Raw genomic sequence first — 237,099 nt, 5'->3', positions numbered from 1 at the left:
TAACAATGACCCAGTATATAAGAAAGTAAACCAGTCTTGTTACCTTAGACTCACACCCTCACCCCAGCAGGAAATGGCACTGCCAGGTGAGGTGAGGGCTCCCTCAAGAAGTCTGAGGGTGTGGGGTGGAGGCCTCTGGCCGGGGTCCCCAAGGAGAGTGGCCCTGGCCCAGGGCAGGGGAGGGATGAGGGAGCCCCACTCCGGTGCTTCCTGAGCTCCAGTCTGTCCAGGGTACCAGGATGAGGGCTGCAGGTCAGGGAGGCAAACTGCGGGGAGGCAGAAACCACTCACGCGCCAAAAGGAGGAGCGAGAAAGAGCAATCTGCTGGCGACCCTCCAGCTGGAGAGACCCAGCCAGTCTCACCCCACTGGCCATCACACCCCTGCCCCGCCGGCCTCTGCAGCCTGGAGCTCTGGGATCCATCTTGGCCGCACAAGGGCATAGATTCCAGGACTGAGCCCACGCAGCTGGCTGTTCAAACCCCAGACCCTACCGTGCCTCTGCAGCCAGAAAGCCTTCGGGAGGCTGCAACTGCACACACTTCCCCAACACACACAAGCCCCAGCGTCCAGCCTGCCCCCCCACCCCCCTGCTGACCCCTGCCCACTGTTCCCCCAGCTCCTGAGCTCCTGCTCCCCAGGTGGGGCCATGGTCCTCTGCCTCTGTCTCCCCTTTGCCATACCTCCTTGAATACATAGACCTTCAGGAAGGACTAGCGGGCAGAACGGTCCAACCCTTTGCTGCTTCTGACGGGTCACCCAGACGGACTCCAGGGGCATCAGCTGGGGCCACTGAGGTAGGGGAATGCTGGTGTTCCAGCTGTGGCTTCTTGCAGCCTGACGTTTTAGATCGCAAGCGCAATATTCCCTCTTATGTCCACCCTCTGCCTTTCTTCCCCCACCACTACAGTCCACAAATACAGCCCTACCTGCATCTCTAAGTTGCCAGGAAAAATGTTAGCCAGGGCTGGGTGGGGACAGAGCCCTACGGCTCTCCACTAGAGACCACTCTCCCAGAGACATGAAGCCCTAGTCACAAAAGCAGCTGTAAATCCCTCCCTCTCCCCAACTGACACATCCTGGGGTCTGACTCCCCTTTGTCAGCCCCAGGGACCTTAACACTAAGCCTCTCCCACTCCACCCCACCCTCAGCTGTCAGTTGATGTTTGCTTGAAGGTAGAGCCAGAAGGCCTGCCTGTTTGCTCTGGCAGCCTGGCCTATGTTCCCTTTCTCCAGCCCACTCCACCCCACCCCACCTCCAAACGACCCCAGGCAGGGCCAGCAGCTGCCAGCAACTATGGCCCCCACCTGGCGGGTTCACACACCTGTCAGCGTGCCCACCTGCTCGGCTGCCCCCATGACAACTTCTGGGCATCCCTCCAAGCTTCCACAGAATCACACAGTCATTTCACACTCCCACTACTTGCCCAGCTGCTGTGTGCCCACCCCCCCCCCCATTATGCCCTCTGTCTGCACCTAAACATACAGCTGGTGGCCAGGGGGACATGGTCACAGGTACGCTGTCCAAAGGGCTGGCCTATCCTCCCCACCTCCCAGCTGCCACGTACTGAGAGCTCCAGGCCTGGCACCCAGTCCCAGCTCTTTCTAAATCCCCCACAGGACAGATGATGGCAGAACTTACCACCTCTCTGGCAGGAGGCGTGCCTGCCAACCTCACCGGAGGGGGGGGCAGGGTGGAGCATGGGGGAAAGGTAGGTCTTCGCTGGAAGGATTTGGACTTATGAAGAAGAGGGTGCTGCAGGCAAAGAAAATAACCTAAGTTGGGGTGGGAAACCTCAGGCGTGTGCCTGAGACAGTGACACAGTCCCTCAGCATGGCTCCATGATAAGGAGGATCTGGAGGGTAGATCAGTGAGGCAGGGCTGGGACACTGAGAACCTTAGTTGATCATTTAATGGCCTGGCTTTTCATTTTTTTATTTTTATTTAAAAAAATTGTTTAAGGTTTTGTTTTGTTTTTGATGTGGACCATTTTAAAAGTCTTTACTCAATTTGTTATAATACTGCTTCTGTTTTATGTTTTGGTTTTTTTTGACCACAAGGCATGTAGGATCTTAGCTCCCTGACCAGGAATCAAACCCGCACCCCCTGCATTGGAAGGTGAAGTCTTAACCACTGGACCACCAGGGAAGTCCCTGGACTGACTTTTTAAGCAATGATGATGTGAGATCACACTTGCCTTCTAGGATAGAAGCTGGTATGGGGAAGGGATTAAAGGGGAAAGCAGAGACTGAAAGGACCCCACAATGGTTCTGAAAAAAATGAGGAGGTGTGGATCAAGGCAGAGCGACCTGGTTGTGGATTCAATTCAGGGATGAGAGAAAGTGAAGAGTGACAGCTAACTCCTGTGTTTCTGGTGGGTGAGGAGTTCAGCCCTTAGGTTGGGACAGAGTGGGCTGAGGTGGGGAGAGGAGTGGAGGAGTCCATTTGGGGCCAAGTGCAGTGGGAGGGGCCTGGGGGACGCCAGGTGGAGGCGAAGGGTTTCTCCTGCAGCTCTCCTCTCCCTGCCCTGCCTTACCGTCACTGCCCCCGCTCAGGCCCCACCTTCTCTCTCAAACTTTCCAACAGCCTCCTCCCTGGCCTTCCTCCGTCCAGACTCACCTCTGCATATCAAGATTGCCTGCCTGAGCTGGTGATTTCATTACTTCATCCCTCTGCTCAAGAACCTTCCTTAGCTCCCCATTACCGGCAGAATAAAGCCCAGACTCTTCAACCCAGCAGCAGTCACAGCCCTTTTCTTTACCAGTTGGCTCCTACTCATATCCAAACAAACTGGTTTCCTCAAAACTCTCCAAACTGGCCTTGCACATTCTAGCTTCAGCCCTTTGTCCAGGCTGCTCCCCCGGCCCTGAGTGCTCTTCCAGGTCCCTCCCGAAAAATGTCTCCGCGCTTTGGAAACTCACCTTCTTGGCTACCCCGGCCCTGGGTATTCATGTTCCTCCCTGCATGCTTTTGACCGACTCTTGATCCTTGATCAAGGCCCCATAGGTCAAGGCCTATCTCCCCATTGTACACAAGGGGAAACTGAGGCCCAGGCAGAGGATGGGACTCAAACAGGGACATGGAGCCCGGGAAGCCAAGGCAGAGCTTCAGCTGCTGGAACTCCCAGGCTGGGAGTTCTATTCCTCCTGCACCCATGGCTTTCCTCGGCATTCAGCTCCTGGGATACCTCTTCTGGGCCCGGCTGGTGGGGTCTCCTCCGAGGCCAGGGAGGGAGCCTCGGACATCCTGGCTAATGGGGGCTCCACCCTGAGCTGGGGAAGGGTCTTGAGCGTAGTTCAGGGGACAGCTGCTGGGCCAGAGTTTGAGAGGGTTGGAGGCAGGAGGACGGGGTTCCCAACCTGTTTTTGTCCCAGCTTCCCCCCTCCCTCCCTCTCTCCCTCCCTCCCTGCTTTCCTCCCTCCTTCCTTTCCTTCCTTCTTTCCTTTCTCTCTTCCTTCTTTCCAAAATATTTAGCAAAGACCCAGCATGCATCAGGCACGGTGCCAAGTCCTGGAGAGATGGTCCCTGTTCTCCCTGAGCTCACACCCAAGAAGGGAGCAAGTCATTAATCCCAAATAACCACACACAGAGACGGGCTGCGCTAGTGGTGCCTTGAGAATACGGCAGGGAGGGGGCTTTCTCCTGGTCAGGGAGATCAGAGGCGATCTCCTGGGGGAAGGGACACTTCTGCTGAAATGTAAAGAAACAGGGGAGGGAAAGGTGTTCCAGGCTGAGGGAACGGCCTGTGCAAAGCTGACTTGACCACGAGGCCTTGGAGATGCCTGCCCATCTCTGGGCCTCAGTCCCCCTGTCTCTCCCATCAGCACCAGCAGTGGGAGTGGCTGGGGTAGCCGAGGTCTTTAGAGAAGACAGAGGGGCTGGGGTTGCCCTGAAGCTACCCCACTTTGGTTTGTAAATGGGTTTGACTTGAAATGCAAACAGCCCTGGAGAGCTGGGAACCTCGCTTCCTCTTCCCCCAAGTCACCGGGGGCGCAGTGGGCAGGTATCCCAGGCTCCCTAAGATCCTGCTGTGAGTCTACTGTCTCAGCCCCACTCCATCCACTTGAACAGACCTCTTGAAGGGAGGCAGGGAAGACTGGCCCCCAGCTGTACAGAGTGGGAGACTACCTGTTGGCCACCTCCCCAACCCCAAGTTCTTTTATTTTGGTCTGTTGGGCTTGGGGACCCTGGGCAAGTTCCAGACGCACCCCCACCCCGCGCCCCGAGTCCTCCTGGGCCCAGGGCCCCACCTGACCCAGAGCCCCCCTCCCACCCTACGCCTCCAGCCTCTTCCTGTGCCCTGGGATGGGGCTCCCACCCTCTCACCTCCCCCAGCCCTGCCCCTCAGGGGTGTCCAGCTTCCTCGGCCCACACTCATCCTCATTGCCGCCCGTGTGGTCCCACTGGGGCCACGTCTAGCTCCCTGTACACAGTAAGAAGCTTCTTGTCTCTGCATCTTTGCTCACTCTGTCCCCTCTGCCATATTCCGGGGCTCATTCCTATTCGTCCTTAAGGCCCGGAAGCCACGGCTCATCCCTGAGTCCAATAAGACTCCCATCACCCACATGAACCCATCAAGCTGCCCGCACCCTGGCATTCACTGTCTGCCCTGTGCCCCCATCTGTAGTTACCCTTGGGGACAGACTCACCTCACTTCCCAGGAGGTGTCGGGGGGGTGTTTGAATGACTGAGTTAAGGCAGGAAAACTCCAGAGCCTCTTCCTGGGCAGGGGGCACACCTGGCCTTCAGGGACCTGGGGAAGTGGGGCTTTGTCAGCAGTGGGACAGAACAGGTACCCAGGGACGTGTGGGCCTGGACACCCGGACCATTGCATTGTGGCCTGAGGCGCCTGGCCTCCTGTCCCTGCAACCACCTCTGCGGGACCGCCCTGCACAGCGTGGGGGCCGGGGCCTAGGGTCAGGCTGCTCACTCCTCGGCTCCTTGAGGCAACTTCCTGTCCTTGCCCCCTTATCTCCCCGGCCAGGCTGAGAAGAGGAAGTTGTCCTCTCCCTCTCAGTGGTGGACAGAGACACCCCCTGGACCTCAGGAGTGGGGGAGCATATCACGCGAGGGTGCGCCTGCTTCTTCCAGGCCTGCCTCCTCGCGCTGCTGCTACCAGCTTCCTCTTCCTAAGCAGCCATGCTGCTACTCTCCTGCTCAAGTACCTTCCATGGCTCCCCGTGGTCTCCCCAATTAACACCAACTCCTCAGTACCTTAGACTTCAGGCACTTTGACTTGGCCTCTCCCTCCCTTCCTCTGCCCATGCTGTTACCTGTGGTAGGAAACTAATTCCTCTCGTCTTTCCCTGCCTAAACCCTCCTCACTCTCGAAAGCCAGGCTTAAATGCTGCCTTCTCCAAGAAGTCCTCTTTGACCCCTCAGGAGCCAATGACCTTGTGCCTCCTGAGCAGCCCAGCATTTGAGTGCTCCCCCCCTATTTGCTTGAATTTTCCTCTGCAGCATCCAGGCTGTGCGTCCCTCCAGGACAGGAGCTGCATCTGAATCCTCACAAGGTTTCTACAGGGCAGCCCAGTGCGTGAAAGTCACTATAAAGTTGCCCTCTAGGCTGGGAATCTCTTGAGGCTGCAACTGTGTCTGTAACACTCATCATTGCCTCTCAGTGCCTGGCACCTGGGCTGGCACTTACTAGACTCTCAAAGATACTGGTTCAATGAGCACGTTTTTAGCCAATGCAATAAGAGAAGAAAAGGAAATGGGGTACAAATACTGGAAAGTGAAAGATTGAGTAAGTATAATCACATCCAGGAGCTGTGACATTCTCTCCATGGATATGTCAGGGTCAGCACTCCCATTGTACGGACAGGGGGTTAAGGCCCAGAGAGAAGCTGGAATTTGCTGGGGGTCACACAATGGGTTGGGTTCCCTCTTGGCTCTGTTACTTTTTCTGCCACGATGTCTGGCACAAGCACATAGTGCCTTGGCTAGTCTTGGGCTGTGTCCATCAGCACCTTGGCCAGTGAGGTGAGAAGCCCTGCTTGGCAGGGAGGAGGCTTCATTCCAGGTTCCAGGCCACGCCTGACCAGTCTGCCTATAGGGCATCAGCTGATAGTGGGCTGTAAGAAGATAAAACACAAAACCCCAATTTGCCTTGTAAATGGTTACACCTGGCCAGGCCGGTAAGAAGAGGCACAGTTTGAAAAGGAATTTGAGACCTGGGACTTGCTCCCTGGTATGGAGAAAGGCCCTTGGTCTGGTGGTGCCTGAGGGCAAGGCTTGTCTTGGTCAGCCCCTGGGCCTGGAGAACCATCCCTGCCTCCTGTGGGCAGAGACCAGGGGCTGCTGGTTCAGCCTTGCCCAGAGGGCACCCACAGGCCGCAGGCTGGACTAGTGGGGCTGGTCAAGTCCTTAAGAGAGGCTCGGTCCTTTCAGGCACAACCCTGGCCATGGGAGTCTGAGAAAGCCCGGCCCCGCTGGACCCAGGGTCTCTGTGCATTGGGGGTGGGACAGAACAGAGTCTGGAATTCACAGGATCTGTGGTAGGAACTTGCTCTCACGGCCTACCCAGGAGCAAAATCATGACAAAGTGGCAGGAGACTCAGGTCTGCCCTTGGCTCCCAGGCTGGGGGGCAGAGGGAAAAACTCAGGTCTCTATTTGCGTATAGTCACAGGCTCCGTGTCACTGCTGGCCTATTCTTTCCCCTCTCAGGGCCCAGCTGTCCTGACTTTCCCTCTTCAGCGCTCTCTCGGGTCTCTCATCTGTGGTGCCAGGTCTCCGCCCCGGTGTTCCCTGCGTGGCAGCCAGCCCAGCTCCCCGGGGATATCCTGCCATTGTGGCCCAGAGCCTAGGCGCTGCCTCTTGCCAGGTCAGCCCCAGTCTTCTGGGTCCCTTCCAGGTCCCCAGGTGGGGCCCAGGAGCCCAGAGAGGTTAAGGAAGTTGGCAAAGACACCCAGATCCCCAGCATGGCAGACTGGGCATGGCGCCCAAGACACCTGACGCCTGGGCCGTGGCCAGCCTCTGGGCAGACACACAGGCAGGGCTCCCTGCCCCATTGCCCGCCCTGTGGGTGACCTTGGCACGTCCTCTGCTTCTCTGGGCTCCCTCCCTGAGGCCATGACTTACTGTCGACCCAGCCCAGGCCCTAGCCTCCAACAACAGTACACCATGAAAATGCCCAAATTTGCAAGTTGGGTTCCATTTGCCTTTAATTCCCTGGAGTGACACCCCCACTCATTTGCTTATTCAAATCAGCCCAGGCCCTCCTGGGTGGGTCATTCACAACCAGCTGCTGGGGTGAAGGGAAGGATGGGACCTGGGCATGGGATCTGCCTTAGACACCTCACAGCACTATCTGCTCTGAGGGTATAAAGTAACAATAGCCAGGCACTGAGCTGAATCTTTACCAGCAGGTTCTTATATCCCCTACACCCCTTATGCTTTAGAGCAGGTTCTTACACCCCTGCTTTATAGAGCTGCATGATGAGGTAAGGGCCACACAATTGATACATAGGAGAGCAGAGCTTTGAACCAGGCTGTCTGGCCTCAGAGTCCAGGCTTTTAACCACTGTGCTATTCTGCTTGTGCTGGGTCCCTAGGCAGTGCAGGGCTAGTTTCCTAACCTGGCTCTGACTCAGTCCCGGCTCATGACCACAGAGCTTTATACATCCTGGTGAGGAGGGGCCAGGGTCCCCAACATGCCATCAGCATCCTCTTCAAGTACCCTGAGATAGCAGTCACCCTTAATCCTTAATCTTAGCTCTGCTGTGTGACCTTGGACAAGTGACTTCATCTCTCTGAGCCCCAGTTTTCTCAGCTGTAAAAACGGGCAACATAGTAGCCCTAATCCCACAGGTCATTCTGAGTGCTAAGTGAGCTGGTGTATCTACAGTGGCCAGCATAGGCCTACTGCATCGTAGATGCTTAGGGCCCATCTTTTTCTTGTGTCTACTTCCAAGGACCCAGCCTGGTTCTGCCCTCTGTTCCCCAGGACACTCCCCTCTGATCAAACTGTCTGTGATCTGACCAGGAAGCTGGCCAAGGGCAATACCCACCCAGATCCTGGAGGCAAGATGCCAATAGGTGGGAACAAAGAATTTTCCATGGCTCCGCAGTTAATGAGGAACTGACACTCTTAGGGGCCTCAATTAGCCTTTCATCCTCCTCTCCTTCCCTCAGATTTCCATCATTGGTGATATTTATATTGGAATTCTTCCCAGGACTTCAAGAACCCAGCATGGGCAAGTAGAAAACAATACAAAAAAAAAAAAAAAGAGAGCGAGAGAGAGGTGTATTTTTTTAAAGGTAGTATTGGCAAATTTGTGCTCTTGGTTATAAAACATATTACAAAGCAGCAAGTATCAAAACCAAATGATTCTGTTTAAATCGATTCAAATGGGCTTCTGTCAGTTTTCAGACACTGCTGAAATACAAAGATGAGAAAGATGTGGTCCCTTTCCTTGAGAGGGTCATGGCCTGGCTGGTATATGCCCAAATAGCAGGTACCTAAGTGTATGTAGTAGTTAAGAGTATGCTCTCAGGAGACAGACCTGGGATTAAACCACTACTAGTTACCAGTCATGTGATCTTGGACAAGTTACTAAGTGAGCCTCAGTTTCATCATTTGTAAAATGGAAATGTTAACAAGACCCACCTCAGTGGACTGTTGTGAGTTTAACCAAAAAAACATATGGCATTGTTAGCTGGCTACCCTACAAAGTTGCCCGCTTTTTGCTAACAGAGCCCTGACTTCACTCCAGGTAGCAAAGACTTTGCCCCAGCCCAGCTCATGAATCATGAATGATTTAAGCCAATGGTAGGCTTAAATCCTCTTTGCCAGATACCAGCTTTCTCAGTTCCCTGGCTGCTGAGGATAAGCCACTTATAGCCAGTGAGGTGTAAGGGGAAGTCTGATGGGGGCTTCCTGAATAAAAGACAGAGGATGAAGTTTTTGCTTTCCCTGCCTCCTCCCTGTGAAGAGTTTTGATGCCTGGAGCTTCAGCAGCCATTTTGTGGCCATGAGGCATCCAGCTTAAGGATGAGAAAGCCACACTGAGGGTGGCCATGTGAAAAGAGCTTGGGGTGGTAAGGCATTGCTGAGCTGAAGAATAGCGAGATTGCCCACATCCAGACTTCTTATTCTGAGAGATGATTTTAAAAGCCTTTATTTACAGCAAGTGCGAGATGAGTTACACAGGTAGTAAGTGGTGTGGGTCACTCCACTTGCCTTTCCATTTAATGGGTGAGTGGGACGGAGCTGTGAATCTACTGGGCCCGAGCATCTCTCAGGACCTCAAGGTGCAAAGACGGCCTTGGGTGTGGGTTCCACTGGAGAAACCAAGACTGCCCCATGCTTGGCAGGAAAGCCAGCAGGCTGGAACCACTGACAGGTGATGGCATCTGGCTCCCCACCCCTTCCTGGAAGGTTTCAAGGGTAATTTCACTCATCCTCAGTTTTTGCCTTGTGCACCTGGGCCGTCTGTGCATTTGAATCAGAACTGCCAGAGGTGCCTGTTACCAGCTGGATGGAACAGCTGGGGGAAGCCAGCAGATGAGGGGCTGACCCCCCACCAGAGGTCTGCCAGGGAGAACAAAGGGAGGAAAAGGGAGAAACACAGTTCATTTAGAACCTGAGTGATTAATTGCAATATGAATTCATGAAGCAAGGCTGTGCCCTACAATAGGCTGCCTGTGACCTCACGCAGGTCTTAGCCCAGAGTTAACACAGGCTCTGGGGTGAACAACTTGACATCTCAAGAGCTGGCTGCATTTTACATTGTGTCAGTGAAGACAGGGAGGGTCTGGGACTTGTGATAAAGGGGGGCACCCAAACAAGATGAATCCCATCTGGGGGTCTCAGTCCCCAAAGCTTTCAAGTGGTAAGCTTCCTGGGTTGTAAATATTCTGAATTGGGTTTTTTTTGATTGCTTTATTTTTTTTTTTAAACAGGAGGCAGTGTGGTGTGGAGGTTAAGAGCGCAGACCCTGCTCTCCGTTTCGCTGTTTGAGAAATGGGAATACTGCTAGAACCCACCTCATCTGGTGTCGCTCCTCCACTGGGCAGAGGAAGGCATTCAGAGCACAGCCTAAGAAGGGGTTCATGGACCCAGTGCCCAATGAGGTGCTGTGGCTCTGTCCCTCACCCTCACAATGACAAAATAGTAGAAGCCAGGGCATCTGACCTGGAAAGGTCCCTGCGTCATCTTCTCCCAGCTTCTCTCCTTGCACAGGCGGGACTCGAAGCCCGGAGAGCCCAGAGACGGTCCCAAGGAGAAACGGCAAGGCCATGCAGAGGCGGAAGGGGTCTGAGTCCTGAAGAAACAGGGACTGTTGTCAGCAAGAAGATAAATGAGGGCAGATGGAAAAGATACACGTTTGTGTGATGACATTTTCCACCATAAATGTCAAAGAGAACAGCTACAGAATGGGAACCACAGAGCAGCCACAGGATGGGAACCAGCTGGGATGGCGACGCGGGTGGCGGCAGCCACACACTCTTGCTCAGGGATGGCAGTGCTGGGACCTGACGCCAGCTGGAGGGAAAACCTGTCCCCACAGGTGCACACGCAGCAGGCTGTTGCTGGGCAAAGCAGAGACTCTCGCTTGCAATGAAAGAAATGTAAATTATGCAGCCTGAGGGTACCCTACATGCCTATTAAACTAACACAAATTAGATGAGAATAATAAAGCTCAGTGCTGTCAGGGCCCAGAGGAAATGGGCACAGGTAGGCTCCTGGATGTGGTCATTAAAACACGGTCTTATCTTTCTGGAAAGAAAGCCAGCCCCGGGCAGCATGGTCTACACCCTTTGATCTGGTCTTTCTAAGCTGAGAATGTAAACTCTCCCTGCCCCACCACCCTACCGCCACTCCACCCCCTCCCACCCCCCAACCCCTGGCACTCCCAGGAGGATGTTGGAACAGTTTTCCCAGCTCAGTGCCAGGCTGTGTGTGTGTGTGTGTGTGTGTGTGTGTGTGTGTGTGTGTGTGAGAGAGAGAGAGTGTGTGTGTGTGTGTGTATGGCTTCCTGAGCTGAATCTGCTCTGGATCTATCCCTCTGACCCAGGGCTCAGCCCAGATCTCAGCAGATTTGCATTGTGATGCCCTGATGTCAGGGTTGAACAGTAAGGTGCCGACCCGACTCCAAGTCTAGACACCATGGACCCTGCTGACCAGCCCAGTCCATGGGCACAGCCTGGGGAACCACACTCCCAGTCAACCCCCAGCCAGGCAGGACACAGGGTCCCTCGGGATGGAGGGACCCCGGATGCCTGGGAAGCTACCAGGTGCTTCTGCTGCCTCTTCAGTAAACTAGGCCATCACAGAACATCCCTGCCTGGGAACTTCTTGTGCTGCCCCCTCCCCTTCAGAGAGAAGGGCTGGTCTGCCCTCTGGAAGGGAGCCCTCTGCAGGCTGCAGGGCTAGTGTGTGGCTTCTCCAGAACCCGGCCTGGCTTGGACGGGCAGGTGAGTGTTTGGGGAAGCTTCTGCCAGTTGCTGGAGAATGTACATGGCCTTCCCAGAGGCAAATTCTAGCTGTGGCCCTAAGCAGAGGCAGCGGTGCCCTTGCCCCAAGCTGGCAGTATGCAGCTTGCCAATGACCTTGAATCCACCATTAGGGCTTCCTCTGTAAGAGTGCACCCCTGGGAGGAGAGGTTAAACAAAGTCCACCCCTCCCACCAGGGACCAGATGAGAGGAGAAGATGTGGAGGAAGGAGGGGGCTGGAAGGCGAAGCGGAAGCCAGGGCTCCCTCTAGTACAGCTGCAGGGCCCCAGGCTCAGGTCCCAGCCAGCTTCCCATTTACTGGGTGACCTTTGGCAAGTCCTGCCCATCTTTAGCCTTCCCGATTTTTCTGAGGCATCCCATTCTCCAAGGGAACTAGGGGCACTTGCTACAGAATGTTCACACCTCCGCCCAACCCAGGGACAGATGCACAGACACATATGATAAGACAGCGGCCCTGGCCTGCCCTCCGGCCCCTCACCCTCACATCCCCAGTTGCCTGCCCTCCCCGCCCAGGCCTGGAGAGTGGATGCGCCTCGCCTGGGAGCCAGGAGACCCCTATTCCACTCTGCACCTGGGACCACACCTGCCTGCAAATTCTGACAGATGCCAGCCCCTCCCTGGATCTCAGTTTCCCCTGCTGCACAGCGGCTGCAGGATGGGGATATACAGGAGGGATCAGGTGGTCCCCAAGGCTCTCTCCCTCCAGTTCCAGGCCTGTGATGTTTTACACTGTTTTAGGCAGAAATGTTTGCTCAAAGGAAACCTTCCGCACAGAGTCAGCAGCAGGCATGGGGGTGGGGAAGGAGATGGGGATCGAGGGGGGAGCCTCACTTGCTCTCCTATAATCCCTGAGTGGAGAGAGCCCTGCCCAGCTGCTGGGTCCTGGGCAGTCCCTGCCCCTCTGGCCTCAGTCACCTTGCTGGCACAGTGGCGGCTGGACAGGATGGTCTCTCCAGCCCTTTGAGTCTCACTTACTCCACGGCCTTGAGAAACCTCTCCAGCTGCATCTTGGGCCTCCTCATGCCTTGGGACCAGGCCCCTGCCCTGCCCCGGCCCCTACATCTCCCTCAACCGTCGTCCACTGGAGTCTCTTCTGGTTTGCCTCCTCCCCCTCTGGCTGGGCCTCCTGGGTCCCCTCAGCCTCCTTAGTCTAAGTGAGGAGTGGGTGATGTAGGCCCGCAGGAAGCCAGTCACATGCCTGGGATCTTCCAGAGAAAAGGAAAGGGGCATCTGGAAGGTCCCCACAGGTCCAGCACGTCTGAACTGGATGTGGTGGACAAGTCTGGTCTCTTTCTATTGCAGGGGACACAAGCCCCATTCAAACAGGCCGAAGCACAAATAGAAAATTTTGGGCTCATTTCTCTGAAAAGTCCAGGGGATGGAGATGGCTTCAGAAATGGCTGAATCAAGGGTTCTCAAATTATGAATTGGAAAATTTGTCTCTCTCTGCCTCTGGCATGTTTCCTCTGTGGTGGCTCCATTTTCAAGAGGGTTCTCTCCTCATGGTGGTAAAATGGCTGCCAGGACCTCAACCTAACATCTCACTTTCATGGTCACCCCAGAAGAAGGAGATTCTCTCTGCCAACAATTTCATCAAAAGCTCCTGATCTGAGTCTCATATCCTGTGCTTGCATGGGACATGGGTCCTGTGCCCATTCCTGAACCAGTCCTTGTCATGTTCCCATTGGTGATATGGAGTCATGTGCTCTGAACCGGGGAGATGGGGGGGAGCCGGAAGCAGGGAGAGGTCAACACAAGGGCTGAGGGAGGTTTCCCCAAAGGACAGTCGAGGCACTGAAGCTCGAAGAAGGGATGCTGTACAGGCAGGAATACGGAAGGCCAGCACCGCTGTGGGAGCATGGTAGGTCAGGGACCTCCTCCGCGGACACTAAGCGGGGGCCAGCTCTGTGTGAGCTGCTGTGACAGTCCCGGAGAGGAAGGGAGGAGGCTCCTGGCCAGCCCCAGGCTCGAGGCGCCTCGGCAGCGGCACAGTCCTCAGGGAGGAGACATAAGGGCACAGACTGAGTGCTGAGCGCAGAGCAGCCCAGAAACGAAGCCTCACGGATGACAGAGGGCTGAGGAGGGCCTGTGGCCTCGGTGGACAAGGGTCTCTCCCGGGAGGCTGAGAGACTCTCGAGGGAGATGCTGTTCGAGCCTTATTCTTAGAAACCAGAAGTGATAGCTTCCTGAGAGCAAACCGACCGCATCCTCAGGCCCTGAGCCATCAGGGGTCTAGCCACTCACAACGGCATGTGGTTACAAGTCACACGAAGAAGCGTAACTAATAGATCCACATCTTGCCTCTCTTTCCACTTCTAGCCTCGAAGTGAATCATCACCCACTTATATAAAGGTACCCCTTGATCAGGCCCTTAGTAAGGCAGCGCAGGTGCCCCGTCATAAGTCTGATCCGTCCCACTGAATCTTTCTGATTCTAATACCTTCCAGTGTGACTGCCTCCCATGCGCTAACACCTCCGTGTGCTAATGATCTCCCATGAGCTCACACCTTCTGTGTGCCAGTGTCTTCCAGGTACTAGCATCATGCTAGGGGTTGTGAAGGGCTTTAACTAAGCAGCACGAGGCAGTACTCAGAACTACATGGTTTCATCTGGGTACTGATGACTCCTTGCTCTGAGCACCAGTCCAGGTCAGAGTCTGCACCATAAAGGATAAAGGCTGTCCCCAAAGTCTCCCTGAAATGATAGTTCAGAAAGAAATTCCCGCTGTTCCTCTGACAGCCTCTCTGGCTGGGAGAGCAGGGAGCAGAGCAGCTAGGGCCGAGAAGCCTGGGTGCTGCCCTTGGTCCCGGCCCTGACTCGCTGGGTGATCTTGGGGAACTCCTTGAGCTACAGACCTCCTTGAGCCACCCCTTAGGTCCTCTGGATCTGTGCTGGCAGATTCCTGGCTCCAAAGTGAGCCTGGGCCAAGCCACTGCCACCTCCGCCCGGCGGTTCCCATGGCGGCAGCCCCAGTCCTCTGTTTACTCTGCTCTCTGTGTGTGATTTTTCCACAACCGGCCATTGAGAACACAATGCCAGCTTCCCCCCAAGGAGGTGCTGCAGAGCCCACGCCCGCAGCCAAACAGCGGATGTGACTCTCCAGCTGGGGGTTGCGTCTCAGACTCCCACGGCCCCCGGACCCAGACCTCAGCCTTCTGAGAGGGGTGCAGAGAGCCAGGGTCAGACTGGGTGTCCATCCCCAGAAACACATATGAAACCAGCAGCAAGTCACTTGCTCTCTGAGATGACTCCTAGGCTTTAAATTGGTCATGCGCCAGCCTGGGGGCAGCTGTGAGCCTGCAAGAGCCCCTCCCCTCCGAAGGATCTGCCTCAGCTCCTCCCAGAGAGGCAGCCCCTGCCCGGCATCCCCAGGCACGAAGGGAATCCTGGCAGCAAGTGCTTCCTGCCACAGCCGGCTCCATGCCAAGCGCAGCCTGGCCACACTCAGGTCAAACCAATAGCATGGCCTTTGCCCTGGCCTCCTGTCCCCAGCCAGGAGCAGGCCCCGGGTTAAAATGCCAAGACACAAATCCTGAGCATCATAAATGTATATACCATCATTGTAAGAAACCTAAATATGGAAATAATTGGAAAATAAGTGTCCTTAAACGTCTTGGGTTCCCGGCATAAGACAGTAACTGACACTTGGCATGCAATCTGTGCTGGCTGTAATCTGAGCACTTTGCCTGACTTCACTCCCTTCATCCTCAATGAGGTTTTCCTTCTTGACCGTTTATCCGGGCTCAGAGAGGCTAAGGGACTTGCCCAACGGCACACACTTGTTTACAGTAGGTTCAGGAGCTGAACTCTGGTAGTCGGCCCCTGAATTCAAGAGCCTGACATCTGCGTGATGTTGCCTGGAGACACTGGCATCTATTGTTTTGAGGTGCGGGGTGGGACCAGTTATTTTTCCAGAAGCTGAGAGTAGTCTGCCAGGCACTCTAAGCCTGGCATCCTCTAAGGAGCCTTATCCTCAGGGCTGTCCAGGCTGGGTGGGCGAGGGGGCTCCTCCTGTCCTCTGTCTCAGCCTCACCCCAATCCAGACTCTGGGCCCTTTGGTCAGCGGTGGGCTCCCCCTTCCTCGCAGCCAGCCTGCCTCCGGTCTCCTCATTTCAGTGTCCTCCCACCTCCCCCAGCTTATTTCCCCACCTGCTTTGTCTTCTTGTCCTGTCGTTCCTCATCCTGTTTCTTTCTCCTAGTCTGTCTGTCTTCGTCTTTCCAGACCCGAGCCATCCTGGCCTGAGCGGGGTCGGGCATTTAGTAGACCTGTCCTCTCCGAAATGACGTGAGTGTGTCCTTTCTTCAAGGTTCTCAGGGGGCCTGGGGTTCACCCAGCCCAGGGGTCTGCACGGCTGGGACAACTGGATATTCACGTGCAATAGACTGAAGCTGGATGCTTACCTCACACCATCTACAAAAATTAACACAAAATGAATCAAACAGTTAAAACTATAAAATTCTTAGAAGAAAACATAGGGGTAAATTTTCATAACCTTGAAATTTATAATGGTTTCTTAGATATGACACTAAAAGCACAAGCAACAAGACAAATAGATAAATTGGACTCCATCAAAATTTAAAACTTTTACAAAGGAGGCAAGAATATACAATGGAGAAAAGACGGTCTCTTCAGTAAGTGGTGTTGGGAAAGCTGGACAGCCGCACGCGAAACAATGAAGTTAGAACACACCCTCACACCATGCACAAAAATAAACTCAAAATGGCTTAAAGACTTATATATAAGACTTGACATTATAAAACCTCTAGAAGAGAACATAGGCAAAATGTTCTCTGACATAAATCACTGCGATGTTTTCTTAGGTCAGGCTCCCAAGTCAAAAGAAATAAAAGCAAAAATAAACAAACGGGACCTAATCAGACCTATAAGCTTTTGCACAGCAAAGGAAGCCATGAACAAAACAAAAAAGACAACCTATGGACTGGGAGAAAATGAAGTGACTGACAAAGGCTTAATCTCCAAAATATACAAACAGCTCATACAGTTCAATATCAAAAAAACAAACAACCCAATCAAAAAAATGAGCAGAAGACCTAAATAGAGATTTCTCCAACTAAGACATACAGATGGCCATCGGGCACATGAAAAGATGCTCAACACCACTAATCATTACAGAAATGCAAATCAAAACTTCAGTGAGGTATCATCTCACACCAGTCAGAAATGCCATTGTCAAAAAGTTTACAAACGGGAATTCCCTGGTGGTCCAGTGCTTAGGACTCCAAGGTTTCACTGCCAAGGGCCCAGGTTCAGTCCCTGGTGAGGGAACTAAGATCCTGCAAGCCTTGCAGCGAGGCCAAAAAAAAAAAAAGTCTACAAATGGCAAATGCTAGAGAGGGTGCGGAGAAAGGGAACCCTCCTACATTCTTGGTGGGAATGTAAATTGGTGCCACCACCATGGAAAACATTATGGAGGTCCTTAAAAAAAATAAAAATAGAGTTACCATTTGATCCAGCAATCCCACTCCTGGGCATGTATTCAGAAAAGATGAAAACTCTAATTTGAAAAAATACATGCACCCCAATGTTCATAGAAGTACTTTTACAATAGCTAGGACATGGAAACAACCTAAGTGTCCATCAACAGGTGAATGTATACAGAAGATGTTATACACACAAACACACACACACACACACACACACACACACACACACACACACACACACACACATAGTGGAATATTACTCAGCCATAAAAAGGAATGAAATAATGCCATTTGCAGCAACATGGATGGACCTAGAGATTGTCATACTAAGAGAAGTAAATCAGACAGAGACAAATATCATATGATATAACTTATATGTGAAATCTAAAAAAAATGATACAAATGAAATTATTTACAAAACAGAAACAGACTCACAGACACAGAAAACACACTTACGGTTACCAAAGGGGAAAGGGGAGGAGATGGATACATTAGGAGTTTGGGATCAATAGATACACACTACTATATATAAAATAGATAAACAACAAGGATCTACTGTATAGCACAGGGGACTATATTCAATATCTTATAATAACCTATAATAGAAAAGAATCTGAAAAAGAATATATATGTGTATGTGTATATATATATGAATAGATACATATGAATCACTTTGCTATACACTTGAAACTCACACATTGTAAATTAACTATACTACAATTTAAAAAATTAAAAACTTTAATGCATCAAAGGAACTATTAAGAGAGTAAAAAGACAACACATGGGATGGGAGAAAATATTTACAAGTCATATATCTGATAAGAGTCTAGTTTCCAGAAGACACAGGATAAGCAGGGTGGATCTTACTTTACTCCAAAATTTTTTGGAGAACACATTCTTTAAATGTTAAGACATAATAGCAGAGAATACAGAATTTACACAAAATTTTATCTACCGTGGGAGACATTAAGAACTTTGGAATGTGAAGTCAAGCATTTGCGGGGAAATGTGGGTTCGACTTCTTGCTCTCCTGCCAACAAGGGACATGTGCAGGAGAGTTTACAAAACCTGCAGGGCCCTGTGGACGGCAGGACCCAGAGGGCAGGCTGGTGGGGAGACCACAGATAGGGTCGGCCACCAGGAGGAAGCGTGGACCTTACTGGGTCTGCCTGTCACCACCACGTCTCTCAGCCTGGCATGGCACCTGGCTCCCAGCTCACGGAATTAGGCCTCTTTTGGTTGAAAGTAACAGCAGCTGATCTCAGAGTGGTTGTGCAAAAATGGGAAACTCTTGGCTCACGTGACTGGCCAGTTCAGGATAGCTGGTGTCAGGATGGCCGTACCAGGGGACACCACATCTTCATTCTTGGGACCCTGACAGGACCGCAGAAGGACCACGCTGATGTTCCCTTGTCCCAGCAACCTCAGCAGAGAGAGAACTTCTCTTTCTCCACAGTTGTGGCCAAAGTCCTGGGACAGAGTTTCATTGGAATGACTTGGGTCATACGCCCTGCCCTGGACGAATCACTGTAGCAGGGGAACAGAAGGCTCTGATTGGCCAGGCCTGGGTCCAGGCCAGGAGTGGGCATCCTGCTGAGTGAGCCAGAGAGGAGTGAAAAATGGCAGGAACAGGTGTTTTACATAATATGACACGTGTGTATTTATTGACATGTAAAAACGTTCATGACGTATTACTAACTGAAAAAAGAAGTTATAAATTGTGCCAACAGTTTTTTTAACTATAGGGAAAGTCACAACATTTGCAGTAAAATATTCACATTGGTCATCATTAGTGGCCAGGTTACGGGAAATTTTATCTCTTTTTGCTTATCTGTATTTTGAAAAAAATTTTTTTTTACAATAAATGTGTAGTACTTATTAAGAAGAAAGGAAAATAAAGGTGGTTTGGTTTTTTTTTTTTTTTTAAAACAAAACATTCTATTGTGAGAGTTTGCTTTTTCAAGTTTTGTTTTTAAGTTTGCCACAGGGCTGCAGGCTGGAATACGCAGTGGGTTTCCTGCTTGGGGAATTGTGTTTTTCCAGGTTGCCTGAGAGGCACTGGGAGTTTGGAACAAACAGGAGCTGCCCGTTTCTTGTGGAGTCCTGACCCTGGGCAGCCCCTGGACCGGAGTCACCACACCACCCTGGACGCTCCGCCCTACACGCCAGGCCTCAAGCCTGCCTATTTAATTTTACCCTTATTTGTGTGAGCACTTACGCAATGTTTATGTCGTGAGACTTTTCCTTATGGGTAAAAAATGTTTTTTCTTATATAAATGGGATTGTTGACATTATTTATAACTTGTTTTTCCATTTAGTAATATGTCTATCTTTATGCCAGTATCACACTATCTTGAAATTCTGTTGCTTTGTAGTAAATTTTGAAATTGAGAGTGTGAGATCCCCATTTTTCGTTTTCAAGATTGTTTTGGCTATGTAGGGTCCCTTGTCATTTCATACGAATTTTAGAATCAGTTTGCTAGTTCTTCAAAGAAGTGAGATGGGAATCTGATAGGGATGCCACTGAAACCATAGATCAGTTTGGGGACTTGAATCTATAGATCAGTTTGGGGACTATTGCCATCTTAACAGCAATAAGCCTTCTGGTCTATGAATATGGAATCTTTTAAAATCTATTTAGAGCTTTAATTTCTTTCAACATTTCATGGTTTTCACCCAATAAATTCTACACTCCTTTTGTTAAATTTACTCCTAAGTATTTTATTATTCTTTTTAAAAAAAATAAATTTATTTGTTTATTTATTGGCTATGTTGGGTCTTCATTGCTGCACATGGGCTTTCTCTAGTTGTGGTGAGCTGAGGCTACTCTTTGTTGGGGTGCGCGGGATCCTCATTGCTGTGGTTTCTCTTGTTGCGGTGCACAGGCTCTAGGCACGTGGGCTTCAGTAGTTGTGGCACATGGGTTCAACAGTTGTGGTGCACAGGCTTAGTTGCTCCTCAGCATGTGGGATCTTCCTGGAGCAGGGATCGAATCCATGTCCCCTGCATTGGCAGGCGGATTCTAAACCACAGCACCACCTAGGAAGTCCATTTTATTATTCTTGATACTGTTTTTTTTTTAATTGTTTCTTAATTTCATTTTCAAATTGTTCATTGCAAATATGTAGAAATACAGCTGATTTTATATATATATATATATATATATATATATATATATATATATATATATTTATCTTGTATTCTGCAACCTTCCTGAATTAATTTGTTAGTTCTAGCAGCTTTTGAGTGAATTATTTAGGATTTTCCATACATAAGATCATGTCATCTGCAAATAGAGATAGCTTTATTTCTTCCTTTCCAATCTGGAATTCTTTTATTTCTTTTTCTTGTCTAATTGCCCTGGCTAGAACCTCCAGTACAATGTTGAGTAGAAGTGGTGAGAGTGGACAGCCTTATGTTGCTCCTGATATCAAGAGGAAACCATCCAGAAACGTGGGTTGGGGGGATAAATCAGGAGCTTGGGGTTAACATACACACACTACTATATATAAGATAGATAACCAACAAGGACCTACTGTATAGCACAGTGAACTCTAGTCAATATTTTGTGATAACCCATATGAGAAAAGAATCAAAAAGAATAAATATATATATGTATAACTGAATCACTTTGCTGTACACCAGAAACACATTGTAAATCAACTATAATCCAATAAAATTAAAAACAAAAACAAAGAAAAAGAGGAAACCATCCAGTCCTTCACCAGTAAGTATGGTGTTAGTGGGTTTTTCATAGATGCCCTTTATCAGATGGAAGAAGACCTCTTCTATTCCTAGTGGTTGAGTGTTTTATAATGGAAGGGTGTTGGATTTTGTCAAATGCTTTTTCTGTGTCTTTTGATGATCCTGAGGTTTTTGTTTTTACTCTACTGATATGATGTATAGCATTAACTGATTTTCAGATGTTAAACCAACCTTGAGTTCCTGTGATAAATTCCACTTGCTCATGGTGTATAATTTTTTTTATATGATGTGGATTTGGTCTGCTACTATTTTGTTTATGATTTTGGGGGGGGGGGTGGTTACATACCGCATAGCTTACAGAATCTTAGTTCCTTGACCAGCAACTGAACCTGGGCCCTGGGTAGTGAAAGCACAGAGTCCTAACCACTGACTGCCAGGGAATTCCGTCCAGGATTTCTCAACCCATATTCATAAGAGCTATTAGCCTATAGTTTTCTTTTCTGGTGCTATCTTCACTATTTTTGTCACAGGGTAATACTGACCTCATAGAATGAGTTGGGAGGTATTCCTTCCTCTTTCACTTTTGGAATAGTTTGTGAAAAATTCTTTGGTATTAATTCTTCTTTAAATTTTGGTAGAATTCCACAGTGAAACCATCTGATCCTGGGCTTTTCGTTGTGAGTAGTGTTTGATTACTAATTCAATATCTTGTTGAAGACTTTCTATTTCTTCCTGAAGGTAGTTTGTATCTTTATAGGAATTTAATCATTTCAGCCAAGTTACCTAATTTATTGGCATACAGTTGTTCATAGTCATCCTCTATAATCCATTTTATTTCTGTAAGGTTGGTAGTAATAGTCTTTCTTTCATTTCTGATTCTAGCAATTTGAGTATTCTTTCTTATTTTCTTGGTCTCAATTCAGCTAAAGTTCATCAATTTTGTTTATCTTTTTAAAGACCCAGGATTTGATTTCATTGATTTTTCTCTATGTTTTTCTATTCTCTATTTCATTTATTTCCATTCCAGTCTTTATTCTGCTTTCTTTAGGCTTACTTTGCTCTTATTTTACCATTGTCTTAAGGTAGAAGTTAGGTTACTAATTTGAGATCATTCTTTTTTTTTAAATTAATTAATTTTTGTATTGGCTGTGTTGGGTCTTCTTTGCTGCACATGGGCTTTCTTTAGTCGCGGTGAGTGCGGGCTCCTCACTGTGGTGGCTTCTCTTGTTGTGGAACACAGGCTCTAGGTGCATGGGGTTCAGTAGTTGCAGCACATGGACTCAATAGTTGTGGTGCATGGGCTTAGTTGCTCTGCAGCATTTGGTAAGTTCCTGGGGCAGGGATCAAACCCATGTCCCCTGCACTGGCAGGCAGATTCTTTTTTTTTTTTTTTACTTAAACAACAAATTTATTTCCTCACAGTCCTGGAGGCTGGCAGTCTGAGGTCAAGGTGTCAGCAGGGCTGGTTTCCTCTGAGGTTTCTCTCCTTGGCTTGTAGATGCCTATGTCTTCCCCCTGTGTCTTCACAAGATCACCCCTCTGTGTGTGGGCAGGCAGATTCTTAACCACTGCACCACCTAGGAAGTCCTGAGACCATTCATCTTTTAATGTAGGTACTCACAGCTTAAAATTTCCTCTAAACATGGCTTTAGCTGCTCTTTGGTGTTTTGCATCTTCATTTTTATTCATTTCATTTTTTAATTTTCCTTTTGGTTTCTTCTTTGATCCATTGGTTACTTTTTTTTTTAATTTTAATTTTATTTATTTTTTGGCTGCATTGGGTCTTTGTTGCTGCATGCAGGCTTTCTATAGTTGCAGTGAGCAGGGGCTACTCTTCATTGTGGTGTGCCAGTTTCTCATTGTGGTGGCTTCTCTTGTTGCGCAACACAGGCTCTAGGTTCGCAGGCTTCAGTAGTTGTGGCACACGGGCTTAATTGCTCTGCGGCATGTGGGATCTTCCCAGACCAGGGATCAAACCTGCGTCCCCTGCATTGGCAGGCAGATTCTTAACCACTGTGCCACCAGGGAAGTCCTCCTCTGGTTATTTAGGAGTACGTTGTTTAATTTTCATGTATTTGTGAGTTTCCCAAATTCCTTTCAACAGAATAACAAAGAGACACATTTGTGCACATGCTCTAAGTTTTCTGCAGGATACATCCCTGGGTGTGAAATTGCTGGGTTAAAGGTAAATGTATTCAGCATTTGCTTAGATCTTGCAGAAAGGTTTCATCAGTTTGCACACCCACCAGCAATGTGTGAGAGATCTGGGAAGGTAGAATTTTCTAGTTTTTGTGAACTCCATGGATAAAACAATTGTTTTGATTTACATTTCAATTATAAATGAGAGTGCACATTTTTTCATATGTTCTTTGGCCAGTTGTATTGCTTTCTCTGGAATTTATATTGATGTAGAGTGTGAGGTAGGAACTGAACTCTACTATTTTGTTTTTGAAACCTGACCCAACATGCTCACAAGCTTTCCTCCCCTTTGCAATAGTTCTGGCTTTTGCATAGTCAAAGCTGTCCATCTGTCCCTTATGGCTCCCACCCTTGAGGTCATGCTGTTTGACAGTGCCTCTGTTGGGCAGAGCTCTTTATGCCTGGCTAACCTGGGCCTCTCTTGGTCAGGGCCTGACTGAAGTTCTTATCAGAGGCTTTTCTTATTTAAGGGGCAGCCCAGGGCCAGCTCCTTCAGAATAGAGACAGAAATGGGATGGCTGTTTATAAAAGGATGATGGACCTGTCAGCTTTGTGACTGACATGTCTAGGACCCACATGTATCCACTTTTTTTCTTTTCAAAATTTTTATTATTTTGGGACCTCCCTGGCGGTCTAGTGGTTAAGACTCCACACTTCCACCACGGGGAGTGTGATTTCAACCCCTGGTCAGGAAACGAGGATCCCATATGCCACCTGGTGCAGCCAAAAATAAATAAATAAAATTTTATTGTTTTATTTATTTTTAAGAACTTTTATTGAGATACAATTGACATACAATAAACTGCATATATTTAAAGTGTACAATTTGATATTTTTTTCTTATTAGTAATGTGTATATGGTAATTCCTGTTTTATTTGTTTTTAATCTTCATTTATTCCTTTCTGTTATCTTGCCTACGTTTATTTTACTTTTTGATTTCTAACTTCTTGACATGAACACTTAATTTAATTTTGCTTCCTTTATGTTAATAAAAATTCACTTACAGTTATGATTTTCCTTGATTAAAACTTTGACCACCCTCCACATACACAATTTCTATATTTTTTCACTGTCATTAACTTCAAAATAGTAGCTGCCATTTGGATTCTCTTTTTTCACCAGAGGCTGACCTAGGGTAGTTCCCTTCCCTTCGGTTTCCTTTTTCTGGTGACTAGACTTCTAAACCTTTTGTTAACAACATCTGGTCTTATGGCATGTGATTTTGCTTTAAGTTTTTTATTGAGATACAATTCACAGAACATAAAATTAACCATTTAAAAGTCAAGCACAGGACTTCCCTGGTGGTGCAGTGGTTGAGAATCCACCTGCCAATGCAGGGGAAATGGGTTCGAGCCCTGGTCCGGGAAGATCCCACACGCCACGGAGCAACTAAGCCCGTGTGCCACAACTACCGAAGCCCATGTGCCTGAAGCTCTTGCTCTACAACAGGAGAAGCCACCACAATGAGAAGCCCTTGCCCCTCAACGAAGAGTAGCCCCTGCTTGCCTCAACTAGAGAAAGCCTGTGCACAGCAACGAAGACCCAACACAGCCAATAAGTTAATTAATTAAAAAATAATAAATGAATGCACTTAAAGAGTGTGATTGTGGCCAAACATGCTGGGAGCACCCCCCCCAAGACTATGGGGGCACCTTCCTGGGATCCCCAGCAATAGACATGGTCGCATTTAAAAAATAAATAAAAAAAGTCAAGCACAGTTCACTGTTATATTTACCATGTTATGCAACTATCTCCATTATCTAATTCCAGAGTATTTCCATCACCCAATTTCTGTTTTTAAACTATTTCTTGAGAAACCCACTCACATTAAGTAAGAAGGGGAATACTCTTACAGAAATGAAGTGGAGGAAAAACAGCTGGATTTCAGAGGAAAAAGAAAGTACCAGGAAGCTACTCTAGGGTTGGGACTCTCTGATTGACCTCCTTCTTTTCATCTACTCCAATATCTACTCTGTAAACTGTAGTTTCCTTCACTTGAACATGGCTCAACCAGCCCCAATTTTATATAACTCTTTAGATCAATTGGGTTGCCACAGTTTTCATGTCCTAAAATCTGTATTTCCTAAAGGATCTGATTGCTGTAACTTGGCTCAGGTGTTCACTCCTGGTCCAATCACCTGTTGGGCTATAAAGGTAGCAGAATGGTTATCTGCTTACCCCCACAGCTGGGCTAGGAATGGGGTCAGGTTCCCTTAAAAAGATTATATGGGAAGAGATGCAATGTCCAGCATATCTAATACAATGGCCTTAAATAGGATCCATTTTTAGGAGTCATCCACGAGTACTGGAAAAGGCCTTCTCTATGGGCACAACCTGCATAGACACACACAAGCACAGGTACACACCCACACTCACTTAAGAACAGATCAGTGCTATTAACTGCTGTTAAGACTCTCTTGAACAGAGAGATGGTGGGTGACTGTGTTGTGGTCTAGCCAGCCTGTTAGTGCCTTGAAGTGAAGTTGGGTGGAGCTGTCCCTGTAGGAACTGGACATTTCCACTGGCCACCAGCCTGGGAAGAACTGGACCTGAGAGACAGAGTGAGAACTTGACTTGGAGCAGGGACCAGTGTAAGGTGCTTTATTTATTTACATTAAAATTTATTTTATTGAAATATAGTTGATTTACAATGTTAATTTCTACTGTATGGCAAAGTGATTCAGTTACACACGTCCACACACGTGTGTGTGTGTGTGTGTATTCTTTTTCATATTCTCCATTATGATTTTTCACAGGACACTGAATATAGTTCCTGTGCTATACAGCAAGACCTTGTCGTTTATCCATTCTACATATAAGAGTTCACATCTGCTAACCCCAAACGCTCAGTCCATCCTGGTATAAGGTGCTTTAGACAGGGAAAGGCAGCTCCTGTTCCTTCCACGGGGAGGAAGCACATCATCCCTTTGACTGATGACAAGAGCTAGCCAGCCACCTGTGGTAGGTTTGGCTGCGCTGTGGCTCCTGCCTGTTCTGCCTTGACCATCTGACAGGCCTTGATGGGCTGCCCAGCCCAGCCCTGGCTGCGTCATGGGGAGTGAGGGGAAGGCCTATGTTCGTACCCAGCCTGCAGGGCAAGGCCCACAGGCCAGCATGACGTGGTCCACCCGGAAGGGGACCCTCGGGGACAGGAGGCAGGCCTGGGAGGGTCAACAGCCCTCCTTCTCAGGAGGTTCTCTCTCCATGGCCAGTTTCAGTGAAGGGGAACTGTGTCATGAAAGCTTCCTTACAACTCTGCTGTTCATTTTTTTCCAAATAACCTGCTGGTAAATGAGAAAGATGTCACCCACCTCCCGTTACAATTGTTTGTTTAATACTCCACACATTTCTAGCAATGTCTGCCTTATGTAATTTCTGGTGGGATTTGGTACAGAAAAAGTTTTAATTGCAAATTATACTCTTTATCCACAGAAAATATTGATACATAAAACATTTGGTCCAGTTTAATGTTTTTTGTCTTGAATTGCATTGCCTAATACTAAATGACCCTGATTTTTTTTCTTTTTTTCTTTTTGTTGTTGTTTGTTTTTTTGGCCGCTCCAGGCAGCTTGCAGGATCTTAGTTCCCTGACCAGGAACTGAAGCCACACTCTTGGCAGTGAAAGCACAGAGTCCTAACCACTGGACCGCCAGGGAATTCCCTGGTCCCGATTTTCTGTTCGCATCTACTTGATATACTTGTGCTCATTCTCTTCCACGTAAACTTTTTGTTTTTAGGTCGATTGCTTTTGGATACTTCTCTCCACTTCTGTACGGGAAACGTCTACGCCCGCTAATGCATGAGGGGCAGCCTGCCCAGCCGGGTAGCTGAGTGGTCGAGCAGGTGTGCTGGTGGGGATCTCCCGGCACACCTCCTGCCCAGCTGCCAGAGATGCTGTGCTGCTCAGCAGTTCTGGGCTGACAACCTGTGAACTCATGGGTCCCCCAAGTAGCTTTGTAAATATGAAGTTAAATCATGGCTAGAAAACATCAATTAACAACTTAGGGAAGCATCACATGAATAGCCACAGTGAGAGGCTCTCACCGCTGGGGAGTCAGTGGTGGGCAGCGGTTAGGTTGGAAAGGAGAGAAGAACCATCACCTGGTTCTTCACCTTCACCTTTGTGAAAGCCCAAGAGGGAAGCAGAGTAGGGGAGAGAGAGGGAAGGGAGGGGAGAGACAGACAGACTGACCTGGAATCTAGCTTTGCCTGAAGCCAGATGCAACTCGGACTTTTTCAGTTTTGTGAGGCAATAAATTCTCTTTTTAAATTAAGTTAGTTTGCAGTGGGTTTAACTTGCAACTGAAGAAATCCCAGTGAATCCAGCACAGCGCCTCCAACGTTAGTCTGGAAACTCACTGCGCCTGAGCACAGTTCCGCACCAAGAATCCCTAGAGAGGAGAAGAATAACGCCGCGAAGGCTGCAGCTTAATGCCCTCTGCAGTGCGACTGGACACTGCCGGAGGCCTCTTTGATTTTAGTTCAGGAATTTTTATGTAATCGTTTTTTTGAACTATTGGAGCATAAATTTGGGTCAGAATTGCTTTCAGCTCTAAGAGACAGCGCAACAACAAACATATTCTCTCTCTCTCACACACACATCGCCCCCCACACACACGTAGGCACGCATGTCTGGAGGTTGGTGGTTCTAAGACTCATTCAGTGCCCGGGGTAATTAAGGGGTCAGGCTCTTCCTTCTGCTCCTGTTTCTGCCCTGTGGGAGCAAGATCGCTGTGGGAGGGCCAAGCACGGTGCTCTCTCACTGCAGTCACAGGGAACAAGTGGAGGCTGGGGCAAAATCCCTTCTCCAAAGCCTCCCAGCAGGCTTCAGCTGAATTCTCTTTAGCTAGAACTGGGTCACACAGGCACCCTGACTGCGGGAGGGGCTGGGAAAGTGAACATTCAGTAAATAGAAATGAGATCACTTAGAGGGATTTAAACCAATCATGACTTTCCTCAGGAGCAAGTGGAAGGTCCTACCTTTCTTGAGATTAAAGTATTTCCAATCGCCACCTGCAAAAAAACTGGATTCTGTTAGCAGGGAAAGGGCTGTGAGTAAGGGTCAGGGTCCACCATAGAGGGCACACAGGGCCATGTGTACATTTGGCTTCAATCGGGATTGATTTTTTTTTAATAGAAATTACCATTTTAATTAAAATGCAGACTAGAGAACTTAGCATATGACAAGGAAACACTGGGGACTTAAAATCCTTGAAAACATCAGAATTTAAAGCAGGAGCCTGGGTTTTTAACCGGGTGGTTTACAGGAAGCCCCGACACCTAACATACTGCTGATTGGTGGAGTGATTTTGTTGAATAAATGAGAGCATGCTTGCCACGGTGACAGCTTTGGGGCTGGTCAGGAGAACTGAGCTGGTCTGACTCTGCCACCACTTCCTGTGTGATTTCAAGCTGACCTCTCACAGCCTCTAGTTGTTTCTCAAATGAGGAGGCTTGGTCAGTTGAACTGTGTTTCCCTTCCATTCTAAGAGACTTGAGTTCAAATTGCTTTTGACCTCTGTGACCTTCTGTTGTTTATTCGTGGGTTAATCTCAGCAGGTTCGCTTTCCAACCAAGCTAAGGCAGTCCGTCAAAGCAGCTCAGATGGACAGAGCACAACACAGCCAGCCTCTGCAGGCAGACTTCTCAGAGTAAAGGCCCAATAAATAAATGTTGGTCAGGCAACACTGTGAGACAGGAAAGGGCGACAGTGTCGCCAACAGGCCTTAGAGGGAGACTCGGTGGCTGCGCAGGCCTTAGGAACACCCAGTTCTGCTGAGCTGCACGCTGACCCCATTTTCTCTCCGGCCTCAGGGATGAGGGCCGAGGCTGGGTCCTGGGTCCTGGCGCCGGATTCCTCGGATGGCAGTCTGGGGGCTCTAGGAGGATGTGTCAGATGCTTTCAGGCTGGAACAGATGGGCCTCGAAGGCTGGTTAAGTCCAGCCCCCTCCAAAGTCTCTCTTCTCTAAATCACGAGATAGCCCTCAGCACCAGGAAAGTGGTGGAGAAGGGGGCAAACCAGCGACAGGAGGGAGGAAGCGCGAGACCCCAGGATGGGTGGATGTTGGCCTCGTGTTTAGTCAGAAGCAGGTCCAGAGGCAGGCAAGGAGGAAACCGGGCCCTGGCAGGGCAGCAGCCCCGTGATTGGACCCCCACCTTCCTCTCTCAGCTGGCTGCATGCACGCCCTGTGAGCTACAAGAGGTGAGGAGTGCCTGGGATGCAGCTGGGATGCGTGGCTGGAGAGGAGGTGACTGGGGGGACAGCATATGTGCAAAGCAGCCGTGTGGAGGGACAGGTCCAGGGAGCAGGGGCTAAGCATAAGCTCCCAGAGCATAGATCTGAGGGGAGGGATGTCTCCTGCAGGGCTGCAGACAAGGCAGGAGGTGCAGCTGGAAGGGGTATCGGAGCTAAGAATCTTTCAGACTTCTTTCTACCCCAACGCCTTAGGACTCCAGAAATGCCATCAGTATGGACTTGGTAGAAACGCCAGGTATCATCTTCATGAGAGAGGCAGAAGGAGGGGAAGGAGGGGAAAAAAAGAAAAGCCCACACACAAGTATACCTTTTTATATAGAATTTGTACAATATATTTCTCTTCATTTGCATATTTTACCCACACCTTAACATCCTTTTTACAGGCTGAACTTACTCAGCTGATATAATCAAAATTCTTCCTTTCAACCAAATAAGAAAAATTCAAAATCGTAAACCCGTAAGAAAACAAATTAAAAACGATGAAAATAAGTCACTCCTCGTTAGGAACAGCGTCTGTCTGTACAATATACATGGTTTGGAACAGATTTCTTTATAGATTAGGCACATGTTTCCACAACACCTTCATTCCTGCCAGTTTTATCTCATTCCAGGCAGTCCCGCCTCCTAAGAAGGATCAGAGGGATGTTGGTCTTGATGGAAATCGCTCTTTCGGATGCTGCTGGCCTGACCAGTGGAGCAGGGCCTGGCTCAGCAGCGACACCCAGTGGCTGGAAGCAGAGGCAGGTGGGACGCAGGGGTGCTGGGCTGGGCAGGGCCCTGCCAGGAGAGAGCAGCAGTTGTGTGTGGAGGGGAAACTGAGGCTTATTCTACGCAAACTGAACAGAGAGAGACCATAATAGCAAGGGCGGTGTATAGAGAGAAGCTATGAGGAGTCCAGTGTTTATTTACAGTTTACCTTCCTAGTGGAAGGATGGGGAGCAGAGCTGGTGGCTGCTGCCACGACGGGTGTGCCCTCTGCCCTGCTGTCAGTCTGAGGCACGGAGGAGCGTGGGGGGCACGGCGAGGGTACGCAGCGAGTGCGCCATCTCCGTGTCGACCTTCTGGGCAGCCTGTTCGCGAGCCTGAGCCCGCGGCACGGACCTCTCCTCCCAAGCCGGGGCTTCTCTGTGATTTCCCTCCTCACTGCGAGACCCACCCCGGTCCGGGTGGTATGGCGTGTGGACCCTTCTCTGGGGATGCAGGCAGAGCAAAAGACGAGAAAGGGGTTTCTACTAAGCCAGCAGAGCCCGGCTACTCATACCCCAACACTGTGGGACACCGAGCCAGGCCCGCGCCTTGCCGACGTCAGGACGATGGGCTTTAGGTCACAGAGCTTCAGGACCTGTCCTGTTTGTTTCTGTCTCCTTTGAATTCTTCCTTCCGTTATGGCTCCACACGCAGCTTGGGGCTGGGCTGAGAATCCAATTCTAGGGCTGCAGAAGGTCACTGCACCTCGGCCTCCTAACCCAGAAGGCCCAAGTGCTCCTGCAGTAAGGTGTTCCTGGGACCTGCAGTCTTGGGCCCTGTGGAGGGGGCTTCCGAGGCCACAGCAGTGCTGATCTGCTCAACTTGGCCTTGGCTATGATGAGCCTCCCTTGGGTTTGGCCCTGTGTGGGGGGACATGCTCGGGCCCAGACCCCCGCCCTCCAATGGCAGCTGTGGCTCTAACATTCTTCAAGCAACGAGTCCCACTGAGGCTTGTCTACGGCCCATGTGCCAACCTGGCCTCACGCTCCAAAGCATGGCTTTGGAAAGAGAATAATAATCAGCACGTCAGGGCAAGTCTACAACCATGAACAGAAAAGTGGAAAACAGCATCCATGAGAACTACTGCAGTTATTGCCAGACAAGTGACAGCCAAATAACCACGGAGAGTCCCAGGGGTGGACGTGATGGATTACCACGACTGTGGAGCAGAAACGCAAGCATGTGGGTTTTTCTGTCTGTTTGTTTTTACTTCTAAAACAAGATCTCCTCTGATAACACGTCAAGTCTTTAGGTACAGAAGCCAGAGAGTATTCTTCAAGTTCTGCTACTGTCACACAAACCAGTCTGTCCCGAGTGACCGATCCACTGGTCATGCCCCCAAGGCGCTCTCAAGGGAGTCAGTGTGGTTCTTTCTAAGAACATGAGGTGGAAACTGAAATGTGTCAGAACGACAACGAAAACCACATGGCTGTGCTGGGAGCAGTGCAGGGGTGGACTCGCCTGGCGGCCAGCTGGCTGTTCCCAAGGGCACTTGTCCTCACCAAGGATTTCTCTGGGATGGCCGAGGCTACGCAGGGGACCAGCGCAGCAGCGGGCCCCGTGCTGAATGGTGGGGACCAGGTGGTGGTCCGGGGGGCTCTCACTGGTTTTGGTTTGGATGACCCAGTCTCAGGAAGCAAAGGCAAAAGAGGAGCTCCCAGGCCGGGCTACTGCTGCAGGTCCTGCTGAGAAAGGCCGCCCTGGGCACACCCTGTCTTCCCCTGAAGGGCAAGTGCAGGCAGTTCTATCTCAATGGAGACAGAGCCCTTTCCAGAGCGGCTGCGGCCAGGTCTTCCTGGGGCTGCGGCTTCTGCAGGGACAGACCCTGGAGGAGGCTGGCCTCTGAACACCCTTCTCAAGGGCCTGCTGCCTACCCTTTCTGAATAATTTCACACTGCTCTGCTTATCCTCACATGCTATGGTACGTGCAGTGCCTCGCCTGTAACATGGGACGTTCTTGGAGACGTGGCTGCTTGGCATTCTAGTTGGGGTGGAAAGGGGAGTTCAAGGATAGCCAGGCACCGATGCCACAGGAATCCTCCCGAATGAGTTCAGGCACCTGCTCTGAGATCCTCGTGGACAGATTAGCTAGTTCCACGCACACCATACCAAGGGCTAACACTCAACATTCCAGAGGCGGGTGGCCTTGTTTGGGTAGTTGATGGCCAGGCTGATAGCAGCGATGTTCTGCAGAGCCTGTGGAGGGAGAAAGAGTCATCACCAATGCCAAGAACCAGTCACCTGCTGGGTCACTAAGTGCTGAAAGAACAAGACCCTCAGCTGAGAACTTGAGGGGGGCAGGGGAGAGGCAGATGCGAGCCAGACGTGGATCCCCTCCCCTGGGGGACCACAGTCTAGAGTGAAAGACAAAGCTCTCGAGACCACACGGAAACGCCAAATGTAGGTAGAATCATCACAGCCCTGAGAGAGGAGCAGGTGCGACGCTGGGGGCTCAGAGGACACATCTGTAGGGGGTGTGGGAAAGCTCTTCAGGGAGTGGGGACAGCAGCACACGGTGCAGAAGGGAAGAAGCCAACAGCCACTGGTGGGGCCCCCGGAAGCAACGCTAGGAAGGAAGACACCCTGGAGCCAGGCCGAGGCTGGTCTCCAAGACAAGGCAGCAGGAGCCGGGGTGGCTGGGGGAGGAAGAGGTGCAGGCAGGGAGAAAAGGCAGAGAGCACTGGTCCCGCAAAGTGGACAGGCTGTAGGGGGGGTCAGAAGGAGGGTTCGGAGACTGGACACAAGGGCAGGCCAGAGGGAGGAGCCCACAGGAATACTCAATGTCAAGCTTTTGGTTTCAAAATGGTCAAATGTCAAGATTTCTTTGTGTGTTGTGACCCCATGGGTGGTGGTGGCAATGCTGGCAGGCATCTGTTAGGAGGTGAGGGAGTTTTCACCCTACCTACGAGTCTCAGGACAATTCACAGCCCTGCGTGGTGGATGGGGGGACGCCCGCTTCTAAGCAGGCACTCTGACCCTTTCTTGTAGGAGGACCACAGGTTCACTGAGAAAATCTGCCAGGAACAGAGTGCAGGGCTCTGCTGGTGAGTCCCAGCTGGAGGCCCCCTCAAGTGAGACCTAGGGCAAATCTCTCCCTTCTCTGAGCCTCAGTGTCCCCATCCGTCCACTGTGGACACAGACCACATGCTCTACGATATTGACGGAGTCTGTAAGCCTGAGGTTCTCAAACTGTAGTCTGGGGCTGGGGGTTCCCCAGACCATTTCAGGGCCTCTACAGCGTGAAAACCATTTTCACAATAACACCAAGACATTATTTTGCTTTTTTCACTTTCACACTCTCACGAGTATGCAGTGGCGTTTTCTGGAGGCTACTGTGTGATGATACAACCACTGAAAGCAGAATCAGATCTGCGAACAATCCAGCTGTCTTCTATGAAGGCAGACATTAAAGAGATCTGCAAAAACGGAACACAACACTACCCTTCTCAAAAATTATTTTGTTTTGAAAAATACAGTTTTTTTTTCACAACTGTAATGTTAAATAGAATGAGATTATTATTTTAAAAAGTAAATGGATAAATAAGTGTTTAACATTTTAATTTCTAAGTTTAAAATCTAATTTAATTTCTAACAGTATATATCAACATATATAATGCACATGAACAAAAGCTTTTGCAGATCCTCAATAACTGAAAAGTGTAAAGCGGCCCTGAGACCCAACAGCTGTCAGAGAGGAATTCTCCAACCAGGGAAGAAAGTTACATCCAAAAATATCTGAAATCTAACTCTACGGAAACTTCAGGGATCGGCCAAACTATAAATTTAAGGCACTGGTTGTTTTGGTTTAAAAGACACAAATTCTTGCTAGTGTCTACTGACCACACAGTTTAATGTGAGCGACACTGATGAATGGGGCTCGGCTGCTCTCTGCAACACCAGCAGGAAGTGGCTGACTCGGAAGAGAGCTGCATGTAAACCCAGGGTGGAGTCTGCACTGGTGCCGCTGGGTGGGGGGACGACACACGGCCGCCACAGGGAGGAGGGGCGTACCTGTGCCGCACAGCGGAGAAGGTGGTCGTTGGTGGTTAAGGCCAGCAGGTAATCCTGCAGCAGGCCGAGCTCCTGCGGAGAGAGCAGGGTGCAGCTGTCAGAGGCCACCTGCTGGGGACGCCCACCCACGCCCCACAACCACAGAAGCTTCGGGTAGGACCCTGCTGCCCACTCCACCGGCACCTCACTGCCTGCTTTCCTTGGGAGACACGCAAGGAGCGGGACGAAGGGGCAGCCAGGTATCCTGACTCACCCGCGGTCTCCTCACTATAAAACGAGGGGTTAAGCTAAGAGCTCTGAAAGGCCCTTTCATTTCTCACGGTCAATGAGGTCAATGAGTCTACTGTGCTGAGGGGAGGGAAAAGAGGAAGAAGAAAGAACCCGTTGGTTTATTTTCCCAAACTCACTGCTGTCAAGGGTCAATCCAGGGCAGTTTCCCCCTCTGGCATCAGGCCTGAACAAACAGGCAATCTCAGGGCGGACCCAGCTTCCTGGAGTGGGAGAGGGGAGCCCCAGGCCCCAGGCCACACCTGTCTCCCTGTGCAGCTCTGCTGGGACCCCCAGGACACCCCCAGGCTCGCCGGGGGCTGTTATCTGAGGCCCAGCCCTGGCCCCGGGCAGCAGAGGCAGCAGAAGCACAGAACCTGGCGGGGAGGCAGGACAGGCCCTCACCTGGGCACGGTTCTCAGTGACAAAGAAGAGCTCAGTGAGGGCGCGATGCAGGGGCAGGAGGAGGCCAGGCTGTGTCACGTCCTCGGACAGGCTGTACTCCATCTGGGTGAAGAGCTGCCACAAGGGCTTCAACAGCGTGAGGTCACAGAGGTCGCTGTGGGAGGAGGGGTTTGCTTTGCTGGGATCACGCCCAGCAGACATCAGACAGACAGAGGGTAGCTGCTGAGAACTGCAGCTGTGATGCTCCCCCTACCCCCCAGCTAGTAAAGTCGGGACAAGACAGCTCCAGTCATTGCCCCTTCGCACCCACCACAAAACAGCCCCAAATATTCACCAATGGCAAGTAAAAAAAGAGGCAGAATCTCAACTTGAAATCAGGACTCTGGGGAAAAAGGAGACCCTCAAGCACATTCATGTGACTCAACTGTGCATCTTTAAAAACGGTTGTTAAGAAGAGCTTCCAACGACAGGGGAAAAATCTCAAGATAAATGCTAAGTGGAAAAGAGCAAGAAACGCAATATAAAATGTAAAAATTTTAAAATGGCATATATAGCATTGTGTGACCATATTAAGACCAACAGTAAATAAACATACCAAAAATGTTATCAGTGGCTGTCCCTGTCAGTTTTCTAGATTTTCTACAATGCTCATTGCTTTAGTTATCAGAAAGAAAAAAAAAACTGATTTGAAAGATAATGGCAACCACTGTTATGATCTTAGACTCATAAAACAAGAAATACGCTTATAAAAAGTTGCTCAGGTCAGAAATCTTTCTAAGTAAAGCAGAATCTTTTTCACTGGACAGACCCCTGTTAAGACTGCACTGATTTTTTTTTTTTTTTACTCAGAAGGAGGTTGTACTTTAACATCCTTCAGAGGAGAAATATTATGATTCTGGGACTTACTACATGATTTTATACATTTATAAAATTTTGCTTTTTCTCTTTAATAGATGATTTTAAAGAATTCTGTACATTTAAGTGTAATCTTGGAGCCAATCACTTTCTCTTAGAGGAATAAGTCTTCATAAAGTAAACCAATGGGAAAATGTGCTTTGATTTAAAGAGACAGCTTTACAGCTGAGTTTTCAGGAAAGTACTAGAGTGGGAAGCAAACTGCACCTGAGTGGCTCATGCCTGTGGCAGAACTGAGGCAGTTCTTCTGCTGGCCACCCGTTCCCTGGGGGCTGCCCTTCCCCTCTGCCCCCTCCAGTCTCGGCCCCTGGGACCGAGGGGCTGCGGGAGGGTCCCCACCGGAAGGAGGGTCGGCGATGGCCAGCACACTGCAGGAATGCATCCACAATGCAGCCAGGAAGGGCCCTCCAGTCTGAAGACAGTAGAGATGGGACATGTTTCATACACATCACTCAACCAGACAGTTCTGACCGGAAGCCGCGCTCACAAGAACAGAACTAAGCCCCGTGGGCCAAGTGGCCCCTGATATCTGCGTATGAAGACACAGTGGTGGCAGCAATCACGCCCGGCTTTCCCTCTCTCCCTCCCTCCTGCCAGCCTGTACATAGACTGACTACACGAGTCATCACTTTCTCTTCCCTGACTTGGAGAGTCCTTTATTTTTTGAATAACAGCTCTATATTACACAAGATGACACCCCGTTACTTTGAATACCATCACTCCACTCTGACCAGCATTCTGTGAGTCTGGGTGCCTTAAAGATGCTGGAAAAGGGTGGGGCTCTGAGCAAGGAGGGTGGGGGCTGAGTGCACGGATGATGTGCGTGGCACAGTCACCAACACCTTCCCTCTGAGACAATTATGTCTTCAATCCCCAGTTCCATTCAACACTCTACTGGAGGTCCCAGCTAGTGCAAAATGGAAAAAGCGAAAAGTTTCTATGGAGAGGAAGAAATAAAGCTTACTATTTGTAGATAACATGACTTTGCACTGAATAATCTGCACATATACTTAGAATTAACAAATAGAGCAAGGTCGCTGGACACAAGGGCAATACATAAAAAGTAATTACATATCAGCAGAAACAATGAAAAAGAAACAAATTTAATTACCAATTACAATTGCATCAAAAACATTAAATACCTAGGAGTAAATCTAACAAAATGCTGTGCAAGTCCTCTAGGTAGAAAACTACAAAACATTACTAAGACTTACACAATGGAGGACTATGTTTTAGAGAACTCAATGTTCTAAAGGCCTTGATTTTTTTCAGATTGCTCTAAAGAGTCAAAATCCCATCAGGTGAGAGGAGTGCACATGTGTGTATAGAGAAAAACAAACTAATCAGGAACAAGACAAGGATGTTCACTCTTGCCGCTTCTATTCAACATAGTACTGGAAGTCCTAGCCTGAGCAATTAGGCAAGAAAAAGAATTAAGAGGTACCTACATTGGAAATCAAGAAGTAAAATTGTCTGTTTACATATGCCATGATATCATACACAGAAAATCCTAAAGACTCCACCAAAAAACTGTTAGAACTAATAAACACATTCAGTAAAGTTACAGGATATGAAATCAATAAAGAAGAATCAATTGCATTTCTATACACTAACAATGAACTATCAGGAAGAGGAATTAAGAAAACAATCCCATTTACAATAGGATCCAAGAAATAAAATACTTAGGAATAAATTTAACAAAGGAAATGAAAGATCTACACTGAAAACTATAAAACACTGATGAAAGAAACTGAAGACAAAAATAAATGGACAGATATTCTGTGTTCATGGATTGGAAGAATTAATACTGTTAAAATGTTCATAGTATTCAAAGCAATCTACAGTAATCCCTACCAAATTTGGCATGTTCCACAGAAACAGAAAAAACAATCCTAAAATTTATATGGAACTACGAAAGTACCCAAATAGCCAAAGCAATCTTGAGAAAGAAGAACAAAGCTGGAGGCATCACATTCCCTGATTTTTAAACTATACCACAAAGATATAGTAATCAAAACAGTATGGTGTTGGTATTGGCATAAAAAAAGACATATAGATCAATGGAACAGAACAGAGAGCCAAGAAATAAAACCGTGAATATATGGTCAATTAATTTTTGACTAAAGCACCAAGAATATGTGATGAAGAAAGAATATTTTCACCATTCAATAAACTGTTTTGGGAAAACTGGATATCCACATGCAAAAGAATGAAACTGGACCCCTGTCTTGCACCATACACAAATCAACTCCAAATGGATTAAAGACTTGAATGGAAGACCTGAAAATGTAAAATTCCTAAAAGAAAACATAGGCTGTAAGCTCCTTGACATTGGTCTTGGCAATGATATTTAAAAAAATTTTTTTTGCCACGCTGCATGGTATGCAGGATCCTAGCTCCCCAACCAGGGAACCTGTACTCCCTGCAGTGGAAGTGCAGAGTCTTAACCACTGGACCACTAGGGAAGTCCCCTTAATATTTTTTTTTTCTGGCAATGATTTTTTACATTTGACATCAAAGCAAAAATAAACAAGTGGAACTACATCAAACTAAAAACCTTCTGCATGCAAGGAAAACAATCAACAAAGTGAAAAGGCATCCTTCGGACTAGGAGAAAGTATTTGCAAATCATATATCTGATAAGAAGTTAATATCCAAAATGCACAAGGAACTCATACAACTCAATAGCAAAAAAATAACCCAATTAAAAAAATAAGCAAAGGACTTGAAGAGACATCTTTCCAAAGAAGGCATACAAACAGCCAACAGGTACATGAAAAGGTGCTCAATATTACTAATCATCAGGGAAATGCAGATCAAAACCACAAGGAGATATCACCTCACCTGTGTTAGGATGGCTCCCATCAAAAAGATAAGAGATAACAAATGCTAGGAAGGATGTGGAGAAGAGAGAACCCTTGTACACTGTTGGTGGGAATGTAAACTGGTACAGCCATTATGCAAAACAGTATGGAAGTTCCTCAAGAAATTAAAGACAGAACTACTAAATGATCCAACAATCCCACCTCTGGGTATATCCAAAAGAAATAAAATGATTATCTCAAAGAGATTATCAGTACTCCTATGTTCACTGCAGCATTATTCCTAATAGACAGTGTCTGGAAACAATGCCTGTCAATGAACAAATGGATAAAGACAATATGGTGTATATATACACAATGAAATATTATTCAGCTATGAGAAAAAAGGAAATCCTGCCATTTCCAACAACATGGGTGAAACTGGAGGGCATTATGCTAAGTGAAATAACCCAGATAAAGACAAATACTGGGACTTCCCTGGTGGCACAGAGGTTAAGAATCTGCCTGCCATATACCCAGAGAAAACCATAATCCAAAAAGAAACACATACCCCAGTGTTCACTGCAGCACTATTTACAATGGCCAGGACATGGAAGCAACCTAAATGCCCATCAACAGATGAATGGATAAAGAAGATGTGGCACATATATACAATGGAATATTAGCCATAAAAAGGAATGAAACTGAGTTATTTGTAATGAGGTGGATAGACCTAGAGACTGTCATACAGAGCGAAGTAAGCCAGAATGAGAAAAACAAATACCATATGCTAACTCATATATATGGAATCTAAAAAAATGGTACTGATAAACCCAGTGACAGGGCAAGAATAAAGATGCAGATGTAGCGAACGGACTTGAGGATACGGGGTTGGGGGGTGCGAAGGGGAAGCTGGGACGAAGTAAGAGAATAGCACTGACATATATATGCTAACAAATGTAAAACAGATAGCTAGTGGGAAGCTGCTGCATAACATAGGGAGATAAACTCGATGATGGGCAATGACTTAGAGGGCCAGGATAAGGAGGGTGGGAGGGAGTCATGGGAGAGTGGGGACATGGGGATATATGTATAAATACAGCTGATTCACTTTGGTGTACCTCAAAAACTGGCACAAAAGTGTAAAGCAATTATTTAAAAAAAAAAAAAAAGAATCCACCTGCCAATGCACTGTACACGGGTTCAATCCCTGCTTCAGGAAGATCCCACACGCCGCAGAACAACTAAGCCTGTGCGCTACAACTACTGAGCCCACATGCTGCAACTGCTGAAGCTCACGCACCCTAGAGCCCATGCTCCACAACAAGAGAAGCCACTGCAATGAGAAGCCCATATACCACAAAGAAGAGTAACCCTCGCTCGCTGCAACTAAAGAAAGCCTGTGCGCAGCAACAAAGACCCAACACAGCAAATAAATAAATAAATAAAGTTAATTTTTTAAAAAGCTAGAGGCAAAAAAAGAAAAAAACTAATTCTAAAATTTACATGCACATGCAGGGTCAAAATAGCCTGGACTATCTTGAAGATAAAGAACCAGGTTGAAGGATTTATACTGCTAGATACGTAAATTTGCTATAAAGCTACAGTATTTAAGACAGTGTGGTACTGGCACAAAGACAACCAAAAAGACCAATGGAACAAAAGCTCTCAGGGATGGATCCATGTGTATACAGACACCTTCTCTGTGACAAAGATGGCACTGGAGTGTGGTGAGAGGAAAGGTGGGGCTTTCAAGTCAAGTGGAGATCTATGTGAGAAAAAGCGAAGCTTGACCCTAACCCTTAAAATCACACACTAAAATTCATTCCATATGGATTGCAGACCTAAATATGGAAGAAAAAATAATTAAGCTTTACCTCCATGACCCCAAGGTCAAGTAAGGCAAAAACTTCCTAAACAGGACAATGAAAGCTCTATCAAAAAGGAAATGAGCCGATGAACTGAAAGACATTAAAACTTCTTTCATCAAAGACACCGATAACGGAGTGAATGGCAAGCTCCGAAGTGGGGGAGATATTCGCAATACAAACACCCTGTAAAGGACTCATACCCAGAAGGCAACTCACGTGTGGCTGCAGCATCGCACGATCCTCAGGAGCAGGTGGATGGCCTTTAACCGCTGATGACCAGTCTGGCGACAGGCCACGCCCACCAGCCATTCCCAAATCTTGGCCAATGGAAGATGCGGCACAACTCTTTCTTCTGACAGCATCTGTTTCAAAATCTCGAATCCTGGAAACCCCCACAAAACACAGACATTCAAAAAATATAAACTGCTCAAGTTTTAATACATAGGATGAAACCACTGCGATTTCATTTAAATTTTGCCTGAAACTATGCCTTATGTAAAAAAACAACATAGGAACATTTTCAGTTCTTCCTTTTTTGCAAATGCCCTGGCAAATTCTAAGAGAACAAGCATCTTTCCTGGGTCCTGACAGATGGCACTTCTATCTGGCCACTCAGAAGTTACCACCTGCCAACTCTAGCACATTCATGAGTGACATGCGTGGGCCTTGTGAGACAAATTCATTGAAGTCTCAGAGAAAAGTACCTGCCATGATTTTAACAAAGACCAGTGACCAGTGACATAATGGCACCGACCCCACAAAGGGTCCTGGGCAGGAAGACCGTGCAAATGGAAAGACTAGGGCACACACCTGTCTGGAATCGCCCAAGGTGTCCGGCCGTCACAGTGAACTTGTAGCCCCACTCAGTGTTGCTCATGTCGGAGGTAAAGCGGTAGTACAGAGTGTCTCCTGGGGCACAACGAGAACCAGAGACTGGTCAGGGTGCTGCGGCAACAGGGAAAGGCAAGGGAGGGCTTTCCACTGAAACAGATTCAACCCAGCTTTAAATCCTTCAACAGCTTCCCTTCTCAGTACTCAACGTTAAGAGTCTATATAACTTAAGTATTTATTTACTACCTGGAAGCTCAAAATCTTTCCACTTCTGTTGAGACCCACTGAAGTTGTGTCGGTCCTGCTGAAAGTCACTGCTGCTGGACATGGCTAGCTCATCACAGCCTTCCTCTGTATTGCACTGAGGATCGAATTTGATTGAGAGGTAGATTGCACCAGGAATGTGAACTTTATCCTAGGAGGGGAAACAAGGACACTCCAGTCATCCCTGGTCACTGGACAGTGGCTGAGGGCTTCATGTGCCAAGTCCTGCATTTAAAACTGGGCACGGAAGAGGGAGTGAGTTACAGCCCCTGCCCTCCAGAAGCTCTCGGCCCAGCTGGGCAGGGGAGCAGCACGCAGGCTGCAAATACGGCAGGAAGCACACTGAACACTGGGGCACAGCTCGAAGGAGAGGAGGGGAGGCGAGGGCAGAAAAGAGTCCCAGTGAAGGGATGCTCGGGTTGCTGTGAAGATGGAGGAGGACAGGAGCAGCCTGTCCAGGAGGAAGGAATGGCAGGAGGCAGGTGAGAGGGAGACGAGCACATGTGGGTACATTTCAGGCAAAGGAAACAGCACTGGAAAGCCTGACGTGTTCAAGGAATAAGAACAAGGAGCTTGACGTGTCTGAGGTAAAGGGTGGGCTCTGTGTGCACATATGCTAGGGAGATGGGGACAGGGGTGACGTGACCCTGCAGGGAGAGATGGAGAAGGCCGCTTGTGCTAAAATGAGGCCTTGAGGCTTGTCTGGACAGCAGGGGGAGCCCTGGGAAGGTTGTAAGCAGGAGAAAGCCTCGATTAGGCCTGTGCTGTACCAGGATCACTGACAGCTGGTGTGCAGCGAGGCCAGGGCCAGGGCAGGCCAGCAGCGGGGGATCACAGAGCAGCAGCCAGAGGGGCCCAGGGAAGGGGAGAAGTCAGGGCAGTGGGGAAGGTAAGGTGATCCCTCCAAGGGAGAACCTGGTAGCTCACTAGATGTGTCCACGCGGGGCTGGGGTAGTGTGGTCACAGCCCAGGAACCAGGGGAGAAAAGAGGCTTAAAAGGTAGAGAGTGAGGAGGCTGATACTTCTGCAAAACAAAATCTCAGCAGGCAACAACCACGTTCTGGATTAGCTTCCCTGTCACCCACCACTGTTGCTACGCAGAGGCTTATGGCTTGCCAGCTCCAACATTTTGAAAAAAGCTGAAGAAACACAAGCAGCACTGGGTCAAGGAGAATAACTGAGGCCGCCCCCTCCTGCCTCATCCAAATTCCTACCTCTCTCTGTCTAAGTACAGAGTTGAGGATGGAAGAAATGAGGCCTTTCGGTTCTGGGTAATTAAACAAAGGGGTGGGAGTCTCCAAGGTGTGGCCAGGTCACCAGGAGATGGACAGAGTGAGGGCTGAACCTAGACCCACACCCTGAGTCTCTGCCAGAGGCACGGCGGCCTCACTCCAAGGAGCCTGCTGCGGGGAGAGTGATAGCTCCTCCAGGGCCGGGTGGCCTGTCGCTTTCTATTAAAACAAGGTCACGAGAAGACAGGACTTGTTTGTATAGATTCCCGGGAGTGGCGTCAGGGAGGCAGACTGCTGAGACTAAGGGAGCACTTTCTAGGCCAGGTCTGTCCAGGGGGAAAGAGCTGCAGTGGGAGCTGATGAGATTCATGCTACTTGGCAGCCCTTGCGGGTCCTGCCAGCCGCATGCCCTGAGGCTGGGCGAGCCTGGCCGATCCTGGACCGTACCTCAAAGTTGGTGTTGTTGTTATACGGGTGCTTGGACTCCCTCACTTGCACCTCCATTCCTGGCTCCTCCATGAACTGGCAGGCAGCCAGGGCCATGGTCCCCAGCATGTTCTCTCGGCAGCCCTGGAGCACCTTCTGCAGGATCTGGCGGGACACAGGCAGGAAACATGGGAGGAAGGCGACGAAACTGTGTAGCTCAGCTAGAGACCGTGCCCAGGGCTCCTGAGTTCTGCTGTGTGGGTCCCCTGGTTCTCACAGCAGGAGACGGGAGACGTGCTTCCAGCCCTGAGAAAGTTTGCTAAGCCAAAACTACTTTAAAAGACCAAGTTGAAGATTTGATTTAAAAACAAACAAAAGATTGTCACCATTTGTCAACTTGAAACTTAAAATTAGACCACTGGACTTAAGCGAATGCAGAGACTCTGGTAAGATCCCATGTCTGCAACCCAGAAGCTGGGAGTCTTGTCCAGGGCTTTTTCTTTACCAATAAAACTCTCTCTGGGTCACGATGTAACACAGGTGTAAGAGCTGACAGACTGTCTAGAAATGATGGTTTGAAACACAAGACATAAACCTTCCTGGAAGGCTTCCTGTATTATGGGAACAGTATCATAATTAACCCTGTCCCCTGGACAACACACTATGTGAGACCCCAGGGGACATGAGCAGAGACAGGCTAGCAAGGAGAGTCAGGCTCGTAAGTGCGGAAACAAAAAAGGAAAACCGCGAGGGCAGGCTTCGTGGGACTGTTATTCCAAACTCTCTCTGGGCACCAAGACTGCCTGCGCCGTGAGCTCGGCTCCAGGCCAGTACCTGGGAAAGCTCAACGGTGACCCGACCCTGCCTTCACTGCATTCACACCTGTCGGGGGGCCATACAGCCACACAGGTAGCCTCACTCCAGGACGGCACTCGCTAGAGGAAGCCTGTTCAGCCCCCCGGAGCGGGGTCGGGGGGACACAGGAGGAGGGAGTGGAGGGACTGCCCAGCCTGGCTGCCTCATTACCTTCTCCCACTGGTGCTTCTCTTCCAGCTGCATGAACATATCCAGAATGTAGGTCATGTGGGCAGGGCCGCTCAGCTCCAGGATGTCCTCGCTCACGGGCACGTGCCCTGGCCACTCGGCGAGCAGGGATGCGAGCACGTGGCGGGCGTACAGGACGGCTGTGGCCTCGTTCACGCGGAAGAGGTAGTCCCGGATGGCCCTCTTGCTCTTGCAGTTGAGCTCCTTGTGCAGGAGGGCGGCGCTCTTGCTGCGCCGCTGCTTGGCGTAGCTCTGCTGCAGTTCGCTCTCTGTGCTGGAGATCAGCTTCTGGGTCACGGGGTTTGACTCGGCGGTGGCCTGGTCGCAGCGTGCGGGCCGGGACTGCAAGCCCAAAGACCACCGTCACAGAGGCCTGGCCTTCTCACCACTGGGGTGAGGGCGGGGCAGACACCTTGCTTCCCAGGTGGGGCGACATACCAAGCACGGTAAGATAATCATGTCTGTATCCACGGCCTTGGCGCTCTGCTCGTCCAGTCTCAGACTCCTGCTGGGCTGCCACCTCTGAGCCAGGGTCCGTATCCTTTCATCCGTGGTGAGCTCATCCCCGTCAAACCTGAGGAGAAGGAAGGAGCACGAAGTTGGGCACCTGAGTTACAGAAAGGCAAGAGTTCAACTTGCAGTGAGACCTGCAGAAATGCTGATCAGAGTTATTTTCCTGTTATTCTGCAATACGTTATTACGTTCCACGTTTTACACACTAGCTTCACGGTGTTCAACTATTCGTGCACACAAATGTGCACGCACACCCATGTGCCTGCAGCAGAGATGCAAACTGTCCCTTAGGATCCTTTCCTCCTTTCATTTAGAAACAAAGTTCCCTGAAGTTTCAGCAAGATACACAATCACCCAGCAGGGGACACGGTTCCCAGTCCTCCTAGCAGCTAAATACAGCAATGCAACTAGGGTCACGCCAGTGGGAGGCCAGTGAGGTAACGTGTGCCATTTCCACAGCCTGCCCTCAAACGGCTGGGCTGAGGATGAGCTCCTTTCTCCACCTGCCCCCTTTCCTCTGGGCTGGAACAGAGCTGGTGTGGGGGAGCTGGCCCTGATGACACAGACGGGGACAGCACCTGTGGGGGCACAGGGTCCCTTGTGAAGCAGACTGCCCACCCCCCCTGGGCTGCAGCCTACCTCTGGACTGTGCCGTAAGGGGAAAAACAAACTCCATCTTCCTTGACCATGATATTTCTGTGCCCTAACTGATGCAATCCTGCTTCATCTCACAAAGGATTGGAGGCAGGAGATAAGAAATACACATGGGAAAATAGAAATGTGAAATAACAAAAGCAAACTAAATTGGAATTGGATATAAATTAGAATAGGGAGTCAAAATTAGGATGTGGGGGATGGAGGAGGAGATTAGTTGCAGAAACATAAAGCCCTCCAGAAATTTAACAGCTGAGCCCAAGAACTAGCTCTGAACTTCCGGGCTAAGAGGAAGAATATATTGTTAATTTTATAATGATCCCTGAGGAAAAAAACACGAAAATAATCTACAGAAGTGAAAAAACAAACAAAGGACACTTCTGACCGGAATGTACCAGAAAGTCCTGCTCTGTACTATTTGCTCCCTGGGCTGACATGGGAGAGAAACCTTGGTGTCTGTGTAAACCCATAATGAGTTTAAGAGGCCGACTACAAATATAAAGTTCTTCCTGAAGGAGGAGCAAACAACAGGACTCAAAGATGAGCCGTGCGCTGTGTCACAGCCAGCTTCCATGTCGCTGCCTGAAGAACTGAAAACCAGCTGCTCTTCGGTCCTTCAGGAGCTTTTATCCAGATCTCATTGGCAGGAGGTAAACAGAGTCCTGCCCTCACTCGTTCCCTTACTCACTATACTTCAGCTGCATCTAAATGTCCCTTACCTCTTCTGAACCTCCAGGAAGAAAGAGTCGGTCCTCTTCATCTGCAGTTCATATATGGCCCGGAGAATGTGCAGGGGGGCGTTGAGGGCATCGTGAGCCATCTGGAGGCCACGAGGAGGAAGCAGAAGAGAGACAACTTAAGCTGCTTTAAGACATTACTGATGATCTAAACTCAAAAGTGATAAAACAATTATCTTCTAAAGTTACCACAAGTTATAATTTAAGAACATCACATGGGCACTTCATGCATGTAAGATTATAAGCCCTAAAACATGGACTGTAAAATCTGCATTACTGTTATAAATTCAAAGGAAAATATAAAACACGGAAACATAAAAAAAAAAAAAAAAGTCATGCCAACAAAATATAATGCTAATAGTCAATAACTACCCACCAAATTGTATTCACTGCCAGCTTCTTTGTAGTAGCTGCCTTGCACTCAAGTTTGATAAGTGGTACATAAATCTAAGTACTGGATTTCCTTCTGATGTTTTTAAAAACTGTACTTGTTTTCCTTACATCCGTCCCACACTCTGTTTACTCTTCACGTGATTAGACCCTCTGAAATCCAAGCCCTTGCCCATTTTCACAATATTCTGAGGAAGAGTGGATTATCCAGGGAAAGTAGGACTGTGTCTAAGAAAGTATGAGGACAGACTGTCATTTGGGGACTTATGGGTGGGCCTGAAATTATATGCAAAATTTTACAAAAGCATTTGCACGTGTAGTTTGTAGGATAAATGATCTAATTAAGTTTTTGGGTCCATGACCCACAAACATTAAGAACCCCTGTTGTGGGACTTCCCTGGTGGCACAGTGGTTAGGAATCTGCCTGCCAGGGTTCGAGCTCTGGTCCAGGAAGATCCCACATGCCGCAGAGCAACTAAGCCCGTGTGCCACAACTACGAGCCTGTGCTCCAGAGCCTGCAAGCCACAACTACTGAGCCGGAACGCTGTAGGGCCTGTGTTCCACAACAAGAGAAGCTGCTGCAATGAGAAGGCCATGAACTGCAACAAAGAGTAACTCCTGCTCGCCACAACTAGAGAAAGCCCGCGAGCAGCAAAAAAGATCCAAAGCAGCCAAAAAAAGAACCTACTGTTGTAAGGGCTTTTCCATCCTTCTGGATCAACTCTGCACAATATAGACTGAGTCTTCAGAAAGTGCATTCTCATAACATCAGTCTGGAGCATTTTCATGTGGAGGCCAAAACACAGTCCAAGCCAAAGAGAATCCACTCCTTAGAGTCCCTTCCTCAATCCACACCATGACCCAAGAACGTACCAAGAAACATATTCTGGTGGGCTCGTCCAGGCTCTCGAGAGGGTCTAGCTTTTTCTGCTCTGGCTCAGCCGGGCTGCTGACTGACCGTTCCACCTCCTCCTCCTGCTCCCCTCGCTCATCCAGCTCCAGCTCTCCATGCTCAGCCAGGGTGTTGATTTCCTTTTTTGAGGAGTACAGCATGATGGACAAAATCTACATAGAAAGAAAATCAGGCAGGGCAGGAACATGAGTGTTTGTTTTAGTGGGTGAGATCTTTAACTCTCAAAGGGTAGAAGATATTTGACCTAACCTTTTTAAAAGACATCAGAATTCACAAAAAGAAGGCAAAATTAGTAAAGAAATATGAAAGCATCTTCAACTGTACTTATAATCAAAGAAATGCTAAAACTACAAGGGACCTTTGTGTTCATTAACTTTGCCACTGGCAGTGTAAGTTGATATCATCCTTTTAGAAGGCATTTCGGTGAAATGTAAAGAGCTGTACAAATGTTCATAACATCTGACCTGGTAACTCACCTTTTAGGAATAATGTAAAATGCGTAAAAAGTTACGCTCACAATACAGTCAACAAAGCATTTAATAATGAGGCAAAAAACTGAAATCCATCTTTATGGACCATCCAAAGCCATTAAAAATGGTCATGATGAAAACTAACAATTTAGGAAAATGGCCAGCACATGACCTCAATTTATTTCAACAGTGTGCTTCATTCTACAGTCTAAATCTATGTATGTAACACAAACACAGAAGGAAAGAAATTAGAAAAAGGAAACACACATAATACTAATGGTAGCTGTGTTGGGGGGGGATGAAATTTGGAGTTTTTCTTTCTTTTCTATTTTTCAAATTTTCCGAATGTAAAAAATACAAGTTTTTGAATATAAAAAAAATTTAATTTAAAATATTTCCTGAACAAGAGCTCAAATGCTCACTAAGTTATCCATTAATATGTTTTAGCGTATTTTCCTAAAACCTAACCAAATCCTCTTGTGGCAACTGAGAGCTGTGTGCTGGAGTGCAGGCCTCCGTGTGACTGAGAATGGCCAACTGAGCACCTCCCATACAGCAGCAGCCCTTCCTGACCTGAAGCTGGCACTTGGCGCAGAAACGCCCCAGGGAACCACAGTGATTCCACTAAGAAAAACCTGAGGCCTATGGGGAAGAGTAATAAAATGAAAATTATCAACTAAAATCCTACATTAAATAAACATAAATGAAGACAAATTTAGAGACTGATTTTAGCTCAAAGGAACTTTAAAGGGAAACAATTATTCAAGGGCAGATTTATTACCATGATATAATGATTAACCGTGTGTTTCCACAAAACACTTCTCTTCCAATATTCTTTGAACAAACATCAAATTCATTTTCCCTGACAAGGGAGGACAGGTGTCCTAATCTCTATTTCCAAAAGGGAAGACAAATATAAGACACTGTTTTAACAACTGCACTGGATGAGAGTGCACGGGGCAGAACCGGCTGTAACTGACTGGTGGTTCTAACTCCCAGGCCAATAAATCTGCAGCAGGAAGCCTGCCCCTTACTTCCAGGTCCCGCAGGAGCCATGTTTTACTGAAGCCGGTCCCTTTGCTGCACTTCTTCACCAGTAGCTTCAGCAGATCAGTCTGAAGGAAGGTAGCATGGGTCTCTTCAAAACCATGAGCCTGCCAAACAGAAAAAGAATGATTTGCAACTGCCTCGGAGTGAAGGAGGTAAGGGTCACTTGGGGAGAAGCAGGCCTCTGTCAGAGCCCAGTCGCAGCTACTGGCCCAAGTTCACCTTCTGGTGAAAATTCCAGAGTCAACGGGAAGGATGAAACTCTGAACCTGAGCCATAACCCAAGTCTGTTCACTCTCTAATTCGTTCACTCAACAAGTATTTCTGAAGCCTCGTGCATTCTATGTGCTGAGCCCTGTGCTAAGCACAGCGGTTTTATGTCCCTCTCCTGCTCTCTACCTTCCAAAAGCTTCCCACTGCCCTGCAGCCTGAAATCTGAGTCCCTTATTCACAGCTGCAGCCTCCCTGCCTGCCTCTGTAGTCTCCCTTCCTCCTTGGCACTGTCCTGAAGCCCTAGGGTGTCCCTTCTGCTCCCCGACAGGCAGGCCTGGAGTTGCTCTCTCCCAGGATGTCATGTTCTGCCCAGACTCCTTATCTATCACCCCAGAGTTCACTCCCTCAGAAAGGCTCTTTCTGACTCATGGCGGTTTTCCTTGCAGGCTCCTTGCTGTCTCCCTTGCAGTTTAGGCTGAAAGCTCCGTGACAGCAGGGACCTTCTTTCTCGTTCAATGCTACGTACTCGGTCGGTTCCATCTGGCCCCTGGTGCTCAACAAATATTTACGGAATGAAGGAGTCAAAGACAGAAATGGTCTCTGCCCTCAGGGGGTTTGTTTTCTCTTCCCTACTGTAATGCAAACAGCTAAACAAGAGTGGATTGTGATAAATGCCATGACATCAACGAACAGCAGATGTGCGATCTCGAACCTAAAAATATAAACTCTCAGGGCTGGGCCAGAGCTGAAATGCCATCTAGTCCAATCTCCCTGTGGTGCTTAAGTCCTTCCATCACCTCCTCGCCAGTGAAGCCAAAGTCAGGGAACTCATAAACTTTCCAGATGAAATTCTTCTCCCGCAGCTAGTTCTGTTGGGAAGATCCTCACTATCGGTGCCCCCTAAGGCAGGAGAGGAATCATGTTCCCCACAAGCCAAGGCTTCCCATCTCCAGGTCAATTATCGCCCAGCTCGTTAATCTGTCCGCCTTCTCTCACTCCACTGCCAAACCTATTGCTCAAAGATCCCACAAGATATTAGCCCCCTTATGCTTCCTAGGATGAACCAGAAGGAGCTGTGGTTGAGAGGGAAGTGAGAAACTGTTTCAGTCAACTTTTCTTCTCATTTTCCAAGGTTATGTGCCCATTAGGTAGTGGTACCTGGTTCCATGGGGCAGGACCAAAAGATTACAGAGAACCAACTACTGGGAAAATCCTGTTTCTTCCTTAAAGTTATCCTTGTGCAAGGCCCCAATCATTTCTAAAAAGACTCAAGATCCTATGATTAACCATCCATTGAAATCAGATGGTACTTCCTTCTAGTTAATACCCCGCAGGTGTTAAATCACAGCCAGATTCATTAGCAAATGGAAGAAGCTCACCATTTACCTTTAGTGTCTTGTATAATCCTTTGAGGGCCAGGGACAGGACCCAAGTTGCTTCCACTGCCTCGGGACAATGGCTGTCCATACTGGTCTGCAGAAGGTGACTGGCAATAAAGGCAAAGTGCTGAGAGTATAGGCTCAGCTGGGCCTGAGAGTCGCTGCATTCCTGTCCTCCTCCTTTCTGGACCAGCTGGTAGTCCTTCACTGAAGGGTGATGTCAGGTAGGAAAAGAAGGGCACAAAAAGCACAGTTAATACTTCTTGTAGATAAATTTCTTTCCCGGTAATGTGCCCTACTGAAGCAAGAACTACAGACCCCAAAACACAAATCTCTCTGGCTTCAAACTTAGCCATTATATTTAAGGCCAGCTTGCAGCTGAGCACAAAAATGGTACTGGGCCACATACCCACCAAGCAACTAAGAGATGCAATTCATATTCCTATCACTGACACACACAGGTTGTCTCCAAAGGTGTTAGAGGAAGTTCTTAAATACAGTATACATAAGAGACTTCCACTTCAGAACAAGCCCCAGTAAGAGGGATCAGATTTACTCTCCTACCTTAAACAACCAGAACACTGGAAAAATACATGAAATGATGGTTTGCAGACACTAGGCAATAGGTAGTACAGGACTATGACCCCTGAGAGAAGGGACATAAACCATGTGAGCCTTCCAATAGCTCTGGCTATCTGGAGACAATTTCCAGGCTGCACAGTCTGGAGTGGAAATCCAAGTAGAGTGCAGTTCCAGTGAACTGAGGAGACAGAGATCAGAATTCAGGAAAGTCAAGGCAGCTAGAATTTATGGGGCAGAATATCACAGAGAAGGGAAATGCATGGGGGGTGGGGAGAGGGTGCAGGAGACCTCCTTAGATATCCACAGAGGATTCCTCATGAGTCTTTGGCTGAATACTTATCTGAACAAATGTGAGAGGAAACTAGATAGGAAACTACCTAGTTCTAGGAAAGAACTATCAAAAAGCTAGCAGTAGGCAGGACAATTCTTGGAGCGCATATAGAATTCTGAGAATATTTTGTCTTCCCACCAGTGAGAGTGGAAGTGTCCTAGTTAGGGGCAAAAAACTATCTGAAGACATAATGATCAAAAAAATTCCAAATTTGATGAAAGCTATAAATCTATAGGTCCAGGAACTCTTTAAACCATCAAGCAGAAGAAAAGTAAATCACGCCAAGGCACATCATAATCAAAATGCTAAAAAGCAGCGATGGAGAGAAAAATCTTAAAAGATAAAGGAGACACATTTCTAAGAGTAACAGAGTGATAGCTGACTTCATGGCAGAAACTATGCAAGCCAGAAGAAAACAGATCAGTATCTTTAAAGTATGAAAAGGAAAAGCTCTCAGCCTACAACTTTTTACCCAGCAAAATTCTCTCTCCAAGATGAAGTCAAAATAAATATTTCTTTGGTTTGGTAGGATGAACCAAAACAAAGATTTTGTAGTAGCAGACCTGCACTACAAGAAATATTAAGGGAAGTTTTTCAGGAAAAAAAATGACACCAGGTAGAAACTTGAACTTATACAAAGGAATGAAGAGCACCAGAAATGGTAGGTATGTGGCTAAATATAAATGATATTGTTTTCTCATTTTAAGATTCCTTTTAAAATATGTGACTTTAAAAGCAAAAATAAATAACGTATTGTGAGGTTTATACCATGTAAAAGTAAAATGTGTGACAACAACAGCACAAAAGATGATGAAATAAAAATATAAAACCTATGTTTCTTCACTGTAGGTGAAGCGGGATACTGTTTGAAGATAGACCGTGATGAGCTACAGGTGCATATTACAAACCCTAATGCAACCACTAAAAAATTATTTGCAGGTAAACCACCGTAAACCCTAGAGTGACCACTGAAAAAATAATATATACTTTAAAGCCAATAGTGGAGATAATATGGAATAATTTTAAAAAAAAGCAAAAACAACTCAATCCAAAAGAAGAGGAAAAAAAGAACAAAGAACAGATATGACAGACAAAAAACAAGCAAGAAGATAATAGATTTGAACTCAATCATCCTGATAACTGTACTGAATATAAATGCTCTAAACATCGCAATCAAAAGGCAGGTATTGGGGAGGGATAAATTAGGAGGTTGGGATTAACACACACACACACTACTACACATAAAAGAGATAACCAACAAGGACATACTGTATAGCACAGGGAACTATACTCAATATTTTGTAATAATCTATAAGGGAAAAGAATCTGAAAAAGAATACATATATCTGAACCACTGTACTATAAACCTGAAACGAACACAATGTAAATCAACTATACTTCCATTAAAAGAAAAAAAAGGCAGGTATTGTCAGATTGGATTAAAACAGAAGACTCCACTATGTGCTATCAACAAGAAATCCACTTGAAATGTAGAAACAGGGAGATTAAAGCAAAAGAATAGAAAAAGATGCATGATACAAATGTTAGTAATGAAAAAAAAAAAGCTAGAGAGGCTAGCTATTAAAGTAGATTTCAGAACAAGGAATATTATTAGGGCTAAAAAGGAACATTTCACAATGAAATGAGAAAGAGACCATACACACAATTACAGCCGGATACCTCAACATTCCTTTCTCAGTAACTGTTAGAACAAATAGACAAAAAACCAGTAAGGGTATAGAACACTTGAACAGCACTATCAAGTGACGATCTATAGGACACTCCACAAACAACACAGTATATGCATTTTCTTCAAGTGCACATGGAACCTTACTCGAAATAGACCAAATTCTGGACCATAAAACAAGTTACAGTGATCTTAATAGGACTGAAATCATTCATAGTTTGTTCTCTGACCACAACTTGCAACCAATAACAGAAAGATATCTGGAATATCCCCAAATATCTGGAAATTAAACAACAAAATTTTAAATAATCACGGAAGAAAGAAAAAAAAATCACAAGATGAAGAGAAAATATTCTGACCTGAATGAAAATGATAATAAAACATATAAAAAATTACGGCTGTGGCTAAAGCCACACCTAGCAGGAAATTCACAGCATTAAAACGTTCTTACCAACGAAAAAGAAAGGTCTCAAATCAGTGATTTAGACGTCCACTTTAAGAAACCAGAAAAAGAAAAATGAGCAAATTAAACTCAAAGCAAAAAAAAAAAAAAAAAGAAATTAATGAAAAGATAGAAATCAATGAAAGAGAAAACAGATATAACAAAGAAAAATCAATGAAACCAAAAGCCAGTCCTTGGAAAAGATCCAAAACATTGATAAATCTCTTGACTAGACAGCCTAGGAAACAAAAAACAAAAGATACGAATTACCAAAATCAGGAATGAGAGAAGGCAGCTGATAAGACCCCACGTGAGGTTCAGAGAAATTAAAGGTCTGCATTTTGTAAGACCCAAATTTATCCCATAAGTGAATGAAGAGATATACCATGCTTCCAAGTCAAAAGACTCAGTATTGTTAAGGTGTCAGTTCCCCTCAAATGGATCTACAGACTCAATGCAATGCCAATCAAAAGTCGCTCAGCAAGTTTTTTAATAGAAACTGACAAGCTGATTCTAAAATTACACAAAAAGACAAAGGAACTAGACCAGCCAACAATTCTGAAGAATAACAAAGTTGGAGAACCTGATTTCAATACTCAGGAGAAATCTACAACAAAGACAGTATGGTATACGAGTAAGGACAGATATATAGATTAACGGAACATAACAGAATTCATAAGTAGACACAAACATACATGGGTCAATTAAGTTGCCAAGATAATTCAATGAAGAAAGAAGAGTCTGTTCAACAAATGGTCCTAGAAGAATGGGATATTCACATGCAAAAAAATAAATAAACCTTGACTTTTACATCGCACAATACACAAAAACAGCACAGAGAGTGCCTAACGCTGAAGCTGAATGATAAAGCAGATTATTTCAAGAGCAGAACTGGGCACATAATGATATCCTTCACTGTTCTATTAATAAAATAAAATGGAAAGTGAGATGAATGCCAATACAATTATGTGAAGTTATTTTCCAGTCCTGTAGCCACCTGACTCCATCATATGTTTAAATTACCCATTAGAAAACAAATGACACTGGCAAATGAGAAAAGTAAATGTCCAGAACCTATATATTTGGCGAACCCAAAAACACAGAGCCATGTATACAAAATAACAGTGCGGAAAGGGCCTTCCAAGTGATCCCAACTCAACCACAACATTTCAGAGACAAGGAAAAAGAAGTTCAGGGAGCTGTAACTTGTTATTTAAAAATTCACATGCAGGGGCAAGAACCAAGAGACCTTCACTGACTTTAGGGTCTCCAGAGACTAGACACCCTGCTCTCACTCTGAGGAAAGATAACGATGCTTGGGACCTGTTCTCCTCTTGCGGGTTCTGACGTTGACGATCACAGCCCTGTTCTTCTCGGTGAAGTGCTTCAGGACGATCACGCCATGCGCTTCACTGGCATTATCCACATAAACGCAGCGGGTCCCTGCGCAGAGGACCTGAACGTGACACAGAGAGAAAAGGCAACTCAGCAGCACACAGAGCACAGTTCCTTCTGTTTGTGCCGCTGACGTCAACAAGTGCTCAAGGACAGGGCTCTTCCCATCTCTAAGTGCAGGGCCCGGCACAGGCTTGGCACAGAACTGGTTTAAGAGCTTCCTGGATAAAGCCATGTTTTCACAGTCCTCTTCGTCCCAACCAGTTGAAAGACACGAAAAGTAGAAATGAGATCAAGGTGAATGCCAAAGTGAACGACAACTATACTTTGAAGTTCTCTGTAATTTAATATATTGCAGTTACCTCTTGTTCAAAGCCAAGAAGATGAATCAAATGGCTAAACTATTAAAAATGCAAGTTGAACAAACCATTCCATCATCTTGAAAATACACCAATACTGTAAAGGCAAATTACATAACTAAAGAAAAAAAAAATCCAAACATATATGCTATAGAGACTTTGATGCGTGTGATGAGGATGGGAAGAGGAGGCCAGGCCATCAGAGAGGTGTACCTGGGGGAAGCCGACCAGCACCAGCAGCGTGAAGATGTTGGTGTGCTTCAGCTGGAAAGGCAGCTGCTTGATGCAGTGGTCCGTGAAGGTGGCAATGACGTCACGCCACAGAGGGGCGCTGTTGAGTGACCGCAGGATCTCCGCCATGGAGCAGGCCCAGTCCAGGCCCACGCGGCTGGAAGGCAAGAGCTCCATTAGATGGCAGTGCACAGGCTCCAAATTCAACTCATCAGCTCGCCACACTCTAAGGCAGACCCCAAAGCAGGCCAATGAGTCATTCTTTACATACTTTAAAAACTACCAGAATGATGCTTTTCATATAATGGTGGGGGTGGGGGGTGGAATCAAGATATGTCACTTGTATACTCAGTCTACAGCTGTGCTTTTAAAAATCTCTACAAAAGGTTACACACACACATGTACTTGTGCACATTCATAGTTATAGCCGGAAAAAAAGCTTGGAGGCAAATAAAATAGCACCAGGGAGTTCCCTGGTGGCCTCATGGTTAGGATTCTGGGCTTCCACTGCCGTGGCTCGGGTTCAACCCCTGGTCAGGGAGCTGAGATCCGGCAAGCAGTGTGGTGGCGGTGGCGGGGAGAATAAAACAGTACTGGACGCACTGACATAGTGTAAGGTAAGATGATTTTTTTCCCTCATTCTGGTTTTCGAAATTTGGTATTGTGATTATGTTACTTTTATATAATGAAAATAGATCTATCTTCTTCAGCCTTCTTCAAAGGCTACACTTATCACTCTCAGGAAAAAACAAACCAGGATGCATATCACCAGAGAGCTGAATCAGCAGACAGTGCCCAGATTGCACAGCTGTCTTAATGTGGGTTTTAAGCAGTTCTAATGTCGGTTGACAGTGTTGCTAATAAAACAAATTCTATTCTCACAAAAGTTCCCTAAAGCAAGAGCACTGAAGCACACTGAAATTAATCAACAGCCAGATCACTGACCTAAGAAACAAACACCAAGGTGGAGTAGAGTGGGGGTAGCTACCTGTCCAGACACACAGCTCCCAGGCTAAAGAGCAGGTGGGTGGTCTTCCAGCCATCTGGCACAACGGAACTGTCCCCTGCTGCAAACAGGTTGTGTTTGGCAGCGAGGACCTTGGTCACTGCAGCATCTACCTCTGCTGGTAAAAGGCGGATGATTAATTGGCCGAGGAGACCCAGGGTGAGGTGGTAGGTTTCGTTCAGGTGGCCTGCATTTGAGATGACGACCTGGAACATGAGTGGGAGCACGTGCTCCAGGTCTATCAGGGGGCCTGTGGGATCCTGTCAAGAGAGGAGAAAAATCTGTTCAACACAAAATCTGTGTAAGCACACCAACTAAACACTCCATCTCCTTCATATGTGATTTATAGCTGGCCTGGTGCCAAAGGAATTACGCTGTGCCTTTCACAAATGGCTTAGGGACAATCGACAGTGAAACAAAATAAACATTCTCAGGTGTCATCCTACAATCCTACTTCTCGTTTATCACCCTACCCCAGGGGCACACAGAGGACTGCAATTTACAGCCAATTTCAGCACACAGCTTTCCAAAAACATCTTCTATGCATAACACCACCCCCCACCCCTTTCTTTAAAATGTCAATTTGTCTCTTACCGAATTTAAGGGAGGTAACATGGCTGCTAGTAATCCCAAAATCCTCTTCTGGGAACACTCAGCAAACACCTGCTCAGGGCTTGGAGTTACTGCCTTTTCCTCAACGGGCTTCTGAGACGATACTTCTGAATTTTCAGCATCTGAGTTGTAAAACACCAAGCTCTAAGATTTTGCCAGGTTCTATATATGTGTGAAGAGGCAAGTAAACCACTGCGCTGTCCCTGTGCCACCACAGAATCAGGCTGGGACTTTCAAAACCTATTGCTGAACACGTCTTACGCGAGGTCTGTCCTGATCACCCTGTTTTAATGTTGGGCCTGCCCTCCTATCTCTCCCAACCCCCCTCTGTACTCTCCATTCCCCTGCTTTTTTAAAAAATTAATTAATTAATTAATTAATTGGCTGTGTTGAGTCTTTGTTGCTGCACACAGGCTTTCTCTAGTTGTGGCAAGCAGGGGCTACTCTTCGTTGCGGTGCGCAGGCTCCTCATTGCCGTGGCTTCTCTTGTTGCGAAGCACGGGCTCTAGGCGTGTGGGCTTCAGTAGTTGTGGCACATGGGCTCAGTAGTTGTGGCGCACGGGCTCTAGAGCGCAGGCTCAGTAGTTGTGGCGCACGGGCTCCGTTGCTCCGCGGCATGCGGGATCCTCCTGGAGCAGGGCTCGAACCACCTAGGAAGCCCCCTCTCCTGCTCTTCTGTGCTCATGGCATTTAATTACCTGTTAACATACCATATCATTTGATATTGATTGTTTACTATCTGGCTTCCCTTCTAGATTTTTGGATTTTTTCAATGATGTATCACAAACACCTAGAAATGCTTCTGGAGCACAGCAGCCACTCAATAAACACTTGATGGATGAATAAACTGTATGTGAACCAGGATGCTGATCCTCACATGGAATCAGACCAGAGTGCATTTTGATGACCCGGGTTGACATGGAGTATCAAACTGTTTTCTGGAACTTAGAATTATATGCCCAGCAGAGATGAGCAGCAGCCCCTGCTGAAAGCCGGCCCCGTGGACAGGGCAGAATGCCAGATGCTCGCCCCTGCCTCCGTCACAGAGAGGGCACATGGGAAGGACCCTGTCTCCCTGGGCCACCCTAAGGAGGAGGCTGACGATTGCTGCCAATCTCCTCGGCCCACAGCACCTCCATCTTCTGGCTCTTCAATCGTCCTAAAACAAACCTCTGACCTTGCTGCTGCCGTCCCCAGCAGGCGTCTGAGGGCCTCCACGGCAGAGTGCACAGCACCGCTCCACCTCCACCTTCTGGCACTCTACTCCCTCCCTACACACCTGCCCCCCAAGGGACTTCTTGGATTCTCTGGGGGTTCCCACTCTCGGGCCTTTGCTCATGTAGTTCTTTCTTCCCTGAGTGCCCTTCCCCATCACCGCTAACACCCACTCGGGCCTCTCTTTTGGACAGAATCACATCCCACCTCAAATACAGTTACGAACACCTTTGTCTTAAACCCTCCCAGACTATAAGCCCTGTGAGGGCAGGAGCTATGTGTTTATCTGTCTGATTTGGTCCCTGTTTCATCCACAGGTCTAGCGCAGTGCTTGGCACTTAGAAGGCACGCAGTAAATTAGGGAATAAACAAGGTAGGAAAGCAGGCAAGAAAGAAGAAAGAAAGATGACTTTCAAAGTTATCAGCACCATCTGATGCAGAACTAAGACACCACACACCCTTGAGTGCTAGCCAATTTTAAATTGTGTGCAAGAAATAACTCAGGGATGGGTATGCATGCACTTTAAGATGAAAGAGATCAAGGTAATTATCAAAGAGTCTTCACCTGGAAGTCCTGTAGGTGTGCAGGCATCTGCAGGTGAGGCTGGAATTCGAGTCTGGCAGGAAGGATCCTTCATTAATGATACACCTTCATCCACCTTACTTCTCTGCTTGCGCTCTAAAGGCCTGACGTCCTTACAAACATCTCTCTTCCCCTAAAAACAAATGGTGAGTGTAAAAGAATTAAGGTTTCTTTCTTATAAAAGTTTACTTGTTAATGTAATACAATTTTTTAAATCACTAGCCAGGGACTTCCCTGGTGGTCTAGTGGTTAAGAATCTGTCTTTCAAAGTGGGCACTCAGATCCCACATGCCATGGGCCAGCTAAGCCCCTACATGCCACAACTTGAGAGACCCCTTGCTGCAACAAAAGATCCTACATGCTGCAACTAAGACCCGATGCACCCAAACAATGTTAAAAAAAATAATAAAATAAAATAAAAATCACTAGCCAGTCAGTCTTCACAAACTAAAATACTTCTGAATTAGAAAAAACATCTCTCGTTCTGATGATAAATCTGTACTCTAATTAAGACAGTAATCACGGCATTACAACCCCCAAACATCTTCCAAAAGCCGCTCTGCCAGAGCCTGCAGTCACACAAGCAATGGCTCTGGTACAAACCTCTAACACATTCTATTTATCTTCCAGAAGCCAGGTATGGACACTTTCTCTCTTGGAGAAAAAAAAAAAACAAAGATGTGGATTTCCTTCTAGCACAGTAAGCTGACTTATACTTCTGAGAATTCCATTTTTGCACAGAGACTCATGAAGCAGGCCCTCATTGGAGCTGGGAGTATTTTCTGGGCTCCGGAGTCTGGCAGTGAGCTTCCCACACTGGCAGGATGACAGTCCTTGACCTGAATTTCCTCAGGAGTCACTCAGAGTCACCCCCAAAATCACCTGCATTCCCTGGGCCCTCAGGGTACTTTTCCTTATCATACAGGCTTAAATGTGGAAATCAGGCCATGTAGGAAGTCTCCTGTGCATGGTGGAGGTACCCCAGCTCCAAGGAGTCTGTGAAGGCAGGACACTTTGAAGCCAAAGATGTAGCGCTGTCCAACACTAAACACTCCTGAGAAGATCCTGACCTGTCCCAGCGGAGCTGACTTATCCTCCCCTCTCTATACTGTAACCTCATCAATCCTACCCTCAATTCCCCCCTAAGTAAAGAAAGTGGTTATAAGATTATCCAAAAGACTTCCCTGGTGGTGCAGTGGTTAAGAATTCACCTGCCAATGCAGGGGACACGGGTTTAATCCCTGGTCCAGGAAGATCCCACATGCCACAGAGCAACTAAGCCCCTGCACCACAACTACTGAGCCTGTGCTCTAGAGCCCACGAGCCACAACTACTGAGCCCAAGTGCTACAACTACTGAAGCATGCACTCCTAGAGCCTGTGCTCCACAACAAGAAAAGCCACCACAATGAGAAGCCAGCACACTGCAATGAAGAGTAGCCCCTGCCTGGACTTCTTAGGTGGTGCAATGGTTAAGAATCCGCCTGCCAATGCAGGGGACATGGATTCAATCCCTGCTCCAGGAAGATCCCACGTGCTGAGGAGCAACTAAGCCTGTGTGCCACAACTATTGAGCCCATGTGCCACAACTACTGAAGCCCCCGTGCCTAGAGCCCGTGCTCCACAACAAGAGAAGCCACCGCAACAAGGAGTCCATGCACCAAAATGAAGCGTAGCCCCCACTCTCCGCAACTAGAGAAAGCCCCTGTGCAGCAATAAAGATCCAACACAGCCAATAAATAAACAAAAAAAAGAGTAGCCCCACTTGCCACAGCTAGAGAAAGCCCGCATGCAGCAACGAAGACCTAACGCAGCCAAATGTAAAATAAACAAGTTAAATAAATTCTTTTTAAAAAAAGTTAAAAAAAAACAAGATTGTCCAAGAGATTTGTCCAATGCACATCATGGAAACAAGACACAGAATGGAACTTGAATCTAAGCTTGCAGCTGATGGCAGCACTGGTTCTGTTTGACCACAGGATGACTGGAGCTTTCTGAGGTTTGTGGCAACCCTGCATTGAGCAAGTCCATCAGCAACATTTTTACAACATTATTTTCTAATTAAGCCATTCTCTGTATTGCCCAAGATGCAGAAGAAGAAATGGAAATGGAAGAGAAAATGTGGGCATTTGAAGAGTGGACTGGAAACTGGAGTACCATTTACTTGGCTGCCAACAATGAAAACATGATAAGCGAAAATGGACCACTAAGGATGTACATCTCTTATATTAATGAGTCATCCAATGGTCACACTGGAGTCACCTTTTATCAAAGGGTTAATTGTATACGTCAAAGCTTCAGCCTCCTTGCAAAAACAAAACAAAACAAAAAAACCCCAAACTGAGGCAAGAACTATTTACACACTATGAATGATGGAAGTTATGTATCATTTTTCTAGTCAACATAAGTAAGAACAGCTTCGTGACTTCCCTGACAATGGCCCTTGCTGAAGGCCACAACCTGAGCCCTGAAGACTATGAGGTTTTCAAAGAAAAGACAAAGCAAATAGCTATTCCAGTCAAAAATATCATTGAAGTCAGTGACTCGGATACCTGCCCCATGACACCAACTAGTGACTCCTCCCCGTCACTGTCAGTTTTTCCTTACATCAAGTCAGCTAACTGCTTTCTGTGCTTGGAAGATAACATATCTAGACCACAAATCGACACATTATCAGCTTCATCCATACGAAGACAAATGTGCCTTTGCTTTCCGCCATGTCCCCGATCTTCCCTCTCCCCTATGAAGCTGAGATCCATAGATCCGACCTTTTTTTCCCAGCACTGTTCCTGACTTGTTTCTTGATCTTGGATTTCTCAATCTCTGTGTAAATTTAAATAAAGTTATTTCATAAAGAAAAAAAATTGTCAGAAAAGGGGACCGAGACTGGGAGAGTTACTTGCCTTGTTAAAAATGTACCCTCTGAAAAGATCTCCAACACCATACTCTCTGTACTATGTGGTCCTTTGTGAAAATAATACAAATAATAACATCAGTCTTGATCTTCTTTCCTGTTACCACAGGACTCCAAAGAGCCACTGCAGTTGCACCACACGGCACTCGGGAGGGCCTCATTACTGGCCAGAGGCCGTTGTAGACAGAATCCCCTGGGTGATGCCTCTGGCTGAGACTGCTTTCTCAGTTGTTTAAAACAAAAGGTATCTCTAGGCGTTAGAGGGAAGGAGGGACGACACCCTTAATACAGCCCAGGATTGGCTACAAACATGGAAGTTCAAAAACAAGTGATTTGTACTCAGGGCCCAAACAGGATATGGTTCTCAGGGCCATTGTAGTGGGGACATTTGGGTTCTGTTGTGGGCAGTGCCAGAAACTGCAATTTGCCAGACAGAAGGCTAAGAGACAGAGCCCGAGGCATGGTACCCTGGGTTCATCCAGCTGCTGATGGGAAGAGCACCCAAAAGGTAGGGACACCTCAGGAATAAGAATAATGCCCTGGGAGCTCCTTAGAAAAAGGTTATTCTGGTCCCTAGCCAAGGAAAGCCTAAGATAAGCCTGAAACAACTTTTTGAATCAAAAACTGGGGAAGTGCTTAAAGAATAATGGAGACATATCAAAAAGACACAAAAGCCAGCTTGAAGGAGTTTCCACTGGCCAAACATCGGACAATTTAAGCATCAAAATAAGCAATAAAAAGTCAAAGATTTTAATCCATTGAATAAAAAAATTCACTGAGTCCATTTCGATATAAAGAAATGAATAAGTAGATACATGGGGAGCGCTGTGCTGGTGGGTGGCATATTATAAGATACTGGGAGCTCACAAGAAGATACAATTATTCCCAGGCTCAAAGATGAAGACGAGACTGCTGATTTATGCTGTCTCTGCTCATAACGTTCTCTCTGCCCCACCACAATCTGTGGGTTGTACAATGCTGCCTGAAGAAGGGGGCCTGTGGTCAAAACAGGCCTGAAGGTTATGATGTCGCCTGTCTTGTGCTGGCTTTCTGGCTGAATGAAGCTAACAGAATTTTCAAGTTTTTGCCAGCCATCTTTGCTTTTGCTTCCTCTAGATGACAACAGGATCCCTCCCAGTGAGCTGTAACTGCCAGTGGGGAGCCTCCGCGACAGAGACAGAGGACAGAAACAGGAGCAGCTCCTAAGGAAAACCCAGGGGCATTTACAGCACCAACTCAAGCTTTGGGGGCAGCATCGTGGAAGCTCTGCTTGCTCTTCCACAGAACAATCTTTAATGTCACTGTCACAGGTTTCACCTGGATCCAGGAAGGCTTTTCTTCTACTTACACAAGCATATATAAACTACCATAAAGTACATATGTAAACTCCTTGGTAAGTAGTAAGCAGTTAATATCACCTATTGGTTGGCTGAATATAAAAACAGCCTCACATATATAATGTTCACCACAGGCCAGGAACCCATCTCTTTAGGTGCACAATCTTGTTTGATTCTTACAAAAACCACAGGAGGCAGGAAACAGGAGTAGTTAACACTGACAGGGAACGTACTATGAATGCTGTTTAAAAAAGAAAAAAAATTTATTTATATATTTATTTGGCTTCGACAGGTCTTAGTTGCTGCATGTGGGGATCTTTGTTGCAGTATGTGGGCTCTTTTAGTTGCAGCACGCAGGATCTTAGTTGCGGCACGTGGGATCTAGTTCCCCGACCAGGGAGCGAACCTGGGCCCTCTGCACTGGGAGTGTGGAGTCTTAACCACTGGACCACTAGGGAAGTCCCTGAACACTGTTTTAAGCACTTTAAAGACGTTAATTCAATGCACGTAACGCGCGTAAACCCTCACAACAACCCTAAGGAATAGCTATTATTATCATCCATCCATTTTGCCGATGAGAAAGCCAAAGCAAAAAGATTGTGGTGATGTGCCCAAGGTCGGACTGAGGATCTGCACCCAGGCAACCTGGGTCATGGGGCTATACCCTTAACCCCTCTGCTCTGCTCCCTCGTGTGAGAACTCTGAGCTCACCTGTGACTCCACCCAGGAAAGGATTGTTACTTACACTGCGGTGCACAAAACGGCCTGCACCAGCCGGCTCTGCTGCAGCCTGGATGGTTTTCTTCTCTGGTTGCTCCTCTGATGTGTGGGTGGGCACAGTGACTGGTGGGGCCTGATTTTCTGGAGTAGAGTCACCATCTGGCAATATACCAAGAAGAGCTAGAGCTTTAAGACCTACATGAGAAGCAAATAAGAGAATGGTTAAAAGTTTTATAATAAGGGTTATTCCCCACAAATGCCATAAGACACTTTGCTACTATATGGAAATAGATGGCTGACTTCTCCATAAACTGAACCAAAGAGTACTCAGTCCAACCCCCACCCCACCCCCTGGCTGTCCAAATCCACCTAGCTCCTGATTTCAGACACCAGAAGTTTCCATAGTGAGGGATACTTGTACTTTATTAACAACAGAGGACAAAAGATACAATAGGATTGTCTGTTTAGAAAATCATAAACATTAAAATTTTGTAGGGGGACTTCCTAGGTGGTACAATGGTTAAGAATCCATCTGCCAATGCAGGGGACACGGGTTCAATCCCTGCTCCAGGAAGATCCCACATGCCTCGGAACAACTAAGCCCGTGCGCCACAACTATTGAGCCTGCGCTTTAGAGCCTGTGAGCCACAACTATTGAGCCCGAGCGCCTAGAGCCCGTGCTTGGCATACGAGAGAAGCCCCCAAAATGAGGAGCCCATGCACCACAATGAAGAGTAGCCCCCGCTCACCACAACTAGAGTAACCCCATGTGCAGCAATGAAGAGCCAATGCAGCCAATAAATAAATAAATGTCTCAGAAGTTGAACATTCACATTATTTTTCTCCTTAGCACCCCTTAGTAAAGTCAAAGTCATCTAGATATTTTATTAGTCAAATTAAAAAAAAAATTATTTATTTATTTGGCTGCACTGGGTCTTAGTTGCAGCATGCAGGATCATCGTTGTGGCATGTGGGATCTCTAGTTGCAGCATGTGGGCTCTTAGTTGCGGCATGTGGTATCTAGTTCCCTGACCAGAGATTGAACCCAGGCCCCCTGCATTGGGAGTGCAGAGTCTTAACTGCTGGACCACCAGGGAAGTCTGTAGTCAAACTATTTTAGTTATAAATAGCTCTCATCTAGAACACAGTTGTGTGGAAGTAGATTTGCACTCCAGGTTTAAAAAAGGCTGAATTCCTTTGGCAAAATTAAGTTTGGTGGATTCAAATACTAAATACTTCATCCCCAGATATCAAGAGTTTTAATTATTAATTTTTTTACATCTTCATGAAGTATTTTAGAGAAACTAAATGCTACTTTAATGCCAACATTTCTCTCAAATGCATCTGGGGATTTTTTTTAAATTTAATATTTATTTATTTATTTATTATTTATTTTGGCTGCATCAGGTCTTAGTTGCGGCATGCGAACTTTTAGTCGCCGCATGCATGCAGGATCTAGTTCCCCAAACAGGGATCGAACCCGGGCCCCCTGCATTGGGAGCGCAGAGTCTTATTCACTGGACCACTGGGGAAATCCCACATAAGGGGATTTAAAATTAAGTTCCACTCCAGGGTGAGCACCTCTTGTGGAAAACTGGGTTTTGTCACCTCTAAACCGCATTTCATCTCTGCTGGGGCTGTTCCTCCACAAGCAGCTGAGGAGTGGTTTGGTTTCCATGCGTGAGGAACAATTACCTTTTCCTTGGTGAGCCTTCATCAGACAGTCCCCAACGAGCTGCATGCACTGGCCCCGCAGGGTGGCAGCACTGCTGCGGGCCTGGGGATCCAGCTTTTCACCATCCACGTCCTCAGCACCGGCCAGGTGGGCGCTATAGAGAGCCAGGGCGGCGAAGAGCAGCCAGGAGTAGTTGTGGATGTAGGGCTGGATGAGCCTCTGCCGGTCACTGATCCGGATGGTCACCATTGGATGGGCAGTGATACTGTGGGTAGGCAAGTGGCTGCAAAGGCAAGACATTTTTGAGGCCTACAGGCCTTTGTGAGCCTCAAAAAGAGGAGAATGGGGCCTCAGGGGACCACATGCATGGTTACGACTGGGCATCAGTTACCTCTAAGGCTGTGGTTATTGAAAATTTAAAGACAGGTATGGGCCCTCTCTTCAGAAAAATAAGCAATCACAAACACTGCACATACCATTTCAGGATTTCACAACCCACAGAAGATTGTCTACGGAAACCAGGTGAAGTAAGAATTCCTCACTGTGATGTTTTATAGGGTATGGTTATAGCATTTTGGTAATGTGAGAAAATGACTGTAATTTTTAGAGATGGATATGAAATATGTAGGAAGGAAATGATTTAAGGTCTGGAATTTGCTTCAAAATACTTTAACAAAGGGAAAAAAAAAAAAAAGAATAAGCTAAGCACACAGAGCAAAGTTTTCCTAACTGTCGAGGCTGGGAAATGGGTACATGAAGAGTCACTGTACTATTCTCTTTACTTGTGGGTATGTTTGAAATTTTTTATAAGCCAAGGTTTTTTAATTATGCACCAAAAAAAATAAAAAAATAAAGGAATACATGAGGAAAAGTATACCGGGCTAGAGGTCACCTGAGACATACCCATAGGAATATTTCTTGGCCGCATAGCATCCATAGCAAAGGTCAAAGTCATCGCACACATTGCAATTCATCCTCCGGCCTATGATCAAACCCTGGCAGTGGTCGCACGTAAACTCCATGTTGACCATTTCGTGGTCATCTCCATGGCCCTCAGGCTTCACTCCACCTGGGGGAAAAGCAGCAGCATAAGGTGAATTGGGCAAAGGGCTCTTAGAAGGGCTAGTTTCCAAACCCAAAGCAACCCCAGAAGCATGGTTTCTCCCAACAGCTTAATCGGGGCCTCAGGGGCTACAGGCATCTTCCAAAGACCAAGGCATTCCACCCAGTGGCTCTTAGCATATGAACGCTGTTCTTGGCACGGAACTCCGCAGCAGTGGTACTGCGGATGGACCCTCCTTTTCCAGTGCAGCAGTTTGATCAGATAGATCACCAATTCCCATCATGACCTCCGTTTGGCAACGCAAGTCCACGTGCCAATTTGTGCGCCGACTCCCGTGACCCCACCTCTAACAAATATTGGGGTATTCTTGTTAACAAGCACTGAGAAGTTATCAGGCGTTTGCTCTTACTTTTTCATTCCGAATCATAGATGAAAACAGACTCCATAACCCCAGACCCAATGAGTGAGAAAGAATGTTAGTCACGAAAGAGACCAACAGCTATGGTCCCATTCTTACCCTGAGTCCAAAGGGTCTCCAAGCCCCATCATACACCCTGCTTAATGCTCCTTACCTGTGACGTACTTCAGTTCCCACTGCCAGAAACCCAGTCCAAGCACTAATCCCCTTGTCACTATTGTGACTGATTTCCTAAAGGAAACTCTTAAATGGACAGAACCCTCTTTCTCTGGCATTGCTCTGGTCATCTTAATACCCTGCTTGTAAAACCTTCCTGACTGTCTACAGACTCATTCAAATTCCTCAGCCTGATGTCTCTGGGTTCTACAACCTGGGCCCAACCTGTCTCAATCTGTCACTCAGCTGCAGACGCTGGAGGGTCTGTCTAAACACACTACAGACGCTCACTCCTCTGTCCCTGGACTTGCTCAGCTTTGGATGATGATGCACTCTCCACTGCTTCCTTCACATCATCTAGTTCTAACTTTCTTCAAAGACCAATTCACATCCCATCTCCTCCACAAGCCTGCCTGCAACAGTAGCCCTCCCTACTTCTGAACTTTTCCAGAATAACCTGCACTGCTCATAACTCTGCATATACACTCCTGCCCTGGAATATACGTTTTGTGAGCATGTCTAGTCTCCCGCTAAGACTAGAAATACTTCCAGAGCAGGGGTTGCGTCTTATATGACCGGGTGATGCACACAGAAGAGATTCAACTGCTTCCTACTGTCAATCTGCTTTACCTCCACACCTATAAGTCAAGAGGATTCAAGACTTTCTGAAGTTTGTTTGTGTGTATTTTACTTCTTATAAACACTGCAGGATTCAGAAGGCAAAATCATTTCCTAAAAACTCAACTGGACGGAGATTTATTGGTGCTGAGTGTTTATCAAATGCTTATACCCAGCAGAATAGAAGACGAAAAGCACGTCAGCTAACAGAGCTCTGGAGTTTATCACTCAGTTGGGGAGATAAGGATCATATTTGCCAACAAATCAGAGAACACCGCTGGGGCAGAACTGTTACTGTACAGGGGAAGTTTAAAAAAATGACAAGATCACAGAAAACAGAAATGCTTATTCCCTTTAGGTGTGGCACACTCAGGCCATGAAATTCACCTAGGAAGCAAGTCTTGCAGAGATCCATGTCGCTGCACTGCAGACATCGGTAGCGATGCCAGGGGGCAATCTCGTCACACCCATCACAAGAGATGTCCACGTTTAACAGGTCACAGTAGCGAGCGATAAACATATGCATCTATAAGATGAAATAAAACACAATTAACCAACAGACTTTTAATGTGGCCACTACACACTAATCAATCCATCTTTCAATAGGTACTTAAAACATTCCAGGCACTGTTCTGGGTGCTAGGACTAGGAGATGAAGGAGCTTAGTGTCTAGCTGGAAATTCCCTCAAGCAAACACATGACAGCATACAGTATGACAGGGGCTTGGATAGACAAGTTCATGAGGCTTTGAGGGCACATGGAGGTTTTTTCAAAAGAGCTAATTCCTCAGGTGAGAACTGAGGGGCAAATAGGCATTAGCTGGGTGGGGGTAAGGGTGCTGGCACCTGGACAAAAGCAACAGCAAGTTCTATAAGAGGCACAAAAGGATCAAGACAAGGGCTCATGAACTTGGCAATAATTCTGTATGCAGAATACAGTATGGAGAAGGGAGAACCAGATAAAGTTAGAAAGGTTAAACCACAAGAGCGTGGGATGTTAGTCTAAGGAGTCGGACGTTTCTGAGTAGAAGGGTAACTGAGCATTCTGCAAGCTCCTCTGATTACTGAGTGAGAATGGATCAGAGGGGCCAAAACTGGAGCCAGGGAGACTGGCCCTGACAGCAGCTGTTAAAGCAACCGCCCAACAGGTGATAAGGGCTGCACTGGGCAATAAGTGAGCTGGGGAAAGGTGGGCAGATCTGAGAGGTATGAGGAGGCAGAGGTGAGGAACCTTGAGGGCTGATTGGTTATGGGATCCAGCAAAAGGGAAGGGTCAAGAACAACATCCAGATTTCTGGCTTGGGTACTTGGCTGGACAGGGGTGGTGTTCACAGGTACCAGAAACACTGCAAAGGAAGCACTGTTTGCAGGCACTTAAGAAGAAAAGCTTCCTGGGGAAAGAGTAAGGGCACTGTTTCATGAGCAAACACATCGTTTTACTGCAAAGTCCCTGGAGGCTAAGGTATGCTTTATCTTTACGGGAATGAGGGAAATAAATCACTAAGTCACCGTACAGTAGTATATCACGGCAAACATGCCAAGCCTCCTTGGAATGGCTCCCAATCAGGTATTAACATACAAGAAAGAAAAATCGCAAAGGCCACGTCGGTGTGCTCCATCCAAGCACCACGGAGATGCTATAGGAGCAAAGTAACTGGCGCACAGTAGACACACGAGCTAAGACAATGAATGCATCTGAGGCGGCAGATGCCTGGCATCACGTGGTGGTGACAGAGAAACCCCTAATGCGGAGATGGACACGGCCGGCTCGCTAAGCCTGAGGTCTCTGCACATGTGAATCATGTAACTCTGATTTCGGGCACACATGGCTGCTTCCACGCTCACCAGGCAGCCTTCGGATTGAAATGTGGCTTCCCATGTTGCTCGCCTACGGGAAAAGAATGTACCAAGGACACCAGAGTCCTGGGCCTTTAGCAATTCTATTTCTCACTGTAAATTAGTAAACTGGCACCTAATATTTTACTTAGGCCTCATGAGCCAATTTCCTGTGAATCTAGTTCTACAGGAGGGCGCCACCGCCTGAGTGTGGTCAAGTCAGGATTCAGGGCCCTTCACAGGTTAAAGACCAGGCTGGGTGACAGCCACCTGGAGCCCTCTCAGCAGACAGCCTGCTGGCACTCCCCCACACAGACTCTCCAGACTCCTAGCAAACCACTGCAGGTTACTCTAGTTGAGAGGTCTTACTTTCCTCTGCTTCTCTGGATCTTCCTGGGCTATTTTTTCATACCAGGCCTCAAACATGCCATCCTGACACTCATCCATCCATTCTGAATTCTGCTTGGCATCAGCAAGCTCATCTTCTTCACTCCATTGGCTGAAAGAAGGACATAAAGAGAGAACAGCATGCCTCTCCCAATAACCAAGGAAAGTGCTTGTTAGCAGACTCTGTGTCCTACGGTTCTAACATACGAGGCACTTTTAAACTTCTGAGGGGAAGCGGCCAGATCGGTTTTCAAAGCCCCAGGATTTGCCAGATGTTTGATAGATATATACCAATAAAAAGGGGGTGAGGAATTAGAGCTTGACAGGCTGTACCTACATGGCATAATCCCACTCAACAACCATTTGTGGTGAACCTACTATGTGCCAGGCACTGGAGCCAAATAAAGTAATTAAAAAAAAAAAGGGTCCGATTTGGACGTGCTCAGCACACCCTAGTGGTAGCAGCGTGAGAAGGGAGTCAGGAGACCCTGGGCCTCAGCTCTCCTGCTGGTGGCTGTAAGACCTGGACACAGCACTCAGCCCTGGTCCTCAGTTTCCTCATTTCTAATAGATAATCTCAAGGACTCTTTTTAGATGCAAAATCATAGATTTCCATAATTTCAGTTTATAGTTTGTTTTCAGCAACCACAATTTTAAATACAAAAGTATGTGCTCAACAGCAAATGCAAAACGTCTACCAACCAACAAACACACATTCGTTCATTCACGTGTTCCAACAAACTGACTTCAGGTCTACTCAACCTGAGCTCTGGGCTGGGTGCTGTGGGGAGTGGTGGGGAAGGTGTGGTCCCTGCTCTCAAGGACTGGCTCACGTAGGAGCAGGCGAAGCGTGACACAGGAGCAGACTGGCAGCTGCAGAGCCAGCAAGCTCACAGACACCCTGCCCGTTTCTCCCCCTTGCGGTGTGTCCCGAACCCCACCCCCACCCCCTCCCCGCCAAGAGCTCCCTCCGACAGCAGGGCAACGGCTAAGGTTTGGTAAACAAGGAGATGGCTTAAATGCTATCTCTTTTCCCCAGAATATCTCCTCTGAGAGAGTGAAAATTGGTGTTGACTCATTCGTTGATTTCCTCCTAATTCTCTCCTCTTGCTCTTCTTACCCCCTTTCTCTTCTTTCTTTTCTACAGACATGAGTGATTAGTAAGTGCACCTGAGCAGAGTGGAAAGATTCACGAGAAGTGAAAAGAAAAAAAAACTTTACATACTATTTTTTCCCCTCATACCTTAAGTCCTTATAATGTGCAAGAGATTATAGTGGCTAAAACACATACACACACACACACACGTAACAAAAAAAATATAGAAAAGGATTCTCCAATTCAACAAGCTATATGAGGATCTCCAAAAACAAGGAGGATCCTCACGCTGAGTTTACAATAGCACCACCAACACCACCAGCTTATATATAACACCACACACCAGACTGCTGCTAAGAAACACTGAGAAAGAGAACTCATTCACTCTTTGCAGCAATCCTATGAGGTAGGTACTGTTATCACCTCCAGTCTAAGGAGGCACAAAGGAGTTTAAAAAGTTGCCCGAGGTCATCCAGCTAGGACGTGGCAAAGCCAGGATATTCCACAGAGAGTCTAGCTCCAAGCTCGAGCTCTGACTGTGCTACGATCCCTGTACTTGATGAGCTACTGTAGGAACTGCAGAGTGCAGGACTGTGTCCTTACCTGATCACACTGTCATGGACACTTATATTTTCTTGTGACATTTTCATGAGGAGCTCTGGTAACTGAATGTCAACAAAGAAGGTGAGATCACTGGGTTCCCAGCCCATATCCAAAAGATGAAGCAGGGCTGTCTGGACACAGGACAAGGCAGGCAACAAGGACCTGAAAAGGCCGCAAAGGTGAAAGTTACCGAAGCTGCCCATCACCCATGGAGACAACAGAAACAATGCAAGTCAGAGACCTGCTGTGTTTGTCAGCGGAAAACAGAAGGGAACCCCAGATGGCTGGTTCGGGTTCCTTATAATCTCTTCTCAGATTTCTCAGACTCCATACAAACCTTCTTCAAAGGATAGCTTAAGCAAAAGAGCTCTGGAAGCATAAAGAGGCAAGGTTTCCACTGTGCCGGGACTACCACCAGGAACATTTTACAGCAAAGGGCTGAGTAGTAAAGCTCACCTCTGAGAAACAGCAAGATCGGGCCCAGGCCACGCGGCCCAGATGCAGGGCAGAACCATTTGATTCAAGATTACTATGGAGGAGACTGGGGAGTGGTTTTCTGTTCAAGTTTTGTTTGTTTTTTATTGGGCTATAATTGATTTACAGTGTTGTGTTAGGTACAGGTGTACAACAAAGTGTCTATCAAGTTTCTAAAACTGAAAATAACAGGTTACAAATTCTTAGATGAACCAAGACCCGTCCACTTTAAAAAACTGTACACACCATATAGAAAAAAGGTTGGGAGAAAATATATTGATAAGTTAACATTAGCAATTAGCTCTAGAGGTAAGATTAGGGTTTTTTTTATTTTACTCTGTGCTTTCCTATATTTTTAACATTGAACATGTATTTCTTTAAAATTCAGAAGAAACAGAAATAATTTTTTCTCTAGAAATCATAAAGCCATCCCGTACCTGTCATTTATGCTATGAAATCCTTTAACTGCTTTGACCAAAAACAGAACAAACTGATAGTAAGTGTCTCGAATTTCTTTGTGTAGATCTGCACCACAGCCCTCTAGGTGTCCAAAATAACTAGAAACAGAAGAAATTACCAATTACTTAATTGCCAGAACATTAATCACTTAATTGCTAATGAAGTGGCACAGAAACTTGAATAAATAAAAATATAATAACTTCAGAAAGTAATAGACAAAACAGCAAGTGACTAATCTGCTTGGATCAAGAAGGCTGCCCACCAGGAGTACGGAGACGACAATTACTAATCTTTCTTTGTTAGTATAGAAACCACCCTTCCCACCACTACCTGAGTGCCTGGTGCTGCGTTAAGTATTCTTCACAAATTACCGAACTGAATCGTCTCCACACAGTCATGCCCACCCCTCTGCCTCCCTTCAGTGATGACTTTAGCGCCAAGCTCAGTGTCTTTTCTACCTTGATCCTTGTTACCTCGGGGACTTCAATATCCAGGGGAATGATGCCCCAGTTCCCCTGTCCCTGGATTTTCTGCCATCTTCACCCCAGTGATCTTCTCTTCCATCCCCTTTGCCATCCCAGTCTGATGGTCATTTCCTTGACCTTGTCACCACGGTAACGGCGTTACCTCTGAGATCCTGACTTCAGAGCATCCTACTCTGACTGTGACCTCTCATCCTGCTCACCTACTCTGCGCCTCCCACAGCAGCTTTTTCAATACCAATGAGCCCCAGCCCATGACGCTGCCTGACGTCCACTATCTGCCTCCCTCCTGCCACACTTATTCTTTGCCCTGTACTCAGCTGCCATTCTGTGGCCTGTCACCATAATCACATCTTAGCAATCACCAATTCCCTCGCTGCTGTCTCCCTCCACGTACGTGTCTGAGAAATCATATACCTACATCACAGTAGCTAAATGCTGCTGGAGGGAACACCACACAACCAAGCTGATTAGTATCACTTTAAGTTCACAACCATAATTCTCCAATAAGCCCTCAAAACTGTCAGGCAATCAGACTGGCTGTCTCAATTTTCACTACTATTTCAAACCTTCCTGCTTCTCCTTAAATTGCCACTGCCTCCTCCTAAACCTTCACTTAGAGGTGGTAATTATCCTCAAATTTTATTTTTTAAAAACAGAAATGACCCCACAGGAATCCCCCCATCGTTGCACCAGACCCACCAACTGCCTTGCATCTCTACCCCAGTGCGTTTGCTCCTGCCGCCACAGATGGTGTCCCTGGCTCTCAAAGGCCAACCACTCTACTTACACCACTGCTACTGCAACGGAGCCCTCCTTCCTACACCGAGTTTTCCTCTTTACTGACTCACTCCTGCCAGTGGACAGTATACTCTGCTATCTCTTCAAAACCCTCAGTTGATCCCACATCCCCCGCAATTACTATCCTATTCCTCTGCTCCCCTTTAAGGCCAAATTTCTTGAAATAACTGTCTAGTCTCCCTCTCCATATCATCGCCCCCATTCTCTTCTCAACCCAGTCCAACTGGGCTTACAGCCTCATGGCTCCAGAAGACTGTGGTCAAGTCCAGTGTGTTTTTATCTCGCTCAGCCTCTCACATCAGCATCTGACGTGAAGGACCATTCCTATCTTTTGAGATACATTCTTCTCTTGGCTTCGATGGCACCACCATCCTGTGGTTTTTGTTCTTGGTGGCCACTCCCTGATCTCCTCAGCTGACTCCCCTTCCTCTGCTTGACTTCATCTAAATAGAGAAGTGCCCCTAAGGCTCAGCCCTGAGCCCTCTCTTGTCCATTTTGATGCACTCTTTCTAGAAGGTCTCATCTGGTCTCGTGGCTTTACATACCATCTATGCTGACAACATCCAAATTCTACCCCTAGTCCTGGTTTCTTTCGAGAACTTGAGACTCATCTCTATTTTCTTAATATATTTACTTGAGTATGAGAGAAGCGGTTCAAACGTAACATGGCCAAAATAAAACTTTTGATTCACCATCTGTCTCTTCCATACTCTTTCCCTCAGTAAAATGTATCACCATCCCTCCAGCTGCTCAAGCCAAAATCCTAGAGGTTTCTTTCCTCATGATTCCTTTCATTTACCCCCTATACCTAATCCATCAGTAAGTCCTGACAATTCTACCTACAGAGTATATCCTGAATCTCATCCTTTTCTCTCATTTCCAGTACTATTTCCTGGTCCAAACCACCACCATCTCTTGTCTGGGCTACTGCAACGGTCTCTTAACTGCTTTTCTTCCTTCCACTCTTTTTCATATAGTAGCCAGAAGTATTGTTTATAAATAAACATCACAGTGTTCCCCTTGGGCTTAAATTGCTCCAGAGATTTCCCATCTACAACTCTGGGTAAAATCCAAACACCTTAAGCCATATCCTACAAAGCTTTACATGATATGGGCCCTAGTTTTCTGACCTCACCTCCTCCTATTTCTCTCACTCAGGCACACTGGCTTTCTTTCTGCCTTGGGCTACTCCCCCACCCCAGGGTCTGTGTGGTGGTCCTTAAGCCTTTTGTGTTCTTCCCCCAGATCTCAGCTGGTCAGTCATCTCTTGGTTCCATGTCCACCTCAGCCTGCCTTCCCCAACTACACAAATTAGGTCACTCTGTATGAAATCACCACACAGCAACATTACCACTATATACATATATACACACACATATATATATAGTGGTAATGTTTGGTTTTTTGTTTGTTCATTTTTGCTTTTGTTTTGTTTTGTCCATCTCTCCTAAACAGAATACAAGCTCCACTAGAACAAGGATCTTGTCTGCCTTGTCCACCTAGAACAGCTGCCTGGCACAGTCAACACTCAGAAAACATTTATTGAGTGGCTGCCGAAACAACCTTGTGAGGTACTCAGATTTATGTCATTACTATAAATGAGCATTAAATTTGGCCCACAGCTTCCAGGAGCCAAATGATGAGTATAGGTACACGGGCAATACAACTCTCACTGTCCGGTAAAATAAAGCCGACAAGCTCAAGAGGAATAACATGTCCTGGCATGTACTTACTAAAAGGATAGAACCCATTTTTCCATAGAATGAGAGACTGAATTGTTCAAAAACATAAATTTGTATCCAACATGGAAATGACAGAGTTCTTAATTAGAGAAAACAATCAGGACGTGTTTAAAACGACCCCTGCTGGTCTTCCTTGCAGACTTGTACTTTGAACTTACCTGGTAAACTCTTTTTGGCAGGTCAGAAGTTCCAACAGGAAAAGTATGAAAGGTGGGTGGAAGCAGTGAGGCTGCCCAAGGGACTCTGTACAACAATGAACGATCCTCAGGACCTCGAGGATGCTCTGGGCTTGGGCCTTCCTCAAGGAAAGAACCTTTACAACACTGGAGACAGAACTCAAGTCAGGAACACCCAGAAAACTCTCGAGCTGGGGCAGAAAGAAAACAGACCCCCACCCGAGTTCTGATGCCATATTAATAAAAAGGAAATACTATTGTGAGGTATCATTCAGGAAGGGTTTCAAGACCTGTTTGCTACTTTTAGTCATTACTCAGCGGTACTACCAATCAGTTCACTGTCCAAGCCAACTCATGTTAAACAATTAACTAATTAAAAAGGAACTCTGACTCTATGGTAAACCAGGACAAACTTAAGACAGGAAATTAAAACATGCAATACTTCCAAAGATGTAGGCCCACTGACAAGTAATTTTGTCAGAAAATACCAAATCCTTAATTTCTCCCAGGGTTAAAATAAGACAAATTTATTTTGGCAGCTACCAAAAGAAATGTTTCCTTTTTTATCCAAACAGTACATTATTGAGATGTAATGTACATATAGTATAATGTACAAATGTCAAGTGAAAAAAATACTTCTTTAAAAGAAAAAAGAAAAAAATCAAATCTTTTTTCTTGAACATTCTAAGACAAATCTCCATCTGTCCTCCAAGTATTATTTGCTCATTTTTAAAGTGAACTTCAAGTCTTTGACGAGACTAGGTACCTGCTGCTTGAAAAGAGAAGGCGCTCACCTCTCGTGGGAGAGTGACTGATCTTTAATGAAGTCCATGACGTCCTTCAGCACAGGGTACTTCTCCTTCACTGTGGGCACCGGTCTGGCCTCCTCCATTGAGCGGAAGGAGAGCAGCCGGAGTCGCCCCCGGGTGAAGGGAGGCCGCCGGGTGGGAGTGGAAGGTGACGAAGGCTCTTCAGCTGTGGCAGAGGACACTTCCGCAGCAGGAGGGCCACCGCTGGGCGGCAGCGTGGGCTGGACATCCAAGCCAGGACTCCTGTCTCCCGCAGCAGGGGGCGCTGCTCCGGTGGGAGATGCCAAGGCTTGGAAATGCTCTTCCACCACAGAGCCTGTCCTCTGGCGCTTGTCCAGTGGCTGCAGATGATCTGTGTCATCTGCAGCCACCAACCCGCCACAGCGTTCTTTTGAACTTACACCCATGGGCAAAAATTTCAGTAATAAAAGACTCTTCTGAATACACTCTTTTGCTAAATGCAAAAAGCAAAAAGAAAATGAAAAAGACTCAGAATTAAACTTGTTGCCTACTTTTGCATTGAAAATAACCGACAAACTACAATTTAGGACAAGAAATACCTCCATCAATACAGTGATACACACATCTATTGACAGGACAGAATCAAATTTTCTCTCATTACATACATCAAAATCGCCCTAGCACTATCAGCACACTTAAAGTTTTACTGTGGATATTTTCAAACACATATATAGAGAGAAGAGTATAAAGACCCTTCCACGGACCCCTTGCCCAGATTTAACAGCCATCAATCCAAGACCAGTCCGTTCTCACCCCACCCACTCCCTGGATCACTTCCATGCAGATCCCAGGCACCACATTATTTCATCTGTATAATCTTCAGTAGTTTTAAATAACATAACTATGAAATTTGAAAAATTAACAGTAATTCCTTAATTTCATTAAATATTTAGCATGAGTACACTTTAAAAACATAACAAGATGTAGCTCAAAATGCACTTGGTGCCTCCTAAGTAATTAGAAGGATGCTCCATCTGGCTCATGTTCATAAACAATTAATAACTGGCACTTCTCTATTTGTGACACATCCTTGGAAAATACACTTAGAGCCTGTGTTACCTTCCTTAGGTCAACACAGCTTCAACTAAACGAATTTAGAAGACGGATCACTGGTTTTCTACGAAATGGAAACAGGAGGCCTAGTGATGACAGCCGGAGCCAGCACTCACCCAAGCTCTCAGGGTTCGCCTCAGCAGCTTCTGACCCGCGTTGTTCTTCTGCCTCGTTCCCCGGGCTCATCAGGGACTTCTGCTTCATCTCTAACTGGGGGAGGATTTGAGCCACATAATTACGCTGTCCAGACAGGGCAGCAAGGGCAGCCACAGCAAACTAATTCAAAAGCACACAGTGTTGAGATCCTGGAGAACTTTATAGTCCTGTGCCCAGGACTGAGCTGTTTTTGTTTGTCCTAGAAATAATCCAGGATTTCAAGCTGCCGAAAGGTCTATCTGCAAAACTACCTCCTTTTCAACTGTGTGTTATCTGAGAGGGAATTTGATGTTTATCATTTCCATGCATTTGTATACTTTTACCCCATATTTACGAACATAACAGAGAGACCTGGTCTATGTTTAAGCTTTACATGAGGAATATCATACCTGTGCATCTTCTACAACCTGCTATCTGTGCTCACCATCACATCTGTGAGCACCTCCCATGCTGATACGGGCAGCTCTATCTACTTCACTCACTTCCAGTGTAATACAGTGTTACACAGAGATACAATATACAACCTTTTTGTCTGTTCTCCTATGAATGGACATTTTGTTCTTCCAGTTTATTGCTGTCACAGACAATTCAGCAGAACCACTTTTCTAAAACCCCTCCTTTGAGAGAGGCCACTCCTCTGTCTAAAATTGTCACTGGTTGCGCAGAATCTAACACGATGCTTTTCCTCCTAATCTCAAAGGTTAGGTTCCACTGAGAAGCCTTTGGGTTACAGAAGGAGGTAAAGAGGGGCTCAACTGAACCCTGTTTACTCTGACAATCTCAACATTCACCAAATTATGATTTCAAGGGTTCTAAATTATTTTTTATCCATTCGCATCACTGAACTTTAGTTTTGAAAAACATTCCTAAAGTTCTCTTCTTAAGAAGAGAGCTACTTACCTTCAATCAATAATATCACAGTACAAAAATTCTAAATATATAAAAATCTCACACAAAGGAAAATCTTACCATCCATATTCGAATCCCATCTGCCAAGGAATACACCTGTGCAAACTCCTCACTCAGGGCTGTCTTGCCCCCACTGTTTACTGGGGAAAGGAGAGGTTACATTCAGTTAACACAATTCACTGCTGTGACATTAAGCCCAAAGTCACTTCCCAATCTCCACACAGGAAAACTCTTGCCCTGACACTCGCACACTGGGAGTAGTAAGAGAGGATTGAGGGAAAAAAACTATCCAGTTAAACCACAAACACCTGTAATGGGTTCTCTGTGTTACTTCAAACTAACTTTTTTCAAATAAATAGCATCTGAAATGGATATACTATTAAAGCAAAATATTAAAAGTAAAAATATAGAAGATATAAAAATTATTAAAAGCAAAATAAAATTATTAAAAAGTGAGTAAAAAATAATTATTAACATGGAAAAAGGGTCCTGGTATACATTAAGTGAAAAAGGCTGGTTATGAAACAGTATATACAAAATTATCTTATTTAAAATCAGTAGTAAAAACACGGTGCGTAAATATACATATATACACATATAAATATACTTAAATAAAAGGCCAGGTAGATACACAGAAAAATAAAAACAGAAAAATGTTCTTGAAGTGGTGAGATTATAGTTGATAATTACTTTAAGCTTTTTTGTACTTTGTAAATTTCTATATGAATGGGTACTGTTTTTATAGTTAGAAAAATAGCAAAAAAGTTGTTTTTTTAAAGAAAGACCTATGAGGCCTGCTGCTTCTCTTCATCTAAAAACCACAGGATAATATACTGGAACAGGGTGATACTCTGTTGAGCCAATGAAAATGCAATGAATTTTCTGAGTACCTGGAATGCGTTAGGCTCTACACAAGGCATAGGGTAACAGAATGCTGAGAAAACAAACATCTTCCCTGCCCTCAAGCAGCTTAGAGTCTAGCTGAAAAACTCCTCCCGTACATTTCTAACCCAAAAGGGGGGCAAACTTTTAGGCAAAGATGAGCAAGTTACCTAGACAAGGACCATTCCCAAAGTGGTTCAGTCTTGAAGAAGCCATGAATAGCCCCTTAGAGGCAGGGACAGAAAGAACTGGGACCAACTGTGCTTCCTTCACAGCAACAGTGGTAGATATTCTAGAAACTTGTATTCAGTGAAATATTTCTAGTTCCACATTTGACTGTGTGTTTCTCAACTGCAAATAAGTATGTGATATCTGAACACGATTTGAAAGAGATGGGGGAAACTCTCTCCCAGCCAGAAACCTGCTGTTTCTCAGCTTTTAACTCACAAGGCTTTTATTCTTCCACGTAAAGTTCCCACAGATAACAAAGATTGTCCAGTTCTCTTACTACAATTTGATTATGAAAACACACACTGAATTCTTTTTCAAAACCATACAGGTCAGCTCACCCCTCATCCCCTAGCAGAGATATACTCTTCTATGTGACAGTTGTTTTCCTTGAATCACTCATGCTTCAGTATAGTTTTAGTTATCTGAGCAGCTTCTCAAAGAAAATATTAAGATTTGAAGGAGTAATTGAGATGTTTTAGACATCAGGAAATAAACTCTGCAATGTGGGACGTGAAGGACTAAGCAATAAAGGTAGCCGTGCTCATAATATCAATAATAATAACAATAATTAAAGCAACAGGCAATTACCTACTCTAAGGAAAGAACATTTGTTCCTGCTTCTTTCATCTGCATCATGGAAAGAACACGTGTCCTGCCACAGTGCTTGGGACAGCCTGTACCTTGTCTTTACGTTGGGTTTGAAATATTTTTCCCTGAAAGATTATGAGGAAGGAGAGACTCTCCCTCTTTGTGGGTCCTGCTAGGCTGCAGTCTACACTCAAAGTAAATACACAGAGATGGTATCCCTGGGGGACATGAGGAAAAGAAGTGGCCAGGAGCAGGCTATCAACAAAGGAAGTCAAGCAGGGATGATGCTACAAAGAAGCTGCAAGTCTAAATATAAGAGTTAATACCTGCATTTCCTCCTTGGTTATAGCACATTCAATTACCTAAACATCCCACGTTTTAATTGGAACTGCTTAGCATGTTAGAGCTGATCAACTCTAAACCTTATAGATAAGCATACTCAGCAGTAAGGTTATCTGATTAACCTGAAGCTGCACAACTTCTAGTTTGTGAGCTGGGACTACAATCCAAGTTAAGGTTTCTTTCCATTAAACTTCTCGGCAGTTTTCCATGAGAATTCTGGATAAAGACAAATTACCTGCAAATTAGGAAACTCAAGGCTAATTGCTGTATATTGCAAACTACTAACTATAAACTGGTCACGAATCTTTTGACTGGCAAAGTAGGGCTGACAAGAGGAAGTCTATAGTTGTAGAAATATGTTTATATTGCAAAAAATTTTAAAACTTTCACTTAAGATAAGCTTTCTTAAAACTTAGCAATTGGCCTTCAGATCAAAAACATTCCCTGTAATATAAGTTACCATATTTTTGCAGCTTCTCATATAAGTCTGGAGTGCGATACACCAGAGCAGCAAAGGTGGCGTTCACAGCTTGATCAATAGTGGAACCAGCAACTATATCTGTCTTTGGGGCCTGTTTTCTACATGCCTGTATGAATCCTTTGCAAAGTTCTGAATATGGCCCACAGAAGCTCTGGGCAGGATCTGACTGTGCAAAGTCAAGAAGAAATTGGTGGCAGGGGTCATCAGGGATGTTCTTAACCTGGGAACAACAACAACAACAAGAAAAACCATCATGTTTAACACATTCATTCAAAAAAATAAAGTTTACTGAACTCCTACTAGGCCAAAGCAGAAGTATAAAATACGGTGCATACTCTCAGGAAGTTTCAGTCTATTCGGGGGAGATCAGATACATGGGGTAAAAAAAAAAAGGTAAACATAAATAAAACATTAAAAGCATTAAAACTACTACTACTGTAAAGCATAAGATTATCAAGTGCCAAATGCCTAGAAGGGACACCCAGTGCTGAGAATTCACAGGAGAGAGCTCCTGGCAGGTTAAAGTAATTAAGAAAAGCCTCCTGGAGGGGATGCGGTTTGGACTGGACCCTGAAGACTGGGCAGGTTTAGCCCCAAGGAACACAGCCATTAGCAGAAGTTAAGAGTCCGTGGGGAGACTGACCTGGCCTGAAGTCTCAGCTGGGGAGTGGTGGGAACTAGAGTCAGATAGGTAAGGTGAAGGGAGACTGCAGAGAGCCTGGACTGTCACACTGAGGAGTTTAGACTTCACCCTGTGGGCAACGGGGAGCCATTAATGATGCTTGGCAGTGGATGACAAGATAATGCAGTGATTAAAAAAAAACTCGGTAGGTACCAATGTAACAATGCAAGCGCAAGATGAGGGCCTGGATAAAGATGGAGACAGAGGAAACGGAAGGAGATGAACATCGCAAGGAAGGATCCACGGGGCTCGCAGCTGATTGGACAGGCTGGGTGAGAATGAGATGGGGATAGAGGTCGCGCTGGGGAGTGGAGGCTCAGTGCTGGGCAGACAGTAACGACGGTCACAGGAGCAGGAGCAAGTGGTCCGGGGAGACATCCTGGAGTCACCCTTCTGAGCTAAAGGAGCCAGAACACTGAACTGCAAATACCTAACAGGGAGATGGGGATACACGACTGCAGCCTGGGAGAAGAACCAGGGCTGGAAACTGGTATTCTTCACCCAGATGTGACGCCAGAAGAGAGGAGATAGGATAAAGTCTTGGTGGGCTGCAGGAAAGAGGAGAAAGCCTGAATGAAGCCTACTCTTTAGAGAAGGAGGAAGAAGAGAGGTCAATACAGGAGGCAGATGGAGTGGTGAGATGTAAGAGAAGACAGTGGACTGCCATGGAGTAAAAGAAGAGGGTCTGAAGAGGCAGAGAGGTAAAGGAGAAGAGACGCTGAGGAAGAATCCCTGGAGTCAGCAATTAACTACTGAAGAACTGGGGTGCGGGAGGCGGGAACAGGGAAGGAAAGTGGTAGAGCAGAGAGAGGGCGCGGAGAGATGGAGAAGAGACAGTGGGTGAACTTGTTTAGGTTTTAGTTATTATAAGCCTAAATAATGTGCTACTGTTCCATGGAGAACAAATAAGCACAGCATAAATCATTTACTCTTAAGTCTGACTCTGTGGGCACTGGAAACAAACTCGACTTGCTTTTTTAATAACTCCAACAACAGAGATTTACTGAGCACCTACTGTACATCACTGAAGAGTCAATCCGTCAATACTTGTGAACACCCGTTACACTGGCCCCTGTGGTGCACAGTGGGGACCCCAAACGAACAAGGGACAGTTTCTGCCCTCGAGGAGCTAACAGCTTAGTGGGGGTGATAAGATGTAAACATAAATGCTTATAATTTAAAGTAATCAAAATTAGTAAACATTTCCCATTCCAAATACAAAGACGAGAGAAGAGTAAATACCTCCTTATTATCCTGGGGTGGGTGAGTGGGCCAGCTTGCTTCTAATCCCAACTCTGGACACATTTGGTGCCTGAAGACAGGTTTCCACAAGGGGGAGTTTAGGACTAATGCCATTTTTGCCTGAGGTACTGCCATGTTACTTCCTAACTCTGGAAAGAGAAGAAGGCTTGTGAAAGTTCTATTTTTTCCTTAATGTACTGAGAATCTTTGAACGGATGAAGAAATGGCTTTAAAAAAACTTGGGCATTAAGACTTGGGGGGAATTCACCCACATTTAGCAGAATGTAATTGTGACACTTTATAAACACATACTCTGATGAACCCAAACCATCAGGTAGTCCTGAAATGCTGCCATTCTGTACGACAACTGTAGTTACAGGTCCCTCTGAAATGACTAACCCATGTAGTAAGTTGAAAACAGAATGTGGACCACCTCTAGGTGTTTCATTACGGGGACAGGTACACAATTTGTAAAACTTAAGTTTGCAAAAAGAAAAATAATAGTAATCATTATGTACCCACCATATATGTGTTTATGAATAAATAAAAAAAAGACTAGGTAGCAATAGATTAAAATGTTAGTGATATTGATCTCCAGGTATTAGGATTAAAAATGGCTTTTCCCCTTGCCTTTTTTCCATTATGCAATTCTTCTCTGATATTTTACTTTTAAAATGAGAAAAACTCAAGAAATGATCTAGAAATAAAATACACTAGAAAGTTTCATTCTCTTTCTTGTTTCTTTCATTCTTGGATGAATTAAGTAAATAAGTTGAAGAAATCACTTTAAGGCAAAATCCATGTTCACATATTTATACATACACAAATATTCACATAATTAGAGAATATACAATTAACTTAGTCTACATTTCTGCCTTCTTGTTGGAGTACACCAAAATTCACTCACAAAAAAATGATACAATGCTGCCAAAACCCAGCTCCCTCCCCACTTGTCTTCCATACATAGGGAATCCAGCGTCCTTGGCAATGTGCCCCAGTGTGAGTCAAGCAACGTGATGACAGTGGTGTCGAGCAGACATTTTATTCTAGTTTGGTTTAAAGGAAACTGAAAGGGAATTTTATCAATCCCTTGGCTCTGCCATTATGTGGAGACAATTTACAGGAGAGGGGTACCACCTTGCTCTTCAGTGTGGCTATAGCAAGGAGGGAAGGGAGAGTACACGGACTTACGATGCACGGACTTGAGTGCCATGCACTGGGAAGCGAGGCGTCCCATCAGCCGGGAAACAAGGAGCTGTAAATCCAAGCCCCAAGACACGGCGACATCAGGCAGGCCATAGGCAGTGACGGTGAATTTGTAGCCCCACTCGTTATTGCTGCTGTCGGAGTGAAAGAGAAACTGCAACCGGGGACCAGCCTTAAAGGTCACTTTCTAGAGACAAATGAAGAAGTCATGTGGTCAGACCGATTAGAGAAGGCAGCGTTTCAGCAATAAGCATGTTCTTCGCAACTCAAAAAAACCTAAATTTAAAATTGGTCTACAGGGAATTCCCTGGCGGTCCAGTGGTTAAGACTCCACGCTTCCACTGCAGGGTGCACAGGTTTGATCCCTAGTCAGGGAACTAAGATCCCTCATGCAGCTGGGTGAGGCCAAAAAAAAAAGGGTCTATATTCTCAACATTGTATCTTATCACCCCCACCAAAACTACTAAAGGAGAAATGTACAACAGAGTGACTGAAACAGAAAATTCACAATCACACTTTATGAAGAAGCAAAGCTGAAAACTGCTGGTCAGTTTTCTAAACCTCAGATGCCCATCTGCCCACCACCTACGCAGCCAGAGAGCATGGTGCCCGCTCCTTTGCTCCCACCAAGACCGCTGACAGCTGAGAGGTCAACAGTGAAGCAGCGCTTAACTTCCCAGCCCCAGAGACCACGCGGCCCTAACTGTGAGGGGGATCCTGGCTTTCACCAGCACGGTCGGGTTCCTCCTGGACCCACCGGCCCTTTCTTGCTAAGGATTACAACTCCTCATTTACTCTGGATGATGTGATATAAACCAGGGGTGGCAAACTGTTCCTATGAAGAATCAGATAGTGAGTTATTAGATTTTCTGTATGATGACTCAACCCCACCACTGCGGTGCCAACGTGGCTACAGACAAAACAAACAAATGGGCATGGCTGTAACCCCCCAAAAACTTTATTTACAAAACAGGTGCTGAACTCTGCTATATACATGTCTTTTTACAAAAGTGTAATATATGTGCTTCCCTTCAAAGACCATATCTCTTGTTACCCCCGAGGCTGACAAAAGGAGAAGAACTGATGCAGAAGCAGGCCCTGCACGGCTCTCTGGGAATACCACTCACCTTGGGCCATTTATCAGTGCCAACTTTCGTGTCATAGCGTGTCTTCCCACCTCGAGCGTCAGTAAATTCCAGATAATCATACCTGTGAAAGCATAATCTCTGTCACTTTCCTTCTCTCATTTTCGATCCATTATTGCTTGGGGAAAAAAGAACAGGTGAGTCGTACCTTTTTTCAGTTTCACATCTCTCATCAAATTCCACCTCGAAATAGGTTGCCCCCGGGCTAACAAAGACAGACACCTCGTGGCAGTTATTTTCATAATTGTGGGCAGACTCCTTGGTCCACGTATGTAACACCACAGGATGCTCCTGTTGCCAAGTCTCGACATCCAGCTACGCAAGCAAATGAGGCAAGAGAGAGGGTTTTCATCATTCTGCATCTAGCCATGCACAGGAAACTGTGTTCTGTAGCAGCACCCCCGACAGCAGCCCCTGACATCCCTATACAAATCATCACACAGGCTAAAGATACACCTGACGTTCCCATCTACACATACTGATCAACACACATTCATTCAGCAGCGTAGACACGGGGTTTCTATTGCACTATAGTAACTCTGATGAGCTTTTATTTTTCTAACTGTGACTACCTGTAAGAACTATTTCTTATAAACCAGTACTAGCATGAATTTCCAGTGGAGTTTAAAGAACTTACACTTCTATCTGGGACCTTGGCAAACCTAAGCCCATCCTGTCTTCTCCCTCCCTTTTTCAGCCTTTGCTTTTTTGTCTTTAAAATAGGCTTTTAAATATATGTACTTTCTACTCCCACAGAGCTGTGAGATTCAAACAAGACAGTGAAAAAACTTTGTGTCCTATAAGGTTGAGGGAGAAAATGCTTTAAAATACCAAATCCTATAATTTGCCTTTCAACCAGATTTTCTCTTCTGGATTTCAATCTGATTAATCACTTACATGGCTTTTACATAATTTCGTGTGCTATAGCACAATGAAATTAATCCATGTACAGTTTCCTCTGTGTCTCCTGTCTAATGCCGACCACACCAAGTCAACGCAGCCTGGCAATTATCCTTGTTGGCAAAACCCACACTGATAACACTGATAAACACTGATTCAGTACTGATAAAATAAAGGGGGCTCTTCTAGAGGTTAACTTATTCGTGTAGACCTGTACTGAGTGGTACGTCTCACTACGTATAGTTACAGTGCTCCTGAGAGGAGATGTAAAGTGGGTTCAAGTGCCAGCTCAAGGTACCTTGTTCAGTCCTCCGTCAGGGTCACTGCAGAGCTCCTTCAACAGCTCTGTCAGGGCACTGAACTCTCTCAAGAGTGTGCAGTGTGAAATGTCCAATGTGCCGAAGTCCAGCAGAAAGATCACCTACAGGAAGATGAACGAGGCCCTTAGCGTCCACCTCAGACTCTGCTGGGGATGCAGGTCACCGACCCCTTCTGACCCTTACAAATGGCTGCCACTCTGTCTTACCAGCTGACGAGCTGCCATTGAAAACACCGAAGTACATAATTTTTCTACTATGGTTTTCCCGCTATACTGTGACAAAAGGGATTCCAAAATCACTTTAGTGTGTGCCAGAAACTGTCCCACGTCTGCCAAAACATAAAGAAAATAGTTGATATTTTATACAGAAGAAACATCATTTGCTTGGACATCATCAAGGACAAAGCTGGAGAGGGTCACAGGAGCTGTGGCGGGAACTCCCTGTCAAAAAGACCACGAGCCCATTAAGTGTCATACAAACGTTTTCCTCTGAGAGGGAAAAGCAATGCAAATCTCAGTAAAAGTTTACTTTTAAAGTGAGTGATTTTTTTTTTTTTCTTTTTTTTGTCTTTGCTACTTTTCAGTGGGGTGGAGATATCACTTTTGTAAGTGAAGGTACCAACCCAGTTGCTGGTCTGCCTTTCCCTTTGTTTGCCAAGGGGCCGTCTCTAGGTGCGCCATATGACAGGCCAAACTTAAGGAGCCAGGACTCCACACTGTAAGCATTTTTTTTTTGTAAGCATTTTTGACACAGCTGCTGAGACCAAGTTTGATGGAACTGACTTTCCTACATATAAATTCTCAGAATCTGTTGGGTTTCATATAATTATCTGCAGGTTTATGGGACATGAATCTGAATATTTTCAGTATCAGCAAAGATCACAGAAGTGTTCACATGTACCTTAGATTTTTAAAGTCCAAGACTTTCTTTTTTGGATAACTTGATTGAAACAGGGAAGACAGACTCCACTGAAGAGTACAGTATCATCTAAGAGTGCTGTGTGACTGCAGAGGCAATGTTTAGGCTGTGAAATGACCTAGCTCTACAATTAAAACACTTAGACACACTACCACATTCAGACAGGAAAGTCGGAGCAAAAAGACATGCTACAGAATTCTATTTTAAGAAGAAGAAAAAAAAACCTGAAGACAAATCTGATCTGTAATAATAAAATGAAAACCACACACACTCTACTCTATGCATGAGGTACTAAGAAGAGAGCACACACACCGAGCCAAACCCAAACACTGATCTGTTCTCATGGATTTTGTACTGAAACTCACATTTCTCAATGAGGTCGATGGCAAGATCTTTGGCTCCCGAGTCCGTGCTCTTCAGCTGCAGGTAGCACCAGGACAGCAGGCTGCCTTGGACGGACCAGAACAGAGAGAAGAGCACAGAGCCCACCTCCCCTTGGGCCCCATCGACCATCAACAGCTCACACTACAGGGGAGGAGACAAATGCAAAGTGTTTACAGCAACAAAGCCATTCACAGAACACAGCCGGGGCGTTCTCTAAGACAGCAGCTGTCAGAGGCAAAAGGATTCTAGGAAAGTGGGGAATGGTTATGACAGAGCTTTCAACACGAAAGTGACCAAGAAAGATGGTATTATGAAAACTCCTCTCTTGCTCTCCAGCTTTTTAGAACCTTTACAGATGGTTTCGACTCCATGTGTCACCCGCTTCTGCCCCTTAGGAACCCTCCCCTGCCCTCCCCTCCCCCATTCCCCATTATCCTGCCTTTCTTTCTCTTTCCCTCTCATCTTCAAAAATTCCTTTTCTCTCCGGCTCCTTCCCCTGAGCCTTCAATCAAATCTCTCCCATTTAAAAAAACAATTCTTTATCCCTCTATGGCTCTCTAACCATCATCTTTATTCTGAAGTTTCTCTGAAGAGTCACCTGACCTCTAGGGATAAATTCTTGTACCTCCAAACCACAAGATATGTTACTTCCATGTAAATGTCCCAAACCGGAAACAACCCAACTATCCCCGCAAAGTAAAATGGATACATACATGACGGCAGATTCATAAGGGGAATACTGTGTGCCAGTGGGCGGGGGTGAGGGCAGGGAGGGGGGCCGGAGGAGACTGCAGCACATACATCAACAGGCATGAATCTCGAAAATGCTGTCAAGTGAAAAAAACTTGTCCCAGAAGACTGTGCACCACATGAGTCCATTAAAGGCCAAACCCAGGCAAAACAAGCCTGCTCTGTAGGGATAACTAGAAAGAAAAACGAGGAAATGATGAACATAAACTTCAGAATGGTGGTCTCCTCCGGCGAGGAAGGTGAGCATGAAAGGGCATGGCTGGGGGGGGGGAGGGCGGACTTCAAAAATATTGGCAATGTTCTAGTTCTTAAAATGGATAGTTGTTTCTTTCAATTGTCCATCAACATACATTCTTATGTATGTGTATTCCATTTGAAAAAGCTGTCTGTCTACACCTGCTGTTCTTGCCTTTCCCCTCCCTCCCACTCTACCCCTTCTGTTCCCACCACTCACTGATACCACTCCGCAAAGGCGTCAGGTACCACCTAGGGAGCAAAGCCTCTCCACTCAACCCAAGCCCTGGTGGTTGTGCTGACCACTGTCCTTCTTGACACTCTCTCCTCCCCCAGCTTCTGGCTCCCCTGAACTTCCTCCTGCCCCTCCTTCTTCCTCTCGGGGCTGCCCTTTCCACGTAGATGCCCACAGGTGACGAGAAGACACTGACGTGCACAGCTTCAACTCTCCCCTGTTGGTTAATGGCTGCAAATCTCCATTTCCAGCACTGACTCAGCTCCTGAGTTTCCAACCAGACATCATCACCTGAAGTCCTACCAGAACCATAAACCCAACATGTTCAAAGTCTAGCTGTTATCATTCTCCTCTTCAAATGCCTGCTCCTCACCATCTTGTCACTGGCCTTTTACATATGCTGTTCTATTAGGAACACCCCTTCCTCTTTGCCTGGTCAGACTCTACTCGTGGGCTCACAAGGAGCTCCAGCACCACCTCCTCCAAAAAGCCTTTCTCAAGGTATACTACCTTCTTCCACCAGATAGGGTCAGGTGTACTCTTCTGTACCCACGAGACCTACGCTTTTACTGCCCTCAGTGATTACATGTTTGCCCGCTCCTCAAGACTCTGCTCTTCTGGCCCTGCACCACCGTGCCTAGCACAGGGTGCCACACACAGCAGGCATTCAGTGGATCTTTACTGAACTAACAGTCTTTTGAGAAAATTTGCAGGTACATTTCTGACCACCTTGGAAAAAAGTCTTTTTAAATATAACTCTTCCTCTTTAGTGTAACCATAAATGTTTCTTACAGAAAGATAATTCAAGGAAATATCTCAGTGGCTGCAGTGTTCCCTGGCCTGGGAGGTTCGGTGAAGTCTCTAACTTCCTTCGTATCACAGGCAGGTGACAGGAGAGAAAAGACAAATGTGATCTCCAAATGGCAAAGATTATGAGGAATTCTCTTGGACAAACGCCATCTCATGTCTCTGTGTACAACTCACAGTATGCCTGACCTAGTGGAAAGGGGACAAGACTAAGAGTCGAATGGCCTGGGTTTTAGTACTGGCTCTAGCACATACCAGCTCACGTAGGAGGCAGAATTAACACTTATGAAAACTGGTGAGAACACTAGTGTCTTCTGCCCAATGGCACTGATGATGTGAATGTAGAACTTAAATAAGACTTCAGGGGTCTGGGAAACACAGAATTTAGACGAACCCCAGGAGAAAGGGAAAGTGCAGGGAATGGCAGAAATAATGACAGATGAGAACAAGACATGGCTAACCAGGGCAGAGCAAATACTGATGGGCAGTAGGCTGGAGTACGATTTTTAGGGGAGACTCAAGAGATGGGTCTGGAAAGGAGACAGAAAGGTGAATATAACCAAAGAGAACGTTAATGTGACAGCAGAAATTAGACCACTGATGAAACACAGTTAGGGCTTAAAAGTCAATACTTTACCCTAAAGAACAAAGGCATCACAGTGAAATAAAAATAACCCTGAATTTAAGCTAACACTAGGTCTAAACAGTGGCTAGCCCACATGACCTAGCACACTAAAACTGACAACGCAGCACACTGCAAGCTCTCTAAGGTCCCTGTGAGCAAATGGGGGTAGCTACTGAATGGCCTACCCCTGCAGGCAGCTGGGAATGAACGCAATCACGGCTCTAGCAGCAACCTGAAAACAGTGAAGCACTAACAGAAACATAAGAGATTTAAAGACACCAAGTTCAGCCACGTCATCAGACACCTCCACGGTGTGGCTTGCACTCTCCCCTTAACACCTCCTTTAACTCCCTGGTTCCCGTACTTTATCCAGAGAGGCAGTTTTGGGTCCCCTATTACAGGGGTCTTGTCACTTCAGAATCTCTGGGGTTGCCGATATAATGCAGTTTTAAGCCCTAGGCCCAGGGATTCTAAATCAATAGCTTGGGGTGAGACCTAGAAATCCAAATGTTTGCCACAACGTACCAGGCGATTCTGATCCAGCTGACAAATGGACTACATTTTGAGAAACAAAACGTTCATGTTAAAAAAAGAAAGAAAAAAAAAAGGAAAAAAAATTAAAGTATCATTAGTACAGAAAAAAGAGATCATCTTTTCAGATTTGATTAGCCTGCGGCTTTGCTAAGTAATCTTAAAATTAAAAAAAAAAAAAAGGCAATTTTCCACAGAATTCACACCACAAATACATGACTATGCACTGGACTCGCTGACTGACACCACCAGGGCACCAGGTAAAAACCCACTCCTCCTTTCCAAAGGGAGTCCTGGTGAGCACTGTCAGGTATTTATTGCTGGCTGACGACCCAGGGGCAAGGAAGCGTCCCCTCGCTCATCCGCAGGAGCTGCTGACCAGGAGCAAAGGCAGGCGGGGAAGCCTCTGTGCTCATGTGTCACAGTCACAGGCAAAGTTACAATCCTGCTGTAAATGAGGGCTACGGGGAAGGAGCCGCGACCGCACTACCCTAGCTCCCAAAGGCAAGAGGCAAAGGACACGGAGCGGCATCAGCTACCTCTCGAGCGGCGACCGAAAGCAGGGTGCTCGTAACCGCCAGCACTTCGCAGGTGTCCATGTCGGCCAGGTCGCCTCTCTCAGGTAACAGCAGAAGGCCGCCTGGATCCTTATCACTGAAAGGACACAAATTAGTCGTGACACCCTGTTTCAGGAAGGGGATTTTCACGCTTTCTATCTCAAAAGGTTCCAAAAGAGAACCTAGCAAGATTTCAGTGTCAGTTCTATGGGATGTGAGGAGTTTGGGTCAGGAAAAGGCCAGGGTCCCAGCTGGGTCTGTGCCATTGTCCGTCCATACCTACTTATGTAAGCACAGGCCCATAAATCTTCAAGTCCTTCGAAAAGATTCCAGAGAATAAATATGATGAATAAATCACCTTCGCCACCAACAGGAAATACACCTGATTTCATGACTGCTAATTTGACAATCCAGGCTAAACATTCCCTGTGTCTTCAAAGGTTCTTCACATGAGCCCCAGGCCTTTTCATCATCCTTGATACTCAATTCTGAACACATTTTATACAGCCCTCAAAGTCTGACCTGCAGACAGTAGCTCAGGCTTTTGGTCCTCTCCCTCCTTCAAGAGTCTATATTTCTAATAATGCAACCCACAGGCCCAAGACCTTCTCTGGTAGTCAAAGCAGGTAACGGTCTCCACATCATCCCTCCCTGCACACTTTTTGCTAAACTACCACTCTGTGCCTCTGCAGTTGGGCTTTAATGTATTTGGGTTTTTAGTTTAGACTTGAGGACTGGAGCCCAAACTCCTCTGGCTTCTATTTTTGTCTTCAAAAATCACATAGAAACTGAAGTGTTCGAGGAGATTCCCAATGGGTTCCACTCTAAATTGTCTTTCAGTGACTGGGACTTGCAGCAAGCTCTTGACAAGACTGTTATTCTACCACTATTGTAGTCACTTCTGAGACTAGTGATACCTCACTCTAGAAACTTGGCTAGTGAGGTAAGTACTTGGTTACTCCAAAAGTACATGAAAGGAAGGGAGAGCTCAGGAAAACAATGTTGCAAAGATTTGAAATATTAGACAACTGAAAAGAATTATAAACTTACCTAAAATATGTGCACAGTGAGCGGAAAGTGAGCTGCAGGGACTGCTTGTGTTCCTGCTCGGTGACATTCTTCTAGAAAACAGGAAACTGCACATTCAGGAAATCTATTCCACGACATTTCAGAGCCCTAGAGCAGCACAAAATGCCATGGCCCACTGTTCCCAAACATGAGGAAAGCCAGGGTCAGCAGACCACCTCACGGGCCCAACTTAGACCTGGCCCAGCGCTAAGAGGAAGCAGAACCACCTGCCTAAACAAAAGAAGGCAGGTTTACTTGTGTTCACTGCTGAAGTGGACATTTTCAAGCCTACCTGCAGGAAAGCTTGATGCAAATGTTAGGAAGCTGAGTTCCAAAAGATGTATACTTTCATCCCTGGACATGCCGCCCCAAGAGGAGGGGACAGAGACAGAGCGCACTTCTTGTGAGCTTTCTGTTTGCTTTCTAAACAGGATCTAAGCTTTCCCTGTATAAGTCTGAACAGCTTATGGTGACAGTTATAGGAATCACATCTCCTGATGAGGCTATGGGCTACTTTCGGGGCACTTTTTTCCCCCTTAATTCAATAAATATATTGAACACCTATTGCTATGCAAGTTACTGAGGGGGATTTCCAGAGGATTTAAGATCCAGGGCCCTGCCTGGCACAAGAGGGTGGGAGACATGAGATATGCTCATGACAGCAGTTTAATTCATCTGCGCAAGAAGGGAAAAGAAATATAGCCCTTACCACTGCTGTTAGATGGATGGGCAAAGGAAAAGTTCATGCGCTGCTCTACTAATAGATAGCAATGTCATTCAAGAGGTCGCATGTCCTCTTTCTATTTTTCTGTTTGGGACACATGCTAGCAAAAAAATCACTTGCTCAGCTGCCTGGTAAATGCTTCCAGCAAATAAGTAGGACAGAGACTCGCCCACAGTCCAGTGACTCAAGTGAGCTGATGCTGTCAAAGGTTATAACTCACTGATCAGTGAAAACTGATCCAAAGGGAACCCTCATGCACTGCTGGTGGGAATGTAAACTGGTGCAGCCATTATGGAAAACAGTACGGAGGTTCCTCAAAAAATTAAAAACAGAACTACCAAATGATCTAGTAATTCCACTCCTGAGTATCCAGAGAAAACAAAAACACTAATTAGAAAAAATATATGCACCACTATAGTCACTGCAGCATTACTTACAATAGCCAAGATATGGAAGTAACCTAAGTGCCCGTTAATAGATGAATGGATAAAGAAGATGTGAGATCTATCCAGCTACCTATCTATCTATCTATCTATCTATCTATCTCTATCTATCTATCTATCTATCTATCTATCTATCGATGTGTATGTAATATATATGTGTGTGTGTATATATATGTATTCATCACATATACATGCCTGTATATGTGATGAATGAATATCAGCCATAAAAGCTCATCACTTGTGATAACATGGATGGACCTAGAGGGTATTATGCTAAGTGAAATAAATCAGACAGAGAAAGACAAACACGGTATGATTTCACTTATATGTGGAACCTAAAAAACAAAACAAATGAACAAACAACAAAACAGAAACAAAGTTATAGACACAGAGAACAAACAGAGGGTAGAGGGGTGGAAGGAGGAAAGAAGAGGGAGATTAAGAGGCACAAACCCTTAGTTGCAAAATAAATGAGCACGAAGCATCCAGCGTGGGGAATACAGTAAATGACTTTGTAACACCTTCACATGGTGACATATCACAAATAGCCTTATCATGGGATCATTTTGAAATGTACAGAAATATCTAATCACTGTGCTGTAGAACAGGAACTAACATAGCGTTGTCGGTCAATTTATACTTCAGAAACAAACAAATCAAACTCATAGAAAAAGAGATCAGACTTGTGGTTACCGGAAGCTGGGGAACAGGAGGGGTTGGGGGGTTGGATGGAACTGGATGAAGGCAGTCAAAAGGTAAAAACGTCCAGTTATAAGATAAATTAAGTACTAGGGATGTAATGTACAACATGATGAATGTGATGAATACTGCTGCATGTTATACATGAAAGTGGTCAAAAGAGTAAATCCTAAGAGTTCTCATTATAAGGAAAAAAATTTTTTTCTACTTCTTTAATTTCATATCTATATGAGATGTTGGATGTTCATCCAACTTACTGTGATGATTTCATGATGTGTGCAACTTAAATCGCTATGCTGTGCACCTTAAACCTATACATCTCAGTAAAAGCGGAAGGGAAAACCTGATCCCTCAAGCTGATATGCAAATTTATAAACAGCTGAAAACAACCAAAGATCCTCCCTGCTCCCTGAAACTTTTTTTTTGGGGGGCGGGGACCATGCTACGCAGCTCGTGGGATCTTAGTTCCCTGACCAGGAATTGAACCCAAGCCGCCAGATCGCCAGGGAATTCCCTGAAACCTTCTTCAGTCATTAACCTCAACACAATTCTCCTCTAAATGCCTATTGCATATGAGGTCAGTTTCTCCTTGTGGCAGTGTCCCCAACTGGACTGCAGTCATTGGGCATCAGGGACCACATTTTATGCTTCTTTTAGTCCCTCTTTTGTTTCTACAGGGCTTTATGCATGCCACAAGGCACTTTACTAATTGTTACATACAGAAACAATGCCTTTCTAAATGCTGAATCTAGTTATCTAGTTTTCCTCATCAAATTCTTCTCAGTAATTTTATTAGTTGCTTGTCTACACAGACAATGATTATGTTTTATTCTTTCTAATTGTTATTTTAAAACTTCTTTTCCTTGTCCTACAGCACAGATAGACCCTCTAATACAATATCAAAGAGAAGCAGTGACAGGAAGCATCCTTGTCTTATACCTCATTTTGAAAAGGATGCATCTAACAACCAGTACAGTGTTTACTTGGCCTCCATCAGATTAAGAAAGCTCCCTTCTATAACAAGTTTGCTAATGGCTTTGCTGTTTTGTCATCAGAATTTAATCTTATTAAAATTTTTTCTGCATTTATCAATATGATTTTTTCCTTCTATGATTTGACTGATTTTCTAATGTTAAACCATCCTTGCATTCCTAGGATAAATCCAATTCAGTCATAATTTTGTTTATGTTTTGTTGGAGTTGTATATGGATATTTGGTTAGAATTTTCCTGACTATGTTTCTGTAAGATTCACCTGTAATTTTGCTTTCTTGTACACCCTTAGTTTACTTATGCTTCCCTGTATTTTATCATCACTGGAACATTAGAGACACTGAAGCCCCTTTACCTAGATGCTTTTGGTATGGCTTAGTTAGAAACATTTTTGTTTTGTTTTATATTATCATTAATATCTTTTCTCATGTATCACACACTCATTTTCATATAGAAATATTTCCTTCAGAATTAAAACCTGGATCTTTCTATAAGGATATTCTATTTGGTAACATAATGCTTATAAATACTGAAAGCATTTTTCACCCTAAGTACTAATGTCTGAGTAACAAGAAGAAGGGGTCTGGGAGGGTGAGAGATCCAGCTGAGGAATAAAACTCAGATGTATTTTCTTTACAGATATAAACTGAAATATTTATAAACAAAATATGTGAGGGATTTACTCTGAAATAATAATGGGGGGAGTGGGTGAGGTATATTATAGATGAAACAAGATTAACCTGAGTTTCTAATTATTGAGTCTAGGTGATGAGTACATTTGGGGGTTCAAGGGATTCACCATACATGTCATTAAGTCTAGTTTTGTACTGAGATTTTCCTATAATAAAGTTAAAATGTTAAAAAGAACAATCGGCTAAGATCCAGAAGCATAAACTTAAAATAAAGAATTTTCATTAAAAAAAAAAAAGAACACTTGGTTGTAGGCATGTCATAAAGATGAAGGAGACTAAACTCTTCCTTTGTGACTCAACAGGTTCTGAAACAGAGGTTGGGATTATCTGTCATCTCCACCCTGAGTACAGTGCTATGTTCTTAGATATGTGTCCCACTCAAAACTTTGCATATAATAAGTATCAAATACACATTTGGGAAACTGAAACTGACAGGATAGTCAGAGCAAAGACTAACAAGTTTAACCCAACAGAGTTCAGGAATGGAATCTGTACTTTTAACGTAAATAATTACCATCATGGTGAAGAGATGGTTCCGCCGGGTCTGTCGATCAGGAAAGAAGATGGCAGCCCCATTAAGAAGGGTATTCCTGACTTCTTGCTTTAATATTTCCATGGGCACAGAGTCTCCATCCACCCTATCCACCACTGATAAAAATGAACAATCGATTTAATATATTCCATATATTCACTTACCATATATATATACACATATATATATACATACATATATACATATCTCCTTTAGCTTGTAAACTCACTACCAGAGCAAAGAAATAGTTCTGTACAGGCCAGGCGGTGTAAAGAAATTATTTTTTATTTGTTTGTTTACATTTAAGGAAAATAAAGGCTCTATATACCAGGTTTTTTTGTTGGTGATGTTTTTTTTTTTGTTGTTGTTTTGGCCACACCACTCGGCTTGCAGAATCTTAGTTCCCCTATCAGGGATCAAACCTGTGCTCCCTGCAATGGAAGTGCAGAGTTCTAACCACTGGACAACCACGGAATTCCCTATATACCAGTTTTTATTTCATTATTTCTGTCCTTCTGAGACACAACTTGGCAAAGCCTTAAAAATAACTTCAGTCATGTGTTTTATTCTCAATCATTACCATCTCTCTCCCTCAATCTATTAGCCTCATCCCCATGTTTCAGCTGAAGTAAAGACTGAATAGTGTGATAGTAATTCTCTCAATATAACACAACTGTATATCAGAAACCTGGAGGGAGTCAATAAGGAGGGACTAAATTCTGAACTCCAAATAATGATTCAAAAGAAGATCAAGGAAACTCATTTTCCAAAGACATAATCCCTTTCCTGGGCTTGCATGGTCACAGGACCACCTGTTCTCTACAGCAAGAGGCCCTGCAGGCTACCAGCACAGGGTCACAGTAAAGAAGAACCCCAATCCCTACCATCGCACAGGTGTGTGTAGAGCTCCCTGGCGGCCTCCACCCGCCTAGGGCTCAGGCTTGGAGCCTTGGCATCCTCAGAGGCAGCCAGCGCGTCTCCTTGCAGCACCGAGAAGCAGCTCTGCAGGAGCTGCAGAAGCAGGGTTTGGGCACAGATGCACTCTTCCCTGGGGCTACAGAAAGACAAAGAACATCAAAGAATAAAAACACCAGTTGCTTTTAGCCTCCAAGCCAAACAGCTGTCTACAAAGGACTCTCTGCTAGGCATCACGCTCAGTAAAAAGAATGCCAACCAAGAGGAAGAAAGGTAGAAAGAAAGAACAACGGACTAGGTAGAGTCTGAAAATACAGACTCTGTTTACTCGGCCCACTCTGGGGCAGAGAAATGCATTTCTGATCCTGTTTCTTCAGCAGTAAAATGAGGATACTAGAATACCTGTCCTGCTTATCATCATAAGGTTGCAATGATAAATGAGAAAATGTTTGCAAAAAGTGCCCAAAAAAGCATTTTACAGAAATGTGAAATGTTATTTTCCACAATAACCAAATCTTTCAAATCAGAACATAAACTAATAGAAAATAAAAAATCTTGGAAGAAAAAAACTGTCCATTTAGAACAGTAAAACTCAGTGTTTACAGTTGTGTTTATGTGATTATCATCTTGTAACAAATTCTGACTTACTTTTGCATTAATTTACTGTAAAAATTCCAGAAGATCTGCAAATCAAGACCCGCGAAGTCCAGAAAAGATTTATATTTTAAGCCACTTTCCTTCTGCTGTACCTAAAATTACAAAGACCAGAAAAAATAAAATTGAGAAATGCATTTAGAGGAATATTGTAATGGCTCGTTTACTTCTCGCTGTTAAGGGATACGGCGGTTCTCCACGTGTAAAATTCCAACATAACTGATACTTATTCTTAAATTAAAAAGTCCGTGAATAACTCTTTTCCGTGATAACTATGAAATAACTATGAAACTTTCTAAAATACGTGTGTGTGTATATACATATGGATGTGAACGTATATATACACATAACACATACACACGCATCAGTATGAAAGCTCCCTGACTTCATAGTACTACATCTGGAACATAAGTCAATCTTTACTTGATGATGATTACTTTCCAGGACTATACTGAAGCATGTTTTGACCCTTCCCCGCATGTAGGCTGAAAGATCAATTCTGCTGTAAACGTTCTTGCTGCTCCAAAGCATCTCCCTCTCATTTGCTATTTTCTGCTGTGATAGGAGAGCCTGAGTAACAAAGACCAAACAATCCATATACAAACTGAGTCACCAGCCTCTGAATGTGCCCTGAAGCAGAATGAAGGTCAAGGGTAGACAATGTTGCATACCACACATGAGAGGGCTCCACCTAATCCCTCAGTAATAAGCCATGTTCTCTATGGTGATGGCTGCAAGAATCTCCCCCTGAGTAGGCTGTCACCGTGTTCTTATTAGTGACTGTAGAAGTCAGTATTAAAAACACAATGTTCATAGTGGCACTATTACAATACCCAAGATATGGAAGCAACCTAAATGTCCATCAACAGTTGAATGGATCAAGAAAATATGGTATATACATATAACGGAATATTACTCAGCCATAAATAGAACGAAATTTTGCCATTTGTGACAACATGGATGGACCTTGAGGGTATTATGTTTAGTGAAATAAGTCAGAGAAAGACAAATACTGTAAGCTTTCACTTATATGTGGAATCTAAAAAACAAAACAAAGAAATACAATAAAACAGAAACAGACTCACAGATACAGAAAACAAACTAGTAGTTACCAGAGAAAGAGGAATGGGGGAGGGACAAAACAGGTGAAGAAGATTAAGAGGTACAAACTACCAGGTACAAAACCAATGTTACATTACATTACAAGGATGTAATGTACAGCACGGGGAATACAGTCAATATTTTATAATAACATTGCACGGAGTGTAACCTATAAAAATATCGAATTACTATGTTGTACACCTGAAACTCTAAGTCAACTATATTTCAATTACAGACACAGATGCAGAGAACAAACATATGGACACCAAGTGGGGAAAGCAGGGAGGGTTGGGGGGGAATGAATTGGGAAATCGGGATACCAAATTGTACGCTCTTAAATATATGCAGTTTATTGTATGTTAACTGTATCTCAATAAAAGTTCTAAAAAAAAAAAAAAGGACTTGGGGAAAAAAAAAATCCTGTTATTGTTTCAGTACTTTTAGTAAACAAACAGAATTCACCTACACTTCAGGAATAATTCTCGGACTTAAGACATAAATCCCATAAATGTGCTTTGCCTCCCCAGTCTACCCCTGGCAACCACAGCTGGGGATCTGAGATGTGTGCGTAGGTCTAGTCCAGGAAACCCCATGATGGCGGCCACATGCTACTTCATCTTCCCCTGACTGATGCCATCAACGCCCAACGCCTTGCTCCCCTTGGCCTCTCAAAGTCATCACAGCAGTGCGCACTCAGGCGTGCTGCATGGCTTCAGCAGGGCCAGCTTTCACTGGTTTGTGTTCCTTTCCCCAAACACTGTCTACTTTTCCCAAAGGAACGAAGTCTAACAACGGAGGAAACACTACCAGGTCGTGGGCGAGCTGCTGGATGAACTGAAGGGTCCTGAGGAGCAGTGTGGCCCCACAGACACTCTCCTCCACGCCCTTTCTGCAGTGAGCGCAGACGATGCTCTGCTCTGCTTCTGCTCTCGCCGGCCGGAGGTACCCGCTGATGCTCAAGCCTTGTACTCCCAAGCGCTCTGCCGACTCCTGGCGGGTGCAGAGGAACTTCACCATCAAATACTGGAAAGGACAAGACAGATGTCAGGAGAAGGACTCAGAAGCCCCGGGCATTGATGAAAGGGAGATAAACGCCTTTCTGGGCAAGATCCCCTCTGACTTTAATAATTAATGAGGTACCACTATGCCTAGCACTGGAGACACAAGTGTAAGTCCAGCACCTGCAATAAACAGGAAAGAGATAATACAAATGCTGAAGTCAGGTTTGGGGAAAGATCACAATAAGAGAAATGACATTACTCCTGCTTCAAGGCAAAAACAGGGTAAGACAGGATGAATAAGAGAAGGATGTGTGCTCTGTGGCACAGTCACTTTGAAACAGAAAATAGCTCTATTGTGAAAACAGTCAATGACTGCCCTAAGGGGTCATCTCCAAGCCCACAATTACATGTAACTCATGTGCTGGGAGCCCAGGACACGGCCTTGTCTGCTCGAAGCTAAAGCCATTTTCAAAGCCCAACTTCTAGGCACACTCTCTGCTTATGAGTAAAAGTTCTTTGGTTGAGGGCTTTTCAGAAGCCACTACTCATCTGCGTAAGTATTTACTGAGCACCTACTATGTATAAGCCCTGAAGATAATTCTTATTTCTCTTATTTAAGCTTCTTACTAAGATTTACAATGGCGGTTAAAAAAAATTAAGCAGCCAGATAATCACTGTTTCTTTCATAGTTATGGAAAGACATCTCTCTTGCATTTATGCCTCTGGACTTACTGTTCTCTCAGCCTGAGATGCCCTTTTCCACACTTCTCAGCCTGGCTAAAAATGATGGCTTAATCAACTTTCAACACTTGGCATCACTTTCCTGGGAAGCCTTCCCTAGTGAATTTCAGGCTGGGTAAATATTTTTCCTCTGGGCTGCAACAGCCCCCCCCCCCCCCGTGTGTCTCTTTGTATCAGCCCCTATCACAGTGTCTCACACATTCGTGTCTCCCTCTAGACTCGGAACTCCTTGAGGGTCACGATCATGTCTGACTCACCTCCAGGGCTCGCGTGCTGGCACACAATAACCACTCAATAAACACTTATAGGACAAAAGGAGGGGAGAGGGGTGGTACGTGAAGGCCACAAATCACTGATGCTTACTTTGGCAATTCTGCACTGTTGCAACTTGACATCTGCTTCATCCCACTCTTCTTCCAGCTCAAACCAGCCAACAGGATCATCCTCTCCAAGGTTATCAGACGAGCAACCAATCCTGTAAACACAAAAGTAATCACAAAACATTCTCCTATTCCTAAACTTCTCAAGAGTCTAAGGAATAAGGCACCACCTAAATGTCACTTAACTTGTTTATATGGCCTGTCAGTTAACAATCGAGGATGGGTTGTGGCACTTGGTGCCTCTCTGAGCATACGAGGGAGTTGGTGGTAACTTCCTCCCCACTTTTCAGCCTCTTCATCTGTGCAATGGCAACAATTATTAGTCCCAAATATAACCTGGGAACTAAGGAGAAAGTCTGCTTCCCTAGATAACTGGCTTATCTGAAGAATGAGGCCTGAAGTCAAGGTATCTAAAATGAAGCTACTCAGGAATAGGGTACAATGCAACAGCTGGTGTGTGCTTCTGGAAAGATCCAAAGGAGAGGCAGGTTCGCTTTTCTTTCCCTGGGTCTGGCTAACATATACGACTGGCCAGAGGTTCGTACTTGCAACAACTGATGGGTAAAAGCTGGGGAGGTTTCAGATCCTGGAGCTCCAAAAAAGGAAAACTTTAGCTTTCACAGGCCTCAGGATTATTTCCTATTCCTTAAGAAGTCCTTCCAGGAAAACATTTCAACCCGAAGGCTGAAGAAGCACAACTGTATGACATTTCTTTTTAAAAACTGGATACTTGATTGGTACTTCCTTTTTAGGAATTAAATAACTGAGAAGGAGAAAATGGCAGTCTTCTCAAGTAACATTCCTAAAACTTTAACCTATTTAGTCTGTGATACGGCTAACAAGCTAACCAACACATGAGTATTCTGTACGCATACGCTAAGCAAACACAGGGATTTACAACAGCAGAAAGAAAAAGACAAAGGACCCAGAATAGGTTCTGTAACAGAAAAAAACATTCTCTTCTTACCATAAGTCTTTCTTAGCATAAAAGAAAGACAGCATAAAAGATTTCAAGATATAGTTAACCTTAAAACCAATGGTATTCCATCTTAACCCCAAACCACGTCAATGACTTTCATCAACATTGTGTTTGAGGATTTGTGTAATTCACGCTTTGGGACTCATCAGGGAAATCTTTGCGATATAAAGAGCTGGCAGGGTATCAGAGAGCAGGGAGAAACAGGCTTGCTCACTACAGCACCTCGCAGGCAGCGTGGATTAGCCCTCCTCAGTACATACAGCAACCAAACTGCTGGTTCCAAGGCGTGCACTCACTGACGTCTGACAAGAGGGCAGGCAAATAAAAAGGGCCAAAAGACAGATGCATGTCTGTTAGCATTCTGATCTCCAAACTGGAGAAGCCAAGCAAATCAGGATCTCAGAGTACCTCAGGCTGGAACCACGAGCTAAAATCAGCAAGGGACTAGTGAATAAGCCTGCATTTAGGTTAAAAAAAAACAAATCATCCTGTATAAGATATGACAGATCCTGTTTGACAGTAGGTTTAGGGAAAAAGACCTATATATATATATATATATTTTTTTTTTACTGTTCTGGTGGAATCTTTTTTTAATTATTTTTTTTTAATTTATTTTTTATTTTTTTTGGGGGGGTACACCAAGTTCAATCATCTGTTTTTATACACATATCCTCATATTCCCTCCCTTCCTTGACCCCCCGCCCTCGAGTCCCCCCCACCCTCCCCGCCCCAGTCCTCTAAGGCATCTTCCATCCTCGAGTTGGACTCCCTTTGTTATACAACAACTTCCCACTGACTATCTATTTTACAGTTGGTAGTATATATATGTCTGTGCTACTCTCTTGCTTCGTCTCAGCTTCCCCTTCTCCCCCCGCCCCCTCCCAAACCTTGAGTTCTCCAGTCCATTCTCTGCATCTCCGTCCTTGTTCTTGTCACTGAGTTCATCAGTACCATTTTTAGATTCCGTATATGTGAGTTAGCATACAATATTTGTCTTTCTCTTTCTGACTTACTTCACTCTGTATGACAGACTGTAGTTCTATCCACCTCATTACATATAGCTCCATCTCATCCCTTTTGATAGCTGAGTAATATTCCATTGTATATATATGCCACATCTTCTTTATCCATTCATTTGTTGATGGGCATTTCGGTTGCTTCCATGTCCTGGCTATTGTAAATAGTGCTGCAATAAACATTATGGTACAAGTTTCTTTTGGGATGATGGTTTTCTTTGGGTATATGCCCAGGAGTGGGATGACTGGATCATATGGTAGTTCTATGTGTAGTTTTTTAAGGAACCTCCAAATTGTTTTCCATAGTGGCTGTACCAACTTACAGTCCCACCAACAGTGCAGGAGAGTTCCCTTTTCTCCACACCCTCTCCAACATTTGTGGTTTCCAGATTTTGTGATGATGGCCATTCTGATTGGTGTGAGGTGATACCTCATTGTGGCTTTGACTTGCATTTCTCTGATGATGAGTGATGTTGAGCATCTTTTCATGTGTTTGTTGGCCATCTGTATGTCTTCTTTGGAGAAATGTCTATTTAGGTCTTCCGCCCATTTGTGGATTGGGTTATTTGCTTTTTTGGTATGAAGCTTCATGAGCTGCTTGTATATTTTGGAGATTAATCCTTTGTCCGTTGCTTCTTTGGCAAGTATTTTTTCCCATTCTGAGGGTTGCCTTTTAGTCTTGTTTATGGTTTCTTTTGCTGTGCAAAAGCTTTTAAGTTTCATGAGGTCCCATTTGTTTATTCTTGATTTTATTTCCATGATTCTAGGAGGTGGGTCAAAAAGGATCTTGCTTTGATGGATGTCATAGAGTGTTCTGCCTATGTTTTCCTCTAGGAGTTTTATAGTGAAAAAGACCTATATTAATATGTCCCAGGAGTGAGAAAGAGCTACTTAAAAACAAGTGTAATCTCTAGTTATTATTTAAAAGAGAAAAGCATATTTTAAAAAAAGCATGTATGTGTGATCAGAGAGAGATTTGTTTCAATTCATTAGAGGGCTGGAATTAAGACCACTGAGTTGAAATTACAAGTGCAGATTTCAACTGAACACATCCTGATTACTGAAGTGCAGTGAATTCTCCATCATTACAGATATTCTAGTGAGGCTCAGTGACCCTTTGTCAGGGATGCCACCAAAGGAAGTCCAGCAGAGAGAGGAACTTATTCCAGATCCTTGCTACTCCAAGTGTGATCTGTGGTCGGGGAGCATCAGAGTTGCGGGGGAGCTTGTTAGAAATGGTCTCAAGCCCCCCAGAGAGCCACTGAATCACAATCCGCATTTTAAACACAATTATCGGTGGTTTGTGCTTACATGAAAGCCTAGTAGTACAGTACTCAGTGACAGTAAAAACTCCAGCACCCCATTACCTGTGAAATACAGGAGCAAAAAGAGCAAGTCTCAGGCTCAGCGCCATGAGTTTGAACTTGTTACTAGTAATAAGGGAGGCAACACTGTCCAAGAGGTTACCAGTGACCTCTGCGGCTAAGTGCAGCAGGTCTGCTTCTAGACTTACCTCACTGACTCTTGGGTAACACCCGACACCGTTGCCCACTCCCCACCTCTTTAAGCACGATTTTCCCTTGGCTTCACAAGGACACGTCCCTGGCTTTCCTGCTGCTTCTCTGGCTGTTTTTCTCAGCCTCCCTTTCTCTGCTGCCCCTTAAATGCTGGTGCCTCTCAGCATGTTGCCCTAAGGTCTCTGCTCCTCCCAGACCACACACTGCTCCAGAATGACCTCAGTATAAACTATCACTGAAATGTCTCTCATATCTGTGCCTTCAGGACAACATCTCTTCCAGGCTCCTGATCTGTTTATTCAACTGGCGGTGGGATACCTCAGAGGCTTCCTGGAACTTCAGACCCAACAGGACCAAAACTGAGTGCATCATCTTCCCCCAAACCTGTTTGCCCCGAGGTATTTTTCTATCTCAGAAAAAGGGACTACCCATGTCCCCCCTGGCCGAGCCAAAACCCAGGACTCACTGACGCCTGAGCTTTCTTCCTTCTCATGCGCTACACTCAGTCATTGACCAGGTCCTGCTGCTCCTACCTTCCAGCCGTCTCTTTAATTGTCCACATCTCTCCATGGCTGCTGCTGCTGCTCTAGTTGAGGTCACCCACACTCTGGCTCCCTAGGTGACCGCGAGAGCCTCCCCCGTGTCATCCTGCCTCCCTGCCGGCTCTCGTCCAGCCCGCTTCACACAGCAGGCTCCAAGAAAGACTTCCAAACCACATATGCCATCTCTTTGTTCTTCTTGAAGCTCCTCAACAACACACTCCAGCCCACTCCCTTCCCCTGCCCTCTCTGCTTTCAGGATCAATGTCTAAACCCTGAAACAGAGACAAAAAGGCTTTCAACGACCTGACCCTTTCCTAGTTCGCCACTCTCCCCACTCTCCACCTCATGGCACACCTCAGCAACGTGGGGCTCATCTGCCCCTTGAGTACGCCAGACCCCACCTGTGAATTCTCAACTCTGCTCTGCTCTTCGCTCAGGACACTCTCCTTCCACTTCTTCAAGTAGTTCAGTAACTTTAACTTGTCCATATTCAACACTTCCTCCAGGAAGCCTTCCCTGACCAGGTCAGGTGCTCTACCATGTGCTCCCAGAGCACCTATCCCTCCTACCTACCTAGCATTTATAGCACTGTAACACTGCAGGCTTTATCATCTGTCTCCTGAGCTAAACAGTAGGCTCTACGGAGCATGGATGGTGCCAATTTGCTCCTTACGGTATCTTCAGTGCCTAGCATCGGGCCTAGTACATCGTAGGTGCTTAATAAGTATTTTCAATAAAAACACAAAAATAGGAGGAGGGAAGCTGGGGCCTGGGTAAAATTTCCCAGTGGCTAGATAAGACTAAAGACCTCAGGCTGCCCATAATTCAGGCATACATCACCACCGAGCCATTTTGAAGATGTGTACACCTGGTCACAGAAGGGCCCGAGTAAGAGTCTATGAACAAATTAAAATATACGTCTTCCCATGTGCTGCCAGAAAGCAATGAACTGGCCACTGGAGATGGGTTAGTGGCAACTTTCCTATAAAGAAAATATATTTCACCAATAAGAATGTATACAATCTTATTAACTATAAAGATTTTCATTCTGTTTCTTACCTGCTTTTTACAAATTGCCTAAATTCCTGAAGCTTCCATTTATCATATTTTTCAAACCTTTTGAAGTGTTCTTCTGCATGAAATTTATCAGAAGATGAATTATAGGCAAACACCAACCCACACTGGGCACCAATGCCGCCACGTCGGACCTGGAAACAGAAATCTAAATAAAGTACATCAAAGGTGCCAAAGTTCTGTGGCCGTTTTATTCCCAAATAATGTCAAATAGTTTAATGCAAAAATTAAACCAACAAAATGAGATTTCACATACACTGAGTCCTGGAAAAGTAAGAAAGCTGCTTCCTTACATTCACACCATTCACAGACTTAGCAATCTACTTATCTTTGTGTCCCTGCCCTCTGCTACAGGCCTGACACAGAATAAATTATCACCAAATGTTCAATGAAAAACCAGTGACATGGACCTCTGAAATGCGATCCTATTTTTAAAATAACAGTAGTAACATTTCTTTAAGAAGGCAGCATAAGAATTACCATAATTCTGATCTGAGTAACTTGGAAGGCAGATTCAGTTCCTGTAGAAAATATAGTACTTGCTCTGGTTTTTCCAGTCTCTGTAAGAAAACCTACAAAAAAGGAAAAACTACAGTTAGGATGACTGATGCATCTGTGATAACTCTGAGAACTAAGACCAACAAAACCAAAGCATATCCTTTGAGGCAGAGGGCATCTAGTCTATCTGGTCCTCTCATAAAAATTAGAAAAAGAAAAAAAAATTAGAAAAGAATTCCCCTCTGGGCAGATGCAACTCCACTGATAGACCCCTAGGTAACAGATCAAGGGCCAGGTATAACCTTATCAGAGCACAATCTTTTCAACTGTCTAGGCAGCCCTGCTCTGAGGTAACAATAAAGAAATAAAAAGTTGATAAAGATTGTGACTTTAATTCAATGAGACAAAAGACTGGACAATCAGCCATCTTTCTGAACTGTTCCTAAAACCATGACTGATGCTTGGCTGGGCTGTGAGAGGGAAGCATACTTAAAGGCTGAGAGAGGAATTAGATAGTTTCTCGAATACTCTGTCAGGAAAGACTGTGAAAATCTTGGAAATGGGCAAGGAAAGAACGCTGGGTGTTTGTATGGCACACTCTTTGAGTTCTCTCCACCTTCCATTGTCTCTGAGCTATTTTATAACTCCGTAAATTGTAGAATAATGACAGGAATGCAAAAGACTCTTGTCCACAGAAATAAAAATTGTGTCTATAGGAACATAGCTATTTATTCCTTATGAAGACTGACCAGTTTTGTAACTACTTGTAGATTCGTGTCAGCATTCACAAGGGCCCACGTGTATTAATGAGTTCTCCTTTGACCTGCTTGTAACATTTTACTGGTTCCCTCACTAATGAGATAAAAAGATTGACACATGTTCCTTTTTTATTTGTATGAGAGGCATGGTTCACCTTTTTTGCTGTTGTTAATTATCCTTTAAAAATTTACCAAAAGTCTGTTAAATCCAAGGCTGCCTTTCTCTTTCCAACCTCTGTAAATTATAAAAGTTACACATTTGCTCAAATCAGCCTGAACATTCATTCTTCCTGAAACCATGAACTGCTTTCAACCATCCTACCTCATCAAGATGAAAAGACTTAAACCAATTTTATGCTTATTTCATTACACTGAGTTCAATAAAACAAATATTTGTGAAGTTAAATCTCCATAAGATGATATAATCATTTGTCACCAAAATCAAGAAAATTAAATCCAAAGGAACCTTTACTAATTCACAGGGAGAAGCTATTATTGATCTAGTGCTATCAAATAGCAATTCTATAGACAATTTTAAGAAGCCATACGGCCAGAAATTCACACAATTCCACTAACAGTAATACTAAAAACTTCCCAATTATCAAACTGTTACCTTTCCCAGGAGGTCTGGATGCCCCTAACTAATCAAATCTATTGTAAAGGCCGAAAAGCTGCCTAGAAGTTAACTCATTAGTCAGCAGTTTTCATTAGTCTCAAAGTAGCTGAAGCAATAACTGAAACCAAAAGAATCAGACTCTTTTAAAATAATATTGCCATCAATTTTTTAAGGCCAAAATAAATACATACATTAAATAAATAAAGCTTAAAACATAAATAAATAAAACCTTTGTGTTTCCTCTTCTTGGTTAAAAAAAAAACCCAGCTCCTGTGTCTAACTATAATATTTTAAAGCCACATTTGTTTGGACACCATGCCTCTCCTGCCCAATTTATTCTCTTAAAATGACCGGAAAAAAAAAAAAAGCAATCACAAAGGTAAAGAACTTAATAACCCTACTCCTTCCGTTTTACTGGCAGCGCCCTGCATTCCTTTAAAATGCCAGACCCGTGGCTGCGACTCACGGGAGGCCAGCCCTCGGAGCGTCCACATCTGGGTTCTCCGGGTACTCCGTGCAGCAAGTGGCAACGTCCAGTGTTTGGGGAACTTGAAAGGAAGCAGTGAAAAGAGCTTTGGTCCCCGTAAGGGGAAGAAACACATCACTCCTCAAAATCCCACAGTTCTGGCTGTAAGGACTTTCCTCTGTCCTGCCTGTGTTGTCAGGCTCATTGTTTGTAGTGGACCAAGTGATGACTGTGGAGGGAGAGACCAGGGGAAACCGAGCCTCCTCCCCACGCCCATTCACAGCCCACCTGGATGCTCATCAGAAACACAACAAAAATAACAAATGCACACACTACAACTAGTTTACATAGTTTATCCACCCAAGATTAGGTGGAAGGCAGGGAGGAGAGGTGGATGGATAAGACACAGGGAGAATAACAAACTATTCAAATGAGACCAGGTAGAAGAGCTGGCAGATGCTTCAACCGCTAAAGAAAAACCTGTGGTGCTTCCAGACTTAGAATAGTGTTAAAAATCCAGATACTGATTTTTAAGAGAATGAAAATTCCCTGTATGATATTATAATGATGGATATAGGGCATTTACGTTTGTTCAAACCAACAGAATGTAAGACATCAAGAGTGAAGCCTAAAGTGACCTATGGACTTTGGGGGATTACGACGTGACAACGTAGGTTCACCCTTGGTAAAAACACAGCATTCTGGTGAGTGGCGTGGATAATAGGGAGGCTATGCACGTGTGGGGCAGGAGTATATGGGATATCTCTGTGCCTTCTTTCAGTTTTGTTGTAAACCTAAAACTGCTCTTAAAAAAAAAAAGTCTTTAAAAAGAAAGACTAGATGGAGACATGATTTGAAATTGTTATAAAAGTTTAAAAAAATAAGACAAAAGAGAGGCCTTTCAGTAGATGATGAGAGTACGAAAAAAAAATCCATACACCAGTTTCAAAAAGATTCTGCCTTACATACTCCAGAGACAAAAATCCCAATTCTGCAGAGTGCAAAGGAAAAATACAGTCGGCCTTTGGTGGAGTGGTCTTGCCTCTCCTGAGTGCGGGGAGAGGGAAATGGGTGAAGAACTGCCACCGCCTCCTCCCAAGCCTACTCTGGATGGCAGGCGACCGGGCGGTCTGTGGTGGCCTTCAGTGTGGCAGGAGATGGACGCAGGGGAGCAAATGTGTTTGCAGAGGCTGAGCTGCTCAGCGAGGACTGCAGGAAGCCTGTTTTGTGCGGCAGTCTATGGCTTAAGAAGACCACCAGGAGAGGAGGTGCAGCTAGGGAAGCACGTGTTCCCGGAGGCCTTTACTCCCTACTGGTGCTAGAGGATGCCCATAGGAAACAGAACAGAAAGGAGGCGACCCTGAGAATGCACAAGGTCTGTTCTGCTGTGAAGAAAGCCAAGGGGAAAGCGAGCCCAAAGCGGTAAGGCCAGTTCCTTTCAATGCCTGATAAGTGCTAACATTCCATGCCCTTTACTGAACTGGCAATAGTCACAGTAGTATGGTGAGTAGAAAGGGGACGTGTGCAGGAGACTAAGGAGCCGGCCCACAGGACGGATGAGGAAGAGACTCACAAACACCCCCGGATGAGGAGAGCGGCAGCGCTCAAGAGCACAGCAGCAATCACCATACTGACGCCAGGGAGGGAGGAAGTCCTCCTTCCAGACACTTCAAGTGCCAGAGCAGCCATATGCAGAAAGACCCTTCTTGAGTTATGTTTTTAGCCCTAGAGTGCTACTGACCCACTGAGTTTCTCAGTACTTTGAGAAAACACAACAGAAAGACAATCTGAACTTAAAAATGGTAACTTTTTATATTCCAAGAGGAGAAGTCTTTGCTTTTCAAACCCAAAGGCTCTCAAGTACTTTTAAGATGTTACAGGCGATCGACACCTAGCAGACAGCAGTGCTGTAGTTAAGAAATCACGCAAATGGTTCAGGAACCACTGAAGCCAAATGAAGGACACCCACAGTGAAGACTGCGTATCCTGAAAGTTTCAAAGACCACAGTGCAGTTTCACACAGCCTCCAGTGAGCACCGTGGCCCTTTCCACTCACTAAAGCCCAACAGGTCCACCACTCACCGTCTCTCGTCCATGGCTCAACAAGGAGGTTTTCAGGTCCTGACTTCTCTTCTTTTCCCTTTACATCACAGGCCTGAAGAATCAACTGGAGAGGTTTACCTGATCAAAGAAAAGAGAGAGCAAGAGAGAGAGAGAGAGCCTTAAGCTAGCGCTATGAAAAAATAAAAACTAGGATGCTCGTCAGGGGAAATGGAGAGCCTGTGGCCACCCAGACTGCTCACTAAAAATTTACCCATTTAAAAGCTAAAATAGCAAGTAATATTAGACAAAAGTAGGCACCATCCTTTTCTGCTTTCCTGAAAGAGACAAAGTACAGCTTATGTCCCTAAGTAACTCCAAGAGGAGTCACTCTAGAATAACCACTATTCAGAAAAAAAGCACATTATAAACATTCAGAAAAAAAAAAAAAAAAGCACATTATAAGACATCGAATTAATAGCACAGACTCAACACATTTGTATGTTGGGAGGGGAGGGGCGGATTCCTAAGATACCGTTTTGGAGCCAATAGTTAATTTTATCGTATTTGCATTTAAATATATAAATAATGTCTTAGGGTTTTGGGTCTTGTTTCTTTAAAACATCTCCAAGCAAATTTTGAAAGTTTTTAAAATTATAAAAATCAACTTTGCTACAATGATCCAAAAACTTTTCCTTTTTCTTTTGTTTTAATAATATAATGAAAACCCTATAACCCTATTACCCTTTAACCCAACCCAGAACTAGAACATTATCAATAATGAACAGTCCCCCATGCATTCCTCCCTATCCCGTGCTACCTGCTCAAATAACTGCTAAATTGAACTGAAAACCTTTCTGGAGAATATTTTCCAGACACTATGTATCCCTCCCATCCAGCTGCTGTGCCTTCTACAGGCCCCTACGCCTCCAAAAAAAAATGACCTTTCTAAAATTGGGGGTGAGGGATACTGGATTTACTAGACATCAATTTTCTGACTTAAAAAATCAAACAAATTATTAAGTGATATTAAGGCAAAGGTACAAATATCATGAGGAAATATCATAGTATTATTGCCTCTATTTCTGAAGAGGATGGGATCCAATACTGGACTTGTGGACAGAAACTGCAGCACTAGAGGCTGGGACAGCACACGTCTACCGTGGTCCTCTGGGAGTAGCTGTATGCACTCCTGTGTGGAGAAGCACGAGGAGGCCCCATCCCAGGTCGGTAGAAAAGTGCTACGATGGATTGCTGCTGGGCCCAGGAGGGGAAAGTGGTGGCAGGCATGTATGTATGACCACATACGTCATTCCAACCAGCAATCAGCCACCACGAGGACGCAGAGGGATGGATTCCAAGACAAGGATCCTTTGCTCTGGTCTGGGGTAGTTCCCTCCCTCCTCCAGATGAGAGGTACTCCAACTTCCCAACCTCTTGACCTATACTATGAGACACTCCCATACTTTACCAAAGATGGCTGTGTTCAAATGGCCACCAAGCCTAAGTGATTAGGCCAGTAAATCCTGGGAGTACTGAGTAATGGACACTCAGGTCCTCTTCTGCTAATGTGTCCATGAACCAACCAACATATTCCTTTTCTCTACCAGCCCCAGCCAAAGAAGATATGTCCTTCCAGAAATTATGGTATAACTACAACACCCAGTCCACAAACTACCTGACAAGGTAAGAAGGTGCCAGAAAGTCCCATGTTGGAAATGGTTTTATGACTTGTGCATCATGCCGGGGTCACTTACCATATTTAAGGAGCAGGTTCTGCCTGACTGATGCCATGGATGAGATGAGGGACGAGGCACCATAGTGTGTGTCCAGGTGGTCCGTGACAGCGCACAGAGAGCTCAGCACTTTGGCAACACTGCCTCTTGCCAGTGCAAAAGCCAGAAGAGTCAGCTCCACCTCTGGAGTAGAAGAGCAGCTATAAACGAAGAACAAAAACACTTCACTTCATAAAAATATGAGAAAATCCAGGTAGCTCCAACTCTGTGTAACTGATCACCATAAGCAAAACCAACCTGGCGTGTGCTTTCTCTGTTTACTAGAAATACTTCTTCAAATCCTTAAGACAGCCTAAAGAAAAACTAAATCAACCCAGAGGACCAGGAACTAAACTCTCACTTCTGTACCTTCATCTGAAAGTATTAAATAATGCTATCAATTTTAACAAGTCAAACTTTATAAACCAAAAATAAACAGGCTGTTGCAATAAGCCCCTGCTGTGATGAAGCCTTGAGTAATAATTTGGCTTGGCCACAGAGTTAAGGGCTTATTCCTTTAAGCACCAATAACATATTTTAGATCTACTCCACATCACACTTACCTGCTTTTTTAAAATATTTATTTATTTATTTATTGGCTGTATGGCATGTGGGATATTAGTTTCCTGACCAGGGATCAAACCTGCGCCCCCTGCATTGAGTCTTAACCACTGGACCACCAGGGAAGTCCTTTATCTGCTTTTTTAAACACATTATACCGAAACTTCTAAAACTGTCTAGGTGGGGAATTCCCTGGCAGTCCAGAGGTTAGGGATCCACGCTTCCACTGCTGGGGGCATGGGTTTGATCCCTGGTTGGGGAACTAAGATCCCCGCATGCCACGTGGTGTGGCCAGTCTGTACTCTAACACAGTAACACCCTCAGGGCTCGCTGTGACAGAGCTGAGTGTCCCCATACTAAGCAACCCCTCTATCAGCTACCAGGGTGACCCTTCCCAGGTCTATGGACAATCAGGCTCCCTGTGCATGGAGGCAAACAGGTGCTGGGCTGGGCACGTGAGGGAACTGAGAGGCTCTACGTTCTGGACTTTGAGGCCTCTGATCTAGCTGAATCTGAGGACCACTCTGCCCCCACCCCCAATTCCTGAGCTCAGATAATATTGCTAGACAATGGCGTTTACAGCGATGGGTGCAACATTATTTCACTTTCTCTTCAGTCACTACAAATGATTCTTTAGAAAAAAATCTTTAGAAGATTAAAAAAAAAAACAAGGACTTACCAAGCACAAATGCCCTTTTTCCCCCACCAGTCCCACCTCCCCCTTATCAACCTTGACTTTACCTAGTTATCCTTATGAGGAAGCTGTCCACTTCTTCCAGAACGTTGGGAGACAGGAAAGTTGAGAAATCTGTAGATCCTGGTGAGAGGGAAAGTGGAGGCATGTGCTGCAGTGCCTTCCTAGGAGTGTAAAATGTGCAGTCAGAACAAACCCAGGTAAATAATAAATTAACAATACAATTTTAGACAAAAAAATAAATTGCTGGAAGCTTGTCTGGATTAATCCCTTATTAAGAAACAGTGTTCCTACAGAGAACCTGGTACATAATATAAAGCAGCCTTTTTCCTGCAGGGGTCCTGGTGCTAAACAGTTTAATGGGGTTTCTTTCTTTCCTTTTCTTTTTTCCTTAAGAGTTTCATTTCCCTCTGTAAAAGCTTATTCAAACCTCTGGAATCAAGTAGTATGAGCAAAAGACACACATACCCTACAGAAAAACCCTGAGTTCTTAGAAAACTTGGCCCTGGGGCAGAGCAGTTTATAACACACACACAAAATTCGCCTTCAGAGCCTTGGTATCTAAGGAAGCAGCATGAATTTCATTTTCTCCTAAACATATCAGCACCTGTCACGTTCTCTATTCCTGCCTGTGTTTCTTGGCCTTTCTCCCTCAGTGTCTGCTTTAATGTTTCTCTTTTCTCATCTCCTTTTACAAAAGCTTTACCTCCTCTGGCCCAGCAGTTATCTAACAAATTTATGCAACAAAAAGTTACTGAGTCCCACTCCGTGCCGGCAACTGTGCTAGGCAATGAGTGTACCATGAACAACCTGAAGGTACACAAAAAGTAACTCAAAATTCTACACTTGATAGTCATTTTATGATAATAGTAGTGGGAATCCCTTAAACTATTTTATTTCTACTTTTCAAAATAGACACAAAACAGCAAGGCTAACACTATGTCAGCTTCTACTCTGCTCTCATTTCTTGTCCCCTCTATATGAGCTGCATCAGTAGGGCAGCTACAGTAACATGCACTCGATCAATGAGGTCTAATGCACCTGAGTGGTATGCAAGTATTTACTGAATTTATTTCTACTTCTGTTTCCTAATACTTTTTCTTATTTTTCCTCATTGATTTTTTGAAATGATTTTTAAATTTTAGAATAGCTTTAGATTAACTGATATTTAAAAGCTAGGAGTGAAGACACTATTGCAGATTAACTATTATAACTGTTTAGGGATATAAACCTTAAATATATCTGCTCTTCAACAACTTGGCATAGCTTCACAAAAATAAGGTAGAAAACTCTTCCTCTTCCCCTTTTCCTGAAAATTCAGTCCAGAAAGTGAGGCTGTGCCAGGTACGCACTCACGTGTGCTTGGATGGGTGTGGAGGTGGGGCGCATGGGGGCCCAGAGTGAGGTCCTGGAGTGGGGTACTGAGCAGGGTGAGAAAGGTGATCTGCACAAAGGGACAGCCTGGCATGGAATGCAAGCACCAAGAGGGTGAGGAGGGTGTCCAGGCAAGGGCCAGGGAGGTGGGAGACTGGTTATATGGTGTGGGACTGTTTAAGCAAATCTATTGGGGATGATGGGAGCCAGGTTTCTCACAATCACAGGAGAGTTACAAACACAGAAAGGGAGAAAACTAGAATGAACATGGTAGTGCTGGATTAGAATCAGAAGCACCAGTGTAAACTCAGGTGTTTTCAGTGTTGCAGATATAGAAATAAATACAGGTATCAATGTGTGTATGTATACACGTCTCTACTACTTACACACACACATATATTTCCCAGCTGTGTCCACTGAGAGAAGCAACACTGCAACAGCAATGAGTCTTGTTTGTTTAGTTTCTAAACAAAACTCTCCACTAAGAGTGATCATGACTCTTGAGCAAAATGGCTGATTCTAGGACTATGGCAGGGAATATTCAAGATAAGCCAGGAATATCTTGTAAGAAGTGCTCCAGGAGGATGAGTACATGTCTAAAGGACACGTGAACAAGACCGAAGGAGTTACCATTGGCCAAATCTGGGCCAATGTGAGTGTCAGCACGGTGGTGGATTGTAACTCAGGGAGTAAAGCAGGAATCATGAGTCACACCCACATAAAGCTTGACGAAGAATGGGATATTCACGTAGCCTCAAAGCACCTCCGCACAACATATTTATTAATTACAAAGGGAAAAGAATTCTTGCACAGTGGAAAAGTCTGACAGACACCACTTTCAACAAAGGGTCGAAGTTAACATCACCAGCACTAGCAACAGGACAATCTGAAGCTGTGTGTCGCCTGATGGGATGCAATGAGAACCCATCATCACCTCTATGATCTTCCTGCCAAAGATACAAAACCTAAATTTAATCATGCTGAAACCAAAACTGAAGGACGCTCTTCAAAATAACTGTCCTATAATTTTCAGAAGTGTCAAAGTCTTAAAAGTCAAGGAAAGACAGAGGAATTGTTCCTTATTGAAGGAAACTATAGAGACATTACAAAGAAATATCAAGTACGATTCCGGACTGGATCCTTTTGCTATAAAAGACATTACTAAGACAACTAGCAAAACCTGAATGGGATCTGAGAACCAGACGGTAGCAATGTATATCAATGCTAATCCTGATTTTGATGGTTGTAGCAGAATGTTCTCATTTGCAGGAAATACCTACTAAATAAGGTACTCAGGAATCATGGGGCAACAGGTTAGCAAATTACTCTGAACTGGCTCAGGAAGAAGCAAATTCTTTTTTTTTTTTTTTGGTATCAAACTTGCAATATTTCTTTAACTTTGAATTTTTTTTTTAATTTTTTAAATTTTAAAACAGGCAAGAAGAAAGAAGTTTGGCCAAATATTACCCTTCAGATCTAGCATCGCCAGCAGTGTTATTTGCTGAAAAGTTTTATTTAATAGTAACAACAAATCTCAAAAGACGTCTAGAGAACAAAATATTAGCTATCTCTTTTACCTGATATTTTGATAGCATGCACTAATAGTGCATATTATCACTTATTAAACTTACACAGAATACTAATACCTCATTGCTACTGAAGCTGGTTGTTTGTCTTATATGTTACTACTGAGTTTTTTTGCCCTAACAGTTTTTAAAAGAAAATTTTCAAAGGTGCTCTACATTTAAAAATAAATTAGTTTGGTGTCCTTGAAAAGATTTGACTCTTTAGTGAAAAGAGACTTTAACCTAGGGCCTAGGTCCAAAGACCTAGATTCAAACTGATCCATCACTGCCTGGTCATGTACCTCAGGGGAGGTCACAATATCCTTGTCTATAAAATAGGGATAATTTTTATAGATACATCTTACAACATAAGTAGGTAAATAATATATAGCATTTGAAGGTGTTTTATCCCATATAAATTGCTACGTAAATGTGAGCAATTGTTCCCCAGTGGATGAGGAATAGGAATGGCATGTGTGACCCCCTCACAAGACCAAAGCTGAAGGTACAAACAGGAAACAACAGGGCACCTGGGGCCCAGCTGCTGCCTGAGTCTCGATGATCAAAGGCTGCTCAGTGACTCGCCCTGAGGGTTAGAGAACGAGTGCATCGTGGCAGGCCCGGAAAGCAGAGCAACTTACTGAGTGTTGCGCAGCACTGTCTGGACAAAGGCTGGATTTGTCTCCATGGAAGCCGTCACCAGAGACGTCAGCAGAGACCAATACCATATTGCAGAAGCATCTGAGACTGAGACCCCAGACTTCTTGACTCTCTGAAAGCCAACAGCCCTCAGACCATGAATTCTAGTGTCACATCCATCACTAAGACAACGCTTTATGTTAATCTGGACATCTGTCAAGCGCAAACAACAAATTCAGTATTGGATTAACTTCTTCAGTTCAGCAAATGCTAGGCTTCCAACTAAAAGCAAAATAGTAATTCACATTTTGAAAAGAAAATTCTAAAGATATACTCTGATGCCAGAAACAAATGGTGTGTGCAATGGAGCTAGCATATATAATAAATTTGTCAAAAAAACACCGACCAATCTAAGGAGTCAAAAGAATCATGTGCAAAATTAAGGGTGGCTTAAATCTTTATATCACAAAGCTTTATAGGAATTTATGAGTTTTGGAAATTAACACAAAGTACATTTTTAAAATTCTGATTAAATACACGGTAAGAAAATGTCTAAAATTTTTTCCTAGAGTTTCAAAATTTGGATCTAGTTATAAAACAGCAGCTGGCTAATGGCAGTTGTGAGAATTTCTTTCTAATAATCAAGTCCAAATAGATGACACAGGCATGACTCACTTTTAAGAGTTGTCATAATTTCTTATTGGGGTTGGAGAGGAGGAGGTGAGAAGTTAAAAAGGACACAACTGAAAGAAAAGACCACCGCAGTATAAGACAGGAAGCTTCTACTCCACAAGCTTAACTACTTCTTTGCCTAGGGGTGAGACACAAACACTCTACCTCCCTAGGCCTCAGTTCCTTTGAGCAAAGTAAGAATACTTCTTTTGGCCCAGGAAAGCATTAGAAGAAATGAGACAAAACATGAAGCATTCCGGCTCCCTGAATGAAATAAGCCTGGAAAGAAATCACAGAATTGTGATTATTTCCAAAATGCTATGTGTGAAGCAAGGTTATAATAGTATAAAAATGGAAACAACCTAAATGTCCAAGAATAAAAGGCTTGTTAAAATTAAGGCATATTCAATAAAGAGCTAAAAAAAAAAAAAAAGAGACATAACAACTAAAAAAAACATTAAGGCATACTCTTACAACAGTAAATAAACGTGTGCATGAATATATGATAAGACAACACATTAAAAAGTTACAAAACAGCATGCACAAAACATCACCATTTTTGTAAAAAGATATGTATAGATATATGTAAATATATATACACGCAAGCCTATTTTTTATTTTTAACAATGTGTATATATATGTGTGTGTGTGTCTGTGTATTTATATACACAGACACACACACACAAACATAAGAAAAGGTCTAGAAGAATCCATACCAACTGATTCATAGTGACAATCCGGCATATGGGATTTTGAATAATTTTTGCTTATCTAAATATATCTAACTTTCTAAGAAAACAAAAATATTTTTATTAAAATAGGCTTTACTGCTTTTCTATAACTTTTAAAACTCTGAACAGATGAAATAATGACCACTTTCATGTACATGATGAGAAGCAAATCACAGCTCAAAAAAACCCCAAACAGCTTTTCTACTTCAGAGGTCTTCCTGTCAAAAAACATGACTTCCTTCCTCCCCTCCCAGTCCCCTTAGTTAGAAGGGCAAGATGTATCTTGGTTGACTCACAGAGCTGACTGATGTTGGCATTTTCCAGCAGTGTCACATAGCCGGTGACATTGCTGGGAATATGCACGTCGCGGACTTCCTGAAGATCAGTGGCACTCCTCCCCACAGCTACGGTCACCTGCTGCGGCATGTAGCTCTGGTCAGTGGCAGCCACTGCAATGGACAGGTGCCTAAGCACAACATCTGGCTTCATTTTTAAACTGGAAAACATGAAGAGCAGAAACTACAAATGTTTATACAGGTGCAGAACTGGCAGAGCCCACAAGTCCCATCTCCAAGATCTTATATGTGATATACCCTAAGACTGGCTGATTCCCCTAAAGGCAACTAACTTGAAATGCTGGCTATTAGTTTCAAACTCCTCATGACCTTCCCAAGTTTCTAAAATTTCTCTGAGTTCAAGATCAGTCTTCTATTTCCTTTTAAGCTACCAATACAGGCAGGAAAGTACAATATGAACATTCTAACAAAATCCCTTTCCCTGGCAAGGAGCAAATTCTAAACTGCATCCAAAGAACTGAGTATATTCCCTCATCTATAAATTAGATGGGTAAAGAGCACATTTATCCTCTATGAGAAAACAAGATAATTATTTCTATTTCCACCAACTAAAATCAGCTCATTCTCTAAAGGGACAGGTGAAATTTCAGACAGCAGCTTTAGAACATACAGAAACATCACAGTTTACTGTCAGCATTATTCCGCTCTAGGATTCCTGACCACCCCATTCCCTCTTTCTCTACTAAACTGGCCAACTTAGTTCACACAATTTTTTTAAATGTGCAGAAACAATCTTAAAAAGTAAAATCACATCGGATATAAGAAAAGTACTTGTCCCCTGTGATACTAATCTTCCTGAAAAACTACTGAAAAAGACTGGAAATCAGTATCATAAAATATTAGTCAAATGCTAATCTTCCCCTTTAAATGCCAAGTAAAGGAAGTATCTAAATTTATGAATATATGAACCAGGTTACATAATTTTATGATGATTCCTTTAACTTGATTCTTAACACATCTTCACAGTCACAAGAAGAAAAAAGACAAAGTAAAAAATAGTCTAAAATTTTTAAAAAGTAATTTTTTAACCACATTGATGGGATAAGAGAAAGAAAGTGGGTAATGTTCTTGGACATTCACTCAAGAATTGGTGTTACAGCACCCACCGAATCCAGTGTGAGCGGGCACTGCCATCTGACTGCCAGTACGATGATGTTTCTCCATTTGTCATCTTGTCAATGTCTGCAGGGTTGGAGGATGTTTCTATGTAAGCATAGCACTTTGCTACTGACTTAAGTTTGTCCATCTCTGGGCTCCTAGTTAGATCTCCAGGGCTCTCTGCAAGAAAAACCAGATTTTATCATGACATCTCCTTCACAAAGAATTTTTAAAAAGGTCATTTAAAATATCTAACAGAAATATGCTTGGCACTTTGGCCCTAGGAAAAAAAATGCTCCTTAAAATCTCCTTTCAAATTGGAGAACACATACAAAGCAGAAGGACTGCTCCCTGAGCTGACTGTAGTACTACACGAATCACTGATATATTTGCAAAACCACCCAAGAGATGAAAATGGTGTCTTATAGTTTGAATTTACATTTCTTTAATTATGAGTGAGATTTTTTTAACCACTTGTTTGTAAGCCACTTGTGTTTCCGAGTATGGCCTGGTCCTACCCTCATCTATTTTTTACTGGGTCACAAGTCTTCTTATCAATTTATATATTTTATATACATTATGTGATGTATATCTACACATACATAATAAGTAATATTTACCAACTGTTTACTGTGAACCAGGCACCTGTCTACACATTTTCTGTGTATTAATTCATTTCAGAGATGAGGAAACTAAGGCAGTTAAGTAACTGCCCAAGGTTAGAGTTAGTAAAAAAAAAAAAACAAAAAACTGAGTCTGTCATAATGTTACAAAACATATTTTTGTTCCCTAAAATGTCATTTATCTTTTGACTCTGCTTATGATATTTTTTGCTGTACAGAACTTTAAATTTCCATATAGTCTAACTTATTAATCCTTCCTTTTGTAGTTTTTGAGTTTCATGTCTTGTTTAGAAAGGTTTTCCCATGTCAGGGTTTTTATGAAGTGGAACTACTAGTCCCTGTGCCACAACTACTGAAGCCTGTGTGCCTAGAGCCTGTGCTCTGCAACAAAGAGAAGCCACTATAATAAGAAGCTCATGCACCACAAGGAAGAGTAGCTCCCACTCGCCGCAACTAGGGAAAGCTCACACGCAGCAACAAAGACCCAATACAGCCAATACAAAATAATAAATAAATAAATTTATAAAAAAATAAAAAAGAAAGTGGAATTACTTCCTTCTAGCATTCTTACAGCTTTCTTTTTAGTTGAACTTTTTAAACCACCTGAAATTTATATTTGTGCTTACAGCAGCTTAAGAATCTAGTTTTATTTTTCCCTCCAAACAGCTAATCAGCTCCCCAACCCAACTTGTTGGCTAATTCGCCTTTCCATCCTGACTAACTATATCTGGGGCTATACTCCCACATGTACTTGGGTCTGTTTCTGGACTCTATTATGTTCCACAGACCTGCCAATTCACATTATCAACTTCCGCTGTGGTCGCTGAGTGAGTGTGTAATGGCTTCCCTCATTTACTCAACAACTGTTCACAGAGCACCTACTGTGTGGCAAGCGCAGTTCCGGTGCCCAGGATAATGACGAGAATGGAGAAAATGCAAGTGAATAATAATAATGATACAACTTTAGAGAACAAGTGCCACTTAGCCTGTTAAACCTGCAGAGGGGACAGTGACCAAAAGGTGGGGAAGAGTAATGAGGAAAGGCCTCCCTGAAGTCACATCTGAGCAGAGACCTGAGTGATGAGGAACCAGTTGTGTTAAGAAGAGGACCAGATGGAGAGGGAGGGGGAGGAGAGGGAGGGGGAGGAGAGGGGGAGGGGAAGCGAGAGCAGATCACATTCTTATGCTACAAACTGGTCACTATTATATTTTCAGAAATAAAAGCAGAGAGAATTGTTGGCTCATCCTACCAAGAAACACTATATCTGGAAGAAATAATGATCGCGTGTGTTCAAGGACACACCCACCCCCACACACATACCCTTCTCTTTTTGTACCAGTTGGTCCAGAGACTCCCTCAGGACAGAGGCCCGCATGATGCTCATGTTATTGCAGTGGTCCAGCATGGGGTAGGGGATGACGGTGCTGGAGAGCCGGTTGCGGTGCAGGAAGCGCAAAATCATTGACGAGTGAACATCCAGGCCCTCCTTGGACTCTGAAAATATGTCTATGAAACCTAAGCAGACAAAATTCATTTTTTGTGTTTTCGGGAACCCACCACAATAATTTCCACATCCCCTGCCTGGCAGTCTCTCTAAATCAGTTAAATGAAAAGCAGCCATTAAGAACCCTCAGTGAGAGTTTCAGCTTTAATCATTCAAAATCTAAAGCTTTTAAGAAGTGAACCAGGACTTCCTAGGTGGCGCAGTGGTAGAGAACCCGCCTGACAACGCAGAGGACACAGGTTCGAGCCCTGCCCTGGGAATATTCCACATGCCATGGAGCAACTAAGTCCGTGCGCCACAACTATTGAGCCTGCGCTCTAGAACCCATGAGCCACAACTACTGAGCCCATGTGCCGCAACTACTGAAGCCCACGCGCCTAGAGCCCGTGCTCCACAGCAAGAGAAGCCACTACAATGAGGAGCCTGTGCACCACAATGAAGAGTAGCCCCTGCTTGCAGCAACTAGAGAAAGCCCGTGTGCAGCAATGAAGACCCAATGCAGTCAATAAATTAAATTAATTAATTAATTTAAAAAAAGAAGTGAACCAGTGGCAATCTCAATTTAAAAATTAATTTCATTGTAGTTTAATAGAAATTTTAGAAGACTCAGAATAACGATTGTTTCAACCTGTTTCAAATTTTTATAAGTTTAATTTATAAACTTAAAATATTAGCTAGAAATTTTTAAAGAAGTTTTGCAATAGAATATGGGCTAGGAATAAAGTTTATTATGTCAGAGAGTTAAAGGCATAACTGCTTTTATACTAAGCTACAGAAGCCAGCGATAATGAAAACACAACCACTACCCTGACCACAGCTCGTGATGGCATTTTACAGTTTTTAAGGTCCTTCCACACACATCACCTCATTCAGTCCCCACAATAAGGTGGTGGGGGTGGAGGGAAGGGGGTGGGGGAAGAAGGCACCAAAGGCACTGGTATCCTCCCTTTACAACTGAGGAAAATGAGGCTCAGGTGATACAGCAAGACAAAAAAAACAGGGAGTAGGACTGGAAATAGCCCCTCGCACTGCCTCTGAGTGCTCCTTCCACCATTTCAGCTTCTTCTCTACGGTGTGGCTCCTCTGGAGTCTCCCCCATCTGTCTATCCTTTTGGCCACTTCCCAGCCTCTGGCCTCAACACCTCCCACTCATACACCCACCCACATACCCTAAGCGGCTCCCCTGGCTGCATTTTGTCTGACATTAACCTGAGCGATCTTACAAAAACACAAAACAGGCCATGTTTACCCTGTTTAAAATCCTTTCACAGTTCCTCGTAACCTACAATAACATGCTCTGAACTGAGGTGCACATAACCCAGACGGTTAACTGAAGAGAGAATAATCATAGCAGCCTTTCCTGGAGCTCAAATATGCTTGTAGATTTGGGGGAGGATTTGTTTTTGTTTTCCTTTCTAATTAAAACAAAAGTACATATATTATAATTGTATCATTTGATGAACTGTCACAAACTGAACGCATCCCCGTAAGCAGCACCTAGAGTAGGACTCCAGATGTCCGCAGGAGAAATTGCTTTTAAGTGTGAAACGAAAAGATTCTATCAGAGGAGAAGGAAAGTTTGTGTTAATTTTTAAGATAAACATGAGATTGAGGAGGAATGGCCCTTGAAGGAGCCCATTTGATTCTGCCCCCTACACGAAACCCGGAGACACTGGTTTGATGCCCCAAGCCTCAGAAGTGTATACCATCGCCCGCATCCCCTCTTGGAGCTCTTCTTGTCTCGGCAGACACCCACAGTAATACCCCAGCCTCACACGACGGCGCTGCTGACGCTGCGCCGACCTGCTCAGAATCCGTGAGAAAACACAGACTGATGCTTGTGGCAGGAAAACTTCTGTCACGTGCTAAAACAAGTGATGGATTCAGTACAGGGACTGTCTCTCTTTTAAACATTCAGCACCCATACCATGAGATACAAAAGGAATAAGTGTCAGTCTAGGTTAGACAGAGGAACCAGGAAACTGGGATCCCACCAGGGAGGTGAGCTCAGCTCACCAAGGTTCGGCCTAGGACTGCGATAAAACAACTCTTTTAAGGTGACTGTTGATAAAAAAAAAAAAAAAAAAAAATTCTGAGTAGCAAGTCTGAAGTCACAACCCTGCTAGTTAAGAGCCCTGGGATTCAGACCCCCAATTTTTCAACCTAATCTCCCCCTCTCCTCAGGGTCACCCAGAGCAACAGTGCACTGAGTATTGGTGGATCCTCTGGTCTGCACTCCTTTCCTCTCCTCCCAAAACACCTCTTTGAGGTGTTCGAATAAAGCTCCTGGTGCTACCCACATGCTGGTAATGCAGAGGCGGGAGTGATATGTAAATGCCAAGATGTAAGTCAGCTCTGCATAATTGAAAGCATAATTTTACCTACCATGAGAACCGGAGAAAAGTTAACATGTACAGGTTACCTACAATGCTCTACAAAAATCACATAATTAAAGACAATTTGAGGAAGAATAGAAATAGGCACTCTTCATTAAGATACAGAAACCATCCTTCCCTGGCTCAGTACATCCTCAGCAGGAAGTCAGAGAGGTCAAGGACACTCAGAGCTACATTACGCATCCACCAAGTCTGTGTGTCTCCTCGCTGCCCGAGCTCAGGCTCTGTGCGAAGCATTATTATGACTCCAAGTGCATAGAGTAGGGAAAGCTCTTGGATAAGATAAAATGAACTAAGAGGATAATATGCGAAGTTGTTTTTTTTTTTTTCCTTTCAAACGCAGTTGTTTTCTCACTAGGGAAAAAAAAAAAAAGGTGATTTTATTTTGATTCTTTTTCTGAGCCCCTCCAAAGAAACCATCAAAAACAGAGACAAAGTTTTTTCATAGGTACAATGTAGAAGTATTGCTTCATTTTAAGCTATTTTTACTCTTACTTAAATTTCAGAGTGATAGCTTTCTAAAAAAAAAACATTGGGTGCCTACCATGTGCCAAAAATTGTACTAAATGTGAGGACACAGCAGAAATAAAAGAGCAGGTTCCCTGCCCGCGTGGAGCTCACAGGATTAGAGTGAAGACAGACATTTACAAATAAGTGAGTAATAATTAACTAATTACAATGGTAATATGTTGCAAAAAACAAATGCGGGATGCTAAGAGAACACACAGGTGGGGCCAGAAAGGGCTTCCTGAGAGAGTGAAAGAGAGATCCGCTAAGGAGGGCAGTCTCATGACAAAGGCTCATAACAACGGCAGAACTGCTCAACCATCACTGTCCTGGGGAACAAGAGAAATGATTACACTGAACACTAATCCAGATCACGAGCTTAATGGAGACTATCAGAGAAGCACATTTATTTCATGGTGCCCACAAGCTTGCCTGATTACAAGCCACGTTATAGCAAAGTTCATTTGGACGCCAAGAGGGCATTCCTCAGCATTCAGCGCTCAGATGAGAGCCTCACCTGGAACAAGAGAACAGGCCTGCAGCTGCCTGATGATGTGGCTCAGCTCCCCCTGAAGATTAGCTCCGCTGGAATTCTTGAGGGCCTCCAACATGTTCTCAGCATCAACTGTACCATCACCCTCAGCATCAAACTGGGCAAAGGCCTACAAGACAAGAGACGCAAGAAAATCAGGTCTGTTCCAAACCCTGAATAATTTTTTTTGACACTTCTCAAGACCAGTGATCTGGTTGTTATCGCTGTTGTGGGACAAGTTCCTACGTATCATTAGAAGAACAAATAAATTCAGGACAGTAACTGACTGTGCTCTGCAGAATGTGTGTGTATAAGCATTGCTACGTGTGTGCACAATTTTATCACCTCATCTCTTTCAAGAGAGTAAGCCCCCTGCCCCCAAATAATTTCATAAGAAAGCAACCACTGCAAAAATGTTCAAATGGTTACAAAGTGCCAAAAACAAAGCACTGGTTTAGGGCAGAACCTCAGGTTTAGCCCGGCTTTTTTCTTTTAAACACTCTTTGGACACGAAGAGCTAACTTGGTTTATCTACTTCATAGCCCTGTTTTCACTAACCTTTACCCATAATCTAACATGCTCCCTGTTCATGCTGGGCCATCTGGGGAACCCGGTACAGCACGGGATTTGGCTTGAATCCTGCTCAGTCACTAACCGGCCGTGTGACTTTACACACATTTCTTTGCCCCCATAAGCCTCAGCTTCTTGATCTGAACAATGGAGCAAATATTACCAAACTCACAGCCTGCTGCCTGGATTGAGTAACACTGGCACAGAGCCCAATACAGTGAAAGCACAGGAGCAGTGCAAAGTGTTCCTATTCTCCTCTCTAATCTAATCTCTTGTGTCCCTTGACCCCTCTCACATCCTAAAGACTTTCTTTCCCTAACAGCGGCTCCCTCTGCCCAGATCTCAAGCCCTCCTTCATCAGGGGCTTCTTTCTTCCTGCTGATACACTCACTGACAAACATCCCTCACCATGAAGTACTTTAGGAGTCTTCTCCCCTCCTTCCTAAGTAATCCTCTCTCTTGCTTAAAGCTCCTGCCCTCTTTCCTTGTTTCCCTCCTTCAAGAAAAATGGAAATGATGATTTCCCACTGATGATTTCTGACTGACACAAATACCCCTATTTCCATCACAGAGCTCTGAACAATGCAGGGTTTAATAGGAACAGATCCAAATTCCTGTGTTTGGGTCCAAAAACCATGGACATAAATGCAGGAAGGGGGACAGAGTTTAGAGGTAGAACGTGGGAGAAAGATTCTTTTTGCCTCTACTTCTTTTGGGGAATTATCCAAAGAGTTAACAGGCTACACTAATCCAAAAAGTTATCAAAGGCTACATTCATGAAGGCATAATGCTCAGAAGGAAGGAGGATATCATGCTGTTCTTTTCTGATTAGACACAATCCGGAAGGCTGAGCTTAGTTTGGAAGTCACACACCCAGAGTAAATGAAACAAAAGAAATCAGAGAAAAGAGACCATGATGAAGAGAAGACTGGAAATTGTCCTGTGAGAAGAGCTGAAGGACCATGGAATCTTCACTGAGGAGAAAAAAATGACTGGGAGTAACAGACTCCTCTTCAAATACCTGATGGGCTGTGACGGGAAGGAGCAGTTAAAAGTCAGGTCATTAGGTAGAAGCTAGAGGGAAAAGCGCATCATAAAGATGGACGTGTCTGCTGTTAGTGAGGTAGAAAGATGGATTAGGAGGCTCTAGAAGGAATGCCCGCCTCATCCCTCAAGGCTTCAGAGCAACATCTGGAGAACCAGCCATCAGGAGTGTTCAAAAAGTCATACTAAACACATGCATTTACCTCTGCTCCCTCATAAAATCCCACTAAAACAACATCATAAAGGGATTTTTTTTTTAAGCATAAGGACAAAGAGAACAGGAGATGTTGCAATAGCAACAAAATTTTGGAAGCTGGAAAGCAGATGGATGAGTAGCGCCTCTCTAAGTAAAACTGTATGCACGCTGGATAGACCAGCCATAAAGGGAGATTTCTGGGACAACTGGATAAATTTGAACTTGGATTGGGTATTAATTAAACAGAAATTAATGGAACAGTGAAGACCACTAACTGAAAAAACTAGGCTACAGAAGAATATTAGAGAATGATCTCATGTCAGTTAGAATGAAAAGCAAATACGCACTTCCCACACTGGCGCCAAATATATACAGACAGATACACAGGTATCTCTAGATATATCTGAAAGAATATCGAGATGTTAATAGTGGTAATATGGCAATCTACATATGTTGCTTTTATAATAATAAAGGGGAAATTATAAATATTAAGAAATTTTAAGCACGCCCTAATATAAAAAGCAAAGCCCACGGTGTGGAGGGAGGTAGAGCAGGAGCACAGCCTCTGTCTGCCCTGAGGTCCCATGATGTGAATGTGCAGTACCAGTAACAGCTACTTCCCAACTCCTGCACATTATAGCACAGTGAGAAAATAATACTTGTATGACTCAATGTCTGAGGGGATTACTACAGCTGTAACCCATTCATTTGGGAATAACAGATGGTTTGGGAAGCTCTGAATTAATGCTTGAGCACTTGCTAAATTTTAAGCCAAGTACATATCATTTATTCCTCATAACAGCGAGAGAACTTACTATTAACCTCCCCATCCTACAATTGTACAGAGAGGTCAGAGAACCTGCCCAAGGTCACACAGCTATAGTATTTGACTCCAAGGCACCAGAGCTCATGTTCTTCACCACGACTCCATTCTTCTTCCTTTGACCAGATTACCCCTGGGGTTCCTTGCAGTCCAGAGACTAAGTGCTCAAAATGTCTCTCTTATCCATCTCTTTCCTCCATCTCTAAAACTTCCTCTCAGCACCCCGTGCCCATGCTAATTCAATATCAACCTTAAAACTGAGACTCCCTCTCTCTAAATCTCAAGTAGCACTCAAGTGCTACTCCCACCAGAACTTCCACACTTCAAGTGCCACCTGCATCTCAAGTGCTCTCTGTTCCCAACTTCCCACACAACTCCTGCCGTTTATGGCTGATAAAAATTCTATATAAGCAAGGCTATACAAACAGTGACATTTTGCTATTTTTAACAGACTCTGTTAATCTGTCAATAGTTAATGAATACGACAAAAAGAATTTTCAAACAAACAAAAAATATAGTTTGGGTGAGAAAAAAAATCAGAACAGCATTGCTAACAGCTTCACCACACAAATATGTAATTTCCTAAGACTCAGAAATTGTCCTTAAAGAAATGCACAGGTTTTAAAATCTAACGTTTAATATCTAGTTTGTTTCACAGAAGCCAATTCACTTATTCAGCACCATCTGACAGGCAGCTGTATATATCTGACCTGTGCTTGGCTCTGTGCACACTGGGATGTCAGGGCACAGTCCTTGCTCTCCAAGATCCTCACAGCCTAGGAGAAGACAGATCCGTAAACCAACAGCAGCAACGTGATAGGGGTGATGATTGTAATAATAGACGTAACAGCATAAACAACTCTAACAGCTGATTCTTACTAGTAAGTAAGCATTTACAAGGCACCAGGCAGAGTTCTAAGTACCTCCCCTGGATTGACTCCTATTTTCCACAACCCTAAGGTTGGTACTATTGCTTTACTAGAGAGGGAAAGAGAGGGTAAGTAGTTTGTTCAAGGTCACATGGTTAGTACTGGTAAATGATGGAGCTTGGATTCGAATCCTGGTATAATATGGGACCCCGCACTGCCAACCACTATGCCATGAGCTAACAGACACTCCAGGGGCCAGAAGCCCAGGAGGGGTAGGGGCGTTTGGGGGAAATGGCCCTCATAAAAATGATCCCTGAAATGAGCTTTAATGAATAAGTAGGAATCCGCACGCATACAAAGACGGGGAGGCTGCTGTAACAGGCTGGGGCCCTATGGGGCTCCCAGGCACTGAAACCTCCTTTTGTCCACCACTTCTTATAGGCAAGACTCCAGCCTCCATGACGTTCCCAGAGTTCCAAAGGGATTGAACAACTGCTAATCAAGGGAGGAGCAGCCAAGAAACCACTTGAGGCAAGAATACAGGGACCAGAGAAGCTCATCAAGATTAGGAGAGCCATCTGAGATTAAGGGAGTGCAAGCCCTGCTCACACTCTCATCTTGTCAGAGACCCCACTGTTATAAAACCCTTCATCAAATCCTCTGGGGTCAATTCAAGACACATAGTTTACATAGTTTTTTGAGGCAGAAGCCCCAGTGTGTCCCCCTTTGCTTGGCAAAGCAATAAAGCTAGCCTTTTTTTACTTCACCCAAAACTCTATCTCCGGGATTTGATTTGGCACCAGTGTACAGAGAGGCCGAGCTTTCAGTAACACCATCCTGGGTAGAGGGGACACAGTGTGAGCACAGACACAGAGTACACAGCAGGCTGTGAGAACTATAGCCTGCTTGGTGTGGAAAGGAGACAGGAGCAGGAGTTGAAGAGATGGACAGAATCAGAATAGACAGGCTGGCCAACCAGGCTCAGGAGCTCAGCTCTTAAAGCAAGGGTACCATGAGGCTGCTGGAGAATACTAAGGGTGGAGGGGCTGATTAGCCCAGATCTATAAAAGCTCCCATACTGGAACGGACCTACAAATCTCTTAAAATATGTTCCTTTATACTGCTGAGCTCCTTCTCCAGTGGCTCTGTGACATACATTGGTGATGGGAAGCTCATGTCTTCTGGACAGTTCTGACAGCAACAGTGCTCTTCTTTATATAATAAATGGAAATCTGCCTCCCTGATGGTGCCACCCTGTGTGGCCATTCAGAACATGTCCCTTCTACACCAACATAGCCTGCAGATCACTGGAAACAGTGATTAGGTACTCTGAGTTTCTTCAAACTCTCCAACCTTCAGCCAGTTCTCTATCTATCGTTTTTAGTCTTATTTCCATCCTGGTTGTCCCCTCTGGGATCCCTCCAATTTGACAATAAACCTCAGAGCACTGCCTCCCAACTTTCATTGGCTGATCCACTATAAGAAATACATTTTGGGGACTTCCCTGGTGGCACAGTGGTTAAGACTCCCGGCTCCCAATGCAGGGGGCCTGGGTTTGATCCCTGATGAGGGAACTAGATCCCACAGGCATGCTGCAAGTAAGAGTTTGCATGCCACAACTAAGGAGCACACCTGCCACAACTAAAGACCCAGTGCAACTAAATAAATAAAATAAATTTTAAAAATTAAAAACAAAAGAAATACATTTTGTATCATGACCCAGTATACATATAATTGATATAAAAGTTTGGTGAAACAATATACTTTTTCTTATCAGATACACTGTACCCTGATACCTTCTATTCCATTCTACTCTGATTTTTTTTAACATGCTCGTTAACACTCACTAAATAGGTTTCCAACCCACTGAAGGCACAGTGTGAAACTCCTTGCCCTGTAACGTGGAGCCCCAAACCCAACTGGATACACTAGGTCTGGCCTCACAGTGCCAAATACAGCAAGTCTACTCTCACCTCTCTACACACAGAACAAGGCCCCCGCTTTCCATGGAGTCTCCACGCGGACAGCAACCTGGACTGATCTGCTGTCCTCCTCCTCCTCCTCCCCCTCTCCCGCTTCAGGTCTCTTCCTGTCACACCTGCCGCGTGCTCTGCCACCCACACGACGACTGTGCAGGCAGCTCCCCAGTGCAGGCCTTACGCTAGGGAGCGTGCGGGAGATAAAGAGTACGGACATGGGAAGGCTAAGGGCAAATCTGGATTAGAGAACAGTGTCAGACTGACCTCTTACTTTCTGTGAGACCTGGGACAAGACTCTTGGCCTCTCTAAGTCTCCACTCCTCTTCCCGCCCAACCTTCCTTCATAGCTTGTTGTGAGGACCCAAAGGTTTCAAGAACAGGACTATGCCTAATAATGTGCACAGGGCTAGGAATACATTCTAATTAGACGGCCATAACTGATCCACCTCACAGACAAGAGACAGAAAAGTGGGTTGGCTGACTACAGACTCCCATCCATTTGCCTTGGCCCGAGGGCAGCATGGGGCAGGGCTCAGACTGTTCCTGTTCAATCTTCTTAACCACTACTGGGATCAAGACCATGGCACACATGAGAGAATCGGCCAAAATCATCTCAGATCAGAACTGTGGGCTCAGACCAGCAGGATGCAATGCACCAGGCTTATATATAAAGGCTGCACGCTGGTTCAACCTGGAGAAGCACACTCCATCCGAAGTCAAAAGATGTAGGTCTGGTCCTAGTTCTGCCACTTGTTGCCTGAAAGCGTCCCATAGCTATTCAAGGCCTTAGTTTACTTATCTGTAAGACTGTCTCACATTTCATATCAAGTGAAGTACTGAAGGGCTGTCACAGAACATGGAGTAAACAGTCCTACAGCAGAGACAGAACAACAGAGAAGAATAACACCACTAACAGCAAAGTTTCCTGAGCATTAAGCATGTGCCAGACATTGTTCTAAGTGCTTTATGTGAATTCATTTCATCCTCACACCAACTACATAGACACTATTATTATCCTCATTTTATAGGTGAGGCAACTAAGACCCAGAGTGGTTATGTAAGTCAATCAAGGTCATATGGCTTGAGGATGGTAGAACTAGGATTTGCCCACAAGCAGGCTGAGTCCAGGGCCCAATTCTCAAGCTCAGTCTAAAAAAGAACAGTGCAACAGGTAGAAATATATCAGCAAACTCCCTGATATCTTTAACAGGCTACTTGTCTGGGATGTTACAGAAGAGATCCTTTCGGGGGAAAGGTGGGGGACAGGTTGCCTGCAATGGCTACTAAGGTCCCAGCCAACTCAGACTCTAGACCAGGTGCCAAAGCAATATCATTCCCCAAGTTTTGCTCTTTCTCCTCAAAATATCTGTATATGCTGTGCCTTTCAAATGGAATATCCCTTTCTTTCTTTGCCTGGGAAATTCTTGTAGTTTCTCAAGCCTTGGTTTGGTAAAGCCTTTCCCAAACTCCATGTTACTGGTAAATGCTTCTACATGGTCCTTGAAAGTGGAGAGGGCTTAGGAGGGAGCAAAGGGCTGAAAGGGGGAGAAAGGAAGCAAGGGACAAAATTCCCTCATGTGTGGGAAACGTGGACCTGGCTGGCTACAGTGCATGGGGAGGTAAGAGTAGAAGGGTACAAAGACCTAAATGTCAGATTAACATTTGACTCTGAAGGCATGAGGGGCCACTGAAGTTTCTACAGCAAGACAGTCCAGAATGAAGTGGTATTCTGGAAATCAGGGAAAAGCAACACGGAGCTGTGACCTTTCCTCCACAGCTCTCGTGGATTGTGCAGTTCTCCAAAAGAAGCCAATGCCATCATTCCCCGCCAAAGCAAAGCACAGAGTGAGAATAAGCTCGAGTTCACCCAGGATCTTCCTCTTCTGCACTGCCTCATCACCATCAATGGCCAACGCTTACCGAAGGCTTCCTGTGTGCTGGAGCGGTGCAGGCAAGTTGGGTGGGTAAGTGGGGGCGCCTCAGAGCCTCATGGCAGAGCAAGACCACACGGTGTGCTCTAAGTGCCAAAACCTGCACAGAACAGGAAACAAGAGCCTCGAGGGTGGGACTAAAAGTACGATTATATAGAAGCCATCTGAATCATGCCACAGGAAAGGCTTGGTGACCAACCAGGTGACGGTGCCAAGGCAGGGAATCTTGAAGAACTCACAGAAGCAAGGTCCACACACAGGATGAGGCAGGTGTCCACGGGAGACGGGGTAGATGAGGTCAGACAAGGAGAGAGGCCAGCCTGTGAATGCCAACTCATTCAGAGGGATATGGACTTGATCCCTGAGGCAGTGGGAGCCTCCACAGGCTCTAAGCTGAGGGTAAGCAACGCTTGTAGCCTGCTTCTTCTTTATGGTACATTCACATGTCTCTCACACTCTGTGTCTTGAAAGGGTACAAAATTACATCTGCATAATTCTATCTGCATAGTTCTTGGGCTCAGAGCCATTCTAAATTAACTGATTAATACTATGACAGGATAATGCCAAGATGGTATCTTTCTCCAAATTTCCTCTAAACCCAAGAGTGACTAAGAACCTTTTTAAGTTTTCACTAAAACTGTATTTAACTGTTCCCTCCAATGTCAAGAAATACCTCTTGGGAATTCCCTGGTGGTCTAGTGCTCAGCACTCCGTGCTCTTACTTTCTAGGGCCCGAGTTCAACCCCTGGTCAGGGAACTAAAATCCCACAAGCCGTGCAGTGAGGCCAAAAGAAAAGAAAAATCTTCGTATTAAAAGGTTACAGATTGACTATAAAATGGAAGGTTGGAGAATGAGGACTGTACCATATTCAATCTGTCAAATTAAACTGAGGGCTCCGTGGGGAAAATAGCTACAGAGCACTGGCTATGAGCCGGGACTGTATTACAACAAATAAATGAATAAAAATGGTCCTTCTTTCAGACTTTACAGACCGATGAATTTCACAGAGTAGGTGCCAAAGCTAACACAGCAAATTAATAAAATAAGACCTTTTCGTGCTCAATTCAAGCCATCTGGTATCATCCTGTGTTCAGTGCCTTTTTTCTGCTCTAGAGCCTACATGATTTTCTGGAAGCACATCATATTAAAAGCACAATCTCTAATCTCTAATCTCTGATGTCAAATAAGAATTTAATTTTACTTCTATTCTTCTTCTACATAGGAGTCAGTTAAATATTGCTTCCTGTGAGCAAATCAAAGACTCCCTCTTCATGGACCACACCCACCAAGAGAAAAGATGTGTTGTATTATAAAATGATAGCATTTCAGACTCTGGCCCTTGGTACAACTCCAAGAACTTCTTTAGGACAACAGCTCAAGCAACTAAGGTCACAGGAATGTGAAAGCAAGACAGCTCGGTAGACAAGGATGGCAACAGGAGCCCAAAGAACCAACATGTACAACTTGGAAACGCTTACATTACACTAGTAAATGCTGTAAACAGACGACGACCTGCTCTGCAGTCTGGTCTCTGCCTGCTTCCTCGCCTTGTTCTCTTCCTGTTGCAGTCTATGATCTAGCCATGTGAGTCAAAGGTCATGAAATTGTAACCCAATATCTGTCTTCCTCTTCCTCAGTTATTAAATCCTGATCTTTAGCTGAATATATGGCCATGGAACAAGGATCTTTCCCAGCCTCCCCTGCAGTTAAGTGTGGCCATGTGACCAGGTTTGGCCAAATGGGTTTGCGGCCCTCTCCTTCCTTTTCCCTTTCTTGCTGGCTGTGGAAAGCAACAGCAAAGGAGTCATTTGGGTCATTAAGTGGAAGGTCACTGAGGAGGATGACAGCACAACAAGATGGACAGAGACGGGTTCCTGATAACTGTGCAACTGCCATATCAATCCTGGCCTGCCTACCTAGACTTTTACATAAAAAGCTTCTTTATCATTTAAAGCACTGATGCACTGGATTTTCTGTCCCTTGAAGCAGTTTTGTAACCCTAGCACATCATACCATTCTTCCAGATTCTCTATTCTCTGAACTTGGGACTTGCGTATTTGACCCCCTCTGCCTGAAACACTGCTAATACCGTCTGCTCCTTGTCTGCTTTCAGCCTTCAAATCTGAGCTGAAAGATTACTTTCTCAGGTAAGTCTTCCTTGACACCCTGGATGAGGTTAAATACTCCTGCTATTTTTTCATTATGCTTTCCCGTGGATAATACTCACCACACCTATAATTGCTGGGTTAATGTGCATCTCTTTCAGATACTCTTCAAGAGCAAGTATCTGCTTTGTCCACTGTCTTGGCACTCAGTTATGTGCCCAACAAATATTTGCTCAGTGAATGAATGGATAATGCCAATGCCCTTGGGTGAATTCTGGACCACACCTTGAGGACTTCTGGCCTTACATTACAGGACTCCTAAAGCCCTATTCCTGTCAGACACTCTCAAATGTAAAACTGTTTCTCTCCATTCTCTTCTGGACGATTTTGAAATGTGCTAACTCCTGGGACTTCCCTGGTGGTGCAGTGGTTAAGAATCTGCCTGCCAATGCAGGGGACACGGGTTCAAGCCCTGGTCCGGGAAGATCCCACATGCCACGGAGCAACTAAGCCCCTATGCCATGGAGCAACTAAGCCCCTGCACCACAACTACTGAGTCTGCACTCTAGAGCCCTTGAGCCACAACTACAGAGCTCATGTGCACAACTACTGAAGCCCGTGCGCCTAGAGCCTGTGCTGTGCAACAAAAGAAGCCATCCCAATGAGAAACCCACACCACAATGAGGAGTAGCCCCCACTCACCACAACCAGAGAAAGCCCGCGCACAGCAAGGAAGACCCAATGCAGCCAAAAATAAATAAATAAATAAACCATAAAAAGTTATGTTAAAAAATATGCTAACTTCTTCAAGAGATCTGCACAGCTCTTTCTGACACTGCTTAATTTTCTCTTTATACACCTAGGACTAGAGTGGAAAGTACTAGGAATTCCCTGGTGGTCCAGCAGTTAGGACCCTGCGCTTCCACTGCAGGTGGCCTGGGTTTGATCTCTGGTCAGGGAAATAAGATCCCACAAGCTGTGGGGTATGACAGGAAAAAAAAAAAGGATAGAGTGGAAGTATTATGTATACTTCTGAAATTTTAAAAAAAATGGAGCTCCTTCACTAATATGACCAACATTTTCGAAAGTCAGGACGTCTTACAAGTATTTTAAAAAAGAAAATATAAGAAACACACAAACCACATTATCTGAATTCTGGCCATGTAGACAAAAAACATTCTTAAAATATTTTAAAATACTCTGGTTTTAAAGTGTACATCACTTTTTAATGGCATTACAACTACCTCTCAGTTTACTACTTTATGTACTCACCCATCATTGACACTAAATATACTACATGGCTTAGCCATTTTCACAAATTATGCAACCTTTTTTTATAACATTGTGGAGTTAAAGAAAAAGGGCCCCCATGAAGGTAGTGTGACATAAGACAAAAAAAAAGACAAGGGATCTGACTGACAGTCTCAGTTTAGCCAATGATTCACAGGGTGATCCTGGAACAGTTCTCTTCTTAACTCTAAAATTAAGTGCTCGGTTGGGACAATTCCTAAGATTCCTTCCAAGGAAAATATTTTGTTGCCATACCAATTTGCTGTTAATCAGTTAACAGAGATGACGCTGGTTATTATGTCCCAAACTGCATAATTACAAGTAGTCACAGGAAACCTGGTATTTGCCTACCAGTTTTAGGTTCTCGGGAGGTTTAAATGAGTCTAAAATATGATTCTTCAAAGATCTAAAAACAAATATGTGTTTTGGTAAAGTCAGTTTTGGCGTGATGAGAATGGCTTTCAGAATGTGAATTTTTCCAATATATGTTACTCTCCTCCCACATTTGTTAGACGTCCCCCGGACTCAGAAGGTGCTCTGCAAAAACCAACTGGCCAATAATACAGAATGGTTTTCATGGACACTCCCTTGATCCCTACACCACATCTCCCTTCAACCATTCTGGAGCATGATGAGGAAGCTCCAGAGAGCAGCTGCTGCAGCGCCAGGCAACAGCACAAAGGTCTGTACTACAGCAACATGTAAAGGCATCTACACTTGTCCAGCACTTCCGACCAAGAACGGCCTAGTCTAGGCTTTCCACACCTCTGATAAAGGTTAAAGAGATTCAGTCGTCTCCTGGAGTGAACAGGCTGGAGGCGCCCACCGTGGGTCCCGGCACGCTCACGCTCCCATTCTCGGAAACTGCAGACCCTATGGGTTCCTGACCGGCTTCTCCAAAGCCACCGCCCACCTTTTCATGCCCTTGGAGGCGACCGCCCTGCCCCCGCCCCACAATCGCCAGTCAGCCCTGACCTCCTCGAACCGCTCTCCCGAGAAGCCGGCGCCACGAGCCTCCAGCAGCTCTCCGAACTGCTCCAGGGTGACGGACTCTTCGCCGCGGCCCAGCCGCTCTTCCAGCCAGCGTAACAGCGCGCCGTGGTGCCTAGACACCAGAGACTCGCAAGGCGGCGTGGGCCGCAGCGCAGCCGCCGCCTCTCGCAGCCGGGCCGGCTCCAGCAGCGCCGCGGCAGGCGGCAGCGCCGGGGCCGCGGGGCTTGGGCCGGGGGTCGTGCCCGAGTCCGCGGCCCAGTCCTGGTGAGGGCCCCAGCCTTCGCCCCCGGCGGCTGTCGCCTCGTCTTCACTGCTGTGGCTCGGAGCGTTCCCCATGAGGTCTCCGTCTCGGGCGCCCGGCTCTGCCGCCGCCGCCGCCGCCTCCCCGCCACGACCTGTCAACCTCCGACGGCACCCGGCGGGCGGGGACCGGGAAGGGACGACGGCGGCGGCTGCGGCTTCCGGCTTCCTCGCCGACAAGCGAGGACTGCTGTCGCAAAGGCGCCGTCAAGCGGACTCTACCAGCTGTCGTGAAACAGCTAGCCGGGGACAGCCCGATTTCCAGGAGGGCGCGTTTGTCACTACGTCTACGTCATCCCGCAGTCTCCTTTGCCACCATCTTTGTTGGGGGCGGGCTGCCTGCCGGCCAGTTTCTCGGTTCCCTCTACAGTCACTAGCTGTGCTGGAAAAGTACGAGAAAAGAGTTGGGGCGAGGGGGTGAACTTTTCGCCAAAGACGTTTCCCTTCCCGTCCTCCATTACCCCCCTTAGTGACAGGCGGGCACGGGAGAGCGCGCGTCGCGCCGGTGACGTCGCGGCCGGTTCTCCGCCATCTTGGTGGTGGACAGAGAGGCGGCCACCTCGGAGGCACGGAGGGGGCGCGGCTGCCTAGATGCCCGGGCTCGGCGGGCGTGGGCTCTGGCTGGGTCTGGCCGCGGCGGCGGCGGCGGCGGCGGCCATAGCCGCACGGCTGATGGGCTGGTGGAGTCCCCGCGCGGACTTTCGCCTTTTCACACCCGAGGAGCTGGCCCGCCATCGCGGCCGCCCTGGGGACCCGGGCCTCTACTTGGCCTTGCTCGGCCGCGTCTACGATGTGTCCTCTGGCCGGAGGCACTACGAGCCTGGGGCTCACTATAGCGGCTTCGCAGGTACTGGCCGGGCGGTTCACGCCTTTTCCTGCCACGACGCGGGCCGGTAGCCGCCCGCGCTTCATTCATTCACTTGTTCATTCGTTCGTTTATTCATTTCCTTTTTTTCCTCCCCACGTTCGTCAGCCCAGCGTGGGGGCCGGGCTCCGCCGCATCATCCTTCTGGTCTGTTTTGACTCGGGCAGGACCACGGGCGACTGTTAACCGGCCTCTGCTCCCCCTGTCTTTCCCCACCGCTCTTCCTGGCTTAGGTTGGAGAAACACATCCCTTGTCTCTTGTCAGGTACTCTTTTTTACCCTCCAGCAGTAGCCCCCCAGTACCTGCTTTGTGCCGCACTGCGTGGCTCTCAGGGCATAGAGATGAATGAGGCCTGGTCCCTGCCCTCAGTTTCCCTGGTGATTCCAGCCATTTCCTCAATGTGTCCCAGTCAGAAGTGACCTTCCTCCCCCCCCACCCTTCCGTACCCCGATTTCCCCTAAAAACAGTACATTGGGTTTGAGTCATTCTTGCTTCTAGTACAGATACATTTGTCTGCCTTCCTTAAAAAAGTTTATCAGGTTAGAGCTCGGGAGAGCAGTCTGGCCACCTTTACAGTCCTTCAGTACTTAGGGCAAAGCTGGGCATATGTTAGGCCTCCAAGGACACTTGTCAAATGAGGTTTATTCTGTCATCCCTATTTTACAGCTGGGGGCACTGGAGGATGTGATTTGCCTAAAGCCCTCACAACTAAGTCCTGACAGGACTTGAACTAGGACCACCAGCCTATTAGTTTTAGAGATGTTGCCTTACCAGCCCAGAGGAATAACCATCCCCCAGATTAAAAAAGAAAAAGCAAATGACCAGCAAGTCTAAGGCCAGTGACCAAGCTGATATTAAATAAGCGTTTTCCACTTGTCATTATCTTAGGGAAATTGGGACGCTGCCTCTGGCACTTGAATACAAGTCACTTCCTTGTCTCTAGGGAGAACTTCAGAAGTAAGAAGCATCGACAGAGAAGGAATTAAGTTCAGCTGGTGTAGCTGAGCTCCTCGAACAGTCCAGCAAGGGAAGGGACTTACCCAGGGCTACACAGTGAGTTAGAAGCAGAGCTGGGACTGGAATCAAGCGTTTTATGTACTTACCAGGTGAGGTGCCCTCTCTGCCACCTCCTGATGCATTTTTCATGGCTGTATGCACATGTGTGAGCAGAAACCCCTCCATTTCTGGGGTGATTTTTCTTTTGCAATGTGCTCTACAGTTGACTGAGTTCCCTCGTGCCCAGTATTTACTGATCAACCCTTTATTGACCACTACCACGTACCCGGCCCTGTGCCACGTGCTGAGGAATCCGAGGTTATAACATGCTCCCCAACACCTGTATACTAGTAGGGAAGCAGGTATGTTCACTTATTCATTCGCTCAGTCAATATTTTTATTTTTTTAAGATATTCAGATGGTATAAAATCCACCCATTTAAAGAGTACAATTTAGTGGTTTTTAACATAGTCAGAAAGTTGTGCAAATATCACCACTATCTAATTCCAGAGCATTTTTTATCACCCCCAAAAGAAACCCCATATCTGTTAGGAGTCATTCCCCATCCCCTCTGACTGCTTAGCCCCTGGCAACCAGTATCTATAATACTTTCTGCCTTGAAAGATTTGCCTCTTCTGGGCATTTCATATAAATGGAGTCATACACGTGGCCTTTTGTGTCTGGCTTCATTCACTTAGCATAGTGTTTTCAAGGTTTATTCACGGTGTATCGGCATGTATCAGTACTCCATTCCTTCTTACGACCAAATAATATTCCATTGTATAGATATACCACATTTTGTTGATTTATTCATATTTCTTGGACATTTGGGTTGTTTCCACTTCTTACTTATTATGTGTAATGCTGCTATGAACATTATATACAAGCTTTTGTGTGGACATGTGTTTTTGGTTCTCTTGCATATACACCTGGGGTGAAATTGCTGGTCATATTGTAACTCTGTGTTTAACTCTTTGAGAAACTGCCGGTTGTTTTCTAAAGTGGCTGCACCATTGTACATGCCCATCATCAGTGTATTAGAGTTCCAGTTTCTTCATATTCTCACCAAACTTGTTACTATCTTTTTCTTTTTGATTATAGCCATTTTAATGGCCTTGAAGTGGTGTTTCATTGTGGTTTTGGTTATTTGCATTTCGCTGCTAACTAATGGTTTTGAGCATATTTTCATGTGCTTGTTGACCGTTTGTATATCTTCCTTGGAGAAATGTCTATTCAGATCCTTTGTTCATTTTTAAACTGAGTTGTCTTTTTTATTGTTGAGTTGTATATATGAGTTCCTCATATATTCTGGACACTTAGACCCTTATCAGACATAATTTGCAAGTACTTCCTCCCATTCTATAGGTTGTCTTTTCTTTTTTTATGGGGGGGGGCAGGGGGCTGCATTGGGTCTTTCTTGCTGCGCGCAGGCTTTCTCTAGTTGCAGAGAGCGGGCACTACCCTTCATTGCAGTGCATGGGCTTCTCATTGCAGTGGCAAATGGTAAGACTTCATTATTTCTTATGGTTAATATTCCATTGCATATGTATATATCCATTTATCCATCTTTGGACACTTAGGTTGCTTCCATATCTTGGCTATTGTAAATAATGCTGCAATGAACAAAGGGGTACATATATCTTTTCAAATTTGTGTTTTTGTTTTCTTTGAATAAATACACAGAAGTGGATTCCTGGATCATATGGTAGTTATATTTATAATTTTTGGGGGAGCCTCCATACTGTTTTCCATAGTAGCTCCCCAATTTACATTCCCACCAACAGTGTGGGAGGTTCTCTTTTCTCCACATTCTCACCAATACTTATTTGTTGTCTTTTTGATAATAGCCATTCTGACAGGTGTGAGGTGATATCTCATTGTGGTTTTGATTTGCATTCCTCTAATAATTAGTGATGCTGAGCACCTTTTTGTGTGTCTGTTGGCCATTTGTATGTCCTCTTTGGAAAAAATGTCCTCCACCTGAATAGCCTTTTTTTTTTTTTTTTGGCTGCATTGAGTCTTTGTTGCTGCACGTGGGCTTTCTCTAGTTGCAGTGGCTTCTCTTCGCTGCGGACCGCAGGCGCTTGGGCCCCAGTAGTTGCAGCATATGGGCTCAACAGTTGTGGCTCACGGGCTCTAAAGTGCAGGCTCAACAGTTGTGGTGCACGGGCCCAGTTGCTCTGAGGCACGTGGGATCCTCCCGGAGCGGGGATCGAACCCGTCTCCCCTGCATTGGCAGGCGGACTCTCAACCACTGTGCCACCTAGGAAGCCCTGGCCGGATATTTTTTTAATCAGGTTACTTGCTGTTGCTTTTGTTTTTTGATGTTGAGTTGTAGGAGTTCTTTGTATATCTTAGACATTAACCCTTTATGAGATAGATCGTTTGCAAATGTCTTTTCCCATTCAGTAAGCTGCCTTTTCATTTTGTTGATAGTTTCCTTTGCTGTGCAAAAGCTTTTAAGTTTGATTTAGTTCCATTTGTTTACTTTTGTTTTTGTTTCCCTTGCCTGAGGAGACATATCCCCCAAAATACTGTTAAGACCAATGTCAAAGAGCATACTGCCTATGTTTTCTCCTGGGTGTTTTACAGTTTCAGGGCTTCACTTTCTTGATAGTGTCCTTTAATGCACAAAATTTAAAATTTTTTACCATGTCCAGTTTATTTTTTCTGCGGTTGCTTGTGCTTTTGGTGTCCCATCTAAGAAACCATTGCCTAATCCAAGGTCACAAAAATTACATCTATGTTTTCTTTTAAGAGTTTTATATTTTTAGCTAATATATTCAGGTTAGTGATTAATTTGGAGTCAATTTTATATATGGTAGGGGTCCAATTTCATTCTTTTTCATGTTGCTGTTCGGTTGTCCAAGCACCATTTTTTTCCAAAGATTATTATGACCTTTTAAATTTTATTTATTTATTTATTTATTTATTTTGGCTACACCGGGTCTTAGTTGTGGCATGCATGTGGGATCTAGTTCCCCGACCAGGGATCGAACCTCAGCCCCCTGCATTGGGAGCATGGAGTCTTACCCACTGGACCACAAGGGAATTCCCCTAGCACCATCTGTTGTAAATGCTATTCTTTCCCTCATTGAATTGGCATCCTTACTGAAAATCAACTGACTATCAATGTATGGGTTTCACTCAGTCATACATTTATTGAGAATTTACTAAAGATCAGACACTGTCCGACACTGGGGAACTGATTCTAAAGTTTGGTGTGTTCTTTTCCGTGATAAAACTTGCAGACTAGTAGAAAAGACAGAAATAGTTATCATATAAGCAATTAATCAATTATGTTTGTGACAAGTGTTAAAAGGAAAACATACTGGTTTGGTTAACCAGAGGCCCTAACCTAGTGGGGGAGGAGAGAGAGGGAGGGAACGCAGTGGGAAGGTGAGGTTGGCGGTGGCTGGTGCAGGGCTCTGAATGGCATGTTGAGGAATATGTAAATTGTCATAAGGGCAAGAGGAAGCCACTGAGGATTTTGAAGCAAGAGAATGAAATGATCAGTTTATTTAAAATATCACTCTAAGTGTGGTATGGAAAACAGATTACTGGAGGGGCAAAAATGAGTGCAGGGGGAACTCCTGGGGGTTACTCTAGTAGTTCAGATGAGAGATGACGGCAGCCTGGGCTTGCTTAGTGGTAGATGGGGCCAGGTAGGCTGACACAGGAACTATTTAGGAAGAAATGATAGGACTTGGGGACTGACTGGATGTGAGGGATGAAGGAGGAGTCAAGGACTGCATTTCTGGACTGAGCCACTGGTTATTAACTGAGATAGGGAGTACTAGAATAGAGGCAGGTTTCCGGGGCTGGGGATGCAGTGTGGACATTTTGAACTTGTGATGTCTGAAAGTCATCTAAGGGATGTTGAGCAGACAGTTGGATATACAGTTCTGGAGTTCAAGAGAAGTCTGAGTTGGGACCTCCCTGGTGGTGCAGTGGTTAGGAATCCGCCTGCCAACGCAGGGGATGTGGGTTTGAGGCGTGGTCCGGGAAGATCCCACATGCCTCGGAGCAACTGTTGAGCCCACGTACCACAACTACTGAAGCCCACGTGCCTAGAGCCCGTGCTCCGCAACAGGAGGCGCCACTGCAATGAGAAGCCCATGCACCACAACGAAGAATAGCCCCTACTTGCTTCAACTAGAGAGAGCCCGTGCACAGCAATGAAGATCCAGTGCAGCCAATAAATAAATAAATAAATTTATAAAAATTAAAAAATAAAAATTATTTAAAAAAAAACAGGGAAGTCTTTTTGGCATCTTTGGCATAGAGGTGGTACTTGAAACCATGGAGTGGATGAGATTGTCAAGTGGAGGGTGTGGATGGAGCAGAGGAGGTGAACACGAATTGATCCCCGAGGCTGGTAGAAAATGAGCAAGGGGTTCAGGAGGAAAACCAGGAGTGTAGTGTCATGGAAGCCAAGGGACGTGGTCTGCTGTGTGAAATGTTGCTGAAAGTCAGTGAAAGAATGAGATACGTGCCAGAACGTGTGTCCAAGATCCAGGCACGTCTGTCACCCAGGAGGAGGGATTAGCTTTGCTCGGGGCTGGGGAGTAAGGGTTTTGGGAGGTGTTTCTCAGGAAATAGATTCTCGAGTTGGTACAGTGTTGGTGATTTACAGGTTAACCTACTGGAAACATCTTCCCTGCAGGCCGAGATGCATCCAGAGCGTTTGTGACCGGGGATTACTCTGAAGCAGGCCTTGTGAATGATGTATCTGACCTGTCACTTTCTGAGATGCTGACACTCCAAAATTGGCTTTCATTCTATGAGAAGAATTATGAATTCATTGGTAGGTATACCACAGGTCATTTCCATAGATTTCATTTAGTTGTCCTGCAGTTTTTTTAAGGGGCTGGAATTCTTTGCGGCTTGGACTCAAGGTTAAAATCTGAAAATTACCCATGGATTTTTCACCTTAAACTCTGGCTGGCAGTGGGGCAGTATGTCCCAGAAGGAAATGGCTGGGGCACTTATTTCCCTCACTCTTTTTTTTTTTTCCCCTCACTCTTAATCTTGGGAGAGGATTGCCCAACCATTACGGTTTGGCCTCTGTTGCCCCCCAGCCTGCATGCACCACTCTTGAACAAGTCCCAGGAGGGCAGCTTCCCTGTCTCGGTGTGTTCTAAGCATCTGGCTTCAGACACAGTCAGGAAGGCTGGAAAGCCAGTTTGCAAGTGGTTTTGACAAATATCCTTTAATTTTGTCCCCTAAGGAGACAGACATTACCTGTGTCCATCCTGAATGAACTGTCTCCCAGGTGGCAGTTCCGCTTATCAAACAACTCATTCAAGTGAGTGGCCTCACTGGTGGGGAGAGATATATCATAAACTAGTAAACTGACTAGATAATTCCAGATAGGGCTGTGAATAAACTAAAACAAACATGATACATGTTTGGGTGTGTGTGGCACCATTAGAGCAGATGGTCAGGGGAGGCCTCTTGGAGGAGATGAAAATTAAGCTGAGACCTGGAAGGTGAGAAGGAACCAGTCATCCTGAGATCCGAGTATTTCAGGCTGAGGAAACAGAGTGCCCGAGGTGGGGAGCAGCAAACCACAATCAAGGAGTCTACAGGGAGGGAGGGAACAGCTTGAGAAGAGGCTAAAGAAGCAAACACAAGTTAGATGGTTGCCATCTTGGAGGCCTTGATAAGAAGTTTGTGTTTTATCCACATGCTTTAGGAAGCCACTGGAGCTTTTAAACCAGGCACAGAGGTGATACGATATGACTTATGTTTTTAAAAGTTCACCCCAGATGCTTTGTAGAGAAAGAACTGTGGGAAGGCTGAAGCAGAGACCAGTGGGAGGCCAATGTATAATCCCTCATCTGGATTAGGGTGGCAGCAGTGGAAATGGAAGGGAATGGGCAGAATCAAGGTGTTTTTTAATGGTTGGATCGACATGATTCACTAATGGCTTGAACATGAATGAAGGGAAGTGTACATTTGGATGTGAAGGAGCAGTCAGAGCTCCCAGGCCAGGGAACAAAAGCAAAAGTGATAAAAATAGGGGACTTCCCTGGCGGTCCAGTGGTTAGGACTCCATGCTTCCACTGCAGGGGACTTGGGTTCAATCCCTGGTCTGGGAACTAGATCCCGTGAGCCACATGAGCCACACAATGTGGCCAAAAAAGAAGAAAAGAAAAAAAATGATGAAAATAGAATTGGAAAATTCAGAATGGGGAGTTGGACTTGAGAAGATGAACTGAATCTTGGGTATACAAACATACCCTGGAATCTCAGTTTTGGGGGACCGAGGAGGCTGGACACACACAGCAGGGGCAGGTATGTACTGCTGCTACCTCCTCCTACTTGAGCAAACCTTTTAGATGTGCTTTCTGTTGCTTCTCTTGCCCTGTGACAGGGCCTGCTTGTGAAGGCCACCTGCACTTCAGGACTTGGAGATGAAGGTCCCCGCCTCTAAGAATTGATCCTTTCTTGGCTCTGGCCGCAGGCTCACTGCCCACTCGCTGGCCTGCTGCCATAGCACAGCCCTTCCGAGTTCTGTCAGGGATTGTAAACTACAACCGGTTTCCACTCAGTGTGGCCACTGGAGGACTGAGCCGGGAAAGTGGAAGGGAGAGCGTGGGCTTGGGGCCAGACCCCCTTACTAGCTTCAGAGACTTCCCAGCCATTTAATGTCCCAGTCTCTCTCCTAGGACCATGGAAGCACTGGTTTCTCTCTCACAGGGGTGTTACGAGGATTACACAATATTGGTGAAGGGCTAGCATAGCGCCTGATGCTGAGCGAACGCTCAGTGAGTGACTTATTTATGTTATATAAGACAAAATAATTCAATGTGGGGAAGAACTGAGCCACGAAAATGTTATACAATAAGCCATTCATTCGTCAAACATTTATTGAACACCTGCTGAGTACCTCAAGCACTGTGCAACACTGAAAGATGAGTGACACGTGGTTCCACTCTCAGGGAACTGATGTCCAGAAGGGGAAACATTTTATATTTTCTGTACTAGAGGACTCTATGTCTAGAACAGGGAGGCTTCTATCTGGAGTCCTGTAAGATGCTGAGAGACATCGGGATAGAAGGGGCCACAAGTCACTGCAACCAGCTCTTAATAAATCAGCTGCCTGTACTGGAGAGCCCTGAAGGCAGAAGCCCCGGGGACTCAGCTTTACTAGCACTGCCGCAGGAGCTCAGCTGCTGTTCCCCCCCCCCCCCCCCCATGGCTACACTGATGTCAGCTTTCCTGTCCCCACAGGAAGGGTGATAGGAAGGTTCTACAGAGAGGATGGGCTGCCTACCCCTGAACTGACCCAAGCAGAAGCCATGATCACCAAAGCCTTGGAGGCAAACAAACAGGACCTGAAAGAGAAGCAGAAGTTTCCACCATGCAATGCTGAGTGGAGCTCAACCAGGGGCAGCCGGTTCTGGTGCTCCCAAAAGAGGTAAGAGGGCTTCCCCTCTGTTCCTCCCGCCTCTCTCCCAAATCCAGCTTCCAGGTCATCGTGCCTTTGTTGTTCAGTGGCCATAAATTGATTGTTAACCCAGGGGAACTTTGTCAAAATACACATGCTCTGGGATAGTGATTCTCAAGGCAGACACTGCTTCTGAGATGCTCAAAGGCCAGTGGGGGAAAGCCTTTCATGGCTGTTGCCACCAGTGTAGGGAAGTGGTGCTACCTCCTAGGAAGGCACAGGGCAGGGGCCGGGGTAGCAGGGAAAGGACAATGGACTCTGCCCAAGGCGGGGGAAGCTGGAGGACGTTAGGGGAGAGCATGAAGGTTCGGGCAAACACTACAAATCACCACCTTGGGAAAACACCAAGACGGGAAGTGGAATGGCTTCTACTTCTCACAAGGCCTGGCTCACTGCTTCCTGCCCTCCCTTCCCGGAGAGACTCAGGAGTTCATGCTTTTACGAAGCCCTCTTTCCTTCTCTCCTTAGTGGAGGTGTGAGCAGAGATTGGATCGGTGTCCCCCGGAAGCTGTTTAAGCCGGGCGCCAAGGAGCCCCACTGTGTGTGTGTGAAAACAACTGGCCCCCCTAGTGACCAGACGCCGGACGACCCTACGCACAGAAATCGTGGGGACTTGGACCACCCCAACCTGGGGGAATACACAGGCTGCCCACCCCTAGCCACCACGTGCTCTGTCCCCCTCTAAGCTGTTATCCTGTATGTCCATAACCCGTACCTAATGGGCCCTTGACTCATGTGCTCTGGGATGGCTCCTACGTGAAACAGGAGGGCCTGGGAGGACTGGGCCATGGTCTGCAGACGGGACTCACGCCCCCTCCGTGCGGGCTCACCATTCTGGTGACTGAGGCCAGCGCTTGGCCACCTGCCTAGTACTGGGCCACCGTTTTTGCCACTGTTCTCCTAGATCTCCTCACCATCCTCCTTTGGAGTCCACAGACATTAACAGGCACAAATATGACCAACTCAGACACGCGAAGGGCTCTGAGCTCCAACGGCTTCCTTCCCACGGACTCCCCGGCTGCCCAGGTCAGCTGCCAGCCTCGGCCCTGCTTGTAACTCCCACCCCACTCAGGGCACCGGGGGCTACGTCACCCCCTTACCACTCAGAACAAGCAGACGCATCCAGAAAAGCCGTGTGAACTCACAGTGGCAACAGTGCCGACCCTGTCCCGGTTCCCCACCTGCAATGTGAGCCCTGACTTTGACAGCCTTTCCTGTATGTAAGACCTCTGCCCTAAGGCAAACCTGAATTTACAACCAGAAGCCACATTGGGTTAATCTGAGCTGGATCAGTATAGCGAGAGGTGACAATAAAACAGGAGACGCTGATTCTGGAAAGGGGAAAGCTGCTGCTTGCATGGATGCAGCAAACCCAGATGCCTCCCAACAAAGCAACAATTTAAAGCAAGGATATTGTTTCTCTTTTAGGGGTGGTGGGTTTTCAAAGGGAGAAGTCTGCATCTTGAGCAAAAGGTAGTTTCACAGCTCTAACACGACACTGGTTGGCACAATGTGGAAGTTTGGGCAAGGCTGTAAATGCCAGTACAAACAGCCTCAACAGTAGGTGGTGTGTCCAAGGTCATCTGTAACCTCCTACACTGGACCAAGTTCATATACCCATTGCCTCTGGGATTCTAGTTAAGGGCCTGGGGGCAAGGAGTTCCTCGTTTACAGATAAGGAAATAAATCTGGTGCAACTACAGGTTCATGGTCTCCCCATCTGTGCCTTCGTCTCAGCTGCTCCCAACCCCCTCAAACTGTTGATCTAAACGTTCTCTGTGCTTCTTTTCTCTTTTTTCCTCTCCTTTATCATTAATCTCACTTTTAACAGCTTTCCAGATTCATGGACTAGAAAACGGCGGCTGCCTCCCCTGAAGTGGCACAGCTTGCTGCCCTTTGGCCACAGTGGCTCCTTCCGCCTGGACTCTACTCTTGGCTCCTTTTACCACCCAGGATCTTCCTCACCTGCCCTTCCTGTACCTTTAACCTCTTCCTGCCTCCTGGCTCTTCCTCTAAGCCTGCATTCAACAGCTCACTTCCCTTCCCTCATGCCGCATTCTTCTGAGGCCCCATGTCTACTTCCCGTCCCAGTGGAGCTCTGGAACACGCCGCCTTTGCTCCTCAGCCCCCATTCGCTGTGCAGCACAGTCGCCCGGCTTCTGCCCTTGCCTGCTCCACAGCAGGGTAGATTCTGGACCAGCAAACCCATGGCCACGGTCAACCATCACCTGCCTGGACCTGTCACATTTGAGGCCCTCACAAAAGCCTCCCTTGGCTTTTTCCTCATTTCCCTTATCTCCCCCGGGTGTTCCTTCTCGGCCTCCTCGAAGGCCGCCTCTGCTGCACACGCCTTCCCACCAGCTCCTCTCACTCCTGCATCAGCCGCCAAGTCTCTCCTGACCTTTTCTGCAGGCGCCACAGACTCCAGTTCTGGCATTTAATCTTCACCTTCTCCCTCACGATTCTTCTAGTTCCCCAAGATGGTTCCACCATCACCATCTTAAAGCACCCCGGTCACACCACATAAGAACCCGGCGTCATCCCCAGCTCCTTCCCTCCTGAGCCGTCTCCAGGTCCTGGCAACCCACCCCCTTGCCTATTCCCAGTACTCCTCCTCTGGTTGAGGCTTCCTTTCTCACTCGATCACTGCAGGAGTCTAACTGCCCTCCCTCCAGCCCATCCTCCTTGCTGCTGAATTATCTCCGTGATGACCAGGGCATTCTCCATTTAACCTCTTCAGTGGCTCCTGTATCTGTAAGGATCAGGTGCTAACTCTTCAGCAGCACAAGGCCCTGCTAGGGCCCGTCTCCTCTTAGCCTCTGTGTCTCTGCCACCACCTCCCATGTGCACCGACCCCTCCAGCCTTCACCTTGCTGCATTATGCCTGCAGTACCTTCACTCAGGCTGTCCCTTCTGCCTAGAATGACACCTCTTCCTCTGCTCAATTTTCCTACCTCTTATCTCTTCATAACACAGCTCAGTCAATTGGAAGGCTTCATTAACCACTGGCCCACCAGTGGATTAGATGCCTCTACGAAACAATACTGTGTTCACTTCGAAAATAACAAATGTCACAGTGTCCTGTAACTGTGAATTTCCTATCAGCCTCTTGCATGGGACTGCAGATTCTCTTTGAGACAGGGACTGAGGGTTACTTGGCTTTGTACCCCCATATCCACCACAACCAGCACATGGGAAGTGTGCAGAGTTAGCTCTGTTTTGCAGCTGAGGCAACCAAGGCCCAAAGAACGTAATAAAGGCACAAAGCAACGAGCCTGAGCCTAGAATGCAAGGTTCCTGTCCTGACTCAGTGCTGCCTTCACGCCTGCATAGTCTAGTATGTTTCACCCTCCCTGGAGCAGGAGCAAACGGAAAGGAGGCGAACGTCACTTAGGACATCGTTCTGAGTTCCACACAACCCATGAGCTCAGTGCTGAGGCATCCCTGGTAACTCAACCCCAGGCTAACTGAGAACTAGTCACTGCCACTGCTCTCCTTAGTCTTTAGTGATTCGACAAATATCAACCAAGCACCTGTGTGCCATGGGGCGGGGGATGGGAGAAAATTGAGGCTCCTGCCCTCAAGGGGCTTTTAGTGTGTTGGAGTAAAGCCCTGGTTAGAGCAGCCAGAGGCCACTCCTAGGGTAGGAATGCAGAGATAGCGTGGGGGCCAGGTCCAGAGATGTTTAGATCTTTCCAAAAACAAACTGAAGGGAATTCCCTAGTGGTCCAGTGGTTAGGACTCCAGGCTTTCACTGCCGAGGGCCTGGGTTCAATCCCTGGTCAGGGAACTAATCCTGCAAGCCATGCAGCACGGCCAAAGGAAAAAACAAAAACAAAATGAAAAAGGAGCAAAATAAGGCACACTTAGAGTCACCCCAGCCAAGTATGGCCCTAAACTCTGGCTGATGCCAGATATTTCGGGACACACTCTTCCAGCCTCCGTGAGCTGCTCACTTCCTTGCTCAGTGAGAACTCATTTCCTCTTTGATGCCAACCATTTATAGTAAAAAGCCTCCTCACACCAGGGCAGTGGGTGAATCATCAAAGGATTCGCCACAAGTAGGTTGTCATGTTAATGGTCCAGAAGGCTCAGCCATGAGAAGCTAGTGGTTACAAGAGAAACGCCTCTCCTTCCTCTCTCCTGGGCAAGACTATGGAGGAGGAAGGCAGCCCCTCTCTGATGGAAGCCACAGAAAGTTCAGCTCAGGCAGTTAAGACTTGCTGGCAGAGGGAAACAGAGAAGAAAACTAATACATGTTAGGCAAATGCGCTGGACAGGGAGGGCGCTTTATCTGTTTTCACTGAACCTCTATGCCAGCCTTGAGAGGGTCTTTTTATGGTCCAGAAAAGGGGCATACATACTCCTACCCCCACATCCAATGGTTACAACAGTCATGACAGCGCTGAGCTTCTTGCCCCTGTCCGCTCTCTCTGCCACACCGAGAGCAGTGTTAAAGTGAAGCCTGGGCAGCGGCCTTCCAACATGCTAGAAGAAATTACACTATCTGCCTTTTAATCCTGAGACTCCAGTTCTTCTATAAACACAGGACTAAGAGTGAAGAGCCTGGGATTTTTTAGTCACAGCTCAGTCCCTACAAAGGGACCCATATCAGACCATCACCACCATCCCTAACTCAGCTCCAGGACAAGCTGTGATCTGAAACACAGACCTGACAAACAGGTTAGGGCTGTCTGTTCAGAAATCTGTGGAAATCTGAATTTCCACCCTCAAAAGCACTTCCTACTGCCTGCACCCCAAGCTTCTTGCAAATAGGCAGCAGACACGGCTCCCATCAGCCTGCACTGGAGGGGACCCTCGCTGTGTACACCAGAATGTGTGTACTCCCATGAGAGGAAGGACATATCACATGTTACTGATCTCCTTCCTCAGGGAAACCCTGCGAGCTAGAAAGAACCATGGTCACTTCTATTTTATAGACACAAGAATTAAGGCACAGAAATTATGAGACTTGCCTATTTGTCCTCACATATTATGACATAACACGACCAGTGTTCTCCTCAAGGACGGCTATTAGGATTACCTGGGCTTGTTACAAGGAAGCCCCTAACACTGCCTAGTAACTGAGAAAAGCCACCAGAGAATGAGATTTATCAGTCCCCACAGCTGGTCTGAACCAGTGGTGAGAAAAATGGAGGACAGGTAAAGGAATGGGAGACACTAGTTCAAGAAAGTGTGAGGGCCAGGTGAGCTACTAGATTTGTGCAGCTTGTATGGGGGGATTATGGATCCCTAGATTTGAACTTGCAAACCCCTAAACTCTCCTTAGTTTTCTCTGAAACCCACAGTGCCAGCCCTTCATTCAGACCACGGCCAGCAGAAACCTCACCACGGATGGATCTTCTCGAGTTGCTCCTAAATTATGGAGTAAGGGAGGGAACCCCCAGGGTCCACGGGAGAGCTGCAGTGGGGTCAGGTGGCTGAGCCTGGGCAGCTGTGCTCACGCACGTCACCGTGAGCTGAAGTCTGGGCCGAGAGCACATGACATCCAGGCAGCTGGTCATTACGCCTAAAACAGCTACCTTCTCACTGCTGTCAACAATGTGTTTCTGAAAAGTGTTGGAAATACACGGTTTCCTGCAGGATAGCTGTTAAAGAAATGTATCCATGTCAGGAGTTTAAAAGTTTTTGTTTGTTTTTAATGCTTACTGGTACTTCTTGCATTAAAAGGAACTACAAATGTGTTATTAAGGTTTCCACTTTAAATGCACAATTTTACCTCATTTTATTTATAAGGAATTGTTACAGAAAATGCAAATATCAATATTTGAAAAATACATTCCATTACATGGACTCCAAAGAAACAATGCTGCGAAGCGCCATGGTCCTATATGATGCCCTCGCCCCACACCGAGCACCACCCGGAACGGCTTAGAAGCCAAGGTGACCAACCCAAATGTGTGCTGCAGTTTCTGCCCAGCCCTGCTCCTTGGGACAGCACACAGGTACGTGACAGCAACAGCCAGCTCCACACGTCTGCCAGAAAAGGACGCTAAGTCACGAAGTTGAGCAGGCTGCCAACTCGGGACTCCCTAGCCACAGAATGTTGTCAGTTGTAACAGGTTAATATATTATCTATGCCAACAAAAAAGTAACTATACAGGCAGTGATCTTCCAAAGAAAGTCTTTAAGGCATCTATGATAACTTCTAGAAATTTAATAAGTGTTTAGTGACATAATCAGCTCTTCACTAAATGACTTCCACAAAATGAGAGCGTGGCTTCTAAACCCCTTTAGAAAGTTATTTGTCCTCGGCGTCCTCCTCTCCCTGGCATGGATGGGGAGCGTTGGTGCTCCAGGTATCAGGAGGGGCGGGCTGGCCAGCCCTGTGTGCTGCGCTCCTGGGCCTGGTGCTGAGGGAAGCAGTCCCGGGTCCCGGAAAGAAGCTTGTTTCAGGAGCTCCCTCACAGCCTCGACCTGCGAGCTCCAAACGGGCTGTCATGGAAGCGTTACATTTACTTGCTCCAGCTACTGTCACCTGGGGAGTTCGTTTGCCTTTCAGATCGAAGCATTACATAGTTCAATAGGGTTTTTTCTCCAGATTAAAAAAAAAAAACACCTAGATGGAGATCAAGGCTTTCCCCTGTCCCAACGCTTTTCCTCGACTTCCTGCCTACGGATGAGATTAGCACGACGCCGTTCCATACAACAGGTGGGAGATGTGGGCCGGGAGTGGAGCTGACACAGACACGCCGAGGTCCACGCAGGAACCCCATTCAGGGAGAGGACTGAGGAAGCTGGACAGGGTGGTCACAAATAACTCAGGGCTCTGAGGTAGAGGACGGGGTCACAGGGACCCCACTCCTGGAGAGAATATGGCAGGTGAACGGAGCCATCTAATCCGGCCTTGACTAAGTTGGTGACAGGGGTTGACAACGCACAGGCAACAAACTCCAAACGGAACACATACGCTAATACACCATTCAGTGAGACGCCACTAAAAGGGCAACTGAAAAGTAAGAAGTCCTAAGTGTAGGCACTTAAGTTTGTGGGAAATTCGTGTTCAAGGATCACAGCAAGTTAGTTTTAGCCATTCCATTTATACATAGCACATGGTTTGTACCTTCATCTTTAAAAAAAAGACTCTTAAGAATACACTGTATCATAAGTCTGGTGATGAACAGGCGGCAGTTAAAAAGCTAATTTCCCGTGAGACAGTTGACTGATTGAGCACATCACATTTCAATGAGTTTATTCTTCCTTTCTTCCTGCTCTACTCACTCACAATTGGCAACTTTCTGAATGAATAAAATTGAGTTTTTTCTATTAGTAGGTAAGCTATGGATTAAAATGTAACAAGAACAGCCAGGCAATTCTAGAGTCAAGTCTGACGGCTTGGCAAGCACCAAGGGGACTGAGAGCAGGTCAAGTCCCCCGGGGGCAACCACCACTCCAGGAACCTGAGAGGCAGCCACGGAAGCATCGCGCGTCAGGGAGAGCCTAAGACTGTGGAAAGGTGCTTTTCCTAGAGCCACAAGAAAGCGCCCTGAAGCCAATGCAGAACTCACAAAATGTTCCCCCAACTCGTGGCAGCTAAGTACCATTGCTATCCCTGGACTCTGAAGAAAAAGAAGCTTGACTCAACAATTTCAAACATGATTTTAAGATTTTTAAGTGCAATTAGAGGCAAGATTGTTACTGAAATTGGTATAGTAGGGCAGAGGCAGGACGATCAGCCTCATCCCCAACTGAATTCCCGTCCTGCTCTCTCTACCATGAACATTACAAGACCAGCTATAAAAGTACCGACCACCTCAATTCCTATCTGAAGCATAATTATCTTACTTTCCAATTAAAGAATCAAGCCATCGAACTAAGGCCTACTTCCTTGGGCCCTGTTCAGGCAACAGAAGATGGAAACTGACCACATGCTTCACATGATCAGGTGTCTGCTAAGACTAGCTGTCTTTCTATAAAAATTCTATATGAAATATGTCACAGACTTTAGGGGAGAGGGGAACTCTTCTAATTAATTTTTTCTTTGAAACACTGTACACAAGTTCATATTAACATAGAAAGCATATATATCTTATAAATCACAGAAATATTTAAAAAAAAGTAGCACTCTGGTTTATCACCTCATTTTACACAGATATTTAGGCAACAGGATGGATAAATCTACAGCAACATGGAGGACACACCACTATCCAAACAAATAAAAAAAACAGGCTGTTCCAAAAAAATATTTCGTCCCTTTTTACACATCTATCCATACGTCATTAATGCAAAAAAATGTAGTGGTTATTAAATGTCTGCAAAAAACAGTATGTATGATTGAGATTGTTAACCTCTGAGTATAGCTGTACAACACGTTGTTCATCTCAGAGTTTGTTTTTGTTTTTTTAAAGCAGTGGTAGAAATTTCTCTGTAAATGTGCATTTTTAAAAAACTGGCCAAACCTTCAAAAGAAAAGTTTAACAGGGTTATTATCTGTACTAGCAGCGACTGAGGCCTGAGAGGCTCTGGGGGCCTCATTCAGCACACGAGCGAGCCTTCCAAAACAGGGTCACACACGCTTGGCGGCTGGCTCTTAGGAGGCAGGGCAAGCTACACAGAGCTGGGGCCTGGGACAACAGCACTCACAGCGTAACTGGGAAACTTTCGGCAAGAAGCACTCACTTGGTCAAGGAGACGGACCCTGCCGGCCTCAGGCTGGAGAGTCCCCTTCTCCTCACTTGGCCCGTGTGACTCTCTTGCTTCAAATGACACTCTGCAGGAGTCTTCCCTTTAAGACTTAGTGTGAGCTGAGGTCCAGTCAAAGCTTATCCTTAGAATCACTGATGCACGGACATGTGATGGAATTTTTGAATATGGATTTGTAAACTGGAATCACCAATAATACGCCTATATAAAAAGTGCAGCACAATAAAAGTGCATTTTCTCTACCACTGCCTAGTGGCAGGTGACTGAGGACTCCACAGACAGGACACAGCAAGATGAGAGAACAAGACGGCTGCTAGGAGGTGTCGAGCTGCCAAACCGCAATCCTGACACCCAAGCAGCATGAACACTGGTAAAGCTTTCAGTTGTTAAGGCCACAATTTTTCAGCTCTCATCTTTGAACCCTGTTTAGAAAGATTTCACCTTTTTTAAAGGGGTAGCTCACTAAAAATACAGCTTAGCTTTTCCAAAAAAAAAAAAAAAAGAGAGAGAGAGAGAGAGAGACTTCAGGGCAAGAGGATCCTATTATCTCTATGAAAACACTGTGCAGAAAAGTCCACAGCCACTTACCCTAGAGTAAAGCCAGCTCTCACCGTGCAGCCAGATGCCAGCTTCCTACGGTTAGCCTCTGCCTAGGAGGTCCGCCCAGGCAGGAAGACTCATGGATGCTCTGAGATGGACATTAAGCTACTAGAAAGGAAAATGGTTTTCGAAGCGTCCTTGTATGTTGCTAGCAGAATAGGGTCTAATTCCTATCACATTTACCACTTAGGCTAAAAGGCCTGGTCCAATTAGTGAGACATCTAGTGACCTCAATCATAGTCTGACACACTGACAATCACACAGAATCATCTGAGATGGGGTCTATCACACATGGTCCTTCATTGTTCCAGTCTTTTGCCGCAGGAAGACGACTGCCAGCTCCTGCTCTGGGAGGATCAGGCTGGTGAGCAGAGCAGCTGCTGGGGAGGCGACTGAGGATGTGGCCTGGATCTTCCTGGGGGCTCACTAAGAGACCCCACCCAAAGTCAGTACATCAAAGCAAATGTTGCAAACTCGCACAGGCTTGTTCAGATCAAACTTTATAATAGGAATCTCCTTGGTCGAGCATTTATGGCAAAGAAGACGTCCGCAGTGACGACTGTGGGAGCAAAGAAAGGAAGTGTGAGAGGGGTCCTCGAGAGCTGACGGCTGCCCAGCATGTAAGCACAGCCACGGTGGCGCCCCAGCCAACAAGCAGGCCCACGCCTGGCACTCTGTGGTCAGTTCTGCCCCCTTGCCAGCCAAGCCATACCAATGCATGTATGATTTACAGGCCATGAAAACAAAATTCTAGCCAGTAATTAAGTTAAAGCTCAAGAGAGGCTCAGCAACAGCCAGAGTCTCACGGCAATGGGAACAGCTCCTCACTTCTCAGCAGAGCGGCCTGTGCTCTGGTTGGAAAGCACACTTTCTGGGAGCACATGACCCACTCAGCTTCACCTCAAGCAGGAAGCCTAGGGAAGGCAACACGAGGCCCGACAGGCCGCCTAGGATGTGAACCGCAGCCCCAGCAAGAAAGGCACCAGTATGAGTGCCCGCTGGCCCCCCTGCATCACTAGAAGTGTGCAGGGTCCTGTCACCTTTTGCCCAGGAGAGCACAGGGCCCTGGCAAGTTCATGGTTATCATGGGAACAGGCAGAAGCAATGGTGTCAGCAGGAATCCCCTCGTTCCTCTGGCAAGTGATTGGGGACGGAGACTTACCAGTGATGTTTGCGAGTTGTGACTCCAAACTTGGCAGTGCACTCGTAGCAGTTGGAGCCGTCGCACCATGGAGGCTCCTTGGACAGCATATCTGTTAACACAGCAAAGAGAAGTTCCTGTCAGATAGTGACTGCGCCAGGCTAGACCTGGGGCTCAGGGGGAGCCGGGAAATGGACCAGTAAATAAAGCAACGCATTGCAGAGGGACGTGAGGGATAAGAGAGCAACATATAGTCACGCTTCCTTTCGTGGTGCTTCGCAGATATCATGGTTTTTGCAAATTGAAGGTCTGTGGCAACCCTGCATTTGAGCAAGTCTATTGCTGTCATTTTCCCAACAGCATTTTCTCACTTCATGTCTCTGTGTCACACTTCAGTAATTCTCACAATATTTCAAACTTTTTCATCATTTTTACATTTGTAACGGTGATCTGCAATCAGTGATCTCTGATGTTAGTATTTTAATTGTTTTGGCATCTTTTAGCAATAAAGTATTTTTTAAGCTCTTTATTGGAATATAATTGCTTTACACTCTTGTACCAGCTTTTGAGGTACACCAAAGTCAGTCAGCTGTATTTATATACACATCCCCATATCCCCTCCCTCCCGCGACTCCCCCCCACCCTCCCTGTCCCATCCTGGCCCTCTAAGGCATCACCCATCATCGAGTTGATCTCCCTTTGTTATACAGCAACTTGCAATAAAGTATTTTTTAATTGAGGTATATACACTGTATTTTAGACAGTGCCGTTGCATATACAACAGACCACAGTATAATGTAAATATAACTTGTACGCACTGGAAAACCAGGAAAATTCATGTGACTCACTTTATTGTGGGGGTCAGGAACTGACTGAAGTCTGCCTATATTCTAACTGGGTCAGGGAAAGCTTGACAAAGGAAAATAAGGAGAACCAGCATTTGCCAGGCAGACTGGGGGAGAAAGAAACGGTGTTAAGGCAATGAAACAGCACAGTGTCTGTGGGGGGAACACATGCAGTCGGGGATGCTACAGCAGGGAGAGGGCAGACCAACAGCTGGAGAGACGGGCTGGGGCCCAACGGTAAGGGGAAGAGGGAGGAGGGGACCAGACAAGAGAAATGAAGGAGGCAGAACCTGTCAGGTTTGGCGACTGAACACAAGTCGGGGGTGGGAGGGAGGCAGGGAGCAGGAAGGAGACAAAGGTGAGTCCCAGGATTCTGGACAGAGTGACTGAGTCTGAGATGGAAACACTGGCAGGCAAGAGACATCAGAGAGAGAAGCAGAGCAGCAAAGGAGTTGAGTTTTGCGTCTGTGGAAGCCGTGGGGCATCGAGGTGAAAGTTACCAGTGTAGATGACGGCAGTGACCAGTGGTATTTCTCTAACCACATGCCGCATGGTTTGAGTGCTCCACGCACAGAAGGAGACTGACCTCACAGGGAGGAATCAACCGTCCCCCAGCGCCTTCCACACACCAGCACTGCAGATGGTGTGGGCTCCTGTTCTGAGCTTCTAAAAGGTGGACCAAGAGCACGGCAGATAGCAGACCAGTTACAGAAACACTGTGCTTCAGCACTGGCTCTGCTACAAACCAGCTTTGTGACCTTGGGCAAGTCACCTACATCAACATCACACAGCTACTGAGTGTGTCTAAGCTCGTTTCTCTGCACCTACCACAGGGCTGAGAAGAACCCTGTTCCGTCTGCACTGTGGGTGATGACAGCACAGTGACATATGGCACTCGAGGCACCCTGATTCTTTCTGCCACCTCAGCGGGGATGGGTGAAGACTTGCAATATGAAATCATCAAGCATGAAGCTCTCCAAAAAGAAACATGTACCACAGTGTTCACTGCAGCACTATTTACAATAGCCAGGACATGGAAGCAACCTAAATGCCCATCAACAGATGAATAAAGAAGATGTAGCACATATATACAATGGAATATTACTCAGCCACAAAAAGGAATGAAACTGAGTTATTTGTAGTGAGGTGGATGGACCTAGAATCTGTCATACAGAATGAAGTAAGGCAGAAAGAGAAAAACAAATACCGTATGCTAACTCATATATATGGAATCTAAAAAAAAATGGTACTGATAAACCCAGTGACAGGGCAAGAATAAAGATGCAGATGCAGAGAATGGACCTCAGGACACAGGGCGGGAGGGCAGGGGCGAAGGGGAAGCCGGGACAAAGCGAGAGAGTAGCACTGACATATATACACTATGAAACGTAAAACAGATAGCTAGTGGGAAGCTGCTGCATAACAAAGGGAGATCAACTTGACGATGGGTGATGACTTAGAGGGCTGGGACAGGGAGGGTGGGAAGGAGTCGCAGGAGGGAGGGGATATGGGGATATATGTATAAGTACAGCTGATTCACTTTGTTGTACAGCAAAAACTGGCACAATAGTGTAAAGCAATTATATTATAATAAAGAGCTTAAAAAAAAAGTGTGAAGCTCTCCTCGCCACAAAAGGAGCACAGAGGAGGAAGAGTCAGTGGGGCTGAACCAGAGGCCACTCTCAAGGATGCAGAGACCTGGCATCGGCTGAAGGATGAAGGGTGTGCAGACACGTGGCCAGGAGCCATGGGAAGGGGGCATGCCTGGAGCTCATGGATTTCCGGTAGGATCCGGGGACATGGGAAACCGACAGGAGCCCCGCTGCCAACAGTGACCCTCCCTCCCCTGCTCAAAGGCCCTTCATGGTATTCACAAAGTCCTAAACCAGGTGGGGCCTGGAAAACTACTGGTTCAGATGGTGGAGCAACTCATTATGAGATTTCAAGCTCACCAATACATGCAGATAATCAACACTGTCACTGTGCTTGCACTGAGAGAGCAGTTAAGTGGGCCGCTCACCTAAGAGTCTAAACAGCAGCTGCTTGGTGGCAACCTGGTAGTTGAAGATGTTGATTCCCTGGTTGTTGTTCACCCCCAGGCGAGCCCCCGAGCGGACGATGGCACGGCACAAGTTGGCATTCCCTTTCATGTACGCCAAGAGCAGCACTGGAACACAAAACCACAGGCAGGCCTATTTGCCACGGCGAAGGGCAGGACAGAGCCCTGGCAGGACACTGTCAGCAAAGTCCCCACTGGCACACCAGGGCCCTGCGGCTCTGGGGAGGCCCCACAGGGGGTCTGCAGCATCTTGCAGCCAAGGACTGGCCGTGAGCCAGGGGCTCCAGAGCAGCTCCAGCTCCAGAGACACGCGCTTGCCCATTCAGAGCTTTGGCCACCAGAGAACTGAGGTGGGATCAGACACTGAAGGAAAAATACACCACTGTCTCAGCAGCCTTCCTCTGGCACAAACACCGGCGGGGTGAGGGACGAAGCTCTTTTCACACAATGTAACTTCTTCTAAAGACTCGTGAGGTGTGTACTCAGAAGAAAACAATACATTAGTGTGGTAAACCTGCTCCAGAAAGTTCTACCCCAGGGAGCCTCTCTCCTGTGCAGGCGCAGGCAGGGGGACACCCCGGATCTGGCCAGACCATCCTGCCAGCCCTCCCTACCTGGGCATGAAGCACGCGCCCGCCTGCCTGCCCACCCACCCGCTCCTGCACAATGGCGCTCGCTGGGGGCGGCGCCGGGTGCAGCAGCTCACTGCCAGGGCTGACGGCTGACGCTCCAGCTCGCCGTGGCTGGCTTCAAAAACATGAATCAAGGCCAAGCACTCTTCCCAAGGCTAAGAGCTGATGACAAAATATTTGGCCCCATGTTCAGGTCTGGGCCACCCTTCAGTGACTGCACTGCTGCCCGACGCCATGGAGGCTCTGTCTGGGATGGTGGCCGGTGAGCGGGCACGTGCCAGCAGCAAGGAGCTTAGAGAGCCCTGTGCTGGGGAGAAAGACATCTGCGTTTCCGCTTTGTTTCCTTACTTGAAAAACGGGGACACACTATATGCACTGCTTACCTTATACAGTTGTTGTGTATCCAACAAGAAGGTGAATGCAAAAGTCCATCGGAAACACTATGAAAGCTACACAAATTAACATAGTGATTGTGGATGCCTAGAGCAGTACCACGAGAGAGGCCTGTTTATTAATCCGCTCAGTTAGACATCAGACCTTATCTGTATACAACGCTTTTTCAAAGCACGTAAACATGTACTGCAGCACAGTTCCTCCTTCTGAAGCACTTGCGATGTGGCTATATTTCCTCTCTCTCTCTCTCTCTCTCTCGGGACTTGGAAGCTTGGGTAGGGACCTGGCTGACTGGATTCAAGGTAGACGAGGGCAGTAAAAACAGCTGGGCAGGCCTGTCTGGACACAGACATGACTGTGGAGCACTAGATACACATCAGAGGCACTCGTGCCTAAAATCAGACGCTGCCAAACTCCGCCTCAGGACTCTTGACAGATTCTCACAGAGCCCGACCGAAATGCACTGGGCTGAATGTCCTTAAGTAACGGCATGTCTGCCTGGGCTCTTGTTTTTCTAGGAAGCAAGGAACACCTGTGAGACGGGACAGACAAAACCTTATCACGTACCCGTGCTTCCTTCTGCATCTGGTTTATCCAGGGGATACTCAGGCATGCACTCCAGGAAGAGATCAAAGATGGCTGCTGCGTTCTCCTTGCCATATTGTCCCAAAATGTGCAGCGGCGACTGGCCTCTGATAAAACAAGTTGGAAAAGTTAGGTATATATCTGCCAGTCATCATGCACAAAAGAAATGGGATTTCTTGAACTCTGTAACGCTGGATAAATCTAAAGGGCACAATAATCATGAAACTTTTCCTAAAAAGTATTTTTGAAAAGCAAAATTCCAGGGTACCAAAGGCTGGTGAAGTGCCCCACTGGCCAGTTCTGCAGCGTGCCCCTGGGACTAATAACAAGCACCTGTGACCACCAGCTTGGAGGGACAGGCCAGGGGATGTGGAGCCCCTGAAGCACACACACTCACCGTAGATTAAAGGCTTCAGCATCTACGGTGCATTCTGTCAGGAGGACCCTGATGTTGTTGAGCCGGCCGTGCATGACAGCGAGATGAAGAGCTGGGGAGGAAACCCGCTTACAGTGCAGGCCCAGAGCACATGCACAAAATCTCGACTCTTCCTCACCCTACAAACCTCCCTATAAATGGGACTCAGCCAGAGCGGCCACCGCCCACCCACAGAGCCATCCTTTCCGGTCTGCACCATCCCCAAGAATGACTCCTACATAAAACCTCCTAAGATTCGCCCTCTGCTGCTACAGTTATCCAAAGATGGGAGGTAATGGTTTCACAAGAAGCCATTTAGGCTTCTAGGGTTACCATTCACATCAGGAGGCTGCCCAGGCCCTGCTCAGAAGCAGGCTGCATGGCCAGCTCAGAGCATTCCCTGCCACAGCCCTGACCCTGTAAGAGCCAACCTCCAGGACGGGCAGCAGGCCCCAGGGTGCAGTGCTGCTCCTCCCCTAGAAGGGAGGCACTCAGCACTGCACACGGGGAATGACTGAAAGTTACCATTATTTCCATTCTCATCCACAGCGGCAAAGTCCACTCCATTCTCCAAGAGGACTGAGCAGATGGTGGGCAGGTCCTGCTGGGCAGCGAGATGGAGGGCAGTCTGGCGGTGCTTGGTTAATTCATTCACTTTGGCTCCTGCAAGAAGCTGTGGAAGTTGATTACGTGAGCAGCCACTCTACCACAATCAACCGAGGTCCTGCGGAGGGGCCAGGCCTGCCTATCTTCTGCCTCCACAGAATCTGCTCTGCCAGCAAATCTGGGAGCAAAATCCTGCCGAGGCACAGGCCATGAAACCTGGTCTCAAGGGCAAACTGGTAATTAAAATGTTGAAAAAGCCATTCCTTACGACATAGAAATTCTGAGACTTCGGTATATAAAATTACACAGGACTGCAGTGATGTTCGCTGTACTATATAAGGATGTCGACTGCTTAGAACAGTAAAACCAGACTGCAGAAAAGATTTAGTTATGAAAATTATAGTATATGCAAACAACAGAACAGGTAGCCACTAAGATGATAAAAATTTATGGTTTAACATATATCTATGATATACTAAGTTTAAAAAAGAGGCAAGTTAGGCCTCTCTCGCCTTCTGAGATGGCCCACACTCTGTCTGTGGAGTGTGTTTCTCTCTAAATAAATGCACTTATTACCAATCAAAAAAAATAAAAAATTAAAAACAAATAAAATTAAAATTAAAAAAGGCAAGTTAGAAGACAGTAAGACAGTGTAATTCCATTTGGAGAGACAGAGAGACAGAGAGAGAGAAATGCATACGCACACACAAACTTCGAAGGTGTTTAAAAGTATGTATACCAAACTCAGGGCAGAGTCGGGAGTGAAAGGGAGATACTAACTGCTTTATATCCTTATGTGCTTTAAGGTTATCCACAATAAAAATGTACTATTTTTTATTTTTTTAAAAGAAAGAAAGCAACATAAAGAATTACAGAATCAAAGAGAGGAAGGTCCTTTAAACAATGTCTGATATATTCATTTAGTATTTGAAGTTCATTCATCATCCACTCTCTAACAAAGTTTCAAAGACAGTTGCTGATAACAGAAAAGAATCTGTACTTTGCATTCAGAGCCCAATTTGCCTCTGCTGAGGTCTGAGGCCATCCTTGGTCCCTTTGTGTGTGCAGGCACTCTGCCCCTGGGAAAACCTAGGCAGCGGGTGAGCTGCTCTGGTTCTGACCCTGACTTCCAACTCCCAGCCCCCCAAACCTCTAGGCGCCTTGTCAAATCACTCACAGGTCCAGATAGGACATTATCAGAGGGGTATTCATGGTCCTGAGTGCTGTGCTAGGGTCATCGCTAACCCCAAGGCTGGTTAACTGAGAGTAGGGGGAGAGGTTTGGATAAAGGCATTGTTTCAGTGTGAACAGGTTCCAACATTAAGCTATATCGATAAATAGAGAAAGGACTACATGGCAATTGTTTGGAAGATCAGCTGTTTCTAGGAGCTCCTATCACCTGCAAGGTCAAGCCTTTGAAAGACAGAAGCATGACCCTGAGGAAGAGACCATGGCCCTAGATTCTCAGGGTGGCAGGCAGACCGACAAACACGTGGCCCAATTCCCTATTCACCTCTGCCTCCTTAGCTGCTCCCTCACGTCCAGTCTGTGCCTGGTGTCCAGCAGACCCACACCCCCAGTCACTCTCCAGTCCATCCTTAGCTGCTGTTGCCTCCCCCAGGCCTCTCCACTGCTGCCCCTGCCCCTACACCCTCACATCCCATCCCCAAAGCAGATGCTCTCTCAGCTCTAACACATGTCAAGTCATGAGGATTTTCCTAAAAAGGATTTTTCAAAAACAAAACTGGCAGGGCACCCAAAGCTGGTCAAGTGCTCCAGTGGCCAGTTCTGATGGGAGGCACCAGCAAGTGCTGGCTCTGTAAGCCAGCCAGGTGACGGGGAGCCCTGCTCTTGGCTCTGGACCATGCTCTCAGCTCAAACACTCTACTACTGAAACGATAAAGGCTGCTCACAGTTCTTGGTTTCACATATGACACCCGCAATCTGGTCTCTACCTGCCTCTCCAACCACATCTCCTTCTACTCTCTACTCAAATTTCAACCAAACTTCTCTGCTTGAAACACACCACATGCACTTCCCGGGCTCCACAACTTTGCTCAGACCCTTCCCCTGCCTGGGTGGCATTAGGTTGTCCTGGAAAAGGCTGGTTTTGGAGTCAAATAAAAATGGCCGAAATCCCAGCTATACTACTAACTAGCTGATAATCTTGAGGGAAGAAAATTCTTTGAGATTAAATTTTCTCCTTTGTAAAATGTAAAAAATTTCCTATATCCCTCTGAGTGGTTTTGAGAATTAAGAGGCAGTAGCTCCCTGACATCAGTCTTGGTGATAATTTTTTAGATCTGACACCAAAAGCAAGTGCAGCAAAAGCAAAAATAAAAAACTGGGACTACAAACTAAAAAGCTTCTGTGCAGCAAAGGAAAAACAATCCAATTAAAAATGGGCAGAGGATCTGAATAGATATTTTTCCACAGACAACATGCAGATGGCCAACAGGCACATAAAAAGATGCTCAACATCACCAATCATCAGGGAAATGCAAATCAAAACTACAATGAGATACCACGTCACACCTGTCAGAACGGTTATCATCAATACCAAGTGTTGGCAAGGGTGTGGAGAAAGGGAAACCTCATGCATTGTTGATGGGAATGTAAACTGGTGCAGCCACTAAGGAAAAGGAAAAAAGTATGAAGGTTCTTCAAAAAATTCAAGATAGATCTACCATACGATCCAATACTTCCACTTCTGGGTATTTTTCCAAAGACAAAAACACTAATTCACAACGACATATGGACCCATGTTTAAGTGCAGCATTATTCTCAATAGCCAAGATGTGGAAGCAACCTGAGCACCTGGGATGGACGGAAGGATGAAGAGCTGTGCTATGCACACATGGTGGATGATACTCAGCTGTGACAAGGACCGGAATCTTGCTATTTGTGGCAGCATAGATGGACCTCGAGGGCGTTATGCTAAGTGAAACATGTCAGACAGAGAAAGACAAACACCATACGACCTGACATGGGGAGTTTATAAAACAACAAAAACCCCCAAGCTCATAGATACAGAGAATAGACTGGTGGCTGCCAGAGGCAGGTGGGGGGGGTTGGGGGTGGGGGAGTGGGGGGGGGGGGCAAAATGGGTGAAGGTAGTCAAAAGGTACAGACTCCCAGCTGTAACATAAATAAGTCCTGGGGATGCATGGTGACTACAGTGAATAATACTGTATTGTATGTCTGAAAGTTGCTAAGAGTAAATTTTAAAATCCTCCTCACAAGAAAAAAATCTCCGGTAACTAGGTATGGTGACGGATGTCAACGAGGCTCGTGCTGATCGTTTTGCAAAACATATAAACACTGACTCAATATGGGTTATATACCCGAAGCTAATTTAATGCTGTCTGTCAATTCTACCTCAAAAAAATAAATAAGACTAATGAGAAAGAAAGAGAGAGGGAGGGAGGGAGGGAGGGAGGGAGAGAACTCACTAGAAAGCACCGGCTGAGCGCCTGACAGAGCAGGCAGACAGCTGGAGCTGTCTCCCTTCCCTCTCCCTTTTGTCTCCCTTCCCTCTCCCTTCCCTCGAGGCTCCCACTCTGCCTCCCCTACCCACACGCCGCCTCCCCTCACCGCCTCGCTCCAGCATCCTCCTGCCCTCGCAGCCCGCACGGCCCTCAGGACATGCTGGCCACGGACACACCTGCTTTTCCAAGTGCACTGACCGCCTCCCCAAGCTCCCGCTGGCCTTTCACAACACCTGGCAAAACACCTGTGATGAGACAGTCCGCACACACCCTACAACACGCTTTGTCCACATGTGATGTGTAATCACGTTTCAGTGACACTTACCAAATTGCGGACAATAATCTCTGAGCCTGCTTGGACAGCAAGGTGCAAAGGGGTCAACTTGGAAGCATCCTGGACTCTGGAATTCACGTTAGCCTGGACACTGATCAGGAACAGCACGCTTTCGATGTCAGAGTTCTGAACAGCCACGTGGAGAAAATTCCGGCCCTTGTTATCCACCTAAGGCAACAAGTGGGAACCAAAGTATTAGTGGGCTCCCCATGCAAGAGGGCCTCCTGAGCACCTGCGAGCTGCCCTGAGCGCTGGAGAGGCCACGGTGTCATCCTCCCTCGGTTCCAGGAAGCTCCCTTCCAAGAACCAACACTAAATGCCCCCCCCCCCCCCACATTACAGACCCACTCTGTGTATTTGTGCATATGACCACGAGTGCACGGCCACATCCATGTGGTCAGAAAGAGGGAGCTACTCCAGCTGCCCCACACCCTCCTACAGCAGGAGTGGACTTGGACAGGGAAAGGAAGGCACCAGAATACTGGGATGCACAGGGAAAGGCAAAGGCGGGCACCAGCCGTGGGAGTCTCCTGTTTTGGCTAAAACAAGCACCCAGAATTCTAATACTATGGCTACACACCAGCCTGACCCCTGAAGAGCCAAGCCTTCAGAAATTTCCAGAAAGTCTCCTCCTCCCTGAGCTACAGGATAATCATCCGTGTTGGCAGAGACCGCCAGCACAGTATGTCACAGACTTTGCACCACTGATGCGAAGCAGACAAAAGCTCACTCACATCAAACCACACAGGACACGACAGCTACCAGAGCTGTCATGTCAGTGTGAGGGCTCAGGAAGAAGTGAGGGAGACACACGTGCTACACACACCACACTCCCTCACATACCACACACCTCTCTCTCTCTCACACACACACCCACACACACCCACACCCCAACGTATCTGCAAAGGACTTGGATCAACAGCACTGGTTTCATGCTAGACGGGGAGGAAATGTGAGCTGACTGTCTCCATTCATGAACGTTTTACCCCACGTGAGCAAGGGTGAGGTCAGCACCTACACAATCAGTCACACTGAGGCAAATGCTGAAGGAAAGGGATGCACAGAAGCCTGAAATACAAAGCAGAAGTCTTCACCCACGTTAGGGCTTCTGTTCAAGTCCCAAGTTTCCATTTTACCTTCATAAACCGCTACTCGTAAATCTTGGCATAAACAGATAAATAAAGTGCTGGACGGAGATTCAAGTGTCTGAGGACTGACAACAAACCCATCACAGCTCCGGCTTCCAATCAGCTGCCACGTCCTTTCCCGCCCAGTCTGCTGCAGGTCAACAGCTCGCCATGCAGAGCCAGGACAACTGAGCCTGCTAAGCCGAGCGCTGACAGCTCCTCGAAAACCCAACAGGACACTGAAAGCTCCTCCGGTTCAACTTCAACCCTTTGAAGACGTTCGTTACTACGGCAAGTAAACCACCATGCAAAAGCAAAGCGTGCCCTCAGGTGTACAGGCACCGAGGTCCTGTCACCGGGCCCAGCCACCCCCAGCTTCCTTCCACACGCGGCACCAGCAGGCGGCTGATGTGTAGGGCAGAACTGGCACGTTCCAGCCAGCACTGAGCGGACACCTGAATGGCCAAAATTCAAGAAAGGGGAGTATAAATGTCTTTAACAGAAGAGACCTGTTTAGTTGGTGACGTGTTTAATCTCCACGTAACAGGCTCTGCTGTGCTGGGTCACTCACCTGCTCAGCAGCTCCGGACTCTCGCTTCAGGATGGCCTCGGCCGCCTTGTTGTTCTTGTAGGTCATGGCGCAGGCAAAGGGGGTCAGGCCCTGCCTGTCTCGGACGTTCAGGTGGATGTCGGGGTGAGAAATCAGCAGCTGAATGATGACGCCGTGTTGGTTGCTGATGGCCACGTGGACAGGCGTTCTTCCCTCTGCATCCTGTGGGCACAAGGCACAGATTTCAATGTTCAAGCGAAGATAAAACCCAGGAAAAATAGGAAGGGGAATAACTGATAGATCAGATTCAGTTCTGAGAATCAATACTGCCACTCTGTATTTGAAATCAGCTTTTCAAGAGGCCAAACACAGAGATGACCAACAGCCACCCCCCTTACCTCCACGCTCCAGTGACCAGAGGCACAAAAACATTTGGTTTAGAAAAGCTGCAGTCAACTCACCTCTAAGTTAAACCACTAACTTATCTGCAGGACAGTGCACACAAATGTTTTTTTTTTTTTTTTTGGCCACCCTGTGAGGCATGTGGGATCTTAGTTCCCCAACCAGGGAATCGAACCCACGCCCTCTGTATTGGAAGCACAGAACCTTAGCCACTGGACCACACAAATCTTTACACTAGAGCGTTGAAAAGCATCAAGGAACATAAGTCAGGGATGCCCCATTGTACTACTGGAACATTTTCCTAAACAGAGTACCCAGCTGGCGACTGGAACAAATTCTCAATGGAAATCTGTAACTAATGGGGACGGGAGGCAAAGAAAAGTTGATTGAACAAATCTTCCTCACTTTGTAGAAAGGACAAAGGCACAGAGAAGAAACGCCTTAATCCGAAATCATTAAAACTACTAGACAGGCTGTATGACCCAAGAGACAGTCACTTCATGTGTCCATCCCTTAGGCCCAGTCATGGTAAGGCAGAGGCCCGGGACCGGAGACTCTGCAAGGTCCCTGGCCGTTAGAGGAGATTTCCCTGATTCTGGGGTTACCATCCATCTCCCTGGAAAAGAGAGACTCTCCATACCTGTGCATTTACGTTGGCACCAAACTCCAGAAGACACTGTATTGTCTCTTCCAGCCCCCAGGAGGCTGCCAAATGCAAGGGCGTCTGCCCATCTCTGGCCTCTTCCTCCCCTTCTCCATTAGCACCAGGTTGTCTGGGACTATTCACATCGCAGCCACTGAAAGGAAGGGGAAGTAATAGGAGGGCATGCTGACGGGTGCAGAGCAGCAGCCTCATCCAACCCAACAGAAAGGCCGCCGCCACCAGGGACTACAGTCCTTGGTCCTCGGCCCCACATGTTTGTGTCTGTGTCCTGCTCCCACAGATTTTTTTTTTTGGCCCTGCCACGTTTTGCAGGATCTTAGTTCCCTGGCCAGGGATCGAACCTGGGTCCCCTGCAGTGGAAGCGCAGAGTCCTAACCACTGGACCGCCAGGGAATTCTCTCGCTCCCATAGATTCTTTGGCAATTGCTCTTGGGGGCAACCTGGGTATCAGAACTCTTGAAAGCTCCCTAGGGGATCTGCACGCATTTAAAGTTTGAGAATTGCTGCTCTAAAGCTTTCCTGAATAACCTCACCCCCCACGCCTCCTGCACTCTGAGCCCGTGGAGGCCGGCATGGCTCTGGCATCTGGGTGGAGTCCTGCAAGGCCAGTCTCCTCCACCCCAGCCTCCTAGTCTCACTGTGTGAACTGGTCTGATGTGACTTCAGGGGCCTATACGGCTCCCAAAGCAGGAAGCTGACTTAGCTTTCAGATTCTCTGGTGTGGGCACATGAGCCCCTCTCCCTGGCTGTCTTGACCTGACAGAAAAATGACCCTCTCTAGCCTTCATTATGAAGGTCAAGCTAGCTACAGGCATGTCAAGACTGTAGCTGGAGTCAATGAGAAAAGAGCCAGTCTGCAGTAAGCTGAATAAGATCTGAAGGGATACATAGGCCTCTCAGACCTGCGGATAAGAAAGCAGGCGATGGGCTCGTTGTTTTCATCAATGGCTCTGTGCAGCAGTGTCTGAAGGCACCCGCTAGGTCCTGGGCCCCAGCACGTGGCATCGCAACCATGTCTGACCTGCAGGAAAACACAGGTCACTCACAAACACTGCCCAGCAAAAGCGAGCATGTTTATTACCCTTGCCGAGCCCCATGCACATCATTAGATCCCTTTTTCAGGCAAGATACAGTTGATAATTAACTAATATTTAGCTTAATCTGTACCATTCATTAGTTTTACAAACATTGACTAAAATCTGCTCAGTGCAAGTTGTTGCACTAGGTTCTCTGGGAGGGGTTTGAGAAATAAAAGGAAGCTATGTTTGATGAGAGCCCTCTGGAGCTGTGCCCTAGAAGGGACAGAACACACACACAAATGCCTGCACACACACTCACGAGCCCCCAGTGACATACACTCTGTAATGAGCAGGTACTCTCAAGGACAACTGGGTAAAACCTCTAGGCGCAAAATGCCTATGTGTCACATTTCAGGACCTTCAGAAAACTAAATGAGCTTCCAGGGCTACGTCCACTTTTGGGGCCTGTCTTCTGAATAAGGGGGACAGACCTGAGATCTGAGAACTCATCACTGTGGTGACAGCAAGGACAGCCCCCAGCCAGTTAAGCCACCTCCGGAGCAGACCCCTGAGGAGAGGCCTCCGCTCTCTGCTTCTTAGTAGTTTTCTTGATAAAGACAGCCTAAAAAAAGCTGTAGCCGAGACTACCCTGAACCGCGAGCTTCCCTCCCGTGACTTTCAGTGGCGTGTCCTTGACCCAGTTAGTTATGTGGCGGATGTCCTGCTCCTTACAGCTGCTATGGAGGCCCTGAGTCCACCTCTGACACAAAATACCCCACGTGTAAACGGAGCTGAAGTTGAGCCTGTCTCACCAGAGTGGATGCGATGTCCTCCAGGTTATTTGCCAGTGCGAGCCACAGGGGGGGATTCCCCTTCTCATCTGGCACAGACATGTCAGCTCCCCGGGTGCATATGGCATCCACGACAAGGGGAAGCTGATTTCTGATGGCCAGCTGCAGGGCCGTCTCCCCGTCCTGAGTCCTGCTGGGACACGGACACCAAAATCAACATTCACAGCTGGGGCCAAGTGATAAAGGTACCCTTCTGGGCATCCTCGAGGCCAGAGCCCACCGTATCCCTTCAACACACTTCAGTCACATTCATTCATATTCTTTCAGAGAAACAGCATCTGTCCCTCCTGCCTTTTTAGAAAATACAGCCAGGCTATCCTATTGCACCAGAAGATAACTGCCCAACACCCCAGCATCCTGAAATCCTACAGGCACACAGCTGCTTTCCACGGCATCTGAGTAAAGTGCCACCCCAACCACCCACTTGACAAAACACTTCCACCCACTCAGTCGCTCTGGGTCAGCTGACATTGAAGATAAATTCTTTCGAAAAAACAAAAATAATAAAAATTTAGCTCGGTGTATTTTCACGCCCTCAAGCCTTTTGACAGCTCGCCTGTTGGAATGTTCTTCACTATAACTGAAATTCTTACTTGAATGATTGGTTTTGGATTGTCCTTTTTAATGAGATTTGTGCCCTGGTCTTGAAAGGTTCAAACAAGAGCAAAGGACACAATTTCCCTTCTGAGTCTACGGTCACATTTAGTCACAACATTGTACTGGTACTTTTTCAGAGTCACTGCTTCTCCTCCTTTAATGAGGAACGAGAATCTTTTCTACAAGCAAGGCTCTGAACCATCTCAATTACACGTGACCTGGTGCTGTGGCGGAGTGCTGTCCCAGCCCACCTGATGTTTATGTCCGCCTGGTGCTCCAGGAGAAAGAGCGCGCTCTTGCTGTCCTGCCGCTGCATGGCCATGTGCAGCAAGGTCTGCCCATCCGACATGGTGTCGTTGATGCAAGCCCCGGAGCCCAGCAGCTGCGCTGCGATTGTATGCATGCCTGCAAAGAGACAAGCCCGGATTAACGCGCGCGCAGCTTCTCCCACTTCCTCAGCCTCTTACTACAACACACACACCCGCTCAGCTTCGCAAAGCCAGCAGTTTTCCACTGGCTATTACAGCTGAACCCAAACAGAAAGATTATTTTACAACAAATGACTGGCTCCAACCCTTCCACTTCCCTCCCTCCCACACCCGCCCTCCTGCGAACGTGCCTGCAGCCACTGGCACCAGCTTACCTGTCCATAAAGCCAGGCCCAGCACAGTCTGGTCTCGGGAGTCCTTGAGGCTGAAGTCCGGAATAATTTGCAAGTTGTTGGTGGCATGAAGAGCATTAGCTAATTTTTTAAAAAAGAAGAATACTTGATTTCATCATCCCATGGATCACATTTAAAATATTCAAGAGAATACGAGCTCAGTTTCAAACTGACCGACTGATCATTTCTATACAAAGAGAACTGATAAATCTTGTTGTGGGAAGTGGCAGCCAAGACATCTGACATTTTGGAGTGAGATTTATGAAGAAAATGATTGGTTTTAAAGGTTAAAATACTGAATCTTCACAAAAGGAAAACAGATTCCACTATGGAAACACATATTAATTACTTGATTACTGAAAAGAGGATGAAATCAATGTCTTGTCCACGTCTTCCTAACACGAGTCCTACCATCTTACGACTCCTGTGCGGGCTAAGAAAAAGGCCCAGCCTACCGAACACCCCACTTCTGTCCACAAGCACAGAGCTAAGAGATGCTGGCCTTAACTAGGATGCAGGCAAGAGTAAGACAAACTGCAGGGCAGGAAAGAGAAAAACTAGAAGACGACTTTCTGAGGGAAACAGGCCTCCCACATGGCAGGGGCTTCCCTTAGCCCCTCATTCAGGCTCCTCTCTCACGGTGCACCTGCCCAGGGGGCTCAGAGGTGGACGAGAGGGCTGACCGGCTCGTGGAAGACCAGCAGCAGCTGAGTTCTCAGAGACAGCGCTCACGCCAAGGCAAAGCCCTGCTTGACCTGCACTGCGGTGGTCTGGGACCACACCCCAAAACAAGGGGGCAGCAGTCGGGGGTTCCAACACCGTAACCCCACGGCGAAGTGGGCAGGCCCCATCCCGAACACGGGAAAGACAGTAGCCGGAGCCAGGCTATATGCTTACCTGGTTTGACCACAAAAGGTTTTTTGGGTAAGAAAACTCACCAACGGAAGAAACATCAACGCTATCATTAACTACTCAAAACCAGCATGCAAAGGTCACGGTGATGGGCGGGAATCCCCAACTGCCCACCTTTTTGCTCCAGGATGACAGACACCACATCTGGATGGTTATAGGCGATCGCCATGTGCAGCGGTGTCTGCAGGTAGACGCTGCCGTCCGCGGAGCTGGACAGGGATGCAGCCTCCTTTGGTGAAGGCAGGGGCTCCTCCGTCTGCAGGTTTGGGTTGGCCCCCTGTTGTAGGAGCTCTGCAGTGAGGTTGGCCAGGCCATGCCGACAGGCCGTGTGCAACGGGGTTTCTCCCTGAACAGAAACAAATAGGCCCAGTCAGAGCACTTCAGGCTGGGAGTCCCCTTCGCAAAGGGATGAAGACAGCCTACGTGCTGCAACTCAGGTCCCCAGCCCAGGCACACCCCTGGCTCATCCTGCCACCAGCTCCACGACGTTTGTCCCACTCCTCAGGTCTCCTCTCCTTCCCTTTCTCCTGTGCCAACACCCTTAGCTCCTCCAACGTCCTCCCAAGCACCCTCCAAATGCCGACTCCTCACCTTCTGCATTTCCACTCTTCACTTTGTTTTTATAATTATTTTGCTAATTATAAAAACAACATATTATTATTCAACAACACGTAACCTCCAAGAGTTACTAAAATAAACACTGTAGAAACCAGAAAAGCCTCACTTCCACAGCCCCAGACATAAGTGGTGCTGTCAGTAAAACTGTCACAGCTCTTTAACCCCCAGCAGCACACCGATCCCTGCTTCTCTGACCAGCTCGTACCAACCTCATCTTGAACTCTGATCAAGAAAGACCTCTTTTCTCACTTATTTTTTTTATAAATTATTTATTTATTTATTTTATTGACTGTGTTGGGTCTTTTTTTTTTGCTGGGCGCAAGCTTTTTTTTTTTCTTTCAGTTGAGGTGAGTGGGGGCTACACTTCATTGTGGTGCATGGGCTCCTCATTTTGGTGGCTTCTCTTGTTGCGGAGCACGGGCTCTAGGCACATGGGCTTCAGTAGTTGAAGCACATGGGCTCAATAGTTGTGGCTCACAGGCTCTAAAGCGCAGGCTCAGTAGTTGTGACGCACGGGCTTAGTTGCTCCACGGCATGTGGGATATTCCTGGAGCAGGGATTGAACCCATGTCCCCTGCATTGGCAGGCAGATTCTTCACCACTGTGCCACCTAGGAAGCCCCTCCCCCACTTTGTAAAATTAAAAACATCTAAAATTGGTATTATACGTACCTGACTCAATGTTCAAAAGGTACAAGAGTATACAGTGAAAAGAAGTTTCCCTTCCTGCTTTGCCCCAACCACCCAATTATCCTCCCCTGAAGGAACCATTATTACCAGTTTCACATTTCTCTCCAGTGACAGAATATTCACAGAAAGACATATATACATGTGTATATATGTGTGAATACAGAAACGTGTACACACACACACACACACACACGGGACCTTTTTTTTTTTTTTTTTTGGCACACGGGCTTAGTTGCTCCGTGGCATGTGGGATCTTCCTGGAGCTGGGATCAAACCCATGACCTCTGCATTGGCAGGCGGATTCTTAACCACTGCGCCACCTAGGAAGCCCCTGCACGGGACCTTTTCACCCAAACAAATGGGAACAACCTGAACACACTGCTCTGCACCAGCTCCTAGAGAAGCTTCACATCCTCATCATTTACAGAGTCCAAGAACTCCACCTACAAGGCTTCCTGTGAAAAATAGCAAGATCCCACCTCTTTTTCCCTAAAAAAAATTCTCCTTTCTCAGAGGGCACCACTTTGAACTCTTTGAGCTGGGTTTTGTAATTTCCTCATTTCCAGCTAGCATGTTTTTATGGCTGCCTCTTGATTTTCCAGGTGCTGGATTCCCTGTGGGTCCTGCCACTGTGCTCTCACTGGCTGATAAGGATTTGGCTCTTTCACTTCTTTCCCTCCTCGGGCCCCCTTCCCACCCCGCCCCTCCCCATACAGCCTCTTCCTCGGGGCTGCCTTCTGCTCTAGCCCTTCTCCCCCATACAGCCTTCCTGGGTACACTTATCTACTCCCACGACTTCTACCAGGATCTACAAGCAGGGGACTCTCAAACCCAGATCTCCAGCCTTGTTTGTACATCCAGTTTTCCCACTGCCTGCAGGATGTTCCTGCCTGAATGTTTAAAAGGAGTTCAGGGGATCCCAGTGGTTAGGACTCAGAGTTTTTACTGCCAAGGTATGCCAAGGTATGGATTCAATCCCTGGTCGGGGAACTAAGATCCTACAAGCTGTGCAAAAAAAAAAAAAATAGATAAAAATTAAAAAATGAAAAGCAGTTCAACAATCACAAAATGGAATTCTCTCTCCCCACAGCAATTCTTTCCCCTGGCCAGTCCCCTCCTTCTCTTCTCGGGTCCAACACACCGCCTCAACACCTCTCCACAGCCCTTGCTTCTGAGAGCCACAGAGGTTATGTCCCATGGACTGTAATTCTGCAGTTTCTCTGAAACCCATCCCACCGGGGCCAAATCCAGTTTCAGAGGTCAGAACAAGCCTTGTCTTGTCTAGACATTGCTCGTCTAGATGATTCCCACCTGGCTCCAACCTGGACCTCAATGATATATCCGCCCACCAGCCATCGCAGGAAGCTTTCTCATCTCAGAAAAGATCACACTGCTTGTCTACTTCTGTGGATTTTCGCTTCCCACAGGATAAAGTCCCAAGACCTGAAGCCAGCATCCGAGACCCGTCTCCAGCGTCATTCTCTCTCGCTTTCAAGTCTCCTCCGTGCCTCTACATCTTAAGGTTTCACCCAGTTTTGCTCTGAAGGGTACTGGAGAAGGAACAGCTGGCAGACAGTATTGGGCTCAAGGGAGGATGTTTTTAAAGCTGAGAGACAGTAGAGCATGTCTGTGTGCTATTAGAAATGAATAGTGGGCAAAACTGACGATACAAGAGAGAGACAGACAGAGACACGTGATGGCAGCAGCAAAGCCAAGAAACCAGCTGCTGGTGCGTCCAGGGCCACGCCGTTGCTCTAGCTGGAGAGCAGGCGGGAGCGGCTTTAGGTGCAGACAGATGAGCAGATTTAATGGTGGAGGAAAACGGCGCTGCCCTCTCCCCTGTGCTTCCACGACACATTGGTTTGTCTCATACACCAAGTTTACCGTATACTGCCTTGCCCAGCACTGCTGAGAGAAAATGCGACTGTACATTGTAGTGCCCGAGTCTTAATACTGGCTCTGTTATTTACGGGTCACTTACCCTCTCAGAACCTCAAGGTTCTTTACCCTGAAATGAAGAATTTACAGACACTGATAATGTCTCTTTAACACATGCCGCTTCTAGATCCACTGTGAGAACTGAAAGGGATAACAACCTTAAAGCTCCTAGCACGAAGTAGCTGTAAAATAATGTGACCTTAAAGATAAGCACATCCTCCCTATGTGAAAATTATAAAGTAAAAATAACTATCATTTATTTCCTAGTGTCCCAGATGTTATGCTAAGTACTTAAATCTATAATTTTTTTTTATCTTAACCACGCCTTATGAAATCAATATTAACCCCACTTTACAGATGAGAACTGAAGCTCAGAAAGGTTATGCAACCTGCCTAAGACCACATACAGCAGGATGGGAAATTGGAAATCTGGTAAATCCAGAAATGTCCAGCGAGAGGCCACACCTTAACACTGTACCATCTGCCTTAGCTTGAGATACAGACTAAATAAGCATTCGCACAAGAAAACCTTAGCACATGCAAAATGTTATAAAAACTTAAGATGCTAATACGGTAGGTTTTTGTGTCCATGTTTGCTAATCTCCAGTAGACCATGAAGTCCACAGTGTATTGTTTAGGACCTGACATACCACGAATGCTTAAGAAGTGGTTGCTGAATGAATCAATTAACCAATATTTGAGGATAAAAGCATCAGTTACATTCTGGTTTTTCAACAATGTCCATTTTTTTTGACAGAAATTGAAGAGAATCTATTCTATTTTTCTGACCCAACAACCACTGCCATTTCTTCCACAGACCAAACCTGCTTCACCTGGCTGCCCTGTCCCACTTACCCACTTGTTTCTGTGGTTCACATGGGCACCATTCGTTGCCAGGAAAAGAGCTGCTGCCTCATTTCCTGCTTCAGCTGCCCGCTGCAGTAAGCAATTTCCTAGGAGAAAATGGGCATGTTCATTCTGCCATTTGCATAAAAATGAGGTCAAGTTCCGCACTGCACCACACTCTGCCCTTCCCCACCACCTCTCACAACTGACAAGCCCACACCAGAAGCAGGTGCCACTGAAGTCCACACAGGCACTCTGTGTGGACACAGAGACTAGGATGAACCTGTGTGGGGAGCAAACACTTGGGGTGGAAGTCAGCAGACATTCATTCCTCCCTGGACCTGCCGCTAGCCACACCCAGGACCAGAGGGAGGCTACGTCTCCTTACCAGGGTTGGTTAGAACATGATTTCTCAACAGCAGTGCTACTGACATTTGGGCTATAATATAGCCCACAGCAGGTAATTCTCTGCTGTGAGGGGTCTGACCTGTACACAGTGCGATATTTAGCGGTATCCCTGGCTTCTGCCCAACAGATGCCAGGAGCACCCTCAACCTTTTTGGGGCAACCACAACTGTCTACAGATGTTACCAAATGTCCCCTGGGGTGGGGGGAGGGTTGGAGAGTCATCTCTGAGAACCTATGGGGTAGATGACTGTTTTGAAGACACTGAGCTCAAGTTCTACCAAAAAATTCTCCTTAAATACTTCTGTTTTACTCCTATGGCCTTAAATATGTTTGGTTTTGGCTTAGAAGTGTCTTCCTTGGCACTATCACTCTTTTCGAAATAAAAATCTTGTAAATAAAAAAAACAGATTTTTTTTCTTCTTTTCCTCTCAAAATGGTTTTAGTCCCAGAACAGCGTTTTCTCTATTAAAATCCACTTCCTTTTTGGATAAACAAAGTCTCATGTTCTACAGCTATGCTATTTGAAAACTCAAAATAAATCAAATACCAGGACTAAAAACAAGGAAAAGCAATGGGACAAAGTACTGCTTTGTTTCCATACCATTTTTATCTTTTCCCTCAGAAAAAGTGATTTCCACACCTGGCTGAGGGTCATTCTAATTTAGAGACTCCTAATAAGAGTCCGGTTTTCACTTCTGTAGTCTTGCCAGTGTACACGCTAACTAAATCATATACCTCCCTACAGAACAAAGATAACCTGCAACTGCTAAAACCCTGATATGCTGTAAAATAGTGGACTAAGGTTATTACATGTACGTGAAAGTTGGAACAAGGAAAAAAATGTAAAATTGAAAGAACCAGCAAGAAAAATGGACAAATTCATAATCACAGTGAACATTTCTAATATACCTCCCAGGAACGGACAGATCAAGGAGTCCAAGAGTTAGTAAGCTGATGAATACGATTTGAACAGCATAAGGAACAAGCTTGGTTTAATGAGGTAAACAGAGAATGCTACACGCATCCTGCAATTAAAGAATGCACATGCTTTTCAAGTACGTCAGACTTTCATTAAAGCTATATTTGTAAGAGTTTAACATTCAAGTCTGAAACATTAAAGAACCAATCTCTTGTATGTCACACTCTTCTACGATGCAATTAAATCAGAAATCAGTAAAAGTATGATCAATAAGCAACATACGTTTATAAATTAAAACCAATTTAGTAACAGTCTCATTTCCAGAGGATCTTTATTCTAAAACACAGTTTTTCCTGGACTCCCTATCCTGCTGCCTTTAGCTTCTCTGTCACCCAAAGGGGTGATTTCATTTGATCTTTATTTAAAGTTAACTTCTTTTAGGGAAAGGGATTTAATACCTATCTTTTTCTTTTTTTGGCCAATTCCCCTCATTGGTGGCACTTACCCATGCTTTATACACTGCTAGCACTCAATACTGAATTTTATGGAATCCTGTTCCTTAAAATATCCCCATGTTTTATTTAGTCAGATCAAGGACATATTCACATTAAAACAGTGCTTCTCAAAGTGTGGTCTTTAGATTCATAAGGGTTCCTGAGAGTCTTTCAGGGGAGGGGATCCAGGAGGTCAAAATTATTTTCATAATAACAATACTTGATGTTATTTGCTTTTTCCCACTGTGCTGACATTTGCACTGATGGTGCAAAAGCAATGGAGGAGCCAACTGGGGAGCCTTACCACAAATCAAGGGAGGGCACCCCAAAATGTACTAGTGGTCACTGTATTCCTCACCACCACACACTCAGTCAAAAAAATAACTAGCTTCGCTTAAGGCGGTCCTTGATAAAGCAGGAAAAATTACTAACTTAATAAATCTCAACACTGAGTATCTGTCTTTAAAATTCTGTGTGACAAAATAAGAAGTATGCATAAAGTATACAAAGTGTGTTACATCTGCTATGTAACAAATTACAATAGTTGTCTCAGAGGAAAGCATGAGTGCAAGCTGAACTAACAGTTTTTTCATGGAGCACCATTTTTACTTGAAAGAATGAGTAACAAACTATGGTTATTCAAACCTGAATATTTGACAGATATTTTCTTGAAAAGTGAGACTGTCTCTTTAAGAAAAACAACTGGCAATATTTCTACCACATGATAAAATTTGATCCTGCACATGACAATCAGAATTTTGGAGAACTTCTGTCTGCAACTACAAGTTTCACAGCTCCTCAACACAGACTTTTCCAATGAGATCAGTGGTGATATTAATAAATGCGATTCTAAAATAAATGAACATTTTGAAGAGCTGCATAACTCAGTGAAACAAGATTTTTCCAAATGACTAAGGGATGATGTTACAAAATCATGCATGAGGAACACAGCCATCCCAAGCGCATAGACCACGGATTTTAACACAAGAGCACAAAAAGTTCAGTGATACAGTTTCAGATTCCATATTGCAACTAACCTTAAACAAACTATCTCTTGATAAATTCTGCTTGCTGTAGTATCTAAGAAATATACCCACAATTATCTGAAGAGGCTCTTAAAATATGCCTCCCTTTTCCAACTACTAGCAAATAACTGTGTGAGAGTGTATTTTCTTTAACCAAAACAACATATCTCAAAAGACTGAATACAGATGCAGATATTAGAAATCACTCTCCCAATTAAATTTTGTTTTGAAAGTTATTCTTCATAAAAAATGTTGTATGTTAATATGAAATAGTTTGTTGTTATTATTATTAATTAACACACCTTTAAAAATTTCTCAGTTTTAATTTCTAATATGGTGAATACCAAAGATATCTACTTAAGCAAAAGCTCGTTGGGATATAATTTTTACGAAGGTAAAAAAGAGTTCTGAGTCCAAAAAGACTGAAACTCACTGCATTAAATAAATAGAAGTGTTTCAGCTTAACGGACTTAACTTAGAGTCTAGCTAAATTTTCAGAAGCACAAGATTGGGCCTTTTACTGTGGTTAAAATTAAGTACAAAATAATTCCCATAATAGCATGCCATTCAGTTTCTAAATTTTTGGTAAAAACACTGACGCAATATTTCATGGAGTCTCCAGACTTGAGCAGCAGCTCTTAGGGGTCTGTGCTTTACCTGTCATTGTATCGGGTGCATTCGTGTTGCTGCCACGCTGAATGAGTCTGGCTGCAAAGCTGTTTTCGTCAAATGAAGTCCCATTTACCACAGGGAGGTCCTCGAAGGGGTTTACGGACTGGTCGGAAGACACGGTGATGTACTGCACGGCAAGCCACAGAGCTGTGCTGCCCTCGTGGTCTTTCAGCTCTAAATCTAACCTGAAAGGAGGAAGCAACATGAACAGCAAGTATAATCGTCTTTAGACACTTTGTGCTGTCAACAGTCTCATTCTTTCTCTCCATACTTTCTGAATGACAATTTTCTACTTCACTTTAACTTATTAAAAATGACAATGCTGAAAGACATTTTAAGAGAATTGTTTTTCACTCACAATCCCACCCTCACAACTGCTTTTTCATTTCTCCATGTCTCCCTACGTACTGTTTACACTGCAGCAATTGGTTGAACACGTATTCATTTCTGGCCATGATGGACAAGTGTAAGGGGGTCCTGTAGGATGAAGAAGAGGTGTCAATTCAGGATGCGCCCAGTTCAGGACAACTCTCAGCAGAAGGCGACCAGAATTCACAAGACATCCCACATTTCTGCCACAGTGCCTTTTTCTACCCTGGCAAACAGGTTTCCAAAACCATGACCAAGTATCAAAGGACAAAAATGAATTTGATTATTTGTTACAATTTATTCAGTAGCCGAAAGAACAAGAATTAAATGCTGACCCTCACTGAACGTGTATGTAGCCACGTGTTTAACACAGCAGCTTCTGCCACAGGTATGCCTGCTTTCCCCCACCCACCCTCCAAAGGTCTGAAAAGAAACTTGTTTCTTCCCATAATTCTCAGTTATACTCAAACACATTCTGAGTGGCAACAGGTAAGAAATGATTAAAATGGCATTTAATCGCTCTTCACTGCTTTTATTTAGTCCTCATGTGCTCTGAGGAAGACTGCCACCGCAGAGCACAGGGACTCCCAGGCTCCCAGAGGTACAGAACGCTAGAGTTTGTGACACTTGGGGGAAAAAAAATTAAGGAATCACCAGAAGAAAAAAAAAAAAGATGCAATTATCTTGGAAAATTATGACACTATATTGAGTTCACGGAGATCCACCTTATTTAAGTACCTCTTACGCATCACACAAATCTATTTTCCTATTCTGAGGACCTCACAGTTATCTTTCGAGAGGGTTTTTTAAAGGTATTAAATACTGAGCTGCTATGATGAGAAGTGGGTCCCCCTGGTGTTGGTGATTCAGGTGGCTGAACTCCCCTTCAATGCCTCCCACACGGCTGTCCCAAAGACAAGCAGCTGTTCTCAGATTCTAAGCCACAAGGCATCCTCAACAAAATATTTCTGGAGAGGGGGAAAAGGAACATGACAACTACTGTCAGTGTGCAAAGGGACGTGCTGTGGAAGAAGACAGCAAGCTGCGTGGATGGAGTGAACTAAAGTGGGAGTATTTATAGGAAGGTGGAATTGGAGTTTCTAGAGATAATAGAAATTGCTTAAAAATTCAAGGACCTCAGTTACCCAGGATGGAAATGGTTTCCCCAAATACCTCTGGTCTTAGTTGCCTTGCTCAATTGCAAAACAAATCACTGTTTGTAACTTCATTAAAATTCAGAGTGAGTAATGAAGTCCTCGCCTGCCAGTTATGGGCCACCATAAAATGACATTCTGGGAGCTGTGCTCAGAGCAGCTGATCTGCTCCCCAGCTTACCTGCCCTTGCTGTCCTGCATGTTGGGGTTGGCCCCAGCCTGCAGGAGGGCCTCCGCAATCTGTGCCATCGCGGACATCACATCTGCTGAGTGCTTCTTTGAACTGTATGATGCTACAAGGTGCAACGGTGTCTCCTGGGCACCCAACGTAGCAGCATTGACAAATGCCCCATTCTTAATGAGGAAAGTGGCAGCAAAGAGATCGCCTTGAAAAGAAACACGAGAAGAAATGGTTACATATGACAAAACCCAGGGCAAGCTATTGCAGTCAATGCTTTCCTCAGAAAGGTACCAGTCAGTACTGTAGACAAAGATCTCATCACTGAGATCATGGACTTATACGTACGCAAATTCAGCTTCTGATTACCTTTTGTCATTGGTCCCGACCCCTAGCTTCAATATCACATCACAATTTTAAGTACACCAGGCTTCTATCCTTCAAAGGCCTCTTCTGGTCATCGACTCTCATAAAGGGTTCTGAGATTCCTCCATAACACAATTTATCTCCTTCTCTCACTCTTCACCACAGTCTGCACCTAAGCAATACTTACCTCTAACCTGCTATACTTGCAGTGGCTCTTACAAAGGCATTTATGAAAAGTTTTCTTTTGCATCTTGCAATATCATTTCTTCTTCTTCAACTATACTTCTGCTGTCTGAACATCGAGAATAGGGTTTAGGATTTCATGAGTGGCAGAGCTCTCAAGTCTGTTATCTGCATTCCTGTGTTTGTTTTCATCTGAATGAGTTTCATTTGGTCTTCAGTAGACACGGAACTTCAACATCAACTGGTTTTCAATATTTCCCATCTGCTCTACTCTTTCTTCCACAGGGCCATCTTGCTGGAGAGTGTGAGCCCTGGCACTGAGGTGGCTAGGCCACCACAGGCCCCCATATCCTGATTGGTCCATGTCTGATTTATTTTTGTATCTACCACTGTCTTATACAACACAGGCACCAGGGGAATGCCTGGGAAGAAAATGGATTGATGGGTCGAGGCTCTAAGGTTCCACCTTAACAGACCGGCTCTAACTCTAATCAGTTATGACTTTGGGTAACTTCAGAGTTCTCTAACCAGACTCCTTTGAAATATTTTCATTCTACTGTCCCTGATTTTTCTCTTGGGGGCGGGGGGTGGAGACAGAGTCTTTATCAGCATCGTGTGCAAAGGACCTAAACTTAGATTTCTTTACAAAAAGAAGTTGGTAGAGCTCTGAAAGCAACAGGTAACATGCATATTGGAGGTTAGGCTGGATCAGGCCTTTGCTGTCCATATGTACACAGACATATTGGGGTTCTCAGTAGGCCCCTAATGTGTAGTATGAACAAACCCCACAGAGATTCAGCCTAGGAGAGGATATGTGAAAACAATATGTCAGCAATAGAATAAAACATCCTGGAGAAAGCCACTTACATTCTGGAAGTGGAAAGAAAATTTAGAATTATGAGGAGACAGCCTTAAAATGACAAATCTGATATATAACGTACTGAAGGAGAGGTGAAATGTGGTTTCATTACCTTTAAGCTTGGCATATATTCCAAACTAAGTAGTAAACATATAGTAAAGCTAAAATAAGATATGTCAATGAAAAACATAATACGCTATACACACAGAAGATAAACTGAGCAATACTGCACACAGAGATAAGAGTACAGCATCAATGGATGGATTCAGATGGATGGCATAATAAAAAAACTTTTTATATCTTCACCCCCCTTAAAAAGAATTATAGCTTTTAGATTAGATTTACTTTATTACTAAGAGCCAAAGTTTTTTCTTTAAATTTATGCATAATATATACATACATACAATATATGCACCCTACACAAAAAGTTATTTAGGAATATTGGAAACTGAAAACTGACGATGTTTTACATTAACAGAAAGTCACCCATGGATATACAACCAAGAGGAAAACAGACAACTGACATCAAAAAAGCAGAACAAAGGGAGGGAACAGAAAACAACAAAAGCACCATTTGTAAAGTTGCTGTCAATAAGAAAACTTCTAATACATTTTAGAACAACTTCCATCAAAAATCGTTAAAATATGGGACTTCCCTGGTGGCGCAGTGGTTAAGAACCCATCTGCCAATGCAGGGGACATGGGTTCAATCCCTGGTCCGGGAAGACCCCACATGCCGAGGAGCAAACTAAGTCTGTGAGCCACAAATAGTGAGCCCACGTGCCACAACTACTGAAGCCCGTGTGCCTAGAGCCCAGGCTCCGCAACAAGAGACGCCACTACAATGAGAAGCCTGCACACCGCAACAAGGAGTAGCCCCCACTCGCCACAGTAAAGAAAGCCCACGAGCAGCAATGAAGACCCAATGCAGCCATAAATAAATAAATAAATAAATAAATTTTTAAAAAAGTCTTTGTTTTAAAAAAAAATCATTAAAATAACTGTTTGGTGTTTAACAGTTTCAGTTACTTAATCACTTCACTCCCGGACACGGCCAAGTAAATGAGGCATTACTGTAATGACTTGTCCACATAAAAATATTCCTGACAATGTAGTTAATGTTTTAAAAAAATCCACACACAATTTTTCTTTCAACGAAGCTTCCTGACCAAAGTTTCATTCAGGGACCAGGGAGTAACTTTCATTATTTATTTAATAAAAGCTGCATCTCATGCTGTTCCACTTGGTGGCATCATCCGCAAACCTGCTACAAGCAATCAGACAGGAGCATGCTGCCTAAGACACCCACTGGCTAATGCTGATGGTCAAGGAAAAGAAGCCCAAGAAGATTGCTTTAAACAGAAAGGACTCATCTTCCTGCCCAGATCCAGCTACTCAGAGGAGGTGGCGACCCTCTGGTCAAGGGTGTGTCTGCTGTGGCCTCACTCACAGATGCATTCTTGACACAAACCGATTGGTACCCTTGGTTACTAGGGTGATCACTGACTCTTCTGTTAAGAGATGCTAATGTGTGTCCACAACCAGACCTAATCTCATATATTAAAGATCATCACTCATAGTATAATGAACTTAAAGGTTAACAGTTAAATTTTCAGTATATTACTCAATTTAATCATTTAGGCAGGTCAACAGACTGACAGCTCAAGCTGAAGAAGGAAAAGTGAAAACATTCCTACAGAAACTGAAGCTGGTCATGGCACTCCAACACAGGGGCAAGGTAAGAGCCGCAGGCCGACCCTGCCACGTGGTGGCCACTGGGCTGGGTGTGCTACTAACACTGTCTCTCAGTCTCCCAACAACCAGTAAAGCGGAAATGACTCCCACCTTACAGGTGAGGAAAAGGAGACTCAAGAATGGTTAAGTGATTTGTCCAAGGCCACAGAGTAAGGGGACAAAAAAGAATCTAAATCTTGGTACATCCAGGCCCCCATGCCAGTGCTCTGTCCTCCGCACCATGCCACACTCTGCCAAGTCAGCAACAACCAAATTTATCAGGCCCACACTGCAACCCACATGCTTGCAAGCAACTCATAAATTCAGAGTGGAAGACTAAATCATCTGAAAATATGCACCAAAAATGCATCACCAATTCTTGGCAATTCTCGTAACTAAGCAATCATCAAAATATTTAATAACTCATCAAAGATGTTTTTCATCACACATAGGAATTTAAGTCCCTAAGAGGAAAGAGACATAATTCTAAGATTGCTTTTTTTAGTAACAAGTGTATTTGTTTCCAAAATCAACAGCTCAGACACTACACAGCAGGGGAAAGAATAGTTCCCAATGCGATGGCAACTTTCCCTGCTGAACACACACCCAGTGCTCAGTACCCAATGGCTTTGCACAGTGCCGAGTGGTGCTTGGGAAAAATGTATCTGCTCTTGACACTAACATACCCTAAGGATTTCCTGCCCAATGATGAACAAAATTTTCCTCTCTATTGGCCAGCACACTTAACACTCCAACACATGACTTAGCGGGATATTTATATTAAAACCTTTGCCCAAAAAGGGCAAAGCCACAGCTGCAAAGGACCATACCTCCACCAACTAGGAGCAACTTGTGAATGGCAAAAGTGTAGCAGAGATAATAACAGTATAATAATGCACAACTGGAAGGTTAAATATACGTGATTAAGATTTGAGGGAACTAGTATATTCTGTTTTTGATGTTCACATGTAAACAAAAAAGTGGCCATGGCCAAGGACCTCAATCAAGTCATCTATCCCTCTACAAAACAAAGGCTTTGAGACATTTGAAAGCTTTCATTCCTTATTGGAACTCTACCTCTATACAGCTTCTCACTCTGTCAAAGAAAATGATTACTGAAAAGTAGAGTCAGGTAAGCCATCTGGGACTTGAGAATTATTCAGGCCATGGAAAAACAAAAGACTAGTATCAATATTTTTTCTCCCTTAATTCAATAAGATGAAAATGCTCTGATCGTAATTTTGTCACTTACATAGCTTCCCACTACTAATGACAATGTAGCAAATACAGCTACAATCTCAAAGAACTTCCCTAGAACAAAATGAAACTTTGTTTTTTTCACTTTGCCATGATAGATGAGACGTCTATTCTGTAAAAGTGAAAACTCTGAATCCAAGAATATGTTTAAATATTCATGTTCTTGAGACCTTCCCTCTCTTACAGTAACCAATACAAGTAGAGTCTTCCTAGCACAATTCCTGGAGAAAGTGACATACTGAATAAGCAAATAACGTCAATTGCTTACAAGCAAAAGGAACTTCTTCTGTAAGTACCATCTTTCTCGCCCTCTTTTGGGGGTCCCGCTGACACTCTGAAGAGCCTAACCACCAAGGCATAAGGTGATAGCTCTTCAGTCTCTCTTCTGACCCACTGATCACAAATTCTAAATGGGGTAGCCTGCAAGTACAGGCTCAAGAAGCCTTTGAGAATCTGTGGAACAGGGTCAGAGAGTCCTCAAAAGTTACCTGGATAAAAGTAAAATTGCCCGTAGAGAAAAATATACACTTCTTCCTACCTCTTTGGATTCCTTTATGTAACAAGCTCCAGCCATTCTTGTCCACCATGTCCACGTCCACCTTGTGACTGACCAGCGTGGTGGCGATACTCTCTAGCCGTCGTGAAAGGGCTAGGTCTAAGGCAAGATCTCCATTATGATCCAATTCATTCAGCTTCCCAGGGAGCTGCACAGAGAAATGTGTAAATCAGCACCCAGCCAGCAGAAATCACAACTGAATCTGTCACACCTTGACTCTTAAGTATCATCTCATACAAATGTCAAAACTTAGTCCTAACTTAGTATAGCTTCCTCTCCAAATTCAACTGAACTCACAAGCTTCCCTCAGGCCTTCTCAGGCACACACCTTTCAGGGAGCCCAGGACTAACCGGGATCACAGAGCAGGTGCAAACACCATGGAAGACAATACAAGGGGGAAATACAGACAGCGCTGTGGGAACACAAGTGCCAGGACAGAGGTTCAGAGAGCCTGATGGGAAACAGCACACATTTTCATAAGAGACTGTGGCTTAACTATGTAACTCCTCCTAGCAGTTTAATGCCTCCCCCACACCCTGGACACCCAGGATAAAACATACGACAGCCATCTATTAAGAGCAACTACATTTCTTCTAAGGCAGTGCAGTAAGCAGAATAACAGCCCCCACAGATGTCCATGTCCTAATCCCCCAAGCCTGTGGCTATGTCACCTCACACGATGAAAGGCACTTTGCAGATGGGATTAAGGTTGAGGATCCTGAGATGGGGAGAGTACCCTGGCCTGTCCAGGAAGGCCCAATCTACCTAATCACATGAGTCCTTAAAAGTGAAAGAGGGAAGCAGAAGAGCAGATCAGACAGTGGTGACAGAGAAAGACCTAATCTGCCACTATTGGCTCTGAAGACGGAAGAAGGGGGCCATGGGTGAAGGAATGTGGTGGCCTCTAGAAGGTGAGAACGGCCCTGACTCAGCTGACAGCCAGGAAGATAACGGGGATGTTGGTCCTATAATCACATGGAACTGAATCCTGCCAACAACCCAAACCAGCAGGCTCCCCTAGAGCCTCCAGAAAGGAACACAGCCTGCCAACACCTTGACTTTCAGATGGGTGATGCCGGTACTGGACTTCCCATCAACAAAGCTCTAAGATAATAAACCGGCTTTGTTTTAAGCCACTAGGTTTGTGGCAATTTCTTACAGTGGCAAAAGAAAAATTAAAACAGATTTTGGCACGTGGATGTTAAGTACTGTTGTAACCACTATCTAAAAATGTGGATGTGTCCTTGGAAGTGGGCGATGAGCAGAGGCTGGAAAAACAGTGAGAAGCATGACAGAAAAAGCTCAACTACCTTGAACAAACTACTAGGAGAAATATGTACATTAAAGACTGTGCCAGTAACAGCTCAGAGGAAGCAAGGAGCATTACAGAAGAACAAGACAAGTATAGCTTGGGGAAAAGGTACAGTACCTGTGAATCCATTTCAATTAGGTAAAGGAAGACCACATCTTCTCTCTCCACTTTGATAGCTTTATGTAACGGGTACTCAGTCTTGGATTTGATCATTTTGTATAACAACTGAGCACTCATGCTGCTGAAGTCCTCCTTTCGTAAGTCATCCTAAGGATTAAAAAGACAGTAAAAAGAAGAACAGATTCAACATATCAACAATAACGACAACTGATGTTTCTTAAGAAGCCCTGGGAATGTGTGTGGCCCTACTTTAAAGGGCTTAACATTTCCCAACTCAATTTAATCCTTACAGAAACCCTATGAGGTAGGTACTATGATTATCCCCATTCACAGGTGAAGAAAGTAAAGCATAAAGAGGCAAATTAACGTGCCCATGCTCACACAGTGAGTGAACGGCCAAGCTGGGATCTGGAGCCAAGAGGCCCACCTCCTGAGCCTGGACTCTTCACCACAGCACTCCCCTGCCTCTGGGTGAGACAGCAAAGCATGAGCAACACCGACACTTCACAAGGACGCAGCCACAAGGAGCCCCCCCCGTGAGAACAGAGTCCTTCCCTCAAGCCCACAAAGACGGCAATCACAGAAATCAATCAGAACCTCCACAAACACTTTCATGACCACTGAGTTTCTACTGTTGCAGATCTCTAAGTTCCTACCCACTTTAGCAGAAAGGTTACCATTCCTGTTTCAATTCTTTAAAATCCAGTTCTTTAAGACACTTTTTCTCACAATGTTGTTGAATACCAAACAATTTGCAGAAACTAGGTTATAAAACATAGCACTAGCCATGATTTTCTTAAAAGTGCAAAACAGACAACAACAGCAAAATGCAAAACCTGTTCTTTATGAGGAAAGTTACCTAAGAAGGGCAAATTGAAATTTAACAACACCCTCCACATGGAGAGGGCAGGAAAAGCCGAGAAGTGGAGCTGCCGAGCACAGCAGGCCGGCCGGCCGCACAGCAGCACCAGCCCCCAGGGCTCAGCCGCAGCTCCTGCAGATGGAGGGTAAAGCAGGTGTGTATCCCTTCGTTCCAAGCCTGCTTCTTGACCTCAGCTATCTTCTGCTCCTCTACTCCGAAATCAGAACTATGAGACTTCTAGAGCCAAAAAGAATCTCACAGATCATCTAATGCAACTATTTAGCCTTCAATTTTGTTATAAGAGGTAATGAGGGGTCACAAACGTATCTTTCTATGGAACCAGGTCCCAAGCCCCAGTCTTCTGAATTGCAGTGAAGGTGCTTTTCCACACCCATCATTCTCACACTCACCCAATGACTTGCAATAATTTCTGCACAGTAGTTCATCAGCGTGCTGGCGTTCAGTTCCTCCGCAGTCTGATAGAAGCGGATACAGTTCCTGACATTCACCAGGGACATCACACCCTTCTCACATCTACAAGAAAATATTAATGACCAACAGTATTATTAGGACCCATATATTCACAGATGAACAAACCAAAGCAATAATCTATGTACCGGCAGGCTATGCCCAACAGCACTAGTGCAAGGTTTAAACAAAGCAATCGTGAATAAGCTGTAGCTGTATCTGATAAGTACTAGAATTTCCTTATTACAGTATATCGCTCATTCTGGTCAGAACCAAAATAATCTGTAAATAAGCATATTAAGCATAACCCCCAAATGCCTTGTAAGTAATCACGTGAAACCTGCTGATCATACACACAGGCAGCTGTAACATCAAACACGCAATGCATCAAATTTAGTCCTTTGATAGTTAATTGTATGGGACCTGCAGGTCCCACTAGTACAACTCTATTAGGCAACCAGTGTGGCTTAGAAATCGCTTCACGTATGAGGCTCCATGCCTCTAAATGAACAGCTCCTTATAAAAGTCTTCCCAAATGGTGATCTGAATGTTATGTGAATTATAATTCAATAAAGCTGACTTTAGAAAGCCCACTTTAAAAATCTATGACTAGAAGATGCAGAACTGGGAAGCCCCACGCTTCCACTACCCCCAGAATTCCCGGAAACCTTGGTGAGCCTGCACAGCCCCGGGCCTGGAGGCGGGTGACACGGTCCTTCCATCTCCCTCGCCTGCACATCTTCCTACAAACCAGGTTCTCCTCCAAGAACAGCTGAGAAGCCTCATGTGGTGTGGGCTATCCGCTGACACCCCGCTGCTGCTTCTGTCCCACAGCTTCCACAAAACCCGTGTTCTGATCACAAGGGCAGAATGTAGTGATGCACGCCAAGGGGAGCGTGAGGCCAGAAAGACCGGAGCTGAGGTCCACTGAACCTGAGGGGCCAGACTACACGAGTTCTCTGTGTCCCCATCTTCTCTGTGAAATGAGGATAATGCTGTATTTCAGAGGTTTAGAGGATCTCTGTGTGTTTCGGAAGATGAAAGAAAACTATGTAAACTTTGCAGTCTGAGGTACACAGTAGGCAGGCTCACCCCTAAGTCTGAGGTACTTCTCAAGGAAGTTGCGTAATTTAATAACTAATATGAATGGGTTTCAGTACTACTATAAATAAGAATAACTAGCTAGCTGATAACTCCCAATTTTAGCAGGTAAGGTTTGGATACCAAGTGGAGAGTGGAAGATGGGGGAAGAAAGGAGGAAAGTCAGGAGAAAAACCTGGGAAGAAGGAGGAACAAACTTTCTAAACCTCACAAATGAGACCTTAGGCTAGGAGCAAAACAATCTTGGAGTCATTTCGCCATCTAGCAGTAAATGCAGGTACCCATTCTATTCTACAACCTGTGCTTAAGTGCTCTGTTTTTAAGCAACACAGTTTGGCGTAAAGAAGCATCTCCCCCAAAGCACTACAATATCTAAGTAAGCTACTATAATAATGAGTAACAATGTTCTATTTCTGAGCCTCTGCTGTCTGTACCACTCCTTTCCCCGAACTCTTAGCATACTGATAGCAATGTCTGATGAAGTCATTCTGACCCCAGCTATGAAATCAGAGCATTCTAGGAGAGAAGTCCTCATTTCAGAAACATGAAACTTTTACCACTTTTAAAACGACAAATATCCTAAGGTCCTAAACCATGGTGTGATCTCGGGGAGCACTGACTCACATTGTGGAGCACGTCACAAAGCATTTTTACAGACAAATGCTGAGAGTCTGAAAATTCCATTCTCCTCCTTACTATGCCAAAAGACACAGCACCAAGATACTCAATTGTGTTTCAGGAGGACAGATGTTTTGTTACAACTGGCAGACACTTCATTTTCACTAAACTCTGGGATCCCCAAAGTGCCCTGCACTACTTGGAAAAGCCTATAAATAGTAACTGACATGATTTACACAAATGAAGAACATGTAATCATATTTTAAAATTCAGATTCTCAGTTCATATCTTCTCTTTGAAAAGCAGCAAGGCAGGCTAACTTTCCTCTAAAGAGATTTTGTTGTTGTTAGTACATGTCTTTAATTTTAGAGTACAAAAAGGATACAGATGCACAAAACGATAAACCTAATTTTTAAAGTACAAAGTCAAGCATACACTTAAGTGTCCCACAAACTTGTGTCTAGTTTTATATCAATCCTGTGTGTGAACAGAAGGCAGAAAAATTACTGAAAGGATAAACAAGAGGTTAACAGTGGTCAAATTCACAATTTACTTTTTTTCTTTATATCATCCTATACTTTCTAAATACCATACAGTGAACATGTAGTTAATAATCAGGAAAAAATTATATAAACTGTCAGTTGTTAGCAAACACTATTAATTCTCTCCTTCTTTAAGAGTATTTTCCTGATAATGCTTATGCCCCAAACTTCCTTTTCATCAAACTGGGGATAGCATTCCCAAACCACCAAGATCCCGACATTACAAAGATGAGTGCTAAAGCTAAGGCATCTCTCGCGACGGAGGCGGTGACTTCTTCAGATAGCTACTCAGCTCTGGAAAATGAGCATCCTCTAGAGACTCCAGAATCCACCAATAGCGTGTATACTTCCTTCATGAAGCCTCATCGATGCTATGACCTGATTCCCACAAGCTCAAAATTGGTTGTATTTGATACCTCCCTTCAGGTGAAGAAAGCTTTCTTCGCTGGTGACTAACGGTGTCCAAGCTGCCCCTTTGTGGGATAGTAAGAAGCAAAGTTTTGTGGGCATGCTGACCGTCACTGACTTCTTCCATATCCTGCACCGCTACTATAAATCAGCCTTGGTACAGATCTATGAGCTGGAAGAACACAAGAGAGAAACTTGGAGAGAGGTGTACCTACAGGACTCCTTTAAACCACTTGTCTGCATTTCTCCTAATGCCAGCTTGTTTGATGCTGTCTCTTCATTAATTTGAAACAAGATCCACGGGCTGCCAGTTACTGACCCAGAATCAGGCAACGCCTTGTACATCCTCACCCACACCCGCGTCCTCAAATTCCTCAAGTTGTTTATCAATGAGTTCCCCAAGCCAGAGTTCATGTCTAAGTCTCTGGAAGAGCTACAGATTGGCACCTATGCCAACACTGCTATGGTCCGCACTACTACCCCTGTCTACGTGGCTCTGGGCGTCTTTGTACAGCACCGAGTCTCAGCCCTGCCAGTGGTGGATGAGAAAGGGCGTGTGGTGGATCTACTCCAAGTTTGATGTTATCAATCTGGCAGCAGAAAAGACCTACAACAACCTAGATGTGTCAGTGACCAAAGCCCTGCAACATCGATCACATTACTTTGAGGGTGTCCTCAAGTGTTATCCGCATGAGACTCTGGAAACCATCATCAACAGGCTGGTAGAAGCAGAGGTTCACCAACTTGTAGTGGTGGATGAGAATGATGTGGTCAAGGGAACTGTATCACTGTCTGACATCTTGCAGGCCCTGGTGCTCACAGGCGGAGAGGAGCCCTGAGCCGGAGGAAGGGGTCATGCAGCACCAGGGGATGTGCCCCACTCACTGCCTGCCCAAAGCTCTGGGAACCACAGATGAAACCTTCAGAGAATTGTGACTCTGTTCCCTGCCGGGGAGGCCCCTACCCTTCTACATGGAAGTGAGGGAAGGTGTGGGGGAGGAAGGAGAATAGATTTTTAGCTGTCCTTATCCTCACCCTTGAAGAAAACTTTCAGCCTAGCCCGTCCCAGCCCCTGTCCTCTTAGGCATAGCCCCTTTTCTGGGTGAACTATGGGCTCTGTGCTTCTCAGGCAAATTCTGATCTCTAAGAGATCCCCAGACCTCACCCAGCCTTTGCCTCTATCTCTGTCTCTGACTCCACAAGAAAACTCTTCATAAAGATATTTTTATTCATCCTGTTTCATGCTGTATGGAGGAGGCTGAGTCCATTCAGTGGCATTTCTTCCCATAATGAGAGTGGGGAGGATCATGGGGAGGAGGGCCTTTCGGTTCCTGTGCTGTATGCATATGAAGGGAGATGAGAGTTAGGTGGAGGGGGAGGGCAGAGTGGTTAGCTGAGGTTATTGCTTTTCGTGGCAATCCTAATTAAAATGACAGGAACCTCAAAAAAAAAAAACAAAACCAACAACAAAAAAAATGAGCAACACCTGCTTCACATTTTACTGTACATGGCTGTGTCAGAGCCCTTTCACTTACTACTTCAAATGTGTAATTTCTCCTGCAGACAGCAGTGGGCGCTCTGTGACCTTTCAAAAGGCAACATTTGACTCCGCTGCTGGGTCTCTTCCATCCCAGCCCTTAGCAAAGCCAGGACAGATAAACCTCATGCCCACATCCAACAGTACAATACTGAGCATCTGGTAATGTTGATAGTTACCAAGCCTAATCAGTCAATAAACAACAAACATTTTAATTAAAGAATCCATTACACGAATTACAATTATCTAAACTACTCCAAACTGCAGGGCACCTTTATCAAAGCAATTTAATTTATGAGCAAGTCTGACAAGGTCAATGGGAGAAAGCTCAGGAAATTGGGGGCGGGGGGTGATATAACTCACACTCAATCTAATTAAAATCATTCTCATTTCTCTCTCAGATAATTCAAAACTTCACCCAAAGAAAGGCCTTGACAGTAAAGTTATCTTTGCTAACATAATATTCTATGTACCTATGAACTTTAGACCTGCTTGGTTTTTTTAGGTATTGAAATGCACTCAAGCCCACATCAATCACAAATAGGAGTAACCTGTGCCCTGACTCCTGTGGGGCACAGTGGGCCATCTCAGGGGAAACACTGGCCTCACAATGAAAACAGAACAAGCAGCTCCGGGTAGCAAAGTCTCTCTTGACTCTGAGGGCAACACAACAACAGGTGGAATGCCTCTGGATGGCTGAAACTAGCCCTCCACCCACCCAGGAGAAAAGCCATTTCTTCACGCACGCTGAACACAAATGATCATGAAGTGATGTAAAAAGACACTCCATCTACCAAGCTAACTACCAAGGGCCACATCTCCAACGACAACTAGAGGGCATTTTGCCTGATACCACCTGGTGAATATTTTGTTTTCTGTTGTTATAAAGGCCAACTCGGGAGAGCAACAGAGAAGATGCAATACAAAAAATGTAGGAGGCTATCTCCTTAGAACCTAAAAAGCAGTAACAAATGAAGTGAGATCTCAGAAACACTGACTATGAAACTTATTGAGACAGACTCGCAAGTGCTAATTGCATTAATGTGTTTCTAACAAGAGAATACGATCAAGAACTCCTTTCAAGTAGATATATCAGAAAGTAGAATAAAATGTCACAGGAAATGGTACAGGAGGGAACGCTGAGGGGTTGGACACGATTATATTATTTCATATTCAGTTCATCGGTTCACACATCTATGTAATTGCAGGCAATAAACCAGTGAAAGAAAAGAGAATACCTAAAAGCTTTGGCAAAATTCAGCTTACAAGATAACACAAAGCAAGGGCGATAAGATTCTCTCCCCACTATTGCCTCTAAAAGAACACCTTGCAAAAGTTATTTACATTAGCAGAAGAAGCTGTTTTCCCAGAGCGTGGCATAATTAAAGCTCAGCCACCACCATCTGAGGTGCTTGAATATATCTGCTGTGACTTGCCTCTCCCTAAGGAGCTGTAGCTGAAACCGATTAGCTAGCCTCATCAACTCAGTCAGGAACACATCATCTTCTCGGAACTCCAGCTCATCTGTATAGATCCAGCGAAGCAGCGCCATTGTCACCTCGGGGGTAGCATCTGGTTAAAGAGAGAAAGTAGAAAAATTTTGAAAACAATGCATAGGTGACATATTCAGGCCTTCTGGAGGACCCCTAAAAGTTGAGGCTAATAAATTCTGGTAGACCCAACTCAAAGAAATATCACACAGCCATTAAAAGTGGTGATTAAGCATTCCAGGTACTATCTGACTCTAGAAAAGCGTTATAAGTTTTGCAAGGGGCAGTAGGTGGGGGAAATAAACCTATTAAAGATATAAGTCAAATAAACTGGGGGAATATTTTAAACATATGATAAAGAGTTTACATTCTAATAAAAAGACCTTACATATAAAAATGAGAAGATGGACACTCAATGGAAATATGGGCAGTGGATATAAATAGGTAATTCACAAACCTTACTGGCAACTAATACAACTTTAAACTAGAATCCTTTTTTTGTCTCTCAGACTAGCAAAGATTCTTAAAAGTGCATAACCTTTTTTTTCCCCCTTTGGCCATGCCGCAGTGAAAGCGTGCAGTCTTAACCACTGCCAGGGAAGCCCCCCAAGTGCATAACCTTTGACAGTAATTATACATGTAGATTATTGTCCTAAGAAAATAACTAAGCAAACATTAAAAATACAGTCAGTGTAGTATTGTTCTTTTTTTTTTTTTTTTTTTGGCACACGGGCTTAGTTGCTCCGCGGCATGTGGGATCTTCCTGGAGCTGGGATCGAACCCGTGACCTCTGCATTGGCAGGCGGATTCTTAACCACTGCGCCACCTAGGAAGCCCAGTATTGTTCTTAATAATGAAAAACTGGAGCAAAAATCTTAAGAGAACTAATAAATTATAGTATAACCTGGAAAATTTTGCATCAATTAAAATTATTTAGATCTCCATTCAACGTAAAAAGATATTCACTACATAGCAAGTAAAGAAACCAGATAGCTAAAAATACACGTATTAAATGATCTAATTTTTTGTTAGATATATTTGTCTGCGTATGTGTGTGTGTGTGTGTGAGTGTATACACGCACGCACCACACATACATAGTTTTGTGTCTGTCTCCCATCCAAGTACTAAGCATGTCCAACCCGACTTACACTCCAAGATCAGACAAAATCAAAGACATTCAGGGTGGTATGGCCATGGATAGATTGTCTGTCTGTCTGTCTACATTGAGAGACTGGAAAGATACATACTAAAATTACCAACCCCGGTAGAATCAGTAACTAATTTTTCTTTTAGCTTATTTTCTCCTTGATTTTTATTTAATGAACCTGTATTGTCGTGTCTGTAATTTTTTAAGTTAAAATACTTTACAGCAACTTGGGGGAATGGTTGAGATGAAAATCACAGTGTAAAATATCTGAACTATGATTTCAACTAAAATCAACTCTACTCTTGGTTTAATCATCAGAAGATCAGTGATGGTCAGAGGATCACTTAAAAAATCACGGTCTACATACCAATGGTTCTCAACTGTGGTCCTGGGCTACAGAATCAGCATCATCTGGGAACGTGTTAGGAAGTCTTGTTCTCAGGCCCACCCTGATCTCCTGATCTACTGGGTCAGAAACTATGAGGGTGGGGCCCAGCACTTGTGTTTTAACATGTCCTTCATGTGACACTGATGCTTGCTAAGGTTTAAGAAACTATACCCAATTTAGGCAATTATCTACGAAAGGTGGAACATGGACCAGAAACATCCTATTAACTGTGATTAGGCAACAACTGAATACCTCTTATTAACCCCTTCTCTTCCAGCTATAGTGGGGAGGAGAGGGTTGAAGACAGTAATGTCAAGTGAGTGAAACTGAAGGCCCCTGATTAACTTGCAGCCCCATTAATTCACCATCATCCCCTTAAATAGCCAGACAGTAAGAGGAGAAAAGATAAAAAAAAGGTGCAATGGGGGGGACAGTGGAAAATAATGCACGAAAATGCTAACAGTGATTAGGTTTAAGGTCTACTTTTTTTCTTTTCTCTCTTCCCCTGTCGATGTAGTAATAGCACTTTTTAAATGTCTTAAAAGAGAGAAAACATTTTAAAATCAGATGAAAATCTAATTAGATTTATTTAAACAATTTACTTGAAGAAGTACTTCAACTAAGCTGTCAAGTATACAGAGCAGATTTTGAAATAGTGAAATTCTAAGCTAGCTTTGTAAACTCGGTTTAATGCCTCAGTGGTCTCTTAATGAAAAGAAAACATATGTAGGCCATGTGATTTGTCCAGAGTTGCCAAAAATGCCACAACTGTGTACAGGCACACCTCATTTTACTGCACTTCACTTTACTGCGCTTCACAGATACTGCATTTTTTCACAAATTGAAGGTTTATGGCAACCCTGTGTCATCAGATGATGGTTAGAAATTTTTAGCAATAAAGTTTTTTTTTGGGAGGGCACAGAATGTTTATTGTACTTGCTATTTGTAGTTCAGATGTTTATCAAAACCATTATCTGAAGGTGTTTATATTTACATTCAAACAAACAAGATAATCTCATTAAGAGAACAAATCAATATTTTACAGTAAGGACTAAACATAATTTACTAAATTAGCTTTAATATGACATACATGTTAAACATATCAAACAGAAACTTTTACAAATATGATTCTGATATTAACTATCTTCTCAGTGATTATAAAAACCCTTCCCCAGGTGTAGCTAGGAGAAATCTAGCAATAAAGTATTTTTAAATTAAGCTATGTACATTGTTTTTTTTAGACATAATGCTAATGCACACTTAATAGGCGACAGAACAGTATAAACACAACGTTTACATGTACTAGGAAACCAAAAAAGTTGTATGACTCACTTTACTGCGGTGGTCTGGAGCCGAACCCACAGTATCTCTGAGGTCAGCCCGTACGCTACCACTCCCCTCATAGAGACTAATACTTGGAAAGATGGATTATTTCTAACGATGAGAGGATCCCCAACACCACCCTCAAACATCTTCTCTGTCGTAGGTTCTTTAGTTAATTTTGTTTTAAAATTTGGATGATTTCCTTTAGTAACTCTACCCCAACTGTCCAAACCAATAAACTTGACCTGTATGACTGATAAACTAAAACATAGTTTCTAAAAAACCACATCAGCAGAGATGTCCTGGAAGCTCTCAAAATTTCAAATAAAATAAGAGTCAAGTGATCGTCAAACCTTTCCACTCCTACCTTGACTCTCCCCTTAATCTCCAAAATAAGCTGAGAACAGATGCATTTTGAGACTCAGACCATGCAGTCCGTGGTATAAGGTGGGCAAAGAACAATGAACCAGGAGGGTAGGTGCTTCCAACTGTGTACTTTTCAGCAAATGATGCAGTCTACCTGCTTCTAATCTACTTAAGCAAGCAGCTATAAAAGTCAGATGACCCCATAAACCAGAAGTGACCTTTAAAAGGAGCAGACTGAGAATTGAAACCAGTTGGCATCCATGACCTGCTGTGAGAGGCCATCAACCCCTCAGCAGGCCCACCCAGCAAAGAAGTTGGTAAAAATCTGTGACTGCGAAGATGGAAAGAAAAGTAACACCCAACCTTCCGACTTCACTGGAGTCCAGATGCACACAGTCACACTCTGGAGAACTTAAAATTTTCTATGTGACCTAGTTTTTATTGTTGTTCATTTTGTTTTGTTTTTTATTTGATTTTCAATAAGTGTTTTGCAAGACATTTGGAAAGAATGGGAATAAACTTACCTGTATGCGATTAACCATTAACTGAAGCATAATGAGGAAAGTAATTTTGTTACTTAAATCCTCTATTCAATCTGTTAAAACTGAGAAAGATGTTTTGAATCTCCCACTATGACTCTGGTTTGTCTATGAGTTTCCAAATATTTTTTTCTTCATCTACTTTACATAAAAGTTTTCAAATCATAAAATTTAAATTTAAAAATCATGATAGAGATAGGATCAAGATGGCAGAACAGGAGGACGTGCACTCACTCCTTCTTGCAAGAGCACCAGAATTACAACTAACTGCTGAACAATCATCGACAGAAAGACACTGGAACTCACCAAAAAAGACACCCATATCCAGAGACAAAGGAGAAGCCACAATGAGACGGTAGGAGGGGCGCAATCGTGTTAAAATCAAATCCCATAAATGCTGGGTGGGTGAACAGTTACACCACAGAAGTCCACCCACTAAAGTGAGGGTTCTGAGCCCCACGTCAGGCTTCCCAATCTGGGAGTCCAGCAACAGGAGGAGGAATCCCCAGAGAATCAGACTTTGAAAGCCAGCGGGATTTGACTGCAGGACCTCCACAGGACTGGGGGAAACAGAGACTCCACTCTTGGAGGGCACCCAAAATTGTGCTCACCAGCACCCAGGGGCAAGGAGCAGTGACCCCACAGGAGACTGAACCAGACCTATCTGCTGGTGTTGGGTTGCCTGTGGAGGTGGGGGGTGGCTGTGGCTCACCAAGGAGACGGGGGCCCTGGCAGCTGGGGTTCTGGGAAGTGCTCCTTGGCATGAGCTCTCCCAGAGTGAGCCATTAGCCCCATCAAAGAGCCTGTGGGCTCCAGTGCTAGGTGGCCTCAAGCCAAACAACCAACAGAGTAGGCAGACAGCCCCACCCATTGGCAGACAAGCAGATTAAAGTCTTACTGAGCTCCGCCCACCCTGCCCTACCCACCATCAGTCCCTCCCATCAGGAAGCACGCACGAGCCTCCAAGATAGCTTCCTCCACAAGAGGGCAGACAGCAGTATCAAGCAGTATCAGCAGTATTTCATCTTGTGGAACTGAAAACCACAGCCACAGAAAGATAGAGAAAATGAAAAAGCAGAGGACTTTGTACCAGATGAAGGGACAGGATAAAACCCCAGAAAAACAACTAAATGAAGAAGAGATAGGCACTCCTCCAGAAAAGAATTCATAATAATGATGGTGAAGATGATCCAGGACTTTGAAAAAAGACTGGATGCAAAGATTGAAAAGTTTACCAAAGACCTAGAAGAATTAAAGAGCCAACAAACAGAGATATGCAACACAATAACTGAAATAAACAATACACTAGAAGGAACCAATAGCAGATTAACTGAGGCAGAAGGACGAGTAAGTGACCTGGAAGACAGAATGGTGAAAATCACTGATGTGGAAAAGAATAAAGAAAAAAGAATGAAAAGAACTGAAGACAGCCTAAGAGACCTCTGGGACAATGTTAAACACACCAACATTCGCATTATAGGGGTCCCAGAAGGAGAAGAGAGAGAGAGAGGACCCGAGAAACTATTGGAAGAGGTTATAGCTGAAAACTTCCCTAACATGGGAAAGGAAATAGCCACCCAAGTCCAGGAAGCCCAGAGAGTCTCAGGCAGGATAAACCCAAGGAGAAACATGCTAAGACATATAGTAGTCAAATTGACAAAAATTAAAGGCAGAGAGAAGTTATTAAAAGCAACAAGGGAAAAAACGACAAATAACATACAAGGAAACTCCCATAAGGTTAACAGCTGATTTCTCAGCAGAAACTCTGCAAGCCAGAAGGGAGTGGCACGATATTTTTCAAGTGATGAAAGGGAAGAACCTACAACCAAGAATACTCTACCCAGCAAGGATCTCATTCAGATTCCACGGAGAAAGCAAAAGCTTTACAGACAAGCAACAGCTAAGAGAATTCAGCACCACCAAACCAGCCCTACAACAAATGCTAAAGGAACTTCTCTAAGCAGGAAAAATAAGAGAAGAAAAGGACCTACAAAAACAGAAACAAAACAATTAAGAAAACGGTAATAGGAACATACATATCGATAATTACCTTCAATGTAAATGGACTAAAGGCACCACCAAAAGACACAGACTGGCTGAATGGATACAAAAACAAGACCCATATATATGCTGTCTACAAGAGACCCACTTCAGACCTAAGGACACATACAGACTGAAAGTGAGGGGGTGGAAAAAGATATTCCATGCAAATGGAAATCAAAAGAAAGCTGGAGTAGCAATACTCATATCAGATAAAATAGACTTTAAAATAAAAAATGTTACAAGAGACAAGAAAGGATATTACATAAAGATCAAGGGATCAATCCAAGAAGAGGAGATAACTTTAAATATAAATGCACCCAATATAGGAGCACCTCAATACATAAGGCAAATGCTAACAACTATGAAAGAGGAAATTGACAATAACACAATAATAGTGGGGGACTTTAACACCCCACTTACACCAATGGACAGATCATCCACACAGAAAATTAATAAGGAAACACAAGCTTTAAATGACACAATAAATCAGCTTGATTTAATAGATATCTGTAAGACATTACATCCAAAAACAGCAGATTACACATTCTTCTCATGTGCACACCGAACATTCTCCAGGACAGATCACATTTTGGGTCATAAATCAAGCCTTGGTAAATTCAAGAAAACTGAAATTGTATCAAGCATCTTTTCTGACCACAATGCTATGAGGTTAGAAATTAATTACTGGAAAAAAACTGTAAAAAATACAAACACATGGAGGCTAAACAATACGCTACTAAATAACCAAGAGATCACTGAAGAAATCAAAGAGGAAATCAAAAAATACCTACAGACAAATGACAATGAAAACACAATGATCCAAAACCTATGGGGATGCAGCAAAGGCAGTTCTAAGAGGGAAGTTTATAGCAATACAATCCTACCTCAAGAAACAAGAAAAATCCCAAATAAACAATCTAACCTTACACCTAAAGAAACTAGAGAAAGAAGAGCAAACAAAACCCAAAGTTAGTAGACAAACTGGGACATTTGTAGAGACATAGATGGACCTAGAGACTGTCATACAGAATGAAATGAGTCAGAAAGAGAAAAACAAATATCGTATATTAACACGTATATGCAGACTACAGAAAAATGGTACAAATCAACCGGTTTGCAAGGCAGAAATAGAGACACAGATGTAGGGAACAAACATATGGACACCAAGTGGCGAAAGAGGGGAGGGTTGGGGGGCAATGAATTGGGAGGTTGGGATACCAAATTGTACACTCTAAATATATGCTGTTTATTGTCTGTTAACTGTAACTCAATAAAAGTTCTTAAAATAAAAAAATAAATAAAAATCATGATAGACTGCATCCCTCAACCCCCGCCCCCGCACTGTCAGACTTGCAGAATCAAGCAGGGATTGAGCCCAGGCCCCAGCAGTGAAAGCGCTGAGTCCTATCCACTGGACCACCAGGGAATTCCCAAAGACGGCATCTTATATCAGCAAAAACATCCTCGTGAGTCAGTTTAAGGATGTACCCTTAAATATAACATCTTGGAAATAAAAATAAACCCCATATCATCCTTCTAAATAATCCCAGTGTCAAAAAAGAATAAAAGGATAGAGGGTCTAGTTCTGTTATGGCAGTGTAACAACCCATCCTCTTTTAACTGACTGTAGCTAAAAGCTGTAGACAGTGTACCAGAAACAACTACCAGAGGATTCTGAACATCAACAAAAGCATCTGAATTGTAGGGGGGAGGCAAATCTTGAAGAAGCAATTGCTCTGGATGAGTTTCTTGACTTTTTTCTCTTTACGGCTCTGCCCTGAGGGTAGACTGTCCATGAGGAACACTGCCATAGTGACCAGAAGGATGCCTAAAACTCCAATAAGAACTCCATCTTTCTGGCCAGATGAACCAGGAAAAGGAGCCCCAAGGGTGCTGAAGGGGAAGGGGAGAATCCCAGAGTGAAGAGAACCAGAGAAGGAGATCTTCTAATTCTGTGAATGAAGCCACAAAGGCCTCAGGCTCATGTCTGAGCCACTCATGCACTGGAGCAGTTCTGGCCCAGCTTTAAGAACTGGTGTTTGAACTACCACCCACAGAAGGTGAAACAGGACCTGCAATTTGCACCTAAGGAGACTTAGCATTTTCCAGAGGATGACACAGGACCAGATACACAACATAATGGCAATGTCCAGAAACAATCCAAAATCATTTGATAAAGAAAAAAGCTTGGAAAATATGACCATTTCTTCAAGGGAAAAGACAACCAACATATGCTAACTTCAAGATGACCCAGATATTGAACTTATCAAAGACTTGAAAATATCTAGTATAACTATGCTCCACAAGGTAAAGGAAAACACTTGAAGTTAAAAGAAAATTTTTCAGCATATAAACTGTAAACAAATAGAAATTAGAGAAATGAAAAATACAATATATGTAATAAAAACATACTTACTGGGCTCAAGAGCAGAATGAAAACAGCAATGCAAAAAGTCAGTAAACTTGAAGATAGATCAATAGAACTTATTCTGTCTGAAGAACAGAGGGAAAAAAAGGTAGGAAGGGAAATAAAAAGAGAGAGAGAACCTCAAAGAGACCTGCTGGATAGTAACAAAGGGTCTAGTATATGTGTCACTGGAGTCTCAGAAGGAGAGAATAAAGAGATTAAGGAAGAAAAATATTTGAAGAAATGATGGTCAAGAACTTTCCTAATTTGGTGACAGACCTAAACTTTTAGATTCAAGATCAGAGTACCCCAAACAAGAAGAAAATCACATCTAGACATCTCATCAGCTAACTCCTGCAAACTAAACATGATGAACAAGTCTCTACCACTTCACAGCCTCTCAAAACAAAACAAAAGTAAACAACAAGCACTGGTGAGGATGTGGAGAAACTGGAACCATTGTGCACTGCTGGGGGAAATGTAAAATGGTGTAGACTTTATGGAAAATAGTTTCTCAAAAATTTAAAATAGAATTACTATATGATCCAGCAATTCCACTTCTGGGTATATACCCAAAAGAACAGAAAGCAGGCTCTTGAAGAGAGATATTTGTACACCAATATTTACTGCAACATTCTTTACACTAGCCAAGAGATGGAAGCATACATTACTCAATATAGACAGATGACCATATACTGCTCATGTACTTACCGCAAAGTGTTATTCTAAAGATAAATTAGTTAATACCTGTAAACTGCCACCACATGTTAACTGCTATATAACAATTTCCTATGATTATTATTAAAACAGACTATTTTAAAGCAACACACAGACAAATTTAGCATAACCAGAGATCAGAGAGAAAAATAGAAAAGCCATGTTAGGGTTAAGGGGACATGACCACAGATAAAATAGATTATTTGAAGCTCTAAGAGAATCTCTGGGAGAGGGTCTCAGGTGCTAGCAGGAGGCCACAGGCTGTTTGAGTGTCCTCATGACACAGCAGCTAACTTCTTCCAAAATGAGTGATCCAAAAGAGAGAGCAAGGCAGAAGTCGCAATGGCCTCCTAAGAACCCATCTCTGAAGTAATACGCTATCATTTACAAGCTCAGTCAGCCTGTACTTAAGAGGAGGGGAGTCAGGACCCACCTTTGAAGAGAGGAATAACAATAATTTATGCACACACTTGAAACTACCTTGGATATCATCAAAATACTGAAACTCAATCACCTTGAACTAGTAAGTAGTTCACATGATATCTAACAGATACCACTGTCCCTGTGAGTTTGCTGGAGCACCTTAGTATGCCTGAGCACACAGTCTGGGACCCTATGCTCCTCCCACTGCGAAGCGCAACCTCACAGTTCTGCGCGTTAGTGCATAGTTTTCCTAACTGGACTGAAAAGGAGGGACGGAGGACGCTTTCTGTTTTTGGAATGGCTTGACAAGACCCAGGACACATTCCAGGAAAGCTGAATGACTCACCATAAACTCTCATGCCAGGGAACCATAAGATGTTTGCTGGAGGAAGCATGCAAGAAATTCTAGCTCCAAAACAGCCATTCTACGGCATTGGAACTGCTCAGTGTCAGCTGCTTTGCTGAAGTGCTATAGAGAGGCTATAAACAAACCATTTGGCCTGTAGCAAACTGCTTTATTTCATAAAGTAAATATCGTGCACCAAGATTTGTTGTACTATGTTGAGCTGACAGTTATATTCTTTCTCTTACCAGTTAATCAGTCAGTATCTTTAAAAACATATCTTTACACTTAAAATAATCAATAAATAAAAAGCAAACATACCTTTTTCATCTTTATATTTTGAAACAATTTCAGACTCACAGAACAGCTGTAGAGTTCCTGGATACCCTCTACCCATCTTCCCCTAATACTAGCATCTTATATAACCATAGTACACTTATTAAAATCAAGTGATTAGCAATGATACAAAACTATCAACTAATTGGAGACCTTAGCAAACTTTGTCAATTATACCAATCACGTCCTTTTTATGGTCCAGATTCCAAACGAGGGTTCCACACTGCATTTTAATATCATGCCTACTCGGTCTCCTCCCATCTGCAACAGTTCCTAAATCTTATCTTGTTCTTCATGACCTTAACATATTTGAGTAACACTGGCCAGTTATCCTGTGAAATGTGCCTCTTTTTGGGATAGGCTGATGTTTTCTCATAATTAGACTGATGTGCATTTATGGCAAGAAGCCTACAGAAGTGATTGTGTCTTTGCTACTGCATCATATCAAGCACAAAACATTTTACTTTTTTGAACAGGTATGATTTAAGAAAACTTTCATACATCCAAATACATTTTAAATATTGGTATATAATGCCTACTGTATCTTCATCAACATGTGCTAAAATTCTTACAACGAATAAGAGAATTAAAGTTGCACTTATCTTGAATTTTAAGAAATACCAACTACACAAGAACTTCAAAAGAAAATGTGAGGCCTAGGGTGTCACTCTCTCTAAGAATGTAAGTTCCATGAAAACAGGAATTTAATTTTGTCCACTGCTATACCCCTAGTACCTTGAAAAGCGCCTGCCACTCAACATTAATGATATTAATGGACTAATTCTGAAAAAACAAAACACCAACGCTTTCATAAAGTGATTTTATCAAGTCTGTGAGTGTGGGAAAGGTTGAACCATTTAAAACACAGCTTTTACGCTATTTATACACCTGTTTACAAGAGCCTATTTCCAATCTCCCTCGGGGGTGGGGCAGCCATGGGCAGCAGGGTTTCCAGGTATCACATGACACACAGGCTTCTCGGGCAGTTTCAGCTGCTGCAAGTCCAGAGTTAGGCAATCACACCCATGCCCACCCAGGCAACTCAGCGGGACTCTGCGCAAAACACACAAACAGGAACAGGTCCACAGATGCCACCACCTCCTTGGAACCCTTCAGAGATAAACTCCAAAGATAAACTTTATAAAGAAAAGTAAAGAGGCCATTAGCTCTACGAGAGCTATCTTAGTAGGTGCCTGATTTACCAAAGCCACCAAAAACATTGGCTCTGCGGCCGCTCACTCCTGAAAGCAATCCTTATAAGGATCAAACCATGCCAATTATTTACAACAGGAGGCAAGCCCAGGGACATTTAAAGGCGTTAACATTGTACTTTCCTAAACTCTAGAAAATCTGATTCTCAGGGATCCAATCTTGTGGTCAGGTACTCACAGATCGTGTTAAAGCAGCTCTTTAATGCAATCTTCTGTGTTCTTCTGTAATTTTGTTTGTTCTGGGGAGCAGACATATTTCATTTTTCCCACTCATTCATTTTGGTTGCATTCAATATTTCACAATCACACATAAAACATATAGTCTATTTATGCTAAACAGTAGTCAGATGATGAGGTCAAAGAAAAGTATGACTATTTCATAGCTCAGCTGCCTAACTGCTCTCTAAAGCCCTCATACCCATTTATAATGAGACTGGCAATGTGCAGAGCACCAGTTTCATAAGCCCCACAACTACTGGGATCACCCAGTTCTGATACTGTAGGCATCAAAGGTGGTAAATTATTCTAAACTTTTTTCTAACAAAGTTGAATATTTTCAGTATTTTATTATCTCTACTAGTCTCTGAAAACTGTCTGTTCATGTAATCAAGATCCTATCACGCATCCTGTGAAGAACACCTCATGATCAAATGCAGCGGGTCCCCAACCTGTTTGGTGCCAGAGACAGGTTTCATGGAAGAACCGTGGGTGGGGTCGAGGGGGTGGAGAGAGGTGGGGATGGTTCAGGCAGTAATGGGAGCAATGAGGCGCGGCTGTGAAGCTTTGCTCGCTCAGCTGCTGCTCACCTCCTGCTGTGCGGCCTGGGTCCTAACAGGCCACGGACCAGTACCTTGTGGTTGGGGACCCCTGATCTAATGGGTTTTAAAAGTTATCCGTAGTTGTGTTATGTGGGGTCAAAGATATATGGCTTCAAAAGATTATACTTTTAAACAATAAAAACTCTGCTCAGAGACTTCAAGCATGTAGACTGGTACCATTCCAGGAAAGACTGTTTCCCAAGTAGACATTTTAGTTTTAGGCATGAATGCAAATGCACATGTATATGCATGTATGTATATTTGTGTGTTTACAGCAATGAATTATGGACCGCAGGTTAAATCCTAGAAATAGACATTAGACAGAGTTCACTCACAGTGGAAAAGCATCAGACATACAACTCCCCTAAATTCTTGAGGTAAATGCCTATTTAACCTGTGCAACACTGCTCAGGTATTAGCCACCTCTGCCACCTTCCGTAACAGCCCAAGTTAGTCTCTTCTGTACCTTAGACATAAAGCCATTATACTACTGTACATACAGCCCTGGCCTTAAATGATATGCTATTAGCCCATTTCCTCCAACAGAGTCTGAGCTCTGTATGGCAAGGATGGTGTCATAATCATCTCAACGCTCCTGGCACTGCACACGGAAAACAGCACCTTCTGAATTGGCAAACCTTTCGAACAAAGACATAGTTGAGCTTACTTTTCACACAGTCAGTCACTTCTGCAAGTAACTCATATCTTAACGCCTGGGTATGCACCTTACCATGTGTTACAATTCTCTTGATTATTATGTGTTACAATTCTCTTGATTATTAATAGCAGAATTAAATTCAAAATTTGCTCTTTTTTTTTTAAGTAGCAGCTAGGCAAATACTAAGTGAAAATGCATTTTTGAAATCAACTTTTGAAAATGATATTTTTAAGTTTACTTAACCACCATATTTACCCAAATTGTACATAACATACTGTGGCATAAAACAAAAAATAACATTAAACAGCTCAATGCACTTAAATTCTGAAGGCTGACAGTCATCCTTTGATGTTAAAGAATGAATATTCTTATTCTTTGGAATAAATGTCACTTCTGAATTCAGTTCTTACAGACCAGGAAAAGTACTTTTAGCATCTATGATTAAATTTTAAGCAACTGAACAGCAGCAAGACCTTTTCTTAGAGTGGAAGAAAAAATTTTCTCTACAAATGCTCCCATATTTATAACATACTATTATATGAAAAGAGTTTCTGGACAGATATTCTTATTTTACAAATTATAAGAATACTGTAGATCCTCAGATATTTATGATTTATTAGCCAGATACTGAACAGAAGAGTCCACAAAGTACAACCTACTGATTCACTATTTAACTAGTTTATGGTCACCATCAATTTATAAGAAAAGTATTCTGCTTTCATTAAACCACAAATATTTCAAAATTACACACCATAACCTTATTCTAAGTGCTCTCCTGCTGAGAGTTTTGAGTCCCAGCTCATCAGAGGCTCACCTGACAGGTCCAGCTCCTCGGTGGAAGACAAACTGGCCAGACTCCAGCTGTCACTGCGGGCCGCCAGGACAAACTTGTGAGCATTGATGTGCCTGCCCCCAACCTTTATCTTCAGATCACTGATGAAGAAAAATACCCACAGATATAAAATGTGATTATAACTAGGTATAGCTAGGATTCACAGCTGATAAATATTGGAGTATTGATTGATCAACATACATATGCAAAAGGAAAAAAAAAAATCACAGCAAAATTATTCCTCTATGCTACCACTGAATTCTGATGGGTCGGATTTACAATACGTTGCTAGACATGTTTTCTATTTCTAACTTCTAGCTTTAGTTCATGTGGAATGCTCTGCTTTCAAAGACATTCCCTAATGTCACCCCCAAGATGGTGAGCCGACAAGTTATCAATACACAGGATAATTGATATTCATATAAAGAGTAGAAGAGGTTTTACACAGAAAAAAAAAATCAAGATTAATCATCAGGGAGAGAGAGATAGAAAGATTAAGGACTGTGATGACAGCTCTGGGACTACAGTGCTGCAATGCTCCTCACTATACTAGCACTTAAGCAAGGTTAAACCAAAAACCATGAACAAATTAGCTTTGACAAAGCAGTCAAGAACATGAAACCCAATATCTACATTCCTGTTCTCACCAGAAACATTCACACCTACTACTGGCCATTTTTTACTCAACCATTTATAAAGAAATGGGGTGAGAGAAATCTTATTTTCAAACATGTTTCCATATGTATGGAATACCACTACATGAAAAGAGCTTTCCAAATACTTAATCTATATTTAACTCTGAAACGTCAAATGCCAAAGTAGGAAAGCATCTGGGCAGTTAACAAAAACCTAAGGATGACCCACTGGGCTGACACACGCATGTACTATATGGCTGTGTTGGCAGCAACCTACAGGCACCAATCAGCATCACCCTTCTTGTATCTGCATGCTTTCTCATGTTCATATTCCCCTTGAAAATAATTTGTTAGGTTGGAAAGCCTTTAGAAATGAAATACACAAAGACTATTACAAGAAAGGGAGGGAGGGAGGGAGGGAGGGAGGGAAGGAAGGAAGGAAGGAAGGAAGGAAGGAAGGAAGGAAGGAAGGAAGACTATTATATGAATTGACTCATCCAAGTAAAAGGAGACGCAAACAGAATACTGTTTCTATATAATGCTTGATGCAAACACATTTAACCCCACAAGAGGAGTCTAGAATGCACTTCATAATTATGTAAGCGTATCAACAATTCTAGTTCTATTAAAGAACTAACCAAGCTGAAACTAATTATGTTAGATCAAAAGAGTAATAGGGTACTAAGTATTTCAAATTATTAGAAAATACTGTTAACAGGAAACACTATTAATAAAGAAGAAATAGAATTGATATTCTATTTAAAACAGAACATAAAACTGTCTCATATATTCTGATAAGGTTTAAAAAAAATATAATGAAAAAACCCACAAATAATTTTAAACTCTAAATTTATTTGTAAAGTATTAAATTCTAATAACATAAACGAATATTCACTGTTTACTGTTTCTGCCACAGAAACAGTAACTTGACTTTGACATTAGCCAACAAAATTATAAACATGATTGTTTCTATAAAATTCCAACCACTACACATGAATGTCAAGTCAAAATTTTTTCTCTATTGTAGTCTAACAGCCCAAAGAGAAATAAATATAAGGATTTCACTAATAATCTCTAATACTAATAATTTTAAAAAATACAATTCGAAAATGGAAAATTGGACAGGTCAAGTCTATGAAGATTCTATGCAGAAACAATTAGGAGGCTAGCAATTTTTTTAAATTTCATTCTAGTCAATTAAAGGCATTTCTTTTTAAAATATGGATACTAGGATGTTGTTACTAGAGGAAGCATAAGTAAAGAGCTTCTTGCTGGAGTGTCTCAATCAAACACTAATAGGAAAGATTATAAGTTTGGTGGCTAAAAGAATGGGAGTAAATAACTGCATATAACCATCATTTTTTACTATTTTACGGGACAAAAGCCTTCTCTTGAACTTAAGAATAAAAGAAATGTACCAATTTCTTCCACACTGCTCAATTTATTTTTTTATTTTTTTTGGCCGTGCCACTTGGCTTGTAGAATCTTAGTTCCCCAACCAGGGACTGAACCCATGCCCTCAGTGAAATCCTAACCACTAGACAGCCAGGGAATTCCCCCACATTGCTCAATTTAAAAATTTTAACACTCAGTTACTCCAACTACTGAAATGCACATAAAAACACTATAAATTCTTCAACAAAATGTATGTTCATGGGACAAAAGTTGTTTTGTTTTTTTCTTATCTTGGTAAAAGAGCATCTGCTTTAGAAATTGATATTCAAATTTTAGTTATTCAGTCTCAAAAGCTAAGTCCTCTCTGAAGTCTCCATTCCCCATCTGATCTTCAATTGTAGATAACAAAGGTATTCAGCCTTCTTTTGATAAAGGAAAGGTTTTAGAAGCGGGAAAGACCCACCAGAACCATAGGATCATACCACAGCTGACCAGGTTAAAAGTGGCCAGAAGAGGACACTGCCCAGTCTTATTCCCACTGTCTCCTAGAAGGTCTACAGTATAAGAATGCAATCAATTGCTAAGTCTTACAGAAAGCAGATGGTGGGAATTTTAATGGGGAAGAACCTCGGACAGTGGGAGAGAGCTGTGTCTGTAACAGAAATACGTCAGGCTTCCTGGGGCCAGTGGGAACAAAGTTTTCCATGGGAAAAGTGGAGGGGAAAAAAAAAAGACAATGAACTATATTTTACAAGTAGTTACAGCCAACAGATTTAAAGAAAGGGCTGTCCTTTACTTAGAGTATGTACTTCTCATTTTTTTGGTATTAATTTTTTCTTTTCTTTTAGAAATGATTAAGATAGTAGATAGCAGTTCTGGATTTTGATGTATTATAAAGGTTATAATTTATTTCAAAATTTTACTAAATCATCTAATCCAATCATTCTCCTCCCTAGTAGCCAAATCCTTCCTTCTATGTACATGCACGTCCATGTTTCTTTCCCACAACCACAGCCATCATCCCAATTCGGTCCTTCACCATTTCTGGTCTGGACTATTTACAGAATCGTCACAGCTGCTCTTGTCTCTTTACAGTGTTGCCTATATGATGTCAGAAGGCTCATTTGCCTAAAATACCACTTGGATTATGATAGTCCTGTAACTCAAAAACACCGATTTTTCACATACTTCCTAGAGGATCAAGTCCAAATTCTTCACCCTGGCATCCCAATGCAATCCACCCTACCTTACCCACCTCTCCCAGTGCTCCTCTCCATGGACATGTGCCCTAAAAGGCCCCCTCACCATCCTCTAAATCCTCCACATGTTCCCACGAGCCACTCCCTCCACTAGTAAGATCACTGTCTTTATTAAATCCTACTCTGCCTTTGGGACTTTCTAGGTGGCACAGCAGTTAAGAATCCGCCTGCCAATGCAGGGATCATGGGTTCGATCCCTGGTCCGGGAAGATCACACATGCCACAGAGCAACCACAACTATTGAGCCTGCGTTCTAGAGCCCACGAGCCACAACTATTGAGCCCATGTGCCGCAGCTACTGAAGCCCCCACGCCTAGAGCCCATGCTCTGCAACAAGAGAAGCCACTGCAATGAGGAGCCCGTGCACTGCAATGAAGAGTAGCCCCCGCTCGCCACAACTAGAGAAAGCCCGTGTGCAGCAACAAAGACCCAATGCAGCCAATGAACAAACAAACAAATAAATAAAAATAAACATTAAGAAAAAATCCTACTCAGCCTTTAACACTTACTGCAAAATTCACTTAATAACAATAGCTTAAAAACTGAGCACTTACTATATGCCAGACACTGTTGTTCTAAGTGCTTAAACAGTATTTTATTAATTTAATCCTCACAACAACCCTAAGATAAACAGTAGCATTATTATCCCCATTTTACAGATTAGGAGCCTGAGGCATGTCATATAGCTCCAGGTCACATACCCAGTAAGTGGCCAGCTGAGCTTCTAACAGGCTGTGTGCCTCCAAAGTCCACCCTCAACCATCATGCTACACTACCCAGTAGTTCCAAGATGCCTTCTTTGACCAGTCCAAGAAAAAGTGACCTCCCCCCTCTGAATCCCTGGACCTGTAAGCTAATTCCTACCTGTACCAGTGATGCTGTCACCATCACTCCCATACTCTGTGCTGAAGATAAGCAGCAAACAAAAGAGATAGAATCTTGCCTTCAAGTGGCTTACATTTTAGAGACTAAAGGCTTGTCAATTATCAGAGAGAAATAAACTGGGCAAGAAAGTCAATAAGAGAGAAGGTGCAGTGTGGCGTGGGAACAAAGCACAAGGGCTTGCTTCCCCCAGCTGGCTCAGTGCCAGGAGCTCACCTATACTGCTCCTGCTTGTAGAGGTCGGCCACGATGGTCAGCAGGCGGCTGATGAAGGACTCATTGCTGCTTTCCTTGTTTGCCTGCGCAGCCAAAAGGGTGCATCTCTTCTCTGTCTCTGCCAGTTTCTTCTGCAGCTTGACATATTCCTGTCGGAGAAGCATCAAGTGCTTCTCCAACTTGGCCACCTCCTCTGCAAGGGAGACAAAGAATCAAGTTCACCACGGCAGGTATAAAGCAGACGGCGTTCACTCATCCGTCATCCCACAGCTAGGATGGCTAGCAAAATGACCACAGCTGACCCTCGAGCAACACGGGTTTGAACTGCATGGGTCTACCTACACGCAGGTATCTTTCAGTAGTAAATACAGTACCACACCATCCGCAGTTGGCTGAATCCGATGGTATGGTGGAATCAAGGTCACAGAGGGCTGTAAGTTACATGAAGATTTTCCACTGTGCCAGAAGGTAGGTGTTCCTAGCCCCTAGAGTTGTTCAAGGGTCGACTGTAGTCACATGATATTCCTACTATTTCTTACTGATACTCCTAAGACCAAGAATGCTTTTGTTTCAGGGTGCCATCACGGTGCAGGGATTTCTTCCCAGTTTCCCTGAAGATCAGTATTTAATATATGACAATGAACAGATGCACATAAGATGCTAACAGGTATGGGTCCTGCAAATCCTTTACCATAAAGCCAGGAGTCTCAGGAATGATAATCAAAATCACCCGGGAGGCTTTGCAAACCACTAGTAATAACTAACTTCTACATGTCACATGCTGTTCTACAAGCTTTCTATGAATTCTCATGTAAGCTTCATGACAACCCCATGGGGTAGGTACTTCTGCTAGCCACACTTTACAGATGAGGACACTGGGGCACAGAGAGATTAGAAATTTGCCCAAGGTGGCCAAGCTGGTGAGAGGCAGGGCTGGGATATGAGACCAGTCATTCTCATTCCAGGGCCTGTGATCTATTAACCACTACCCCACACTTCCTGACACCTGCCCTCCCTCAGGAAGGCTCAGGCCAGTCAATGACAGTTCAGATGGCAGTAAGTCATATTCCACAGGTGTACTGGGGCAGATTTAAAAGGTTGAGAACCACTGCATTTGATTCATTAAATTCAACAAACATGTACCAAGTAGCTACAAAGTGCCAGACACTAAGCAAAACTGGACATATCTTTCCTTGGAGCCTTTAGTTACTGGGGAAAGTAAATTTTTATAATTATAATAACAACTGCAACAATCAAATGCAAAACTACTAGTAGGAAAGAACAGAGCTATGAGAACCTATAATATAGAAACTTAACTTAGGACATCAGGGAAGGCTTCCCTGAGGAAGCACAGTCAAGAAACTTCTCTCTTCCTTTGCCTGGAGTCTTGGTGGGGACTCACGCAACCTTGCATAAATCATCATATCTGTGGAACCACAGTGCTGCTATGGTCATTCTCTGGGCTTCAGTCCATTCACCCTCTACGCCCCACCACAGATGTTGCAAATCTTGACACTGCCTCAAGTACATCTCCCACCCAATCTGCCTCATTCTCAGCCAATGTCTTAAGAAAACTGAGCTACTGCCAACAACCCCCACCACACCAGCAACTACTCCCATCTACCCTATGCTTTCTCAGTTATCTCCCTTGTATCCAAGCCTGAGCCCTCCACCTTTGCTCCAAACCCTTCACTCTCCCCAGGTCCTTCGCTTCATCATCAACTGCCCCTTCTCCAGCAACTTCAGTCTCGACTGGATCCTTCTCACCAGCACATAAACTTGTCCAGGTCTCTATCTAGTAAAACAAAACTCTCCTTTCGCTCATCTGACCCCCTCTGCCCTCCCAGCCCTAGCTACCACACACATTTCCTCACACACTATTCCCTGCCATTCTCCCTTCTGTCCCCGCCACTCCCTTGAAACTCCTCACTGATGACCTCCTAATTGCCAGACCCAACAGACACTTGCCAGTGGTTCTCCTCCCAGACCACTACATTGTCCATCCCTCTTTTCTTCTCTTCTTTCAGCAACCACAATGCCACCTTCTCTCCAGTTCTGGTGCTCTGTCTCTTTCACATGCCTCCCTCCAAACCCTTGACCACTGATACTCCCCAAGTGGTCTTTTTCCTTGGCTCTCTTCTCAACTGTGCAATCTCCCAAGGCAGTGGTACCAGACCTTTGGTCTGTGGTTGATACCAAAATCTAGAGCCACTGATCCATAGGTCCATCGCTCTAGTGCACATCTCTCTTCTCAGCCTCATCTGTCCATCTGCCCAACAGACATTTCTCCCTAGCGGCCCACAGGCACGTCAGATTCTCTAAGCCCAAAACAAGACTTTGAGCAAATGTGCTCTTCCTTTGCATGGTCCCTATATTAATACCACCATCTATCCCAGTTACCTGAAGAAACGTGGGAGTAATCTTGGATGTCTCCTGCTCACTCATATGGCTCCAACCCTACACCAACTCAAAAACTGACTTTCCCACTTAAAAAACACAGGAATGGTTAAATAAACTAAGTGGTACGTGAGTTTGAAGTTACTATGCAACTACTGTTTTCAAAGAAATATGTAATACTAAATATGCATATTCAAATTATAAATATTAACAGAAAAAAGGAGGCTGTGAAACTAAATATATTTTATAATTCCAATTTTATTATAAACATTCACATACATGAGGAATAAAAAGACAAATTAAATACCACAAAATATCAGCAGATTTTTTTTCCTTCTTCATGCTTTCCTGCACATTTCCGGTATTCTACAACAAACATATTCTGCTTTCATAATTATAATAAAATATTTAAAGACAAATTTGTTTAAATATGTAAATACTAATAGCCTGTCTTCTTTATACATACAGTATGGAATTTTTCCCCCTCATCTAGAGAATCCACATTAAATAAATGCCTGCTGTCAAAAAATTGGGTATCTCAGTTGTAAATCAGTATTCTTGAGGAAATAAAGTAGAAGGCACTTACAAGATGAAAATTTGCTTACAACTGCTAAACTGATCAGTGTGCTCATGAGTTACACATCAGATGAGAATTCCTATAACTAATTTTTTTCAAAACACTGCAATTATTTGGCCTACTAATCTTTAAACCAAATATTGTTTTAAAAAAACACGGGCTAAAGGAAAACAGCACTTACAACTATTATTATCCTATTATTTTTCAAATCTTAGCATTTACAATTACACAAAACCCCTTCGGTAGGACTCAGATCTACACTTCTATTCTGGTGTGACAAAGTTACAGGTCATTGGTTTTAAAGAATTTTTCATAGTTACTCACACTACAGAGCCAAGAAATTGCCATTATTTACCGGAAACAGGGACACATTTAACAAAAAGCAATAAGTTCATGTGATTGTACAAAATTTATACTTTTTTTTTTTCCTGTAGAGAAAGAAATGCAGTTGATGGGTCTCTAAAGAAAAACTGGCACTGATTTTCTGGATGTGGTAACAGAAAATGTAAAAGAACATACAAATTAGGAGTAACATCAAGTTTTGTCCAAAAACTGCTACCATTCGTAGCAAAATTTATCTATGGTGCCACGATAATGGGAACCTTTGGAGGAATGGCAGGAGAGTGGTAACTCGGAGGGCACATGAGGGGTGCCCTCTGGGGTGCTGGTAACATCCTTTTCTGTCGCTGCTTAACTTAGTGATGGCTACACTCACGTTTTATTCTGGTAATTCACTGAGCTCTATACTAACGCTTTGCTCTTTTATGCTTTGCTCTTATGTTTCAATTAAACAGCTTTTAAAAATTGATATACACCTGTAGTGGATTCTGGAGTCCAGGTGATGGGACTCTAAATCCCTTTAGTAACTAGCTATGGGGACCATGGGCAATTCATTTCTCTGAGCTTCAGTTTCTTTATATGTGAAATGCGAGGAGGGGCGGTCGTTGGGAATCTACTACTCGGTGCTGTTGTGAAAATTAAATGAAACATGAAACTACTGTAACTTGCACATGCATTCACAGTTGTCAGCATTTCCTTCACCCTCCTCTCTACATTCCACAATTACAAATTACTGGATAGTTTAAAGTATTATAATTGTTCACACAACATTTTTTTTGAGTCATGAAAAGCAGAATGAGTTTCAAATGTTTTATTGACCTAGGAATTAAGACTGATCAATTAAAATCATGGCAAATCAGCAGGACATTATCAAAAGGATGAGGTGATGAACAAAAGTAGAAACAGATATGGAAACACTGCTAAATACTGAATGAGCTACTTTAAATACTGCATCACTTCACACAACAAGTCTGCACTGACAATTCCCAAACCAAAAAAGCCTAACACGTTTTAAAAAATCATCACTATTATTCATTTGGAAAAGGTATAAATTAGGCTGTACCTTAAAAACAAGCTCTCAAAGAGGCAACTTCTAAACTAGCATAGTAAAAAGCCAATGTCTGTAATTGATCAATCTAAAAATGGCAGCATTATCACTTAGAGGTAAACAGAGAAGAGTGGAGATAGTCTGGGGAGTGGGTCTGAGGGGCAGCAAAATTTATTTTTTGTTGTAAGTCTTGCAATATTATTCGAATTTTAAATCTATGTGCACTTACAAAGCAAATATATTATTTTACACAAATTTTAAAGATTACAGAAAACAATTACAAGTAAGAGGAAAAATAATTTTCTAATTTATATATCATAAAACTTTAGGAAGGGTAGGAACCTAAAGATCATCTCTCTTGGTTCAATTCCCACACAATGAACTGAGGAGCAGAAACGGGACAGGCTCATGACCAGAAGCCCACCCACCTCTTGCCTTAGACTGGACTGGCTGCATAAGAACCCCTTAGGCAGTTTGAACTAAAGAGAGAGAGGGCATCCAAATTCAGTAGATCTGGAGTGGGGTCACAGGAAATGTACAATACTTTTAAGACGACCCCAGGTATGGGGGTGACTAGCCTGGGGAAAAAGCTCAGCCCCAGCGTGTACCTCCCCAAGTCAAACACAATTAGACTGCTCTGGGAATACCACTGTTTAGATAGAAGACTGCAATTTTTCTGTTCATTCACTGGCTTGTTCAAAGGTTTTCATCTCTTAAGAAGACAACGGTATAATCTAGTCATTCATCAAAAATTTATTAAGCACCTATGCAGTGTCAAAGTAAAGCTTTAAAACCATCTCCGCAGGTGTTTTTCTACAAAGTTACAGGGTAATGGTGAAGATGGGCAATTAAACAAGACAAATTGATAAAACCTGACAGCACTCTGACATGGGATACAGAGCATGGAGCAAGACGACATGGCTTGAGCCAGCGCAAGAAAAGACATCCCAGACAAGTTGTGTTTTACTCCAGAAGATTTAAATAAAGCCTGTGTTTATAGCATGCTGGGTCCAGAAAATGTAAGGAAAAGGCTTCAATCTTTTATTTTCTTGGTCAGATTTTCCTTTTAAACTAGTATCAGTCAACAGGTTTGTGGGACAGGCATACTACTAGGCTCTAGGAGAAACATAAATAATTAGAAGACAAGACCTAGCCTTGTCCTCCATAAAAGTCACTGGCAAGAATGCCTGACACTCACATGCCTCTGCCTAAGTCAACGGAATGGATGGCCAGAGGACATCTTATCTTGCTGGTTCAAACTGGTGGCTACAGCCACATCCCACTTGCCCAAAAGAGAGCTTCCAAGTTTTCAAAGGACGTAGCCTGTGGCTATGGATGGCAGATCCTTCCTCCCTGAAGCAAATTGAATCCTTTAACCTTGGTTTCAATTATACCATAGTCTAGCCAACCTTCTGCTCAAGAGCTCCAATCCACCAAGACTATAGCATCTGTAAATACTCTGCATTTCCATTTCACTTAAACTACAATTCTGCAAGTATTTATGAAGCACTAAGTAAGCATTATGGTAGATCGGGGGTTGCCTCTCTGAGAGTTTTTTTTAAAGGGCAATCTAATTTGCACCTCTTTCAAACAAATAATGTATCGATAGCACCAAAGTAGTAACAACTATAGAATCCAAGTAGTATCTACAGGAACACACAAACAGAAGGGACAAAAACAAAACTAACAGTCACAACGAACCTGGATACTGATTCATGTGGGGGAATTAGGAGGACATTTGCCTTCCAGAGTAGAAGTTACGAACTCCTTTAACCCTTAAAGAAAAGATCATAAAAGTTCTGTTTCAAACACCTTTTTAAAGAATCTTTGTAAATTTCTTTGGCTATCCATTATACACACAGTAAATCCAAAATCTATGGCAATAGCCCCAGTCTCTCTCCAGAATTACTGACACAAATTTCTACCTGCAGCCTCAACCCTGACACTGTTGTTTTGGTCAACAGTTCCCTAACACAAGACATAAATTACAAAAGTTTAATGAGTTACAAAGGTTATGAGACATAAATTACAAAGTGAAGAGGCAAGATAAAAGAAAGGCCTTAGGATATAGGGCTCTCATTCACAACATCACAGATGCTCCCTGCCTAGCATCTTTCGTAGGAGGTAACCCTGATCACAAATGCACCTACCAGTGGTACTGCAACTGCCACACCATTTCATAGTATAAAACAGAGAGCGTACCCATGGTTGAGATATTATTCTGTGGGCAATGTGTCTGCTTGCAAATGGCAATGCAAATGTGTCCTTGAAGTACCACCAAGCTTACAGGAAAAAGTATACAATTACCACTCTGAGTAATATTAGAATCTACAGCACAGTGCAGTGGTGAGGGGCACAGGCTCTGGAGCTAGACTGACTGGGATCAAATCCCAGCCCCAGTACTTTCTAGTTGTGACACCTTAGGCAAATGCCTCCTCCTTCTTCCTCATATGTTAAGTATGTTGTAAACATTAAACATGCTAATACATATAGGGACCTTAGAAGAGTACCTGCCCTGCAGTAAGTGGTCAATAAATGTTAGTTATTATTGCAATTCTTAGGAAGGCAACACGATATAGCCTTTAGAGTGTACTCTGGGACATCCCTGGTGATGCAGTGGTTAACAATCTGCACTTACAGTACTGCAGGGGGAGCGGGTCCAGATCCCAGATTGGGGAACTAAGATCCCACATACCACACAGCTGGGGGGGGGGGGGGGCTGTTAAAAAAAAAAAGGGAAAAGACTGTACCCTGGAGCCTCACTTGACTGGGATGGAATCCTGGCCTACAGCTGTGTGATCTTGGAAAGTCACTTACTTCTCTCTGTGCTTCAGTTTCCACAGGAAAGTGGGAATAATAATAGTATCTCAGAATGCTGTCAGGGAGTAACTGAGTTAAGATAGATTAAATTATTTAGAATAGTGTCTAGTTTAAAGGTTTACTACTACTTCTTTATCAAATGACTAGTTTTCAGCTGTGGCTTCCTCTTTCTCCAACTTTCCTTTTGAAAAATAAGCCTAGAAATTTAAATAACAGATAAACCTACAGTTTTGCCAAAAGGGCTATTTTAAGTATCAGTGAGGAATGTCAGCACTTGCATAATTTAATCATGTTTCTTTCCTAACAATACCCATTTGCTCTTCACCAACGCAGCTGGAGGTGAGACATTTTGATGAGCTCTCTGACAATTCATCACTCTTGACCTAACCAAAGATGCTTGAGACAAAAAATCTACATTCACTATGAATAGCCTAAAAAAGAGATCAACATCAACTGCAATATATGTAGATATAGATAGATAAAATACATATATTTTAATCAGTAAGTCACGGGACAGGGAGAAAAGGACCCGACAATGATCCTTAAAAGATTCTTCCTTCTAGGTCAGGAGTTGGCAATCTTTGTCTGTGAAGGGCCAGACAGTAAATATTTTAGGTTTTGTGGTAGAAAGCAGCTCAGTGGTTGCCAGAGGTCAGGGGAATGGGATTGAATAAATGCAAAGGAGTTCAAGGAAATTTAAGATTATAAAAATGTTCTGTATCATGACTTAAGATCTTAAGTCACAGCCCATGTTCATCTCACTGTACCATGCTACCTATTTTCAGCTCTAATGTCAGGACATCAAACAAATATTTATTAATTATTTATTAATTCACTGATTGAGGAATTAAACGTTCTTTCCATTACCTACCTTAAATGTGATTTTTAATCCCCTCTGCCTACTCCAATACTAACCCACACTATATTCATTAAATCTTTTTAGATTAACAAAACCCTGATATTTCCTTTCTCTATACTTCTATAGTTCTTACTTTCTAGCCCCAATTTTGGCAGTGAATTAGTGTTCTTTGTATAATTCTTTAATTACTAAAGGACTTTCTCCCTACTCTGCTTTAACTATGTCCATTAGACAAAAGAAAAATGATCGTAAAAGCTGTGATAACATCTCATTTTGAGAACTACAAGAGTAATTTTTGTTTCAGACATATACTAGAGCCTTGCACATAACAGTATTTCATTAAAGCACGTAACTAAAGCATGTACCATCTTCCCAGAAAATATTTTCTTTGTTGGCATCAGAAAAGATAAGCTCCTCACAGGTGATGAATTACTACCACTACTACTTTTCCTAAACCTGTCATACTAAAAATACAATTTTTCTTTTACTGGGATTACTGAATATTCATTAACAAAGAGTGCTAACTATAGGAAAATTGTTTAATGGAGGATAAGAAATAAGTGGATATATTTACTGTTGAGAATTCAGGTTCACAAAATACCCTAGTGAAAAGAGGAAGGGAGGGAGTTTCTGGTGGCCTAGTGGTTAGGATTCCAGACTTTCACTGCCCTGGCCTGGGTTCAATCCTTAGTCAGGGAACTGAGATCCTGAAAGCTATGCGGCACAGCCAAAAAAAAAAAAAAAAAAGACAAAGGCAAGGGAAAAGAAAAGAAGACAGCAATACCATCTGTAGGCGAGTACAAAGAAAGGAATAGTTAAGATACCTCTGCCAATCTGCACCCTCCCAGCTCACACAAAAGTTTACATAGTATTAAAAACATAATGGTGCTAAGAGATATTTCATATTTTGACTTTTCACCCTTTAAAAAGTCTAGCAATTCTGTCATAACGCGAATGCTTTGACAAAGTCCAAAAGCCATTATTTAACAAAAGTTGGCTTTAAAAAACCCTTTTACTCCAGTTTACAAATAAAACCTACTACTCAGGATTTCTTAGGAAAGATGATCTTATTTTATTTATGTATATGTGTATATATGCACATAGCTACATTTGTTCAAAAAAATGATTCAGTAAATCCCTCTTTTATTCAATACTGACTGAGTTTGAAAAAAATATTCTATGGGATCTACTGATCTTCGCTGAAGCTGAGTGATACATAACTCTGAGTTTTTAAAAGCTCCCCAGGTGATTCTAATATGCAGGGTTCTCCAGGTTGAGAACCACTAGCCTGAACTAATGACAGCAGAAAGGAAAGAACATATGTGAGAGCTTTATAAGATCCACAGGATTTGGTGACTGACGACAGACTGAGGGGGACGTCAGGGATGATTACTAGGTTATGGACCTAGCTGGACAGGGGTGCCACTAATCATCAGTGCAAAAGAGAGAACTTAGTAAACTGTAAAGCACAACCTGCTTTTGGGAGAAACTGCCTTCCCCTCTCGGTCCCACCTCCAGTGTGGCTGCGCCTGTGTGCTGCTCACTTTGTCATCCCTAGCATAGTTGCTTGTACTTAATAGAAACGAAATACACTTTTCCTGATTGTGATTCAACTCTGTCAAGACTTGTCTGCAAGTCAGTGGCGTGACTTTATATGCGTTTCAAAACGTCACTCTGGGGACGTCCCTGGTGGTCCAGTGGGTAAGACTCTGTGCTCCCAATGCAGGGGGCCCGGGTTCGATCCCTGGCTGGGGAACTAGATCCCGCACGCCGAAACTAAGAGTCCTCATGACAGAACTAAGAAGCCCATATGCTGCAATGAAGACCCAGCACAGTCAAAATAAATTTTAAAAAATGGGGGAGGGGCATAGTATTAAAAAACAAAAACAAAAAACCTCACTCTATGTAGCTCTGATCCTAGATAGGGCTGGCTTCATAGGGGATACTCAACAAATATCAGCTCACTAGCTAATTTTCACACAAACGCCAGTCTGACTGGAAATGCTTCCAAATGCCTAAGACATAACCACCTAAAGGTATACTGGGCATGGCAAAATCTGTCCACAACTGAAGTCAAGATATTTGTTCTCAAATCTGTTCCTCCTCTTCCTGTTAAAAGCCCAGCCATTTTTGGAGTCACCCAGGCCTAGAACCCTTGAGTCATCTGATATCGCCCTCTGGTCAACATGCAAACAGGTTTCCCGAGTCCTGTCTTTTATGTCTTCTACAGTGAGTCTCTCACACCAGTCCTCGGCCAACCTCAATGCCCCTTACCCAAGGACTCATCATCAATTGCTATGTCCTCCGCTCCAGCCTCCTTCCCTCCCTCCCAAATCCATCCTCTACATTATATATAGCCTTTTCCACAGGCCTCAGACAATTCCAGTCATGTCACTACCTTGGCTGACACCTTTCAGAAGCCTCGCACCATGGCCCACAGAGCAGAATCCAAATGCTTAACCAACCCCTTCATAATCTGGCCCTTAACATACTTTTCCAACCTCATATCCTGCTACTGATATTTCTTCCACGGAGAATAGTGACCTCTTCCCACCCCCATCTCCCCATGTCCAAAAGGGGCCTATTGTTCCAAAGCCCAGCCCAAATAAGTCCAGCTTATCTCCTGCAGCAAAGGCCTCCCCGGACACGCAAAACATATTCCCCACCACTTCCCTAAAACATCTCTTCCTAGTCTGAGTTTTCAAAGTAACTCCTAAGCATTTTTCACCTTCCACCCTACAACACAGTGTCTAACACACATGCTTTCGTTTCCCCTCCTGGACTGCAGCATTCCCTGTGAACAGCCTCTAGGTCTGGCTCTTCTTTTTTTAACTACCTCTCCCCCAACCCCTACTCCAAGCTCATCCCATCCCCCACCGTACAGTGCCTGACTAGGTGGAGTTCAATAAACACTGCAGGTCCCTGGCCTACTCAGATTTAACAAGAGAGCGTGAGGACACAGCAGTTTCTCACCTTGCTGGGCACGTCTGTAAATCCTGATACTGTCCCAACTACGGCAACTCGCCTTGCCGGTGACCGAACCCCACATATCTCAGCGTGATTCAGTAGCTCTATTCCGGCACATCCAGTCACTGCAGTGACTGGATAAACTTGGTTTATTTGCTTAAAAAAAAAGAAAAATCCTCAAGGAGAAAGCTAACACTTACTGCTGGTGACAGAAGCGAAAGAAAGGGAAGGTGGAAGAAAGAAAGGAATGGTATAGAGAGGGATACTGCTTGAAGGGTCTCCAGACCACACGTAATATCAACAGCCTGGGACATATGGTGAATGAATAAAATAATAAATGAAGAGATAAACTTCCAAACTGGAAGGAGCAAAATTTCTCCTTTCCCTGTTTCTACCAGCCTATACTAACCATTTTCTAGAACAGTGCTGTCCAACAGCACCTTCTAGAATGATGCAAGTGTTCTATTCATCTGTGCTGTCTGCTAGTATGGGAGCCACTAACCACATGGTTGTTGAACACCTGGAATGGCGCTAGCGTGACTAAGGAACTGAATTTTAAATTTTATTTAATTTTAATTAAATTTATGAAGCCATACGTAGCTAATGGCTACTGTATTGGCCAGGGACTGTCCAAAATACAGGATGTCTTCACCTTGCTATTTGAGTTGTTGTCAAAAGTATTTTCCTGACCAAATTTCACTAAGCTAATAAAAGTCGATCATTTTTCTGTTTAACAAGTCATTTATATATTTTTTTTTTCCAATTTTCACTTTTATTTTATTGAGGGGAGAGTGGTTTAAGAGGAGACTAAGAGAAGGGACTTCCCTGGTGGTCCAGTGGCTAAGACTCGGTGCTCTCAATGCAGGGGCCCAGGTTCAATTCCTGGTCAGGGAACTAGATCCCGCATGCCACAACTAAGAGCCCGCATGTCACAACTAAAAGATCCCGAATGCCACAACGAAGATCCTGTGCACCACAACGAAGATCCTGTGTACCACAACTAAGACCCAGTGCAGCCAAATAAATAATAAATTATATATATTATTTATATATATATGTAAAGAGGAGTCTAAGAGAAAGACTTCATGGTAGGGTCAAAATGTCAGGCACTATGATAAAAGGTTCTTGATACACTATGTCTTTTGAGATAGAGATTATCCCCCTTTCAAAGTTGAGGAAACTGAGACTGAGAGCAATTAATTGGCTTGCCTGTGATCACAGCTTAGTAAAACTAGGATGCAAACCTGCCTGCCTGCAGAGCTCTTAAGCACTATGCTTAAACTGCTAAGACTAAACTGGGCTGGATGAAAAGTAGGTTAGGCAGCTCCCAGCAGGCCGACGTTATTCAGAGCACATTAAAAGCTGGACCAGCCAGCTTACTTGACAAGACTAAGGATGTATCCAGGCAACGTTCCTTTCATTTTACTTTATTTATTTATTTATTTTGGGTGCACCTCCTGCAGGTCTTAGTTTCCCAACCAGGGACTGAACCCAAGCCCTCAGCAGTGAAAGCAAGGAGTCCTAATCACTGGACCACCAGGGAATTCCCAGCAACTTTTCTTGATGTCTGGTAAATGATGCTCAATAATTCATCCATTCCTTCAACCACAGGCATGATTCTAAGTTGGGAGATACAGCAGTGAACAAACAGGAAGTCTCTGCCCTTGTGGGGGTTTACGTCCGCTCTAGAGCCCTCAAGCCACAACTACTGAGCACGTGTGCCGCAACTACTGAAGCCCACACGCCCACAGCCCCTGCTCCGCAACAAGTCACCGAGATGAGAAGCCCACGCACCACAATGAAGAGTAGCCTCCGCTTTCCGCAACTAGAGAAAGCCCATGTGCAGCAACAAAGACATAATGCAGCCAATAAATAAGAGATAAAATAAATTTATAAGACAAACAAGCAAAACCTAGGAATGATCTCTAAAGAGGTGAGAAAGGAACAGACACCTGAGTGAATAAAAGTCGATTAGCTGTGTGGAGAAACTGAGGAAGACTGTTAGAGGCCAAGGGAACTAACTGCAAGACAAAGATACAGAGATAGAAGCATGTTAAGTATGTACAATACAGGGACTTCCTAGGTGGCACAGTGGGTAAGAATCCACCTGCCAATGCAGGGGACACAGGTTTGATTCCTGCCCCAGGAAGATACCACATGCTGCGGAGCAATTAAGCCAGTGTGCCACAACTATTGAGCCTGCGCCCTAGAGCCCGTGAGCCACAACTATTGAGCCCATGTGCCGCAACTACTGAAGCCCACGCGCCTAGAACCCGTGCTCTGCAACAACAGAGGCCACCGCAACACGAAGCCCGCGCACCACAAGGAAGAATAGCCCCCGCTCGCCACAACTAGAGAAAGCCCGTGTGCAGCAACGAAGACCCAACACAGCCAATAAAGTAAATAAATTAATTAATTAAAAAAATAATGTACAATACAAAGAATAGCAAGGAAGTTAGTGTGGCAAGAACTTCTCGAAAGAGAAGAAATAAAGTATCAGTGTTAACCAGCGGGCCAGATCCTGTTAGCCCATGAAGGTCACTGGAAGGCTTTGGAAAAATATATTCTGAATATATATGATATAAAATATATAAATTATAAAATATATATAAGTTCATGGAGAACCACGGGAGTGGGTAGGGCACACGGAAGGGTGGGTGTATTGCAAACAGTGGGAGAGACATGATCTGATTTATGCTTTAAAGGGAACACTGGAAACTGTAAAAATAGGCTGTGGGGAAGCAAAATCAAGGAGAAAAAGTAAAAGCAGGAAGACCAAGTTGGAGGGACTTATTTGAGTGATGAAGGAAGCTTAGATATGCAGGATAGCTACAGAGATGTAGAGTGGAAACAGCAACTAATTATAGGACAGACTTTAGCTAAATATATATGGTCAAACCAACATCCATGGATGGATGGAAGGAAAGAAGCTTGGTTTCTACACAAGTCAGGTTGTTAAGAAGTTACTATATAACTCAGTCCTTGAAGGTTCTATTTACTATTCCTAAGCGCAATTTCCCACATGCTCAAACACTCACACCACCAAATGAAAACCATTATCAGGGAAGTTCCCAAAAAGTGTGCTTACAGATCACTCAATTGTTACATGACACAGATTTTTGCTACTTGTTTATATGTAAATGAGTATTTCTGAACAAGCATAACCAGTTCCAATAAATTCTGATTAAAGTACATGCAGCATTAAACAAGCAACACTCCTGCAAAACGCTGTCTAGCTAATCCTGCCTTCCTGTGCATAACAAGCACCTTCAGTTTAATGAGGTAACTGGACCAGAATGCTCCACTCAATTCTTCCCAAAGTCTGTGACACTGTTTCCAAAAAGCTTAAATCAGAACACAGGCCAGGAAACTGGAACACAAAAAAAAGTAAAATAAAAACTGTCAAGTCAGAACCTCCTGACTATGCTTGCCTATCTGTACTCCCTTGCCAATTTAACCCTGAAAGGATGTTTTGTTTAAGGTGTGGACTCCACCAGCTGCATGTCTCTCAAGGTTACCCCAGAACAAATCCCAAAGCACTCCCAGGACAACCATCAGCTATTCAGCCAGCAGGAGCTCCTCAGGCTAGAATCGGACTACAAGGCACAGCAGCTGCTCAGTAAAACTGCTGAATGAAAAATCAGCTGCCCTCTACAATTTCAATCTCAGTAATATATTTCCAAAACACTCCTCAACTTCTCTAACTGGTGTAAAAGCGCTGGACTACCCTTCACATAAAGCATTCCTGAACCTTTCCACCCCAACTCACTGCTCTGGGCAACAAGCTCCATTTTGCTGGCTGCCCACTGTGTTAAACAATCTTAAACAACATTCTGTGACTGATCCAAAAACTAGCTTCAAGGGTGCCTTAGCTTTCTTCCTGTTCCTTTTAATCCTCCTCTGCTTTCATACCATATTTATCTGATGTTTCCTTCTCAGGGGGTCTAACATGGGAGAAAGAGCAGACCAGAAGTGGGCACTGGCCTCAGGTATCTCTAGAACTCTGTCCTCAATTCCTTTATCTATAAAGTGCAAGTAACACCCACCCCAGGCCTCCTTCACAAGGTTGTCGCCAAGTCTAACACAAATGAGAAAAGCCTGCAAACTGTCAGGTGCCGCCCAAAAGTAAGATCCAAGTAAAGATGGTTTCAGACAAAGCTTCGCTCAAAACCATTAGGAGAGATGAAGGACCAGTACGTTGCAGTCACTCAATAAACATTAAGTTATATAAGGAGTATTTTTCTGCAATAATGGGGTGAACAGGAGAAGCACACTAGCCAGGTCCGACAGCGTTGCTTTAGGGTTCCTGGCAGCTAGCTTCCCTCTTTGGGTCTCCTTTCCCCCCACCTGTACAACAAACAAGCCTTTGACAACGAAGGATTCTAATACTGCTACGTTAAGGGAGGCAGAATCCGAGAGGCCAAACTGCCTTTACCTGCAGTGTCATAAAGAAAGCGCCAGAAAGCGGGTAAGGACAGGCCTGAGAGGCAAAGGAGCCGAGGTCTCGTTTCCCACATCTCTTAGCAGCAGTGTGACCTTGGCCAACTCCCCTACCTAGAAGACCCTCTCTCCTCCAGTCCACATCACTAAACCCGGGGAAAGAATCCCAGCCGGCCCGACCCCCGGGGCTGCGGGGGAGCCCAGAGCCTACAGCGCGCGCCCGTCCGGCGCGCTGGCCAGTGACAACCCGGGCTCACCCCCGCCCCTCACCCCGGGAAGAGTCCCAGGCTCTTCCGCAGGCGAGGGATGTACCCCTTCCGGATGCGGGACCTGCCAGGACAGCAGTTTCGATTTCCTAAGGAGAAGGGTTACTTCCCCCGCCGTCCCAGCACCGCCGGGCATCAGAGGAGCCTCCCCAGAGGCCCTGGGGAGCCCCGCGGCTGCGCTCAGTCCCAGCTCCGCACCCGCCACCGGCTCCGCACCCCGCCGCGCTCCCCTGGGGTCGGGGACGCCAGGAGGGGCGTTGCCACAGGAATAAAGCTTAGGACCCCCGGCCCGAGGCGCCCAGCACAGGCCGGAGAGGGAGGCCCGCAAGACCCGCTGTGCCGCACGCGACCACGCCCGGCCGTTCCCTCTCAGGGGGGCTTCGCCCAGCCAGTAGCGCCCCCACAGCTCCGCGCCTTCCCGCGCGGCTCCACAAACCCCTACCTTCCGCCATGTCGGGCCCGGCCCTGCCTCAGCCTCGCGAGAAGTGCGCCGCTCAACTTGGGCGGTGCGTAACGGAGGCGGCCACCGCCCCCTCCCCCCGCCCAGGTCTCGCGAGAGTCGTGGAGGCCGGGCAGAAGAAGGGGTCGAGACTAGGTAAGAGCTGTGAATGGAAGTGGAGGAGGAAGCTGGACGCGGGAAGAACCGAGAGCCTAGCTCTCTTCATCTAGAACTTTGGAGGCTCCGGACTTAGCCAGCACTGACTGGGCTCTGTCATATTGCACGCCCTAGGCAGGGTACTGAAAAGGGTGGACGCTGCGAGCATTGACTGTTCTTTGGGCAAATGTGGCCATGAAAGGGTGGAGAAAGGGGTTTTCGTGGGTTTTAGGCTTGTTTGTAAAGATGTGAGAGGCTGAGAGAAAAGAGCCAAAGGAGAGGGAAAGGCTAATGACAGTTCCTTAGCCTGGGGAGGCAGGATGCCCTGCAGGCGAATGCAGAAGGAATTTAGGGGAAGGGATTAACTGTAGATTACAGGCAAGTCACTGTTTTCTACTAAAACATGAGGAAACAAGAACATGCATGCAGACAGATGTGGAGGGAAGAGATATCAGGGAGATTGCTTGATGACATCATTTTTATGGTTGAAATTCGTAGACAAGGGGACCAAAAAAGAGTGAAGAAAATTTGGGAGAGGACTCTGAAGTTGGAAGGCCTGGTTGCCAGTGTCTTGTGTGTGTCGATGGGTCACTTTTTTCTAGCAGAACTCAGCCACCTGACTGCAGAAGTAGAGCATATGGATTGCAGCATTTGCCCAGGGCTTGGGATTCACTGCCAAAAAGAAATTGAGAGTGCTGTGAGAGTATAGCTCCAGTGCAGACTGGGTAGAGTGATGTATGAATCGTAACACTGCAGGTCTCTATAATACTGAAGACCAGTATAGTGTGAACGAGGTTTTGGTTTTGAGAGCCCTGTGTTAGGGTGGCACAATGAAGTTCATAAGTTAAACAGCACCAGGAGACAATAAAGTCCAGGACAGAGCCATGGAATACAGTAGCTTAAGTGAGAAGCTAGAAAAATTAGATATTGGAATTTACAAGTAGAGAAAGTAGGAGACCATAAACTAGGTGCTAAAATCTTTAGTGAGTGTGGGCATGACCAATAGCAAAAAAGAGAGCTAACGATGATATAACTGATTAGTGTGAAAACTTTCAAAACAGATTTTTACTCAAAGGAAGAATGCTGACTGTACCCATTCCTAGAAGCATCCACAGTTAAGAACTGCGGGGGAAGTGATGGCCCTGGAGAAGAGCCAAGATTAAGAGATGACAGGTTGAAGGATCTGAGAACAGGATGAGGGTGTCGGGACACAAGAGGGGTAGGATTTGAAGATGGAGGAATTTTAGGTGCTGCCAAGGTTAAGCATTTTGTGGGTAGTGAGGTGGAGTGGAGAAGGAATTTGGAGTTTAGATCATGGTAAACATAGTCATGGGGTTAAAATTTTGAGGAAGGAGGAGGAATTCTGGGGGAGGGACACCTGGGAGATGAAAGGGGAGAGGGTATTGAAATGTGTAGGAACCGTGGTGTGCTCAGGGGAATAGTGATGTGGAGGAGGTGTGGGCAGGGAGATACATAGAGGAGCTCATTGAGCAGGCAGAGCTTAGACTACGCAGGGCCAGGGAGTACTTGCCAGGCTTAGCAGTGTCATAGCTCACAGCTTCCCTGTGGGTCAAGAATGGTTTATAGGTATGCTAAATGGTGAGCCCTTGGGGCCACCACGGTAGCCAGGCAAGACAGTCTCCTCTGGCCACACATAGGCAGCCTCATCTGTTTATCTAGAGTGCCCTACAAATATTTCCTAGGTCATAACATAAAAGTGTGGAAAATCATAGCTGATGCCTGGTTTGGCATCATATAACTTATCTTTGTCTCTTCACCAGCACCATCCTAGTGTCTGGCAATCAGCAGATGCTCAAAATGTTTGATGAGCTGTTGTTGTGAGCTATACCGGGAGTCAGGGGAACTGGGTTCAGATTTGGCTCTGCAAGTGATTTGTTGTGTTGATGGTCAAGTCCCTGCAAGATCAAGTCCCTGCCATCTAAGATTCTCCATCAGTTTCAAGAGGGAGTTGGACTAAGATCCATGGCTCTTAATGACCTGGGGGATCATGACCTCCTTTGAGAATCTGATGAAAATCAGGGACTGCACGCATGTAGGAATAAACAAATCTGTGCCCTTTCAGTTTGCTTGAGCTAGATGCCCACAGTCAAATAAGAACTCATCTTAAGGGATTTAATCAACTCAAGGGCTTCACTACCTCCTTGTCACAACCTACCTTCAAGAAGCCCTCTAGAAGAGGTGGAAGTACTCTTCTTAGGTTATATTACATGTCTGTAATATAACCCTATCTCTGGGCCCTTGTCTTCTGAGTAGACTCTTACTGGCTTGAAACCCCAGAGCAAGAGGACTTCTTAATACGTCCTATAAAATAAATCATCTACAGTACTCAGTGAATTACAATACCCAACAGGGTTGTTTGGAGCCACAATACTAGAATATGACCTGAGAAATCCGAGCACTGAAGCATGGTTCATTTTAGATCTAACTCATGTTTTGTTGTCTGATTTAGAGGAACTTTATATGAAGTTGTCTCAGACAGGGAGCGTGAAGTACAGGAAGAGAAAAATGTTGCCTGCCTTAAGAGCACAGGGGAATGGAGTCTTTCTGGGGAGGCAGTGTCATATGGTAGAAGGGGATAGGGAGGGAATCACTAGACTGGTAGTCCAATGAATTGGGTTCAAGTACCAGCCTCAACATGCTCACTTTCTCTGTGACCTTGGAAAAAATATTCTGCAGGTAAGAGGTAAAGGCACCTAGTACGTAAGGGAAGTCATGAAACTGAATCCCGGCCATGAAGCTTACTTGCTCTACGGTCTTGGCAAATTAATCTGAACCTGTTTCCGCGTGAGGATCCTTGTAAAAATTTGACTAGCTCCTTTACAAAACATATCTAGCACAAGCCTGCCACAAAGTGGAAGCTCAGTAAACAGGAACTTGATTTCTAGTGCTTGTTAGGAATAAAGGAGAGGTCCCTGTGCTACTACAGTGCTAACACACAGAGTACTATTATTATATTGTACTTGTTCCTAATGGAGACGACTGGTAAGGGAAACCAAGTACCTTATCTGTGACTTGCTGTGCAGCTCCTGCGTCTAAGATGTGTCTGGCTGCCTTTTGTGAAAGACTTTCCCTTCTTCAATATACTCCACCTATGTGAATAGGATTCAAATTCCTTAATAGGTTCACTGCAGCCCAGTGGGGTGTCCAGACTCAGACAAAGAAGCCTAGTCCTACCCTGGAGGCAGGTTACATCATCTGAAACTGAGCAACCAAAAGTACCTTATCCTGGAAATACTTTGCTCTGCAAACTGGATCCTGCTGAGGTTTGCAGTCCCCCAGAAAATGAAAATTTTTAGTTTGGTGAGGTGTTACCAACTCTTTTATGAGAGGGAGGGAGAAAATCAACCCATCCTTTCTCAAAGCCTAGGGCCTTGCACACAGTAGACACAGTCAATAACTGTTCATGTGCATTGGAAACGGCATGCAAATAAATCTTTTTTGCCACATGCCTTGAGTAGATGATTATACTTAAAACTGATATTTAAAGTTTAGGGACATCATCTAGACCTTTCGATAATAGTTTTATTTCAAATATATTTTTCAGAAAAATTAAACTCTGAAAAATGAGCTCCCATTTTCCCCAAACTGCTCTCAAGGAGGATTTTCTTCTTGTGATTTAGAGACCTGTCTCCATATTCTTGTCTCAGAGTCTGTAAGGAAGATGCCTTCCACTGGCAACTTCTATCAAGACAGACAAGCTTTCAACACCTAACAGTGTAAATCCATATAAACTATGTATAAGGGTGCAGGGTGAAAAGCTGAATATTCACATTCTGAATCCTGCTGGGGTTTGCAGTCCTCCAGAAAAAGGAAACATTTTGTTAAAATTAAGGGGGAAAAATTAAGGAAAAAACAGGGAAAACAAGTACTCAGGTCTTGCCTCATTTGCCACTAACTTACTAAGTGATACTGGGCAGGTATTTGGGCCAAAATTGCCCATCTGTTTAGAGGAGGGAAGGTGGTGATTGAGATGGTGCCTGTGGTCTCTTCCAGTTGACATCTGAGACTGGGTTCTTCACCTTTTAGCTTATCTTCATGGTACAGCCAGTCTAGGCCAAAGACAGAATCCCCAGTAATGCTCTAACATGTGCTCCTTTTATTTTATCTAAGGTTCTAAATCAGCATGCACGAAATTTTAATTAAGAACGGTGGTTGGCCCCGTAGTGGAAATTTTAAGACCATTATATCAGGTTGGAAGTCAAGTGATCTTCCTACCCTCTGGTTCCTTTTTTAAATAAGGTTTTAAAAATTCTTTCTCAGGATTCCCCTGTGGACCCTTTGGTATCATGTACTGTTTATATAGAAAGACTCCCACAACTTGCTTGGGGACCTGCATCCTAAAACCAAAATAGCTCATGATAAACAGCCTCTAAGTCATCATTTATTGATTTATAGAGCACCCATCACATGATTGAGGTGCTTTACAATACAGTAAACATCACAACAGAACTCACATAGTTAAATACAATCAACAAATTACAGAACTAAAAAAAGAAAAAAACAAAAAAAACAAAAAAAACACCTGGAATGAAGCAACATTATGTCAAACTTCAAAGATGCTGAGAAGTGGCAGTACACAAAAGGTAATTCCACCACCTGGAGACCAGACAGGCAAAGATACACAGGCACCACAACCCCAAATGGGCAGATTTATAGAGGGTGAATGAGCATATAAAATAAAATTTCACAACCAAGAATGAAGGCCATTGAAGATACATAACACCCAAGTGATCACAAAACTAGTGGAATAACCTCACAAAAATATTACCTTGTAATGACAAGAAAACCAACCTCATTTGGATTTTAAACTCAAAAAGAGGCCAGAAAGCCAGTGAGATCATCCATCCCATTATGAGCACAGACTGAGAGCGATAAACCTTTAAAAGCACTTGGGATAAATTCAGAAACAGGCAACAGTTCTACAACCCATAAGACTATGCAGGTGTTGTTGACGGTTGGCACAAGGGGTGGGAGAAAAACCCTTTTCCTAAAGCAGACAGGACTCACCTCACACTAAGGATGAGACTCTGCTGGGACAAAAGCCACCTGGATCAGTGTCTCCTGAGTGTGGTTTAACATCAACTGTAGAGGCACTGTCAGATGAACACTGGGAAAGGCACAGATGACACCTCTGACAGAGGAAAAGAAGCCAAAACATCTCTCAAGGGCTGTGTTTCCTTACGTAGCATGGTCAGGGCACCAGATGGAAAGGGGCATCACGAGACGTACACTCATTCCTGGCTCTCCTTCTACTCCCCAAGATCTAGCTCTAAAAAACACATGGTTACACCAAAGTAACTGCATGAAAGTGGCACTTATAGTTCAAGAATTGTTGTCCCTGAGTTACTAGGTCACTTGCTCCTCCCTGAAGAGTCAAATCCCAGGTTTTAACTCAAGAGATTGCTAGCAGAATTACAGCAATAGGAGAGCAAAATTCAGACTCCATCTTGCCATAAGCAACCAGCACGTGAATAATTTCTATTTTAAGAATAAAAGGGATTGCATTCAAAGTCCCAGGTAGGTATGTAGTACTGGCACTTTGGGGCAACAATGTTTAACAGAGTCTTTGAAAAAGTAAGGTCACAAACAGAGTTCTTAAAGAAAATTGGGCTGCAATGAATCAAACAATTTCACATTCAGCCGTTACACATTTATGGGTTTTTTTTAATGCTTCAGAGTGAAGAGACTGAGATTTAGAAAAATCACTCTCTACTATGACTACATCATCAATTACTTTACTTCTGCTTAAAAAAAGACATGCAAAGTTTGTAAAGGACTGGCTACTTGCAGTAATCCTTTCACTCTTCTGCCAAAGTATTTCTCCAAACCCCACAAAGCAGAGATGCACCAATTCTCACTGATTCTCACAATTAAATACCATGTCCCATCGGGTACTGTCTCAAGTTCTGTCTCTTATATGTCAAAGACTACTTCCCAGTCCCAACCTCACACAAGACACAAAGGAACCTGGGCCCACCTTTAACACTGCACATGCTCATTTTACCATTTCCTGGAATTGTTTTAGAAAACTTATGATATGAAATATACTTATGCTCAAACAATAA

The 237,099-nt window shown here is 44.8% G+C and overlaps 3 protein-coding genes, 1 non-coding gene and 1 pseudogene across 10 annotated transcripts; 2 read left to right on the top strand and 3 right to left on the bottom strand.

Moving 5' to 3' along the window:
- Positions 1–29,362: 29,362 nt before the first annotated feature.
- Positions 29,363–138,340, bottom strand: ZZEF1 (zinc finger ZZ-type and EF-hand domain containing 1). Of its 3 annotated transcripts, none has more exons than XM_057714160.1 (55): positions 137,862–138,340; positions 126,064–126,208; positions 122,460–122,654; positions 120,524–120,695; positions 119,358–119,557; positions 117,661–117,871; positions 114,128–114,244; positions 112,808–112,986; positions 111,093–111,191; positions 107,153–107,244; positions 106,658–106,806; positions 101,528–101,639; positions 100,230–100,445; positions 98,316–98,416; positions 97,637–97,806; positions 96,735–96,868; positions 92,654–92,724; positions 91,586–91,700; positions 87,846–88,005; positions 86,769–86,890; positions 86,541–86,663; positions 85,491–85,657; positions 85,325–85,406; positions 84,183–84,384; positions 82,992–83,140; positions 81,047–81,287; positions 78,604–78,683; positions 77,595–77,688; positions 76,390–76,858; positions 75,578–75,742; positions 72,373–72,492; positions 71,462–71,623; positions 69,745–69,874; positions 67,928–68,066; positions 66,189–66,354; positions 65,306–65,568; positions 63,636–63,805; positions 58,623–58,773; positions 56,825–56,964; positions 56,213–56,490; positions 55,207–55,381; positions 54,563–54,695; positions 50,205–50,404; positions 48,593–48,712; positions 47,049–47,240; positions 45,767–45,867; positions 44,319–44,454; positions 43,863–44,222; positions 42,858–43,001; positions 41,161–41,329; positions 40,894–40,992; positions 40,300–40,465; positions 34,497–34,650; positions 33,825–33,896; positions 29,363–32,009 (listed from the first exon to the last, which is right to left on the bottom strand). In XM_057714160.1, exons 1-55 carry the CDS (start codon positions 138,213–138,215, stop codon positions 31,929–31,931), a joined length of 8,907 nt encoding a protein of 2,968 aa, XP_057570143.1. In that variant the 5' UTR covers positions 138,216–138,340; the 3' UTR covers positions 29,363–31,928. The 3 variants fall into 3 exon arrangements, with proteins under 3 accessions (XP_057570143.1, XP_057570144.1, XP_057570145.1); XM_057714161.1 differs by having other exon boundaries at positions 92,654–92,721; XM_057714162.1 differs by lacking the exons at positions 120,524–120,695; positions 122,460–122,654; positions 126,064–126,208; positions 137,862–138,340 and having other exon boundaries at positions 117,661–117,791; positions 119,358–119,518.
- Positions 138,341–138,719: 379 nt separating this feature from the next.
- LOC130839691 (neuferricin) lies at positions 138,720–149,826 on the top strand. Of its 5 annotated transcripts, XM_057713958.1 has the most exons (7): positions 138,890–139,026; positions 139,153–139,309; positions 139,989–140,151; positions 141,472–141,544; positions 144,708–144,848; positions 147,281–147,467; positions 147,966–149,825. In XM_057713958.1, exons 5-7 carry the CDS (start codon positions 144,794–144,796, stop codon positions 148,180–148,182), a joined length of 459 nt encoding a protein of 152 aa, XP_057569941.1. In that variant the 5' UTR covers positions 138,890–139,026; positions 139,153–139,309; positions 139,989–140,151; positions 141,472–141,544; positions 144,708–144,793; the 3' UTR covers positions 148,183–149,825. The 5 variants fall into 5 exon arrangements, with proteins under 5 accessions (XP_057569939.1, XP_057569941.1, XP_057569942.1 ...); XM_057713959.1 differs by lacking the exon at positions 141,472–141,544 and having other exon boundaries at positions 139,989–140,098; XM_057713957.1 differs by lacking the exon at positions 141,472–141,544.
- Positions 149,827–154,596: 4,770 nt separating this feature from the next.
- ANKFY1 (ankyrin repeat and FYVE domain containing 1) lies at positions 154,597–230,917 on the bottom strand. Its single transcript, XM_057713955.1, has 25 exons — positions 230,861–230,917; positions 214,706–214,898; positions 210,301–210,419; positions 196,713–196,848; positions 191,013–191,136; positions 189,738–189,887; positions 188,290–188,455; positions 183,356–183,560; positions 182,060–182,128; positions 181,637–181,836; positions 178,143–178,240; positions 174,157–174,388; positions 173,113–173,211; positions 172,721–172,874; positions 171,834–172,002; positions 170,905–171,023; positions 169,979–170,135; positions 168,958–169,158; positions 167,251–167,427; positions 163,357–163,504; positions 162,814–162,904; positions 162,399–162,523; positions 160,768–160,914; positions 157,924–158,014; positions 154,597–157,320 (listed from the first exon to the last, which is right to left on the bottom strand). Exons 1-25 carry the CDS (start codon positions 230,868–230,870, stop codon positions 157,188–157,190), a joined length of 3,513 nt encoding a protein of 1,170 aa, XP_057569938.1. The 5' UTR covers positions 230,871–230,917; the 3' UTR covers positions 154,597–157,187.
- On the bottom strand, positions 170,323–170,395 carry TRNAG-UCC (transfer RNA glycine (anticodon UCC)). Its single transcript has one exon. It is a non-coding gene; the product is annotated as a tRNA-Gly (tRNA).
- On the top strand, positions 193,618–194,645 carry LOC130839692 (5'-AMP-activated protein kinase subunit gamma-1-like; annotated as a pseudogene).
- Positions 230,918–237,099: the final 6,182 nt, after the last annotated feature.

The sequence above is a fragment of the Hippopotamus amphibius genome, chromosome 17, assembly GCF_030028045.1.
Source record: "Hippopotamus amphibius kiboko isolate mHipAmp2 chromosome 17, mHipAmp2.hap2, whole genome shotgun sequence".
NCBI classification, from domain to species: domain Eukaryota; kingdom Metazoa; phylum Chordata; class Mammalia; order Artiodactyla; family Hippopotamidae; genus Hippopotamus; species Hippopotamus amphibius.
Note: the sequence above shows the minus strand (reverse complement) of the source record. Positions and strands in the feature narration are given on the sequence as shown.

What these genes read in the sequence shown, in the direction of transcription:
- ZZEF1 (XM_057714160.1), bottom strand. Translation starts at nt 138,215, where the DNA reads ATGGGGAACGCTCCGAGCCACAGCAGTGAAGACGAGGCGACAGCCGCC. An exon ending in GCCCGCTCACACTGGATTCG is followed by an intron (nt 119,558 to 120,523) that starts GTGGGTGCTGTA and finishes CATGTTTTCCAG; the next exon opens with TTTAAAAATGAAGCCAGATG. An exon ending in CTGCAAGACTTGCTTCCTAG is followed by an intron (nt 66,355 to 67,927) that starts GTGAATTTCATG and finishes CTTTTCCCCCAG; the next exon opens with GTGGAGTGAAGCCTGAGGGC.
- ANKFY1 (XM_057713955.1), bottom strand. An exon ending in GGGCCTGGCTTTATGGACAG is followed by an intron (nt 172,875 to 173,112) that starts GTAAGCTGGTGC and finishes GTCTCTTTGCAG; the next exon opens with GCATGCATACAATCGCAGCG. An exon ending in GCTGAAGCCTTTAATCTACG is followed by an intron (nt 162,524 to 162,813) that starts GTGAGTGTGTGT and finishes TTGTTTTATCAG; the next exon opens with AGGCCAGTCGCCGCTGCACA.
- LOC130839691 (XM_057713956.1), top strand. Translation starts at nt 138,771, where the DNA reads ATGCCCGGGCTCGGCGGGCGTGGGCTCTGGCTGGGTCTGGCCGCGGCG. An exon ending in GAAGAATTATGAATTCATTG is followed by an intron (nt 144,849 to 147,280) that starts GTAGGTATACCA and finishes CTGTCCCCACAG; the next exon opens with GAAGGGTGATAGGAAGGTTC. An exon ending in TTCTGGTGCTCCCAAAAGAG is followed by an intron (nt 147,468 to 147,965) that starts GTAAGAGGGCTT and finishes TTCTCTCCTTAG; the next exon opens with TGGAGGTGTGAGCAGAGATT.